Source organism: Delphinus delphis, chromosome 2 (assembly GCF_949987515.2).
Source record: "Delphinus delphis chromosome 2, mDelDel1.2, whole genome shotgun sequence".
NCBI classification, from domain to species: Eukaryota; Metazoa; Chordata; class Mammalia; order Artiodactyla; family Delphinidae; genus Delphinus; species Delphinus delphis.
In genome coordinates, this window is record NC_082684.1 from 153,524,070 (window position 1) to 153,811,843 (window position 287,774).

The 287,774-nt window shown below is 42.7% G+C and overlaps 1 protein-coding gene and 1 non-coding gene across 3 annotated transcripts; both read right to left on the reverse strand.

Moving 5' to 3' along the window:
* Positions 1-83,858: 83,858 nt before the first annotated feature.
* Positions 83,859-243,372, reverse strand: PRKCQ (protein kinase C theta). 2 transcript variants are annotated; one of them, XM_060006009.1, is made up of 18 exons: positions 243,279-243,372; positions 194,214-194,340; positions 191,014-191,213; positions 187,439-187,499; positions 177,319-177,481; positions 175,574-175,605; positions 175,393-175,478; positions 172,286-172,415; positions 168,273-168,382; positions 167,380-167,497; positions 165,656-165,816; positions 161,882-162,055; positions 118,385-118,476; positions 116,431-116,493; positions 108,925-109,063; positions 103,219-103,407; positions 87,328-87,456; positions 83,859-85,124 (listed from the first exon to the last, which is right to left on the reverse strand). In XM_060006009.1, the coding sequence occupies exons 2-18, from the start codon at positions 194,329-194,331 to the stop codon at positions 84,969-84,971; spliced, it is 2,121 nt and encodes a 706-aa protein (XP_059861992.1). In that variant the 5' UTR covers positions 194,332-194,340; positions 243,279-243,372; the 3' UTR covers positions 83,859-84,968. The 2 variants fall into 2 exon arrangements, with proteins under 2 accessions (XP_059861992.1, XP_059861990.1); XM_060006007.2 differs by lacking the exons at positions 187,439-187,499; positions 194,214-194,340; positions 243,279-243,372 and having other exon boundaries at positions 191,014-191,140.
* On the reverse strand, positions 178,600-178,707 carry LOC132421250 (U6 spliceosomal RNA). The gene has a single exon (XR_009518539.1). It is a non-coding gene; the product is annotated as a U6 spliceosomal RNA (small nuclear RNA).
* Positions 243,373-287,774: the final 44,402 nt, after the last annotated feature.

Here is a 287,774-nt window from a genome sequence, read left to right on the forward strand (position 1 = left end):
ACGGCATGTGGGATCTTCCCGGACCGGGGCACGAACCCGCGTCCCCTGCATCGGCAGGCGGACTCTCAACCACTGCGCCACCAGGGAAGCCCCCATGAGGGTGTTTTTGATGCAGTTAACATTTAAATCAATAGACTGAGTAAAGCAGATTGTCCTCCCTCATGTGGGTGGGCTTCATCCGATCAGTTGAAGACCTGAATAGAACAAAAAGACTGATTCTCCCCAGAGTACGGGAGAATTCCTCCTGCCTGATCACTTTCGAACTGGGACATGGGCTTTTTCTTGCTTTCAGACTTGAACGGAAACATTGCCTCTTCCTTGATCTTGAGCTTAACTGGCCTTTGGACAAAAACTGCACCCTCAGCTCTCCTGGGTCACCAGCTTGCTGGGTCACCGGCACCTGGGACTTGTCAGCCGTCATAATGACGTGAGCCAAGTCCTTATAGTAAATCTTCTCTCTAAATATGCATATATAACGTATTTCCTAGTTCTCTTTCCCTGGGGTACCCTGACTAATACAATTTTCTTTTTCAATGCTTAGAGATTCAATAGATGCTTCTTGCTACTAAGGAAGCTTGTTGACTTGGTTGAAAGTAAATCATGATTTAAGGTCACCCAGTATCTCTTTCTTGTGATTTCACGTGTCTGGTTTTCCAGGGAGGAGGAGAAATAGATTGACCAGTTGAAGTGAGTTTAACTACTAACTCCGTGACTTGGCCTTTCCCTAAGAGGAGCATATAGCATGGGGGCTGGGGGCATTGGTGGGATAGTGGTGGTATATATTTTATTTATCTTGCTTCCCTAGGATAGCACCCCCTGGATAAACTTTGCTTCAGGCTATTTTCTAAGGAACCCCAGCATTAAATGTAGGCTGACATCTCCTACAATCATCGTAAATTTATCTAGCTCTGTTAGTTTTTGCTTTGTAGCTAATGAAGCTATTGTATTATGTATATAAAATTTTAGAATTGATATATATTCCTGGTGGATTGAGCCTTTAATACCCTGGTAATGCTTTTTCCTTAGAGTTTATTTTGTTGGATATTAATATATATTGATACACTCATACCAGTTTTCTTGTGGTTAGTATTTGCCTGGTGTGTGTGTATATAATTGCAACTTTTATCTTTATCCTTCTGTATCCTTAAGTTTAAGATATAAGCTCAAATCCACTTGCTATAGAAAATGCCATCAAGGTGAGAGCAGATTTGCCTCCTTGAGTTTCTTATTATTTGACCTCTAAATGTCCTCCGCTTTTTGCCATCTTATCAATGCTTTTAAAGAGATGTTTGGCCAACACTTTTGCTCACCTTCACTGGGAGAATTGGTGAGGATATCTAGTGTGCGCCATACCGGTGAAAATTGGAACTGTATTACCTCTTTATAGTAGTTGCTTGAGGACAACTATAGTGGGAAAAGAATTGAGAGGATCCCAGGAGCCCATGACCTCCTAGCTTCCCTACCTTAGGGTGGGATTGGGAAGGGCATGAATAAGATCATTCAATTTCAGCTTCTTCTCACTGGGCGGCATGCCCCGTGTTGCTTTATAGACTAGAAATTCCCAGGCGGTGGAGACCCTTTTTCTTTTATTATGCAAAATGCTTTCTGTAATGTCAGTTCCATTATGATCCCAGATTTTTATCAGTTACTGTTCAGACAATTCACTTTGTTGGCCTCACACCAAGAACTGAGCTTGTCTCTAATAGAAAGGTAAAGATTTTGGTATGACACAGACTTGGATTCTGATTTCTGATCTGATACTCTCTAGCTGTGTGACTTTCGCAGAGCTGCTTGACTTCTCTGAGTCTTAGATTCTCTGTCTCTAAAAGGGAGTTATTCATACCTACTCTTAAGTGTACTGTGGGGATTAAATAAGAGACTGTCTCATTGTCAGTCTCTTATTGTCAGTAAGAATAGTAAGACTGTTCTTACTGTCTTAAAGAACTTGGCATATATTAGGTATTTAGTATGTAGTTGGTGGTAGCCTTTTCATTGATATGTAATTTTTTTCAATGAGTTTAGGATTACAGAGTTCTAGGATTAGAAGAGATCATAAGAGCCTGGTCTTGGGCAAAAATTGCATCTAAACTAACCTAGAGCCCCATTTTAGAAGAGTTTCAGCATCTTGATCTAGAATTTAATCTAACTGCTCGTACTTCGGTTCATTTTACTGCTGGCAGCCTGAGATGCTATCATGAAAAGTTAACAGGGATATTTCTTTTTTTTTTTTAACATCTTTATTGGAGTATAATTACTTTACAGTGGTGTGTTAGTTTCTGCTTTATAACAAAGTGAATCAGCTATACATATACATATATCCCCATATCTCCTCCCTCTTGCGTCTCCCTCCCACCCTCCCTATCCCACCCCTCTAGGTGGTCACAAAGCACCGAGCTGATCTCCCTGTGCTATGCGGCTCTTTCCCACTAGCTATCTATTTTACATTTGGTAGCGTATATATGTCCACGCTACTCTCTCACTTCGTCCCAGCTTACCCTTCCCTCTCCCCGTGTTCTCAAGTCCATTACCTACATCTGCGTTTTTATTCCTGTCCTGCCCCTAGGTTCATCAGAACCTTTTTTCTTCTGGATTCCATATATATGTGTTGGCATACGGTATTTGTTTTTGTCTGACTTACTTGACTCTGTATGACAGACTCTAGGTCCATCCACCTCACTACACAAATACACAAATACACAAAGATATTTCTAATGGAAGCTTTCCAGAAGGATGTAAGGAATGTGAAATAGATGTTCCAGAGGAGCTCAGGCTTAATTGCCTTCAGGGTAAACAGATCAACAACCTATTTGAGGAGCAGAGTCTGGCTGTGCATACCAGAGGAACGTTGGTATGTTTACCACATCTAGACATTCCTGGATTTTCCCATAATGTGTACTCTTCCCAGCCAACTTCAGGAAGTTAGCACCCAAGAGAGTGTAGACTGGTTCCAATAAAATCCAGTCTGGAGTGCGACTTGAATAAAGCTTGAGCTCCTTGAATGGAATAGACCAGTCCTCATGTACGCATACACCCCAGATCTTCAGACACCACCTGTCTCAGACTGGGTAGTGGGGTAAGAGCGGGTGGAAGAACTTTATACAAGACACAAAGTCTGTTTTAGGAAACAGCATTTGCAGTGGCCAGAGAGTAGAGCCAGACTAGTAAGAAATGGAGCCCACAGAGGATGGATAATACTTTCACAAGGTTAAGATGATAAAATTTGGCTTCTCTGAATTATAGGAACACTCTCTCTCTTCCCTCTCTATGCTATTTTTAACTTTTAATTTGTATTATAATTATTTCTATATCAGCCTATTTCTCTTATTAGATTCGAAGCACCTCCCAGGCAAGATCAACACAATCATAGAGTTAACTCAAATTCACGTGTCCATTCATGTGTCCAATTGTTAAATACACACAAAAGATGTAGCGACAGTGTGGGGCTTCCCTGGTGGTGCAGTGGTTGAGAGTCCGCCTGCTGGTGCAGGGGACACGGGTTTGTGCCCTGGTCCGGGAAGATCCCACATGCCGCGGAGCGGCTGGGCCCGTGAGCCACGGCCGCTGAGCCTGCACGTCCGGAGCCTGTGCTCCGCAACGGGAGAGGCCACAAGAGTGAGAGGCCCGCGTACAGCAAAAAAAATAAATAAATAAAATAAAATAAAATAAAAAAGATGTAGCGACAGTGTGAATTATGGCTGTTGATATTCACAGTCAAATAATGAGTGCTGAGTACTCTGAGTCGTGACGCAGGTCTTAAGGCTCAGACTCTCCTAAAATTGTCTCAAAGACTCCTAGATGGGAAAGAAATGGAAGGGAATGAGGTTTGTCTTGGAGAACATGACCAATGCAGTTCAATTGATTTCAACTTAACAGTCCTATTATGTGCAAGGAAAGATGGTATTTTTGTCCAGCTCTATTGGAAGAGGATTTTTGAAGACATTTTGTTGTGGTACATACTTTTTTTTTTTTTTTTTGTGGTACGCGGGCCTCTCGCTGCTGTGGCCCCTCCTGTCACGGAGCACAGGCTCCGGATGCACAGGCCCAGTGGCCATGGCTCACGGGCCCAGCCGCTCCGCGGCATGTGGGATCCTCCCGAACTGAGTCACGAACGCGTGTCCCCTGCATCGGCAGGCGGACTCACAACCACTGCGCCACCAGGGAAGCCCCTCTGGTACATACTTTTGGTACATATTCTATATACTCAATAAATGATACTATAGGGATCACACCCAGTACCTCAACTCCCATCTGGCTCTGTAGCTGATTCCAGGAGAGCTCAGCATCCCGGCTGTTATCCTGTTTGATGGTTCAGGTCACTGTGAACCAGAGGGGTGTTGAATTCTCCCACTTCAAGCCCCCTTCTCACTTCCTGCTCCAAGTGACAGTAACAGGAATATGCAGCAGTCAGTTAAAATTCATTTATCCATGTTAAAAAGATATTTGCTTGGCAGAAAGCTCCAGGCCAATTTCCTACCTGAAGGAAATTTCCAATCTTAACCTTTATTGAAACAAACTAGAAACTTTGGCACCAGCCTTGAAAACATCTTCTTTTTCTCCATGAAGTGTTAATTTTATTTGAAAAAATGCCTGTTGTGTCTGCTTCCACAGTTCCATTTTTGCTGCTACTCTTATTTCAGACCCTTGTTATCTCTTATAGGGACTCTTGCAGGAAACAACTGATACCAGGCACCCCTTCCTTTAGTTCCTGTGCTGTATCTGCCAATAGCTTGCACCCGAGCACAACCCCAAGGAAAACCTTCAGGGGCTGCACACAGGGTCGAGTCCAAATGTCTGAGTATGATTTTCAAAGGCTTATGTGATCTGGGACCAGCACACTTTTCTGACTTTTCCTCCTCGGATGCCCTCATGATCCAATGTCCCAGTCACACTTGACATCTCCCCAGTTCCCTAACATGTCACGTACCGTCATGCTTCTGTGACTTTGACTGTTTCCTCCACCTGGACTGTTGTTCTTTCCCTCCTCTGCCTGGTGGAAACCCATCCATCCTTGAAGGCACAGCCACGTGGAATGGAATCCGTACAAACTTCCTTATCTAACTTGATCCACACTGGGAATGGCTGGTCAACCAAAAGGATCAAAGAAGGAAAATTTGAAAAATAAATCCCACCTACTTAACCATTCCCACTTAATCACGTCAAGAACATTCATTTGTTGACTCTTGGGTGGAAGGTTTTTGGAATAGCAGTGTCACTGGTCAAAGTTTTCCATTGACTTTCTTCATAAACCACCATCACAAAGTTTTGTTTTCCAGTTTGGGTCCTTATAAAGAAATGAGAGCTTAGAGATGCTTGGAAAGTAACCTGAATGCAGAGTTCTTCTAGACTTTTATGATTTCATCTTCAAATTTTTTACCTTCATCTCATTCCTAATTAAACAACATTAAAAAATCAGTTTCGCATAACAATGCAAATGTACTTAATGCCACTGAACTATACACATAAAATGTGGTGAAGAAGGTGTATTTGTCTGCTTGGGCTGCATAACAAGCCCATGTTTGCAGGGCTTAAACAATAGACACTTATTTCCTCCCAGTTCTGGAGGCTGGTAGCCCACAATCAGGCTGCTGGCAAATTTGGTTTCTGGTGAAGGCCCTCTTCCTGGCTTGTGACAGTCTTCTTGCTGTGTCCTCACATGGTCTTTCCTCTGTGAATGCATGGAGAGAGAGAGCCCTCTTCCATCTCTTCTTCTAAGGACACTAATCCTATCAGACAGGGTCCCACCCTCATGACCTCATTTAACCTTAATTAATTCCTTTGAGGCCTCAACTCCAGATATAGCCACACTGGGGGGTGGGGCTGCAACATATAAATTGGGGGTGGGGAATACAAATATTCAGTCCATAACAGATGGTAAATTTTATGTTGTGTTTTTACCACAGTTGAAAAAAACCCCCAAAACTGCCAAATTGTTTTCTGAAGTAAAAAAAAAAAAAAAAAAAAAAATCTATTTGCATCGCTGAGTCTTTACAAAGTGTTCAACTTAGTTTTCATGGAAACAATGCTCTCTTTTGTGCTCGTACTTCCTCACATGATGTGATGCTTTATTGAAATGGCCTGAATGGGGTTGAGAATGACGGCATTTGGCTCTGGTCAGCACCCCCTCCACTGTGTGCCTCTGGCTGTGAACTGTCATGTGATTGGAGCAGGACAGAGTCTGTCTTGCTGGGCACGTGAAGAGCTATATTCAACAGAGACTTCCTGCTGAAATGCTTTCCTTGCCCTCAGTAGACTGCGTGATCCTGAAACCCACAGACAGCTTTGCAGGGAATGTTTCCCTAACGAAGCCTTACTTTGCGTTGGAGTCTGATGTGGGTGCCCCTGGCATCCTTAACACACTGAACTCTTTGCAGAAATGTTTAATTCCCTTATTGTGCTAGGCTTTTGCTCTGAGTCTGCTATAGAACAAATGGCTCTAAAACTCAGAGGCTTTGTAACTGTGATCATTTATTTCACACTCCTGGGTCAGCTGGTCACCGGTGGCCGACCGTAGAGCCAGGTAGGTGGCCTTGAGGGGCATTCCTCTAGCCATACTGGGTCCAGCAAAGACCAGTGGCTGGAACGGGCTTTTCCTATGGCTCTACACCTGCTCTTTCTCTTCTGGTGACACGTTCATGACATGGAGACGATGCCCTCCCACTGCAGGCCTTCTGCACAGCGTAGCAAATGGCGTACACGTGGCTGATTTAGTCCTTTATTGTTGATTGCATGCTGTCCCTGCCTCCGCATCATACGGCCTCATGTGTTCAGCACTGAGTGAGGGGCATAGACGCTCTAGTCTCTGTAATGATGGCTCTAAGAAAGACCCTTTACATTGAAAAGAAAAATTTAAGTAAAAAAAGAGAAAGAGAAAAAGAATTCTTTACTACCTACTTACCTACCTGCCTAAAATTAACACCTTTCTTTTCATAAATCGGGCGAAATGCAAAGACCTCGGAAGATGTGATTCACTGACTTAAGTTCACGCTAAAGCATAAGTGATATGTTTGATTCTAGTTTTGATCAATAGATATATAAGTGGGAGAAATGGAAAGATCAGAAAAGGGATTTGTTAAAAGTGATGGCTTGGGGCTTCCCTGGTGGCGCAGTGGTTGAGAGTCCGCCTGCCGATGCAGGGGACACGGGTTCGTGCCCCGGTCCGGGAAGATCCCACATGCCGCGGAGCGGCTGGGCCCGTGAGCCATGGCCGCTGAGCCTGCGCATCCGGAGCCTGTGCTCCGCAATGGGAGAGGCCACAGCAGTGAGAGGCCCGCGTACCTCAAAAAAAAAAAAAAAAAAAAAGTGATGCTTTGGCCTTTGAGCTCCTAATATATATGCAGGCTCTGTGCTGGGAGCCCTGTGAGGGAAGGCAGTGGTTCAGGGAGAGGAGAGGGGAGCAGAACTGGGAAGCTGGGCCCTCAGTTTCTATCACCATTTTCATAGCTATGCTCATAACCAACCCTGTGTAACTAAAGTCATCTGGTCCTAGAGGCACGTGGTCCAAGGAGTGTTGGTACCTGGACACATAGTTCTGCTGCTGTGCCCAGTTTTCTGCAGGTGGTCCTGAAAATACCTCTTGCCCTGGATCTTTGCTGGTTTCAAGTCTTGGGCACATAGCTGTCCCTGTATTCACAACAGGTGGGCCTGGGTCCTTTGCATTTTACCATTATGTTCTGCTTTGCATTATGGATGACAGGACGTTGGTATTGGAAGAAAGAGACTTGAGATCATCTGACCAAATCCCTCACTTTACAGTTGAGGAAGAGCAAACTCTAGGATGCCAAGTGGTTAGCCCCAAACATCCCAGCTGATGAATGGTTGTGAAGGGATGAGAATTACTGCACTTTCTCAGGGAACTGCCTCCCTTGCAGCCCTGGGTGGTCGAACTGTGAGACTCGGGACCCCAACACCCCATGACAGTAAATTGGGGGATGGTCACCTGACAACACTCACTGCCCGTCTCTCGGTTTTCCCACAACCTTGGCCAATCAGATGGTCTTCCTTAAGAATTTCAGCCTAGAAGTGGGCGCCGAGGATGCCGGTGTCATAACGTGGATGACATTTAGATGATGATGTTCCTGGGCCAGTTGGAGCTGTGAATAAACAGAGAGGAGGGAGGAGAATGGGGCACATTCAGGGAGAAAAGGGGCCTTTTGAGGGGGAGACCGTGTGGCCCACAGGAGACAGAGGAATTCCCCTTGTGTGGGTCCTACCGATGTGCCAACTCCCGCTGTCGGGCATCTGTATCCAGCGAGGACCACGCTTCCTCCGTTTTCTTAAAGATGCTTTTGGCCTCTCTGCCAGCAGAGGTGGGTTGGGACAGTGGCAAAGTCAGGACCAGCTGCTAGGTCTCCTGACTCTCAGCCTCGGTTCCTTCCCCTCCACTTTACTAGGTCCCATTTGCTTGCAAGAGCTTCAGTGTTTTGAGGGCCAACGCTAGTTTACTTGGTATACATTTAACTACAGTTGGAGCTCCATACAAATCGACTGACTCGAATTTAATTATCGATACATCCGGAATTATGAAGTAGTGTCCTTCCTGAATTTGTTTTTCTAGAATATAAAGGGTTTTTTTTCCTGACTATAAGTACCAACATTTAAAATTAAAGTGAACAGTTTATGTTTTAGAGGAAATTGTTGGGTATATTGAGTTGCTTCCGGCCAAAGGGATAGAACTCTCTTCCGACTATGGTCACCCATCCTGGTCCACGAATGGCCCTTGTCGAATGACGTGGATTTTGTCCCGTGCTGTATGAGAAATTTGGTTCTCCATAGCGCAGCCCTACACTCACAGGCTTATTCATCTTGCAAATAGTTACAACTACCTACTTGTGAGAGTTTCAGGGAAAATACGTGAAAGTCATAATGCTCAGAATTTTATAATTTAGCAAATGACTTTGCACAGACTCCTTCAGAAGACACGTGACTAATTCACTCATTAGCTTACTGTTTCAGTTTTCTACTGCTGTGTAACAAACTATCCCAAAAGGTAGTGGCTTGAAACAACCACCTTTATTACCTACTGCAAGTCTGTGGGGTGATTGGGTTCAGCTGGGGTGTCCTCTGCTCCTTGTGGGCCCACCTGGGCTGGGACACCCTCCATGACTCACTCCCACGGCTACCCATTTGCTGTCATGGGGAGAGCCTAGCAGGGGCGGGGACCAGACAGCTTCAGTTTTCCTCTTCCTCCTGGCATCTCCAGGGGCCTCTCACAGTACATTGGCTGAGTCCCATGAGACAGTGTTGTCAGAGGCTAAGGCAGAAACTTCAAGTCTCTCAAAACCCAGCCTTGGAGGGTAGACAGCATCACCACGGCCATGTCTATTGATCCAAACAGGTCACGGGCCAGCACGGATTCAAGGGGATGGAACATAGACACCCGTCCTTAGTGGAAGAAGTGGCAGAAATGTGTGGCAGGTTTTAATCAGCCACACTCCTCGATGACGATTTCCTAATGGAAGGCATCTTTTTGCCCAAAGTGCTCTAGAAGACAGCTTCTCAAATTTGAGCCTGCTGAGGACTCTTCAGTGGTCTTGTTAAAATGCAGATGCTGATTCAGTCGGTCTAGGGGTGAGGCTTGAGGGTCTGCATTTCTCACAAGCTCCCAGGCAATGCAGGTGCTGCTGGTCCGGACCACACTTCTGAGCAGGAAAGTGTCAAGAACAGGGGTTTAATTTGCATCAGAGTCCCCTGAAAAGCCGTTAAAACACAGATTGCTCTGTTCCCCGCCCCCGCCATGGGTTTCTGATTAAGTAGGTCTGCGGGGGGCCTGATAACTTGCATTTCTAAGTTCCCAGGTTACTCTCATGCTGTGGGTCTAAGGCTTGCTCTTGGAGAACCACTGCTCGAGAAAAATGCAAAAATGCTCTCATCAAACCCTGAAAACATCTGGAGGGAAGCAGAAGGGGCTGGTAGAAACAGAGGGTCAGAAACGCAGTAACCTTGGTTTCTACTGATTATACTTATAGGACACTACGACACAGAAACATAAGCCATTGTTGGCAATTTACACGGAGAAACTACAACTGTCAGGTGGAAAAAAACTTGCGTAGATACTAAGCGTATTTTAAAAAGTGGTTTGTATTCATCTCACATCAAATTTAAATTCTTAACAATTCGCCATAAGATCTTCACTGATCTCGTTCGAGTCCCTTCAGACCCTGGTGCTATTCTACTCCTTCAAGTCAATTCAGCAAATACTTATTGATCTCTTATTAAGGGCAAAGCATTGTACTGGAGACCGTGGGCATATAGGGAAAACCCAGCCGGCACTCTCTCCCTATAGAACTTGATGCTTTGGTCGGGAGATAAATGAAGCACCAAACCCCAAATCCGTTCATTAAGGATTTATTGCTGCAAGATGCGCTAGGTAATGCAGGGATAGAAATGAAACCTACATGATTTGGGAGGAATTCAGTGACAGGATGAGGAAATGCGTTATGGAAGTCCTCTTTAAAGAAGGGTCCTTTTAGATGAGTTAGAGGATGTGTAAGACTTTTCCAGGAGAAGCTGGAGGGGGGGAGAAGGGAGTTACCATGGCACGCCCGGGGCAAGGGGTAAAAGACCAGGCTAAGAGGACAGTGAATGGTCCAGGGAGGCAGGGCACACACTGGGGCCAGAGGAAGACGTGCGGGAGGGGAGGAAGCAGTGACGACCTGCAGGGCCTTGAATGCCAAGGTAAGGAGCCCTTCTTCCACGTGGAAGATGATGGGAGAACCATTCAAGAGGTACCTGAACAAGGGACAGCATGATGTCAGCACTGCTTTAGTGTCCTGGTGACCTTTGGTAGGATGGATTTTGAGAGATGCCAAGTGGGAGACTGGTCTGTGGTTATCGCAGTGATTCAGACAAGGCAGCAATGCGGGTTTTAAAATCCCAGTGGACCCCAAACTCCCCTCTGTTTGGGGTTAGCAGATGCAAACTATTATATATTATATTATATAGGATGGATAAACAAGGTCCTACTGTATAGCACAGGGAACTCTATACAATTTCCTGTGATAAACCATAATGGAAAAGAATATGATAAAGAATATATATACGTATAATTGAGTCACTTTGCTGTACAGCAGAAACTAACACAGCATTGTAAATCCACTATACGTCAGTAAAAAATTAAAAAAGCAAATAAAATCCTACTGAAAGCACAGCTATGGTGAATGTGATGCTCCTGTGGGTGTGGGAACAGCTGTTGGAGTTGGGGGCATGCAGAGTATGTTGATGGTAAAAATAATGATTCCAAAGGTTTTCCAGGTCACAGGATACTTTCATGTAAATGATCTCAGAATGGCTATGACAGGGCGTTTGTAATATCATCCCCATTTTACAGATGCGTCCACAGAGGCTTGGCAAGGCCCAGGCAGTATGTGGCAGAGGCGGGACCCAGACGCCTGGGCTCTGAGACTGCAGCCTGGAGATGGTACGCAGGGTGTGCACTGTTCACCCAGCAAACCATTTTCCTGGAGCTGAACCAGGTGTGTTCACCATTTCCTTACAGTCCAGGGGGGATTCTTAAACTGTCCTCCAAAGCCATGTGTGAAATGGATGGAAATGCATCCCTCCAATTTGCTCTTCTTCTCTGCCCTTTTAAATGAAACTGTCCGCAGGGCAGTCTTAGTGATGACACGCCTTGACGCCTTCTGAACCAACCTTTAGCTGTCACAGGTGATCATCACTTTCCTTCCCACATCAGACTTCTCTTTCCTCCTTCTTCCACATCCTCCTCACTCTCCCAGCTTCGTCTCAGTCCTCCTGAGGAATCTATCCCCAGTGATGACAAGAATCCTTGTCAGGTGTTGTTGCTGGAACCCAGGGTCCTCACCAATTTGGCCTCAAGCCCCCGGAGCGCTGACGGCTGCAACAGCGCCATCTGGTGGCTCCAGGGACTAAGGTGGAGGCCAACCTCCAACCCTCCTTAGGGGCTGGGTTGGGGGTGGAGGGTAATGTCCTGGACGAGCAGGGGCCTCTTAAAGGCTCAGGCTACTTCCCTTAAGTTTTAAAATCTTGTTGAAAAATGCACTTCATTTTTTAGAGCAGTTCTGGTTTCACAGCAAAATTGAGGGGCAAGTATAGAGATTTCCTATGTACCCCCTGTCCCTACACATGCACTGCTTCCCCCCTTATCAACTTCCTCTACTGGGTGGTGCATCTGTTACAACCGATGAACCTACATGGACACGGCATCATCACCCGAAGTCTGTAGCTGACATTAGGGCTCACTCTCGATGTTGTACATTCTGTGGGTTTGGACAAATATATAATGATATGTATCCACCATTATAACATCATACAGGTTAGCTTCACTGCCCTAAAAATCCTCTCTGCTCCATCTCTCTCCCCACCAGCCCCTGGCAACCACCGATCCTTTGACCGTCTCCATAGTTTTGCCCTTTCCAGCATGTTACATAGTTGGAATCCTATAGTGTGTAGCCTTTTCAGATTGGCTTCTTAAGTGTCCTCTATGTCTTTTCTTGTCTGATAGCTCATTTCTTTTTAGTGCTGAATAATATTCCATTGTCTGGATCCACCACAGTTTATTTATCCATCATCTACTGAAGGACATCTTGGCTGCTTCCAAGTTTTGGCAATTATGGGTAAAGCTGCTATAAACATCTGTGTACTGGTTTATGTGTGGACTTAAGTTCTCAGCTCATTTGGGTAAATACCGAGGAGCACAATTACTGGATTGTATGGTAGGGGTGTGTTTAGTTTTGTAAGAAACTGGCAAACTGTCTTCCAAAGTGGCTGCACCATGTTGCACCCCCACCAGCCATGAGTGAGAATTCCGTCGCGCCACATCCTTACCAGCATTTAGTGTTGCCAGTGTTGTGGATTTTGGCCATTTTACTGTGATGGTCTTTGTGCTAATTTTTTTTTTAAGACTTTTTCATGTGGACCATTTTTTTAGAGTCTTTATTGAATTTGTTACAATCTTGCTTCTGTTTTGTATTTTTGTTTTTTTGGCCACGAAGCATGTGGGATCTTAGCTTCCCAACCAAGGATCGAACCTGTACCCCCTGCGTGGGAAGGTGAAGTCTTAACCACTGGACTGCCAGGGAAGTCCCTGTGCTAATTTTTAAACCATAATTTAAACCATAAAAAACAGAATTCTTCCACTCACTATTTGTGTTATTGGGGAGAAGGAAGGGAATAAATAGTGCTTTTTTTTTTTAACATCTTTATTGGAGTATAATTGCTTTACAGTGGTATGTTAGTTTCTCCTTTATAACAAAGTGAATCAGTTATACATATACATATATCCCCATATCTCTTTCTTGTTGCATCTCCCTCCCTCCCACCCTCCCTATCCCATCCCTCTAGGTGGTCACAAACCACCGAGCTGATCTCCCTGTGCTATGCGGCTGCTTCCCACTAGCTATCTCTTTTACATTTGGTAGTGTATATATGTCCATGCCACTCTCTCACTTTGTCACAGCTCACCCTTCCCGCTCCCCATATCCTCAAGTCCATTCTCTAGTAGGTCTGTGTCTTTATTGCCATCTTACCCCTAGGTTCTTCCTGACCTTTTTTTTTTTTTTTTTTGCTTAGATTCCATATATATGTGTTAGCATACGGTATTTGTTTTTCTCTTTCTGACTTACTTCACTCTATATGACAGACTCTAGGTCCATCCACCTCACTACAAATAACTCAATTTCATTTCTTTTTATGGCTGAGTAATATTCCATTGTATATATGTGCCACATCTTCTTTATCCATTCATCTGTCATTGGACATTTAGGTTGGTTCCATGTCCAGGCTATTGTAAATAGAGCGGCAATGAACATTTTGGTACACGACTCTTTCTGAATTATGGTTTTCTCAGGGTATATGCCCAGTAGTGAGATTGCTGGGCAGAACACTGTACGACATAAATCACAGCAAGATCCTTTTTGACCCACCTCCTAGAGAAATGGAAATAAAAACAAAAATAAACAAATGGGACCTAATGAAATTTAAAACCTTTTGCACAGCAAAGGAAACCATAAACAAGACCAAAAGACAACCCTCAGAATGGGAGAAAATATTTGCAAATGAAGCAACTGACAAAGGATTAATCTCCCAAATTTACAAGCAGCTCATGCAGCTCAATAACAAAAAAACAAACAACCCAAGCCAAAAATGGGCAGAAGACCTACCTAAATAGACATTTCTCCAAAGAGGATATACAGATTGCCAACAAACACATGAAAGAATGCTCAACATTGATCATTAGAGAAATGCAAATCAAAACTCAGATGTCATCTCACACCGGTCAGAATGGCCATCATCAAAAAATCTAGAAACAATAAATGCTGGAGAGGGTGTGGAGAAAAGGGAACACTCTTGCACTGTTGGTGGGAATGTAAATTGATACAGCCACTATGGAGAACAGTATGGAGGTTCCTTAAAAAACTAAAAATAGAATAGTGCTTTTTAAGGAAGGAATTTCTCACCTGGGGGTGGTACTGATAAAGTACCACTGTAAACTTGGAGAAATTGACACTCTGCTTAGCATCTGAACTAAAGACAGATACCACCCCCCTCCACCCCTTACAATTTGAGGACACATAGAAGGTGTGGTTTTTCTGTGCAACTTCATTCAGTGTTCTTCTTTACATGTAAAATCTACCATGGGGGCTCCAAGGATGGGAAGGAAAGAAGAGGGAGGTGTCAGTCTTTTCTCCCCAGCTAAGCTAAGCTGCCCAGCTCCACACTGATCATACTGATGGCAGTGTCTGCTCCAGCCTCCTGTCCTTCCTCCCCACCTCCCCCCCACGCATCTGCCAAAGACCCATCTATTCTTTAAAGCCCAATAGACTTTCCTGGGTAGCACAACAGATTGTATTGGTTTCCTTCTCTGAATCCTTAGAACTTTTTAAATGAGAAACTTCTGTGCCTCTACTTACGTTATTCTTTCTGGAATTCTTTGTTCCTCTCTTGCTGCCTGGTGAAATCTTACTCAGCTTGAAATGCACAACCAGTACGCCATCTCCTGTGTAAAAGGCTCACCCCGTCCATTAAAGCAGAAAAATGTACTCTCTGCTCTAGCCCTTCAGTCGTGCCATCGATGCAGTGATGTTCTGGCTAACCGCCTCAAGCACACACAAACAAAACACACAACAGAAACCGAAGGAGCAGTAACGAAACCCTGAAGTGGCTGCCAATTTCCGGAGTGTAAATTCTCCCACATGGTTGATGTCAAGCTGCCAACATGACAACTTCTGAATGCAGAGTTGGGAAGGGATGTAATAGTTGTTACATAGACTGTCAGAGTCTTTAGGACACGGAGGCAGGGAGCACGTCTTTTTCTCTTTGGTGACTTGTGTCTGGTCCCGTGTTCGGCATACAGCCAGAGCTCAGTGTATATCTGCTAATAGATATTTATTGTGTGAATAAATGGGGTGTCACCACATCTCTCCATGGACCCGATGGATGGCTGAATCTTTGGAGGGGGAGATGGTGACTGTCCTGTAGCAGTTGTTATGCAGAGAGAGCACCCGAAAGAAAGCCACTTCCCCAGTGAGATGTAGGACAAGTATTCTACACACGCCTGTCTTTATTCTGGAAGCGGGGACAGGGGTCTGCAGACTTCTACATCAGGACCCTCCCACGTCTCCACTAGTTTGCTTCTCAGGCTCTAAGATGAACATCCAACTGCAACATAGCTACAGCTGACACGGTGGGTGCAGGGAGATGCTGTTGGCACCGTGGAAGTTTGTACAAAGGAGGGGGACAGGAAGGCAGTGGCCACTGCCGCAAAAATGAGTTGCCTAAAAACATATTAGGCCAAAACTAAGCTCTAGCTCTCCGTGGAGTTGATGTGACATTATTACCCTGCAGTGCAGCTGAAGATGATGGTGTTTTAATGGGAAGGCCCTCGGGGAATGGCATGCACACCACATGTCAGCGCTTGTGGGCGCGAGGAGGAAGGGCAGCAGACTGGGCCCCGCAGAGGATGTCCACACAGCTGCAGCCCATTTTGTTCTTCCCTATCCTTCGTTTCTTTCAATTCCTGTTTGGCTTTGGCTCCGGGTTTAGGGCTGGGACTAAGGTTTCATGATGCTTGTCGGCTGAGCAGACATTAAACAAGAAGCCGCTTCTCCCTGTGCATGTGGCTTTGTCTGAAGCTCTACTGAGGGCAACTTGGCCTCGGGCTGTTGATTTTTTCTTCCTGGGCACTCTGACTGGCGAGGACTTGGTCAGAATTGGTCACTAGGAGCAAGGGGCTGCTTTGGACAAATGCCTCAAAGAGGATGAGGCTGGACATTCTAGCAGGTGAGGTAAGAAAAGAGACCTAGAATTAGGTCCTTGTAACTTGTCATGGGGCAAAATGAACCTGACAGAGGAGGCTCTATCTGCCTCTGTTTTCCTTTTTACCCTGAGCCCCTTTCCCTCCAACTCTGTCAACACATTTTTCTCCTGTGGCTTCAATCTCTCCTTATTTCAGGAGCCCAGTCCTCTCCAGATGTTCCCATGAAACTTCCTTTCTCTATCAACCATCTACATGCTAGTATGAATTGCAATCAGTCATCTACATGCTAGTATGAATTGCAGCTAATGTTCTACCTCCATATGTGACACTACACGGAAAATCTCCAAGCTGGGCACTTTTCCAGGTGCTTCCCTGGAAGCAACAAGATAAAACCCAGGCACATGCAGGTTCTCTGACCCTGTCCCTATATAAACGCAAGGGGTAGGAAGGTGTTATTTCCAGGTGACCACGTGAGACCCCTTGTTCCTTTTACATCATAGGAAGATACGTTATTCTCCAACTCCTACTCTTCGTAACTCAAAAAACACCAGCATCTTCTTCCTTGAACATTTGAGAGGCTGAGGAGTGGGAAGCTGGAATTTAGCACAGATATCTCTGCAGCTAGAACTAAGTTTCTAAAAATGTGCCATGTTATATAATCCGGGGGAAGGGACGGAAAAGTACCAGCTGGGGTGGGGCTGGAGACTTTCCTGCTTCTGACTCACTCAGGGAAAAGCTCTTGAATTAAGATGCATCTCAGAAAAGCCAAACAAAACCCATTCATTCTGCAGGGCGACCGTTGGGGGAGCTGGAGTGTCACCAGGGGACGGAGCCCCCAGGCACAGCTCTGAAAGGTTAGGAGGATTTTTCTCATGACCCTCCAGGTCCGCCCCCAGGGCCTTCTGCTCACTTTCAGATGTCAATACCCAACAGCCCGACCTCCTCCAACAGCCCCACCTGGCTGCCCTGGTCAGCCCTTCCCTCCTCTCTGTCCTGTGGCCTCAGGCCCCGCTCCGGGGCATACTCGGATGTGTTGTTATTCATTAAGCAGTTAGATGGATCCTCGCCAGTGTGTCAGCTCTCCAAGTGGAGCACCTTTTAAAAAATAATGTTTTAGGTACTTCTGCAGTGACATCACTGAGAATCTAGCATTGTTTAATGAGACCCATGTCTCATATTAGTTTATAACACAAATTCTTCAGTTTTATGTCATCTATAGAGACTGGTGAGTGTTCTTTTTTTTTTTGCGGTACGCGGGCCTCTCACTGCTGTGGCCTCTTCCGTTGCAGAGCACAGGCTCCGGACCCGCAGGCTCAGCGGCCATGGCTCACGGGCCCAGCCGCTCCGCGGCATGTGGGATCTTCCCGGACCGGGGCACGAACCCGTGTCCCCTTCATCAGCAGGCGGACTCTCAACCACTGCGCCACCAGGGAAACCCCTGGTGAGTGTTCTTTTGATTTGAAGAGCTATAGAGAACAGTGAGAAAGCTTTCCATGCTCACCTGTGAGAAAATCTAAGCTCTACCCAGGTTGTCTCTTTCCTTCAAGTCTGGCTGAGCCATTTATAGCTGGTACTATATTTAATACTTGCAAGACGGGACCTACCTTACATGGAAGTGAATGACATTTTAGTGACCAACCCTCCAAGTCCACATTTCCCAAACGGGATGGGCTTACATCTCCCAGATTTAGCATTCTGATCCTTGCTAACGACTCCTGAATCTCAGGGAGGTGAACTCCATTTCCATGCTCTTTGCATCCCGTGTATCACATCCTGTCCTGTCCCTCCCACACGGCTCACATGCCTACTTTTGTGCCTCTGGTCCACGCAGCCCAGGCTTCTCATTCTTGTTTTATCTGATCTTTGATTCTTCCTTTTTGGTTGTGATGTTTTTCTTATGGTGAGCTGATGGGCTGAACTAGCAGAATTCCAGATATTTTAAGATGAACACTTCATGGATACACATTTGAGGGGTAGCCCTCCCCGCCCCCAAGCCCCAGAGTCCCCGTGGGAGGTTTCAAAAGGCACCATTCCGCCTGTTTTTAGACAGACAACCTGATGCCCAGAAGGCAAGAGGATTCCTGTGTCTCTGTGGGAGAAGCCAGTCCAGGTAACCAGGCTTTGAGACTCTAATCGCACGGCTATAGGAGTCGTTAGACTCAAAGGAGACTCCATATTATGACTGCCAAGCCCCCTGGGCCCTGGTGAGAATGTTTTTTGCTCTGTCGGAAAGAACAGAAGTGGTGGGCTCTATGCCTCTCAGTTTTGAACCCGAGGAGTCCTAGATTGTTGAAAGTCGGAGTCATAGCCCTTGAAAGTAAAGCGCTTTCTTTATCTCAGTCGTGGTAAAATACCCTCACAGGAGGCTGGCGCTGTGGGGTCTGTTCCTACTCCCTCCTCTACGCAGGAGGATGCTCACGGGTACCTGCCACATCACACAGACTGTTAGTGCCCAAGCGGGACTGGAAACCAATCACCCTAACTTCTTGTGGAAATTTCCCCACCACGCCACTCAGCACATCCTCATGCAACTTGATGCAACGAAGTGTACTGCGTGTTTTTTTTTTGCGGTACGCGGGCCTCTCACTGTTGTGGCCTCTCCCGTTGCGGAGCACAGGCTCCGGATGCGCAGGCTCAGCGGCCATGGCTCACGGGCCCAGCCGCTCCGCGGCATGTGGGATCTTCCCGGACCGGGGCACGAACCCGTGTCCCCTGCATCGGCAGGCGGACTCCCAACCACTGCGCCACCAGGGAAGCCCTGTATTGCGTTTTATGTATCATTTCCCAAGCTGCGTACTTTGAAGTATTAAAAAAGTAAGGGCATAATATAGGCCGTGTAAACATCCCTCAACAACGATGTAAAGGTTCTGGGCTTGGGGAAATCCCTGCCTTTGGCAAACCATAGTACTATGGTGCCAGCCACCATATTTTCCAAATAAAATTATCGGGGCACATAGTCTCACCGTGAGTGCTCTGCCTCTGGATGGAATATTCGGTCTTTGGCTGTGGAAATGTTGGATTCAGGGAAGTGTTGGTGCTATAATAAGACGATTTGAACCCGGAAGGTGTGACGCTGTAATAGATTTCTACTTGAGCTGCTTTGGGAAGTGATTGTAGCTGGTGCCGAGGAGAGGAGGCGTGGGGAGGGTGATGCTAACACAGTGTAAATTTTGCCTTAGGCTTTTTTTAACCGTAAGAAAGGAAAACTCATGACTCCAAAGAGGATGCATTGGGCTGAATGCAGGCACTCACCTTCCCAGTTTCACCTGGTCCCACCTGCCTTCCCCGGGGCCCTCAGCTGCTTGATCAGTCAGGGGGCGCTGCAGCCGTTCTGGCCCCTAACCCCCTGTCCCAGCCCTGTGGTCTCGCGGTGGCCCTGGCTGCTCCCAACACATCCAGACCCAGATGGAGGGGCCAGACTGTGGGGTGTGAGATCTGGGTTCCCAGGGGCAACTGGACCGACTCAACTAGACGTGTAGGTGAGTTCACGCTCCACAGGGTGAAAACAGCCTGAAGGTGTCGGGGCGGGGGCGGGGGAGTGGGGTGGGAGGGGGTTGCTTATGCCCCGTGTAATGAGCTCTGACCATTAGACAGGGGATGGGAAGCAGCTGGCACGTAAACTCCTCTCCCTTCCTCCTGCCTCGTGCACAAGATGTCCAGGGGCAGTGATGCCTTTTGACCTTCCCCGAAACGTCCCACGTGACTGAATCACCAGCTGCGTTTTCTTTTTTTCTTTTCTTTTTTTTTTTTTGCGGTACGCGGGCCTCTCACTGTTGTGGCCCCTCCTGTTGCGGAGCACAGGCTCCGGACGCGCAGGCTTAGCGGCCATGGCTCACGGGCCCAGCCGGTCCGTGGCATGTGGGATCTTTCCGGACCGGGGCACGAACCCGTATCCCCTGCATCGGCGCGCGGACTCTCAACCACTGTGCCACCAGGGAAGCCCAGCTGCGTTTTGTTTTGAAGCCCTGACCACTGGGTAGCACACCCCTTGGGTGTATTTGCTTTTCCCACCTTCTCACTTCCCTTTTCCCTCACTCTTGCTGCCCTGGGATTGCACCCACCTCTCCATAAAGCGTCACAGGTAAGATTTGCCTCAGGTTGTGTTTTTGAGGGAGCACAGCCCATGTTGGTGTTTATTGTAAAGTTTCTCAAGGTTTGTAAGTGTAACCAGGAAGCTGACCATGCCACACTGAATTTCTCTTTCCAACTCAGTTTGCTTATGAATATCCAAAGCGACCTAGAGAGGGAATACTCTGATTTTCTTTAATGTGATGTATCTGCTTCTCTATGTGTTGGCTCTGGGCTCCTCTTCTTCCTGATTAGCTAATTATTCCCATATTATTCATACTGATCTCATAAGGAGCCAGGCTAATTGGCTTAGCCAATGACTGTCATACTCACTGGACAAATATTTAGTACTGAGTCAAGTCCCTTCACGGGTTGCTGGGCAGCTGACAGCTAGGCGATCTTTGGGTTTGTGGCTCTCTCGGCCACAAAGAACAGCTGGTCCTGCTTCCTGAAATCAGACTCAGATACAGAAAAAAACTAATGGTTACCAGTGGGGAGAGGGGAGGGGGAAGGGGCATTATAGGGGCAGGGGAGTAAGAAGTACAAACTATTAGGTATAAAATAAACTATAAGGATATACTGTACAACACAGGGCATATGGTCAACATTTTATAATAACCATAAATGGAGTATAACCTTTAAAATTGTGAATCACTATATTGTACACCTGTAGCATATTGTACAGCAACTATACTTCAATTAAAAAATGCGTTTGACAGGGCTTCCCTGGTGGCACAGTGGTTGAGAGTCCGCCTGCCGATGCGGGGGACACGGGTTCGTGCCCCGGTCCGGGAAGATCCCACATGCTGCAGGGCGGCTGGGCCCATGAGCCATGGCCGCTGAGCCTGTGCATCCAGAGCCTGTGCTCCGCAACGGGAGAGGCCACAACAGTGAGAGGCCCGCGTACCGCAAAAAAAAAAAAATGCGTTTGACAATAAATGCTGGAGAGGGTGTGGAGAAAAGGGAACACTCTTGCACTGTTGGTGGGAATGTAAATTGATACAGCCACTATGGAGAACAGTATGGAGGTTCCTTAAAAAACTAAAAATAGAGCTACCATATGACCCAGCAATCCCACTACTGGGCATATACCCTGAGAAAACCATAATTCGAAAAGAGTCATGTACCAAAATGTTCATTGCAGCTGTATCTACAATAGCCATAACATGGAAGCAACCTAAGTGTCCATCAACAGATGAATGGATAAAGAAGATGTGGCACATATATACAATGGAATATTACTCAGCCATAAAAAGAAATGAAATTGAGTTATTTGTAGTGAGGTGGATGGACCTAGAGTCTGTCATACAGAGTGAAGTAAGTCAGAAAGAGAAAAACAAATACCGTATGCTAACACATATATATGGAATCTAAAAAAAAAAAAAAAGGTTCTGAAGAACCTAGGGGCAGGATGGGAATTAAGATGCAGATGTAGAGAATGGACTTGAGGACACAGGGAGGAGGAAGGATAAGCTGGGACGAAGTGAGACATGAACATATATACACTACCTACCAAACGTAAAATAGATAGCTAGTAGGAAGCAGCCGCATAGCACAGGGAGATCAGCTTGGTGCTTTGTGACCACCTAGAGGGGTGGGATAGGGAGGGTGGGAGGGAGACGCAAGGGGGGGGGATATATGTATACGTATAGTTGATTCATTCTGTTATACAGCAGAAACTAACACACCATTGTAAAGCAATTATACTCCAATAAAGATGCTAAAAAAATGTGTTTGAAAACAAGCTAGAGTCTATTGGAAGAACAGAGTCAGAGGAGAGGAGACGTTGGGTACAGCTTGTTCAGTAGGAATTCCGGTGAAACAAAGGCGTGGTTTGTTACCATGGACGCGCTTTCTGGGTGCCTCTCACAGGCTGGTGATGTGTGTCCTTAGCTACCTGGCCTCTCACTTAGCTCCCCTGTGGCTATTGTCCTGTGTGTGGTCCAGCCCCCCATCCCCAGGGACCATTTAGGCTCTTGCCCTGTGATGGGTGATGCACTCCAGTGATGTCTAAGGTGTGCTTTGTGTAGAGGAGAATAAGGACGCGGGTGGGAGAATGTCATCTGTCCTCTTCAAGAATTTGATAGCAAATCAAGGGAGAACTTACACTCTCTAGTCGCTGAGCCACGATGTCTTTAGGCAGGTGGTGACATGGAGGTAGTTTGGGGGGTTACCTGGCTGGTGAAGGAGAAGTCTCAGAGCTAAGGAGCAAAGTGGAAAAGACAAAGGGGAAAAGATCACATGTTGGCAGGTCGAGCAATGAAGGAGGATGAAGAAAAGAGGAAGCGAATGCTGAGGAAACTGTTTAGGCGAGAGGCCCCGTGGCTGCGTTGCCCTGAAGTTCTAATTTGCAGCAGCGGGAAAGGGAGAGGTGATGCGGGGCCTTGGAGGACGCAGAGGAAGAAGCAAGGATGCTCACAGAGTGCCTGCTCTATGTCAGACCTTGCCCTAAGGGCTTCTTTTGGATCCTTTTTTTTTTAAAAAAGTGTAGTTAATTTACAATGTTGTGTTTCAGGTGTACAGCAAAATGATTCAGTTATACATACATATATATGGTTTTTTTCAGATTCTTTTCCATTATAGTTTATTACAGGATATAATTTCCTGTGCTATTCAGTAGAACCTTGTTGTTTATCTGTTTTCTATATAGTCTTGTGTATCTGTGAATCCCAAACCCCTAATGTTTCACCCTTCCCCACCCCCTTTCCCCTTTGGTAACTGAAAGTTTGTTTTCTATGTCTGTGAGTCTGTTTCTGTTTTGTAAGTAAGTTCATCTGTATCATATTTTAGGTTCCACATATAGGTGATATCAGCAACCTAATGAGGTTTTACAGATGAGGAAGCTGAGTTATAAAAAGATGAAGTCATTTACCTAAGGTCTCACAGCTGGAGGGAGACAGGGTTAGGGTTCAGACTTTCTGAGGTGTACCCCTGCCCTCCCCTCCCAAACCTCCAAAGATGGGAGAATTCGACGGGTATTGAAAAGAACCCAGGTCACGCTAGAACATGTTTTTGGCAAACACTTTTATTGTTTCCACCGTGCTCAAGCCTGTTACTTTTGTGTCTAGAAACACAGTGATGACACAGTGATGACAATGACATTGTCCACTTACCAGATCTTGGTGACTGCTGGTCCATGCAGCCCATTTCACAGGTAGGACCTGAGGTTTAATGTTTTGTATCAGCTATGCGTTTGGAATCCCATTCATTCGTTCATCCATCCAATCATCCAGTACATACTTATTAAGCTCCTTCTGTATACCAGGTTCTATAATGACCTTGTGCTGGGCCCTGAGGTTACAATGGTAAACAAGCCAGACGAGATTCCTGCCCTTTAGGGGCCCTTAGAGATGTGCTCTGGGGGCCACTGGCCACTTCTGGCTTTTGAGTGCTTGTTATGTGGTGAGTCCCTATTGAGATGGACTGGAGTATAAAATATACACCGATTTCAAAGACCTAGTACTAAAATAAAAGGTAAGATATCTCATCAATAATTTTTACATTGATTACATGTTGGACCAATAGTAGAGTGGACATAATTGGTTACATAGAATGTATTATGGAAATTAATATTACTTGTTCTTTTTTAAACATGGCTACTAGAAAATTTATGATTCTAAATGTGCCTTGCATGATATTTCTATTGAACAACGCTGGTCTGGAGACAAAGCAAGGTCCCAGGCAAACGATCAGACCCCTGCCCCCTCGGGAGGAGCAAATCGTGTTTCTGGGGCAGGGGACACTGGCATGGAATCATCTACTCTAGGCAGTCAAGGAAGGACGTGTGGAAAGACACTTGACACTTGTGTCTCCGATAAATGGTGGGTTTTGTTATTTTCAGTGTCATGTCTAAGAGCAGCGATCTTAATCGTGCAGCTCATGTAAGGTATAAAGCGTTCATTTGTTTAACTGCTAGACTCGGTCATGGGTAGTGATTAGATTAGCTCAGCCCTTGTGTTAATCAGGGCCTGACTGCGTTTCGAGGGTAAGCTGTGAATGGTGTTAACTCTGTGTGTGTGTGTGTGTGTGTGTGTGTGCACATGTGTGAAAGGGACAGCACCATTTTCAATAATGATAGTTAACATTTATGGAGAAATTACTTTGTGCCTGAGATATTCATCTAAGTGCTATTTCTGTATTAGATCACCTCCTCCCAGGAATGACTCTCTGGTATCATGATTATCTTCTTCCGGCTGGGGAGTAAGAGTTGGGGAGGGTGAGTGGCTGCTTTAGTTATATTACCCGTACGTGGTGGAATCCAGGATTCAAACCCAGAGGATCTGTCGGGAGTGTCACGTCTCTCCCCGTTTTGAATTCCAGTCCTGCCACCTACTGACTGAGATTTGGGTCAAACACTCAACTCCACTGAGCCTCAGTTCCATCCTTTATAAAACGAGGCGGATACCTTTCTTGCAGCGAGATTTAGAGATAACCCGTGTATGATACACACACCTAGCGCAGTACCTGGCATTTAGTATGTACTCAGTAAATTGTGCTTCTTATTCCGTGAAGAGGCTCCTATTAGAGTGAATTGTTGCATTAAAATCTCCTATTTTTGTAAACCCCAGACTGGTTAGTTGGGTAACCACACAGAGCGTGACACACAGGGTCACGTCACAGTGTTGAAAGGAGGGGACGCAACTACCTCCTATTCGGTCCCAAATGTGTACCAGGTGGACTGTCTCACAGGGTGATCAGCCATTTGTTTACCAGCTTTTTTCTCTCCTGAGATCTCTCTCGGGGTCTGGCATCAAAAGAACTGGACCAGTTTTCTTTGGGGTGGGCAGCTCAGGCTGGTGACAAACATAATTGGTTTAATAACAAATGGAGTACAGTTTCAGCCAACAGAGAGAAAACACGGAGGGATCTCCCCTGGGCTGGGGGGCACGACCGGGCCACCACCCAGGACACATCGAGGTTTCAGTGGGAGGTGGTCCAGGGTGGAGGGTGTCACACTTCCAGCCTGAGCCATCTCCCAACATCGGATCCATGGGGGAGGAGTCAAGGAACGCCGGAGCAAGGGAAATGAGTGAGGTCTTACTCTCTTCCTGCCCCAAATTAAGAAGACAGTCTTCTCCAAAACTCAAAACATCCAGCCAGGATTCCTACCAATGAACACAGATCAGCTTTTTTTTTTAGGAAATTATTTTTTATTTGATACTGGTATATAGTTGATTAACAATGTTGTGTTAGTTTCAGGTATACAGCAAAGTGATTCAGTTATACATATACATGTATCTATGCTTTTTCAAATTCTTTTCCCATTTAGGTTGTTACAGAATATTGAGCAGAGTTCCCTGTGCTTTCAACAGGGACTTACTGTATAGCACGGGTCAGTGTTGTGTTTGACTAATTTCTCTGGATTCCGCAGAGAAACAGAACCAGTACATACACACACATACATATATTTATATATACACAGACTGTTGGGGAGAGAGAGAGATTTATTATGAGGAATTGGCTCACACAGTCGGGGAGGCTGAGAATTCCCACGATGGATGGATCTGTAAGTGGAGACCTGGGGAAGCCAGAGGTGTGATTCAGTCCAAGTCTGAAGGTCTGATGCCCAGGGGGCCTGATGGTGTAACACCCAGTCTGAGGACCAGAGAGGATGAGATGAGAGGTAGGAAAATAAGGGTGAATTCCTCCTTCCTTCCCTTTTGTTCTATTCAGGCCCTCAATGGATTGGATGACGCTCCCCACATTGGGTCCACTGATTCAAATGCTAATTTCATCGAGAAAGAGCCTCCCAGACACATGCAGAAATAATGTTTGATCTGGGTGCCCTGTGGCCTGGCCAAGCGGACACGTAAAATTAACCATCACACGGGCTTCCCTGGTGGCGCAGTGGTTGAGAGTCCACCTGCCGATGCAGGGGACACGGGTGCGTGCCCCGGTCCGGGAAGATCCCACATGCCGCGGAGCGGCTGGGCCCGTGAGCCATGGCTGCTGAGCCTGCGCGTCCGGAGCCTGTGCTCCGCAACGGGAGAGGCCACAACAGTGAGAGGCCCGCGTACCGCAAGAAAAAAAAAAAAAAAAAGATTAACCATCACAAGCTCTCAGGGATGCCATTCACTCGTTCACTCATTCATTCATCCAATATCTACTGCTTATTATGTTCCAGACACCGAGTGTGATATTCAGGATTCGATGGGGGGCAAAAGCAGACCGGCCTCTGCACCCCTGGGGCTGGTGGCTCAGAGGGACCAGCAGACATTAATCAGATAATCTGGTTTCTAAAAGTAAATAGTTCTCTTCAGGCCCTGAACGGTGTAACTCATAAAGATGAGTCACCAGTTCCTGGTAGCCCAAGGGCCTGAGTCAACAGGAATCTGCCGAGCTTGCTGGGGGACTTTCCTTGGCCTGGCTTTGGTCAACAGCACCACCCCAAGCAGAAGTCAGGTCCCGTCGTGTGGGAGGCTCCTTCCTCCACACCATGGCTGCCCTCCCTCATCCTGGTTTGCTCTGTGTTTGTTTTGGGGAGTGGGTTCCATCTTTAGTGACGAGCACTGCTCCCCCGTGACACTGTGGAGCTGGTTACTGGCCTGTGTAGAACACGGCATCCCTTTGGGGGCAGCCCGGCTTCTCTTCTGCTCTTTCTGGTCATCAGCTTGCTGTAACCTTGCTGCTGCCTGGTGCCACTGAGCCACACCCTCGCGACCACAGCCCCGCACGGGGTGTGAGTGGGTTTCTGAGCCAAGGGCCTTCCCTCACCCCTTCTCTTTCAGCTCCACCAATCCTTGCATTTTCCAGGCCTTTTTGGTGGATTTAATGCTCAATTTCGAGGCTCATTTATTTACATAACATGTACCAGGTGCCTTCTATGTGCCAGGCACTGGCTAGATGCTGAGACTTTCTATGTCATTATGTAGAAGGGAAAAGTGGAAAGGACCCCTCACCCCTGACGTACTCATATACATACATACATATACACACACACATACACATATACACATACAGACATAATAGACACACACACACATATACACACATGCACATATACACACATAACACATATACACACAATACACGTGCACGTGCACATATATACATACATACACACATAGACATAATATACATATATACACATATGCAACACACGCACATATACACACGTAACACACACACATATATACACATAGTACAATATACACATGCATACACACAGATATACATATACATGCATACACACATAGACACAATACACACATAACACATTTACATGCACACATATAAATACACATACATACACACATATACACACATACACACATCATAAACACACAGACAAAGAAAAGAAAAAACAGTGAAAGGATTAGGGATTTAGGGAAATAGGAGCTTTGATACTGAGTGAAAATATTTGAGGTTGTAAAAACTAGAAAAGACTGAATGAAGGCTCAAGGGTCAAAACATAGTATTAAGGACTACTTATTAGAGGAGAGCTGCCCGAGGCTTTTCACTCTGTGAAGGACAGAAGAAAGGAGTTTAGATGAGACAAAAAGGAAAAAAAAAAAAAAAAAAGAATCGCATCTGAATCGTGTGATGAGGAAATCGTTAAGCTTAAATTTTTATCAAAGTTACGCGTGCACCAAGTTTAGAAAGTCGAATAGTTATATAAGATTCATGATAAAACCAGCATTTCCCCATTCCACCCTTCCCTCCTTCGCAGAGGCAATCACTTTTATTGCTTTTACTACTTATTTCTGCTGCTTTGTGTTTTAGGCGTCAACGCCATTTTTTACTTCCTTCCTTAAAGCTGCGGCTTCAGCTGTCCTTCCCACCGTTTCCCATCAGGCATTCACCACCTCTTTGTCCTGTATCCTCTCAAGTTCTGGATGGATTAACTTTTAGTGTTTACCAGGCTCGATACAGGTGACCCCGAATAACACACGTTTGAATGGTACCAACTTGTACTCGGATCTCTTTCACTAAATGCACACAACAGTACTACACGATCCCTGATTGGTTGGATCCTTGGATAAGGAACCATAGATGCGGAGGGCGGACTGTAAAGTTATACTTGGATTTTCCACTGTGAGGAAGGTTGGCATCACTAACCCCCAAGTTGTTTCCGGGGCAACCGTACGTGCAGAGCCATGTAGTGTATCGATACTGTATCAGTTATCGATTTCCATGTAACCAGTCTCACCTAAATTTAGCAGCTGAAGACAATAAACGTTTATGGTCTCACCATTTCAGTGGTCAGGAGGCCAGGGGTGGTTTAGCTGGGATCTTTGGCTCAGGGTCTCTCAAGGCCGTTGGCTGGAGCTGTGGTCATCTTGAGGATCAACTCAAGGTGAGGGGATCCCTTTCCAAACTCACTCATGTGGCTGTTGGCTGGAGACATCAACTCCCTGCCACCCGGGCCTTTCCATAGGGCAACTCACAGCACGTAGCTGCTTTTCCTCAGAGAGCAAGGAGAGAGCGAGACCATTTTAGAGACCGTCTGTTACATGCACCGTGATTACTTTTTCTTCTAAATTGATTTTAGATATATAAAAGAGTTGCAAAAATAGTACAGAACTCACATATACTCTTCCCCTAATGTTAAAACTTGGGTATTTCTCCTTTTGACACAACTTTTTGTTTTCTTTGAAGTTAAATCAAGCTTGTTATTTGCTTGGCTTTCTACGCACCTGTCACTAATAAAACTCCAAGTTCTTTCCTCGAAATCTCCCCTTAGGACGTTGAAAGACTTCAGGTGTTCTATCTATTTCATCTTCCTAAAGAGCTCTCTCCTGGGGCCTCTGATGACCTGCTCCACCCCCTTGACCAGCTGAACCCTATGCCTGGGGGACAGCAATCATCTTGGGATTTCTCTTTAACACTTGGGGGATTCTCTTACTCCCTTTAATGTAGGATCATCTGTTTCTTATTTTTCCTGATTTCCTCTCTTTCTCAGCGTTTCCTCTCAGTTTGGTGGAGTGTCTTCTAATACTTTCTTGAGAACGGTGCCTGGGAGGTACGTTTCTTTTTTCTTTTTGTAACCTTGCATGTCCAAAAGTGAATGTATTCTATCCTAATAATTTGAATGATGTTTTATGTGGATATACGGGTCTAGTTGGGAATCCTTTCCCGTCAGGAGTTTGAAGACATTGCTCTGTTGCTTTCTAGCTTCCAGCGATGTCATTGAGAGATGTGACGCCATTCTGATTCCTGAGCCTTTGAAAGTAACCTGTTCCCCACCCCACTTCAAAGGCTGTAGGATCTTCTCTTGTTCCTGGTGTTTCGCAATGATGGGATATTGCTTCGACAGAGACTGTGTTCTTTCATCTTTCTGGATATTCAGTGATACTTTTTAATCTTCAAATTCATGTCCTTCAGTTCTGATAAATGTCCTGGAATTAATTACTAGACTGATGATTACCTCTGCTCTGTTTTTTCTGAGGTTGCTTTCTGTATTCCTATTATTCAGGTGTGGGACACCCTGGACTGATCTTCTAATTGTTTTCTCTCTTCTTTCCTATTATCCATCTCTTTATTTTATTTGCTCTACTTTGTAGAATGTTTCCTCAATGTTATGTTCTAATTCTTCTCTTGTTTCTTTGTTTTTTTTTTGTTTTTTTTTTGCGGTACACGGGCCTCTCACTGTTACGGCCTCTCCCGTTGCGGAGCACAGGCTCCGGACGCGCAGGCCCAGCGGCCATGGCGCGCAGACCCAGCGTCCATGGCTCACGGGGCCAGCCGCTCCGCGGCATGTGGGATCTTCCCGGACCGGGGCACGAACCCATGTCCCCTGCATCAGCAGGCGGACTCTCAACCACTGCGCCACCAGGGAAGCCCCTATTGTTTTTTAATTTCTGTACTCATGTTTTTAATTTTCAAGGATTCTTTTTTTTTTTTTTTTTTTTGGTCATTCTTTAAGTGTATTTTTCACAGTATGTTTTCTTGTTTCTTCTTTTAGCTCTCCAAATCTACTAGGGATAGCTTCTCTTCTGGAAGTTTATTTCCCCTTCCTGTATAGGCTCTGTTTTCTCAGATTGCTTTCTTTCCCCTATTTATTTGATCTGGCCTCTTTCTCATCAGAGGTTTTCTTCAGTTGTCTGGTAATCTGTGGTTGTTTCCTCATATTTTAGAGTGGGCATCTGTAATGCTGGAGGAGGTGAGTGCACGTGGATGCAGTGTGCTAAGTGAGCTTTTTAATTTATTTACTTTATTTATTTATTTTTGGCTGCGTTGGGTCTTCGTTGCTGTGCGCGGGCTTTCTCTAGTTGCAGCAAGCGGGGGCTACTCATTGCTGTGGCTTCTCTTGTTGTGGAGCATGGGCTCTAGGCCCGCAGGCTTCAGTAGTTGTGGCTCGTGGGCTTCAGTAGCTGAGGCTCGCAGGCTCTAGAGCGCAGGCTCAGTAGTTGTGGCACACGGGCTTAGTTGCTCCAAGGCATGTGGGATCTTCCCGGACCAGGGATCGAACATGTGTCCCCTGCATTGGCAGGCGGATTCTTAACCACTGAGCCACCAGGGAAGCCTGGTGAGCTGTTGCTGTTGGCTGAGCTGTTGAGTTTGGGAAGCCCCCTTGGCCGTCCTGCTCTCGTGCCTCCCTGGCTGGAGCAGAGCCGGGAAAACTCAACGGATCTCTTGCCTATGCGGGGGATGGGTGGTTAAGGCCTGACTGTGAGTTCTGAGAGCCAAATAGGGAAAGAGGGCTGGGATAGGGGCGGCGACGTGGAGCATGGGTATATATCCACTTCACCCACACCTTTGGGTCCTCTACATACTAAGATGCAAGGAGAAGTGATTCCTTAGAATACATGAGAAAGGAAGCTGCTATTACCATGTATGTGGGACTGTTAAGTCTGATTAGTTCATCTGTGAAGGCTCCTTTCCCTCTGGTCCTTATCTTTGGTTGTAGGTGGGGTTTAGCACAGACCTGAGTGGTTTTGACTTTGACACTAGTCCTTCCCCCATCTGCCTCCTTGTCTTACGTTTGGAGACCTGATCTCCAGATAGGATACACTGTGTCTCCACGCTCCAATTGCTGATTTACAGGGCAAACAGCATACCTTGGATGGCCTGGGGACTTCAACTAGACCAGTCATTTTTCTAACTTGCCATCTGTCTCCTGGAGTAGAGGGGGGAAGAATTATGACACACGTATGTAAAAATGCAGGAGGGACCTACCACGCCATCTGCATTCCGGTTGTCAGCTCCAATGAGCCGTACCGTTCCTCTTTTTGACTATGGACACAGCTTGGCGATGCTGATGGTTTGTACCAGGAAGCTGCTTCCTCACACACATGTTATAAATACATGCACCAGGTTGTTGCATCTGGAAAACACACTGGAGAGCGTTGAATTTGTTGAATTAAATGACTTTAGCTCAACAGCTGATTCAGAAATTACAACTGAAAACGCAACAGGAGGAGAAGCTATGTTGCTTCCAAGAACATGGGCAATTTTATCATCTGTTTTCTCAAAAACAGGTGATGAGTATGTCAGGATAAGGTTGGTTGAATACTTGAGAAATTTTTTTTTCTCCAGAATATCTCCTGAAGGTCTTCCATGGGCCAGGTCAGTGCTGCTGTCAGTATTGTCAACGTCTCTGAGATCCTGGCTATCAGTACACTATGCTGAGTGTATTTTTCAGAAGTTGGCCTTTCGTTTCCCCTGCTCCTACTTTTTTTTAGCTATCGTGACAGGTCTGAATAAACCACTGTGATGTTTCTGTCATTTTCTCTATCAGTAAGATACATGCAGAGTTAATGGAATCCCCAAGGAGTAAGAGCTTCCAGATCAAGGGACAAAAAATTTAGCAGATATTAAAACTGCCCAATATCGCATAGCCGTTGATAGTGATATCATTTTTGCTCTGGGAACATAAATGCTAATGTCACACTTCAATGGACAGTACATTTTAAAAATCACCTCTAAGCACTAGAGCTCCCAAATCAATCCCCCTTGTCATTTACTAGACTTTAACACCTTAGCTAAAAACAAGTCTATTGTCCGTAAAAGTTATTTTTAAACAACCTTTATTGAGCTATAATTCATATACCACACAGTGTACCATTTTAAAGTATAAAATTCAATTTTGGGGGTATATTCACAGAGTGGTGCAACCACAGCGATAATCTAATTTTAGGACATTTTCATCACCCTCAAAAGAATCTCTGAATCCACTTGCTGTCACTCCCCATTCCCCCATCCCTAGCCCTAGGCAACTGTTAATCTACTACCTGTTGCTATAGAGTTGCTTAGGCTGGACATTTCCTAAGAATGGCATCATATAATAAGTGATCTTTTGTGACTGGCTTCTTCCACTTAGCTTAGTGTTTTTGAGTTTCATCCATATTGTAGCATGTATGAGCGCGTCATTCCTTTTTATTGCTGAATGTTACTCTGTTGTACGGATAGACCACGTGGTACATCCGTGGATGAACATTTGGATTGTTTGCACTTTTTGGCTATTATGAACAACCCTTTGTGTACAAATCTATGTGTGGACATATGTTTTCATTTCTTTTGGGTAGATACCTATGAGAGGGATTGAGTCATTTGGAAACTGTATGTTTAACATTTAACTGCCGATCTGTTTTACAAAGTCATTGCACCATCTTAAATTCATATCAACAGGGTATGGTGATTCTAATTTCTCCACATTCTTGTCAACATTTGTGATTGTCTATCTTTTTAATTTCAGCCATTCAAGTGAGTGTGAAGTGGCATCTCATTGTGGATGACTGAGCATCTTTTCATGTGCTTATTGACTATTTGTTTATATTTTTTTAGAGAACTGTCTATTCAAATCCTTCACCCATTTTATTTTTTAATTATTTATTTATTTTAATACACGTGTTTTTGGTTTTTTTTTTTAAACATCTTTATTGGGGTATAATTGCTTTACAATGGTGTGTTAGTTTCTGCTTTATAACCAAGTGAATCAGTTATACATATACATATGTTCCAATATCTCTTCCCTCTTGCGTATCCCTCCCTCCCACCCTCCCTATCCCACCCCTTCAGGCGGTCACAAAGCACCGAGCTGATATCCTTGTGCCATGTGGCTGCTTCCCACTAGCTATCTACCTTAAGTTTGTTAGTGTATATATGTCCATGACTCTCTCTCGCCCTGTCACAGCTCACCCTTCCCCCTTCCCATATCCTCAAGTCCGTTCTCCAGTAGGTCTGTGTCTTTATTCCTGTCTTACCCCTAGGTTCTTCGTGACATTTTTTTCCCTTAAATTCCATATATATGTGTTAGCATACGGTATTTGTCTTTTTCTTTCTGACTTACTTCACTCTGAATGACAGACTCTAGGTCTGTCCACCTCATTACAATTAGCTCAATTTTGGTTCTTTTTATGGCTGAGTAGTATTCCACTGTATATATGTGCCACATCTTCTTTATCCATTCATTCGATGATGGGCAATTAGGTTGTTTACATCTCCGGGCTATTGTAAATAGAGCTGCAATGAACATTTTGGTATATGACTCTTTTTGAGTTTTGTTTTTCTCAGGGTATATGCCCAGTAGTGGGAGGGCTGGGTCATATGGTAGTTCTATTTGTAGTTTTTTAAGGAACCTCCATAGTGTTCTCCATAGTGGCTGTACCAATTCACATTCCCACCAGCAGTGAAAGAGTGTTCCCTTTTCTCCACACCCTCTCCAGCATTTATTGTTTCTAGATTTTTTGATGATGGCCATTCTGACTGGTGTGAGATGATATCTCATTGTAGTTTTGATTTGCATTTCTCTAATGATTAATGATGTTGAGCATTCTTTCATGTGTTTGTTGGCAGTCTGTATATCTTCTTTGGAGAAATGTCTATTTAGGTCTTCTGCCCATTTTTGGATTGGGTTGTTTGTTTTTTTGTTATTGAGCTGCATGAGCTGATTGTAAATTTTGGAGATTAATCCTTTGTCAGTTGCTTCATTTGCAAATATCTTCTCCCATTCTGAGGGCTGTCTTTTGGTCTTCTTTATGGTTTCCTTTGCTGTGCAAAAGGTTTTAAGTTTCATTAGGTCCCATTTGTTTATTTTTGTTTTTATTTCCATTTCTCTAGGAGGTGGGTCAGAAAGGATCTTGCTGTGATTTGTGTCATAGAGTGTTCTGCCTATGTTTTCCTTTAAGAGTTTGATAGTTTCTGGCCTTACATTTAGGTCTTTAATCCATTTTGAGCTTATTTTTGTGTATGGTGTTAGGGAGTGATCTAATCTCATACTTTTACATGTATCTGTCCAGTTTTCCCAGCACCACTTATTGAAGAGGCTGTCCTTTCTCCACTGTACGTTCCTGCCACCTTTATCAAAGATAAGGTGACCATATGTGTGTGGGTTTATCTCTGGGCTTTCTATCCTGTTCCATTGATCTATCTTTCTGGTGTTGGGTGTTCATTGCTGCCCACAGGCTTTCTCTAGTTGCTGAGAGCAGGGGCTGCTCTTCTTTGTGGTGCACGGGCTTCTCATTGTGGTGGCTTCTCGTTGCAGAGCACGGGCTCTAGGCGCACGGGCTTCAGTAGTTGTGGCACATGGGCTCAGTAGTTGTGGCACATGGGCTCAGTAGTTGTGGCGCATGGGCTTAGTTGCTCTGCGGCATGTGGGATCTTCCTGGACCAGGGCTTGAACCCGTGTTCCCTGCATTGACAGGCGGATTCTTAACCACTGTGCCACCAGGGAAGTCCCCATCCATTTTAAAATTAGGTTATTTGTCTTTTTCTTGTTGAGTCATAACAGTTATTTATATATTCTGGATACTAGGCTCTTATTGGATATATGACTTGAAAATATTTTCTCCAAGTCTGCTTCTAGTTTTTTTTTGTTTTCACTTTCTTGATGATGTGGTTTGAAGTGCAAACATTTTTAATTTTGATGAAGTCCAGTTTATCAGTTTTTTTCTTTCATCATCTGTGTTTTTGGTGTCATGTCTAAGAAATCATTCCTTAACTCAAGGTCATGAAGATTTACTCCCATGTTTCTTTCTGAGTTTTATAGTTTAATTTCTTTCATTTAGGTCTGTGATCATTTTGAGTTAATTTTTGTGTACGGTGTGAGGTGGGGGGGGGGTTCAGATTCATTCTTTTGCATGTTGGTATCCAGTTGTTTCCAACACCAGTTATTGAAAAGACTGTTCTTCCTGCATTGAATTACCTTGACATCTTTGTTGAAAATCAGTGACCACTAATGAAAGGCTTATGTCTGAATTCTCTATTCTGTTCCTTTGATCTGTATGTCTGTCTGGATGCTAGTACCACACAGTTTGATGATTGTAGCCATGTAGTTAAGTTTTGAGATCGGGGAGTATAAGTCCTCTAACTAAATAATTCTTCAAAACAACGATGCCTCTCTTAAAATAAAGGATTGTTTGCCCTACAGTTGATTTTGAAGGGTTTGGAGAAATCAGTTGATATTCTTTAGTGGAAGTCAAGAGCTTTATGTGCCCAGCTGTCCAACAGTAAGGACGCTGTTGTATGACGTGTTTTCTCACACATCTGCGATCGCACATAAGTTAGCCTTTGGCTAGTCATGGAGACCTTCTTGAAGAGCCTTATTTCAGAAGTTTGATTTGTTCCACAGACATTTGCCCAGCATCTCCCACACGTCGTGGCCTGTGCTAGAAGCTGGGGAGAGAAAAGTAAACGGGGCTCAGTCCCTGCATTCAGAATGCTCGCAATCTGGCAAAGAACTGGCCAGAATTTTCTTGTTGCCTTTCTGGAGACTGACAACGTAAACCCCTTCACCGTATAGGTATGAAAAGGAAGCCTAGAAAAGAGATTTGCATGACAGCTACGGTGTCCACAAAAGTAAATAACTGTGAACACAGTAGGCTCTCAAAAAATATTTGCCATGATTTGCTTATTTGGTGTGAAGGCTGGTGGCTGGGACAGCTCACCATGGAGGGACAGCCTCGGAAGGCTGAGAAAGTGCTCAAGCTCCTTCTGGGGTGCGGGGAACTTCACAGTTAAAGACTCCTTTGTGCTCACTGCCCGGCCTTGGGCTACTGACAGTACTCTTGGCAGCCAGCTTTGCCCTGGAGCCTGCACTTATCCTTTCTTTCTTTTTTGGCCCAGGGCGTCTGGAGACAGGTTGAATAACCACCCTGGAGTTCTGCCAGAGTCACAAGATGAGGAAGGGCAAGAAGCACAGCAGGAGACAGAGAGCAGGGTGGCGAGGTGGGGGTGGGGAACGCAGAGGAAGTTCAGCATCATGTGGCTTCAATGGCTCAACTCTGCTCAGGGGCCAGAATTAGTTCAAGCAATTGAGACTTTTGGAAAGCCTGACCCTTCCCCTCAGGGTTATTTGTTTCCTCCTGTCTGGTGGGTTTGTCTGGCTGTTTCCCCAAACCTACAAGCACAGAGTTCTCTAGGCACAGCCTTCATTCAGGTAGGCAATTCCAGGGGCCCCATGTGCAGTGTAAACTCAGCTGTGACCCAAACCGAGTCATCAGTCGTGGCCAATGTCTGGTTTGGATGGGGGCTACCTAGCTGAGTTCCAGAGAACGAGGGCCAGGTTTTGTGCGCTCCTCTCCGCCACTTATGGAGGAAATAAATGGAGGAAATAAATGTGAATGCAGAGCAAGGCTAGGGGCACATCAGAACTGAAAGAGAGAACAGCGCTGGGGTTGAAAGCAAGAACTGGAGATAGATTGCTTTAGGTGGAATTGTGGCTACTTGTGTGGTATTTCTGTACCCAAATGTTCTCATTCAAAACTCCCCAAATCTCTTTCTTTTATCCACAGCACTGTTACCTTCTAGTATGCATGTCATGTATTTATTTATTACGTTTATTGTTTGCTGTCTTTCTCATCGCCCACCCATAAAGGACAGAAGTCACTGCTTTTGTTGTGGTTGTCTTTTGATGTATCCTCAGAATCTAGAAGACTTGGGACAGGTAGAAGGTACTCATTAAATATTTGTTGAATATGGTTAGTAATGGTACCAACCTCAATTGGATTGCTATGAAGTTAGATGAGAACATACTATAGTATGTTCAGGGCAGTGTCCACCTCATAGTAAGTGTCACATAACTAGAGTGACTGTGTGTCCCATGTCCAGTTGGCCCAGGACAGACCTGCTTTTGACCTGTTTCCTGGAGAAATTACTAACAGTGCTCCCTTTCATAAGAAGAAGAAGAAAAAAGACTTGTTTTAGATGTTAAATTATATGGTTTTCCTACATGTAAGTGTTTTTACTCATTCATGCTAAGAGCAGTAGCCATAGTTCCTTTCCGTCTGTTATAGAACTAACGGTCTGTGGACTCTCACGGGGGAACTTGAAGAACAGGATTAGGTAGACAACCTCATGGCTTGAACACACGGGTCATAATAATAATTGGATCTACAAGCCATGTAATTCTTTGCTGTTTTATGAAGAAGTTTTTCATTTATCAGTTTTTACAGCAACCCAACAAGGCAGAAATTATGACTCTTACCCTTTCACTGATGAAAATTTGGGGCTCTGAGAAGACAAATAACTTGGTGAAGTTTGCATAACTAGAGAGCGCTGGTCCCAGGCTCTGATTCCTACACATTTTCCTGCTGCCTTGCATCAGCTGCTGAGAGGGTCGACAAGATGACCTGAGAGCCCTTTTATGACATGGACTCAGTAATTCTGCATTGCTCTATGATATGTAGCTCTTTTCTTACTAATTCTTTAAAATTATATAGATTACACTGATTAAAGGTGGGATACACGGTTTCAAGGCAGAAGAACCTATTCTTCTGACTTCTAATCTTGCCTGGTCCATGAAGTACAGCCATTCTCTTACCACGTCTAAGACAGCCCTGTGTGTGGGGGCTCACTGCAGCTTTTCTCATGTTCCTCTGCCTCCCTCTAGAGACTCAAGTCCAGAATTACAATCATATATTTTATATATTATTATATATATATAAATAGTAATATGTAATAAAGTAATATATATTATATACATATATATAAAACAGTAATGTAAATATATATAATATATATATGTATATATTTTTTGCAGTAGGGAGTTACTGTAAGAACACAGAAGCTACAGAAAAAGCCAAGTCTTATCTACTCCTTCCTTCCTTGTCTCCCTCATACCTAATGCATGGGAAACTCTAGTAACTACCAAGGACGTGAAGATAAAAGCCTGGCTCAGGTTTTTACCTTTGTGTTCTTTTTTTCCCATTTAGGACACTTTGGCAACCCCTCTTTGTACAAAAAAAAAAAAAAAAAATCAACCCCCCCCCCCCAAAAAAAACAACAAAAAAAGAGGATTTAAAACTTCAAAGGAAGAGTGGAAGTAAGTTTCAAAGGAACAGGAATTCCCTGGTGGTTCAGTGGATAGGACTCCGTACTTTTCAGTGCAGGGAGCATGGGTTTGATCCCTGGTCGGGGAACTAACATCCTGCAAGCTGTGCGGTGTGGCAAAAAAAAAAAAAAAAAATCAAAGGAAGTGTGGAAGTAACCACTCTTTCCATTTCCAATCTTTCTCATATGAGGTTAAGCACAGTGTGGTTTTGCACTTGAGACTCCATTAAGGGGCTGGGACCACTTTTTGCTGTGTATCTGTACATTATATCCTGACCACTTTCACCCTACTTTTCTTCCCTCCTTCCAGCTCCTTCCCTTCTCTCTCCTCCTCCACTCCTCTCTAATCCTTCACTATTGCTTTTGTATTTTATCTGCTCTGCTAACCAATATTCTAGGCAAGGAAGCCAGGGACACCATCAGTACGGCTCAACCCTGAGGGTTGCTCTCTCCTACGGAGATCACTCACCTCTGTGCTAGAACATTTTGTTTCTAGCAACTTGCAGACAGTAAACACTCAGAGGCAGGGTGGGGCGGGAGTCAGACTTCTCAATGATACTGTCACGAAACAAACACTAAGGAATTTGCTACCAGCCAAAATAAGGCAAGACTCAGTCTAGGTGATGCCTTCCACTTGGAAACCAGGAAAGGTGGGAAGGGGTTCTAGCATGTTCTCTTTACAGCAGGATCCAAGTAGCTTGATTCTACCATCTACTACCCGGAGTCTAACTTAGCATTCAGGTCTCCATCACTGGCGTGTTTTCCCCCGGAGCTGCCCAGTGTCACTGCACTAAGAGTTCCTAGATCTTTCCCAGCTTACAGCTGACATTGGTGGGTCTCAGATGAGATGTTTGATAGCCACAGAAACAATACTTCTCCCCATGCTAGGGGCTTGAGGGAACTTGGGAAAGGTATTATATAGATGCTTCATATAGAATACGGGGTAATTTTTATCTGCATACCTCTTGTGATTGTACCCAAGGACACTGTACTGCAATTCAGTGTTTCTGACTATAGCTACAGGGCTTGAATTATGTGAATTTATTTTTTGTGCCCCCAGTGCCTGGGGCATGGTTAATGCTCAATAATTGCTTATTTCAAGAGTGAATGAATGTACTATAAAACTTTTACAGGAAAACGCGGGCAGCACACTGACATAAATTGCAGCAATATTTCTTTGGATCTGTCTCGTCTCCTAGAGTAATGGAAAATAAAGCAAAAATAAACAAATGGGACCTAATTAAACTTGAGAGCTTTTGCACAGCAAAGGAAATCATAAATAAAATGAAAGGACAACCTGAGGACTGGAAGAAAATGTTTGCAAATGATGCAACCGATAAAGGCTTAATTTCCAAAATATACAAACAGCTCATACAGCTCAGTATCAAAGAAACAAACAAACTGATCAAAACATGGGCAGATCTAAATAGACATTTATCCAAAGAAGACATACAGATGGCCAAAAAGCACATGAAAAGATGTTCAACATCGCTAATTATCAGAGAAATGCAAATCCAAACTACAATGAGGTGTCACCTCACACTGGTCAGAATGGCCATCATCAAAAAATCTACAACAGTGTATGCTGGAGAGGGTGTGGAGAAAAGGGAACCCTCCTACGCTGTTGGTGGGAATGTAAATTGGTGCAGCCACTATGGAAAACACTATGGAGGGTCCTTAAAAACGAAATATGGAACTACCAAATGATCCAGCAATCCCACTCCTGGGCATGTACCTGGAGAAAACTCTAATTTGAAAAGACACATGCACCCCAATATTCACAGCAGCACTATTTACAATAACTAAGACATGGAAGCAACCTAAATGTCCATGGACAGATGAATGGATAAAGAAGATGTGGTACATACATACAATGGAATATTACTCAGCCATTAGAAAAGAATGAAATAATGCCATTTACAGCAACATGGATGGACATATAAGTTAGAAAAAGACAAATATCATATGATATCATTTACATATGGAATCTAAAAATGAACTTATTTACAATATAGAAATAGACTCACAGATATAGAAAATGAACTTATGGTTACCAAAGGGGAGGGGGAAGGGATAAATTAGGAATGAGATTAACAGATACACACTCCTATATATAAAATAGATAAACAACAAGGACTTATTGTATAGAACAGGAAACTATATTCAGTATCTTATAATAACCCATAATGGAAAAGAATCTGAAAAAGAAGAAAAAACTGTATAACTGAATCACTTTGCTGTATACCTGAAACATTGTAAATCAACTATATACTTCAATAAAAATTTTAAAAAAGAATGAATGAATAATGATTAGCCTGAGCATTTCTTTGTTCTTAAAATCAGACACAAATATTTATTTTTTTCCTGAGTAGAATTCCTAGGCCAACAGCTATGTGTAATATGAAGGCTTTTGAGAAAGATCTTCATGATTTTATCATGCTCATGGTGAGAAATAAGACATTAAGGTACATACGAAGAAAAGGCAGAAGATACTAGGCTACAGGCAGGAAAAAAGAAAAAAACCCAAAAGTCAAACTTTCTAATAAAAAATACCCATGGATCTGATAGCCGAGAGACAGTTTTCAGCCGTTATGGTCACAGTTTTAGTAGTAAGAATAAAAAATAGAGAATTCGACCTTTCTTTGGCAAGGTTAGTTAAAGGCAAAATCTTTACTATTATTAGGGAGAGAGAGCATGATATTTTAGGGAAACTGAGGCAGGAAATAGCTAGAGGACTTATACAAATTCCCACATAAAATGTAGATTAAAAGTTCCCTTTAGTGCCAGACTCTTTGACAGTGGATTCCATGTGCCATATTTATACCTGAGTAATGAGCAGATCTGCTTGTTCTGGGCAGTAGTTTTCCTTCTGGCAGCTCTGTGCGGTAGGCAATCCTGTGTTTGGCATTTTCTCAATTGGGCTTTCACGAGCTGTTCTTCTTGTTTGTGTACAGCTCACCCCACATCCCCCGGAGCCTGACCCAGGGCTTTGCCTGTTCTCTTTCTGGCAGGTCTTCCAGTTACACGTGATTGGCATTTCAACCATGGGACTCCTGGGTGCTCAAATTCTTTCCGATCTAGGATGTTAACTAAACTCATTGTGGTGATCATTTTGCAGTATACACACATATCAAGTTGTTATGCTGTGCAACTAACATGGATACGATGTTATATGTCCATTATATCTCAGTAGAAAAAACAAACAAAAGAGATTTTTAATAGTAAAATGTTAACCTGGGGTGGAAAGGCAGAAATTTTGGAGGAGGGAATTTGCCTGGTGTCTTCCAAACGGCTCCTCGTAGGTGACTCAGTTTTTCGTCCTGCTTTTTCCAGAAGGACATTTGCATGATTCTGGATAAGGGGTTGGGGGCGAGGCAGACCACTACTCCTGGGAGTCCCAGGCTCTGAACTGAGTACCAGCTACTTCCCCAAACTGCCCATGTTCCCCATTGAGCCCACGGGCACAGTGACAGTCCCAACACCTAAGGCATCTGTTGCCAAGGAGACCGTCTGGCTGGAATGATGATTCCAGCTTGGTGGAGTTCTAGGTCAGGCATGTTGGCTGGCTGGAGCTCGCACAGCCAGGGTCCATCTCTGAGGGCAGCTTGGCCATTTGTTTTGGGCCTGTGTCGTAACCAACACTGTTCATATTTTATCAAAGTGGAGAAAAAGCGTAAAGGGAACCGTGCCCTTTGAAACTGAGACTGGTTTGTAAAAGAGCAAAGTCTAAAGCATGGTGTGGATTTAAAACGTGCAGCGTTTCAGAAAATCCTCGGTTTAGAATTAATTTATGTTAGAACCGGAAAGACCTTAGAAGATACTGATATCAAGCATCGCCCTAAGATTATTCTTTTAAGACTCAGAATTGTGTTCTAGTTCAGTCTCCGCCACCCACTAAGCAGGTTATTATTATTATTATTTTGGCATCTCTAAAAGGAAAAGTTTGGGAGACAGTGCTTTGGGAAATATCCTTGTTCTCCTTACTTGCTGCAAGTAATAAATGCTTCCTTCTCCCAAGGGGGGAGAAAAAAGGGAAAAGTTTGCACAGTGGGGCCCCATGTTCTTTTCAGCACAAACCTGTGATTCCAGAATTTGGTTGTAGAATTGATGTTAATGTAAGTTGCCCCCTAGTGGCTAAAGTTAGAATTGCAGATTATATCAACGTGGAATTTCTGGAAGCAATAAGAAACCTAAATTCTACAGTAACACAGTGATTACCCTTTTAAATGAAATAATGCAGGTACAACAATTGGCACCCAAGCTCTCAGTAAACGGTGGGGATTATTTCCATGTATAGCTCATGCTCACCGTGCTTCAGAGGAACTTTCACACGAGTGTAAAAAGAAACCTTGACCATTGTTGACTGCCATATCGTAATAGTAAAAATTAGAAACAGCCTAAATGCCTATCAGTAGGATGGTAGCATGCTTGCCCCATGAAATACTATACAAAGTGAAAATTAGTTATCAAGAGTTACATCTGACCACCTAAGTCACAGCATAAGTACACCTTTAATGCAAATTACCCTCCTCAATAATTTTACCCATTTATACTCTTTGGAACAGTGTATGAGGGTTCCCATTTCCTCATATACTCACCAATACTTGTATTTGTCTGATTTAATTCTTTGGACCAGTCTGATGTGAAATGATATTTTATTTTTTAAATTAAGTGTCCTCTTCCTTAGTAGAGAGGTTAAGCATGTTTTCATACTTCTGTCATTTGATTTTCCTCTCTGTGAATAGCTAGTTCAAATCGTTGTTCTAGGTTTCTACTGATTTGAGAGTCTTTTTATTATTTATTTGTATGAGTTCTTTACAATAGATAAGAACTTTTCATTGGCTGTACACTTTCCTCCAGTGTATGGCTTGTCTTTTCACTTTTAATATACCCTTTTTTTCATATACAAGTTTTACATTTTAATGTAGTCAAATATGTATTACATATGTGTGTGTCTATATATATATATTCCCTTTATGGCTTGTTTTATCTTGTGGTGGTGTGTTGAAGCAATCCTTTTTCACTCTTAAGATAAATATTCTACTATATGTTCTTGAAAGTTAAAAAGTTTTTCAACTAAGTCTTTAATTTACCTACAATTGATTTTTGTGTATAGTGTGAGGTAGGGAACTAATTACATTTTTATATGGATAATCAATTTTCCTAGCTCCATTTATTGAATAACAAATTCTTCCCTGTCTAAGGCAATGGACTGTGGGATCAGAGTGCCTGGGTTCAAATGACCGCTTCACTTTTGATTAGTGGTATGATCTTGAGACAGTTACTCAGTCTCTCTGGGTTTCGATTTCTTCATCTGTAAAACGGAAATAATAATACTAGCAGCTGTTATAGGATTATTGGAGGTATTAAGCAAATTAAATCTAACAAAATTATTTTTTTATTTTTTATTTTTGGTTGCATTGGGTCTTTGTTGCTGCGTGTGGGCTTTCTCTAGTTGCAATGAGTGGGGGCTACTTTTCAGTTTGGTACACGGGCTTCTCATTGTGGTGGCTTGTCTTTTTGTGGAGCACGGGCTCTAGGTGCGCAGGCTTCAGTAGTTGTGGCACACAGGCTCAGTAGTTGTGGTGCATGGGCTTAGTTGCTCCACGAAGTGTGGGATCTTCCCGCACTAGGGCTCAAACCTGTGTCCCCTGCTTTGGCAGGTGGATTCTTAACCACTGTGCCAAAAGAGAAGTCCCAAGTGAGTTAAATTTAAAATACTTAGGGCCTGTCACAAAGTTAAGACTCAATAAATGTGAGTTATTATTATTTTTATTGCGGATATATTATGCTGCCTCTGTCATAGACCCTCTACACAGTTGAAAATCCATGTATAACTTACCTCCATATATGTGAGTCCTCCATATTCGAGGTTCCTCCATATCTGTGTTTTGTCATCCATGTATTCCACCAACTGGGGTCATGTAGTACTGTAGTATTTACTATTGAAAAAAATCTGCTTTTACGTGGTCTTGCGAAATTCAAACCTGTGTTGTTTGAGGGTCAACTGTACACGGGAGGCTTTCCTGCTCTTTTGCAGATTGTGTAACTTCTCAGCTTCTATAATCTCATGAGCCAATCTCTCATAATAAATCTCTTTCTGTATATCTGCACATATCCTATTGGTCCTGTTTCTCTGGAGAACCCTGGCTAATACAAGTGCAGTGACACTAATAGATGTCTCTGTGCAAGTCTAATAATAATATGTTCACCCTGAAGACCAACCACCCCAGGCATCATTATTAGAAAGGCTATTCATTCATCACTGCCAAAGCGATGAGAAACTAGAGGTTTTTTTTAACAGCACTTTTTTAGTACAATATGCAAATCGTTGGTTGACTTAGTATAAGATTAATGAGGATGTCTCATGTGAGTGGGGAGATATTCATTTTAGGTTTGATGATTTAATCACAGTTAATTACTTAATTAACATGTAAAACCCTGATGCAACTAAAAGGTGGAATGAACAAGAAACTGGAATAATTGTTTTGCTGAGATGACAGTCATATAGTTGAAAGGGACTAATACACATTGAACATGCAAAATGGTGTAACTTTTACTTTCTTGGAGGTAAAATAAAAGCCCTTTGAAAAGATAAATGAGCAAAGTTTAAAAACCACAGAAACCATTTCTTTGTTTCACAAGTCCAAAAAGAGTTATAATTTCTAGTAGATCGTTCTAAAGGATTTAAAATTCACCCATCCAACTGTTCGTTCCACACATGTTCACCGAGCGCTCCATTGTATCGGGCATTCTGTTGATCCCCAGATGCGTATGCATATTCAGGCCAAGAATGGCAAGACAAAATTAAAATGAGAAAAAAGGACAAGGTGGGGCAAGGGATGATATTTGTGAAGCTAGATATCAGGACACGTTTATAAAAGTGTGTGTGTTTGTGTGTGTGTGAAAGAGAGAGAGAGAGAGAGAGAAACAAGGAACAAAGAAGAGAACTAGGACGGATCTGTGTATGTATGGGAACTTGGTAAATGATAGAATGGCATTATAAAGCAGTAGGGAGAGGACCATCCATTCAATGAATTGTCCTGATTCAATTGGTTATCCAAATAGTAAAAAGAAGTAAAATTATATCACTGTATCACACAAAGTAAATTCCAGTTGGATAAGAATTTTGAAGTCAAAATAAAATGTAGAAGCGTATCATCATATTCTCAGCCATAAAAGAAAAGACTGGTAAATTTGGCTACACTAATATTAAAAATTTTCCTAAACAAAAGAGATCAGACACATTTAAAAGCCAAGCTATAGGATAGTAGATAATGTTTGTAACATACATACTTGACATGGGTATTGCATCAGAAGTACTGATCCAAGAGGAAAATCAATTGCATGAGAATAAGAAAAGGCACCACATACAAACGCTAGAAATTGGGGTGAGATATAAAGCAATGATAGAAAATAGGCAGAAGGATGGAAGAGCTTATTTACGTCAAGCCACAAAAATGAAAGGACACAAGAACACATAAGAATCTGATCAAAGGCATCTGCCCAAGTTGTCCTTGCCCACTCTGTTGCCCACTGTTCACGCAGTGAGTCTTACCACACGCAAATGAGGCAAACAGTAGTTGAAGAAATATTGACCAACAATTTTCCCCAAATGGCAAAAAATATCAAATTACAGATTGAAGAAACCCAACAAACATCAAGCAGAATAAATTCAAAGAAAATCATACCGAGGCACAGGTAAAATTGCTGAAAGCCAAAGGTAAAGTCTTAAATGTGGCCGGGAAACCCCCCCCCCAACAAAACACCCCAAAACAGAATACGTATAGGGGAAAAACAATGATAACAGATGATTTTTCATCTGAAACAATGCAAGCTAGGAGACCATGGAAGGACATCTTTAAAATGTTCAAAGAAAACACAATCCTTGCACTTAGCCTCTTCCCTCCAACACCGTCTCTATAGGTTATATTATCCTTCCTGATGACTTTAGACAGTTTCCATATGCTCAGACTCCCAATTTTAAAATTTTCACCCCAAATCTTTAATCTCCAGGATCATATGCTAACTATCTATTAACATCACCACCTGGACATCTTGCTTTTCACCCCAGACTTCTTTTTTTCCCTGTTTAAGTAATGATCCCTAATAGCTGCTCATGCCAGAAATTTGGGACTTGTTCACGGTACCTCTCTGCCTTCGCCTGTAATGTATCACCAAATTCTATTCTACATTGAAGACTTTAACCTTTATCTTTGGCTTTCAGCAATTTTACCTGTTCCTTGGTAACAAATTTGTTTCTTTCTATTTTTAAAGTTGCCTCCCCTCTTGTCTGGAAATTTGTAGCAGCTTCCTGTCTGATTCCCTAGTTTCACTCCTCTCCACTCCAGGCTATTCTCCCCATATCACATGGAGTGACCTTTTATATATAGATATAAATCTGATCACATTATTCCCATGTTTAAAACTTGCAGTAGCTTCCCATTGCAATGAGAAACAATGTTAGTTTAATACCACCTACAAGCCTCTACGGGGTATGCCCTATCTATATCTCTTAACTCAAGCTCCAGCCACACTGACCCTCCTCCAGATTCGTCAATGTGCCAACCTTCTTCCTACTTCAGTCACTTTACATTTATTCTTTCTTCTGCTGGACAAACTGTTATTCTCTTTTTTTAAAAAATCTGATAAATGCCTACTTATTCATCAAGTCTCCGTTTAAATATCACTGACTTGGAGAAAATTTACTTGACCTCCTATCTAAAAATTTGTTTCTCTTGTTATTGCCTCTCATGAATCCCTCTTTCTTCTCTTTTTCCTCCTTCTTTACAAAGCCCTTAACATGATCACTCACTATACATTTGTCTGTTTACTTTATCAGACTGTAAGCTCCATACAGACAGAAACCAATGTCTGTTTTGTTTAAGGTGTGTCCCTAGCATAATGTCTCATTGTGGGCACTTGTATTAGTTAGTGCTAGCTGTTGTAAGAGAAGAACTCTTAGTGCCAACATAATAGGACTTCATGTTTTGCTCATGTTAAGTTCAAAATGTATGTTCTTTGTTTAAAATGGAAGTATAGTTGATTTACAATGTTGTGTTAATTTCTTCTGTACAGTAAAGTGATTCAGTTATACGTATATATGCATTCTTTTTTATATTCTTTTCCATTATGGTTTATCACAAAATATTGCAAATAGTTCCCTGTGCTATATAGTAGGACCTTTTGGTTTATCTATTCTATGTATAATAGTTTGCATCTGCTAACCCCAAACTCCCACTCCATCCCTCCCCCATCCCCCTCCTCTTTGGCAACCACAAGTCTGTTCTCTATGTCTGTGAATCTGTTTCTGTTTCATGGATAAGTTCATTTGTGTCATATTTTAGATTCCACATATAAGTGATGTCATATGATATTTGTCTTTCTGACTTACTTCACTTAGTATGATAATCTCTCATTGCATCCATGTTGCTGCAAATGGCATTATTTCATTATTATTTATTTTTAAAATTTTATATTTTTAAAATTTTTGGCTTCATTGGGTGTTTGTTCCTGCTCGTGGGCTTTCTCTAGTTGCGTCGAGTGGGGACTACTCTTTGTTGTGGTGCATGGGCTTCTCATTGAGGTGGCTTCTCTTGTTATGGAGCACGGGCTCTATGTGTGTGGGCTTCAGTAGTTGTGGCACGTGGGCTCAGTAGTTGTGGCACACGGGCTTAGTTGCTGAACAGCATGTGGATCTTCCCAGACCAGGGATCGAACCCGTGTCCCCTGCATTGGCAGGTGGATTTTTTTTTTTTTTTTTTTTTTTTGCAGTACACGGGCCTCTCACTGTTGTGGCCTCTCCTGTTGCGGAGTGCAGGCTCCAGACGCACAGGCTCAGCGGCCATGGCTCACGGGCCTAGCTGCTCTGCGGCATGTGGGATCTTCCTGGACCAGGGCATGAACCCGCGTCCCCTGCATTGGCAGGCGGACTCTCAACCACTGCGCCACCAGGGAAGCCCATGGCAGGTGGATTCTTAACCACTACACCACCAGGGAAGTCCTTTCATTCTTTTTTTTATGGCTGAGTAGTATTACATTGTGTGTGTGTGTGTGTGTGTGTACACCACATCTTCTTTATCCATTCGTCTGTCCATGGGCATTTAGGTTGTTTCCATGTCTTGGCTATTGTGAATAGTACTGCTATGAACATTAGGCTGCATGTATCTTTTTGAATTATAGTTCTGTCTATAAAATATGCCCAGGAGTGGGATTGCTGGATAATATGGTAACTATACAAAATGTATGTTCTTGATGGGTAGTTGAGTGGCTGGAGAATTCTGCTGCATGCAGCATCCAAAGAACCAGGCCAATAGAGGCACTGCCACGTTCAATATGTGACTTCCATAGTCTCCCTAGATGTAAATATCCTGTTAGACAGAAAAAGGAGAGTGGAGAGTCTTATGGGTGGTTTTATGAGCCAGGCCTAGAAGAAACTTGCATTATCTTCTCCCACATTTTATCGGCGAGGACTTAGGCACATGGCCTCATCTAACTGCAAGGAGCACTGTGAAATCCAGCCTAGTTGTGTGCTCAGGAGAAAGGATATTGAAGAATGGATAGCCAGCTCTGCCATGACACTCACTACATTTTGTTGAATAAATTAGTAATCAAAACTTCACACACAAACAGGGGATTTCTTTTCTTCTTTCGTTTTCTTAAATGAATTTGAGAACTACCATGGGAGGCAGTAGTCTTTCAGTCAGTAATCCTCAGTGTAGACATGACTTATAATTCCCTTGGAAGTATCTTCATTCTGATGCTTACCCTGAGTCAGTAAGACAAACTGAACCTTAATTTAGGGAACTTCACAGTACAACTTACAGATGTTTCTGTCAAAAACAATTATAATGTTTCTGGTACTTGTATAATTAACTCTCAGGAATCAGTAGGGCTCTGTTTACTGGTGCGAATTATTCCCTGAAGGTTCTGAATAGGCTATGAATTGTAAACCATAAAGAAAAAACAACCCAAACCCAAGGATGCTAATCTTTAGGCAGTCTTATTTAAATTTGGCAAGCTATACACCTAGTTCTCAGTAAACATATGATGTTATAAGGCTACTAGGGTTGGTGGTAGAATATTTTCTTTACAAATTTTTTAAAAATAAGATATATACAACGAGGAGCATATAAACTGCATATGTACAGTTCAGAGAAAAGTAACAAAATAAATATCCACAAAAAAGACCAATAAGTGAGGTATAACTGTAACTAAGGAACCCTCCGTGTCCCTCCCTACTCTCCCAGAGGTGACCACTATCTGAGTTCTGTTTTCATTTCTTTCCTTTCCTTTTATTTTTTAAATGAACTTTTTATTTCTTTTTACTTTTGTTTATGAACTTTACATTTATGGAGTCAAAGTGTATATATTCACCCACCCGTAACTTAGTTCTTTAACTCTTCTTTATGTCTTTGTGATTCAAACATGCTGTCATTTTAGCTGCTATATTTATATTTCATTGAATGAATATGCTATACATAATTGTCTGTTTCAAGCAACCTTTTATTACATGGAGAATTCCAACCATACACACACGCAGAATAGTAAAATGAATCTCCATGTACCCATTATCTAGATTCAATAATTACCATTTCATGGCCAATCCTGTTTCATCTATGTTCCCCCCAATCCATTCTCACCAGTATTATTTTGAAGCAAATCCCATATATCATATCATTGCACTGTATCTCTAAATACATAAAATATGGTATATGTATTTCTAAATTTCTGTAAAGAATTAAAAAAAATGATACCATGATCATGCCAAGATTAACAATAATTCTTAGTACCATCAGATCTTCAGTGTTCAAATTTCCAATGACTCAGGTCACTTTTGATTGTTTTTTATGGTTTAAAAAAAGTCAGGATCCAGATAAGATCCACACACTGTGATTAGTTGATGTCTTTTACATCTTCTTAAATCTACAGTTTTATCTCCACTCCGCCCCTTACCATTTATTTATTGAAGAGAAGCTTTGTCTTATAGAATTGCTCACTTTGGCTCTTGCTGATGGTATCCATGGGGGTATACTTTGACACATTATTCTGTGTTCTGTATTTCCTATGAATTAGTACTTGGAGTTTCAACTAGACTCGGAATTTATTTATTTATTTTCGGCAAGGCTACTTTAGAGACACTGTTATGTTTTTCATGACACAAATAAAATCTGGTGGTCTTTCCTTTGTAGATGTTAGAAGCTATTGCTGCTCGACACTTAGGTGTATTCATTCATTAGTTATTACTATATGTTCATTCAAATGTTGATGTGTATCTAGGTTGTTTCTAAGTTTTTGCTATTATGAATAATTTTGCTATACTTACACTTTTTATAATATATATTACATATAATATATTGTTATATATTATATATATTCTTATAATATGAGATATATTCTTATTCTTTCTGGTTAACAACTTGAGCAAGAATTTCTCAAGAAATGGAATGGCTGAGTTGTAGGACATATTCAAGTTTAACTTTATAGCCAATGCTAAACTCTTTTCCAAGGCAATTGTTCTAATTTACACTCCCATCAAGAGTGGGCGAGAATTCTTGCAGCTTCATTGCCTTGTCCAACTTAAGTTTTGTCCATCTGGTGGATATGTAACAGAATTTCATTGTGGTTTTCATTTTCACGGTAATGGAGGGGGGTGAAAGGAAATTTGGTGTAAGGGTTTTATGTGACCAAGGACATTTCTCACCACCCAGTCTGAGTTGGCTTGAAGAGGACTTACGGAAGAAACATTAAATCCAGATGTTTGTTCCTTCTTAGAACCTCATAAAACAGGACTTAATACTGGTGTTCTCCACCCCTCCCCAGAAGCTAGAATATTTATTTCTTGTTCATTTTACATATGTTTTTGGAATTTCTAATTGGAATTCCACTTTAGCTATTCCTGAAAGAACTTTCCAACACCACAGTTTTGATAGCTGTAATATATTGTCCTCCATTTAGGTTAAAGTGGGTAAACCTACAGAAGACTAGTTCCAAGTTTGTAGCATGGAGGATATTATAACAAGAACGTTGATCTACTGAAAAGCTATAATTTTCAAGGAAGGGGTGAAATAGCTAGGATTAAGGTAGCAGAACAAGATGGAAGTTTCTTTGTTCATGCAGTTCCTCCAATGGAAAAATTACTAGTCTTGTGATGTAGAAAGGTTAGTTCATCATGCCTTTGGTGAAATGTGTTAAAAAGGCTGGGTGATGCCATGACAAACCCAAAATTTGAGAGACCTCATTTAACTTTGGACTACTGTCCATTAGAAGAAGTCTGGCAGTAGCTCATTAACTATGGGAAAAGGTCGTGGGGACAGAGCACAGGCTGTCCCCTTAACACTTTTTGGCTACTCCCTCCTCAATAAACGTCTTCATGTATGAGTTGGTTGATTTTGAGATGATTTGCAGTTTGTTCTTATGAAGGGATATTTATGGGTTTATTCAATATGTTACCACTTTGGCAGGATATGCGCTTTTAAAGTGATGTAAACCCCTAAGTAAATGAACAAAGCTCCTAAATTGGAATTTCAAGTGCCAGAGACCACAGCCGGTTCTCTGTTTGGGACTCTTCAGCGTACTGGCTGAGTGAGGCCGACAAGAAAATACCTTTTTCTTCAATGCCTGTTGCCTTCTTGCGATGAAATCTAGGGCAGATGGTGGAGCTTTATTTCTAGGTCCACAGCTGCCAAGGTTGACCCCAAACAGCTTCACAACCAGGGCTTTAAGTAGCAGTGGTATTTGGAAATGCGTAAGGGCATTTCTGGTCTTTGAAAATGGCCCTAGGAATGGTGGTCTTGGGCATTATTGACACTTAGCGCTTGGGGGCCAGGGGGCAAAATGTCTTACAATAAGTTGAGCTGTTCTACCCAGCAAATAATGGTCCTTCCCCAAAGGCCAATAACTCCTTTTGAGAAACATGACAGGCTTATTAGAGAGAGTAAGTGCTTTGGTCTTCGCGTTTTATGGGAAAATCCAAAGGTTTTTAGGCAATCAGTACTGTTTTTTGTCTCTAGCATAATGAGAGAGGAGTCTGGAGCTCATAGCCCAATTCTCTAATAGTGATGTCACCTTGACCTAGTTACTTAGCCTTTCTGTACTTCAATTTCTCATCAGTTAATTGAGGATAATCTTAGTACCTATCTTTTGTAGTTGTTGTGAAGATTAAATGAATTAATGCATTTAAAGCATGTAGAAGGTTCCCTAGCCCATAAGAAGCATTCAGAGATGTTAGCTGTGGTCATTCTTTCTCTCATTCCTCTTGGGAAAACTTGCCATTGCCCAGAAGTTATTGCAGAAACATCTCTCTGACGTGGGAAATCTCTAAGAGCAATATTTTCCCGAGGGTGAAACAAATTCCTGTGATGCAAAGTCGCTGCAAAAAAAAAAAAAAAAAGACAAAAGGGATCACTGTAAGACAATAGAGGGACATCATAAACAGACATGACTGACTTCCTGATTTTGTCTGGGGATTGGCAAATCTTTAGAGAAATTCTTTAGAGAAATTCTGTTTTGTAAATAAAGTTATAGCGGAACTCCTATTTGTCTTCATATTGGATGTGAGCGCTTTCCTACAGCGGAGTTGAGTAGCTGCCGCAGAGACTCTATGGCCCGCGAAGACTAAAATATTTGCTATCTAGTCCTTTACAGAAAATGCTTCCTGACCTCCCTGGTCTAGCACATCATTTACCTTATGATATGGCTACTTATCAGTGTCACCCAGTGGCCATTTCTTAACATAGCGCAGAAAGATACAAGCAAAGGATTTATATAGTGAGAATAATACCGATGATAATAGCTAACATGTATTTGCTTACTATGGCCACACATGCTTCTAAGTACTTTACAGGTATTAACACTTTTAACTAAGCACCTACAATAATGCCTGACATCTCAGTACCTTCTTCAAGTGTATTCAGTTAGTCACTGGCAAAATTGGCCTATGAACCCAGGCAATAGCTGGATGTTGAGGAGAGGCTTTTAAATGAGGTAAATTTATGGTAAGAAGAATTTAAGAAGCCATGTTAGGTAAAGGAGAGGTTAGTCATCTTGGAATTTGCTTGACGATGTGAAAGAAATTCCTTATCCTCAAATCAGTTTATTTCAGTGCAATCCCCAAAAAAGTGGCAGTTTGAAAAGGGCAGTTTAAGGTAATTTTAAAGTTAATTTGTAATGGAAAACGTGTGAGAATGGACAAGAAGTTTTTGAAAAAGAGTGATTGCCTTGCAAGATATCAGCATATTGTAAAGTGACAATAATCGAAACAATTGGTTTCTGGTAGAAGAATAAATAGCTCACTATACTACAACAGACAATATTCCAAGGTACGTGTGGCAAGATAATAGATGACATAGATAGACTTTTAAGGCAGTGGGGAAAGGGCAAATTATCCATTAAGTAAACAGTATTGAGTCTCTTGGTTACCCATTTGAAAATCTTGTACTGGGATTTGTGGGGTCACAGTATGGGTGGAGCTGCGTTGTTGACAATTGTCTAATGTTTTTCTCTTTTGAAAAAGGATTGGACCAGTTTATAGTCTACTTTATACTTTTATACTTTTTAGACAGTTTATAGTCTCCTGGCAAATATACCTGCTGGAGGAGTCAAATATTCACCATGATAAAGCAAGTTGGACTCTTGATATGGTTGACCAGACATATCATGAATGAAAAATATGAAAGATTCTTATTTTTATTCCACTCTGGAGTTCAGCCATTTTAGGATCAAATCCAGCTAGTAGAGTTAACTTTCCCCTTGATAAAATCACCACCACAAATGCCAACAGTGTAATTTATTTTTGGAAGAATTACAATCTGGGGACACCAGAGGTCTGCACCTTACCATACAACAAATGACATCTCAGAGGAAAACCTTAAAAATCACAATTTCTGTGGCAACATTGAGTGGGTATCTTGTCCCTGGGGGGGCTTGGTGGGATGGGCAGTCTGTGTGACCCATGAGGGCAGTTCATAATGAGCAGTTTCTACTTTCTCTTGGATGGATATCATCTGTTGATGTTTTGAAATACTGACTGAAATCTGAGTAGGCTTTGCTGGACTTTGATTTTCCACTTGTTTTTCAGATTTATATCTTTGATTGGGCACGCAAAGTTTCTTAAAGGCTTCAGCACTGGAAAAAAACGTGTGGTCATTACTACGAACACTGGCAGAGAAATTCTCTCCCCCTTTGGATTTTTTTTTTTTTTTTTTTTTTGCGTTACGCGGGCCTCTCACTGTTGTGGCCTCTCCCGTTGGCGGAGCACAGGCTCCGGACGCACAGCCTCAGCGGCCATAGCTCACGGGCCCAGCCGCTCCGCGGCATGTGGGATCTTCCCGGACCGGAGCACGAACCCGTGTCCCCTGCATCGGCAGGCGGACTCTCAACCACTGCGCCACCAGGGAAGCCCACCCCTTTGGATTTTAAACAGACTTTTTCCAAATAACAACATCCCTGTTTTGAAATTAATTACATGCTGCTGTTTGCCTTGTAAAGGACCACATGTGAATTCAGAGAAACTTTGGGTTTATTAAACAGAAAGGAAAAGATGCAGCCCTAAAATCTGTGAGGCATAATCAGACTTCAAGTATGAAAAATTTTTAGATTGGTAAAATGTCTTGATATTTGTTTCTTGCTAGAGGATGCTGCGACCTAAAAGCTGACAGAGATGCTTAGAATACTGTCTGGTGTAGAACCCCATGTACTCCCTCCTCTCAGAGATCAGCTGGGGTTTTGCTGACTCCCTCAAGGAGACAGGAAGAGAGCTAAGCATGCTTCCTTCTTTGTTGCCACCCTCTCCTCCTCTTCTTTCCCCAGCCCCTGGGCTGCTACAGTCAGGGGGAAGGGAACCTGTCTGCTCCTCCTTACGGAACGCTCCCCACTGCTCACCCACGCTTGGCACTCAATCCAGGGACTGTCGAAGGCCCTCTGCATCCAAACTCTGGTGACTCCTTGTAGAATCTTAGAGGTTAGAGGGAGGCGTGGTGACTGATTCCATTATAACTAGAATCTAATGTTTGAAAACCCCCTGAGTGCCTCTGACAAAGTGGTTATACATTCTGTGCTTGATTAGTTCCAGCTCCAGGGAACTTCCTACCTATCAAGGAGCGTTCTTCCTCCCTTTCTCCCTTCCCTTCCCTTCCCTTCCCATCTTTTCTTCTTCCTTCTTTCTTTCATCTATCTGTGATCTATCTATCTATCCACCCATTATCTATCTATCCATATCCATCATATCTATCTATCTATCTATCTGGCATCTTTATCACTCCCCCTCCATCTGTGTGTGTGTATATGTTAGATGTGTGTTCAGTGTAATAAGTGCACATAATTTAAAAACTCTTCGGCTGTTTCTCCTTAATATATCTCAAGTAGATTTGTATGCTGATTCCTCTTAATTTAAAATTTTGAGATTGTTTTTTGGCTTCCCACTGATAAAGGTGAGGATTTATTTCACCTGCTCCCACATTCACAGACCCTCCGCTGCTGTCCCCCCGTTCTTCCAATTAGGTGATAACCCTCAGTTTGATTCATTTTAAATTTACATAATTATTGGCAAGTGACTATTAGTCACAGTGGATCTATTTAATGTGTTATGATTACCTTTGCATTTTTGAACACATTTTTATTTTATCTAGAATCGGTAATTACCTCGTTTCTTGATAAGTTTCATTTTCTCTGTATCCCTAATTCACCCTCAGATCGCGGACAGAACTGAATCTCTCTTTTTTTTTGGACACACTGCATGGCATGTGGGATCTCAGTTCCCTGACCAGGGATCAGAACCCGCACCCCATGCAGTGGAAACATGGAGTCTTAACCACTGGACCACCAGGGAAGTCCCAGAACTGAATCTCTTTTTAATGCACTTCAACACACCAGGTATTCCACGTGTGTCCTTTGTTTTTTCCCTTCAGGATGAACCCTCCTGTAGCCCTCGTCGTCCTGCTGTGGTCGGAGCTGCTCTCTGGGCCTGCACTACAGCATAGCTATGTCTCACGATTCTTTCCAGAATTACTCTGGGATTTCCCTTTCCTTCACGCTCTCTTCGGCTGGGCCCTCTGTTCCAAGTTCCTCTGTCTTTGTCTTCCTTGCTCAAGTTCCCTCTCCTGGCATAAACCCCTCCCTACCCCCAACCCCCCACATACCTTTTTTGGGTGAGATAGGTCCTCTAGATAAAGGGTGCATGGGAGAGGAATTTTTTGAGAACTAAATTGTTGGGAAATTTTTTATTGTATCCTAACACCTGAATGATAGTTTGGTGAGTTATGGAATTTTATGTTCAAATTTGTTCATCTCCCACTTTTTGTTATAATGACTTATGTCTTAGGGTTTTGAAGACATTGTTCCATTGTCTTGTAGCTTTCAGTGTTATGACGGACAGTTGGCTATTGTAGGTGGCCTCTTTCTTCTCTATGGAAGGTTTTTGGATCAACTTCTCTCTCTCTCTCAGTCACCAGTTTTCTGAAATTTCTTTATTGTGTGCTTTGATGAGGATCTCTTTTTTCATTCATTTTACTGGGTGTCAAAATAGTCTGTTCGAACTGAAAACAGTATTTCAGTTCTGAGTCGTTTTCTTGCACTGTTTCTTTCAGAACTTCCTCCCATTTGATGTTTTTATTTCTCCTTTTGTAACTCCTGTATTTGTACATTGAACCTCAGGACTGAAACTTTTTTCTGACATTTTCTATATTCTCCTTTTGACCTATTTTCTAGGAAATTTAGCCTTATTTTTCAACCTATTGAGCGTTTTTACTTTTTTTTAATCAATGTTTTCAATTTCCCGATTAGTTTTTTCTTCTCTGAATGCTCTCTGCATTTTTATAGCATCGTGTCTTGTTCATGGATATAATATGGATACAATGCTTCCTTGTGTGTTTCTGAAGATAATAATTATTTTTATTATGATTTAGTTTTCTTCTGTTCCTCATATTTTCTCTGTTGTTTTTGTTTTCTCTCAGTTTCCCCCCCCCCCCCCCCACTGTGTTATTTTGGTTTCTATGTTTTAGGTTAGAGCTTTTCTTCAAGTGCTTGGTGATCCTTGTTTATCTGTTTATATGTTGGTGAGACAGTAAGATGATGATTGGGAAGTCTGAGTTCTTGGAATGGGCTTATGCTGATACATTATTGGGACTCACTTAAGGCTAAAGAGATGGGAACCCAGCCATTTCCATGGAGGCCCCTAAGTAACTGGGGCTCTTGGCCTTTTCTCTTGGGCTGACCAGCTTCCTTGGAAAGGAATCCTACAATCTCCAGCCATGGGAGAAATAATTATTCTGGAAGCGAAGGGAAGGAAGGAGACTGGGGTGGGGGAAGGTCTCCCCACTAAATAGGGGGACTTTAACTTTATCTCCCACGTTTTGTTATAATGACTTATCTGCACCCTCCACTGGGGGCTCCTGAGTCCAGATCTTCTCAACCAAGGTTACCCTTTCTAGAGAGCAAATCTTCAGTTCTTTGCTGGCTATCAGGGTGGTATCTTGGCTGCGTGGAGAAGCTCTCCAGAAGGTCTTACCTACCTCTAAAGAGGTTCAACCTGTCCCCCACAGCTTCAGCTCTGCCTCACACCATTGCCTTCTAGGATCTCTCATGCAGTTCACATTTCTGTTCCTTTCTGAGATTCTAGGAAATAAATAGGTCTCAGGCTTAGAATTGCTCTCTCCACTGTGCCAAGTCTTCTTCAACTGCTTTCCAGCTTCCAAATTTGTTAACATCTCTCACCTCTGTTGTCTCTTTCCTAGTTCACTTTGTTCTTTTAAATAATATATTTTTCTTGAAAAAATTAAGCGAGGTTGGGAAGGCAGTGGATGAAAGGCTGTGTTCAATGCACTGTTTCTTTATTCACTGAGACAACATGGTCGTTAGAAGAGTCTTTCTTTTTAATTTTGATTTAGATACAATTCACATGCGTCTTTCTTCTGTTAATTACGGTCAATCTCATTTTTTCTCCTGCCACTGTTCCGTTTTCTCTAACTTCAAGTGAATTGAAACAAGTGTCATCTCTCTCTCCCGTAACTGCAGCCTCCAAATATTTGTCCACAGGACCATAGCTTCTCTTTTCCTTCTTTGTAACGTCTTCTCCAAGACAAACATTGCCAATTCCTTTGACCATTATGGTCTGACTTCATTTGGTTTCCCTTTATTTTTTTTTATTTATTTATGTTTTTCAGTACGCGGGCCTCTCACTGCCGTGGCCTCTGCCGTTGCGGAGCGTAGGCTCCGGACGCGCAGGTTCCGGACGCGCAGGCTCAGCGGCCATGGCTCACGGGCCCAGACGCCCTGCGGCATGTGGGATCTTTCCGGACCGGGGCACGAACCTGTGTCCCCTGCATCGGCAGGTGGACTCCCAACAGAAAGAATGCAGTGTACTGTAATATAGTATCCCGCAAATTGTGAAATTATCAGTAGTCTGAAGATTGTTGCTACACATTCGAAAGTTCTGTGTCTATACACACACATATGCTTGTATGTTATTTTGGTATATATATATAATTTCTACGGATCATATAGATGACTGCCTGTAACTGAGTGCCACCCTGAGATTTCCAAGCTCTGCTATCCAACATGGTAGCCATATGTGACTGTTTAATACTAAAGTAAAGTAATTAATATGAAAAATATTTAAATCCAGTTTCTCAGTCTCAGTCACATTTCAAGCATTAGCCACTTACGGCTATTGGCTATCCTTTCGTACAGCACAGATATCGTACATTTCTAGGATTGCAGAAAGCTCTGTTGGGTCGTGTTGAAGCGCAGATCTTGTGGTACATTTTGTTCATGGCCGTGTCCGCACTAGCGGAATTACTTTGTCACATGCTATCAGAAGAGCTGAGGTACACTTAAGCATTTACGACAAACGAAGGTCAAATGCATCAAGCACATAACTGATTCCTCTTTGATAATTACAACAGAGAAAAGTAGTGGATGGGTTGAGCCATCACACTGTATGTACACTGAGTCATCACACTGTATGTACATGGTCATCTAACCACGATAAACTCAAAAGAATTTATACTGTGGTCGCCGGGACACATTTACACTGGGAGTGCTGGCTTAATTTCAGCCTCTCAGTGTCATCATCACATAAAATTAATACTGTTAATTTTAATGTTATTATTTTTGTAGTTTTATTGCATTAACTTTAAAAAATATTTTATTTATTTATTTTTGGCTGCATTGGGTCTTCATTGCTGTGCGCGGGTTTTCTCTAGTTGCGGCGAGCGGGGGCTGCTCTTCGTTGCGGTGCATGGGCTTCTCATTGCAGTGGCTTCTCTTGTGGAGCACGGGCTCTGGGCGCATGGGCTTAAGTAGTTGTGGCACGCGGGCTTCAGTAGCTGTGGCTCGCGGGCTCTAGAGTGCAGGCTCAGTAGCTGTGGCGCACTGGCTTAGTTGCTCCGCGGCATGTCGTATCTTCCCAGACCAGGGCTCAAACCCGTGTCCCCTGCATTGGCAGGTGGATTCTTAACCACTGCACCACCAGGGAAGCCTGAATGCCTGTATTTTAAAAGACAGGATGTGGAGGGAAGCATCCCTGAGCAGGGTCTCCTGACACGGCCACAAAGGCCTCACGCAGGAGGTTGGAGGTTCAGCTGGGCCTTGGGGGGATTGGTTGGTTGGTTCTGGGGTTGTTTACAAGATATGGGAGGGCCTTTCAGGCTGTTAGGAGAACATGAGTCAAAGTTCTGGGACAGGGGCTTCCCTGGTGGCGCACTGGTTGAGAGTCCGCCTGCCGATGCAGGGGACACGGGTTCGTGCACTGGTCCGGGAAGATCCCACATGCCACGGAGCGGCTGGGCCCGTGAGCCATGGCCGCCGAGCCTGCGCGTCCAGAGCCTGTGCTCCGCAGCGGGAGAGGCCACAACAGTGAGAGGCCTGTGAACCCCCTCCCCCCAAAAAATAGTTCTGGGACAGGAATACACATCAGGTATGCAGGGAACAATGAGTCGACCAGTCTGATGCCAATAGCTGTGTGGTATATTTTGTAATGATTTAGTTAATTTCTCTCTCTCTCTCTCTCTCTCTCTCTCTCTCTCTCTCTCTCACACACACACACACACACACACACACACACACACACACACACTCAAGACTCTCTGGGCTCAGGGCTTTGGGGGATCCACGAGAAACAAGGCAGCCAGGATTCTGCCTCATTGCCAACCTTCTTGGAGATTAGACAGCATCATTGCAGGAAAGGCTGCATCCTGGAGACTTAAGTTCCTGGGCCCTACTTCCGATCGGGGGGCGCCCACCTCTGTCAGGGTGGCTCCCTGACTGAATTGGCGTGAGTTCTGTGAGTTAGACGACCGACACAGGGCTGACTTCAGGGTTGCCTACAAAACTCCCAGTAGCCTGTGGACCCCTCAGAAACTCCAGGATGTTAGAGCAACTCAGGTACCCCCAGGACTGCTTAGCTCTTGGTCACTACTCTAGCGGTTCCTGGTTATAGTGACAGACTACGTACCCCATCACTGATTCTTCAGCTCTCCTCTGCCTCCTGGCTTCCACTATGCATCCCTTTTGCTGCCTCATGGCCTCTGGTTTGATGCTGTCTCTCTTGGTCAACTTGTTTTTGCCTCTTCCTAAAACGCCCCAAGACAGAGAATCTGATACCATATTTTCGTCAATCGCTGTTGGACAAAATACTTCCCACGAGGCCTTCTTATCAATCAGCCCCACGCACTGACGGATGATCATAGTTGGGTTTCTTACCCACAGTCCAATGCGTGCATTCATTCAACAAATATCTATCAAGCACCTGCCAGGGTGGCAGGGTCAGTGATAGAAGGCAGGTGACGGATGCATCCGAAACCTCTCATGACTGCTGTGACACCAAGTGCAACATAATCTTGGCTCCAATACATGTTTGTGTGTGAACAAGCGGAACTCTTAGGGTACAACAAAACCAAACAAAAATGGTTATTATTTTTTTACCTACTGTCCATTCAGACCTGCTCTGTGGGGCTAATTCTCCCAGCCTCTGAAATCTCATAGGTGCCGTGACTTTTCCGTTTATTTTTAGGTGATTGAAAATGTCCTCCTGTCACTTCCAATCTTTCCCTCAAGTCTCATTTCAGCAACTTAAATGTGCGGTGCATTGGAATAATCCAAAATCCACGCAGAGCAAGTCTTCTCCCCCGTCTGTTCAGATGGGCTGCGTGCTGGCTGCTTGGGTGAAAAGCAGAGAAACAGTCAGGCTTCCTCTGCAGGTTTCCTCACTTCCGCAGGCTCTAGTCTTCTTTTCTGGCTTGGTAACCGTGGTTTCTGCCCACTGCCCTCTCTCCCAAGTCAGGAGAGGAGAGGTAAAGAGGAAGGACAGGCAGGAGAAGTCTTCCTTGTCTTGGACTGTTTGAATGGATTCTGGCGTTTTCTGGGCCAGGTAGGTGATGAGAGCTGATGCTTCTCATGAGGGTCTTTGGTGAGTCAGCCGAAGACAGATGCTCTGAATGCTGCGATCTATGTCTGTACTTTTTGGACACGTGCAAAGGCACCTGTCCTCTCGCTGGCTGTGTCTGGCTGCTTCCTCCACACCTCAGCATCAGTGGGCAAAGCCCCAGCAGAGCAGCTGCGTCAGGTGGTCTTGCTAACAAGCGAGTTCAGAAACTGGCGCATCCCCAGCTCTGGACCAAGATTCTTAAAGCACTTAACAAAAAATACCAAAGCTCCACAACTTCTAAAACCAAGGACCGAACCTTAAACAGTAACTTCTTTAAGAACCGTTTCTCTTGGTGTACCACAGGTGTAAAGCTTTTTAAACTGAATGTTAGTAAAACTTTCCACACTTAAAAAAAACAACCCTTAATGGCCCACATCTTGTGCATAGGAAGTACTCATGCCTTCTCATTTGTCTGCACATACAGTGAAGGGTCCATTAGAACAGCCAAACTCTGAGTTCACATCTTCCTAAACGAAACCCCGGTCTCTCTTTTCCCAGTACCTTCGACTGGGGCCTGAGGAAAGGCTCTCATTTCTTTTTTTTCGGTACGCGGGCCTCTCACTGTTGTGGCCTCTCCCGTTGCGGAGCACAGGCTCCGGACGCGCAGGCTCAGCGGCCATGGCTCACGGGCCCAGCCGCTCCGCGGCATGTGGGATCCTCCCGGACCGGGGCACGAACCCGTGTCCCCTGCATCGGCAGGCGGACTCTCAACCACTGCGCCACCAGGGAAGCCCGGCTCTCATTTCTATTGGCAAGATTGAGTCCAGGCAGAAGTACAGTGTGGGAGAGAATTGGGGGTGGTGGTGAGAGGGCCAGGCTTCCATGAGACCGTCTCCCTGTGCTGATTTCCCTAGAGATGGGCCAGGTAAGGCCAGGTGTGAACCTGAACGGGTGAGTCAGTGTAAAAGTCTTTCTAGCTCTGTTGGGTAGATGCGCCAGGAATGCTGTAGATAGTCTGGAACGAAGCAGGATCTGATGCTGAGAGATCTGGGTTCAGGTCTCCACTTGGTGACTTTCTGTGTCCCTGAGTTTCAGCTTCCTCACCTATTAAATAGGTACATTTATAATCAAATTTCAGAAGGCCCCTGTAAGAATAGAGTTTGACGCATAAGTACTTGGTACACTCTAAAATAGGAAGCTAATATTAATATTGTTAATCATCCAACAGATTCACATAGGCACCATTTATTAAAAGCCGATTACGAATTAAACATGATTTGGGGCACTGTGGAGGGGAAGGCGGATTTGGATGTCACTATTTCTAAGAGCCAGCTCTGAGGAGTATCTCCTGCTGGGGGTCCTGGTGGGGTCTCGGGGCAGCATGAGAACACTGGGTGTCTGGGTGGGGGGTGTGTAGGGGCCCAGGATGAGGAAGAGGGGAAAGAGGGGGCCCGCGGGTGCCCTCGGGTCTGCGAAGTATGGAATCGGCGAGTGCCTGTGTGTGTGGACAGTATTGCTCACCAAACTTTACAGCTGCTCAGGACTTTGATTCCGATCAGAACCGGAAAATGTTCAGGCTAAAAGGCCCTGAGATACCATCTTTGCCGACCCCTCCTTATTTTGTGGCCCCCAGAGGCTAAATGACTTGTTCAGAGTTTCACAGTGAACCAGAGGCAGAGCCATTTCAGAACAAATGACCCGAACCCTTCCGATCCTCTGTCTACAGCCCTTGCCTTCCCTCAGCTGTTCCCTGCAGGCCTCGTCCACCCTCTTCCTCCTTCAAGTGGGTGCGTTTGGTAAACGTCTGTGAACTTTTCATCAGGAGTCAGGGAAGGAGCAGTGCTGCCTTTCCGTAATCTAGAGATCTGTAGTCAATATTATTTTCAGAACCAAGGACCCCAACGTCTGAATCAGTGCATCTGAGGATAGGCACCTGTTTTTACCTTGTTAGATGAGGTTCTCAGTGTTCCTTACAGCAGTGTCTATTTTTAAAAAAATACCACAGTAGCCTCAATGTGGTCATGATAATTTCACAGCACACCTGTCAGACTGGCAACCTGCTTTTATTATTGCCTTAAGGTAACACGCATCCCTAGCCCCTTGGACCACTACAATATTTTATTTTCCTCATCAGGCTTTTCATATCTGCCACAGTTCAGTTTCATGTGCATTTGTAGATTACTCTTTATGTAGGTCATTGTGGTACCAAAAATGAAAAAAATAAAAAAGCAAGCAAACCAACAGAGAAGCTCTACTGTAAGTTAATCTGAAGCTTGAGACACTGACTTTACCTGGTTTTTCTTTCCTGGTAAACACTTTTTTAGGTTTTGACCCCCACTGCAAAATTAACATGGCTTTCTCTACTTATTTTTTTCCCCGCCCAAGCTCAGACAGATTTCACACAGTTTCCCACCTCATTCCACCTTCCTGGCCGAGGAGGGGTTAGAAGCATCAAGTCAGGGATAAACAAATGTTTTCAATGTCCTCTTTACTATTCTGAAATGAAACCGTGAGTAAATAATTGATCCCCTGGAGACGTCCTCATTTCTTCCAATTTGATGGTCTGCCACTGTCTTGGCAAGTTATTTCACTTTTAATTAAGTTTATTTCCTTCTTTGTTTCATCATATTCAAGACTGGTCTGATTTAGAAATGTAAGATGCTGGACTTTATTTATTTTATTTTATTTTTTTAATGTTTTTTTGGGGGGGATATAGTTGCTTTACAATGTTGTGTTAGTTTCTGCTGTACAGCGAAGTGAATCAGCTATACGTATACATATATCCCCTCGTTTTTGGATTTCCTTCCCATTTAGGTCACCACAGAGGACTGAGTAGAGTTCCCTGTGCTATACAGCAGGTTCTCATTAGTCATCTATTTTATACATAGTAGTGTACATATGTCAATCCCAATCTCCCAATTCATCCCCCCTCCCCCTCCCCCTTTGGTGTCCATACGTTTGTTCTCTACATCTGTGTCTCTATTTCTGCTTTGCAGATAGGTTCATCTGTACCATTTTTCTAGATTCCACATATCCGCATTAATATATGATATTTGTTTTTCTGACTTACTTCACTCCGTATGACAGTCTCTAGGTCTATCCTGGACCTTGTTTTAAATAGAGTGTCAGCAAAATTTACAGTTGCATGATGAGTTAGGGTAGCAACTAAGAATCATGGGAAACACATCTTGTATCACAAAAGCCTACTGTGTATCCTACTGTGTAGATGTACTTCACATTCTAAGACAACATAATTGGCAGGAAATAGAGACTTGATCGGTGAGAGAAATAGTGGTATAATAATATCTAGACTCCAATAAAGGTGTGAAAAAATGAAATAAAGGTAATTTAAAAGTGAAAAAAATAATATCTAGAGAAATTGGGTGGTGGACTTCTGGTGGGAAAAATCTGAGTGAAAACAATTTATAGACTCTCCACCCCACACTTGTAATGGATAATTTGGTGGCATCGGTTTTTATTGTTGTGCTGCACAAATTTTTATAACAAGACATGGGGCATAATCATATGAAATATTTTTATAACAGCCGAGATAATGACATTGACGTCCTCCTCTACTGGTATATGTGTAAGCAGGTTCTTGCTTCCATGTGTCGCCCTTTGGATGTGGCCTGTGTTTGGCAGGGCAGTGCTGTACCCTCTGAGTGGCATAGCACAGTGGTTTTGGAGGAGAATGGTAGAGTAGATTCAAAACAGGATTAGTAAGTACAGGACTGCTGGTTCTATGCTCGTTTTTAAAAACAGCTATGTAATCTACTTTTACATGATTTGTTAGATGCTGAATTTTAATGGTGGGAGAAAGGGAACGTACAGGTCTTTATTGCCAAGTAGGTATCATATTTACCCACATTTGGGATTGAGGTTCAAAATATCTAAACACCCTGATAGCGTGGGCACTAGCCAACCAGAACGGATGCCAGTTTGCAGACAGCCCTTGTGGACTTATGGGTAATTATCGACTGAGCACCAACCCCACACTAGGTAATGCGCTCCCCTCTGTAATGGATAAGCTTGGGTGCAAAAACCCCAAAAGACATAAAAAAGGGGGACTGTCTTATTAGGCTCAGTTGCTGCCCAGAGCCATCTGTGGGTATGCGATCGGATAAAAGTGAACAACAGCAAAACTAGCTTTCAAAGAACGTTTAACAGTGTTATTGATCAGTCCTGCCCCTGGAGAGTTAGCTCTGACAGTGTATTGATGATTGTATTGTTGAATTTTTTGTTTTAGTGGGAGTAGCTGGTACACCTCTCCTGCCTGGAGCACGTTTGGAGACCAGGACAAGCACCCCCATATTTCATAGGGTAGCAGATGGTTCCCCTGGAGCTGGGAGACACCTGGGCAGCATCTCTTCCCACTGCTCAGAGTTCAATTTGTGCATTTACAAGGAAGGCCAGGAGACTAAACCCATTTGCAAAGCACAGATGGAGGTGTTAACACAGCCCAGCCACATGTGCCACTCAACCCAGGCCATTTGGCTTTTCAAAAGAGAGTATTTTAAGTCATCCGTCTGCACTCTTTCCTACAAGACCCTCCGCCAACACAGTCCCCCGACAATTGTTTTAGATATCTGGGACTTCTTTTTCTTTTTTTTTAAAAAATTATTCTTTTTAAAATTGAAGTATAGTTGATTTACAATGCGTTAATTACCTCTGTACAGCAAAGTGACTCACTTATACATATATATACATTCTTTTTCACAGGATATTGAATATAGTTCCCTGTGCTATACAGGAGGACCTTGATGCTTATCCATCCTGTATATACCGGTTTGCAACTGCTAATCCCAAACTCCCAATCCATCACTCTCCCACCCCGTCTCCCTTGGCAACCACCAGTCTCTTCTCTATGTGGGACTTCTTTTTCTTTTTTTTCTGGTCGCACCGTGTGGCATGATGCATCTTAGTTCCCCAATCAGGGATTGAACCTGTGCCCCCTGCAGTGGAAACGCAGAGTCTTAACCACTGGACTGCCAGGGAAGTCCCAGGACTTCTTTTTCTTAATTCCAGTTGTTGCAGGAGCCAAAGGACCGTGGCGGCTACCTTGTTGAACCTTTGGAGCAAGTGTCAATCACAAGTGTTTTTTTGTGTCCCCTTTGACTCTGAAAACTTTTAAAGGGATTAGCCAATATATAGCTCAAGGAGTTGAATTCTGATAAAGGTATAAAAGCTTTAAAATAAATAAGCTTCTGATCTCATGCTGGACCTGAGCTCAAAAGAAATACAGTGACTCTGAAACAGATGTCTTTTTCTTTTTAAGCCAGAAGGGAACAGCTAAGCCAGGCTCTGACCGCTTGCTGAACAGGGCGCATGTGTCTAGGTGTTTTTTTTGCTGAATAAGTGCCTAGTGTCAAGAGATCTGGGTAAGTCCCCGAGGGCAGTAAGGATGGATCTCCCGTGTGCTGTGAAGGTATGATGGGCTGAGAAGGTGGGACGTAGGTTCAGGAAAGGAATGTTGATGGTGTATCACGGAGGCAGAGGGGAAATGCCTCCATGTGGAAAGAATATGTATACTACTCAGCCAGAAAAAAGAGCAAAATAATGCCATTTGCAGCAACATGGATGCAACTAGAGATTATCCTATCAAGTGAAGTAAGCCAGAAAGAGAAAGACAAATACCATATGATATCACTTATATATGGAATCCAAAATATGACACAAACGAACTTATCTATGAAACAGAAACAGCCTCACAGACATAGAGAACAGAGTGGTGGTTGCCGAGGGGGAGTGGGGGAGGGATGGAGTGGGAGTTTGGGATGAGCAGATGTAAACTATTGTATATAGGATGGATAAACCACACGGTATTGCTGTATAGAACAGGGAACTATATTCAGTATCCTGTGATAAACCATAATGGAAAAGAATATGAAAAAAGAATGTATATATATGTATAACTGAATTACTTTGCTGTACAGCAGTAATTAACACAACATTGTAAATCAACTAAACTTCAATTAAAGATATTAAAACAAAAAAGAAGGAATATGTACAGTTCAGCTTCAAAAGAGAGAGAATTGGGAAAAGCATATTGTCGGTAAAAGTTGGAGCTCTGGAATCAGAAAGACCTGGGTTCACGTTCGACCTTGCTGATTGCTAGCGGTGTGACTTTGAGCTGTAAATTGGGGCAGTGAGATGGGAGCATAACACCCAGCTGATGGGGTTGTTGAGTGTACCTACCTCCTTCTGGCACAAAAGGAGTTTGATAGGTGTTGGTTCTTTATTCAGCTTCCCATTTCTAGGGCAAAGCTCTGATATGGAACATTTGGAATCCTTAACTCACTCTTAGTTGTCAAGGAAGCAATGAATTGAGCCATGAAGACCCATTAGGAGGAGCTCAGGAACTGGTTTCCCCCTCAGTCACTCTCCAACTGTGACTTCAGACGAGCCACTTCTCAGAAGCTTCTATTTCCTCAAATGCAAACTGAGGGGTTTGGAAGTTAAGCATCTTCCAGGATAGAAACTTACAGGAGCATTACCTTTATTATTTCAGGAGACCAGGGCCACTTGCCTTTCATGTCTTTCTTTTGGGGAAGGTGATGGAAGACCCAGAGAAGAAGTGAAGCGCAGGGGTTAAAGCTGGAAATTAGAATCTGTATAAAATTAGTAAAATACTTTCATCTCATTAAAAAATGAGATCATCATACACTGCTATAGACTATATACGTATATATGAATTTTTAAGTTAACTTTTATTGGAGTATAGTTGATTTACGATGTGTTAGTTTCTGCTGTACAGCCAAGTGAATCAGTTATACACATACATATATCCACTTTTTTAGATTCTTTTCCCATATGACAATATCTAGGTCCATCCATGTCACTGGAAATAGCATTATTTTGTTCTTTCTATGGCTGAGTAATATTCCATTGTATGTATGTGTGTGTGTGTGTGTATATATATATATATGTGTATATATATATATATATATATATATATACACACACACACATACACACCACATCTTCTTTATCCATTCCGCCATCGATGGACATTTAGTTTGCTTCCGTGTCTTGGCTATTGTAAATAGTGCTGCTGTGAACATAGGGGTGCACGTATCTTTTCGAATTATGATATTGTCTGGGTATAAGCCCAGGTGTCACTCCATCTTCTTGGTCTTAGCATCTTCCATCAGTAAAAGATGACTCGACCTTTCTAGCACTGCTGCCTCAGGGACCTGCTGGTGCAAAGAGTTTAGGAGATGGATGTGCTCCTTCATTCATTAAATAAAACTCGCTCACACAAAATAAGCAACCGTATGAAACATGTATAAGGCTAGCTTAATATATAGAGGTTATTTACCTTATTGTAATTATATTTTGAGTTCTTTTTTTCAGATAATAAAATTTCCCCCAGCTTTATTGAGGTATAATTGACAAATATTATATATCTCTTGTGTGTACAACTTGATGTTTTGATACACGTATACCTTGTGAAATTATCACCAGTTGAGCTAATTAACTTATCTGTTTCCTCCTTCTTTTTTTGTGGCAAGAACACTTAAGATCTACTGTCTTGGCAAATTTCAAGTGTACAATGTGGTATTGTTAACTATAGTCTCATTGCTGTACATTACATTTCCAGAGTGTATTCGTCTTGCATACCTGCAACTCTGTACCCCTTGACCTGTATCTCCCCATTCCCCGCCCCCCACCCCGGCCCCTGGCAACCATGCTACTCTCCGCTTCTATGAGTTTTGACTATTTTAGATTCCACAGCTAAGTGAGACCATGGAGTATTTGTCTTTGTCCGGCTTATTTCACTTATCATAATGTCCTCCAGCTTCATCCATGTTGTCTCAAATGGCAGGATTTCATTTTTTAAGGTTGACTAATATTCCCTTATATATTTACACCGTACTTTCTTCATCCACTATGGGCATTTAGGTTGCTTCCATATCTAGGCCATCATCAACAGTGCTGCAATGAACACAGGAGGTCAAATACCTCTTCAAGATTCTGATTTCATTTCCTTTGGGTATATACCCAGAAGTGGAATTGCTGGATCACAGGGTAGTTCTATTTTTAATTTTTTGAGGAACCCCCATACTGTTTTCCGCAGTGGCTGCACCAGTTTACATTCCCACCACCAGTGCACAAGGGCTTCCTTTTCTCCACGTCCTTGCCAACATTTATTTGTTGTCTTTTTGATCATAGCCCTTCTCACAGGTGTGAGGTGGTATCTCATTGTGGTTTTGATTGGCATTTCCCTGATGACGAGTGATGTTGAGCATCTTTTCATGTACCTGTTGGCCATCTGCATGTCTTCTTTGGGGGAATGTCTATTTAGATACATTGCCCATTTAAAAATTGCTTTTGTTTGTTTTTTGGCTATTGACTTGTATGAGTTCCTTACATACGTTGGATATTAACCCCTTATCCACCCCTGCAGTGGTGGAGTGGGCTGCTAGGGCCCTCCTGCTCTCCTTTTCCCCCACAGGTAGAATTTGTAGCCAAGGTGATTCCTCTTGGTGCTGAACTGTACCAGTCTGAAGGATGGGAGACACAGTTAAACACTTTCTATAGCTTTCTATGAGGCCTTCTTTGGTTTTTCCCCTCTACTGGGTTGTTACAGCTTCTTAACTGTACCCTGAGACTCTCCCAGAGCTATTTTTCTCCATGACTAGTTGTTAAATTATTGTTTTGTGGGGTACAAAGGCTGAGACCTCTTAGTTCTCCATCTTACTAATGCTCTCCAACTCAGTCATATGATCTTTTTTAAAATATTTTTTATTATATTTATTTTTTAACGTTTTTATTGGAGTATAATTGCTTTACAATGGTGTGTTACTTTCTGCTTTATAACAAAGTGAATCAGTTATACATATACATATATCCCCATATCTCTTTCCTCTTGCGTCTCCCTCCCTCCCACCCTCCCTATCCCACCCTTCTAGCTGGTCACAGAGCACCGAGCTGATCTCCCTGTGCTATGCGACTGCTTCCCACTAGCTATCTATTTTACATTTGGTAGTGTATATATGTCCATATATACACTACCACTCTCACTGTGTCCCAGCTTACCCTCCCCCCTCCCCCATCCTCAAGTCCCTTCTCTAGTAGATCTGCATCTTTATTCCCATCTTGCCCCTAGGTTCTTCACGTCCTTTTTTTTTTTTTTTAGATTCCATATATGTGTTCGCTTATGGTATTAGTTTTTCTCTTTCTGACTTACTTCACTCTGCATGACAGACTCTAGGTCCATCCAACTCACTACAAATATCTCAGTTTTGTTTCTTTTTATGGCTGAGTAATATTCCATTGTATATATGTGCCACATCTTCTTTATCCATTCATCTGTCGATGGACACTTAGGTTGCTTCCATGTCCTGGCTATTGTAGATAGAGCTGAATGAACATTGTGGTACATGACTCTTTTTGAATTATGGTTGTCTCAGGGTGTATGCCCAGTAGTGGTATTGCTGGGTCGTATGGTATTTCTACTTTTAGTTTTTAAAGGAACCTCCATACTGTTCTCCATAGTGCCTGTATCAATTTACATTCCCATCAACAGTGTATCAGGGTTCCCTTTTCTCCACACCCTCTCCAGCATTTATTGTTTGTAGATTTTTGATGATGGCCATTTGACTGGTGTGAGATGATATTGCATTGTAGTTTTGATTTGTATTTCTTTAATGATCAATGATGTTGAGCATCCTTTCATGTGTTTGTTGGCAATCTGTATATCTTCTTTGGAGAAATGTCGATTTAGGTCTTCTGCCCATTTTTGGATTGGGTTTTTTGTTTTTTTGATATTGAGCTGCATGAGCTGCTTGTAAATTTTGGAGATTAATCCTTTGTCAGTTGCTTCATTTGAAAATAATTTCTCCCATTCTGAGGGTTGTCTTTTCGTCCTGTTTATGGTTTCCTTTGCTGTGCAAAAGGTTTTAAGTTTCATTAGGTCCCATTTGTTTATTTTTCTTTTTATTTCTGTTTCTCTAGGAGGTGGTCAAAAAGGATCTTGCTGTGATTTATGTCATAGAGTGTTCTGCCTTTGTTTTCCTCTAAGAGTTTGATAGTGTCTGGCCTTACATTTAGGTTTTTAATCCATTTTGAGTTTATTTTTGTGTAGGGTGTTAGGGAGTGTTCTAATTTCATTCTTTTACATATAGCTGTCCAGTTTTCCCAGTACCACTTATTGAAGAGGCTGTCTTTTCTCCATTGTATATTCATGCCTCCTTTGTCAAAGATAAGGTGACCATATGTGTGTGGGTTTATCTCTGGGCTTTCTATCCTGTTCCATTGATCTATATTTCTGTTTTTGTGCCAGTACCATACTGTCTTGATTACAGTAGCTTTGTAGTATAGTCTGAAGTCAGGAAGCCTGATTCCTCCAGCTGTGTATTTCTTTCTCAAGATTGCTTTGGCTGTTCGGGGTCTTTTGTGTTTCAATACAAGTTGTGAAATTTTTTGTTCTAGTTCTGTGAAAAATGCCAGTGGTAGTTTGATAGGGATTGCATTGAATCTGTAGATTGCTTTGGGTAGTAGAGTCATTTTCACAATGTTGATTCTTCCAATCCAAGAACATGGTATAGCTCTCCATTTGTTTGTATCATCTTTAATTTCTTTCATCAGTGTCATAATTTTCTGCATACAGGTCTTTTGTCTCCTTAGCTAGGTTTATTCCTAGATATTTTATTCTTTTTGTTGCAATGGTAAATGGGAGTGTTTTCTTAATTTCACTTTCAGATTTTTCATCATTAGTGTAGAGGAATGCAAGAGATTTCTGTGCATTAATTTTTATCCTGCTACTTTACCAGATTCGTTGATTAACTCTAGTAGTTTTCTGGTAGCATCTTTAGGATTCTCTATGTATAGTATCATGTCATCTGTAAACAGTGACAGCTTTACTTCTTTTCTGATTTGGATTCCCTTTATTTCTTTTTCTTCTCTGATTGCTGTGGCTAAAACTTCCAAAGCTATGTTGAATAATACTGGTGAGAGTGGCAGCCTTGTCTTGTTCCTGATCTTAGTGGAAATGGTTTCAGTTTTTCACCATTGAGGACGATGTTGGCTGTGAGTTTGTCATATATGGCCTTTAACATGTTGAGGAAAATTCCCTCTATGCCTACTTTCTGGAGGGTTTTTATCATAAATGGGTGTTGAATTTTGTCGAAAGCTTTCTCTGCATCTATTGAGATGATCATATGGTTTTTCTCCTGCAATTTGCTAATATGGTGTATCACATTGATTGTTTTGCATATATTGAAGAATCCTTGCATTCCTGGGATAAATCCCACTTGATCATGGTGTATGATCCTTTTAATGTGCTGTTGGATTCTGTTTGCTAGTATTTTGTTGAGGATTTTTGCATCTATGTTCATCAGTGATATTGGTCTGTAGTTTCCTTTTTTTGTGACATCTTTGTCTGGTTTTGGTATCAGGGTGATGGTGGCCTCATAGAATAAGTTTGGGAGTGTTCCTCCCTCTGCTGTATTTTGGAAGAGTTTGAGAAGGATAGGTGTTAGCTCTTCTCTAAATGTTTGATAGAATTCGCCTGTGAAGCCATCTGGTTCTGGGCTTTTGTTTGTTGGAAGACTTTTAATCACAGTTTCAATATCAGTGCTTGTGATTGGTCTGTTCATATTTTCTATTTCTTCCTGGTTCAGTCTTGGAAGGTTGTGCATGTCTAAGAATTTGTCCATTTCTTCCAGGTTGTCCATTTTATTGGCATATAGTTGCTTGTAGTAATCTCTCAAGATCCTTTGTATTTCTGCAGTGTCCGTTGTTACTTTCCCTTTTTCATTTCTAATTGTATTAATTTGAGTCTTCTCCCTTTTTTTTCTTGTTAAGTCTGGCTAATGGTTTATCAATTTTGTTTATCTTCTCAAAGAACCAGCCTTTAGTTTTATTGATCTTTGCTATCATTTCCTTCATTTCTTTTTCATTTATTTCTGATCTGCTCTTTATGATTTCTTTCCTTCTGCTAACTTTGGGGTTGTTCTTCTTTCTCTGATTGCTTTAGGTGTAAGGTTAGGTTGTTTATTTGGGATGTTTCTTAAGGTAGGATTGTATTGCTATAAACTTCCCTCTTACAACTGCTTTTGCTGCATCCGATAGGTTTTGGCTGGTCGTGTTTTCATTGTCATTTGTTTCTAGGTATTTTTTGATTTCCTCTTTGACTTCTTCAGTGATCTATGTGTTTGTATTTCTTATAGATTTTTTCCTGTAATTGATGTCTAGTCTCATAGTGTTGTGGTTGGAAAAGATACTTGATACGATTTCAATTTTCTTACATTTACCAAGGCTTGATCTGTGACCCAAGATATGATCTATCCTGGAGAATGTTCCATGAGCACTTGAGAAGAATGTGCATTCTGTTGTTTTTGGATGGAATGTCCTATAAATATCAATTAAGTCCATCTTGTTTAATGTATCATTTAAAACTTGTGTTTCCTTATTTATTTTCATTTTGGATGATCTGTCCATTGGTGAAAGTGGGGTGTTAAAGTCCCCTACTATGTTTGTGTTACTGTCGATTTCCCCTTTTACGGCTGTTAGTATTTGCCTTATGTATTGAGGTGCTCCTATGTGGGGTGCATAAATATTTACAATTGTTATATCTTCTTCTTGGATCGATCCCTTGATCATTATGTAGTGTCCTTCTTTGTCTCTTGTAATAGTCTTTGTTTTAAAGTCTATTTTGTGTGATATAAGAATTGCTACTCCAGCTTTCTTTTGGTTTCCATTTGCATGGAACATCTTTTTCCATCCCCTCACTTTCAGTCTGTATGTGTCTGTAGGTCTGAAGTGGGTCTCTTGTAGACAGCATATATACGGGTCTTGTTTTTGTATCCATTCAGCCAGTGAATGTCTTTTGGTTGGAGCACTTAATCCATTTACATTTAAGGTGATTATCGATATGTATGTTCCTATTCCCATTTTCTTAATTGTTTTGGGTTTGTTATTGTAGGTCTTTTCCTTCTCTTGTGTTTCCTGCCTAGAGAAGTTCCTTTAGCATTTGTTGTAAAGCTGGTTTGGTGGTGCTGAATTCTCTTAGCTTTTGCTTGTCTGTAAAGGTTTTAATTTCTCTGTCAAATCTGAATGAGATCCTTGTGGATAGAGTAATCTTGGTTGTAGGTTTTTCCCTTTCATCCCTTTAAATATGTCCTGCCACTCCCTTCTGGCTTGCAGAGTTTCTGCTGAAAGGTCAGCTGTTAACCTTATGGGGATTCCATTGTATGTTGTTGTTTTTCCCCCTTATGGGGATTCCATTCTATGTTGTTGTTTTTCCGTTGTTGCTTTTAATATTTTTTCTTTGTATTTAATTTTTGATAGTTTGATTAATATGTGTCTTGGCGTGTTTCTCCTTGGATTTATCCTGTATGGGACTCTCTGTGCTTCCTGGACTTGATTGACTATTTCCTTACCCATATTAGGGATGTTTTCAACTATAATCTGTTCAAATATGTTCTCAGTCCCTTTCTTTTTCTCTTCTTCTTCTGGGGCCCCTATAATTCAAATGTTGGTGAGTTTAATGTTGTCCCAGAGGTCTCTGAGACTGTCCTCAATTCTTTTCATTCTTTTTTCTTTGTTCTGCTCTGCAGTAGTTATTTCCACTATTTTATCTTCCAGGTCACTTATCCGTTCTTCTGCCTCAGTTATTCTGCTATTGATCCCTTCTAGAGAATTTTAATTTTCATTTATTGTGTTGTTCATGATTGTTTGTTTGCTCTTTAGTTCTTCTAGGTCCTTGTTAAACGTTTCTTGTATTTTCTCCATTCTATTTCCAAGATTTTGGATCATCTTTACTATCGTTATTCTGAATTCTTTTTCAGGTAGACTGCCTATTTCCTTTTCATTTGTTAGGTCTGGTGGGTTTTTATGTTGCTCCTTCATCTGCTGTGTGTTTCCTTGTCTTCTCACTTTGCTTAACTTACTGTGTTTGGGGTCTCCTTTTCGCAGGCTGCAGGTTTGTAGTTACCGTTGTTTTTGGTGTCTGCCCCCAGTGGCTAAGGTTGGTTCAGTGGGTTGTGTAGGCTTCCTGGTGGAGGGGACTAGTTCCTGTGTTCTGGTGGATGAGGCTGGATCTTGTCTTTCTGGTGGGCAGGTCCACGTCTGGTGGTGTGTTTTGGGGTGTCTGTGACCTTATTATGATTTTAGGCAGCCTCTCTGCTAATGGGTGGGGTTGTGTTCCTGTCTTGCTAGTTGTTTAGCATAGAGTGTCCAGCACTGTAGCTTGCTGGTCATTGAGTGGAGCTGGGTCTTGCCGTTGAGATGGAAATCTCTGGGAGATTTTCATCATTTGATATTATGTGGAGCTGGGAGGTCTCTTGTGGACCAGTGTCCTGAACTTGGCTCCCCCACCTCAGTGCACAGCCCTGATGCCTGGCCAGAGCACCAAGAGCCTGTCATTCACACGGTTCAGAATAAAAGGGAGAAGAAAAGAAAGAAAGAAGAAGATAAATAAATAAAATAAAAAATATTATTTAAAAAATTGCAAAAAGTTATAAAAAAAGAAAGAAGCGAACAACCAAACCAAAAAACCATTCCACCAATGATACCAACTGCTGAAAACTATACAAAACAAAAACAAAAACAAAAACGGACAGACAGAACCCTAGGACAAATGGTAAATGCAAAGCTATACAGACAAAGTGACACACAGAAGCATACACATACACACTCACAAAAAGAGAAAAAGGGAAAAATATATCATTGATATATATATATATATCATTTATATCATTGATATATAAATCATTGTTCCCAAAGTCCACATTCTCAATATGGGATGATTCGTTGTCTATTCAGGTATTCCACAGATGCAGGTACATCAAATTCATTGTGGAGATTTAATCTGCTGCTCCTGAGGCTGCTGGGAGAGATTTCCCTTTCTCTTCTTTGTTCGCACAGCTCTCGGGGCTCTGCTTTGGATTTGGCCCCGCCTCTGCATGTAGGTCGCCTGAGGGTGTCCTTCGCTCAGACAGGACGGGGTTAAAGGAGCCGCTGACTCGGGAGCTCTGGCTCACTCAGGCAGGGGGAGGGAGGGGTACGGATGCGGGGCGAGCCTGCAGCTGCAGAGGCAGCGTGACGTTGCACCAGCCTGAGGCGCACCGTGCGTTCTCCGGGGAAGTTGTCCCTGGATCACGGGACCCTGGCAGTGGCGGGCCGCACAGGCTCCTGGGAGGGGAGGTGTGGAGAGTGACCTGTGCTTGCACACAGGCTTCTTGGAGGCGGCAGCAGCAGCCTTAGCGTCTCATGCCCGTCTCTGGGGTCCGCGCTGTTAGCCGCGGCTCGCGCCCGTCTCTGGAGCTCCTTTAAGCGGCGCTCTGAATCCCCTCTCCTCGCACACCACGAAACAAAGAGGCAAGAAAAAGTCTCTTGCCTCTTCGGCAGGTCCAGACTTTTTCCCGGACTCCCTGCCGGCTAGCCGTGGTGCACTAACCCCCTGCAGGCTGTGTTCATGCCGCGAACCCCAGTCCTCTCCCTGCGCTCAGACCGAAGCCCGAGCCTCAGCTCCGCGAGCAGACAAGCCTCTCGGGCTGGTGAGCACTGGTCATCACCGATCCTCTGTGCGGGAATCTCTCTGCTTTGCCCTCCGCACCCCTGTTGCTGCGCTCTCCTCCGTGGCTCCGAAGCTCCCCCCCTCCACCACCTGCAGTCTCCGCCCGCAAAGGGGCTTCCTAGTGTGTGGAAACCTTTCCTCCTTCACGGCTCCCTCCCACTGGTGCAGGTCCCTATTCTTGTCTCTGTTTTTTTCTTTTGCTCTACCCAGGTACGTGGGGAGTTTCTTGCCTTTTGGGAGGTCTGAGGTCTTCTGCCAGAGTTCAGTAGGTGTCCTGTAGGAGTTGTTCTACATGTAGATGTATTTCTGATGTATCTGTGGGGAGGAAGGTGATCTCTGTGTCTTACTCTTCCGCCGTCTTGAAGCTCCTCCGGTCGTATGATCTTATATGTAGAAAACTCTGAGTGGGTCTTTGTTCCAGAAAATGCACTTCCCAGTTGGCATGAAACGCTTTTATTTCTTTTAATTAAAAAATTTGAAATGTATGCCTCTGGTGGTTAGGCTTTGAAGATTTTGTACTACTTCGCTGGCAGAGTTTGTGTCTTCACCTTGCCTATGGAATGACTTTCAAACTCTTTATCCAAATGTTTGCAGCACTGGACATTTGGCTCTAATGTATTTTCCTGTCTGGAAACTTCTGTCCTCTGTGTACTTCAGCTAGTCCATTGATTTGCTTACTTTCCCCAGAAGGCCCAGCCCCAGGTGTGCAGTCGTTGCACGAGTGTGGGATCTTGTCTCCAGGAAAAGGACAGCTGATTCTGAGTACAAACTAAACCACCACCTTGCCTTGAAGTGCCTTAGTTAGAGCTCAGAGCAAAGGGTGCTCTCTGGAAGGAAACAGCAAGACTAGCCCTAAAGACAGATTCAGGGAGATGCTCAAGGAATGCTGTCCCCATTTAAGAGAAAAGGTTGTAGTCTGTAGGAGAGAACTTCATGGATGAAAAGAAATCAGTCACGTCTCATAACTGCAGTTACCAAATTTTGGCTGGTGTTTTGAGTAGCACACATGTTAGGTGAAATAGGGAGCAGAGAGGAAAATTCACAAAGTTCTTTGGGAGAATCCCAAAAGACAAGCCAGGTACTTCTAGGCACGTAGTAGGTGCACAATAAACACTGTTGAATGATTTTCTGATTGAGGAGCAAAAAAAGAAAAAAAATGTCGAATGAATAATACACTGAATGGTTTTCCAAGCTCTCATTACAGTGTTTTAGAAGGAAGCACAAAAGTGTGCCTTAAATGGAGTATTAGAGTTGTTTTATGCCCGGCTATCTTTAGGAGAAATTGGGCTGACCAAGGCAGGGGTCAAAATAATTCTTGTATTTTCCCAAATCCCTTCCTTCTGTTGAGAGCTAGGAGAAGCTGGTGTTGGAGAAACATAATTTAAAAAACCCAAATCTTCCCTCAATCCAGAAAACCTCTCCACAAAGGTAGCAGAGAAAGAAAACCATTGTATTACTGCGGGAGCACGGGGGCATTAAACCAGACTGTGATGTGCGTCACAGTCAACCAGCTGGGACTTTGCAAAGACAGAAAGGAATTTCACCCCCTTAGATGGCCAAGCAGACACAACCTGTGATAGACCCGTTCTCAAGAGAAACAATCACTGGTCCTCAAGCGAGGCAACTTTACAGGGTCTTTTCCGACTCATAGTCTATCCTCACTTTCTCATGGTAATTGGGTCACCACCTGCACTGGCTTTATTTCCAAGGAGAAACAAAACTCTCATATATTTAGGACAGGAGGTAGTTTTGCAAATCGAAGCCAGGTGCCCATGAGGTCAAGCTCTTATGCTCCCAAGGGAACCGGGAGAGAGGCGCTCTATCTCCCTTGATGTGTGCACTTCAAAAAGGTGGCTCCCAGGTCCCTGAGTGGTGAGACCTCCAAAAAAAAAAAGGTATGTAAAGTTTAACATACATTTGAGAAAGACAGAGAAAGAAATTCTGGAAGAAAAGGGAGAGGAGAGGGAGAAGTTTCTTCTCTCGTTTTCAACAGGGAGAATTAGCTCCTGTTTTCAATTGGTATTTGTCCTTACCCTGGCCAGGGCTGGAATTGTTCTGGACCAGACATAGTCTGTTTCCAAAAATCTTCTCTTGTCAGGTAGCAGGATGGGAAACAAAATAAATGGACTCTACCTAGAAGACATTCTGAACTTGAAGACCATATGTGAACTAGGAGATGTGCATTTAAAAAAGAATTCCCTGCCACTAATGGTGTTCAGTCTTCTTTTGTCCACACTGTAAAGGCCCAGGTGGCTGGACACAGCACTCTCAGTTAATGTCAGAGAGGCTGTTTCTGAGCTACTTCTCAGAGACAATCAAGAATTATTCCTCTTGTTGCTGATTTGACTTATAAGACACTCTAGACTACCTGTCTATCCACCCATCCATCTACCTACCTACCCATCCATCATTATCTATCTATCATCTATCGATATATTGATATAGTTATATCAATAGCTAGAGATATAGATGATAGATAGGTAGATAGATATGATGGATGGGTGGATAGATAGATAGATAGATAGATAATCTTCCCTCAGGCTCATGATCAAATTGAAAATATTAAGTGACTCTCATTAGGAAGCATCCGCTAATTCCCCGCACTGTGCAGGGGCATCTTTTGTTCTCATAATGGACCATAAGCTCCATTTTATAGGTGGGAAAATCTCATCCAGGAAGGTAAGTGATGCTGCAAAGCTTATCATGGCTGAGCTGGGACTGGACCTCAGGTCTGTCTGGTTTCCAAACCCACAGTCTCTCCGCAGCTCCCCATGTCCCCAGCACATCTCAGCTTACACCTGGGATCATAGGAAGTGATTTTTTTCAACCAGTGTGTTCACAGTAGGGGGGCCAACAAGCTCTCAGGATTGTGTGGAAGTAGTTCTGGCACCAAGAGGAAAGCTTCACTAGCTGTGACCCCAAAGCCCTCGCGATGCGGCAGCTGGGGTCTTTGTTCTAAATACCGTCAGATTCTCCCCTTGACCAAACTCCACTCAGCCTTCCTGAACTCTTTTTCAACTAAGGGTTTCTGTGTTTGTCTCTGCATTGTCCAAGTTTAGCAAGAATCTCGCTAAGTCAGTTTAACCAGAACCCTCACTCGGGGCACCTGATCGGTTTCCTCATCCCCCAGGTGAGGTCTGATCACCTGGCTTGCCTCAGCAAGGATCCCGATAGGTCGGTTCAGCCAGAATCCACCTTGCCGCTGCTGTTTCCTCTTAGTAATCTTCCCTCCACTGCCCTGCCCTTCACCGCCACCCCGCACCCCCCCCTTCTCTATAAACCCCCGCTTTCCCATGCAGTCTCCCCGCTACTGCAGTACCCATCGCTGCAGCCCGCCTTGAACAGTCATCCTTCCTGCGCTTTCACAAGTGTCACTGGGTGTTTTCTTTAACCACATTGACACGTTTATAAACCGCGGTGTGGATGTCCCACCGGCAAGATGCCAACTCACGAAGTGCCGGAGAGAGGCTTTCTTCATGTGTGTCTGGAAAAGCTGAGCTCTGCAGTCAAAGAGGATATTGAAGGCCGGTGAGGGAAAAAGCAGGCGAGGGAAGTGAGGTGACAGGACAAAAATGGAGAGAAGAGTAAGAACCGCGATGGGGAATTCACGTGGACAAGAAGCTGGGCGATGGTGGGAGGTTGTGCCGTGGGAGGAGGGAGGTGAAGGCCTGGCAGGGATGGCATGGCCCGCCTGCACGCGTGGTGGCCGGATGGGCAGGATGGCACAAAGCTCACTGCCGCCTTCTCCTAACGCACTGCTGGCTTCATAGAATAGTGTGTATCAATTTCCCAAGGCTGCTGTCATAAATTACCATAAGCTGGGTGACTTGAAAACAACAGAAACGTATTTTCTGTCAGTTTTGGAGGCCAGAAGTTCAAAGTCAAGGTGTTGGCAGGACCACGCTCCCTCTGCAGGCTCTCCCGTCCTGGCCTCTCCCAGCTTCTCGTGGCTGCAGGTGTTCCTGGGCTTGGGGCTGCTTCACTCCAACCTCTGTCTCCATCTTCACCTGGCCTTCTCTTCTCCCTGTTGTCTCTTGTAAGGACACTCGATGTTGGATTTAGGGTCCAGCCATAAAATCTAGGATGCTCTCACCTCTAGATCTTTAACTTAATGACACCTGCTGAGACCCATTTACCAAGTAAGGTCATATTCGCAGGTGCCAGGTGGACATACCTTTGGAGGGGCCACCATTCAGACGCCACACAGTGCATTCATTTACTTCCTCACCTGCCCAACGACTCATTTTGAGCCCGAATGTACCAAGGAAGTGTGGCAAGGACAGAGACAAACCAGACAGAGATTCTGCCCTCAGGGGTGTCCAGTCCAGAAAGAGGGGCAAAGCAGATGCTTGTAGAGCTTGATGAAAAAATGGTGAGTGCCTGGGAAATGGACAGAGAAATACAATAGGATGGGACCTTAACAAGGTGAGAGACACATCAGCTCAAGTCGGGAGTATTTCGTGGCAGTCTTGATACTTGAAGTGTATCTTGGGAGACAGGAAGACATGAACTTGTGGGAATGCGGCATTCGAGGCAGAAAAACTAGCTTCCCGAAGGCCTGGAGGCAGGAAACGATGGGGGTTCACGGGCAGCGCTAAGAAATCCGGCTCAGTGGGAGCACAGGGGAGTGAAAGGCAGAGATGAAAGGTGATGGTAGAGAGGTTGTCTGGGGACAAGGTGGGGCGCCCTGGATGGGGTTCAGCCAGGGAAGATTACACAGCGTTTTGAACATGAGGGTGTGGGATAATAACCTTGATTTCTGAAGATAATATTTTTATATTTCATAAATAGTAAAAATTATGTTAAGCTAGAGATATTGGAGATTCAGTAGATGCAGAGAGAGGCCTTCCTGGAGCTTTCTTTATCTAACTAAAAGCAGACACTTAAGAGAAATAAGGACCACCGTGAATTCCTTCTTTGGGGTGGGTCTGATCCCAGGAGGGAGGCTGAGTAAACCTACTTCCATGAATCTCCATCTGGGGGCAGTTTTTGGCCCTGAAGAGAACAAGACAGGAAGACCACTCATACCTATGCGGACAAACGTTATCACAAACGTTCTTGTCTCCTGAAACCCCTATTTGCTCTTTGCGTTGGAGGCTTTTCTTCTTCCTCTCTTTCCTCTGGTAAGCTAGCTATTTAAGCCCCAAATTCTAACCACTCCTTTGAGTGCCTCATCACGTATATGCGTGTTGCATGTGTAGATAAAAGCATGCTTCTCTTGCTCATCGGTATTTTGTTCATTTAATTCACAGGCCCTCAGGTACTGAACCTAAGAGGTAGAGGAAAAGTTATTCCCACTCTACAGTTTATATGTTGTATATGTGAATTAAAATGGAGAAGGAGACTTAAGATGGGGACACTGGTTCATCCGCTATTAAATAATCCAGGCAGGATTAGCAGGAGAGAAAGTAGAGATAAGTATATAGTTTGGAAAAGTTGCAGAGGCAGAATCATAAGAATTTGGTAAGAGAGAGAGGGAGGTTAGAAAGGGGGAGGGGATAGTCAACAAGGACTCTGTGGTTCTGAGCCTGGATGACCAGGTCCATGATGGTGCTGTTAATAGAATAAGGGACTATAAGAGAGGTAAAGATCAGAAGTGAACAGGATGAGTTAGTGGAACCTGTGTGAAGCCTGGCAGAGGCTGGAACTGGGGATGAGGATTGAGATTGTCTGCACTGCGCGTTCGTGAAGGCATGGCGTGGGAGGAGAAAACCAAGGAAAAGTGAAAGCAAGGAGGGAAGAGGGGACTTGGAGGTGATTTGGGGAAGGAGGGAAAGGGGCCAGCCGGGGGTAGCAGGGGGTGGGTAATCAAAGGTGGAGGGGATGAAAGAGCAAAGGGCTGTGTCAGAACATCCGAGGGGCCGAGATCAAAGAGAGGGTCTTTCCTTGTATAAAAAGCTGCAGAGGGGTAGGTGAGGAGCTAGAACATTTCACATGAACTGGCAAGAGGGCGTCCTTGGGGGATGCAGTGTCAGGAGAGAAGTTGGAGGGCAGAGATGAGTTCTGGGGTTGGAGATCACTCCTTCAAGAAGCTTGTGGGGGGAAGAGCATCCCAAGTACTGGGAGCAGGAAGTGCAAAGGCCCTGAGGCAGAACTGTGTCAGGGTGGTGGGGAAACCACTAGGACTGAAGCCAGTTGAGCAAAGTTGAGAGCAGGAGGCTAAAGACCTCATCCTGCAGGTCCTTTGAAGGCTGTGTGGGGAATCTGGAATAAAGTATGTTGGAAAGTGAGTGGAAAAAAAAAAAAAAGAAATCTTGTGGGGAAGGAAAGGAGGAATATAATACTAATAACTTAAAGGTTATCTGAGTTTCTCTCCTGTTGGGGATTTTTAATGATTCTCAAAATTTAAAACATTAATTCTAGCTGCATTTTGATGATAACTAAAACAGAACCAAGTTTGGAGCAGGGGGAGGGGCAAGTAGGGAATTAAACTATGACGAGGCATCTTTCTTTCTTTTTTTTATTCCATTTTTACATATGCACCTCTTTGTCATTAAGTCACAACATTTTATCAAAATATACACACAGCACAGATATTTTAAACATGGATAGCTAGAATTCTTATTAAATAACATCACTGCAAATACCATGCATGGGTCTTTGTCTTGAAGGATGTCTCTCTCAAGAGACTTAGGAGTCATCAAATCATCAGTAATGGTATAATAAAGGGATGGGTTACCTTTTCTCTAGAAGAATTACGCACTTCATTTTTTTTTTCCTGTTCTAATGTGAGGATGGTGATGAGAAACTGCCACTGATACTGAAATCAACTGAAAATGGATGGATGGAAAGGTTTTATTGGCAGGAGTAAAATGACTCTATTGGACCCTAAATTTAATTCTACCTTGACAAGACAACCAGAGTAGGCGTCTGGCACGTGGATGACACGAACTCTCCCCACTTTCCTCTTGCCTGTGAATTTCATGGCTAAATCAGAATGAATGAATGTGTAAATCTCAAGTTACAAGCATGTTTATTACGAAGAATTCCCATAAGAACCTGTTCAGGGCTTCCCCTACCCCCTACCCTTGACACTCGCCCAGGTGTGAACAGAATAAAATGGGTTAGTGGTTACTTGTCTGCGGCCGAGTGGATGCCCGTGCTACGCCAGGCAATGTGCACTTTCAGTCTTGAGAAGTCTGGACTCTGCTCCTTGAGTCAACACGTATGTCACTGATCAGCAGTTGGTGCCCAGGTGAAGAGCCGTAACTTAGAGTGGAATTAAGTTTTCAAATCTTTCACAGTGCGGAGAACCATCTTCAAGTAAATAACTACAGTAAGGAAGGACCTAACTTCAAGAGTGGCTGTGAGAGATGACAGGGGAGAATCCAAAGGGCACCGTCATTAGTGAAGCAGAGCTGGCTTCTGCTACAGATGCAAAGTCGGTGAGGAGGTCAAAGGGCTCAGCCTTTATTGTCGGCTACAGATGCAAAGTCCGTGAGGAGGTCAAAGAGCTCAGCCTTTATTGTTGAGTGTTTCTTTTCTTTTCCAAGTTGAAAAGGAACCCAAGAAGTGTCACTTGAACCAGTTCACAGAGAGAAAGCAAATCCCTTCGTGTGTCTGGAGAGGCGAGTTCAGGATATCAGCTTCTCCATCCCTGGATTCATGAAGGAAAAGTTCTGGAACATGTTCTGGTCCATGCTGTTGATCAGCGCTCTGTCTGCAAATGACAGCCGGGGCTTTTCATTCAAGAATTCTTTGTCGAAATTGCTGCAGTCGTACGGTGATTTCTTGACCAGCGTTCAAGGGGTGGGGAGAAAAAGAGAGGAAAATCAGCCCCTGAATTCATGATTCATTCAAGACATGGCTTTTGTCATCTAGGCTCTAATCTGCATAAGAAAACGTTGGCACCTGCCAATCAACGAAAGTAATACTGATAGATGACTGTACAGGGCCTTTATTGAACATCTCTAAGATCCTGACTCATCAGCCTATCAGTAGTGTAATTAAATTCGTACACAGGAATTCCATGATGTGTACATTCAAATAACTTTACATGAAGCAGGACTGACAACCTTTGAAAAAGTGGTAAGCCCCAATTTGATCTCTGTCTTTTTAGTCTACAGGGGACAGTGGAGGGGGGGAGTGGTAGGTTGGGGTGGGAGCAGAGGGGGCGCAGGATCGCAGGAGTTTTGCAGATTATATATCCCGGTGATCAGTATCCTTCACTACCATTGGTTCCCCTACCTACATTAATTTTATTCTTTTATTTTTATTTTTAAAATTTTTACTCGAGTATAACTGATTTACAACGTTGTGTTAGTTTCAGGTATACAGCAAAGTGAATCAGTCATACACATACAGGTATCCACTCCGTTTTAGAGTCCTAATAAGGACCTACTGTGTGGCACACAGAACTCGACTCATACTCTGTAATGGCCTATATGGGAAAAGAATCCCACATTAATTTTATTATTAAACATCTTGGACTGTCTTCCAGAGACAACACAGATTGGGGTGAGGTCCCTTCTGGTCACCTGGTCCACTGGTGCCCATGACAGAGAAAGAGACCTATTTATAAATACTGTTCAGTATGGTGTATACTTCAGCTTTCTAAGATTAAAAGCAGCCGTAATCAAATGTCACCCTTACGTGAGTGTGACTAAGATCCAGGCCCATCCCACCCTCACGGGGGCCCCTGAGCTGCTGAGGCCAGTGGTCTGTGGTCTCTGCCTACAAACAGCCACTCAGACCACGGGTCAGGGAAATCCCTTCCTACGGGAGGAATTGGGAATTGTCGCATAGGGAAAGCAGAGCTGAAATGTCTGATTTTTATGTGGAAAATCTTGAGTCCATTGCAGTCTACCATGGAAGCTGAGACATGAATGACGTTGTTCTGATGAGCTGGAAAAAGGCAAAAATTCATCATATCATAAACAAATTATTAACCCATGTAGTAGCAATGGTGCTGTTACGCATAATAAGAGTGCTAGAGGCCAGCCGGTAGGACCCTTGGAACATCTCCAGAGCTTAGGACAAATGTTGAGCACAAGTAACTCTTCCTGCCCTGGGGGCACAGGGCTGCTTCTGGCACGACTAATAACAGAAGATACTTTCTGGAGTGAACGCTCTGCTTTGAAATCCACGAGCCTGTGCCACCGCCATGCGAAGATGGTTCATGGCTACCCAGGTCGTTGCTACCTTATTCCCAGAATCACCAGGAATGGGTAAAGATGGCAAATCCACCACTTTGCTGTCCTCCTTAAAAAATTATTATTTACTCTTTAAGTTGTGGTAAAATGTACATAACCTAAAAATGACCATTCTAACCATTTTAATGTACAGTTTAGGGGCGTGAAGCACATTCACGTTGGGCCATCCATCTCCAGAACTTTTTTCATCTCATCTTTGCTTCATTTTATGGTGACCCAGGAAGTTCTGCCTTTTCTCGGGGAGGTTGGTGGCTCTTGCTGGTGGGTATATACATGGGAATTTAGAGACCAGTCTTTTTCTAAGTATCAGTTTACTTCTTAAATGAAGAAACACCTACCAGTTACCATTGGGGTCTGTAGTTATATGAACAGATGACAAATGTCCGAGAAACTTTCATAAATATCACAGAAAACATGGATCCAAAGCTCCTGTCAAAGGATGCAGGGTTTATACTGAGGTTTGGGTCATGCGGACTGTGACCCTGAAGCCTGGACACACCCTGTGCAAAGCTCCACATGGCATCTGAGGGTCATCCCCACATATACATGTTCAGTCTAAGACATGTACACGTGGTGATCCGTTCTTCACACAAATACATTTGATCACACAGGTTAAATTCTGCCAGTGAGTAACACCCCCTCCCCGCCAGCCCAACAGCCTGATTAAAGAAGACTTTCTTCCAAGAACTGCAGAGGGTGGGTGGGAAGTCGAGGCCCCGGCAGCCTGGGTGTGATGTGAGGACTGTGCTGGCAGGACCACAGGGCCCCGGAGGCTCCTTACCACCTTAGGCCTGAACGGAGGGTCAATCTCCTTCCTTTCCAGCTCTTCCCAATTGATCTCCCGAAACAAGGAGTGCTGGCGGATGTCTCCCCTCACCCCCAGGCGCTTTTCAGGTTCTCTTACGAAGAGCTGAAAGGGAGCAGAAGGGGAGCAGTTACTTCTCAAGGGATGAACCAGGCCCCTGGGAGGCAGGACCACACGCACTTGACTCCACTAAGAGAAGGGCCCGGCTTCTGCCACCTGATTTCCGAACCTTGTTTTTCTACCAACGACCATAAACTATCGACTCAAGTCAAACCAGCGGCAACAAGTCTACTGAATATTCCAGAGTCTGGGCTTTGCTCTAGAAGTGCAATGTTTTGAGTTATCTAGACCTGGGTTGAAATCAGCTTTGCCCTGTGTTGTTATTCATGGGACCTGGCAAGTTATAGAGTCAGTTCCCTCATCAGTAAGGTGAGGGAAGTATCCTCCTCACAGGGCTGTTTTGTGGGTTAAAACAACAACAATACACACACACACGCCCGCACACACACACAGAGGTGTGTGCTAATTCCTGGTCTGTAGAAGCCAACAGCAGAAAGGAAGTGACCAATGTGTTTGTTGTTTGGTTTACTGTCCATCGATCAAGTTTGATTTCTTTAAAAGCTGCTTTCTTAGGATTACAGTCTTGCTCTAAAGAAAAGCTCACTTCAGGCGTGACATAAACTAGCCCCTGACAATCAGCTTTGTATTTTGTAAGGCATCTGAGTATCCGGAATCACTCTTCCTTCCTGCAAACCTGCTGGACACTAATACTTTATTCAAATCATCTTTAATCATCTCTGACCCGTCACACATGTATTTCCTCTTTGTGCGCTCCCCTCTCCTATTACTTTCCCCCATGAGGTCAAAATGAACGTTGGCCAGCACAGGAAAGAAACCTGGAAACTCTTCAAACTTAAATAAAACACGTCAAGGGCTTTAAGGAAGTAGAAGAGTCCTAGAATAGTCTCGCGTCCTGGGGGTCTGGAGTAGTTACCTCTTCTCTTACGTCAGCTAGATGTTTATGTATCAAATAACTGCTTATTACAGGGTATCATGGAGACTCTGAGTCTTGAAAACAGAATCCAAGTCAAGTGCAGTGATTTTTCATGAAGTTCTGGCGGGACTGGACCCCCATGTGCATCTATATTGCATGAACCTCTTGCTTATCCCTCTCATAAGAGTCAGTCTTATGTGTAGTCAGAATCTTCAAAAGCTCTAGTCTATAATCACTAACTAATTAACTACCATGCTGTAGCAAAGTGGAGATTTTTTTTCTTTCTTTTTTTAAATTAGGAGACTCCTCTAAAAGCCCAAATGAGACCTCATGCGACCACCTAGCATATCCAAGTGGTAAATTGTTGGAATGGCCCCAGCTTCCTCTCCCCTTTTTCATACGGAGGCCACTGAGGCCCCTCTATGGAAACTTAGGGTTCCAAAGCACCCCATTAGAAAATCACTGCATAGTGGATATAACATGAGACTGTCATTCAGTCTCTTGGCCTGGGGCAAGTTTTCTGAGTCTCAGTTCCCTCACCTGTAAAATGAAGGGTCAGACAAGGTGGTCCTTATGTCCCGTGAGTCCTAACATCCCCTGAACCCCTAGGCCCGTCTTCCAGGCTCTCTGCAGTGCTGACACTCGTCCTCTGATTTCACTGTGACCGTCTCTTCCATCCAGACACGTCTACTCATTGCATACGCATCTGCCTTTCCTACCTCTGCCCTTCACCAATGACATTTCCATCTTGCCAGGGTTGCCCTCTCCCCACATCCACTCCCATTTCTTCCTCTTCTTCTTTAAATCCTGACTCACCTGTCAGGATTCAGCTTATACCCCCTCTTCTCTGTGAAGCTTTCTTTGATTACCTCCACCCATGGTGAGCTCTCTCTCCTCAAGTCATATTCACATGGTTGGTTACATCACTCATCCCACCCAATGTCCCTTGAGAGTCAGGTCTTGTGTTAGAGGCCTCAACGAGACCATCTTGACTTTAAAGGCAGATTCTAAAAGCAGAAAGCTTTTAGAAACCGAGGCTCAGAGTAGCTAAGTAACTTGCTTAAGACCACGGGTCTAGCCAGCAGTAGAGCCTAAATGATGAGCAACCCCTTCCTACTTCTGGTTTTGGATGGTCTCTCCTCTGTGGTCCATAGAACACCTCCCTTCCACTAAAGGAAATTAGCACACTGTGTGTGTGTGTGTGTGTGTGTGTGTGTGTGTGTGTGTGTATTTAAAGACTGTCTTTCCTGCTGTAGTGTAAGCTCTGGCAGGCAGATATCATTTATGTTTCTGTTTCTTACAGAATCCAGCCCAGTGCCATGTACAAAGCAGACACTCAATAAATGTTTGTTGAATGCATGAGTAAGCTGTCTTTCTACTTTTTTTCTAGATTACGTGTCTTAAAGTCTCTGTCTTCTGTTAGTCTCTTGGTTTCAGCATATAGAACAGCCTAGAGAAAAGTTCACAGTACAGCACACTTTCCTATAGACTCAGACACCAGCAAGAGTCAAGAGAGGGAAAAGCAGATTGATGCTTTCAGGAGAAGAGGGAATAAGTGACTTGCCCCCCATCCCTTGCCTTGAAATGATCCTGATAAATGTTCGACTTCCACTTCTTAAGGATATTTTGATGAAGCAAGGTTAGAGAGAAGGTGCGAGTGCCCCATGAACAAGCCGAAACCCAGCCTTGTGTTGTTATAATTAAATGCTTCAGGGAATCAGGTTAGAAGTGTGCACATGCTAGGTTTCCTGTTAGTTTTCCCCAGTAACATGCGGCATTTGTTCCAAGAGGATCGTGACAGAGAGCCTCCTGGGCCTGGCATATGTACCTGTGAAATTAAAAAAAAATTTTTTTTAAGATAAAATGTATAATGAGTAGATCGTATGATCTCCAGCCTCGAGACTCAAAATCCTTTCCCGTTTTGCACAGACGAGTGAATTATCTTCTCTGCCCTGCAGCCAATCACCCCCCACACCCTGGTCCTGAAGATGCCTGTTGACCTTATGGGAGGTCATCGTCTCTGCCACCAGGAGGCTGCACTGAAGGAATAAATGTTCATGAAAGAAACACTTGATTTTTGTCCATAAAAGCTGTCAGAAGTGGGGTTTACACTTAGAGGAAAAAGCACATCTCTGACATAAGTGGTCAGGATGCAGCTGGAGTTTGTTTACATTTATTCGGCTGTCTGGGCAAGAAAGCAGTGCTGGGCTGCTGGGGATGGACCCCCGCTTCGCCCGGCTCAGCGCCTGCCACTGGAATCTCCCTCCCTCTTCAGTCCCTCTTCAGATGGCTCTTTCTACAAAAGGGAGAGGTATTTCTGTTTGCGATCATTCGTTTTCCATCATTTTCCAAACAAATGGACAGGACATCCTGGATGAATAAATGAGGAAGAAAGGGGCGTGTCTTTGACAATAGTCAACTGGACAGCAGTGTCCCAGCTGTAATTCTGTTTTTTTTTCCTTTTTGCAGTACGTGGGCCTCTCACTGCTGTGGCCTCTCCCGTTGCGGAGCACAGGCTCCAGACGCACAGGCTCAGCGGCCATGGCTCACGGGCCCAGCCGCTCCACGGCATGTGGGATCTTCCCGGACCGGGGCACAAACCCGTGTCCCCTGCTTTGGCAGGTGGACTCTCAACCACTGCACCACTAGGGAAGCCCCCAGCTGTAATTCTTTAAAAAAATTTTATACAATTTTTAAAGGTTACTTTCCATTTACAGTTATTACGAAATATTGGCCATATTCCCCGTGCTGTACAATACATCCTTGAGTCTATCTTACACCAATAGGTTGTGTCTCCCACTCCCTCACCCCCTCCCCACTGGTAATCAGTAGTTTGTTCTTTATATCTGTGACTCTGCTTCTTTTTTGTTATATTCAATAGTTTTTTGTAATTTTAAGATTCCAAATATAAATGATATCATACAGTATTTGTCCTTCTCTGTCTGACTTACTTCACTTAGCATAATGCCCTCCAAGTCCATCCATGTTGTTGCAAACGGCAAAATTTCATTCTTTTGCATGGCTGAGTAGTATTCCATTGTGCATGTGTGTGTGTGTGTGTGTGTGTGTGTGTGTGTGTGTGTGTGTGTATATAAAATATATATATAATCTTGTTTATCATTCATCTATTGATGGACACTTAGGTTGCTTCCATGTCTTAGCTATTGTAAATAGTGCTGCTATGAACACTGGGGTGCATGTATCTTCTTGAATTCGTGTTTTTGGTTTTTTTCGGATATATACCCAGGAGTGGAACTGCTGGCTCATGTGGTAGTTCTATTTTTCGTTTCTTGAGAAACCTCCATACTGTTTTCCACAGTGGCTGCACCCATTTACGTTCCCACCAACAGTCTACTAGAGCTCCTTTTTCTCCATGTTCGCCAACATGTGTTATTTGTGTTCTTTTTGATGATGGCCATTCTGACAGGTGTGAGGCGATATCTCATTGTGGTTTTGATCTGCAGTTCCTTGATTAGTTTGATTTGTACTTCCTTGATTAGCACATTCTTTGAATGTGCTTGTTGGCCATCCTCATTTCCTCTTTGGAAAATCTCTTCTGCCCGTTTTTTTAACCGGGTTGGTTCTTTTTATTTGGTTTTGTTTTGTTGTTTTTGATGTTAAGTTGTATGAGCTGTTTATACATGCTGGATATTAATCTCTCATGGGTCAAACAATTTGCAAATATCTTCCCCCATCTGGTAGGCCGTCGTTTCGTTTTGTCGACTGTTTCCTTTCCAGCTGTAATTCTGGACGGAGCACAGCCCCTCACGATGTGCATGTGTTCAGCGCGCTACGTGCGTCCATGCCCTTTGAGGGCTAAAGAGGTTGAAGTCTGGTACTGACGCCACTGCTGTTACAGAGGCCGCTGAATACTCTTTGCTTAGCATTTCCAGAGGGCCCGTTACTTCTGGCTTTCAGAACATTATGTAAAATTCCCTAGAGGAGGTTTCTCTAGAAATGATAGATCACCTTTGATTTTTGCAGAAAAGGGAGCTCAGGGCTGTGGGGGCTGTTGGATTAAAATCAGAGCACAAGAGGCACAGGGGCAACTAGAAGCCAGTCTCACAACCAGCACATTGCCGGGTGGCCACGAATTTTTATCAGCCCAGCTCCTGGAAGACAGACAGCTGTCTTCCTCATGGACAAGAACAGAGAATTTTTATTAACTCACAGGAGAAAGAATAAGCCCAGACTCTTCCACGGGGGTTTAAAACCTCTTTCACCAGCGAGTCCTTTTTCTTCACCGTCTTTATCCTTAACTGTCTCGGTCTCTGCTCCAGTCACCAAATTCACTTTCTACTCTCACAGCAAATCTTCTTCCTGCCACTGAAACTGCAGCTGACTCTCTCTTTTTTTGTTGTTTTTTTCGTATTTGCTGGAATTTAGCCTTAGATGTAGTTTTGGTTTTCAGCTTTTTATTTTGAAATAATTACAGTGTCTCAGTCTGCTTGGGCTGAGACTGGGAGGCTTACAGAGCACACATTTATTTCTCATGGCTCTGGGGATGAGAAGTCCAGGATCTGGGGGTGAGAAGTCCAGGATCTACGTGCTGACGTGGTCGGTTTCTGGTGAGGCGTCTCTCCCCGGCTAGTAGATGGCCGTCTTCTTGCTCAGTGCTCACATGGCCTTTTCTTTTTTATTTATTCTTATGTTTATTTATTTACTGATTTGTTTTCTTATTAGTCATACCTTTTTTTTTTTTTTTTTTTTGCGGTACGCGGGCCTCTCACTGTTGTGGCCTCTCCCGTTGCGGAGCACAGGCTCCGGACGCGCAGGCTCAGCGGCCATGGCTCACGGGCGCAGCCGCTCCGCGGCATGTGGGATCTTCCCGGACAGGGGCACGAACCCGTGTCCCCTGCATCGGCAGGCGGACTCTCAACCACTGCGCCACCAGGGAAGCCCTAGTCATACATTTTATACACTTCAGTGTATACATGTCAATCCCAATCTCCCAATTCATCACACCTCCCCACTGCGGCTTTCCCCCCTTGGTGTCCATGCGTTTGTTCTCTACATCTGTGTCTCTATTTCTGCTCTGCAAACCAGTTCATCTGTACCATTTTCTAGGTTCCACATATATGTGTTAAAATATGATATTTGTTTTTCTCTTTCTGACTTACTGCACTCTGTATGACAGTCTCTAGATCCATCCACGTCTCTACAAATGACCCAATTTCGTTCCTTTTGATGGCTGAGTAATATTCCATTGTATATATGTACCACATCTTCTTTATCCATTCATCTGTCGATGGGCATTTAGGTTGCTTCCATGTACTGGCTATACAATACAATTTACAAATAGTGCTGCAATGAACATTGGGGTGAATGTGTCTTTTTGAATTATGGTTTTCTCAGGGTTTATGCCCAGTAGTGGGATTGCTGGGTCGTATGGTAGTTCTAGTTTTAGTTCTTTAAGGAACCTCCATACTGCTCTCCATAGTGGCTGTACCAATTTACATCCCCACCAACAGTGCGAGAGGATTCCCTTTTCTCCACACCCTCTCCAGCATTTGTTGTATGTAGATTTTCTGATACCCATTCTAACTGGTGTGAGGTGGTACCTCACTGTAGTTTTGATTTGCATTTCTCTAATAATTAGTGATGTTGAGCAGCTTTTCATGTGCTTCGTGGCCATCTGTATGTCTTCTTTGGAGAGATGTCTATTTAGGTCTTCTGCCCATTTTTGGATTGGGTTGTTTGTTTCTTCAATATTGAGCTGCATGAGCTGTTTATATATTTTGGAGATTAATCCTTTGTCCGATGATTCGTTTGCAAATATTTTCTCCCATTCTGAGGGTTGTCTTTTCGTCTTGTTTGTAGTTTCCTTTGCTGTGCCAAAGCTTTTAAGTTTCATTAGGTCCCACTTGTTTATTTTTGTTCTTATTTCCATTACTCTTAAGAGGTGGATCAAAAAAGATCTTGCTGTGATTTATGTCAAAGAGTGTTCTTCCTATGTTTTCCTCTAAGAGCTTTATAGTGCCTGGTCTTACATTTAGGTCTCTAATCCATTTTGAGTTTATTTTTGTGTATGGTGTTAGGGAGTGTTCTAATTTCTTTCTTTTACATGTAGCTGTCCAGTTTTCCCAGCACCACTTATTGAAGAGGCTGTCTTTTCTCCATTGTATATCCTTGCCTCCTTTGTCATAGGTTAGTTGACCATAGGTGTGTGGGTTGATCTCTGGGCTTTCTATCCTTTTCCATTGATCTATGTTTCTGTTTTTGTGCCAGTACTATGTTGTCTTGATTACTGTAGCTTTGTAGTATAGTCTGAAGTGAGGGAGTCTAATTCCTCCAGCTCCGTTTTTTTTTCCCTCAAGACTGCTTTGGCTCTTCGGGGTCTTTTGTGTCTCCATACAAATTTTAAGATTTTGTGTTCTAGTTCTGTAAAAAATGCTATTGGTAATTTGATAGGGATGACATTGAATCTGTAGATTGCTTTGGGTAGTATAGTCATTTTCACAATATTGATTCTTCCAGTCCAAGAACATGGTATATCTCTCCATATGTTGGTATCATCTTTAATTTCTTTCATCAGTGTCTTATAGTTTGTGCATACAGGTCTTTTGTCTCCCTAGGTAAGTTTATTCCTAGGTATTTTATTCTTTTTGTTGCAATGGTAAATGGGAGTGTTTCCTTAATTTCTCTTTCTGATTTTTCATCATCAGTGTATAGGAATGCCAGAGATTTCTGTGCATTAATTTTGTATCCTGCTACTTTACCAAATTCATTGATTAGCTCTAGTAGTTTTCTGGTAGCATCTTTAGGATTCTCTATGTATAGTATCATGTCATCTGCAAACAGTGACAGTTTTACTTCTTCTTTCCCAATCTGTATGCCTTTTATTTCTTTTTCTTCTCTGATTGCCCTGGCTAGGACTTCCAAAACTATGCTGAATAATAGTGGGAAGAGTGGACATCCTTGTCTTGTTCCTGATCTTAGAGGAAATGCTTTCAGTTTTTCACCACTGAGAATGATGTTTGCTGTGCGTTTGTCGTATATGGCCTTTATTATGTTGAGGTAGGTTCCCTCTATGCCCACTTTCTGGAGAGTTTTTATCATACATGGGTGTTGAATTTTGTCAAAAGCTTTTTCTGCATCTATTGAGATGATCATATGGTTTTTATTCTTCAATTTTTTAATAGGGTGTATCACATTGATGGATTTGCATATATTGAAGAATCCTTGCATCTCTGGGATAAATCCCACTTGATCATGGTGTATGATCCTTTTAATGTGTTGTTGGATTCTGTTTGCTAGTATTTTGTTGAGGATTTTTGCATCTATATTCATCAGTGATACTGGTCTGTAATTTTCTTTTGTTGTAGTATCTTTGTCTGGTTTTGGTATCAGGGTGATGGTGGCCTCATAGAATGAGTTTGGGAGTGTTCCTTCCTCTGTAATTTTTTGGAAGAGTTTGAGAAGGATGGGTGTTAGCTCTTCTCTAAATGTTTGATAAAATTCACCTGTGAAGCCATCTGGTCCTGGACTTTTGTTTGGTGGAAGAATTTTTTTTTTTTTTTTTTTTTTTTTGCCGTACACGGGCCTCTCACTGTTGTGGCTTCTCCTGTTGTGGAGCCCAGGCATCGGATGCACAGGCTCAGTGGCCATGGCTCACGGACCCAGCCGCTCCACGGCATGTGGGATCTCCCCAGTCCGGGGCATGAACCCACGTCCCCTGCATTGGCAGGCGGACTCTCAACCACTGCGCCACCAGGGAAGCCCTGTTGGAAGATTTTTAATCACAGTTTCAATTTCATTACTTGTGATTGGTCTGTTCCTACTTTCTATTTCTTCCTGGTTCACTCTTGGAAGTTTATACCTTTTCAAGAATTTGTCCATTTCTTTCAGGTTGTCCATTTTATTGGCATAGAGTTGCCTGAAGCAGTCTCTTTGGATGCTTTGTATTTCTACAGTGTCCGTTGTAAATTCTCCTTTTTCATTTCTAGTTTTGTTGATTTGAGTCCTCTCCCTCTTTTTCTTGATGAGTCTGGCTAATGGTTTATCAATTTTGTTTATTGTCTCAAAGAACCAGCTTTTAGTTTTATTGATGTTTGCTATTGTTTTCTTTGTTTCTGTTTCATGTATTTCTGCTCTGATCTTTATGATTTCTTTCCTTCTGCTAACTTCGGGTTTTGTTTGCTCTTCTTTCTCTAGTTCCTTTGGGTATAACGTTAGATTGTTCGTTTGAGATTTTTCTTGTTTCTTGCGGTAGGCTTGTATAGCTATAAACTTCCCTCTTATAACTGCTTTTGCTGCATCCCATAGGTTTTGGATCATCGTGTTTTCATTGTCATTTGTCTCTAGCTATTTTTTTATTTCCACTTTGATTTCTTCAGTGATCTCTTGGTTATTTAGTAACGTATTGTTTAGCCTCCTTGTGTTTGTGTTTTTTCCAGGTCTTTTCCCTGTAATTGATTTCTCATCTCATAGTGCTGTGGTCAGAAAAGATGGTTGATATGATTTCAATTTTCTTAAATTTACTGAGGCTTGATTTGTGACCCAAGATGTGATCTATCCTGGAAAATGTTCTGTGTGCACTTGAGAAGAAAGTGTAATCTGCTGTTTTTGGATGGAATGTCCTATAAATATCAATTAAATCTATCTGTGATTGTGTCATTTAAAGCTTGTGTTTCCTTATTTATTTTCTGTTTGGATGATCTCTCCATTGGTGTAAGTGGGGTGTTAAAGTCCCCCACTATTATCGTGTTACTGTCGATTTCCTCTTTTAGAGCTGTTAGCAGTTGCCTTATGTATTGAGGTGTTCCTATGTTGGGGGCATATATATTTATAATTGTTATATCTTCCTCTTGGATTGATCCCTTGATAACTATGTAGTGTCCTTCCTTGTGTCTTGTAACATTCTTTATTTTAAAGTCTAGTTTATCTGATATGAGTATTGCTACTCCAGCTTTCTTTTGATTTCCATTTGCATGGAATATCTTTTTCCATCCCCTCACTTTCAGTCTGTATGTGTCCCTAGGTCTGAAGTGGGTCTCTTGTAGACAGCATATATATGGGTCTTGTTTTTGTATCCATTCAGTGAGCCTGTGTCTTTTGGTTGGAGCATTTAATCCATGCACGTTTAAGGTAATTATCGATATGTATGTTCCTATTATCATTTTCTTATTTACTACAGGTTTGTTTTTGTAGGTCCTTTTCTTCTCTTGTGTTTCCCACTTAGAGAAGTTCCTTTAGCACTTGTTGTAGAGCTGGTTTGGTGGTGCTGGATTCTCTTAGCTTTTGCTTGTCTGTAAAGCTTTTGATTTCTCCATCGAATCTGAATGAGATCCTTGCCTGGTAGAGTAATCTTGGTTGTAGGTTCTTCCCTTTCATCACTTTAAGTATATCATGCCACTCCCTTCTGGCTTGTAGAGTTTCTGCTGTGAAATCCACTGTTAGCCTTATGGGAGTTCCCTTGTATGTTATTTGTCATTTTTCCCTTGCTGCTTTCAATAATTTTTCTGTCTTTAATTTTTGCCAATTTGATTACTATGTGTCTCGGTGTGTTTCTCCTTGGGTTTATCCTGTATGGGATTCTCTGCACTTCCTGGACTTGGGTGGCTATTTCCTTTCCCATGTTAGGGAAATTTTCGACTATAATCTCTTCAAATGTTTTCTCAGGTCCTTTCTCTCTCTCTTCTCCTTCTGGGATCGCTATAATGCAAATGCTGTTGCATTTAATGTTGTCCCAGAGGTCTCTTAGGCTGTCTTCATTTCTTTCCATTCTCTTTTCTTTATTCTGTTCTGTAGCAGTGAATTCCACCATTCTATCTTCCAGGTCACATATCCGTTCTTCTGCTTCAGTTATTCTGCTATTGATTCATTCTAGTGTGTCTTTCAGTTATTGTATTGTTCATCTCTGTTTGTTTGTTCTGCAGTTCTTCTAGATCTTTGTTAACCATTTCTTGCATCTTCTTGATCTTTGCCTCCATTCTTTTTCTGAGGTCCTGGATCATCTTCACTATAATTATTCTGAATTCTTTTTCTGGAAGATTGCCTATCTCCATTTCATTTAGTTGTTTTTCTGGGGTTTTATCTTGTTCCTTCATCTGGTACATAGGCCTCTGCCTTTTCATCTTGTCTATCTTTCTGTGAATGTGGTTTTTGTTCCACAGGCTGCAGGATTGTAGTTCTTCTTGCTTCTGCTGTCCGCCCTCTGGTGGATGAGGCTATCTAAGAGGCTTGTGGAAGTTTCCTGATTGGAGGGACTGGTGGTGGGTAGAGCTGGCTTTTGCTCTGGTGGGCAGAGGTTAGTAAAAACCTTTTCTTGGTGCATGTGTTTGGAGGGAGAGATCTCTCTCTCTCCCTCTTTTTATAAGGGCATTAAGCCCATCATGGGGGCCCCACCCTCTTAACCTCATCTACACTTAATTACCACCAAAAGGCCTCACCTCCTATAATCATCACATTGGGGGTTAGAAGACTTCAACATATGATTTTCTGGGGGCAACACAAACATTCAGACCATACATATAGATTCACAGGAAGTTGAAAAGATAGTACAGAGATGCCCTGTGTACCTTTTACCTAGTTTCTCCTAATGCTTCCATCATATATGGTGATAGCACAATATCAAAACCAGTACACTGTGTGTGTCTTGTTCTGTGTCATTTTATCCCATGTGTAGGCCTGGGTAACCACCAGGACAAAAAGGATACAGAAGAGTCTTATCACCACAAAGGTCTCCCTTGGGGTCCCCGTCACAGTCATTCCCCCGCCTCCATGACCCCTGACCCCGACCCCCGGCAACCACTGATCTGCTTTCCATCTCCACAGTGTTGTCCTTTCAAGAGTGTTAATACATACGTGGACTCATACAGTATGTGACCTTTTGAGATTGGCTTTTTTTTTTCCACTCTGCTTAATGCCCTTGTGATCCAAGTTGCTGTATGAGTCCATAGTTCCATCCTTTTAATGGCTGCATAATATTCCACACACACGACTGTGCAACTTTTCTCCTCCAACTGGAAGAAATCCTTTCCTCCTCCCCAGTCTCCCTCTCCTTTGGAAACCACCACTCCCAGCGTCTTTCCCTGAACTTATTTCCATTACCTTCACCTGGACCCAGTTAAGCCTCCACCACATCCTTGCCAGGTGTTCTCCCTTTGCTGAGCTGGGAGGAGCCGGGTTTGGGAGGCACAGCTGTTCAGCATTACGGTAAAGGTCGGTTGCAATGGCGGCTGCAGGGCCTCCAGGCTCCCCAAGCTTTCTCCTCGTTTCCTTTTACCAGTGAGTTTTGATGGCCCAGGCCTTCTGAGTGCAGCCTTCATGCCATGGATTGAGCAGACGCCAGAGCTTTCACACCAGAAAGCAGCCGTATGCAAGCCAGGAGGACTCTCACCAGAAACCCACCCTGCTGGGCCTGGATCTTGGACTTCCAGCCTCCAGAACTGTGAGTAAACAAATTTCTGTTGTCCAAGCCGCCCAGTCTATGATATTTTGTGTTATGGCAGCTAGAGCCAACTAACATACCTCAATTAAATCCTTCCAAGAGCCAGTTAAAAGAAACATAGCAACTGTAACAATGCCTGAAGTTGCCCTTATGGAAAGCAAAATTGTTTTAAGTTCCCATCCTGCTAACTTATTTTTACTCTTGTCCTCTCTTTTTTAAAACTGGTTAATTATTAAATTAGCTTTCATTTTATAGATGTTTTGTCCAGTCACTAAAAGTGAATTTAATTGGCTGTTTGTGGAGTTTTCTAAGTTTATTGCTTGTTCGGATCAATTGGAAAGTGAAAGCTGAGGGGTACTGGCTCAGATTTTTAAATACCATCAGCCTTGGGCTGGGTCTCCTCCTGGGGCTTTGTCAGCACTTCAGATTCAAGATCTTGATTCTTTAGGGAGAAGTCCACAGTTGCTGCAACATTTCAGATAACCCTAGACAAGCTGATAGCTGTATGAGAGAGGTAGAAGTGTATTATGCCCTTTAAATTGAATTTTGAGTTCTTCATGAGAAAAAAGATGGGCTGGGTAATCTTATAAGTTTGGATTTAAAATTCATTGATAGCGTCTGATGTTGAAAGATCTTATCCTAGCCCCCTTTTCACTGTGAGAAGAGCAGGGCTAAAAATTATTTCCCTAAATGACTTTTTTTAGCCAGCTGATATGAGTTGCCACAAATCAAAACCCTGTTTTGTTCAAAACGCCTGCATTCTCGGTCCACTTTAGATTTTCTGGGCCTTGGTAACATTTGTAGGTCTTTTTGATCCACATAGTTGCTGGGACAGCTCAATAAATGTAGGTGCTTACTATGATATGTAATTAGCATGAGTTTTTTGGGGTTTTTTTTTTTTTACAACTTGTAACAATCACACTGTAGATGGCATTTTGCATCTTCAAAAAAGGTAAACTGGGACTTAAAGTGTAAATCGTTAATGATGGCTTTCAGGTGCTTCCTCTGAAATCTTTAATGATGGCTTTCAGGTGCTTCCTCTGTGTTAGTTCGCCCCGGGAGCTCCTGGTTTATGGCTAGTGATTCTTGGAGTCTGGTTTACATCTGTAGCTCTGGGTGCCAGTTCTTAATCGATCCTGGGTTATCATGGGCGGTGTGTGACTCCGGCTTTGCTGGTAAATTCTGGAGATTCCTGCTAAGATGGTAACAGTCAAGGATTCAGGATGAAAAATACATCAGTGTTTCCCATGGACGCAGGTAGGGAACACGGCAGGAGAGCTGGTCTGCGTCCACCTGAAGGACTGCCTGTGAGATTGCCCACTCGGCAGGCAGTGAGTCTCGGGGTGGAGTGCTGGTGGCTTAGAGTTTGGTACAGAAGCTGGGCTGTGGAATGGATTGAGCAGCCTCTACGTCAAAAGCTTCAGCTAAAAATGTTCCCAGTTACAGGTATTTCCAGAACACCTGCTAGAATCCCATACAAAGCCTTGGCTTTATTTTATTATTATTTTTTTGGCCATGCTGAGCAGCTTTCAGGATCTCAGTTCCCTGACCGGGGATTGAACCTGGGCCACGACAGTGAAAAGTGCTGAGTCATAACCACTGGACCACCAGGGAGGTCCCAAAGCCTTGGCTTTAAAACCCACCAGGTTCAAAGAGCAGGGAGCCCCTCAGCCATATAAGAGCAGTCCTTTCTCCTTATAATCCCTCCAGCCTCTCTGTGTGTTTGGTCTGAAACAGAAACCCAAGAGCTGGAGAGGAAGAGAACATACATGCGGTAGACACACTCTGACCGTACTCCCTTCTCCAAGGCGAGTGGCTGCCAGCCATGAACTTGGCCAGAGGAAAGGGAGTGGGAGTCTTTTGAGTTAAGACTGATATGACGACTTATATCTTGGACTGAACAGCTTCAATTTCTCAGCTGAGACAGTGTTTCATGACTTAGGAGTGACAAGAAGTTTGTCTTTTCCCCAAGAGTGAGCAGAAAGTTACGCATCCTATCCAAGTCTTCATCCAGGGGCAGAGGAAGATTTTTAATGATAAGTTTCAGGTGTGCAGTACTATAATCACTACAGCGTAATCACCACTGAAGTCTGGTTACCATCCATCACCACAGCCTTGACCCCCTTCACCCATTCTTTGCCCAATCTTCCCCAACCCCTAGTCGTCTGGGAACCACTAATCTGTTCTCTGGATCTATGAGCTTGTTTTTATTTTACTGGGTTTGTTCCCTGTTTTGTTTTTTTTTTTTTTTTAGATTCCACATGAGTGAAATCACATGGTATTTGTCTCTGTCTGACTTATTTCATGAACTTTAACACCCTCTAGGCCATCCATGGTGTTGTAAATGGCAAGATTTCATTTTTATGGCTGAGTAATATTCCATTGTGTATATATACCACATTTTCGTCTATCCATCCATTGATAAACACTTAGGTGGTTTCCATATCTTGGCTATTGTAAATAATGCTGCAATGAACATAGGGGTCCATAGATCTTTTCCAACTAGTGTTTTCATGTTCTTCGAATAAATACCCAGAAGTGGAATACCATATGAGTGTGTGGCAGTTCTATTCTTAACTTTCTGAGCAGTCTCCATACTGTTTTCCATAGTGGCTCTACTGACTTACATTCCCACCGACAGTGCAGGAGGGTTCCCTCTTCTCCACCTTCTCGTCAGCACTTATTATCTCTTCTTGATAAGAGCCCTTCTCACAGGTGTGAGGTGATAGCTCATTGTGGGTTTGATTTGCATTTCCCTGATGCGTGACGTTGAGCACATTTTCATGTGCCTATTAGCCATCTGTATGTCTCTGAGAATTGTTTATTCAGATCCTCTTTTGTCCCTTTTAAAATTGGGTTGTTTTTATTGTTGAGTTGTATGAGTTCTTTATATATTTTGGATATTAATCCCTTATGAGATATATGATTTGCAAGTATCTTGTCCCGTACAGAGTTTTCATTCTGATGATTTCGCTTGCTGTGCAGAAGCTTTTTAGTTTGATGCAGTCCCATATGTTTATCTTTGCTTTTGTTTCCCTTGCTTGTGGAGTCAGATCCCCGAAGACACTGCTAAGACGGATGCTGATGAAGTTACGGTCTATGTTTTCTTCTAGGAATTTTACAGTTTCAGGTGGACTGAATAGGTTGAATAGGGACTATGGGAAACAAATTTTAAGCCCAAAGTTGTTTGTTCAACAGACCAATTACATCTCAAAGCAAGGCCATTCAAGAGTCATGGAACTGGTTTCTGGGCATTTCTTTTGTAAATTATGCATGTGAGGGTCTATCTTATGCTCGTTTTGATTTCTAAGGTTCATCCTATTGGTGCCTCAGTTAAAACAGATGGTGAGCATCCTCTTTAAATCTTGTTTGACACAATTACTGTTTACAATGTATAAATCAGAATTTAGAAATGAATGGGAACACTGACCAGAAAACCTAATACTAATCATATGAAGGTCTCCTTGACTTCACGTCTTACCTGCACTAAAAGGTCCTTAGCCTCCTTCTCGAGCCATCGTGGGTAAAAGGGGCTGTCCATGCGGATGGAGTGGAAGAGTTCCTCTTCATCTTGCCCATGGAAAGGTGACTGACCTATTAGCATCTCATAGAGAAGGACGCCAAAGGACCACCAGTCCACAGAATGGTTGTACTTCTGACCCAGCAGGATCTGTGGGACCAAAAGGCAGAGACATAATTAATCGAAACGAGGTTGACTTGAAAACCCTGCATGGACTTTTCAAGGCCACTCAGGACATAACTGATGAAGAACAGTGCATGGTTTTAGCAAAGATTACACTGAAAACTGTAGCTTTTGTGAAGTTAATGATTGGATAGAAATAAGTGGGCAGTACCAAAGCTAAGCAACATTTTTGCATTTCAACATCTTTCTTCCCCCCTCTGGCCTTAAGCAAAACAACTAAATTGTACCATCAGCTCTTCATTTTCCTATCTGTGATGGGAGCCCATGGGTGGTAGCTTCAGACCTAAGAGAGCTGATGTGTATCTAAGCCCTTCAGTGCCTCTGAGGTGAATATCTAAATCAAACCCATGTGTTTTATGGACTTCTGTGGTCTTGAGTCTTTGCATAAAGTTCTGTAGCTAATCAGGCAGCCAAAGGGGTCATCTGACCAAGTCCACCCCTTAAACCTAACTAGTCACGGTTACGAAGAGTCGAATTTTGTGACTATGCCAAGAGAGACTAGGATAACAAGCTGATAGATGTTTGTGAAAATAAAGATCAAGTTGCAAACAGAATTTTGCAGTCTGCTGCGGACTTCCAGTATAAAAATGCTATCTACCGGCCTTAACTCAATATTTGAACACTGAGGTTAATTCTAAAGTAAAAAAAAAAGTAAACTTAGCCTTAAGGAATAGTGTAAAAGTAGACCCCGGGAGAATGATAAAATAAAGATGCACACACTGCGCGATCTTAGTTCAGGTACGTTTGCCTTAAGTGGGGCCCGGTTCACACGCAATTCCCAGGATGTGCCACAAGAGGGAGCCCAAGGCAACCAGAAGCTGCCCTGAGCATCGCATCTTGGTAAGCAATTTCGTTCGGTGGATTAATGGAAAGAAATTTGGAAGGATAGGAGACAGCTGAGGTGGAAATTAAGTCTTCCAAGGCTAGGGGATGTTAGTAAAGAATTTCAGTCTTAAGTTAGGAGAAAGAAGCAAAATGCCGATTCACACTCAGTTATACACTGTATGAACAGAATGTCTGCAAATGCCTGCTGAGGTGTACTGGGTGTTTCCCATACTTTGTGTTTATTTGTAAGCACCTCTGGGGTAGGTGCCATTATCCCTATTTAACAAAGGACGGTGACTGAGGTTATGTGTCTTCTTTAAGGTTGCCTGGTTAGTGGGTTGAAAGCTATGTTCTGGACCGTGGTCTCTTGGGATTTTACTACATAATGTTCCTTTTCTATTATAATGTTTCCAGGATTTAAACTTCGATCTAATTCATGCTCAAATTAGTCTGTATTTTAAAAGAAATTGGTGTAGAAACAGTGGCTGGAGTGGCTCTTTTTCTGTCTCAGCCCCTGGTGCCTTCTTATGGCCATGCTGTCTTTTGTCCTGTTCTCTCCCCATCTTTACTCAAATAATTCAGATGATAATGACGTTACCACTTCACGTCAGAGTCCCTCTTTCTCTCTTAGAGTAAGAGAAAGCTACAGTTCCATCCACCTCTTGGAGCCAGTGATCTGAGGTCTGTACATGGCTCACGACATGATGTGCACAGCGGGGAAAGCGTCCTTAGAAACCAAGTGACCACCAATGCCTCTATGGCTCTGGTTTCCGAGTGACTCCTGCTTTCTCCAGGGAGCTGCTTCTAGCTACTGAAATTCCACCTGGACTTACTAAGTGGCTAGTAGATGTTGGAAAGTAGGGTGTCTCCCTGTTTAACTATTTTCTATTCTTTGTCAAAATGAGCGTGGACCTCCAATTATACGTTAGACCCTCGGTCCTATAACCGTGACATAGGGAACCACAGAGCTCTGGGGAAGGTCTCGGGAGACGTGGGCTGGTGAGGCTATTCCCTGGTTTGAGGGAGCACAGTCTGCTTTTTCATGCATCGTTCCTGAGGCTGCCCTGAATGCACTTGTTTTTTGTGTTTCGGGCCCTCCGCCCATATCATTGAGGTCCCCGGGGAGAGGGCAATGGGTCAGTGAGTGAGATAAAGGAAAAGCTTCGCAACGGAGATGATGTGAGTGGAGCTTTGGAAAATGGGTGGGATTTTGATGGGAAAGGGAGAGGCTAGAGACAAAAGGCCCCATCTCCAGCACATGTTCAGAGATGGGCATTTGGGGTGCATGTCTTGGTGTGGTCATTCACGGAACAGGTGATGGGTGCTCTGAGCTGTGGAGGAGGAGACTAGACACTAAGGTGGATAAATCATGGTCCTTAGCTGTGAGAAATTCAGTTTACTGGCAAATGCGATGACACATGGGCTGTGGTAGCACAGAGGAGGAAACAACTGATTATTCCAAGAAGCCAGAGGCACCTTCAGGGAGAAGATGACTTTGGAGGTGGGAGTAAATCAGACCAAGGATTCCGAGGGCACGGCTAAGGGATATGAGAGAGAAGGAAACGGATGTCTCAGGACATATTAAGGACCTTCTCTTGGGGTTTTGGCTTGTACCCAGCTGACAGTGGGGACTTCCTGAATATTTTTAAAGGCGTGGCGTGACAGGTCTTCCCGTTAGAGAGGTAGATCTGGTGACGTGGTGGAACAGCGGCCCTCAGAACAGGGCATGCACCCCAGGGAGCACCCAGACGGCGTAACGCCGAGATACGGGAAGAAAATATTAGAACTTGTATTTATTCGAGTTTAAAAAATTCCAGTAGTGGCACTGATGCCCTCATTTAGAAATTTGACCAGTGACTAGGTTTTCCAAGGGAGGAACGGGAAGCCTCATCTCGGGAGGAGTTGGTGGTGGATTGGCTAGAGCATTCGTCTTGGGCACATCGTAAGGTGCGTCACTATTACGATTACTTCTTATCCTAAGGTGCGTCATTTGCGTTGCATGCCCAGTTAAGGGGATCGGTGGGTTCTGTTTGAACTAAACTCATTTTCGCAAAATGGAACGTCCTTAAAAAGTGATCTGCAAAAGAGACTTGGATTGAAGACCATGCTAACGATGCAGAGTAGAAAACGGCAAGTGCAGAGATCTTCCGTCCTCCTAGTACCAGGTCTTTGTCACGTTATAACGAAGCTAAAAACAGTGACCGTTTCGTTAGTTGTGACAGGAAGCTGGCTAAATCAGAAAACACTGTCGTGCATTCTGGACTTAGATCCACTCTCTCCAGCCACGAACCTTGCCTTACGGACACACTGTAGCATCTGTCTTCCAGTGTGCCTTTGTGAGGGCTCCTTCTCGGCTATGAGCCAATAAAACCAGCAATTGAAAGAAACCAAGCAGACTTTTGAGTGGCAGAATCATAAAGGGTTAAACCAAGATTTTACAAAGTTATTTAGCCTCATTATTTTAATAAAGCATAACATGTACTATTAATAGACTACAACTTAGTTATTTAAAACTTTATTTCATCTTGAGTTCAGCCTGTTTCTTTTTCTGCATGTTTGATAACAGACTACATTAGTTGGTGATAATGTATAAGAAATATACATGTGCCGGGGATGCTTTTTTAACTGATGAGGAGCATGATCAGAAAGTTTGAAAATATGTAAAGATGATGCATTGGCAGTTGGGTGGTCGTAGAGAGGAAAGTCTGGGTCAAAAGGCATCACCAGGATCCAGACCAGAGGTGCTGAGGGCCTGGACCAGGGCAGCAACTGGAAGATGGGGCGGGATTGGAGAAGCTTGATTTAATCCCCAAAGGGAGGATCAAAAAAGAAGGGAGATTCTTAGTACAATCACGAGACTGGGGAGGCATGAAAACAGATGTGTGAACCCCTGAGGTCTGTATTTAGAAGGTCTTGGTGTTTGGATTTGGGAGGGGTAAGAAGGAAGGAGAAGACTTGGAGGATTCCAGTTTTCTGGCTCTAGGGGACTGGACGGATGGATGTGTATGTCACTCGTCCAGAAAGGGATAAAGGAGAAGGGTGTGTGCATGTGTGTGGGGGGGGCAATTTCAACAGAGAGTGGGTTTGGGATCTGTTACGATCGAATGGCCTGTGACAGTGAGTTGGAGATCTCTGCAGAAAAACAGACATACAGGTCTGAAGCAAGAAGTTTGGGCTGGTCATACTGATTTGGGAGTTGAAATCATAGTCATAGATACAGCTGTTCATGGAGAAGGTACAGAGAGAAAAAAGGACCAGGGTGGAATTGTGTGAAGACAAGCAGGCTTGAAGATGAGAGAATGAGATTGGAGTTGCAGAGAGAAGCCAGTCTCTGAAGGTAAATTCTGGAAGATGCCAAAGGAAACAGAATTGGGAAGGAAGGATTGCCTGGGAAAGGGTTTGGCATAAGGCGTGTATAGACAGGATAGGTAAAAGCCATGATTTCTTGCTGACCAGAGGCCAAGCTTGAATTTAAACAAGGGGAAATCTAAGCTAAGTACATACGTACAGGGCAGAGTCTCCTGTTTCTTAGACTGAGGATGCGACAGTTACTTTGGCTATGACAGGGATCTGCTGCTGAATTTGTTCTGCCCAGGAAACCCGAGGCCCATCGCTGTCTATCCATCAGACAGCCGTCACCACTCACACACTTATCAGTAGTTGTTCATTCACTCTTTGAAAAGCTATCTATTAGCACCTTAATGTGCCGAGCCTTGAGCTCTGTCCTTGGATATAAAAGTGGATAAGATCACACTGATCTACACATACGATAAGTGGGGCAAAACTTTACACGCCTTGTAACAACATCCGTGTCCTGGTTCTGATACTGTACCATAGTTACGTAAGCTGGAACCAGTAGGGGAAGGGTAGATATGGGTGACATTTCTGTACTATTTTTGGCAACTTCTTGTGAATTTATAATTCTTTCAAAAGAAAGTTTTTAGAAAGCGAATAAGAAACAGCCTCTGACTTTAGAGCAATCACCCAGTAGTTCAGAGAGACCCAAAGATAGAAAAGCCGCGATAAGTTTGTGCTGCGGGAAGGACCAAGGGGGAAAGGCAGTGTCTCGTCTCCCTGGGGTGGGCAGCTGGCGTTGATGGAGGCCTTCTGAGCAAACTCTGATCTTCCAGGGGCTCAGAATATGAGCGCAATGGCTTATTTTGTTTTCTCTGTTGCTGTTTTTAAACTTTCATAGGCTCTCCCATGGGACCCAGGAACAGGAGAGAGAAGTGGGACCTCTCCAGGCTCACACAGTAGCAGCTTGGAAACCACAATTTAGGTTTTTCTGGCCCCACAATGAAACCCCTGGACTTAGGTAGATGCCTGTTCAGCGTCCGCCTGGCTCTTCACCAGTTGCTTCTTCTGCTTGGTCTGAGCAGAGTGACTATATTTTAAGGCTGGGGTGGGAGAGCCAGGATGGGAAGGGCCTGCTGGGTCCCTCACGCCTTGGCGAGGTGCAGGAGTTAGCGCGGGTACCGCGCCCAGTGCGACACTAGCGGCGCCTAGGTGCAGCTGCATTTGTCAAATACTCCGAAAAGCAAATACACATCTTGAACGAAAATAGTTTAAGGTCTTCTCATTTTCAGGGGAGAAGGAAGCAGTGGTGCTGGCCCCGGGGAGGCGGAGTTGTACGGGTGGGTGCAGAGCGGCGCGTCCTACCTCCGGGGCGATGTAGTCGGGGGTCCCGCAGAAGGTGTTGGTCCTGGCGTCCCCCAGCATGTTCTCCTTGCACATCCCAAAGTCCGCTATTTTGATGTGTCCATCTTTGTCTAACAGGATGTTATCAAGCTTCAGGTCCCTGAAAAACAAATCAGATTCGCACTTTAATAACACACGGTTTTGTTAACATGGACTTGCCCTGTGATGAGGGCTTGCACGTCCCGTCACAGCCTGAAGGGCAATGAGTAGGTACTTTGCTGGTCCTCCTGTCTCCTCCAGGGTCACTGCTTCTCGTCCTTGGTGTTTCCTCCTTGACCAGCGTCTCTTGCCCAGGACTGGACGTACAGTACAGCCCCTCGTGGTCCAGGTCGGCTTTCTCTGGGCCTGGCTCTGACCGAGTTCTGTATCTTCCGTATCAATACGTGGCCCATCTCCAGAGCTCCCTTCATAGTTCACGTATGATTGGCGGAGCAGGTGCCGAGATGGGGCCACATAAAGGTCATGCGCTATCTCTGCAGAGTAGCATCCCTCAGTGTTAAGAGGGGCCCTCAAGAAACAAAGCCTGGATGGAAAGGAATACGCTGGTGATGAAACGTCGTGGGGGCTGGTGTTTGGTGATGTGTCTGGTGTAGGGTGGTATTCAGTACTACACAACACGTACACCCATCCACTTCCGTCCAAGGTAGGGGTGTAGATAAAACTGACTCTTCAAGGGAATGGCTGGCTGCTACCGATTCCCCTTTCTGACTTGCCAAGGAGTACAGCTAATATACCATGGACAAGACACAGACCTGAGGCTCTTAATCCCAGTACCTTTCCTGGGGGTAACGGAAAAGGAAGAAAGGCCTAGAAATATACTCATTTTATGCCATTCTCTAAGTATCTGTGTTTGTGGATAAATTATCCTGCACCTAATTCGAAGACCAATTAAGGAAAGATGTCCCTAACCCAGATTAATTCTAGAATCAGAATCCATCTGCTACCAGAACACCGTGTCAATGACTTCCTCTGTCCTCAGAGAACCAGTATCCTTGTAAGGCAGCCCACTTCATTTTTTAGGGATGTGTAAGCGGTGACACGATTTTAAAAACACGGGCCAAACTATGCCTCCCTGTGACTTTACCTGTTGGCCTGTTTACCACACGTGACCGCCTGGATATTTGCAAAGTGACACCAAGCTTTCTCTTGTCTTTCCTTGACCAAGTTGAGGACCTTTACTCCTCCACACAGCATGGTATTCAGACTCTGCAACATTCCGGCCCCTGCCCTGCACATATCTCGAATTTGTCCATTTTCTTCTTCAAAGATGGTTCTCAGAATGAAAGCGGTGTCTTCCGGGCACGTGATCTCACAGGTGCAGATGGCGGTGGCACCCTGAGCTTCTGGTCTAGTCCTCTTGCCTCTGAGCACCGTGGCTGCACTAGTTATTTTAGAAGCGCCCTCACCACGATGCTTAATATGGAACTCACTGTAAACTATAACCTCCAGGTGTCCTTCCCCGCCCCCCCCCCCCCCCCCCGGCACAAACTACCATTATACCATTTTCCTGTCATCCTGTACCTGCGAAACGGATTTTTTAAAAAGATAATCCAGGAATGACACTTGACATGAGTTTCTTTAAGCTTTTATCGACTTTAGTCAGTGGCATTTTATGAATTCTAGTCGGTTATATAACACCCAGCTTTCTCTTCCTTGATCTGCCGTGAATTTCTGAGCTTTGTGAAAACTCCTTTAAGTCTAGGATATGTGGTGGGCGGTGGCTACCACTGCCTTCCTTAATGAGCTAAGACGACTTGGGAGAGAAGAGCTATTGCTGTTGCCTTGTTCTGCACCTCCTCTAAGAGAAGATGCTCAGAATCTCCTTCTCAGAGATTCTGCTCCCAGAGGGCCTGGCAAGTAGCTCTGTCTCCTCCGCCCCTGTTGATTGAGCCACAGGTGGAGGCCTGACTCAGTGGATTCTTCTTGGGGAAAACTTGCTGAGGTTGCAACATGACGGCACTCGTCCGTCTCGGCTGGGTGTCTGATGCATAGGGCTGCTGTGGCGCGCCCTCCACCATGCCCTTGGAGGGACAGAAAACCAGCCTGTAAAAGAAGAGACTGAAGTGGCTCGGCCAGGAGTAGAGACAGAGGCCGCATGAACCCGAAGAACAGCCCAGCCAATGAGAGAGCAGCCACTTCGGTTCTGATGGGTTTGCATTCTCGGTTCTGCTTTGTCAGTGAGGCTTAGCTTCTGCTTAAGCAAAGGTTTCAGTGGTTGTATGATGCTTGTAATCGATACCCGTATCCTAAAGTCCCGTCACTATTTGTTTTATCTCCTTTGTTACACTCTAAGCTTCATGAGGGCGGAAAGTGTATTGCTTGGTACTTGCTGTGCTGTGATGCTCTAACGCGAGTGTAACACGTGTTGCTGTCATTCCATAACCATCTGAGTGAGTTCATCCCCAACCAGTGACCATCTCACCACCAGCGAGTATCAGCTACAACTAAGTCCCAAGTAATGGTTCCCTTTTGTTGCTTTCTCACCTTCTGTGAGTAAATTAGCCAGAGGACGTGAGCATGGGATGCAGTTCTGTTTTGGTGCAGAAATGCTGCTAGCAGGTGTTCCCCAGAGCTGACCTCTTGCATTGCTGAGCTCTGTCACTAATGCATCAACGATGGTTTCTGTCTGACCAGGTGCATGGATACCTCCAGGATACGTGTATGTGTGTCTCACATTCAGATCAGTTTCGGTTCTGTTTCTCCCATCCTAATTCAAATGCTGTCGCACTTTCATTATTAGGACTGAAAACTTCCAATATGTCGTAAGTCTTCTCCGTAGGCAGGCCTTCTGCCTTGTTCCTTCATTTTAATTAAATCCACTTTCATTGTGACTTATGGATTATATTCCAATAAGTCCAATTATAGGTCATGTTTAACTCCTTATGCTAAAACTGCAGGTTCATTTCCTAATCCACACTCTATGCGATAGTGATATCATTTTGAGTTTCTGCTATATGAAACATATTTGCATCATTCGCAGCCACGTATGTACGTTCCTAGAAATCTGGCTGAAGGATGGTTTTAGGGTCATCACTAGGGAGCCAGATATCCAGCTGCAGTACTGTACATAGCTCAAAAGGATAATGAACATAATATCTAATATTGGAATTTCTTTCACATGCATTTTATCATTTGATTCTCACAATAGCCCTTTGATCTGGAATCACTATTTTTATTCGTATTTATCTAATGGAAAACAAAGGCTCTTAAAATTATACAATCTATCCCAGCAAAGCCAGGCTTTACCCTCTTTTACATCCCCTTAAACCAAGCTCACCCGGTCTTTCGCATTGAACTGGTCTTGCTGAGATACCTAGAGTCTTCTGTGATTGCAAGGGTACATTTTAGTCAATTCTAAAAATGAATGTTCTCTAGGCCTCAAGCTAGGAAAGTTCCATGTTCAATTTTCAATCCACCCTCTAAAGTGGGCAGGGTGTCTACAGGGCTGGGAGAGAGGAGGTCACTGAAGCTTTGAGAGGTCTAAGTCAGAAGGGGAAAGGTCTAGAAGGCCTGCCATGCAGAACCAGACACCCTGAGGGGCAGGAAGGGGTGAAGGCAGAGGGAGACCAGCTGGAGAAGCCACAGGACCCAAAGGCCAGAGTGTTCACAGGTACCTCACAGGACAGCAGGACCCAGAAGGGGCCTTCAGGGTCCAGGTCACCTGGCATGGCTCTTGGAAGAACCCGTCTGCCCAAAGGGCTGCACATCGGGGCATCAGGTACAACCGAGAATTCAGTGGAAGCCTTTCTTTCCATTGTGTTGTCAACATAAGCAAAGCTTCTCCATTTGGAAGAGGCAAAGTGGGAGCCAGAAGAAACAGCTTCCAAATCCAAGTTTTGTTCCTAAGTAGCTCGGCCAAGCCATGTCTCCTCTCTGATCCTTTAATGACTCATCCATAAAATGGGTCCAGTGGTGCCTGCCTTGCTTATCCCACAGAACTTGCGAGCATCCAGTGAGGTCATCCACATGAAAGCATTTGTAAGTGGTTTCAAATACAGGGGTTGGGTCCAGTGTCATCGATCAAAGATCATCTTAAGGTCCCTTTCAGTTCTAAGAGTTCTAAGACTTGAGACTCTAGATTCTGCTGCTTCTACGTCTGCGTGTTTTCCGGCTCCTTGGTTTTACATTTAACCTAAGCCAGGGCTGAGGCATCTTTTAAGATGCCACTGCTTTTACGATGCCACCAGTAATGGTAGATGATTGACGTTGCCACCTGCTTCTCTGCATCTCTTGGCCTCAATTCTTGCGACTGCCAACAACGGCCTTTCCAGAAAAGCTGGACACAATTTGTTTAATATTCCTCCACTCGACCTCCTTACTCCTATCTCTTTTTGTTGGCACACCCTCACCCATTTCTGATGATACCTTCATTATTCTTCCCTTTGGCAGTTACTTCTTTTTTTTTTAATAAACTTATTTATTTTATTTATTTATGTTTGGCTGCGTTGGGTCTTCATTGCTGCCTGTGAGTTTTTTCTAGCTGTGGTGAGCGGGGGCTATTCTTCGTTGTGGTGCACGGGCTTCTCATTGTGGGGCTTCTCTTGTTGCGGAGCATGGGCTCTAGGCGTGTTGGCTTCAGTAGTTGTGGCTTGCGGGCTCTAGAGCGCAGGCTCAGTAGTTGTGGCGCACAGGCTAAGTTGCTCCGTGGCATGTGGGATCTTCCCGGACCACGGCTCGAACCCGTGTCCCCTGCACTGGCAGACAGATTCTTAACCACGGTGCCACCAGGGAAGTCCCGACACTTACTTTTAATTAGAATCTCATTCACTTAGACTTTTTTTAGAGTATGCTGTTTGTGTCTTTTCATGTACTTACATTTTTACCTCCAAAAAAACCCAAAATAAAAATCCAGAAAGTGGCTTAATTATGGATCCAGAGGTTGGGACTTCTGTAGCTTTTGCATCCACCACAATGCTTAACCAAGGCTGTGTGTTTAGTGGCTGGTCCGTCTTCGTTACCAGTTGTAGTGGGTTTAGTGGGCCCCCCCCCCCAATAAAAAGATATTTATGTCCTAGTCCCTGGAATCTTGTGAGTGAGACCTTATTAGGAAAAAGGGTATTTGTAGATGTAATCAAGTTAAGGATCTTGAAATTAGATCATCTGGAATTATCTGGGTGATCCCTAAATCCAATGTCAAGTGGACTTGTAAGAGACCTACAGGGAAGACACAGGGAGAAAAGAAGGCCCTATGAAAACAGAGGCAGAGACTGGAGTGATCCCAAACCCAGGAACACCTGGGGCCACCAAAAACTGGAGGGGGCAAGGAAGGATCCTCCCCTAGAACCTGCAGAGGGAGCGTGGCCCTGCTGACACCTTGATTTTGGACCTCTGGACTCCAGAGCTCTGAGGGAATAAATTGCATTGGCTTAAGCCATCAGGTTTGTGCTAATTTCTTACGGCAACCCTTCAAAACTAATATGATGATCATGAGTGGTCAGAAAAAGGAAACTAATAGAATCCCCTTGTTAATTCAGTGGCCAATGAAAAGTTTAGGCCAGTAAAGTTACAATGGGCAGTTGAATAATTTCTTAAGGCCAATCTCGGTGTCAGTGTACCTGCTGGATGACCTCCCCCAGTTTTAATTATTCCATGTCTTTCAAGGATCTCCTACTGCCTCAGTCAGTACACTGCTAAATAAACCCAGGATTCTTTCTTTGTGGTGCATAAGAAGCCTTAGAAAATATTTCTCATGGATGTAGTAAGAGCTCTAAAATGGGTACAATTTATGATATTAAAGACACTTATGGACCCTCATTGGTCTTTGTCCTGCGTGTCAATAATTTACAAGATGAAATAACAGAAACATCGTGATGTGGAGAAAGAGACTATACTGGGGCATGTGGGGTTTGGTTGCATGAGGTCCCTTTCAGCCCTAAGATCTCTCTTCTCTCCAGTCTTCCTAACTTTTCCTCCCTCTTTCCTATCCATCCATCCCACACAATCTACTGAGTGTCTCAGTATAGGTATATCTTAGGGATATTGCAGGCATTACAGATATAAAGAGGAAAACAACCACGGAATGTGATCAGGGTTTTCAGTGTTCTGGTATTTCTCACTTTCCTGAAGATTAAAGAATGGTATAAAACAGATTTTTAATCTATCATTTTGGAGATAGCCCCTGCTCCCCCAAATACAAAAGTATATCCAAAGGATGCCAAAGAGACGGCTTAAGAAAAATGAGCTCCCAAACCTCCCCTACGTCTTTAGTTCTGGGCTCTAAATGGGGCAGCCCTCACTTGGCTGGACCCTCTGGAAACGGAGAGGTTTCCCTAAGTGAATTTTCAGCCTATTCTGTAAGCACCAAAGCCCAGTACTGGCCATCCCAGACGGAATGCTTCTGGACCGTATTATACACAGTTTGCCATCTTCAACAATCTGTGTGGAACATCACTTAGCCTGTATTGATGACTCTGGTCATTCCTGTGGGCATCTGCTGCAGAAAAGCACGTGATCCCACTGTCTCGGGGCCTTGAGCTTGTCCTGCATCTTCCCTTTATGTCGGTTCTCAGCTTCCCTTGTCACCAGTGGTCACTGTGTAGGCCTCCAGCTCCTCAGTCAGCATCCTGTCCAGCTCCTCCCTTCCTTTTTTATTTGTTTTCTTCATATACCCCCCCACCCCGCCCAGTCTGTGGGAAACGAGACAACTAAGCCTTTGAAGATCTGTATGCTAAGTGTCAACTGTGCTTTGAGAGAAGTAAGGAGACTGAAGTACATCAGCTTTCATCCAAGAAGGATGTGAAATGATGGTGTCCAATAGCTTCTGGACAGACATCCACTCAAGAAAGAGGGCACACATGGCATCCTGGGCATGCAGACAAGGTGTAGGCTTGTAGGTTTTCACAGGTGTGTTTGTTCAAGGAAAGCCTCCCCTTCTCCCTCACCCGAAAGGAGGACATTCAATGTGCAAATACAGGCAAGAAGGAGAGACACAAAAGACAGAAGAAAGAAAGCAACAACAAGAGGCCAAAGAGAAAGTAATGGAAGGAAATGAGACAAAAGGTAGGAGAGAGGGAGAACAAAATGAGATCAGAGCCTTATTGCTTTCTTTTTTTTTTTTTTTTTTTTTTTTTTTGTGGTACGCGGGCCTCTCACTGTTGTGGCCTCTCCCGTTGCGGAGCACAGGCTCCGGACACGCAGGCTCAGTGGCCATGGCTCACGGGCCCAGCCGCTCGGCGGCGTGCGGGATCTTCCCGGACCGGGGCACGAACCCGTGTCCCCTGCATCGGCAGGTGGACTCTCAACCACTGCGCCACCAGGGAAGCCCCCCTTATTGCTTTTGAGAGCGGAATTTCTTACTTGGTTGGTAAATCACCATCCGTGCTGTCACTCTGGGCAGGAAGCCCGGGTGTGGAACTTTCTGCCACAGAAGCACACTGACCACTTCATGTCCCTCAAGCACAGTGATGAAATCACCTGGACCAGGAAATCCAGTTATCCCAGTACTTGTTTCCAAAGAGTAAAATTTACCTGTAGACTATTCCTTTGGAATGAAGGAACTGCAGACCAAGAATGATTTCGGCAGCATAGAACCTGAGGGAAGGAAAATCAAGGCTCAACGTGAATGTTTACTAGGAAAAAAAGTTCCCCTTTCTATAGAGTGAGTGTGCAGCGCTCTGCTAAACGTGCGCACGGAAGTTTGTTTAATCACAACAAAAGGAAGATATCATCCATTCTACACATCCAGCCTCAGACCTGAGAGAATGAAATGGAGCCGGTATATTTAGCCCTACCCGCATCTAGGGCTTATTCTTATATTGTAAACTATAAGGTTCAAACTGTCATTTTTTTTTTTTTTGCTAATAGAACATTCAAAAACACTCAGTGTAACAATAGGGAAATAATTTTCCCTTTTCTTTTAAAATCTACTTGGACCCTTCAGACCTGTCTGCAGGTCATTCCACATAGCCTGAGAGGAGGAGAAACGCACACAGGCAGACCTCAGGGATCTCACGGCTTCGGTTCCAGACCACCGCAGTACAGCGAGTCACACGAGTTTTTTTGGTTTCCCAGTGCATATAAAATTATGTTGATACTACAGTGTCGCCTATGAAGCACGCAATAGTATTATGTCTAAAAAAAGCGTACATATCTTAATTAAATACTTGTGAACTATACTTCAGTTAAAAAAATATGGCTAAAAGATGCTAACCGTCATCTGGCAACGCAGAGCTGCCACAAACCTTCCCTTATAAAAAAAAAACCAAGTATCTGCAAAGCACGATAAAGTGAAGTGCGATCAAACGAGATACGCCTGTATTAGACGCTGGGAGGTGATACCTTGCTCTCCACCTTCAAAGATGACAGACTCAAAGGAGGTGAGTTTACAGGAGGATTAAAGTTAGAGATAAGGGAGAACTTCCCGCAAGTGAGGTCTGCTTGATCTTGGAGAAGAACGCAGAAACCCCTTCCTGGGAGGCAGTGAGGACAGATAGATAGCATGTGTCTGCGATGGCTTTCGTGCCTTACACACCTGGAAGGGACCCCGAGAATCCTTTCTAGCAGAAAAATACCCGACGATTTCTGGGCTGCAGGTATCTCATAAAATTATCTCCGGGCACTTGGCCGACGGTTCCTGGAAGCAACGAGATCGGTGGCGCGCTACCCACTGGATTCGACAAAACAGCCGCTTCAGCCGGGGTTTCTGTAGGAGCTCGTGGAAAAGTCTCTCTCTCAACGCAGCTCGACCTGAACCCCCCCGAGTGTTCACTAGGGGTGAGTGAGATTACTGAGCGTACAGCAAGCAAGACTAGTGTGCACCCCCCCTTTTCAGTGGAGCCAGGGGCACAGTTTTCTTGTGTTTGACCGTCTCAGTGGTTTGATGACTCAGGAAAGAGGGCCTGAGGGAGGAAGGGTGCGGGGCTTCTGTGGGACTCAGCTGCAGTCCCACCTAGTAAAGCCACCCTGCTCGATTTCGCCAGCGCCTGGAGTGGCCTGATGCCAAAGAAGGAGAACGTATTCTCGAGAGAGAGCAAATGTCTCTTCCTGTTTCCTGTTTCTCCTGCCCCCGGAGCTGGCTGACTGATGCCTTCACACTGAGCTTCCCTTGAGACGCCTCCGTGAAGCCCCACCCAGTGACCGCCTCGCCCCTCTGTGCTCCATTTGACTTCCATTCAAGGGGCAAATACTGCTTCTGGGTTCGGATGATTTAGAAGCCTGATGAAGTGGGGCGGCTCCTTAAGAAACTAAGCAGTTGATCTCGCGGCAGAGAAGTGACATAAAAGCGACTTGAATTGAAGTTTCGCAAGCTGGGAAAACAGTTGCCTCGTTGGATGTGTTCCTGGGGTCACCTCACCCTGGGGTTTAGGCCCGCTGAGTGAGAAACAGGAAAAGTGCCACGTGGGGAAAAGCACGGTGCGGGCACAGTGGACCCCAGTCCCTGACAAGACCAGTGGGAACCCCCCAACCCTACAAGGGCGCTTACGTGGCTCTGCAAAGATCGAACTTGTGGCAGCTCTGGATATGGTGCATTAAGTCTCCTCCGTTGAGATACTCCATCACAAAAAAGAGGTTTTCCTGCGGAAAGACACAACCATCCCAACTGTGAGCGTCTTTAAAATAAGAAAACAAGGATTACTTTTTAAATGGATTTCATTATTTCAGAGGAACCGATTCTGTCTTGAAGTCCCTTATAAAAAGGCTGGCAAGACGATTTAGCGGATCTGTATAGCATTTCTGAACCCCAAGAAACCTGGGGAGTCCAGGAGGAGTATGTGGGATGTTTGCCAGGATGCCTGGATGCTAGCACGCAGCAGATGGGGCACAGCACGAGGGAGGGTCCACCCGGACTTGACCACCCGACGGTGGGATGGTCTTGGGCACTTCATGGATGCTGGCTGTATACCTACTGAAATGGACAGTGTGTAGGATGGTAAAAAGTACAAACCGGGGACTCTGACTACAGAGGCAGGGCTTGAAAGCGTTCACTCGTTCAACACTCAGTAAGTAGTTCTGAATGTATTCTTCGGGTATGGCCAGAGCGAGAGTGGATGTGCTCACGCGTGCCTCATCCACCCAAGATGGAGACAGCCCTGCCTTCAGGGAGCTCACAGTCAAGTCTGGGCTTACTTCCCTCCAGTCCTGACCTCACCTGTTGCAAGTCACGGCTTATAAGCTGTGCTGCTCCTAACAGGACGCCATGCATGTTGTTAGAGCCGCTGCCCCTGGACGGCAGCTGTCAAAAGCAAGGCTGAGTGGTCTTCGGACCGTGGTCGAAGTATCAGAGGTGGCTGATTCCAGGGAGCCTGAGCTCCTCCATGGCGTGAGACAAGAGTTCCTCAATATGTATATTTATGACCCTGGGAGCACCCTGACTTTGAGAGTCCCCGTGAACCACAGATTAGTGATCTGCTCAGTTGGCGTGGAGACAGTTGGGACAGACGGGACTCAAGGCAACTCTTAGGATAATGGGCTTTGCCCCTACTCGGACCCGAGTTCAGATTTCCTCTATTTGTGACCTTGAAGTTACTTAACCTCTCCTAAGCCTCATATTTTTCATCTGCAAAATGGAAGAAGTAATATTCCTACTTCATAGGGGCGTCGTGAGTGGTAAATGAGATGATCTATGTAGAAAGCTAGCTCAGCGTTGGCACTCAGCCTGCACTTCAGAACTGGTGGCTGTTGTCATAGTAAACAATTTAAAAGCCAGTCAAAAACACAGATCACAAGAACTAAACAAATGGAGAGAGATTCCACGTTCATAAATAGGAAGACAGTATTGCCAAGATGTCAGTGCTTCCGAACTTGACCTACAGATTCTCCACAATCCCAGTCAAAATCCCAGTGAGTTACCTGGTGGGTATCGACAAAACTGACTCTAAAGGTTACACGGAGGAGAGGCAGAAGATCCAGGATAGCCAACAACATGTTGAAGAAGAACCAAACTGGAGGACTGACCTTACCCGACTTCAAGACTTAATAAAACTACAGTAATCAAGATGGTGGTATCGGTGAAAGACCAGACCAACAGATCAATGGAACAGAAAAACCTAGAAACAGACCCATGTAAATATAGTCAACTGATCGTTGACAAAGGAGAAAATGCAATACAATGGAGCAAAGACGGTCTCGTCAAGAAATTGTTCTGATCATCACTGTATATCATCGTATTTCCACATTTCTTAATTTTCATTTGCACAACGTCAGAAAAACAAAACACCCAGCAGATACTTCTCAGAGAAAGGAACCGCACAGTCCTGTGGATCTTGAAAGAAGGAGGAAAACAGGGAGTTAGATCTCCTCCAACAAGTTAAATCTCCTCCAGCGCTATCTTTCTGTTCCAGTCAGAGCTGGGAGAAAATGCAAAGTAGGCAAAGCGAGGGGAATGTGGGCTTGTGACACGTGTTATTCCAGCAAAGACCCTCTTCTTAATGCCGGTGATACGTTAACTGATGCAAATGATTCTTCTGGGTGGAGTGAGAGTTGAAGTTGTGATGCTGGTGGGGGGTGGGTAGGGTGGGGATGGGATGGTCCCAAACTGCCCTGGACTTAGGATTTGTCAACAGCTCCTGGCACAGCATCTGCAGAGAGGAAATTCTCATCTCTGCGTGTCTCTAACTAGCTGAGTGATCAGGTAAATCATACCATCCCTGGGCCTCAGTCTCAACCTCTGAAAAATGAGAAGTATTGGTGAGACCGAATTCCTCTTTTCTAGCCTAAAGATGCCCTGATTTTCACCTTAATTTCTCTTCCTTTTTCTTGGAGGAAAATATGAAATCCACAAACTTCGGTTATTGAGCACATGACAAGACCTGTGTAGTGCTTCCCAGATGATAAAACACATGTTGGTAAGAAGGTGTTATGCTGTAAACTTCTTAAGAGAAATCTTTGTTCAGAAACAGTGTGTATTGGAAGTAAACTGAAAGGTATAGAGATGAGCCTTCTCTCTGAATCTTCTTCCACGGAGGTCAGTATTATGGCTGGGTTCATTATGACCTATCATGATGCCCCAATGAAGTTCACGAAATAGAGGTCAGAGGGCTTCCTCCCGTCTCATTCGTCTCCTGATTATGCTAATAGAGTTTGGCTAGTTGGGGGCAAATACCTCTGTGTGTCACGGTCCTGAATTCTTTAATGTCTAAATTAATCCCGCCATGCACCGAGGGCTGAAAAGCAGAATGGGTTAGGACCTAATGGGTTAGCGCTGTTGTGTAGACCAGAGTGTCAGGTGAATCACTTTTTGATTGGTCTTTGTATTGTTTCTGAATCGTGTGTTTCTTGCTCTAAGAAAGATCTCGAGCGCCCCTGCTCAGAGAGGAGTATGTATTATTTCTGATTTCGGAAAAGAGTCCAAACAAAGGATTAAAACTCAATAACCTCCAGGATTTACCCTCCCAGTCCAAGCACTTGGTGAGTTTTTCACTCGGCCTACTTGGGCGGCAAAATCATAGCATTTTGTCAAGTAGCTCTACGAAAAGTGAATTTTAAAAGAGGAAGGTTGCCTTACTCAGGGTGTTCCCTCCTGCAGGGAAACGGCTAAGGTTCTTTTGAATGAAACAATAAGACACTGAGCTTATTTCCATCCTGTCCATGAAGTCAGTTTTACTTGGGGTTTGACAGTACAATGATGACAGCCACTGGAAGAAGTGATTCACTGAATAGTGCTGAAGAACCTCTCGCTAACAAGCAGGCATTTGCTACATCATTCAACAACACTGATTTATCTCTCAGCTCTCCGGTTTGCAAATATACCTATGGCGTACATGCCGTTCTGTATGCCAGCTTCATAAAAACAAGAGAGTCAGGGTCAGTTACTGCTTCGCTGTGATTTTCTGGTAACCGAAGGATATACTCAATGCTGATATTCTGGAGATAGATGGGTATTCAAAGCTCTGTGGCTCTTTTTTTTTTTTTGCCTTTAAAAAAGGTATTTATTCTTGCAAAGTCATTTAAATATATACTGAGTCCTTTCAAAAATTGAAAATAGCAAAGGATTCTGTGTGTTTGTGTACAAAGTACTGTATTTCCCAAAGCGTCTACAAATATCTTGCATCACTTGGCTGATAGAACGGTATATTTTATTCTCCTATGTACTTACAAAAATATGACAGACCACTTTAGGGGGCCTCTAACATCTAAATTGCTTTGTATTCATCTTCTTTGTAAAATCTCTATATCAAATTTAGCCATGAAAGCGATTTATACTGGTAAAAAGGAGGAAGCAGGTAAAAGCTATATACAGAAATACAAATACTTAGTTTGCCCATCTAAGAGCTGGAAAAAAAAATCATCTTTCAGATGACAGACATGTACTAATCTCAGTGGTTTTCAAGGCCAAATCCTTTAAATCATTATGGTCTAAATTCAACCAAGATACTGCCTTTGAATCTCTACCTTTGTGGATCCCACCCTTGTTACTGACACTACCGATGTCCTGAGTCTGCACTAGTGTCAGACTGGAGGTGAGTCTCCTTCAGATTGACGACTACCTCCAAGGAGGTTTACATCTTTACTTCTACTTATTGTTCCCCGCCAAGCAAAGGTTTAGTTTGGAATTGCAAGTTGTGAGAGCTGCATTCTTGACGTCCACAGCTCTGTGGTGGGGATGCATTACAGGGGCTTCCTGTGTAGAGGAAGAGCACAGAGCTGGGGTCCGGGCTGCCCAAGCCAGGAGCTTACAGAACCAGCCAGGGCCCCACGTGGGGACGGAGCCTGCACCCGGATGGCACACCTGCAGGGCACCTGGACACGGGCTCACCCAGACCGCCTGCTGCTACGTGCACACAGCCTGCGGCAGTGTGGTCATTGACAGTCAATGTCTTAGGTATGCTTGTCATTTAGAAGGCTGGAGCCATTCCAAATGTGGAGTACTTGATCTATTCCTTCCTTGTTTAGTGAGCTATAAGCTAAAACACCCTAGAAAACAGGTTTATTTCCTTTTTCATAAAGAATAAGCCATCAGACTTGAGGACACGGGGAGGGGGAAGGGTAAGCTGGGACGAAGTGAGAGAGTGGCATGGACATGTATTTACTACCAAACGTAGAATAGATAGCTAGTGGGAAGCAGCCACATAGCGCAGGGAGATCAGCTCGGTGCTTTGTGACCACCTAGAGGGGTGGGATAGGGAGGGTGGGAGGGAGACGCAAGAGGGAGGAGATATGGGGATATATGTATGCATATAGCTGGTTCACTTTGTTATACAGCAGAAACTAAAAGCCATCAAAAAACAAACGAACAGATAATCACACGTATACTTTTGATATCTAAGCGTTGCATGTGTATGTGTGTGAAGGAAGGAGGGAGGAAAGGCTCTCTGCAGACCAGCAAACTCATTCATTACGGCCTGTTTATATTTCTACTGTAAGTCTAATTAGTAAAACTCACTGCCTTGGATAGATTCATTAGTACCTGTCAGAAATAACGTGCCTGAGTTTCTAGAGGTTTGTACCTGCACGGGGAACTTGGGCTCAGTTGGTATTTTCTGGTTTAACCGTCCCATGGGGTCATCTTGCATTAACTAGCAAATTATTTTCTTCCATAACGGAAGTACAAACAATGATCCATTTCACGAATTTTAAAATTGTTTTCCCTGATACGATTGGGTCTCTACTAAGAGGCAATAGAGCTGTTAGGCTGATGGACTTTGCTACCAAACTGCCCAAGGGTGAATCCTGGCTCCCTTGCCTGACACCTGTGGTGCCTTTGGCCCCTGTAGGGGCCACCTCGATTTCCTTGTCTGTAAAATGGGGATAATAATAGTCTCTACTTCAGAAGGTTGCTATGAAGATTAAATGAGCTAAAATACACAACGTGCCTAGAACATGGACTGGCACATAGGAAATGCTTTATAAACATCATCTGTTATTATATTTATGACCACAGTTATTGTATACAATATACACACAATGCATGTTGAGAAATATATATTCCCAAACACAGAGGGGTCCCTGGAACAGACTAGGTTTTAACATAAAAGGCAAGTTTTAAGGAATACGGTTTTGATGTGAAAATGACCCTACTCTGCTGAAGATTTTACAGTTACTAAATTATCACTACGACAAAGAGAAAAAATATACACAAGAAAGATGAAATACTCAAAAATCCTACCTGTGGGTGCCTTGAATGATATAACTAGAAACGACCCTTTTCTTCTTATAATGCTTTGTGTATTTTCCAATTTTTAAAGTATGTTTTGGTGTAATTACTTTTATAATTAGGGAAAATGTTAAAGAATTTTCCTTAAGAATTTATAAGTGAGTGAGTTTTCTATCACTGGATGTTTGTATGGTGTAGATTCTCAACATGTGCCATGGGGGTTTGCTATCTGGCATGGAAATGTCGATTCAGTGTCTGATGTAAAGCAAGATGCTATCTTTTTTAGTTCACCGAAATTGAAACTGGCAGGCTTAAGTATTATGAAGCAAGCATGACCAGGTACAGGGGAGTAGGGTCATGTGATAAAATACTTTCAAAATCACTTTTAATCACCAGAATACAAATAGAATAATTCTTCTTAAAAAGAATAACAAAAATCTAAAAACGGAAGCATCCTTAAAGTAAAATTTTACATTTACAATATGAAAGATGATTAATACAAGATTAAAGTGATAGATTTAACAAAATCAGTGGTGTGATTCTCACAGGGCCGTGTTTGCATATATGAATGTCCTAGAGAAATTAAAAGCCCTAGGGCTGTCAAAATATATCAGTATTTAAAACATGAGATCATTCTTTAGGAGGACATTTTGTCAATGGATATTCTAGTAAAGGGGAAATGTAAAGAGGGCTCAGTTATTCTAATATGATGTAGCTTCTACCCTGATTTCTCCTTAGTATATGATTACATTTGCTTTTAATGAGAGAATGAAAATAAAGAACATGGAAAATTATTTAGTAACGATGACTGTTCAGTATAGCTAGTCAAGTCCTGAACCACTAAGGGAACCGTTGCCAAGTGTGCATACATTACTGGATAAGTGAGAACTTTGTAGCATTAAAGATGCTATCATTTTATCAAACCTGTAACAATTAATTTTGAAAATACATGGAGAACATAGTAAATATCATGCACATGAGGTCAGGAATATCGAGTCCCTCTCCAGAAAAAATAAGAAACGGAGAAAAAGAATAATTATAGTCATTTTTTCAGGTTTTTCCCCCAAGGCTAGTAAATTAATACATTTTATGCGAGACAAGATTTGCATGTCTGAGGAAATAAAATTAGAATACCAGTATTTATTAAAAATATCCAAGTATACCAGTATCCTTTTCGGAGTACCATATGTTAAGCATATGTAATAAATGCTGTAACATCCAAGATGCCAGTTATTGATATAACAGTATGGAAACCGGAGAGTACAAGTCAACTCAGCTTCGGGGTATATCCTATTTTAGCCAGTGGAAAGTGCGGGAAGGTGTGCCCTGAAGAATGAATGGGGGCTGGTCCAGATCTAAAATTAAAGGAAATAATCCACGTCAAGTATTTAGCCCTGCGCCTGACATAGAGTAAGAACTCCATACATAGTAACCTTTATTATGTGTATTATTATTTTGTTAGAACAAGTTAAATACGTTCTATATTCCAATATGTTCTCTCTCTATATATATCTTGAGAAATATACCTTCATAATGACCAAAAAGGCATGTGATGAATTTAGAATTCTTCCAAATCTTGTACTAGTGAAGTCGCTGAATGGGGAAAGCATCCTACTCCCTCCAGCCCCTGGCCTCCACAACAGGGAAATGCACACGTTTTGGGCTATTGGGGCATGGAACTCTGGGGTCCTAGAGATGGAATGAGGGATGAGGGGCCATGGTCCCTTGCTCCATGGGGGAGATGCTTGGTTCTAAGGTTGAGGACATGCAGTAGATAACTGTCCAATTAAATGAGTTGGATTTGGTGTCTAGGTACCTTGAAATCTCAACTTTACTAAGTTTTGGATTGACAGTATGATCTAGAAAAGAGACTAGATTGTGATCAGCTAGGCTGATCATGACTGGATCTCAGTTTCCTTAGCTGCAGAATGAGAGTATCTGATGTGATAACCTCTACAACCCCTTCCTGCTCTTAAAAATTTCATATAGTCTGTCATTACAATAGAAAAAAAACAAAGAGTGTAACAAATCAGATTAGTAGCTATAAGCAACTAAGATGTCTCTCAATAGGTGAGGGATAAATTATAGTACATCCAGACAATGGAATACTATTCAGTAATAAAAAAACGAACTATTAAGCCATGAAAAGACATGGAGGAATCCCAAATGCATGTCGCTTAGTGAAAGAAGCCAATGAGAAGGCTATATATACTGTGTGATTTTTAACTATATGACATGGAAAAGGCCAAGCTATGGAGACAGAAAAAAACCAGCGGTTGCCACGGGCGGGGGATAGGGGGTGGGAGGGATGAACAGGTAGAGCACAGAGGATTTTTAGGACAATGAAACTGTTCTGTATGATGCTGTAATGGTGGATGCATGTCAGACATTTGTCAAAACCCATAGCATGTTCAATACAAAACCCCTAATGTAAACTATGGATTTTAGGTAATAATAATATATAAATATGACGCATCAGTTATAACAAACACACTAGACTAAAGCAAGATGTTAATGGGGATTCCCTGGTGGTCCAGTGGTTAGGACTCCGTGCTCTCACTGCCGAGGGCCAGGGTTCAATCCCTGGTCTGGGAACTAGGCTCCCACAAGCTGCACTGTGCGGCCAAAAATAAAGTGTTTAAAATAGGGGAATGTGCGAGGTGTGGAGAGAGGAAGGCGATGCATGAGAAGTCTCTGTTCTTTCCAGTTTTTCTGTGAACCTAAATCTGCTCTAAAAAATAGTCTATTAAAAAAAAACAAAACCCAAAAAAACGCTAGTAGCTATAGACCAGCTAATGCATTAAAATACAACAAATGTACCAGTAAAAAACCTTCTTTAGAATCTTCCTCATGTGGAGTTCATAAAAAATTAATAAGATAATGGCTGAAGAAGATGGAGACTATTAAGTTCTACTAAATTCTAATGTTTATTCATCCTGTCAAGGTAGAAATGACACAAAGAAGGTAGCACTGCAGTTTCTATCTAAAATCTGAAAAATCTGACTTCTAAAAACATCTTTATTTTGGTCGATAGTGTCCACTTAAAATATTTGTAACTGCTCTTCTAGAAATATTTTTTTTCATAGTTTCTTGCAGAATTTGCTTATTTCTCTTAACCTATTAAACACGTAGGATTTAAGAGCTCATTCACATTCTGGATAAATACAAATCATTATAAAATGGTGGTAGAAGTTACACAGTAAGTTTTATTTCAACTTGTGTTGAAGGTTGTTTTCACTTTGCCAGTTTTCTGTCCCTGGGAAATTTTCATCACGTACTTTGTCTCCAAACTCTGGCTCTTAGATGGTCCCTCGCAATTTGTGCTTCTGTGTGTTACGCAGCCTTTACTGGAGCCCCTACTGCTGACGTGTCAAGCCCTTTCTTCTGTCTCCATGGTCCCGTTCCTGTCCCTCTCATTTCCAGCCTGGAGACACTTCCTACTTTCTTTATTGTGGTGATCACCACCATGGTGAGCCCACCCGGATTTCCTCCTCTTCTTAGTCTCTCTCCCCTGCCTCTCCCTCACACGTCCTCTCTCAGAAGTGACCCCTCTCCTTGTGTTTGCCGCATCCTAACCCCTTCCTCTTCCAGAATCTTCCACCACAAATTCCTCCCTTTCTGGAGCATTCTCTATTACTTATAACCCTTGAACCCTGTGATCATAACAAACCTCCACCTTCGGAAACACACTTTCTGAAAGACTGCCGTGTAACCGCCAAGTTCACCCGCCCGCCAGCTACCCCCCTGTCACCTGACATATGTCCTCAGCCTCCCAGTGGGATGCTTCCTTCTGTTCCCCCTAAATGACAGTCAACAGGTGGGCTCCTCACCAGCCTGACCCCATGGGCCCCTCTTTCCTGACATCCTTCTCTCTCCTGGCTTCCGGTGACCCTACTCCCCTGGTCCCCCCCTCACCTCCCTGAGGGATCTGCGCTGTCACTTTCCCTCTTCTCCCCCCACCCTCCTTACGAGGGGGCTGTGCGTTGGTTTGGTCCTTGAACCACTTTCGTGGGTTTATCCCAACTCTCACGTATTCCCACAGTGTCAACGACTGCCTGTTTGCAGAGTCCTACATTCTTCCTTTCCTTGAGGTGTGTGCCGTGTCCCCGCCAACGCACGTGGTCTTTGGTTGGATAGGGGGAGGCACCTCCAGGTGCCCTGTTGTAAGAACGCTGGGAATGACACGTATTAGGCTGCCGTTCGCTATTGATCATGTATTTTCTCTAAGACTGTCAGCTGAGAAAAGGACACATAAGTGACCTGAGTTTTAATGTGGAGAGACGAGAGGTGGATAAGAATGATTTTGAGGTCAAGGTAGAGAGAGAGTCCACAGGCTGCTGGGGGCACAAGATCAAGGGGCCTTGGGTCGAGGGGGAGATAATGGACCTGAAGGGCACAGAGGGGTGGAAGAGTGGACACCAAGGGTGGACGTCCTCTCCTCTCGGCCAGCCTTTCTGGAACCTGAGGATGCTGGCAGACGTGCCCCAGTCAGCCAATGTAATTTACCAGAAGACCACTACCCCAAGAACATTGTCTAGAATGCTGTGGGATCATTTTTTTAAAAAGAGAGAAAACATGCTTCTTGATATCAAGGGAAAATACTATTTAAATGGAGAAACCAAATAAATGCATCTGAAAGCGGTCACAGGAAGGGGCAAACCACAGGAATGAAACCACCTTTCTAGGTCTTGTCAGCTGAGAAGCCTAAGGAGGTGAAAGATAACGGTCACTAAGTGGGATCTGGTGAATCTGAAAGACATTTAGGGGGGAGATCCTCTTTGACCCTTCAAAGGAGGGCGAGAGTAGCTTCGCAGACAAGAGAGGTTCCTTTCCAGGACACCCTTGAAGGAGATGCAAAATGTCCGTGTTTCGAGGGAAGCTGGTGTTCTGCGGCTTTGGGAGAACAGCTGATGGGGGAACAGACGAACAGGGTGGGCACACGAGCCTTGAAGAAACAGATCACATAAAAGTGAGAAAATATCTGTGAGCTTAAAAGCAGGTGTGCAGAAAGGGCACGGCATCTCAGACGCAGCAGGTAACACGTGTAGTCACAGGATTCCTGCATACGTGTTCACTGATTGCCTATTATCACCAGGGTCTTGTGAGGGGTGTGTGTGTAAGGCAAGCTTTTTGAATTTACCACGCGTCTACTGTAAATTGACTCTTTTTGGTACATTTACTGTGAATCTGACATCTGCTGAATCATACTTTAGTTGCACAGAAAGGACATCTGAAGCACATCAAAGTGATGTGCTATTTGTGAAATAACAATTTTCAAGCAGTCTTCGTATCAGAAAACTGCCAGGGTCCTGTAAAGAGAAGAGACGAGACACTTCTCCGTTACTTACAAATGGGGACACACAAAAAGTTAATTCTTGTCTTAGTTCATGGATAAGTGGTTTTGAGGATGTGGGTTTTCTTTTCCTCGTTAAAATTGGTAGTTGCTAGCGCTAACTCAGCTGGAGGGTTTGTGGATTAAAGTGTTTTTTGAACGCTTCAGACGAGGTAGTTTCTGAATGCTTGACCTGAAAAACCTTCTGGCGATCTCAGATGGATTTTACCTTCAAACTATGGGAATTCCAGAATGACACACTTTAAAAAAAACTGCCAAGCTGAAGTCATTTTTCTTCTATTTCAAAGAATAATGACTTGCAGTTCATATGGTACTTTCTCCATGAAGGATTCAAACTTCTCCGCAAATGCTATTTTCTTTTTTAAACGTTATCCCTTTGGAGGCTAAAAGGGGACGACCAAGGTTCCAAAGAAAGGTTCGGTGACTTGTTGAAAGTCACGTGAAGCGTCAGGCGTCAACTCCTGCTCTGAAATCATGAGCAGAGGAGTGACCATGGTGAGGCCACCCTGGAAGTTAAGCCTCATGTGTTCTATAAAGGGAAAGTGAAACTCAGTTTTCTTTTTCATGAAAGAGACGTTGCACAGTAATGCTGACAAAGAAGGGTCACCTGGTTCAGATAGGGCGTGTGGAAGTCGAGGGCAGTGGTGTAAATGCACGAATTAACACTAGCATCCTCACTCCTAACGTTTGGGAGCCTGCAAAGCCTTTGGGCCTTCGCTCACATTCAGCCTGGGGGGAGAGGCCCGGAGATGTGCTCATATGATCTAAAACGTCTTGTAGGTGTGAAATTGTAAGGCTACTGAAACTACCTGAACACAGATGGGCCTTTCAGGATTCAAAGGAGACACAGATGAATGCAGACCACAGTCCACTTTTCATTTCTAAGGAAAAATTAGTTCCCTAAAAAAAAACCCAAAGAAGTGTTAGATGTATCTTTTCCTTTTTTTTTTTTTTTTAAGAGATAATAGTCCCCAGATGGAGTCACTTGTGTTAAGCCCACATCGCCAAACTGAGACTTAATACCTAACCTATTTGCAGTTCCAACCTTCCCCAGCTATGTAATCTTAAGCCGTCAGTCTGGATCTTTCTGGTCAGTGCGAGGCAGGTAATGCCCCCGCTAGAACCCTTCTTCCCTAAGGGAAGGTGGTCGGAAGGTGGTCTTGCCTGAAACAGTCTGCTCTTTCTTTGTCCCTCCCCCATTTCTGCCAATAAAGTCTTCATTTCATGCAACTCCTCAGAGCTCCCTGTTAATTGCTAGATGGGATGCTGCCCAATTCGTTAGTCACTGAATAAAGCCAATTAGAATTCTAAATTTACTCAGTTCAATTTTGTGTCTTAACAGATTTAGTGATGGTGACGGGATCCGAAGGAAACATCTGAGGACAACACGAGACACAGGAAAGAACACTTCGAGTGCATCATCCTTCCCGCCGCTGCGAGGGCTGTGGGTAAGTTCCCCTCGGTTTTGAACTCTGCTCTTTGCGTCGGGCTCTTGATCTAATTTAATTGGCTATCCAGTCCCCCATTTGATTGGAACCACTAGTTCCATGCTGGGAGCTGCTGGTGGTTTAGTCTGCGGTTCCCCATCTGTTTGGAATCCTCCTCCAGATTCCATGCTGGGAGTTGCTGGTGGCAGCTGTGGTTCCCCATTCTTTGGGGTTTGCTGGTTCAGTCCTTGCTGGTGGCAGCTGTGGTTCCCCATTCTTTGGGGTTTGCTGGTTCAGTCCTTCGCCCAGTCCCTGGTTCCATGTTGGGAACTGTTGGTGTGTAAGATCTTTGCCTTGGCCGGGCTGCAGTGACATCTCTTGGTTACTGCTGGTGTGTTTAAGGTGCATGTTGGTCTTGTGTAGATAAAGGCTATTGTTGATGGGAATTTCAGAAGCAAGAAAAGCCACAAAATTGGTGGGCATGGATCAAGCATTTAAACTGTCAGAATGCTCACCACCTAACACAGAGACTCTTGTGTTAGGACAAGTTGGTCATGGAATGAGTTAGAGTGACACTAGGTCAGCTGCCAACCTCAAAATTTCCGTGCAATGAGGCACGCTATAAAACAAACACCGCACAACCTCCCACCCCATGGCATATCCCTCTTAGTTATTGACCTGGCTCTGAGAGACCCAAAGGCTTAGCCCGAAAAAATGAGACCTTTAAATTCTAAAGAGTTAAGTGTGCCACGTGCTTGTTTTATATCTAAGAACTATAATTCCGGAAGCTGCAGATAGCTACAAAAATGGCAAAAATCTTACTAAAAATAACTCAGGATTGTTGTTTGGGGTTCTGAGAACTTAGCTTGGTAACTGTCACGATGGGGACTCCAAAATACGGCTGGACAGAAACGTGGCTGAACTACCTTTGCGGCTAAGGGTCCTACCAAACACTGCCGGCCCTTGGAGAGATTGCAACGGCCATTATGAGGAAAGTTCCAATTAGTAGAGATCATCTGAGAAGTGCCCTTGAAAGTAAGGGCTCCCAAATCAAACAAACAGAATGGGGATACTTATTTTAACTGGCATGCAGAAGCCTTCAGAAGGCTTCAAGATGCCAGACTAGCTTCACTGAAAAATTTGTTGCAAAAGGCTAATGAAAAATTAAAGGCACAGGAGGCACCTAAAACAGATGGCAAAGTGAACGTTATATAACCTTTACTGCTCCCCTCTGTCCTCCTTTATTTGAATACTCATTCTAGTAATCCGGTCTAAATTGTCCTTCTACCCTAAAGAGGCAACAGGACCATAAAATCCACCAAGTTAGTGGCTTCACAGACAGCCCCATATCTACCCTTAAAGGAGGGCCCCCAAAGGGCGCTTCCCAGGATGGTCGAGACTCTGAGGGATTTTCTGGTAAACTGCTACATTACATTATTCCCTTAAGCAGCTAAGGCAAACTAAAATTAAAATGAATGAAAAACAATTACCAAGTTATGGTAGATACCAGAGCTATACTGTCTACATTAAACCCCACGCAGAGCCTGCAGATGTGATCCCACGAAAACCGGCAGAAGCCAGCTAAGGTGAGGGTCAGCTCCCCTGGATCTCTTGTAGTACATGATAAAGAGAGGAAAATATAACAACGTTTGTATCCCCTTTGGGGACATCAAGTACAAGGGGATGTTCAATACTGCAAGAAATATCTGCTGTTTGTCCCGATTGAAAACTGGCAAGATATTTATAAGGATTTCTTTAAAAAGTAGCTCAGTGGTAAGAAGTTGGTCAGAAATTGGAAGCTCATAGGAATTTTTTTTTTTTAGGCCTCTTCCCCTAAGCCAAAATAAAACTATGTACCCCCCAGGGTTAGCAAAACCTTCTAAAGCCTTTGTGAAAGGATTTACTAAAACATTCCAAAGGCAAACAGCTCTAAATCCAGAACATAGGATTTCCATCTTAGTTAGAAATCTTCTCCCTGATATAAAAGAAAAAAAAAAAAAAGCGAATTAAGGATAATTTAGTTGGATGGGGTGGATCAATTTATGATGTCATTTAGGCTGCAACCCAATTCTTTGAGGAATTGAGAGCTACTGTCATGATCTTAAAAATTTTGCAAAACTAGAAAGTCAGCTCTAGAGGCAGTTCAAAAATCCAACTATTCCTATCACCCATCCCAAGGCGTGTATGTATTGTAAAAATTCTGGCCTTAGGAAACCAAAGTCCTGCTTGGAGGAACTTACATTCTATCCCTGTGCCTTTGAGATGTAAACGTTATATAAACTTTAGGGAGGTAATTCCTATCAGAAGGAAAACGAAAGGGGGAAGGTCATTTGAAACTTAGGCAAACAAAAAATCTTATAAGTGTCTTCCCTACAAACATTAGTGGAAAAGCTTTAGCCGTCTGAGCGGGTAACCTTAACTTACTCCCTCCACCAGGTAAACAACTTAGATATTCAGCTGCTTTTATAAGCAGTGAATTTTGTATTATTGTAGCTGATTCATGGTAGTAATTTTAAAATGAAAGCTATAAGGTCTCTGTACCTCTCTGTAAGCTTATGTGTCTGTGTATATGTGTATGGTATTTTTCACCTCCTAATGGTATTACTAAAATTGTAAAGGAAAAAAAAAGCTCAATTTAATTGGTTTGAAGAAAATTAAGCACTTATATGAATTAAATATTCCTAAAACTCCCAGAGATATACCTGCATCCCTCGGTGATATTGCAGGTTGAGTTCCAGACCCTCACAATAAGGCTAATATCATAATATACCAAGTCACACAAACTTTTTGATTTCTTAGTGCATATAAAGGTTATGTTTACACTATACTGTAGGCTATTAAGTGTGCATAATAGCATTATGCCTTAAAAAATACATATATATATACCTTAACTAAAAATACTTTATTGCTAAAAAATGTTAATCATCACCTGAGCCTTCATCAAATCATAATCTTTTTGCTGGTGGAGGGTCTTACCTCAGTGTTGGTGACTGCTGACTAATCAGAGTGCTGGTTGCTGAAGGTGGGTGTAACCATGGTAATTTCTTAAAATAAGACAACAATGAGGTTTGCTCTGTTGATTGACTCCTCCTTTCATAAATGGTTTCTCCATAGCAGGCAATGCTGTTTGATAGCATTCTACCCATAGAACTTTCAGAACTGGAGTCAATCCTCTCAAACCCTGCCACTGCTCTATCAGCTAAGTTTATATAACGATCTTCACAGCATCTTTACCAGAGGTAGATTCTAAACCGAGAAACCACCTTCTTTGCTCATCCATAGAAGTAACTCATCCATTAAAATTTGATCATGGGATTGCATCAATTCAGTCACATCTTCGGCCTCCACTTCTAATTCTAGTTCTCCTGCTGTTTCCACCACATCTGCAGTTGCTGCCTCCACTGAAGGCTTGGATGCCTGAAAGCCATGCATGAGGGTTGGAATCAGATTCTTTTAAACTCCTGTTAATGTTGATATTTTGATTTCTTCCCGTGAATCACAAATGTTCTTAACGGCATCGAGAATGGTGAATTCTTTCCACAAGGTTTTCGATTTACTTTGCCCGTATCCATCAGAGGAATCACCATTTATGGCAGATTGAGTCTTATAAAACGTATTTCTTAAATAATAAGACTTGGAAGTTGAATTCACACCTTGATCTAGGGGCTGCAGAATGGACGCTGTGCTAGCAAGCATGAAAACAATAGTAATCTCAGTTTATATCTTGATCAGAGCTCTCGGGGTGACCAGGCGCATTGCAAAGAGCAGTAATATTTTGAAAGGAACCTTTTTTTTTTTTCTGAGCAGATCTCAACAGTGAACTTAAAATATTCAGTAAACCATGTTGTAAACAGATGTACTGTCATCCAGGCCTCGTTGTTCCATTTATAGAGCCAGGCAGGGTAGATTTAGCATAATTCCTAAGGGCCCTAGGACTTTTGGAATGGTAAATGAGCATTGGCTTCAACTTAAAGTCACAGCTGCATTTGCCCCTAACAAGAGAGTCAGTCGGCCCTTTGAAGCTTTGAAACCAGGCACCGACTTCTCTCTAGCTATGGCGTTCTCTCTAGCTATGGTGGCATCTTCTTCCATCATAAGGCTCTATCATCTACATTGAAAATTTGTTGTTAGTGGAGCCACTTTGGTTAATTATCTTCACTGAATCTCGTAGGTAATTTGTAGCAGCTTCTACTTCAGCCCCTGCTGCTTCAGCTTGCACTTTTATGTATATGGCTTATGGCTTCTTTCCTTAAACCTCATGAACCGACCTCTGCTGGCTTCAGACTTCTCTTCTGCAGCTTCCTCACCTCTCAGCCTTCGCAGAGTTGGAGAGAGTAGGGCCTTGCTCTGGGTTAGGCTTTGGCTTAAGGGAATATGTGGCTGATTTGAGCTATCCAGACTAGATCATTTTCTTAGCATTCCTGTGTTCACTGGAATAGCACTTTTAATTTCCTTCAGGAACTTTTCCTTTGCATTTACACCTTGGCTAATGGTTGGTGCAAGAGGCCTACCTTTCGATTTAGCTTAGGTTTCAACATGCCTTCCTCACTAAGCCTAATAATTTCTAGCTTTTGACTTAAAGCGAGAGATGTGTGACTCTTCCTTTCACTAAACACTTAGAGGCCATTGTAGGGTTATTCACTGGCCTTACTTTCAACATTGTGTCTCAGGGACTAGGGGGGAACCCAAAGAGAGGGAGAGAGACAGAGAAACGGCTGGTCAGTGGAGCAGTTACACTGCAAGAATTAACAAAATGTGACACAGACATGAAGTAAGAAAACGCCGCTGGAAAAATGGCAGCGGCAGACTTGCTCAATGCAGGGTTGCCATAAAGCTTTGATTTATAAAAAATGCAGTATTTAAAGCAAGGTATGCCGGTAATAGAAACTAACCCAAATGCTTCTCAAATTCACATGGTCTGAGATAATCTTTGGTAAATAAAAGCTAGCTGAAGTTTGTTCGATTTTAATTAAAATGTGTCTTAGCATTGAAAATAATGCAGACGAACGACTTTGTTTTACTGCTCAAATTATCTCTGTTACAAAGTTTTCAGCAAGAAAAATAGCTCGGGGGTGATGGTTGACTTTGTTTAAATAGATGTAAATGGGATAAAAGGTTTTAGGTAACTTTTAAAATAGTTTCCTCAAAACTTTGTGGTAACCTGAAACAAAGTTTTGCTAAGTTAGATTAAATGATGGATAGGCATTAAATATCTAGATAATTTCCAAATAAGATAAAATATTGAAACACTAATTACTGAACACGGGTTTATCTACTTTTGGCTTCCTACAGAGCAACTAAAGATATTTGGGTCTATTAGTAAATATTTTTTTGTGCTATACCGAAATATTTACTATCAGAAAGCATGTTTCAAGAAATTTTAAAAACTATATTAAGCCACGGAACGCCTATTTCACAATGTTCTATGTCCTATGTGACCAAGTATTTTTAAACCTTTTGATGTTTTTGACAAACTTCCCACAAATCAAATTCTAAATGAAATCTTTTTGACCTCAAACCAACTTTGAGATTTTCCAGAGAGCCCCAGGAACATTTCAAAAGATTAGTTTAACATCTCTCTTTTTATAAGGAGAGAAAACAAACTAAGTTTATTTGTTATGCTAAATTGCATGGGAAGCACTGTCAAAAAGTAACACTAAGCCTCCTTTATGTTGTATTTGTACAGATATATAAGTATTCCCAAAATTGATATGTCCTGGTATAATGTAATCAGACATCCTTCCAGTTATTATTTTAAAATGTATATCACAGAAATAACTACATTTCCTTATCAAATGAACTCTCATTAGATCTTTGACCATATTCTTTTATAAGTCTTTGTCATTACAGACAGTTACTGTTTAACTCAGATGCTTTTGCAAAAGTATTTCTTCAAAAGTGCCTCATCTTTGGAGGAGCTTCAAGATGGTGGAAGAATAAGACGGACGTGGAGATCACCTTCCTCCCCACAAATACATCAGAAATACATCTACATGTGGAACAACTCCTACAGAACACCCACTGAACGCTGGCAGAAGACCTCAGACCTCCCAAAAGGCAAGAAACTCCTCACGTAGCTGGGTAGGGCAAAAGAGAAAAGAAAAAACAGAGACAGAAGAATAGGGAAGGGACCTGCACCAGTGGGAGGGAGCCGTGAAGGAGGAAAGGTTTCCACACACTAGAAGCCCCTTCGCGAGCAGAGACTGCGGGTGGCAGAGGGGGAAAGCTTCGGTGCCGCGGAGGAGAGCACAGCAACAGGGGTGCAGTGGGCAAAGCAGAGAGATTCCCACAGAGAGGACCAGTGCTGACCGGCACTCACCAGCCCGAGAGGCTTGTCTGCTCCCCCGCCGCGGTGGGCAGGGCTGGGAGCTGAGGCTCAGGCTTCAGTCGGAGCGCAGGGAGAGGACTGGGGTTGGCAGCATGAACACAGCCTGAAGGGAGCTAGTGCACCACAGCAAGCCAGGAGGGAGTCCGGGAAAAAGTCTGAACGTGCCGAAGAGGCAAGAGACTTTTTCTTCCCTCTTTGTTTCCTGGTGTGTGAGGAGAAGGGATTAAGAATGCCACTTAAAGGAGTTCCAGAGACGGGCACGAGCCGGCAGCTAAAAGCGCAGACCCCAGAGACGGGCATGAGACGCTAAGGCTGCTGCTGCCGCCACCAAGAAGCCTGTGTGCGAGCACAGGTCACTATCCATACCTCCCCTCCCAGGAGCCTGTACAGCCCGCCACTGCCCTGGGATCCAGGGACAACTCCCCCGGAAGAACGCACGGCGCACCTCCGGCTGGTGCAACGTCACACTGGCCTCTGCTGCCGAAGGCTCACCCCACATCCGTATCCCTCCCTCCCCCAGGCCTGAGTGAGCCAGAGCCCCCGAATCAGCTGCTTCGTTAACCCTGTCCTGTCTGAGCGAAGAACAGATGCCCTCAGGTGACCTACTCGCACAGGCGGGGCCAAAGATGAACGCCGGGAGCTGTGCAAACAAAGAAGAGAAAGGGAAATCTCTCCCAGCAGCCTCAGGAGCAGCAGATTAAATCTCCATAATGAATTTGATGTACCCTGCATCTGTGGAATACCTGAAGAGACAACGAATCATCCCAAATTGAGAAGGTGGACTTTGGAAACAATGATATATATATATATATATATATATATATATATATATATATATATATATATATCAATGATATAAATGATATATATATATCAATGATATATATATTTTTTCCCTTTTTCTCTTTTTGTGAGTGTATATGTGTATGCTTCTGTGTGTGATTTTGTCTGTATAGCTTTGCTTTTACCATTTGTCCTAGGGTTCTGTTTTTTATTACTTAAAATTTTTTTCTTAATTTTCTCCCTTCTATTCTGAGCCATGGGGAGGACAGGCTCTTGATGCTCCGGCCAGGCATCAGGGCTGTGCCTCTGAGGTGGGAGAGCCAAGTTCAAGACACTGGTCCACAAGAGACCTCCCAGCTCCACGAAATATCAAATGGCGAAAATCTCCCAGAGATCTCCATCTCAACGCCAGCACCCAGCTTCACTCAACGACCAGCAATCTACAGTGCTGGACACCCTATGCCAAACAACTAACAAGACAGGAACCCCACCCATTAGCAGAGAGGCTACCTAAAATCATAATAAGGCCACAGACACCCCAGAACACACCACCAGACATGGACCTGCCCACCAGAAAGACAAGATCCAGCCTCATCCACCAGAACACAGGCACTAGTCCCCTCAACCAAGAAGCCTACACAACCCACTGAACCAACCTTAGCCACTGGGAACAGACACCAGAAACAACAGGAACTACGAACCGGCAGCCTGGGAAAAGGAGACACCAAACACAGTGAGTTAAGCAAAATGAGAAGACAGAGAAACACAGCAGATGAAGGAGCAAGGTAAAAACCCACCAGATGTAACAAATGAAGAGGAAATAGGCAGTCTACCTGAAAAAGAATTCAGAGTAATGATAGTAAAGATGATCCAAAATCTTGGAAATAGAATGGAGAAAATACAAGAAACGTTAAACAAGGACCTAGAAGAAATAAAGAGCAAACAAACAATGATGAACAGCACAATAAATGAAATTAAAAATTCTCTAGAAGGGATCAATAGCAGAATAACTAATGCAGAAGAACAGATAAGTGACTGGGAAGATAAAATAGTGGAAATAACTACTGCAGAGCAGAACAAAGAATAAAAAGAATTGAGGACAGTGTCAGAGACCTCTGGGAGAACATTAAATGCACCAACATTGGAACTATAGGGGACCCCGAAGAAGAAGAGAAAAAGAAAGGGACTGAGAAAATATTTGAAGAGATTATAGTTGAAAACTTCCCTAATATGGGAAAGGAAATAGTCAAATCCAGGAAGCAGAGAGAGTCCCATACAGGATAAATCCAAGGAAAAACACAGCAAGACACATATTAATCAAACTATCAAAAATTAAATACAAAGAACAAATATTAAAAGCAGCAAGGGAAAAACAACAAATGACACATAAGGAAATCCCCGTAAGGTTAACAGTTGATCTTTCAGCAGAAACTCTGTGAGCCAGAAGGGAGTGGCAGGACATATTTAAAGTGATGAAAGGGAAAAACCTACAATCAAGATTACTCTATTCAGCAGGGATCTCATTCATATTTGACCAAGAAATTAAAACCTTAACAGACAAGCAAAAGCTAAAAGAATTCAGCACCACCAAACCAGCTTTACAACAAATGGTAAACGAACTTCTCTAGGCAGGAAACACAAGAGAAGTAAAAGACCCACAATAATAAACCCAAAACAATTAAGAAAATGGTAATAGGAACATACATATCGATAATTACCTTAAATGTAAATGGATTAAATGCTCCAACCAAAAGACATACACTGGCTGAATGGATACAAAAACAAGACCCATATATATGCTGTCTACAAGAGACCCACTTCAGACCTACAGACACATACAGACAATGTGAGAGGATGGAAAAAGATATTCCATGCAAATGGAAATCAAAAGAAAGCTGAAGTAGCAATTCTCATATCAGACAAAATAGACTTTAAAACAAAGACTATTACAAGAGGCAAGGACACTACATAATGATCAAGGGATCGATCCAAGAAGAAGATATAACAATTGTAAATATTTATGCAGCCAACATAGGAGCACCTCAATACATAAGCCGAATGCTAACAGCCATAAAAGGGGAAATCGACAGTAACACAATCATAGTAGGGGACTTCAACACCCCACTTTCACCAATGGACAGATCACCCAAAATGAAAATAAATAAGGAAACACAAGCTTTAAACAAGATGGACTTAATTGATATTTATAGGACATTCCATCCAAAAACAACAGAATACACATTCTTCTCAAGTGCTCGTGGAACATTCTCCAGGATAGATCATATCTTGGGTCACAAATCAAGCCTTGGTAAATTTAAGAAAACTATAATCATATCAAGTATCTTTTCCGACCACAATGCTATGAGACTAGATATCAATTACAGGAAAAAATCTGTGAAAAATACAAACACATGGAGGCTAAACAATACACTACTTAATAACCAAGAGATCACTGAAGAAATCAAAGAGCAAATCAAAAAATACCTAGAAACAAATGACAATGAAAACACGACAACCCAAAACCTATGGGATGCAGCAAAAGCAGTTCTAAGAAGGAAGTTTATAGCACTACAATCCTACCTTAAGAAACAAGAAACATCTCAAATAAGAACCTAACCTTACACCTAAAGCAATTAGAGAAAGAAGGACAAAAAAACTCCAAAGTTAGCAGAAGGAAAGAAATCATAAGGATCACATCAGAACTAAATGAAAAAGAAATGATAGCGAAGATCAATAAAACTAAAAGCTGGTTCTTTGAGAAGATAAACAAAATTGATAAACCATTAGCCAGACTCTTCAAGAAAAGAAGGGAGAAGACTCAAATCAACAGAATTAGAAATGAAAAAGGAGAAGTAACAACTGACACTGCAGAAATACAAAGGATCATGAGAGATTACTACAAGCAACTATATGCCAATAAGATGGACAACCTGGAAGAAATGGACAAATTCTTAGATATGCACAACCTTCCAAGACTGAACCAGGAAGAAATAGAAAATATGAACAGACCAATCAAAAGCACTGAAATTGAAACTGTGATTAAAAATCTTCCAACAAACAAAAGCCCAGGACCAGATGGCTTCACAGGCGAATTCTATCAAACATTTAGAGAAGAGCTAACACCTATCCTTCTCAAACTCTTCCAAAATACGCAGCAGGAGGAACACTCCCAAACTCATTCTACGAGGCCACCATCACTCTGATACCAAAACTAGACAAAGATGTCACAAAACAAAACTACAGACCAATAGCACTGATGAACATAGATGCAAAAATCCTCAACAAAATACTAGCAAACAGAATCCAATAGCACATTAAAAGGATCATACACCATGATCAAGTGGGGTTTATCCCAGGAATGCAAGGATTCTTCAATATACGCAAATCAATCAATGTGATACACCATATTACCAAATTGCAGAAGAAAAACCATATGATCATCTCAAGAGATGCAGAGAAGCTTTTGACAAAATTCAACACCCATTTATGATAAAAACCCTGCAGAAAGTAGGCATAGAGGGAACTTACCTCAACATGATAAAGGCCATATATGACAAACCCACAGCCAACATCATCCTCAATGGTGAAAAACTGAAACCATTTCCACTAAGATCAGGAACGAGACAAGGCTGCCCACTCTCACCACTATTATTCAATATAGTTTTGGAAAAGGGAATAAAAGGAATCCAAATCGGAAAAGAAGAAATAAAGCTGTCACTGTTTGCAGATGACATGATACTATACATAGAGAATCCTAAAGATGCTACCAGAAAAATACTAGAGCTAATCAATGAATTTGGTAAAGTGGCAGGATAGAAAATTAATGCACAGAAATCTCTTGCATTCCTATACACTAATGATGAAAAATCTGAAAGTGAAATTAAGAAAACACTCGCATTTACCATTGCAACAAAAAGAATAAAATACCTAGGAATAAACCTACCTAAGGAGACAAAAGACCTGTATGCAGAAAATTATAAGACACTGATGAAAGAAATTAAAGATGATACAAACAGATGGAGAGATATACCATGTTCTTGGATTGGAAGAATCAACACTGTGAAAATGACTCTACTACCCAAAGCAATCTACAGATTCAATGCAATCCCTATCAAACTACCACTGACATTTTTCACAGAACTAGAACCAAAAATTTCACAAAAGACCCCGAATAGCCGAAGCAATCTTGAGAAAGAAAAACGGAGGTGGAGGTATCAGGCTCTCAGACTTCAGACTATACTACAAAGCTACAGTAATCAAGACAGTATGGTACTGGCACAAAAATAGAAATATATATCAGTTGAACAGGATAGAAAGCCCAGAGATAAACCCATGCACATATGGTCACCTTATCTTTGATAAAGGAGGCAAAAATATACAGTGGAGAAAGGACAGCCTCTTCAGTAAGTGGTGCTGGGAAAACTGGACAGCTACATATAAAAGAATGAAATTAGAACACTCCCTAACACCATACATAAAAACAAACTCAAAATGGATTAAAGACCTAAATGTAAGGCCAGACACCATCAAACTTAGAGGAAAACATAGGCAGAACACTGTATGACACAAATCACAGCAAGATCCTTTTTGACCTACCTCCTAGAGAAGCCGCAATAAAAAGAAAAATGAACAAATGGGACCTAATGAAACTTCAAAGCTTTTGCACAGCAAAGGAAACCATAAACAAGATGAAAAGACAGTCCTCAGAATGGGAGAAAATATTTGCAAATGAAGCAACTGACAAAGGATTAATCTCCAAAATTTACAAGCAGCTCATGCAGCTCAATATCAAAAAAACAAAAAACCCAATCCAAAAATGGGCAGAAGACCTAAATCGACATTTCTCCAAAGAAGATATACAGATTGCCAACAAACACATGAAAGAATGCTCAACATCATTAATCATTAGAGAACTGCAAATCAAAACTACAATGAGATATCATCTCACACCAGTCAGAATGGCCATCATCAAAAAGTCTACAAACAATAAATGCTGGAGAGGGTGTGGAAAAAAGGGAACACTCTTGCACTGTTGGTGGGAATGTAAAATGATACAGCCACTATGGAAAACAGTATGGAGGTTCCTTACAAAACTAAAAATAGAACTACCATACGACCCAGGAGTCCCACTACTGGGCATATACCCTGAGAAAATCATAATTTAAAAAGAGTCATGTACCAAAATGTTCATTGCAGCTCTATTTACAGTAGCTAAGACATGGAAGCAACCTAAGTGTCCATCAACAGATGAATGGATAAAGAAGATGTGACACATATATACAATGGAATATTACTCAGCCATAAAAAGGAATGAAACTGAGTTATTTGTAGTGAGGTGGATGGACCTAGAGACTGTCATACAGAGTAAAGTAAGTCAGAAAGACAAAAACAAATACCATATGCTAACACATATATATGGAATAATAAAAAAAAAATTGGTCAGAAGAACCTAGGGGCAAGTTGGGAATAATGATGCACACCTACTATGGAATGGACTTGAGGATATGGGGAGGGGGAAGGGTAAGCTGGGACAAAGTGAGAGAGTGGCATGGACACATATACACTACCAAACGTAAAACAGACAGCTAGTGGGAAGCAGCCGCGTAGCACAGGGAGATCAGCTCGGTGTTTTGTGACCACCTAGAGGGGTGGGATAGGGAGGGTGGGAGGGAGGGAGACGCAAGAGGGAAGAGATATGGGGACATATGTATATGTATAAGTGATTCACTTTGTTATAAAGCAGAAACTAACACACCATTGTAAAGCAATTATACTCCAATAAAGATGTTAAAAAAAAAAGTGCCTCATCTTTGAAGAGATTTATGGAGCAAACTATGGCAAACATAGGTTAATGATAACTTTACATCACAAAACTGAACTCGGTAAAAATTCCCAGAACTAATGGAAAAAACTGGATTCAAGCAGAACAAGAATTAATAACACAGGACTGAATGAACTGAGGACGATGATTAGAATTGTTATGACTTATTTGAAATATTGCTGGTACTTTAATGTTTTGTTTTTCCAGATTTGAGACCTCTTGAGTTATCATGACTTATAATTAGGTAAAGTATACTTTTGTAAACAAAGATGAAACACTTACTTTTTCTCTCATTCCTCCAGAATCCAGAAACTCTCAAGTATTCTTTTTATGGAAAAATAGTTATTTACGTTAAGTTCAGTGAGAGTCTGTTTTTGTAACAGGACACAATTGGATACACTGGTTATATTACCCAGACCTTGACTGGAACGTTATATGTGAGAGAGATGTGTATAGACTCAGATATGACCAGACAGATTTAAATAACTAAGGTTGACTTTAGGGAGTCAGTAAAGTCCCTTGGAAAATTTGGACTGGTACTCTGGTACCAAGGTTCCTGGGAGCTAAGCAGGTGAGTAAGAAAGGTAATTTCCTGGTAGGTTCCAGGAAGCTCAAGGAGAGAGAAATTCACCCAAAGCTATAGGTATTGCAGGTAAAATCTTACTGTGAGACTTTGGCTTAGCTTAAAGCCTCAGAGGCTTTAAGAGTTCACTCTGAGATTCCTTTCTAGAAAACAGTTTTTAAAAGAGCTTAAATGGTCAGTCACTATTCTTGCTGCACTTATGTAATTAATCAGGCCAAGTTCAATGCAAATGAATGAGGTTTACTGTAATTCTCTTTGGTTAAAAAAATGGTGATGATACAGAGGAAAACTGTATCTTTGTAGATATTAGATTCTAATCCTGGTAATTGTTTTTGAGGTTTTGTTATATACCTGTAAACTGGATTGGATCTTGAATACTTCTAGTTCCCTCAGTTAACTGGCTGTGACTCTCCAAACTCATGTTTCCAATTTTCTCCCACCCTTCTGATTTGGAGTCACTAAGAACAAAGACTGCCCTTGTGTCTCCTTGGAAGGGACTCTACCAGATCTTCCTCACTAACCTGATGGCAGCCAACCTGCAGGGGCTTGAACCTTGGGTACATATCTCACAACTGAAGAAGTCCCCACCGGATGTTGGGTACTGTACACCCACTGAAGACCTCAAAATCAAATTGAGAAGTAGCCAATGTTGAGGTAGACTGCTGGACAACTAAACTTGACACCCTCTCTTCTTCAGCGTTTACTCTGGCACTGGTCTGGAAAGATAACATCATCATCCGTATCTCCCAGGCCATTGCTTGGGTGTGTGGGGGGGTATCCTTTTAGATTGCTGGATTTATCATCAGAAACTCTGATCTATCCATGATGTTAGAGACCCTCTGGTCTGTTTCCCTCTCTCTGGCTAATAACCCCAAACCTGGGGAACTTTGTATCCAGGCTTTGTATACAAAGAAAGGGACACGAGGCTAAGGGGAAGCAAACCCTTTCTTTGTCAGGGCCCTACTTCACTCGGCCACGGCAACCTGTTGCACCTGGATGAACACTTCTGAGGAAGTTGAGGCTCAGTTACGTAAACATACTGAACAAGCCACTTGCCTTAAACAGGTGACTCTTTCAATGGGGTCTTTCTTTGACTTACTTGATTCTGATTAGTTTGGGTCTTGGGGCTGAAGCACACTCCAGATATTGGGAATTATCCTACTTTTCATAATCATAGTGATCTCCCTGGAATGCTGTATTCTTTCAAAGGCTTTAAATTCATGTTTGCAGCCACTGACCACCAACTAAATGATCTCCCTAAGAGTGGAACTTCAAGAAAGGAATGAAGAGAATGACTGACTTAGAAATTGTGACCCTGAACTCTGTGGCCTGTGAATACCACCGATTAAGTAAAAAAAACATCCTGACCTATGAACACCACACAAAGGACCATCAAAAACCATGAGAACTTCAGAATGGTAGCCGGGAGTGGTGCTAATACCTTAAATTTTGATCACATCTCCCAGTTAAGTTGAGGGTCTGATCAAAAGAGGCAAAAGAGGGGGTGTGATTGTTAGAAAAGAGACAACAGTCCCCAAATGGAATCACTTGTGCTAAGCCCACATCTCCAAACCGGCACTTAATACGTAAGCTAACTGCAATTCCAAACATCCCCAGGAATGTAATCTTAACCAGTCAGCCTGGAACTTCCTGATCAGCACCAGTGAGGACATCCATCTAAGGAAGGTGACCTTGACTGAAACAATCTGCTCTTTCCTTGTCACTCCCTACTTTCTGCCTTTAAGTCTTCCATTTCATACAGGTCCTCAGAGCTCCTTTCTGTTTGCTAGACGGATGCTGCTCAATTCATGAATTGTTGAAAGAAAGATAATTAGATCTCTAAATTTACTCAGTTGAATGTTGTGTTTTCTTTCCAAACCCTGTTATTTTCACCTAGGGTTATCAGAGATAGATCAGAGAAACTTTGTGTACTTGAGTTATTGAACTTTTAATCTAGCATAACTAAAAAGAGAGGAAAACTATTTTTCTGTTTTTTTCCCCTGTAGGTGAACATTTAGATACTACAGAGAAAACATGTCACTAAGACATGGTATGAATATATATAGAGGCCCATATCTGGACAAAGACATATGGTAAGATTGATTGCTGTTTCCCGTTTCCAGCTGAGTGGCCTTAAGGCAAGGTTCATCTTTCTTAGCTTCAGTTTTCTCATAGGTAAAATAGAGTAATAATATCTACTTCATTGGGTTTATAGAATTAAATGAGATAATATATTTAAAGTTCCTAGGAAACTATCTGGCACAAAATAGGCTTCAGTAAACCTAGTTTTAATCATATTTTTATTTTAATATATATGTTAGAGCAGAAATGGCTGGTTGCCTCCCTTTCTTTCTTAGTAAAAAAAAAAAAAAATTATTCTGGATGACAATGTGCTTAAGATTCAACTTTCCAGCTTTCCTTACAGCTATAGAAGAGTCAGAGAGAGGTAAGCAGCAGTTTTTTGTGGGCCTTTTGGAAAAGTGACTTAAGAAAGAAGACTAAGCTGGCATCGGGTTGTTCTTTCTTCCCTAGAATGTGGCTGTGAGGGCTGGGCTCTAGCAGCCATGTTGGACTGAGGAGTACCCTTGAGGATAGGAACTCAGTACAGTAGATGATGGAACAGGGAGCAGATGGTTCCTGGATCTCTGACACCATGGAACTGTCATACTTGCTTTGAACCATGCATGTAACTCCTTTTATATGAAGAGAAAAACACTTCTGTCTCATGTAAGTCATTGTTATTTTCTATCCCTGTTACTAGCAGCCAATGCAATTTCTAATTGACATACATGTTAATTCACATTTAGATAATTCTGAAATTGGGAGATGGCTTCTAGTTTTTAAAATAATTTTGTGTATCAAGTAAACAGGGCGGTGACTTCTGGGAAGATGGCGGAAGAGTAAGACACGGAGATCACCTTCCTCCCCACAGATACACCAGAAATACATCTACGCGTGGAACAACTCCTATGGAGCACCTACTGAACGCTGGCAGAAGACCTCAGACCTCCCAAAAGGCAAGGAACCCCCCACGTACCTGGTTAGGGCAAAAGAAAAAACTAAACAGAGACAAAAGGATAGGGACGGGTCCTGCACCAGCGGGAGAGAGCTGTGAAGGAGGAAAAGTGTCCACACACTAGGAAGCTCCTTCACGGGCGGAGACTTCAGGTGGCGGAGTGGGGGAGCTTGGGAGCCGCGGAGGAGAGCACAGCAACAGGGGTGCAGAGGGCAAAGCGGAGAGATTCCAGCGCAGAGGATCGGGCCGACTGGCAGTCACCAGCCGAGAGGTTTGTCTGCTCGCCCGCGGCGGGCGGGGCTGGGAGCTGAGGCTCGGGCTTCGGTCGGAGCGCCGGGAGAGGACTGAGGTTGGCGGCGTGAACACAGCCTGCAGGGCGTTAGTGCACCGCGGCTAGCCGGGAGGGAGTCTGGGGAAAAGTCTGGACCTGCCGAAGAGGCAAGAGACTTTTTCTTCCCTCTTTGTTTCCTGGTGCACGAGGAGAGGGGATTAAGAACGCTGCTTAAGAGAGCTCCAGAGACGGGCGCAAGCCGCGGCTAAAAGTGCGGAGCCCAGAGACAGACATGAGACGCTAAGGCCGCTGCTGCCACCACCAAGAAGCCTGTGTGAACACAGGTCACTATCCACACCCCCTTCCGGGAGCCTGTGCAGCCCGCCACTGCCAGGGTCCCGGGATCCAGGGACAACTCCCCCAGGAGAACGCATGGCGCACCTCAGGCTAGCAACGTCACGTTGGCCTCTGCCGCTGCAGGCCCGCCCCACACTCCGTGACCCTCCCTACCCCCCAGCCTGAGTGAGCCAGAGCCTCCGAATCAGCGGCTCCTTTAACCCTGTCCTGTCTGAGCGAAGAACAGACGCCCTCCGGCGACCTACACGCACAGGCGGGGCCAAATCCAAAGCTGAGCCCCTGGGAGCTGTAAGAACAAAGAAGAGAAAGGGATCTCTCCCAGCAGCCTCAGAGGCAGCGGATTAAAGCTCCACAATCAACTTGATGTACCCTGCATCTGTGGAATACATGAATAGACAACGAATCATCCCAAATTAAGGAGCCCTGTGGATGAAAGGCTCTTGGTGCTGCAGCCAGGAGTCAGTGCTGTGCCTCTGAGGTGGGAGAGCCAACTTCAGGACACTGGTCCACGAGAGGCCTCCCAGCTGCACATAATATCAAACAGCCAAAATCTCCCAGAGATCTCCATCTCAACGCCAGCACCCAGCTTCACGCAACGACCAGCAAGCTACAGTGCTGGACATACTATGCCAAACAACTAGCAAGACAGGAACACAACCCCACCCATTAGCACAGAGGCTGCCTAAAATCATAATAAGTCCACAGACACCCGAAAACACACCACCAGACGTGGACCTGCCCACCAGAAAGACAAGATCCGGCCTCATCCACTAGAACACAGGCACTAGTCCCCTCCACCAGGAAGCCTACACAACCCACTGAACCAACCTTAGCCACTGGGGACAGATACAAAAAACAACAGGAACTACGAACCTTCAGCCTGCAAAAAGGAGACCCCAAACACAGTAAGATAAGCAAAATGAAAAGACAGAAAAACACACAGCAGATGAAGGAAAAGACAAAAACCCACCAGACCTAACAAATGAAGAGGAAATAGGCAGTCTACCTGAAAAAGAATTCAGAATAATGATAGTAAAGATGATCCAAAATCTTGGAAATAGAATAGACAAAATGCAAGAATCAGTTAACAAGGATCTAGAAGAACTAAAGATGAAACAAACAATGATGAACAGCACAATAAATGAAATGAAAAATACTCTAGATGGGATCAATAGCAGAATAACTGAGGCAGAAGAACGGATAAGTGACCTGGAAGATAAAATAGTGGAAATAACTACTGCAGAGCAGAATAAAGAAAAAAGAATGAAAAGAACTGAGGACAGTCTCAGAGACCTCTGGGACAACATTAAACGCACCAACATTCGAATTATAGGGGTTCCAGAAGAAGAAGAGAAAAAGAAAGGGACTGAGAAAATATTTGAAGAGATTATAGTTGAAAACTTCCTTAATACGGGAAAGGAAATAGTTAATCAAGTCCAGGAGCACAGAGAGTCCCATACAGGATAAATCCAAAGAGAAATACACCAAGACACATATTAATCAAACTGTCAAAAATTAAATACAAAGAAAACATATTAAAAGCAGCAAGGGAAAAACAACAAATAACACACAAGGGAATCCCCATAAGGTTAACAGCTGATCTTTCAGCAGAAACTCTGCAAGCCAGAAGGGAGTGGCAGGACATATTGAAAGTGTTGAAGGAGAAAAACCTGCAACCAAGATTACTCTACCCAGCAAGGATCTCATTCAGATTTGATGGAGAAATTAAAACCTTTACAGACAAGCAAAAGATGAGAGAGTTCAGCACCACCAAACCAGCTCTACAACAACTGCTAAAGGAACTTCTCTAGGCAAGAAACACAAAAGAAGGAAAAGACCTACAATAACGAACCCAAAACAATTAAGAAAATGGGAATGGGAACACACATATCGATAATTACCTTAAATGTAAATGGACTAAATGCTCCCACCAAAAGACACAGATAGGCTGAATGGATATAAAAACAAGACGCATATATTTGCTGTCTACAAGAGACCCACTTCAGACCTAGAGACACATACAGACTGAAAGTAAGGGGATGGAAAAAGGTATTTCACGCAAATGGAAACCAAAAGAATGCTGGAGTAGCAATTCTCATATCAGACAAAATAGACTTTAAAACAAAGACTATTAAAAGAGACAAAGAAGGACACTACATAATGATCAAGGGATCGATCCAAGAAGAAGATATAACAATTGTAAATATTTATGCACCCAACATAGGAGCACCTCAATACATAAGGCAAATACTACAGCCATAAAAGGGGAAATCGACAGTAACACATTCATAGTAGGGGACTTTAACACCCCACTTTCACCAATGGACAGATCATCCAAAATGAAAATAAATAAGGAAACACAAGCTTTAAATGATACATGAAACGAGATGGAGTTAATTGATATTTATAGGACATTCCATCCAAAAACAACAGAATACACATTCTTCTCAAGTGCTCATGGAACATTCTCCAGGATAGATCATATCTTGGGTCACAAATCAAGCCTTGGTAAATTTAAGAAAATTGAAATTGTATCAAGTATCTTTTCCGACCACAACGCTATGAGACTCGATATCAATTACAGGAAAAGATCTGTAAAAAATACAAACACATGGAGGCTAAACAATACACTACTTAATAACGAAGTGATCACTGAAGAAATCAAAGAGCAAATCAAAAAATACCTAGAAACAAATGACAATGAAAACACAACCACCCAAAACCTATGGGATGCAGCAAAAGCAGTTCTAAGAGGGAAGTTTATAGCAATACAATCCTACCTTAAGAAACAGGAAACATCTCAAATAAACAACCTAACCTTGCACCTAAAGCAATTAGAGAAAGAAGAACAAAAAAACCCCAAAGTTAGCAGAAGGAAAGAAATCATAAACATCAGATCAGAAATAAATGAAAAAGAAATGAAGGAAATGATAGCAAAGATCAATAAAACTAAAAGCTGGTTCTTTGAAAGGATAAACAAAATTGATAAACCATTAGCCAGACTCATCAAGAAAAGGAGAAGACTCAAATCAATAGAATTAGAAATGAAAAAGGAGAAGTAACAACTGACACTGCAGAAATACAGAAGATCATGAGAGATTACTACAAGCAACTCTATGCCAATAAAATGGACAACCTGGAAGAAATGGACAAATTCTTAGAAAGGCACAACCTGCCAAGACTGAATCAGGAAGAAATAGAAAATATGAACAGACCAATCACAAGCACTGAAATTGAAACTGTGATTAAAAATCTTCCAACAAGCAAAAGCCCAGCCAACAAGCAAAAGCCCAGGACCAGATGGCTTCACAGGCGGATTCTATCAAACATTTAGAGAAGAGCTATCACCTATCCTTCTCAAACTCTTCCAAAATATAGCAGAGGGAGGAACACTCCCCAACTCATTCTACGAGACCACCATCACCCTGATACCAAAACCAGACAAGGATGTCACAAAGAAAGAAAACTACAGGCCAATATCACTGATGAACATAGATGCAAAAATCCTCAACAAAATACTAACAAACAGAATCCAACAGCACATTAAAAGGATCATACACCATGATCAAGTGGGGTTTATTCCAGGAATGTAAGGATTCTTCAATATAGGCAAATCAATCAACGCGATACACCATATTAACAGATTGCAGGAGAAAAACCATATGATCATCTCAACAATGCAGAGAAAGCTTTTGACAAAATTCAACACCCATTTATGATAAAAACCCTGCAGAAAGTAGGCATAGAGGGAACTTTCCTCAACATAATAAAGGCCATATATGACAAACCCACAGCCAACATCGTCCTCAATGGTGAAAAACTGAAAGCATTTCCACTAAGATCAGGAACAAGACAAGGTTGCCCACTCTCACCACTCTTATTCAACATAGTTTTGGAAATTTTAGCCACAGCAATCAGAGAAGAAAAGGAAATAAAAGGAATCCAAATCGGAAAAGAAGAAGTAAAGCTGTCACTGTTTGCAGATGACATGATACTATACATAGAGAATCCTAAAGATGCCACCAGAAAACTACTAGAGCTAATCAATGAATTTGGTAAAGTGGCAGGATACAAAATTAATGCACAGAAATCTCTGGCATTCCTATACACTAAGGATGAAAAATCTGAAAGTGAAATCAAGAAAACACTCCCATTTACCATTGCCACAAAAAGAATAAAATATCTAGGAATAAACCTACCTAAGGAGACAAAAGACCTGTATGCAGAAAATTATAAGACACTGATGAAAGAAATTAAAGATGATACAAATAGATGGAGAGATATACCATGTTCTTGGATTGGAAGAATCAACATTGTGAAAATGACTCTACTACCCAAAGCAATCTACAGATTCAATGCAATCCCTATCAAACTACCACTGGCATTTTCCACAGAACTAGAACAAAAAATTTCACAATTTGTATGGAAACACAAAAGACCCCGAATAGCCAAAGCAATCTTGAGAACAAAAAACGGAGCTGGAGCAATCAGGCTCCCTGACTTCACACTATACTACAAAGCTACAGTAATCAAGACAGTATGGTACTGGCACAAAAACAGAAAGATAGATCAATGCAACAGGATAGAAAGCCCAGAGATAAACCCACGCACATATGGTCACCTTATCTTTGACAAAGGAGGCAGGAATGTACAGTGGAGAAAGGACAGCCTATTCAATAAGTGGTGCTGGGAAAACTGGACAGCTACATGTAAAAGTATGAGATTAGATCACTCCCTAACACCATACACAAAAATAAGCTCAAAATGGATTAAAGACCTAAATGTAAGGCCAGAAACTATCAAACTCTTAGAGGAAAACATAGGCAGGACACTCTATGACATAAATCACAGCAAGGTCCTTTTTGACCCACCTCCTAGAGAAATGGAAATAAAAACGAAAGTAAACAAATGGGACCTAATGAAACTTAAAAGCTTTTGTGCAGCAAAGGAAACCATAAAGAAGACCAAAAGACAACCCTCAGAATGGGAGAAAATATTTGCAAATGAAGCAACTGACAAAGGATTAATCTCCAAAATTTATAAGCAGCTCATGCAGCTTAATAACAAAAAAACAAACAACCCAATCCAAAAATGGGCAGAAGACCTAAACAGACATTTCTCCAAAGAAGATATACAGAGTGCCAACAAACACATGAAAGAATGCTCAACATCACTAATCATTAGAGAAATGCAAATCAAAACTACAATGAGATATCATCTCACAGCAGTCAGAATGGCCATATCAAAAAATCTAGAAACAATAAATGCTGGAGAGGGTGTGGAGAAAAGGGAACCCTCTTACACTGTTGGTGGGAATGTAAATTGATACAGCCACTGTGGAGAACAGTATGGAGTTCCTTAAAAAACTACAAATAGAACTACCATATGACCCAGCAATCCCACTACTGGGCATATACCCTGAGAAAACCATAATTCAAAAAGAGTCATGTACCACAATGTTCACTGCAGCTCTGTTTACAATAGCCAGGACATGGAAGCAACCTAAGTGTCCACTGACAGATGAATGGATAAAGAAGTGGCACATATATACAATGGAATATTACTCAGCCATAAAAAGAAACGAAATTGACCTATTTGTAATGAGGTGGATAGACCTAGAGTCTGTCATACAGAGTGAAGTAAGTCAGAAAGAGAGAGACAAATATCGTATGCTAACACATATATATGGAATTTAAGAAAAAAAAATGTCATGAAAAACCTAGGGGTGAAACAGGAATAAAGACACAGAGTTACTAGAGAATGGACTTGAGGCTATGGGGAGGGGGAAGGGTAAACGGTGACAAAGCAAGAGAGAGTCATGGACATACATACACTACCAAACGTTAAGGTAGATAGCTAGTGGGAAGCAGCCGCATAGCACAGGGAGATCAGCTCGGTGCTTTGTGACCGCCTGGAGGGGTGGGATAGGGAGGGTGGGAGGGAGGGAGATGCAAGAGGGAAGAGATATGGGAACATATGTATATGTATAACTGATTCATTTTGTTGTGAAGCTGAAACTAACATACCACTGTAAAGCAATTATACTCCAATAAAGATGTTAAAATGAAAAAAAAAAAAAAGAAAACAGGGCATCTAATTATTGATGGTATCTTAAAATCAAGAAAGCAGAATACTACTCTTCCAAGCTAGAACTTGTATTTTTCTATTTACTACTTAGAATTAGGTAGCAAAAGGAAATAGTTTTCTAATTTAATCCCCATATAGTTTGAGTCTTGCCTCTGTTGGGGAAACATAGAACTTAGCAGGTCAACAAGAAACATTTGTTAACAGTGAGTTTCTAAAGTAATTTATGACATGTATTTTCAAGGTTTTATGATTGTTGCTAATAGATTTTAGTTTGTTAGTGAGTACAGTTAAAAGATTCCTCCCATGGACACACTGATGTACACCTACACAGAAAGTAATTTCTCTTGAAGAACAAAGAGCTGATTGAACAGCTTCTGCACAAGAAATGACGGAGGGACCAAGACCCAGCATCAACAGGAAACACCCCTGACACAGCGATCTGCAGTAGAGAGGGATACCACTGAGAGGCCTGTGCACAGACTTGCCCACCTTGGTGCACAGTGAGAAAAAAACCCCCAGCAATTTAAAGGACACTTTAGACCATATTTGAAGGAAATCCATTTACTAACCTTAGAGCATCTGCCAAACACATGGGGAACTGCTGGAACTCTCTCCAGGGTTGGAGGTGCTGTGCATGGATGGAAAAACAGTCCAGACACTGTAGCCAGCCTGCCAAGGCCACCGTAGCATGCCCAGGCCTGCACTAGCTACAGCCATGCTACCGGGGTGGCTTTGGTGTGGTATATATCCTAGGCCACTCTGGCTCATGTTGCTCCAGCCATCCTGACAGGGTGGCCACAGGACACCCTGCCCAGAGACAGCCCCCGCCCCCTGGCCCATACCTGCTCCAGTTCCAGCCCCCCTCACCCCTAGGCTGAGCCTGACCCAACCAGACTGCCAAAGCTGCCCAGCCCACACAGGGGATGCTCCTTACACAAGGCCACCTTTAAAACCAGGAGACGTAGCTGTCTTACCTAATTCATAGAAACAAACCAGAAAGTCAAACTAAATGAGGAGACAGAGGAATATGTTCCAAGTGAAAGAACAAGATAAAACCCTGGGGAAAACACCCTAATGAAATAGAGATAAGTAAATTACCTGGATTTAAGAGTTCAAAGTAAATGGTCATAAAGATATTCACTGAACTCGAAAGAAGAATAAAGGAACACAATGAGAACTTCAACAATGAGTCAGAAAATATAAGAAAGAACCAATCAGAACCGAAGACTACAATAACAAATGAAAAACACACTACAGGGAATCAACAGCAGATTAGACGATACAGAAGAATGGATCAGCAATCTGGAAGACAGAAGAGTGGAAATCACCCAAACAGAACAGCAAAAAGAAAAAAAATTTAAAAATGATAGTTTGAGGTACCTCTGGCACAACATCAAGCCTACTCACGTTCACATTATAGGGGTCCCAGGAGGAGAAAAGAAAATGGCTGAAAGCCTCCCTAACTTGGTGAAGGAAACAGATATCCAGGCCCAGGAAGCAGAGAGTCCCAAACAACATGAACCCAAACAGATATACCCCAATACACATTGCAATGAAAATGGCAAAAATTAAAGATAAGAAAAAGCAGCAAGAGGAAAGCAACTAGTCACCTACAAGTGAACCCTTGTAAGACTGACAGCTGACTTTTCATCAAAAACTTTGCAGGCCAGAGGCAGTGGCATGATAAAGTGCTGAAAGGAAAAAATTTAAAAGGAAGAAAACTTATAACCAAGAGTACTCTACCTGGGAAAGTTATCATTCAGAATTGAAGACAAGATCAAGAGTTTCCCAGACAAGTGAAAACTAACGTAGTTCATCACTGCTAAACTGGCCTTAAAGAAGACCCTTTAACATTTTTTTGTAAGTGAAACGAAAAGGCCATAAACAGAAATATGAAAATATATGAAAGAAAAAATCTCACTGGTAAAGGAAAATATATAGGAAAGGCTGTGGAACAGCCACTTAAACTAGCATGAAGGCTAAAAGTAGTAAAATCAAAAGTAGTAAAATCAACTATAACTACAAAAGAAGTGAAGGGATACACAAAAAGACATAAAATATGACATAAAAACCAAAATGTTGGCAAGGAGAGTACAAATGTAGTGCTTTTAGAATGCATTCTAACTTAAGTGACTTTGAGCTTAAAATAAACTCATATACATATACGAGAGAGAGAGAGATGAACTTCATGGTAGCTGCAAATCAAAAACCTATGATGGGGCTTCCCTGCTTCCCTGGTGGCGCAGTGGTTGAGAGTCCGCCTGCCAATGCAGGGGACGTGGGTTCGCGCCCCGGTCCGGGAAGATCCCACATGCCGCGGAGCGGCTGGGCCCGTGAGCCCTGGCCGCTGAGCCTGCGCGTCTGGAGCCTGTGCTCCACAACGGGAGAGACCACAACAGTGAGAGGCCCGTATACCGCAAAAAAAACAAACAAAAAAACAAACAAAAAACCAAAAAAACAAACCTATCATGTACAAAAAATAAAGAGAAAGGAACACAAACATTACATTAGAGAAAATGATTAAACCACAAGGAAAGAGGCAAAGAGAATAAGAAAGGAACAGAGAAGGGCTATAAAAACAACCAGAAAACAATTAACAAAATGGCACTAAGTACATATCTATCAATAACCACTTTAAATGTAAATGGACTAAATGCGCCAATCAAAACACAGTGGCTGAATGGATTAAAAACAAAAAACAAGACCCAACTATATGCTGCCTCCAAGAGACTCACTTCAGACCTAAAGACACACACAGAGTGAAAGTAAGGGGACAGAAAAAGATACTCCATGCAAATGGAAATGAAAAGAAAGCTGGGGTAGCAATATTCATAGCCAACAAAATAGGCTTTAAAACAATACTGTAACAAATGACCAAGAAGGACATTACATAATAATAAAGGGGTCAATCTAAGAACAGGATTTAACATTTGTAAATATTTATGCACCCAACATAGAAGCACCTAACTATTAACAGACATAATGGGAGAAATTGAAAGTAATACAATAATAATAGGGGACTTTAATGCCACTTTCAACAATGGATAGATCATCCAACCAGAAAAATCAATAAAGAAACACTGGCCTTAAATGACCTACAGAACATTCCATCCAAAAACAGAATATAGATTCTTTTTCAAGTGCACATGGAACATTCTCCAGGTAGGTTATGTTAGGCCACCAAACAAGTCTCAATAAATTTAACAAGACTGACATCATACCAAGCATCTTTTCTGACCACAATGGTATGAAACTAGAAATCAAAAGAAGAAAATTGCAAAACACACAAACAAATGGAGGCCAAACAACATACTACTAAATAACCAATAGGTCACTGAAGAAATCAAAGAGGAAATAAAAAATACCTTGAGACAAATGGAAATGCAACTTTCCAAAGTCTACAGGACACAGCAAAAGCGTTCTAAAAGGAAAATTCATAGAAATACAGGCCTACCTCAAGAAATAAAAATCTCAAACAACCGAACTTGACACCTAAATGAACTATAAAAAGAAATAAAGCCTGAAGTTAATAGGAGGGAAATAATTAAGATCAGAGTGGAAATAAATGAAATGGAGACAAAAAATAACAGTAGAAATGATCACTTAAACTTAAGAGCTGGTTCTTTGAAAAGATAATGAAAACCGGTAAACCTTTAGCCACGTTCATCAAGAAAGATGGCCCAGATAAAATCAGAAATGAAAGAGAAACTATAACTGACACCACAGAAATACAAAGAATCATAAGAGGCAACTATAAACAATTATATGCCAGCAAATTGCACAACCTAAAAGAAATGGATAAATTCCTAGTAACATTCAATCTTTCAAGACTGAATCAGGAAGAAACAGAAAATCTAACAGACTGATAATCAGTAATGAAATTGAATAAGTGGGGAAAAAAAAAAAAAACTCCCAACAAACAGAAGTCCAGAACAAGATTGCTTCACAGGGGAATTCTACCAAATATATAAAAAGAGTTAATACCTATCCTTCTCAAAATATTCCAAAAAAATTAAAGAGGAAGGAATACTTTTGAACTCATTCTATGAGATCAGCATTACCATGATGCTAAAACTAGACAAAGACACCACACAAAAATTACAGGCCAATATCCCAGATGAATACAGATGTAAAAATCCTCAACAAAATATAAACAAACCAAATTGAACAATATATTAGAAGAGTCATACACCATGATCAAGTGGGATTTATCCCAGAGATGCAAGGATGGTTCAATATCTACAGATCAGTCAACATGATACACCATATTAACAAAATGAAGGACAAAAACCATATCATCTCAATAGATAACAGAAAAAGCATTTAAAAAAATTTAACATCCATTCATGATAAAAACTCTTATCAAAGTGGGTATAGAAGGAATACACTTCAACATATTTAGTGAAGGCCATATATGACAAACCCACAGCTAACAACTTATTCCATAGTGAAGAGCTGAAAGCTTTTCTTCTAATATCAGGAAAAAGACAAGGATTCCAACTCTCACCACTTATATTCAAGATAGTATTGGAAGTCCTCGCCATAGCAATCAGACAAGAAAACGAAAGATAGCCAAATTGGAAAAAGGAAAGTAAAACTGTCACTATTTGCAGATGACATGATACTATACATAGAAAACCATAAAGAAACTGTGAAAAAACTAATATTAGACCTTATAAATAAAGTTGCAGGATACAAAATTTATATGCAGAATGTGTTGCATTTCTGTATACTGCGTAAAGAGAAGGTACGAAAACAATCCCATTTACAGTTGCATCAGAAAAGAATAAAATACCTAGGAATTAATTTAACTAAAGACGTGAAAGACCTGTAGTCTGAAAACTAAAAGATACTGATGTAGAAGATTCAAGATGATACAAAGAAATGGGGAAAGATATCCTGTGTTCATGGATTAGAATACTTAATATTGTTAAAATGTCCATACTACGGAAAACAATCTACAGATTTAATGCAATACCTATCACAATACCCATGGCATTTTTCACAGAACTAGAACAAATAATCCTAAAATTTGTATGGAACCACAAAAGACCCCAAAGAGCCAAAGCAATCTTTGCTTTGTTAAGCAAGTCACATATGCTTGGAATCCTCGTTATTATATAAGTTAAACCAAATTCTAAAAAATAAGCAAGCAGACAAAATAATCCAGAAGTAAGGCCCTTTCCCAACTGACTACATTAAAAAATTACCCAGAGGAAATCATGATTCATATCGACTGCTGCTGTTTACACTCACTTGTGTGTAACTCACTTGTGGTTATTTTGTTTGACATACAAGGTTTGAAGAACAAATCAGTACTATTAAGTATAAAATAAGTTACAAGGATATATTGTACAACACAGGGAATCTAGCCAATGTTTTATAATAAGTATAAATGGAGTATAACCTTTAAAAATTATGAATCACTATATTGTACACCTATAACATAATATTGTACAGCAACTATACTTCAATAAAAAATGAATAAAATTAAAAAATCAGGACATCTCAAATCAGGGTCCTTCAGAAAGTATAATGTAAGCTTTGCCTCTCCCTGCCCCCCCCACATCTCTTATTTCTAAAAGGACTCAATTCCTTGAAATCTAAGTAGTGAGACAGTCATTTTTACATTTGATATGTACATTCTCTGACACTTTTTCTCATGCATTTACTTTTCTGGTTTTGGTAAAGCATTACATAGGCTTGAAATCTTAAGAGCATTTCCTGTAACGGGGAAAGAAGCAAACTCTGCCTGAGGCTCTAACTGACAATCAGAGAAGGAAACATACCTATTTTCTGCAAAGTGGGATTCACAACAGCCTTCCCTACACAGTACGAAAACAATGATACAAACAAATATATAAAAACAGCAGGGAAAGGTGCCGAGTGAAACTTGATTACATAATGCCCCTAGAAGCCTGGTCTGAGGTGTATTTAGTATTTTGATAAAAGTCCCACAATATTTCAAGAGGAAAAAATGAGATTGTAAGTAACCACAGCAAATCTAGAACACAGCCCAGGAGAGTGGGACAGTTGCTTACTTTGTCTTCCAGTACAATATCTGCACCATCCCAGACCAGCAGATATTTATGATCTCCAGGAGGAAATTTCTAGCAGGAAATCTTTCTAACCCTCCTTATCAGAAATTCCAAACTCCTTCCTGCTGGAAAACATAAGCCTACTTTTAAAGAGCTTATCATAATCCCTTTATTCCTTCATGCCTTCTTATAGCCCCTACACCTCTGCTGTCCAAGACCCTTTCTGCCTATTCTAATTTCTATTCAAATTCTACTTTCTAGTTTTCTCAGCTCTGGTGCTTAGAGTCTGCATTCTGCAATTAATATTACTCACCACTGTTAGAAGTGTCATTCTTGCCTCTTTAATTTTTTATAGTATGAAATTCTCCAGGTCAGGAACTGTATTCGTTCTATATCCTTCACAATGCTTTGAATACAGTATATGATCATTGAGTGCTTTTTCATGGTCTGGTTTCTCTTTATTTTAGCCAAGTATATTTATTCATTTATTCCCTAATTAAACACTTGCTGAGAAGCTACTGGGAGCTGGAGAAGTGGTGATGAAACCCCTAGTGACTGCCCACATTTTCTGGCTGACTCCCAGTTTCCCCACTAATGCCTCCTGTGGCTGGAGGCATCTTGAGGTCCTCAGTTACTTGTCCTAAGGTAGGACATTCTCATCAAGGCTTGAAAGAGAACAAGAGAAAAACTCCTCATGTTCTTTGGACCTTAACCATATGGCTCCACATGGGTCTGCTTATTATTCTGGGCTCTCATACATAGGGATATAGGGTCAAGTAGGGTAGAAAAATAAAAAGAGAAAATCATTATGTCTGTGCAGGAAGACTGAACTACAAGGATGTTCATTTCAGTGTTATTCGAATCAGAACAAAATTTAGAAGTAGCCTAATTAGATAAATTGTAGAAGAATACCCACAGATGTGAGGAAATGTAGAGAGTGTTGAAAATGCAAGTTACAGAACAGGAGGTATTTCCAGTAGGTCATTATTTTTACCTTTAAAAATCTAATGGGGGAAAAATCTAGAAGGATAAACTTAGAAGTATTAACGGTGAGTATACCCAAGTGATGGGATTACATATGATTTGCTTCTCTGAGCATATAAACACTTTCCAAATTTTCTAAAATGATCTCTGAGCATATAAACACTTTCCAAATTTTCTAAAATCAATTTTCTAAAAATGATTTCTTCTCTGAGCATATAAGCACTTTCCAAATTTTCTAAAATCAATTTTCTAAAAATGATTTCTTCTCTGAGCATATACGCACTTTCCAAATTTTCTAAAATGAGTCAAACGAAAATTTTTTTTTAATTTTAAGGAAAAAGGAGATCAGGAGGAGAATTCTCCCAGAAGAGACACTTCTGACAAAATTCACCCTTTTACCACAATGCTCAGGGCCTCACTGATGAAGCCCGCTCTAAAGGGTGATCTTCTACTGGCCTTATAAAGGAAAATAACAGTGCACACAGGTTTTGATCTATTTTTCCAACTTTCATCTCTTCAAATACACATATGGTAGATGAATAAACAGATGTCACTTTTTCCCTCTCACAAAGCACTGCCTTGTTAAGCAAGTCACATACTGCTTATATAAGTTAAACCAAGTTCTAAAAAACAAACAAATCCAGAAGTAAGGCCCTTTCCCGATCAACTACATTAAAAAATTCTAAGTAATATTTCAATGGTGTTTAGCGCAGAAGAAACTTATTTGGATGGATGGAAGAAATAAACGGAGAGAGTATCCCATGTCTCCAGATGAGGGCTGCCAGGAGCACCCAGATTTACTGGGGTGAGAGGCAGAGATGAAGGATAGATAGCCTTACCTTGGTCTGGAACGTACAGAACATGTGCGTTAAGAACGGATGCTCCCAGGCCAAGGAGAGAACTCTCTTCTCTACCATTGTACACTCCACGTCGTCGTCCATCAAAACCACATCTTTCTTTAAGGCTTTTATTGCGAAAAATTGATTGGTTTTCTTGAACTCCGCTAGGAAGACCTAGAGGGAAGGGGAAGACACTTTATTTTAGAATTTGGATTCACGCTCATTAAAGAAGAGTCACGAAGTCCTGAGAGAGATGTATTGGGTGAGAAAAGACGACTTCTCCAATCCTCCTCCACCCTCTTTATGGAGACAAATAGAGCTTCACAGGTGTGGGATGATACAGAACGGTTTCATCCTCTCTCTACCTTTCAAAGGGTTTCACAAAACTATGGGGCAATTGGATGGGTTATTCTCAGCCACTGAGAAATTCTATTTTAAAAAGTGTGCCCTGTCTACCCAGGGACCTGAGTAAGTTTATAAAACCATTCAGAGGCAAATATGTATTGAAGGAAGCAGCAGCAAGTAGTGGAAGGAGGACTTGATTGTTCTTGAAGTATCACTGAAAATGAGCATAAAACCTTACTCTAAGTTTTAGCCACTTTTTCAAGGCAAAAAAAGAATATGTGAGGAATTGAGCTTTCCTGATGTGCTTATAGAATGCACAGCATTTCCTCTGATGGCACAGACACTAATATTATCTTCAAGACCTACTATGTGTCAGGCATTCTGCTATGTGCTTCACATGTGCTATCTAATTTTAGTATCTATTTAATTCTTAGCTCAGAACACTCTGCAACACAGATAGATAGTAATAATTTTAAAAAAACTAGGCTCAAAGGGTAACTTTCTCAAATTCATGGAGCTACTCAGTGGGAAATCTAACTCCAAAGTTTACTTTTTCCACTTGATTTCATGAATCTTATAAGAAAGGACACCAGATGGCATGTAATGGAGAGTTTCACCAACTTTCACTTTTGCAAATGATGCAGCCACAGACGATTGACAGGAGTGAGGACATGGCATTTGGAGACAGAAAACCCCAGCTCAGGCCTCATTTCACAGATACTTACTAGCTGTGGGAATGTGGGCAAATTAACCTCCCTGGGCTGCTTCAGTTCCCGAATGTGTAAAAGCGGTAACTATCAACACACTGCTGACTTACGGGACTGTTGTGAAAATCAAATACCAGGTGGTAAAGTGATTTGTGAACTGTAAAATGCTTTCTAAATGACAGTTACTGGAATCTAAGAAACAAAACAAATGGATGTATATAACAAAACAGAAAGTGACTCACAGATATAGAGAACAAACTAGTGGTTACCAGTGGGAAGAGGGGAAGGGGGAGGGGCAATATAGGGGTATAGGATTAAGAGATACAAACTACTATGCATAAAATAAGCAACAGGGATATACTGTATAGCACAGGGAAATACAGCCACTATTTTGTAATAACTTTAAATGGAGTATAATCTATAAAACTACTGAATCATTATGTTATACATCTGACACTAATATTGTAAATCAACTATACTTAAAAAAAAAACCACTTGCCATTTGCTTCTTTTAGTGACTTTTAGGGATTGTTGACGTTAATGATGTTACACCAATAGTGAAAATGCACGTGTCTGTGTTTAAAATAATACAGTGCAGACACATAACTGTGGGGTAGCTGGCTTGATAGAGGGGGTAGAGCTTAGATGAGAATTCAGGCAAATGAATGATGTACGTACATATCCCCAGAAAACATGCAGTTTGTTCTCCTGGGCCTAAAATCGATGGAGAACCAGAATACAGAGGCTACCATTTTGATGAGGAACCATACTTCCCATATAGAGTGAAAAGAAAGAAGAGAAACAAGTTTGAGTATTCTTAGTGTTGGAAGAAAAGGAGATATGGCTGCCCCTTTTTGCTCTGGTGCTCCATCCCCCTCTCCTTGGGCCCCAAGGTACAGCCCCCCTCAGAGTGCAGGGATCCGGGGTCCTGATGGTGAGGGGCTTACTGCTTTGGACACAGAGCAGAGGATACCTGAAGCTCTCAGCTGTCCCTTGGGTTATTTACTAAGGCATCTAGGTTTAACTTAATGTCTTCTTAACTTTGTTGAAAAGTAAAATCCACACGGGAACAAAGAAAAGCTTTCCTTTAACAATTAAAAGTCCCCTTTTGGTAATTGCTTCTTTCCATAAAACATCCCCAAATCAGCCATAAACTAAGAAGCTGGGAAAAAAAGCCATTTCCATCTCTATAATGTGCTTTCAGTTTTTGGAAACAGGTTATAAACTGCACATTAATTGATGCTAAATTTTAATGAAGACTGGCTGTAAAATTGCCTCTTACACTCAGATTAACACCAGACGAGCCTGCTATGGTTCATGTTATTGTGGAAACAAGATAAACGAATTAATGGATATCAGCTACAGTTTGTAGGGCAGAGTGGATTTTGCCAAAGGCAATGCCTTGGTATTATATAGAAACCCCAACTGCAGCACAATGTCCTTCAGCTACGGCAATACCCAGTTACATTATTATTAAATAAACTGGGTGAGTTTTGCAGCCAAAGTCTAGTGAGCAGGTGCTGAGCACAATGCTGGTCTTGGCTGCACAAATTCACGGAACAGTAGTCTTTGGCTAAAACTTTCCTAGACGTTGCATCCAATATAAATATAAAACAACTGAGAGTTCCATTAATACACGTGATATCCTTAATATCCAAAATAACCTAAAAGCCTATATTCCATGACATCCCTCTTTACAATCACTGGCTTGAAAATCTCCTCTTGTCACTGAGAGTTGATTATAATTTCTTCCATTATGTCTCCTTCCTCCTCTCCTTGCCCTCTGTGACTGACTAATGGCCCATAACCTGAGTGAGTGGCAGGAAGAATTTAGAGGAGGGACTTCCTCTGTGGAACTTTTCCTAAGACGCTCAAGCTAGGGCCGTGTTCTGGGCTGAATTGTGTCCCTTCCAAAGAACTGATATATTGGAGTCCTAAACCCCAGCAGCTCAGAGTGAGACCATATTTGGAGACACGGTGCTTACAGAGATAATTATGTTAAAATGAGGTCATTAGGATGGGTCCTAATCCAATATGACTGGTGTCCTTATAAGCAGAGGGTGTTAGGACACAGACATGCACACAGGAATGGCCATGTGAGGACAAAGGGAGAAGACCGCGTGGACACCCAGGAGAGAGGCCTCAGGAGAAACAGCCCTGTCCACACCTTGATCTTGGACTTCCAGCCTCTAGAACTAGAAGAAATAAATTTCCGTTGTTGAAGTCTCCCCATCTGTGGTATTTTGTTACAGTAGCCCTAGCAAACTAAAACAAGGCTGAGGACGTTTGGTAGAGAAGAAATCACACAGAAGGTAAAAACCACACTCCAGGTTTGAGAAAGGAACAAAACAACAACAAAAAAACCACCAATGAAACAAACATATCTGTGAAACAGGAACCGGCTGAGGCACCTTCTCATTTCTTTGGTGTCCAAGGATACCAAACACACAAGCTCGTGGGATGGACACCTTCCAAGTGAAATGGCTTGAATCGTTGTTCCCAGGAAGCAGAGGCTGCTATTCCCCAGAGCTCCCCGGGTCCCTATTAATTCAGATGTCTCTCTGCCCTCTAACATACATCACATCACATGACAGTTCCTGACCAGGAATGCGCTCTCTGCACACCCATGTATGGTTCAGTTCCACCAGTTCAGTTCCACTGGCCAGATCTGCTCTTCAATTTCTGGAAGTTGGGCCACAGAATTCTACATACAATATCATACCTTGCCAAAACTTCCTTTCCCCAACATTTTGTGCAAGGTAAAATCCTCGATTTTTAATTTCATACGTAGAGATGGTCTTTCTACGTTAAGTTCAGGTTCTGGACGATGGCCTACTTTCTCCATCTCATCCAAGGGAGACTCCCAGGAGATCCCCTGAGGCTCTGAAAATGGCAAATCAGTGGTTAAAAGGAAATAAGGAACAGCGGAAGGTCGTCCTAGCTACTTTGAGAACACGCTTTCTTTTCCACATCCCATTCTGAAGCTCCATTCAGAGCGATGCAGAAAGGGGTGCCTGCAGGGCAAAAGCAGCACCTCCTGCCTGGGAGCCTGGGATCTGGGGGATGGACTGTGTCTCTTTATGCAACAGACTGGGGAAAATATCAAGTTAAGAAACATTCCAATCAGCAAAAGACCATCTATGCAACAGGAATGAGCACTTTTGATAACGCCGAATCGCAGACAAATAGGGATTTTAACCAAATTGGAGGGAAAATGGTTCTCCGTTGCTTGCGTGGCTCACAGGCACAGTGGCGTCAGTTTCTGTGACCGACCACATGGGGACGAAGAAATGGAGAGCAGATCGTTAAAGATCTGAAATGCATCGTTCGCCACAGTCTTCGAGTCAAGATACTACCTACCTTGATCATGTCTGAGACACAAGGTCTACTCCTCTGCCCGGAGACCCTTCCCAAATGTAATCCAAACCCTTCTTTAAAAAATTTTCAGGACAATTTATTCCTCACCTCCTGCCAGAGAAGGTGTAGAAAAACATTTTTGGAGCCTTCCTCCGACCCCCTTATCACATTCCTTTCTTTTAAATTGAAATACATTGACATATCACATTGTGCTAATTTAAGGTGCATAACATGTTGATTGACACATTTATCTACTGTGATATCACGAGATAGTTAGCACCTGTATCACATCACATAATTATGTCTTTTTTTGTGGTTGGAATAATGACATTTATTTTCCGATCTCTAGGTTTATCTTTCGTATTCTAAGTCCAAGGAAAATATTTTATAATGTATGCTGAAAACTATTCAGAATCACATGGTCATATCCTCTCATGAAGGACCTTCAAAGAGGAGGCTGGATAAACTTCCATAACATCAGAAATGTTAAGGACGTTAGGCTATTCTTCCCCTTTCTAATCTTTTTTTTTTGAGTTTATTTATTTATTTTATATAGCAAGTTCTTATTAGTTATCTACTTCATACATATTAGTGTATAGATGTCAATCCCAATCTCCCAATGCATCCCACCATGCCCCCGCTTTCCCCCCTTGGTGTCCATAATCCCCTTTCTAATCTTAAAACTTTCCAGAAAAGTCTCAAAGGTACAGAATAAGATGGTCTGTGGCATTCCTAGTCTAGAGCTCTATGGAGGATTTATTTCTGTAAAACTGTTTAACCACGGCAGGGAGTAATGTTCTAAAATTCTAAGAAAAAGTTTGCAATTGTTTCCTCCAGAGATGCCGCATTTTCTTCTCCCACCTCAACCTCTCACCACCACCACCTGCTTATGAAGGTTTTCTAGTGGGGTATATTTTGGTTTTATAATACTTCTAAGAAGTAGGAGACTCTCTGTTGGTGGCTAGGTCTGTAATCTCGAACTAGAAAAGAATCGTTTATCAGGCCAGGTACGTGGAGAATTTAAATCCAGAGGACTCAGGTTAATCAAGGTGAATTACTGACGATTCTACGGTGGATCAGGGTAGCTACCTTTTTTCCCCGGTGCTGGTCCATACGGCAGCTTTGCTTCACCTTTTATGGAGCATGGGAGACCAATTTCAACTGGACCTTCTCTGAAGATGTGTTCAGAGTCTCTTAAGCAGCGAGCCTGGGTTACAAACAAAGAGTCAGACTACCCACCTACCCACCCACCATTAACGGGACAGTGCAGCCTGCTGTCCATGGGCGTGAAAGCCATTTCAGATCCCTAAATGTGTAAGATAACCAAATCTCTCCCTCCCCCTGGCACTCTCTCAGGGATCCCATATCCTGCGGACGTCTATCATATTTTACGTAGCAGCAGAACGTATTCGCTTCCTGCATACTTTTCTGGGGGCCAACTGGTTTATCCCATGCTATCCACATTATTCGGTCACAAATAAGAATCAAAGGCCAATGGATGGAAAAATAGCTTACGTGGGCAATGCCAATTCTTAAAGAGGGTTCGTCCCTGGATGTGAGGATTCGGCATGCCAATAAGTAGCAAGGCAAAAGTTGCCTTGGACTCAGTGTTTTGAAGGCATTCTAGGGATGATTCTAGCAAATATGTTTTTTCCCCCAGGCTATTATATAGTTGTCATATATAGGTATAAAACTGGCAATGAATCCTCAATAATTTTAATGAATTTATTTGTTTCTTCCCCTGCTCATTCCATGAAGAATTTAAGATCTTATAAAGATCCACACGATGCAAATGCATTAAATAAATAAGTATCTCAAGCGGGGGATGTGGACACGAAGATGAAAGTCAGTGTCAAGGCAAGTACTCAGAAATAGAGTCCACGTCGCCCTGTAGAGCTGCTACAGAGCACAGGGCAAAGGGACTGGAATAGTCCTAGTTGAGCTGAAATTGTGGGAACTTGTCCCCTAAAAGCCGTTCCTACCTGTTGAGCGCTCTCGATCATTGCCAGTGCTTCAGCCATTAGCTTCTGGTTTATGCCACAAAGGTTGGCGACCTTTGTCTGGCATCTGTGATGTACGTTCATGCCACATGCTGAAAGGAAGAAAGCGACACCTTGAACAAGGGCAACAGAACCAACTTCCACGGACTCTGCCCGTGATCTGTTTTAGGTGCATGTATGCCCAAGGAATCACTGGCAAATCCCCGGCGCCATCTTCCCAGCAGAGGGAGACACTGAAGGCAAACAGACCAGGGCAGGGCTTTTATGCCACCGCACATTCACCTCTGATTCCCTGAGACCTTCACCCACACACCAGATGCTCCTCAGCGTGCTGCTGGGAAGTGACTTCCGCTCAAGGCAGAACCAGAGCCTGTGGATGGGGAGGAAGGCTGCTCCCAGAATGCATGTCCACTGTGCCATCGCTGAGAGTGAAAAACTGAGGTTGGCTCTTATTCCAGGGATGATCCCAGCAAATAAGTTGGTGGTAATGTGGAATGCTGGGTGGAAGGTCATTCACTGCCACTTAGACTGGGGTCCAAGCATCCCCTTTCCCACGTGGGCTGCGAGAGGCTTCTCCACCCTCTAGGCTGAAGCCTAGGGTACAGCCTCCATCGAAATGGAAATTGAGACAGTGGGGTGGTCTGTGCATATGTGAGAGGCGGGGGTGAAAGGAAGGAAAGTGTCCGGAGACCGTGTTCTCACCACATGGGAGAGTTGGGCTACTTGAACTAAGTGATCTGTATAGGCTTCTAGCTCTGAGACCTACGATGCTGGAGGAGTATCCTGATCCATTAGTCCTAAAAACAGCACGACCGTGCTGTGACTGTGGGAGCCTTCTTGTACTGGGGGTCGGGCACCTGTGTGTCTGTGTAAAGACAATATCGCTTCGTGTCATTAGTCTTAGAAAAATACAAATTCTGCTTATGAAACATCACCGTTATGCCACAAATAAAGGTACCAAAGATTTCCCAACACCAGCAGATAGAACTCTGATCTCACGTCCTGCTAGGCTCTATAAAGGTATGTCAACAGGGATTGTTACAGTGGAATTAGGCAGGAGAAGATCTAAAATCATGCCATTTTAATCTTCTTACCTTATTACTTGCCCATTTGTGTGCAAAAACTTAGCACAGTGATTGGCCTCCAACAGGTGTTCACGAAAGACAACTTTTCTTTCATCTTTATTATTTACTACAATAAAATATTCTTGAAATATTTAGGTGAAATTTTAGCCATCTTCACCTTTAGTTTTCACTAAACAGTTCATAACAAGACAAAATAAAACAGCATTTTCTAGTAGGTAAGCATAAACTATTACTCATCCCAGTATAAAGTCATAAAAATCCACCTGAAGTGGAACCTTTAATATAGTAGAGGTGCTGCTCATAATGGCTTCTGCCCTCTGAACTCTGCCTCGTTAGCTTGACTCCTCCTGGCTCCCGGATGCAGGTTTTACGCTGGGCGGCCCCATTTACTACTTATTTACTGCAAGGTAGAGGGAGGTATGTAGCGAGCATCGAGCACCTTGCTCTTTTTTTTTTTTTAAACATCTTTATTGGGCTATAATTGCTTTACAATGGTGTGTTAGTTTCTGCTTTACAACAAAGTGAATCAGTTATACATATACATATGTTCCCATATCTCTTCCCTCTTGCGTCTCCCTCCCTCCCACCCTCCCTATTTGTAATGAGGTGGATAGACCTAGAGTCTGTCACACAGAGTGAAGTAAGTCAGAAGGACAAATGCCGTATGCTAACACATATATATGGAATTCAAGAAAAAAAAAGTCATGAAGAACCTAGGGGTAAGACGGGAATAAAGACACAGACCTACTGGAGAACGGACTTGAGGATATGGGGAGGGGCACCTTGCTCTTTAAAACTGTAGCGGATCTAAGCTCCTCTCTGATGTGCCGTGAAGAGAGGCTCCGTGCCCACTAGGATCACAACGTCCTAAGTCTGTTACTAACCTAGCAGGTGATAACTGGACCTCGGTGAGTGCAAACAGTCCCTCCAGATGACTGCTTTCATGGCAATTTCAGTGGCGAGAGAAAGGAGACAGGGTCAGGAGGAGTGGGGGCCCTACCTAGGAAGGAGGCTTACAGGAGAGTAAGAAGAAAAGAGAGTGAGGAAGAGGCGGGGAGAGACCCAGGGGAGAGAGTGAGAGGCGGAGATGCACATGAGGGCATGGAGGGGGGCAGACAGCGCCCAGCCTCTGGGGGTTCCAGGGAGTGACTTGGGGAAGGAGAGGGGGGAGGAGAGGGGAGAGGAAGGGGAGAAGAGAAGAGAGGGAGTAGGGTTAAGGAAGCACAGGAGGACAGGGAATGAGGAAAGAGAATGGAGTGAAGAAGGAATGTTCGAAAAGGACAGAACCCAGCAGGGCGTGGTGGAACAATGCCAAGGAATCCTGGAAGTTCTGAGCTCAGAGGCACAACCGTGCTGTTGGGACCAGCTCGGCCTCTGCAGGTGGGGCGCCTGGGCTCCAGGGAAAGAAAACCCGACAAGTGAGAGTATCACAGGAACCGGGGTGCCAGCAGACGGGGATCTGATTATTCCTGTCCGTTTGTCCCCGCAGAACACTCCAATATTACCTGTTGCCTACGACTCTTAAAGACACTCTATACAACGCCCAGCCCACCCACCCACGGACTCTTAAACAGGTGTAGAGAGGAAAGTGCGTGGTGGTACTTTGGGTGATGGAGGGACTGTTCAGGTGAATTTTGACTACCTGTGGGTTTGCCTTCAGTAATGATTTGGAGACCTAACCCCTCCCGCCTCCATTAAGATGTCACTCCAGGCTCCACCAGACACGTGGATGCAACTGGGATGAGGACAGGCAGGCAGCTAAGGGTGATCTTCCTCCTTAGGTCGGCGCCCTTTATCACTTAAAAGATACGACACGCATTAGCCAGTGGCATAAGTTAAAATGGGGCTGCCCAGAAAAAATAAAGTGGCTTCTGTGTTTAATCAGTATCCTATGATAAACCACAATGGAAAAGAATATATAGTAAAAAAGAATGTATATATATGTATATAATATATATCTACACACACATATAATGTGTATATATATATGTGTATAACTGAATCACTTTGTTGTACAGCAGTAATTAACACAGCATTGTAAATCAACTATACTTCATTAAAAAAACTTTTTTAAATAAAACAAAATACAAAGGTCCCTGCTGAGCGAGGCACCTCTGTTTTGAATGTTATCTGGGCTCTGTCCTCCCCTCAGCTGCACTCCAAGGGCAGAAGTACTTTGTTAGTTCTTGTTGGACTTTTTCCTCCCTACCCCCTAATCCTGGCATAACAGCATCTCAGTTTCTAAAGGTTTTTGCCTTCGCAGCCTGGACTTGCAGAGAAAGAGAGCTCTTGTGCTTTTTCTCAAGGTCCGGCTGAATAACTCCACGGTGGAGGGCAGCAGGCTCGGGCTCTGCTCTCAGGCCGTCAGCATCAGAGCTGGGCCTCTTCCCGTGCACGTGGAGTTCACAGCACGCTTTGGGGACAGGCTCGCCAGCTTAAGTCAGGCAGTTTTCTGCGCAGGACTAACCAGCAGCGAAACAGACGTGCCAGGCTCGCTCCCTCATGGAGCCACAGACAGAATCGCACTCGCTGGTGCTAAGGAGAGCAGCAGGGGCAGGGCTGGGGCTGCGGAGGTCAGGAAGGGGCAGCTCCAGGGGAGGGAGCCAGTCAGAGGAGAATCAGGCAGGTACCACAGAAGGCACGGGGCCAGGGGCTGTGACATTTGACCTGGAAGACTGGGCACTTCTCTGGGAAACAAGGCATGGGGTGGGGACAGGTGGAAGGAAAAGAACAGCAGTGGCTTGTTATCGGGGAACTGCTCATTCAGGATCACGGGGCTCTTCCGGGCTGGACGGAGAAGCCAGTCATCTCCATTCTCCCCCCCGCCCCGCCCCGCTCCCTGGTTCTCTCCATCAAAGCTGCAAATCCATCCGCAGGGGGTTCCAGGGGGGCCACGCTCATTAAACTCACCATCACACTTGAGGCCTTGCCTCGCCAGGCCCCAGAGCAGGGTCCCACAGTGCTCACAGAAGGTGGGGCTCTTGTAATTGTAGACCTTAAATCTGTGTGGCATGTCGATTTTGAACCTCTCCTTGTGGAACTGAAAGGGAAAAAGAATGCGTGATGGTCGGTGTGTCCCCACTTCCCCGCTTTTCACGTCTTAGCAGACACTTCAGCACAGTGAACAGAATAATAAAACCACTGCAGTGATGTTTATTAGAACCCATAATTTTTACTTGTCAAGCCTTATAGTCATGTCCAAAGGAGACAAGAAGCCGTTAGCTCTTCTAGGTCAAGGGCAAGGGGGCAAGTCTGCGGCCTTCCCACAGACGGGCTAAGATTTCAGGAAGAGGAGACCAGGGTTATTTATTTAAATGGGAGCTAAGTAAACGTACTTCCCTTCTTTTTTTTGCGGTATGCGGGCCTCTCACTATTGTGGCCTCTCCCATCGTGGAGCACAGGCTCCGGACGCGCAGGCTCAGCGGCCATGGCTCACGGGCCCAGCTGCTCCACGGCATGTGGGATCTTCCCGGACCGGGGCACGAACCCGTGTCCCCTGCATCGGCAGGCAGACTCTCAACCACTGTGCCACCAGGGAAGCCCCCCCCTTCCTATTTTAATATAAATATTTCCTTTTCTCTTTTAACCTAGCGCTAGTGCTTTAACCTTTGGAAGATGTTACATAATGCCTCCTCTAGAGAGATCGGTTTATTAGTGTGGGAGCCCAAGGTGGGAAGGCTTTTCACACTGCTTATACATGAACCGAAGAGACAAGAGGTAGATAACAGTTCTGCCAGGTGCTGTGATAGACACGTTAGACACGTCACGTGTTATCTTTTACATGTGTGATATATCTCATACAACCCTCAAAATACCTCTTTTGAAGCAGCCTCTGTTAGTATCCTGCTTTGATAGGTGGGGAGGTTCAGCACAGATAGGGCCAGACACTTGTCTAGGACACACAGCCATCAACTGAGCTGGGATATCTATGAGCCTGACAGTCCGAATCTGAGCCCATCCCCTCTTTCACCATTACTCTTCGCTCTCTCAAAATAAATGTGATGGTTTGAGGGATGGAGAGAAGGGAGATGACAGAGGGATGCTGATAGTAGATACAGTGAAGATTTTCTTTTTTAAAGTGTTCTAGAGTTTAAATTCTCCCCTTTAATCAAACTTATTACATTAACAACAACAAAAAATCAGGCACTTTGATTCCCGGCAAGAATACCAATATTCTTGTGCAGTATAAAAAGTTTTATTTACTTGAGACTTAAAGTCTCTACAAAAGTTTTTAATTAAACAATGTCTTTGAGAACATGTACAGTAAAGTGGCCTTATTTGTTAAAGGAATACATATTCTCATGGTGGCTTCCGGTCAGCATTTAGTCTTTAGAATGGCTACTTAGAATGGCTTAAAAGCTGCCCAGCACTTACTCGAGATATTTTCAACCAAGAAAAAGTGCCTTTCAGAACTCCTATTTCGTAGAAACTTTTCCACATAAATATGAACAAGTGATGTCAAGGTCCAGGCTAGGAGACTTCTACTTCAAATCCTGAACCCAAGTCCAAATGCTTCAAGATGTGTCTGCGAAAGACTACACATCTGTACTTTCCAACACGACAGTCACTCACCCACGTGGGCCAACACTTACAAGGTGTTGAAAAGATGTGCTGTAAGTGTAAAATACATACTGGATTATGACAACTTTGTATGAAAAAAAAACAATGTAAAATATCTCAATTTTGTATATTGAGTCTATCCTGAAATGATAATATTGGAGCAGATTGGGTTACATAAAGTATATCGTTAAGATGAATTCCACCTGTTGCTTTTTCCGGTCTTTCATGTGGCTACTTGAAAGTTTAAAATTTGACCTGTGGCTCTCATTCTAGTCCTACTGGACGTTAGCCATTGAAGTTCACAGTCATGCTTACAATTTGTGATTTTGCCAGGAAAGCTGAAGGCATCAGATAAAGGGAGCAGGCGGGCGGGATGAAAAGAGGCACTGTGATTTCAACAACAAAAGCCTTAGTCTGGGAGACTGAGATCCGAATTCTAGTCTGCCAGGTGAAAGTGGCTGACCTTGGACAAACTACTTCAACCTCTTTGAGCCTTGGCAGAGTCACTCATAACAGGAGATTATCCCCTTCTGGCTCTAAATTTTAAAAGACATTCTACTCTGGAAAAACCCAACCGATCTGCTGTCTCTTTGCCTACCCCTTTGCTGGAGAAAATCACACACCCGGGAGATGGCTGCCCTAAACTCAAATGGACTTGCAACTGTGCTTGGCAATCCTGCTGCTTTTCTTGAATCCCCTTGCCCTGCCATCTATGAGATAATTATTTTAGAGCTCCTTCTTCCTCCTCAAAGACACTTGCTGCCTTCTTTCTTCCCCTAGTCCTCAGACTTCATCGAGGACCTAAGTCATCTAAGGGAAGCTCCCTCATCCGTCCTTCCCCAAATCTGCAAACCTACCTTCACCTACAACCATCTCTCCAACTCCTTCCTGTCCGTCAGAGTTTCATGTCCATGTGGCTTTGGACCTCTTCCCTTCTTGCCAAGACTGACTGCTTTGGTTGCCTCTCTCTCTCTGCAGCTCCATCTGCCTCCCTCTCCCACAGAGTAAAGTCTAACTTGCCCCCAGATGATACATCTCAAAGTTCATTCTGAAAGAAGTACTTGCCTCTCAATATAAGAATTACATATCTGTTACCCTCCCTTGTCAACGCTCACATCTGCATTTTATAACCATTGCCTCTACTCTTTAACTGTCACTTCTAGCTGTAGATGCCACAGGAGTCGTTCTCACATAATTGATCAGAACTATGCTTTCTGGCCACCTTTCTGTGATGGTTTTCTGGAAAAGGTAGAATCATTAAAATTCTTCTTGTGCTCTCTTATTCATCCCCTAGTTTTGGATCTCAGTAACCATCACCACTGGAGAGGAAAGGGTTTTAGGGTGTGCAAGGAAAAATATAAGCATTCAAATTCAGGCATTAGGAACAAGAAAGAGCGGGCTGTAAAAATCAGGACAAAATCATCGTATTTCAGACAGAGAGGAATCTAGATCCGTACCATGGTTTCTCGGCTGTTGACAGCTGATCCCGTGCACTTCGCTATAACCTTATCGATACACTTCTTGTGAATTGCTGCATTGCATTCTGAAACGAAATGGCTACAGCTTGAGATTTCAGAAGTTAAGGGACAACTAAACGAAAAGAATGACGATAATACAAAAGAAATCCTTCTGACTTACGTCGACACTGGTAGCCCTGTTTGTTCAGACCCCTGCAATAAAGCACATGTTTGAACATTTATATGGACCTTTGAGTCAACAGTAGTAGCAAAAACATTTAAAAGATGAAGAGAAAGATCCCATAGCTTTCTGCCATCACAGAGCATGTTCTGATCTGAAGCACTAGTCTATTATTAGCCAAGAGTGTTAACATGTGCTTTTATTTATTTATTTATTTATTTTTTGCGGTGCGCGGGCCTCTCTCACTGTTGTGGCCTCTCCCGTTGCGGAGCACAGGCTCCGGATGCGCAGGCTCAGCGGCCATGGCTCACGGGCCCAGCCGCTCCGCGGCATGTGGGATCTTCCCAGACCGGGGCACGAACCCACGTCCCCTGCATCGGCAGGCGGACTCTCAACCACTGCGCCACCAGGGAAGCCCTGTGCTTTTATTTTAACCTGCTTTGTGAAAAGTCTGATAATTAGATAAATAAGGAGTTGTTGATTTCCCTCCCGTTTGCATATTTTCCAAACAAACATGTAGAGATAAAAATGCCTGACCAAAAATGGATAAAGCGGGGGCGGGGGGTGGGGGACTTCCCTGGTGGTCCAGTGATAAAGAATCCACCTTCCCATACAGGGGACGCGAGTTCGATCCCTCGTTGGGGAACTAAGATTCCACATGCCGCAGGGCAACTAAGCCCGCGCGCCACAACTACAGAAGAGAAAACCCGCATGCCACAGCTACTGAGAAACCCGCACACTGCCGCAACTAGAGAAGCCCGTGTGCCGCAATGGAAGACCCTGCGTGCCTCAACAAAAGACCCCGCATGCCACAACTAAGACCCGATGCAGCCAAAAAAAGAGAAAAATTTTTAAATTAATATTTAAAAAAATGGATCACGGGATCATGGTAGCAAATTTCCACGTCTACGCTTAAAAATTCAATGTCTCGCTAAGCTCAGTACAGATAAGCAAAGATATCTACATTTATAACATTTTATTTTATAACATTTTATTTCCTCTGAGTATCTGAGAATATGTGCAACTAATGAATTCTCAAGCTTAAGACCGAAGCCTGAGTAACATTCACTCTTAGAAAGGAAGGAGGTTCAAGTCATTAGATGAAGACAGTTGATGGAAATCCACCAAAAGTCTACTTGACCTCTGGATACCCTGGTTACACAGGGGTTAAGGAGAGAACACCCCAGAAGAGGCGAGGAGGCTGAGGCCAGAGATAGGAGTCATTTCAAGTCTCCACTCCCCCATAGCCTTCGCTGTGTGTTTACTGAGGGTTGAACCAATCTCTCTGTTTGAGGGCTCTTAAGACACCCAAGAGCCCTGTAAACATTGAAACCCATTAGCTCCAACGGGCAAGTGTTGCCTTTTGCAGACATTAGTAGCAGCACGGTTGGGCTGTTGAGCTGGTGGCGGTTTTGGCTGTAAAACTGTGGTTACGATAAAGCTCTCTCCTTCTTCTTTCCCTTCCCGCTCACCCCCATAAGCCTCCCATTTAATTGGAAACTGAAGTCCTTGGAACCTTTCCTAAGGAGGCTGGTTTCCTGGCTCTACAAGAGTTATATTATGAAAATGTTCTAGAGAGTCACACCCTTTGAACCTTCTCCATCCAGGTGAGGCCACTGGAAACTCTCAGGTGGTACCTATTCCGGCACACTTCCCCAAGGTGGGGCATGCCAGACCTGGTGGATCGAGAAGATGCGACAGAATGCATAACTTGAAGCTTGGAGTGCAATGCTGAGTTACCATACCAGACAAACTCATGGCAGACGGAGCAAAACGTGGGTTGTGGGAAAAAGGTGGCCGTGAACTCATGGCACTTGACGTGGTGGACCTTGGCCTGTTTGATGGCTCCTCGGCGCTGGTGCAGAGCAAAGAAGCCTTCGTTCTCGAATTCACTCATGTCCTTTGTGTCTGCAGGAAGAGGACAGGGAACAGAGTGACATTCTGCCATGTGACTGTCAGAGCTTGGGGGAGCGGGGCTGGGGGAGATGGGGAAGGGAAGAGACTGACGAGGAATGAGACAAGCATCGAGACCAGCAAACCCCAAGTGCTGCTTTTTTTTTTTTTGAATTTTATTTATTTTTTACACAGCACATTTTTATTAGTTATCTATTTTATACATATTAGTGTATATATGTCAATACTAATCTCCCAATTCATCCCATCCCACCCCTCACTTTCCCCACTTGGTGTCCATACATTTGTTCTCTACATCTGTGTCTCTATTTCTACTTTGCAGATAGGTTCATCTGGACCATTTTTCTAGATTCCACATATATACGTTAATATACGATATTTGTTTTCCTCTGACTTACTTCACTCTGTATGACAGTCTCTAGGTCCATACATGTCTCTAAAAATGACCCAATTTCGTTCCTTTTTATCGCAGAGTAATATTCCATTGTATATGTGTGCCACATCTTCTTTATCCATTCATCTGTTGATGGGCATTTAGGTTGCTTCCATGACCTGGCTATTGTAAATAGTGCTGCAATGAACACTGGGGTGCATGTGTTTTTTTGAATTATGGTTTCCTCAGGGTATATGCCCAGTAGTGGGATTGCTGGGTTGTATGGTAATTCCATTTTTAGTTTTTTAAGGAACCTCCATAGTGTTCTCCATAGTGGCTGTATCAATTTACACTCCCACCATAGCGCAAGAGGGTTCTCTTTTCTCCACACCCTCTCCAGCGTTTGTTGTTTGTAGATTTTTTTTTAATTTTTTTGCTGATTTTTTAACATCTTTATTGGAGTATAATTGCTTTACAATTGAGTGTCAGTTTCTGCTTTATAACAAAGTGACTCAGCTATACATATACATATATCCCCATATCTCTTCCCTCTTGCGTCTCCCTCCCTCCACCCTCCCTATCCCACCCCTCTAGGTGGTCACAAAGCACCGGGCTGATCTCCCTGTGCTATGCGGCTGCTTCCCACTAGCTATCTATTTTACATTTGGTAGTGTATATATGTCCATGCCACTCTCTCACTTAGTCCCAGCTTACCGTTCCCCCTCCCTGTGTCGTCAAGTCCATTCTCTAGTAGGTCTGCGTCTTTATTCGTCATCCTTGCGCAGGGGCCATACTAATCTTCTCTGTATTGTTCCAATTTTAGTATATGTGCTGCCGAAGTGAGCACTGTTGTTTGTAGAGTGATGGCCACTCTAAGTGGTGTGAGGTGATACCTCATTATAGTTTTGATTTCCATTTCCTAATAATTAGTGATGTTGAGCAGCTTTTCATGTGCTTCGTGGCCATCTGTATGTCTTCTTTGGAGAGATGCCTATTTAGGTCTTCTGCCCATTTTTGGATTGGGTAGTTTGTTGTTTTAATATTGAGCTGCATGAGCTGTTTATATATTTTGGAGATTAATCCTGTGTCCTCTGATTTGTTTGCAAATATTTTCTCCCATTCTGAGGGTTGTCTATTCGTTTTGTTTATAGTTTCCTTTGCTATGCAAAAGCTTTTAAGTTCCATTAGGTCCCACTTCTTTATTTTTGTTTTTTATTTCCATTACTCTAGGAGGTGGATCAATAAAGATCTTACTGTGATTTATGTCACAGTGCATTCTTCGTACGCTTTCCTTTAAGAGTTTTATAGTGTCTGGTCTTACATTTAGGTCTTTAATCTATTTTGAGTTTATTTTTGTGTATGGTGTCAGGGAGTGTTCTAATTTCATTCTTTTACATGTAGCTATCCAGTTTTCCCAGCACCACTTATTGAGGAGATTGTCTTTTCTCCATTGTATATCCTTGCCTCCTTTGTCACAGATTAGTTGACCACAGGTGCGTGGCTTTATCTCTGGGCTTTCCATCCTGTTCCATCGATCTATTTCTGTTTTTGTGCCAGCACCATACTGTCTTGATTACTGTAGCTTTGTAGTATAGTCTGAAGTCAGGGAGTCTGATTCCTCCAGCTCCGTTTTTTCCCCCTCAGGACTGCTTTGGCTATTCGGGGTCTTTTGTGTCTCCATACAAATTTTAAGATTTTTTTTCTAGTTCTGTAAAAAATGCCACTGGTAATTTGACAGGGATTGCATTGAATCTGTAGATTGCTCTGGGTAGTATAGTCATTTTCACAATATTGATTCTTCCAATCCAAGAACATGGTATATCTCTTCAACTGTTTGTGTCATCTTTGATTTCTTTCATCAGTGTCTTATAGTTTTCTGAGTATAGGTCATTTACCTCCTTGGGTAGGTTTATTCCTAGGTATTTTATTCTTTTTGTTGCAATGGTGAATGGGATTGTTTCCTTAATTTCTTTCTGATCTTCTGTTGTTAGTGTTTAGGAATGCAAGAGATTTCTGTGCATTAATTTTGTATCCTGCTACTTTACCAAATTCATTGATTAGCTCTAGCAGTTTTCTGGTGGCATCTTTAGGATTCTCTATGTATAGTATCATGTCATCTGCAAACAGTGACAGTTTTACTTCTTCTTTTCCAATTTGTAATCCTTTTATTTCTTTTTCTTCTCTGATTGCCGAGGCTAGGACTTCCAAAACTATGTTGAATAACAGTGGCGAGAGTGGACATCCTTGTCTTGTTCCTGATCTTAGAGGAAATACTTTCAGTTTTTCGCCATCAAGATGATGTTGGGTGTGGGTTTGTCATATATGGCCTTCATTATGCTGAGGGAGGTTCCCTGTATGCCCACTTTCTGGAGAGTTTTATCATAAATCGGAGAGTTTTATCATAAATCGGTTCACTCTATGCCCACTTTCTGGAGAGTTTTATCATAAATCGGTGTTGAATTTTGTCAAAAGCTTTTTCTGCATCTATTGAGATGATCATATGGTTTTTATTCTTCAGTTTGTTAATATGGTGTATCTGATGAATTTGTGTATATTAAAGAATCCTTACATCCCTGGGATAAATCCCACTTGATCATGGGGTATGATCCTTCTAATGTGTTGCTGGATTCTGTTTGCTAATATTTTGTTGAGGATTTTTGCATCTAAATTCATCAGTGATATGGGTCTGTAATTTTCTGTTTTTGTAGTATCTCTGTCTGGTTTTGGTAACAGGGTGATGGTGGCCTTGTAGAATGAGTTTGGGAGTGTTCCTTCCTCTGCAATTTTTTTGGAAGAGTTTGAGAAGGATGGGTGTTAGCTCTTCTCTAAATCGTTGACAGAATTCACCTGTGAAGCCATCTGGTCCTGGACTTTTGTTTGTTGGAAAATTTTTAATCACAGTTTCAATTTCATTACTTGTGATTGGTCTGTTCATATTTTCTATTTCTTCCTGGTTCAGTCTTGGAAGGTTATACCTTTCGAAGAATTTGTCCATTTTTTCTAGGTCGTCCATTATATTGGCATAGTGTTGCTTGTAGTAGTCTTTTATGATGTTTTGTATTTCTGCAGTGTCTGTTGTAACTTCTTTTTCATTTCTAATTTTATTGATTTGAGTCCTTTCCCTCTTTTTTCTTGATGAGTCTGGCTAAAGGTTTATCCATTTTGTTTATCTTCTCAGAGAATCAGCTTTCAGTTTTATTGATCTTTTCTATTGTTTTCTTTGTTTCTATTTCATTTATTTCTGCTCTGATCTTTATTTCTTTCCTTCTACTACCTTTGGGTTTTGTTCTTCTTTCACTAGTTCCTTTAGGTGTAAGGTTAGATTGAGATTTTTCTTGTTTCTTTAGTTAGGCTTGTATAGATATAAACTTCCGTCTTAGAACTGCTTTTGCTGCATACCATAGGTTTTGGATTGTCGTGTTTTCATTGTCATTTGTCTCTAGGTATTTTTTGATTTCCTTTTTGATGTCTTCAGTGATCTCTTGGGTATTTACTAACGTATTGTTTAGCCTCCATGAGTTTGTGTTTTTTACCTTTTTTCCCTGTAATTAATTTATAATCTCATAGCATTGTGGTCAGAAAAGATGGCTGATATGATTTCAATTTTCTTAAATTTACTGAGGCTTGATTTGTGACCCAAGATGTGATCTATCCTGGAAAATGTTCCATGCACACTTGAGAAGAAAGTGTAATCTGTTGTTTTTGGATGGAATGTCCTATTAATATCAATTAAATCTATCTGGTCAGTTGTGTCATTTAAAGCTTGTGTTTCCTTATTAATTTTCTGTTTGGATGATCTGTCCATTGGTGTGAGTGAGGTGTTAAAGTCCCCCACTATTATTGTGTTTCTGTCGATTTCCTCTTTTACAGCAGTTAGCAGTTGCCTTATGTATTGAGGAGCTCTTATGTTGGGTGCATATATATTTATAATTGTTATATCTTCTTCTTGGATTGATCCCTTGATCATTATGTAGTGTCCTTCCTTGTCTCTTGTAACATTCTTTAAAGTCTATTTTATCTGATATGAGTATTGCTACTCCAGCTTTCTTTTGATTTCCATTTGCATGGAATATCTTTTTCCATCCCCTCACTTTCAGTCTGTATGTGTCCCTAAGTCTGAAGTGGGTCTCTTGTAGACAGTATATGGGTCTTGTTTTTGTATCAATTCAGTGAGCCTGTCTTTTGGTTGGAGCATTTAATCCATGTACGTTTAAGGTAATTATCGATATGTATGTTCCTATTACCATTTTCTTAATTGTTATGGGTTTGTTTTTGTAGGTCCTTTTCTTCTCTTGTGTTTCCCACTTAGAGAAGTTCCTTTAGCACTTGTTGTAGAGATGGTTTGGTGGTGCTGAATTCTCTTAGCTTTTGCTTATCTGTAAAGCTTTTGAGTTCTGCATTGAAATCTGAATGAGATCCTTGCTGGGTAGAGTAATCTTGGTTGTAGGTTCTTCCCTTTCATCACTTCAAATATATCGTGCCACTCCCTTCTGACTTGTAGAGTTTCCACTGAGATATCGTGCCACTCCCTTCTGACTTGTAGAGTTTCCACTGAGAAATCAGCTGTTAACCTTATGGGAGTTCCCTTGTATGTTGTCATTTTTCCCTTGTTGCTTTCAATAATTTTTGTCAATCTGATTACCATGTGTCTTGGTGTGTTTCTCCTTGAGTTTATCCAGCCTGGGACTCTGTGCTTCCTGCACTTGGGTGGCTATTTCCCATGTTAGGGAAATTTTTGACTATAATCTCTTCAAATATTTTCTCGGGTCCTTTCTGTCTTCTCCTTCTGGGACCCCTATAATGCAAATGCTGTTGCGTTTAATGTTGTCCCAGAGGTCTGTTAGGCTGTATTCATTTCTTTTCCTTTTTTCTTTATTCTGTTCCGTGGCAGTGAATTCTCCCATTCTGTCTTCCAGGTCACTTATCTGTTCTTATGCCTCAGTTATTCCACTATTGATTCCTGCTAGTTCATTTTTCATTTCAGTTATTGTATTGTTCATCTGTTTGTTTGCTCTTTAATTCTTCTAGGTGTTTGTTCCTTAATTTTTCTAGGTCTTTGTTAAACATCTCTTGCATCCTCTCGATCTTTGCCTCCATTCTTTTTCCAAGGTCCTGGATTATCTTCACTATGATTATTCTGAATTCCTTTTCTGGAAGGTTGGCTACCTCCACTTCATTTAGTTGTTTTTCTGGGGTTTTATCTTGTTCCTTCATCTGGTACATAGTCCTCTGCCTTTTCATTTTGTCTATCTTTCTGTGAATGTGGTTTTCATTCCACAGGCTGCAGAATTGTAGTTCTTCTTGCTTCTGCTGTCTGCCCTCTCCTAAGTACTTCTTAAGGTTGGTTCAATATGAAGCATCTTACCTTAATTCCATAACAGGATTATCAGAGGGTGTATTGTTATAGGATTGGAACCATGAGGCTGGATTACTGGCTTGACCCTTCACTCCTCTTTCATGACACTGAGCTATATCCTCTTTCAATTTTTAAAAACAAAAGTCAGAACATTCCAGGTATTTACCAGCCTCTCCTATTCACTGTCAATGATGATTCAGCCAGAAAAGGCAGGAAGCGGTAAATACTTTACCTGTAATTCTAGAGAATAACGTGGTTACTGACAGTAAGTTGGAAACGACATTTTTTTTTAAGGTCCCAGGATGCTTTGTATCTGGTTGTTTATGGACAAGAAAAAGTAGGAGGGAGCTGGCCAGACTTCTGAAGACAAAAGAACTTTGGGAAGTTGTTTATGCTCTGGTTCCTGAGGCCCACAGTAATCAGAGGCACCAGCCATAGATTACACAGGTCAATGTGGAAAGGGCCAGAGATGAACAGATCACTGCAATTAAAAAAAAAAAAAATGTAATCCTGGATGTTACCTAGTCACCTACATCAAATCATCACATTCACATTTCTTCAGTTCACCCTGGGCTCTGGATATTGGTGAAGGTACCTTGGGTAGTAACTGTCCACAGTGCCCAACACCCAAATGACATCTTCCCAAAAGGCTGGTAGAATTCCGAGAATACCAGTGAGACTATCAGCCCTGGCTGAAGCCCAGGCCCAAAGAAAACACACAACAGCAAGGCAGTCGTGGTTTAATAGCACGATGGAAACTCTAGCATGTGAGAGAGTGTGACATGGCGAACAAGAAAGAAATAACAAAAATAATCAGCGTCACTAAAACAAGGGTAATGAACTTAATGATTATAGTTCCTACAACCACGATTTTAAGTAGCTTGAAGATTCTTGGATGACTTATTCTATTTATTTTTTCCAAATACAAAAAATGGAGGTTTAGCGAGAATAAGGGGCTCATGTTTCACAAATGAAAAGAGTTCACAATATTTAAACTAAATTATTTCCATCCTGGCTAAGCCATGGCAGAGACTGGACAACACACTTGAGGCAAATGTTCCTGCCAAAGTACTTTAATTTCCCCACCCCTTAGAGTGGCCAGGCTAGAAACATACTGGGTGGACAAAGGTGGGGCATGGAGGTGGAGACCTCTCCCCCAGGATGCAGCCTAGTCTCAGGACTCATTTTAGGACAAAAGTCTTCTCCACAGGGCTCCACAAGTCTGTTTTACGGAAACTCCAAACTTCCAGATAAAAAGCCTTCCTAATAAAGAGCTCCTTCGATAGGGCTGAATATTTTGCCTAATACTTCATTAGGCAATTTAAGTCTTTTTATTAGGAACTGGGTCAGAAATAAAGTAGGCTTGGTGAATAAGGGATTAAACTTAGGGTCACTAAGGCAACTGCCTTCTTCTTCAAGTTCTGGTTTAAGTGTAGAGATCAATTTACAACTTGGGACTGGCATGGTAGGCCATTTGTCAGTAAGATTTGACTCATTTTTATTTTGATCCAGATGTAATAAAATAAAATAAAGCATAAAATTACTTTTAAATTCAGGGATGGAAGTGGATTATTCTGGGAACCCTATCTGTATTACTGTAAAAAAATTATATATATATATATATATATATAATTATGTAAAAACTATATATAGTCTAATACATAAACTATTATATAATAGTACAGACTACATATAACTATATATTTATAAATATAAAATAGTCTGTATTAGAATATAACATTGTATATTTAAAAAATGCCAGAGAGTATTAAAAAGGAATTCATTCCCTTGCTCCTTCCTGTGATTTCCTTTATCCTCTGACCATTTCAATCATTACAAAAAAGTAAATGTATAAAAGCTCAGAATTTTAAACATTCTCCTTGTATTTACTGTTTATTTCTGAAGTAATTTGGTCTTCTGTTTGTTTATTAGCTTGAATAAGTGCGTTGGTTTTTGTATGTTTGGTTATTTCTTTTATAGTAATGGCGCCCAATCTATTTATTTAATCTGTCACTTGTTTGTAGTCAGTTAAATCACAAATATTTCCTGGCCAGCTATGAGCAAATTGTTGTGCTGAATGGTCTAAAGAACTATGAGACATCACCCCTAATTCTGAATGGCTAATAGCCCAGTCAGGAAGACACGGCACTCACACAAAGAATAGACTTGTTGATAAGTACACACCCATATTTTTTAGGAGGCAGGAAAAGGAATTACAAAAGAGGCCATGAACAGGCAGCTGAAAAATTAAGAGGAAAACTTGAATAATATTACATCAAGCAATCCAAGAAAGAATGGGTTTCTCAGCGTTGACTGAAACAGAGATGTCAAGGGAATTGAAGGTTAAGACACATGCATTTGTTTTGAGGATTTGTTCTCTTGGAGAAAGCCATTTAGCAGATTGGTTGAAATATAAGCCAGACTCTTAGGGTTTAAGAATTGACAGAGTAGTGAAGAAACAGGGACTGATACATTAAACTACTGTCTCAAGAAATGTGTCAGGGAAGGAAAGGAAAGAAAAACTCATGGAGGTTAAAACATTTAAAAAATTTTTCTTTTCAGGTTGGAGAAGATGACTTAATTATGTATGTCTTGGCAATGAGGCAGAAACCAAAGAAAGACAGAGAAGTTGAAGGTGCCAGAGTGGAAGTGTGACTGATGTTACAGAGCTGCTAGGGGTGAGAGCCAGGAGACCAAGAAAGGGAGGGACTTTCTCCGAGGCAGAAGAGCAGGAAGAGAGGCAGGACGAAGCAGCTGAATCCTAAAGTGCAGAGACACACAGAAGACGTAGTCTCTCCCAACTACCCTGGAGGTAAAGCCAACCTCCAAGAGTAAGAGAAGATCAAGACACCTTCACCAAGGAGTATGGGCATGTTTGGAATAGCCACTGTGTGGGAACCAAAAGGAATTTCTAAATGCCAGAGTGAGTCCAACTGAACAGTTCAACAAACATTCATCGAGTACCTCCTACGTACTCAATGAAATAGGAATATGAATGAAATCATGCCATTTGCAGCAACATGGCCAGTCCTAGAGATGATCGTACTAAGAGAAGTAAGCCAGACAGAGAAAAGACAAATATCACATGACATCGCTTATATGTGGAATCTAAAGAAAAAGAAAGACACAAATGAACTTATTTACAAAACAGAAATAGACCCACAGACATAGGAAACAAACTTACGGGTTACCAAAAGGGAAGGGGGTGGAGGGATGAAAATAGGAATTTGGGCTTAACATATTCACACTATTATATATAAAACAGATAACCCACAAGGACCTACTGTATAATACAGGGAACTATACCCAATATTTTGTAATAACCTGTAAGGGAAAAAGATCTGAAAAAGAAAGTATATATTGGGTTGGCCAAAAAGTGCGTTTGGGTTTTTGTGCAACTCCTTACGGAAAAACGTGAATAAACTTTTTGCCCAACCATATATACACGTGTGTGTGTGTGTGTGTGTGTGTGTGTGTGTGATGCATATAAAATAGATATATATATCTGAATAACTTTAATGTACACCTGAAACTAACACAACATCGCAAATCAACTATACTTTAATAAAAAAAAGATTTTAGGAGGAGGAACATTTGATCCATTGACGCAGCACTTTGACAACAGGATATAAACGCAACAGGAAGAACTGACGGGCTATCGCAGGCACCAAGCACACTGCCCGTGAATGTAACTTCTGTGAACGGCATCTGTGAGATGGAAGTGAAACTCTTTAGTGATGCATGTTTTCCCTCCTTGTTCCTAAAAGGATTTGAGGTGACTAACTTGAAGCATTAGTCTTTTGCTACTATAGTGTTGTAGAAAATATTTATTGGTTTCTTATTTATTTTGTATTCTCCTGATGGTGTGACAACTTGTTATATCACATCATTTATACACAGTGTGGACACACAGAGCAACACATTAGCAGAGCCTTTGGTGTTTACATTAAATTCCCAAATGAAAATACAGACAGACTAGAAAAGCACTGGGCATATGAACTCACACCATTGAAAAACGAATGCTATAAATGTTTTCTATTTCTATGTGGATCTGGCCCCATCGAGTGCATATTCAACTCATGCTTGAGCACCACTGGGAATTTTAAGAAAATTCCTTGTGCTTCTATCTTCTTTGCTCTCAGAAAAGCAAAGTGAAATAAGTTGCAAAGGAGAGGAGACACGCCCGCCACACCCCCAAACAGGAATAAGAAATGCCACTTGCCACTCATTTCCAGAAAGTATCTTGCGTTCATTAGCATTCGGCCTTGAGGTTTCAGCTCTAACTGGTGTAAGGAAGGAAAGAAACAAGGGTCAGAATGTGACACAAGTGCTGAGTTGAATGACATCACAACTGGCGGGTTTGGTGATGGCAGGAGATCCCCAGCGCAGGGCCCACCCCTGTTCCCTTTCACTTAACTTACCCATATTATCATCAGACTAGCACAGCATCCGTGAACATAGGCTTTCTTTGATTAAAACACCTCAGCAACTACCTAATTTGACTTGGAGACCAAAACTTCCTTAAGGAAGAAACCAAATTCTAAAACAGATTCTATGTGACTTCCTTGCCCTGCGCTACAGCTTATCTTAAGAGTTGTAATAGGGTAGATTCATATCTTGATGGTGACAGAAGAATCATGGAGGCTGGGGACTAGCTCACTTGGAGAACAAGTAGGTTCCCTTTGGAAGGAAAGGGAAATCCTGCTTTGAGGATGCCTGAATACACTTGCCCCTAGGTTAATCGGGTATTAAATGGGAGTGGCCTTTTTCTTTCACACAGAGAGCCTGTTTCCTTTGGAAAGTGCTGGAAATTTTCACACTACTAAGGGAAATTTTAATTAGATTGGTCGAGGAAGGGATTTAAAAAAACATACTTCAGGACTTCCCTGGTGGCGCTGAGGTTAAGAATCCACCTGCCAATGAAGCAGACACGAGTTTGAGCCCTGATCCGGGAAGATCTCACATGCCGCGGAGCAACAAAGCCCGTGCGCCACAACTACTGAGCCTGCGCTCTAGAGCCCACGAGCCACAACTACTGAAGCCCACGCGCCTAGAGCCCGTGCTCCGCAACAAGAGAAGCCACCTCAACGAGAAGCCCACGCGCCGCAACGAAGAGTAGCCCCTGCTCACTGCAACTAGAGAAAGCCCCCGCACGGCAACGAAGACCCAACACAGCCAAAAAGAAAATATAAACAAATAAATAAATTTAAAAATATATATACACAAATATATATTTCAGTATCATTATGTAGAAGGGATGATGCAGGAAATCATGTGATGTGACATAAGGGGGAAAATGGCAAATCTGACACAACCTGACCACTACTGATTATACAGTAAACTGTAACACTGTACTATAAATATGCTAAAAAGAATACGAAGGTGAACTGCAGGGCACTGCCGATCATTACATCCAGGGGTAACTAGAATAACTGAAAAATAGTAAGAAGGGTCTGGTCAAAGTCAGGACTGAATATGAATCATGGCTAAATAATTCAAGGTCATGGTGACCTTGTGCCTGTCACCAGACCTTTAAAGATCTCGGAGAACTGACATAATAGTGATGTTGATGTTACAGCACCACTACTATTAGAATTTTATGATGTGACAAGCCTGTACTGCTTGGTTACCCACACATTCTCATGCAAGCTTAAATAGATTAATGAAAAGAGAAGTGCTTTTGGCAACAAGTATATACACCATTATTTTCTGGTTTATGGAATAATAAATAAGGAGGCAAAAATAAAGCTAGAAGAGCAAGGGAACAGGGGGTCAGTCCCAAAGGAAGTGGCAAAAATTGGTACCAGGTGACTGCAATCAATATTACCAATATTCAATACCGATATTCAGGAATTAGTGGTGATGGAGGAAATTAAACCAGTTAGCTGCTGGAAGAACAACATTCACAGAAAGTGACAGTCCATTATGTTTTTGAGAGTGAACAGGAGATAACCGCACCAACAGGGAAAATCTTGGGACAGCAGAAGGAAAAATCTTAATGTTTGGAAACTGGATGGTGTTTATGGAAGTGAGAGGCAATTCTGAGAAAATCGTTTTTGTTTTTTTTTTAAATAGAGAAGCTAATTTTAAGAAAGCAGACTGCAATAGAAGCAAGGGAAACTATAAGTCCAAAGCAACCTGTTGACCTTTAAACATTATAAATAAAAGTGAACTAACAAATAACCCTGAAAACAGCAAAGGTGGAAAATGTAAGAAGGTTGCTAGTAGTTAAATGAGGATCCAAGGGCTTAGGTCTCAAAAATCCCAATATGCAAAAAGTGTAAGAAGTCTGATAAGGATAAAAATCAGAGAAAGTCGAGGCAAGAAATCAAATGCAACTTTAAGAAATACAAATAGAAAAGCAACTTGTCAGTGATGCTTAACAAAAGAATTTTAAAAATAGTTATCCTCTCATTAATTGAAAAGGAAATCAAATAGCCTGCTACTTAAAAAATTAGAGATTTGGTGACTCTTCCCTTTTTTTAAAAAAATGGGGCAGAAAGTGGAAAATAAATGGGAATGGGGGAAAAAACTGAGGAAAACTTTCTCCAGTTTCTCACTTCTTTCTCTGAGCCTAGCCAAATGCTCCCATGATTCAGTTGTACCTACAGCCTCAACCCCTCACCTACCGGGTTTGTATAAACCTTTAACACTAAGCCACATACCTGTGACATTATCCACTTATTTAAACTCTTCCTACTTGTATAACTAGCTACCCAAGAGGAATTCTGCTGAATGCGGAAGTTCTCAACAGACACACTGAACTAAGTTATCTAAACACATCTGAGCATAGGGAACTTTAAGAAAAAATCTTGATATATCTTTATCTTTAAAGATTACTTTAGTGATACAAGCAAAGATACATGTACTTTCCTAAAAAGTACCCTTTTTTTTTCAGATCAAAAATACATAATTGACACAAAAATCTAGGTTTTAGGCTTGTATCATTCCCATTTTGAAACCTGTGACCTGAAGATCTTTTGGCTGGAGTTCTTAAGAACCTGCACAAAGCAGAAAGGTAAGAATCTCCTTTGCATAAATGATACAGACATGTGAAAACACTCTGTGGGTTTCAGACCATGTAAAAGCAGTTTTTACTAGTATATTTTCTTCAATTTTTGTACCCCAGAAATTTTCATTAGAATTTGTTATGCTTTCATATTTTACTTCTCCCTTTAACTTTCTAAACATTTGCTACCAAAATAGTTATAATCTAAGTTTTCAAAAACTTGGTGTGGTGACACGGATTGTGTATAATGTACTTTTTAGAGTAAAGTAAGCTAAGTGAACAAATTACGGCTAAAAAAAAAATTACAGGGATTGAGATATCAAACATTAAACGGATCTTTGCTCTCTCTTCTCACTTATCCACCCATCATCTTATCTAAAATATTTTATCAAGGTATCACATAGGTTCCTAGATATCTTGATATCTACGTGACGCCTTGATAAATAGGCCACAGGTAGGTTCCCAAGTTATGGAAAATTTGTGATATTTCCAAGCTTACTTTAACAGTTATAAATAAGGCAATAACAGTTCTTCATAGCCTAAGAGACCTTCTTCCCCTTACATAAGAATCAAAGAGATCTGAGTAAACCAGTACGTTCTAAGACTGCAATGAATCATCATTATCATGATCAAGCCACCCGTGAGTCCGTGGTAGGGAGTCAGTTTACTTAAGGCCAGTGTATCATACCTTCAGGATGACACTGAAATCTTGAGCTAGTCTTCAACTATGGTTCTTAGCACTTAATGGAATATACACTTAAAATAAAGCTCACAGCTTGGCTATTTACCCATATTTCTGTCTTCCCATTGTTTTTCCTACATCTCTCGGCCAGGGAGTAGAGCTCCACAGTTGTTTCGGATATTAGGTCCACATTTTTGCCCTTTACGATGATCTGCATTACTCTTCCCTTGTTGATATGGGCGTCAAAAGTGCTGTCCCAGGGAGGGTACATGGTTGGCTTTTTCTGGATGTACATCTGCCCATTCTCTAGGAACAGAAAGATATGTTCTCATTACTCCCTTAACCAGCCCTGGGAAATAATTCAACTCAACAGTGACACCTATTCCCTCTGCTCTCCGGGATATATCAGCCTGTTGGGAGAACAAAAATAACATGTAAAGGAATTAGAGATTGATCTGAAAGATACAGGGGCATAATTTCAGGCTTACAATGAGTGCTCCTTTAAAAAGATATTTAAAACTTTTCCATTTGACATAAATACACTAAGAGGCAAAACCTTTAAGACATCATGAGCCGTTATTTCCTTCCCTCATTTGCAAATGAGGATATATTTTACATAAGCCATGCACCCTAAGCAAAAATTAACAAGTATTCCGGAGGGGTGGTGGTCCCCATCCCCAGAGCCACTGAAGCCGGCTGTAGACCTGCAGGCTGGTGGGGGTCCTGGAAATGGTTAGTAACAGGAGCCAAGGTCAGGATGATATAGTTTAAGGGAACTTCCCCAGAACCACCAGGCGACTGGACTTACTCGTGGGATTAAGCAGTGTTGTCCTATCTCTCATCCATATTGGATTTTCCATAGTATTTGTTCTTTAATCATTTCAGGAGCGGAAAACTGCAGCTGTATTTCAGGGTGTGTTTCTTGTGATCATAAGCACACAAAGTGGCAGATTTAGCAACGCAGAGATGTTGATAAAGCAAAAGGAAAAATTCACTTAAAACAGGGCAACAAAGCAGTTCTGAATCCTGATTCTCTCCGGCGCATGATGCTAAAAGCAGAACGGGCATTTAGCATTTGCTAAATTATTCTTCGGGAGGTATACAAGGATTTGAAGAAGCTGAGACTTCAAATTTTAGGTAAACCTGGCTATTAGCGGTATAAACTCTGACAGTGTTGAGCGTGGAATAGGAAGGGGAAGATTTTTATGTCTTGTTTAAAAGAAATTTAACTCAGGATCGGACTATAAGAAAAAGCAACGGCAATATTAGTGATCGGAGTAACGTTTTACTTCCACAGGCTTGAAGCCACCCCTCATAATTCCTTTAATTCCTCCCAACCACAACCATTCTCCACACCCCGAAAAAGGACAGAAATTCCCACGGCAAGGCATTTTTTACACCTTCATTCAGTAATGTTTGCAATCACTTAAAAAGGGAACCAGAACTCAGGCTCCTATCTATTTAAAGTGGGTTTTGCCATTTTCAAAGGCTCCCAGACGGACAGCACTGTGTCCTGTTTGTCCCTGTTCTACTGCTTTACGTAAAATGCAGCCTCACACCCCCAAGACTGAAATGTGCTTAAACTCTAGAGAAGTAATATTTGAATGATCATGTTCAGAGTGATTTCTTTTCCGAACAAAACTAAAACAAAATCGACACCCCAAACCTCTAAACTCCACAGCCTAACCTTTTGGAAAAACAGTCTTTTTCGACACGTTCTCTGGATCCATACGGCTGATTAGACTAAGTTCAAAGGCAAGGCCAAAAGAAGAAGAAATTTTAGAAAGGCTCTCAAGAGGCAAATGTCAGTGAGAGCTGTGGTTGTAAAGGGAACTGGATCCCGGGGACATTAAGTCGAAAGCAGCTTTGAAAAACTCAGACATTGCACACTTCAAAGATTTTGGTGACCTTTGAAAGGTCTTAGATTGGGAGCAAATGCCATTCTCACTTTTAACTAAACAGGAGAGAAACCTGGGCAGAAGGGAAATCGAGATCATCAGACAGTCTTCCCCGCTTTCATGTGCTCACAGGGTCTGGAAGGCTGAAGTCAGTCAACCACAGAGCAGAAGTCTTAGAAGGGAGAGAAAAGCCAACACACCAGGATTTGAAACCCCAGGGTTCTGAGCTGGAAACATCTAGCTGGAGGTTCTCAACTGCAAAATCAGGTTCCTCTTGCACCTGTGAATGTCACCCCCTTAAAGGACTATTTTTTTGAGGACTTCTGTCTCTCTCCACCTGTCTCTCCAGCCCCAATCCTTCTCTCTCCCCACTACCCTGCTTTAATGTCTTCATTTCACATGACTTACTACATGATATTTTTCTTTCTTGCCTATCTTCCTCTGCTAGGAAAGAAGCTCTAGAGGAAAGGCACGTATTCTGACCCAGTATACAGTAGGTGCTCCATAAATGCTTTCTCTGTAAACGAACTATAATGGCTCCTATTGTTACTGGGACTCTGCATTGGTGGCAATCAGACTTCCCTACGAAGTCTCTGTGAAAACCAGAATGTGTGTAGGAAGGCAGTGAAGCTGGAAAAATCATGGGATGTAAACTTCCTCCCGCCTTTTTTTTTTATTAAGAAAGTCCATGAGAATCTTAAAATACAGAGACAGGGATCAGGGAGGGTGGGAACAGTTGAAGTGATCATGGAGAGACTCCAGACAGAATAATTATTTTAATGGAATGATTTAAACCCACAAAGGAATCCGGGAAGACTGTCACTCTCTCCCCCTCACCATGAACTTCTCATAAATATTTAAATTTGACAAAATATGAGTATTCTTTCACTCAACCAGGGTTTTAGTAAACACAGAAGTTAAGTTTTCTGTAATTTGGACTCTAAGCGCTAATCATATATTCTTTGTACTATTCACCTGAGCTTGGCCAAAGAAGCAGTAAACCATCTTTGGGGTTAATTCTAAGATTATGCAGACTTTATCTATAATCACTGACAACAACCAGACTTAACACCACCATGTTTTACTTCAGCTCATTAGATTTTTTTTTCCCCCGTAACTCTTCACAATAATGTCCTCAACTCATTTCTCCTTTCCTTTGTTTATGTGGAAAATGGGACCATGAAATATTGTAGAACATGAGGCAGGAGACCAGGTCTAGTTCAGAGGCTGTTACTAAGCCCATATGCCTTTGAGAAAGCACTTGGCTTCCCCGGGTATCAGTTTCCTGAGCTGGAAAATTAGGCTGTGCCAGATGACCTTGAAGATCCCGGAAGACCTTGCTTCCCGGTTCATAGCAGGGTCTTCCTCCTCCTCTCCCACCCCACCTACACCACCCACTCAAGCTTACCTGATTCAACATATTCTTTGACAAGCACAGCACAGTAAGGGTTAACGGCCTCTCCCTGGCACGGCTGGCAGGACCCACAGTCAAAGTTGGACAAACCAATTCGAAGAAACGGTGACATGGCCGCTCCCTGAAAAGCGACAAAAGACAGAAGCTGTTTGGGGGCTGTGAAATATATTATTGTGGGTGTCCCACCCCCACTTAACCAGTGCTTTATCTCTGACAGCCAGAGCCTGAAATGGCTCAACTATCCATTCAAACAAATGTTTTACTTCCCCTTCTGCACAGTACACTATTGGGCTCACCCCAAACCACAGGCTGACTAGCCAGAGAAAGTGGCGTTCAGGACTTCAGCGTTATTGAACCTTGTCTGTTAGACCTAAGTTCCACTCTTAATCAAATGGAGTTTTATTTAATAGTTGCAGAGAGAAGCAGAGGCTTTCCAACATTTTACTTCTTCTATCAATATTATTCAAGAAGGTACCCAGGAAACAACACGCAGTAATAAGAAAATGAGTTTACAAACAGTGCGTCTATTTTAGTCACACCAGTTGAACATGACACCACGAAATTCTTACATGGGCTATTTATGTGTGTGACGGAATTGGCTCTAGATATCTATTCAGCAGCTGATCTCTGTTTAGTTTAGACACACATACACACATATACATATAGATATAGATAAATTAAGCTCTTGAATATTACAAACCACTTAAAAACCCTAAATCACTGACCACCGTAAAATACCACTTCATTGTGGAAGGAGAAACAAAGTCCTTCGTAAAAGCCAAAGAACTAATAATTACACTTTCCCGGAGATATCGGTGAAAATCATTGTAGTGTTGGCTACAAATTCCAGAATTTTCCAGTCTGATTCTTCATCTGTTGTTCCTTCCTTGTCTTTGTTTTGTCCATTTACTTCAACCCTTTTTTGAACCTACTTTTCCAGGAGGTTCCATGAATCTGAAACTATTGCCTGGTATTCAGTGATAGAGTTACGTCTTTGCTTCCTCTTTCTCTTGAAACAATTTTGCCTCACGAATTTTCCCCTTCTTATGCAAGCCAAAGGTATCAAGAAGAAAGCATTAGTCATCTTTTCTACCTTTTTGTGAAGGAAGAAAACTACTCAGAGTAACAGGATCCCAGGTGTGAGAATCAACGACACAACTAGAAATCTTGGGCCCATAACCCTGAATCCAACAGAGCCATAAAAGATTGCCAGTCCTCTGGAATGCCGGCAGCCTGGGTATTTTTTGAACAAACAGAGAGACAAATTAGGGGGTCTTGATCACTGCTGTTAATTTCATGGAGGTTAAGAGAGTCCCAATTTCCTGCAATTCAGCAGGTTTAACTAAAGGAGATGGTTATGGAATCACCATGATTTGTCAGGAGTTCTTAGCCTTGGAAACACATTCTGTATATGTCACTCTGCTGAATTAGCAGCTAGATGACTTCCAGATTTGTCTTTAGGGGGCCCCCTTCCCCCTCTGAACTTAGAACTCTTGGGCAGAAGCCTGGCTAAGAACAGAGAATTCTCCAGAGAAAACTTTGAGACCCCCATTCCTGGACCACGTAGATCTTTCAGACAAATCTATATTCCTCCACTAATCAGGAACAATCACCAAGAACCAGCATCATTTATGCGAGTATTTACCACGTGTGGACGTTTTGAAGATTTCCTTAACACAAGTGAAGGTAAGTAATTAATTCTGACTTGAGCCTCGAGGGATCACTGACTCATAAAGTCCGAGTTACAACCACTCTGACCTTTACTGATGGATGTGTCACTCTGCTATTTCCAGGCTGGGTTCAGAATTAGGCAACAGCAGCTCAACATGCACCTGGGAAAATCTGTCTGGGGAACAGACTGAAAGGTCTAGTGTCCCCAGGGGTTCTATCACAGTAAGGAACAGAGTTACTGCAAAACCCCCTCCCCCAACAGGGCTGGCTTAGACATCAACTGACTTCCTATCCACAGCCATCCTGATTCCCTTGCCAGTTCACCAGACTCGCCTTCCCTATCCCCTCACCCAATAGCATTTTGATGATCTGCCCAATGCATGCATCTGTCTGGTAGCCAAGCCACTGTCTTTCTAAAGGTCTAGTCACAGTGACATTCTGACATTTAGAAAGCAGAACTGGCATCTGTGTGCTTAACCTCACACGTTGTTCAATAAAGCCTCAAGCTCAGGGGGTGCCTTTTAAAGGCAAAAGGTAGCATTTTATTGCTGAGCTGCCCAGAATCTTTTCCCCTTCTGTAACAGTAATAGGCAATCATCATGAAATGAAGGAAATACACAAAATTGGTAAAAGACTTCTCATAGTTCCACCGACAGAAGCAAATCACGGTTACTATTTTAATGGATTTTCTCTAGTCTACGGTTTTGTTTTATATGCTGTGCTCATACTGTGTGTATGAGATTGTATCTGACTTTTAACTTTTACCAAAAAAATTGTCCAAGCTACTATGTCATCTCTGTAAGCATCCTTTGAATTCTTACATGACAGCCCACTGAGGGACAGCTCCATCATCTGCTTTACTGAAGTCTTATAGTTCCACACTTAGATTGTGTCCAGTTTTTCCATAATAGAAATAATGCTGTGATGAGCTCCTTTTACATTTTTTTTTAATTTAGGAAGAACGCATCAAACTAGATCACCAGAGAATTCCAATATTACTACATCAGACAATATCACTATGTGTAAGGTCATGCACACTTAAAGAAAATAACAAAATGCAAAGGCAAAGACTTAAGGAAAATATCTAAGGTAAATGCAACAGAAAATAAGTTAGCATCATTCTTATATAATAAGCATACACAAATGTGTAGAAAAAAAAAACCCCAAAACCACTACCCATGACCCAACTAAATAAGTGGCAATGACACAAACTACACAAAATACAAAAAACATACTTGTAACTAGTTTGTAGGAAAATGTTCAGCCTTGTGAGCAATTTAAGATGTACAAAACAAAGCAGGATACTATATAATTGCATTTATATGACATTCTTGAAAAGACAAAACTATATGGAGAAAAGCAGCAGTGGTTACCAGTGGTTTGGGTAGGGGACAGGGTATGATTATAAAAGGATGACACGAGCAGGTTCTGGGGGAAGATCCAACTGTTCTAGAGCCGGATTGTGGTGGTAGTCACAGAAATCTAGACTTAAATTCACAGAAGGATGCACCCAAAACAAAGGTCAATTTTGCCATATGATAATTTAAAAACCAAAATTAAGAAATATGCCACTGGCATTTCAAGGCATAGATTATAAATTCAGAGGTTATATAAAGAATATACATTAGGAAACTGAGAATTCATATAATAAAATATTAAACTAAAATCTGAAGTAAGCCAGCATAGTTTCAGTTTACTAAAGGGAAATGGTTAGAGCCTTAAGAAAACACCTTTTACTCTGTAGTATTTAAGGTCTCCTGAAATTTTGCATTTTGGTGCAAACAGCTGAGAAAAAAATAACATTGGAACTTGATAATGCATTTTCTTTGAGGATCCATTAATATTCAATTCAATTTAATAATATTATATTATAATAATAAAATATTATTTATTATAAAATATAATTTTATTATTTTATATTTTATTAATAATATTAATATAATTATTAATATAATAAATATTATTTTAAAACAATAATATTATTTTACCTGTGCAATTAACAAATATTTTAGAAATGCTCTTACCTAACAATGGCAAGGACAACATGCATCATACACTTCCATACAATGCTGTGTGAGCGTAAATTTGTTGAACACTCGTGTGTATGTACCAATATATGTATATGTATGTATATACATGCAAATCTCAAGAGCCTAGAAGATGCGTAACACGCACATGAGGATGAAATTAACACAACAGATTTTTGTGGGCTGGTTTTTTGTGCGCAGAGCTGATGGTAAAGGAGAAGGGGTGCTAAAATAGAAAGGAAAATTACTTGTGTACAGAAATACATGCACTGGAATCGCATCTCTCAGGACTGTCTTCCCCCAGTCTCTCTGTGGAGTGTGGATTTCATAATCTCTTTCTTGCCAATCACAGTAGCCTCGCTCTCTACAACAAACAATGTGTGCAGTAAGACTGACTGGCCAGCTCAGGCTGTTCCGGCAACACACGGGTCCCTCTACGGACCGCTCGTCCGAGGAATAAAAGCACACATCCAGTTTCTCCTGGACAGCTCCCGGGGACCGCCCAACCTGCCAGGTGCAAAAGGAACTCACTGTCTTGCCTTTGGAATCTTCCTCTTCTTCTGTTTTATCAGCTCAGTGACTGGGACCATGACTCCCAGCCTAGCACCCTGCTTAGACATCACCCTTTCTCTCATCCACCGCAACCAACCTGTCCTCCTCCTTCCCCATCTCCTCTCCTCCTTCCCTGGGGTCTTGGCTGGATTCTGCATCATCCCTCGTTGGACCCATCATAGCAGCTTCCCTGTCTCTCTCCCCAGTCCTGTCACCTCTCACTCCCAGCCCCAAAGGATCTTCCCTAGGATCACGCAGAGCCCCCGCCATTTCTCCAACTTGTCATGCTGTTTCGGAGCTCTAGGCTCTTAGCCATACTGCCTCCTCTCCCTGGACCGCCTTCCTATCTCACTCCAGCCTCCATCTGCCCCACCCCCGCTTCCTCATCTTTCAAGCTCCCGCTCAGTCTGTACCTCCTCTGTGAAGCTCTTCCTCCCTCACCTCCATCAGCCTCCCTCGACACATCTTGATGGAATTTACTCAGCGCTCGCCCAGCCCCCCATAGCTCCCCGGGTACCCTGCGAGACAGCACCTGTCATATTTGTTCCCCTCACCTTTGCCATTTCAAAAGTCTGAGTGGGGTAGATCCTGTACCTCCCATTCTCTGTCTTTGTCTTCAGCTCTTAGCCCCCAAATTTGGGGGACATAGTAGGGCCCCACCAGGATTTCTCCTACATAATCCTTGAAGAGGGTGGGATCTACTCATATCCCCAGAAGACGGGTGGGACTCAACCTATAGAAGTCCCTCTGGTTTCATCTGCAGTATATCTAGCAAAAACCCTCCAGAGTGAGTGCATGCAGGTGCCTTACTTACTGGACTCTAGCTGTGACGAGGGGTCTCCTCTATTACCACGTTCCTCTGGGGAATGTGGGGCTGGGGAGGAGACCAAATGCTCACACAGCCGTATTTCCCTATAATGCTTTATTCAATGCATTAGTTCCCGTTGGTCTTCCCAAACAAGACTTTGGGCTCTGAGAGCAGAGACCATATCTTAATCATCTATGTACCTCCTGGGTCAATCCCTCTGTCTGATATCGAGCTGATGCTCAATGCCTTTTTGCTAAGAAACTTAATTTTCAAAAGCAACGTTTTACATCATCTTTTAATCTTCACGCATGTCTTTTACCTGAAAGGGTATTCCATGGTCCGATTAGGTAGCAGACAGTTACAGAGGAAATCAATACAAAGGAAACATCCCAGGCATTGTTACTGGCAGAGAATCGATGCCATTATGAGCTCAGCTGCAGGAATTATTTAACCTCTCTGCTTTCTCATTTGGAAAATGGTGATAATACTATTACTTGTCTCAAAGGGCTATAAGGATGAAATGGGAAAACACATGGAGGTGCTTAGAACAGGGCTGTCACACAGTAAACTCTCAAAGTAATGTTAGTTATTATTATTATTGCAACTGATATACTTTCTAGTGTACTTTATGGTCATTATTAGTATATACCAAAAAAGGGTAGGAAGAGAATGGAAAGAGTCTTTTAGGAGCATATCTGGGCTGAATTAAGTGACCTTCCTCTGTGCTCTGCCACCGAGCTCCCATAAAACCCCTCACGTATCTCTCCTATAGCACTTATTTTCCCCTAATGGAGTCATCACGATGCTGGCACTCATCACGATGAACTATCAGTGTGTCCATCCAATCTTCTGCGCTTCTGCCATCCCAACTGCGAAATACCATCCTAATGTGTACTTTAAATTTGTGGAGGACCTTTACTCTCACAGCTCAATGTTTTCACCTTTAAGTGTGATCTCATTTCTCTTCGGCAGGTAGTGACAATGCAGGGAGATGGACAAGTATCGCTGCTCAGGGGCGTGCTTGAGGTCATATGCCAGTAAGTACTGAACGGAGAATTCTGGTCTCTTGCCTCCCTGATGCTGACTGACCTACTTATCCAGATGGACTCACCTGCCACAATTCAAAGCCACCAAATACTTTCACGGTGACCTGAAGGATTGCCACCACCTAACAAAAGCGGATGGGGGAAAATTCCATAGAAACAGAAAGCAAGAGAAGAAGTCCTCTATACTCTCATCAGCTAAAACGTATCACGACTCCTCTTCCTCTGCAGCAAGTGAACTAAGAATGAGCATACTTCTTTATTTTAAAAAAATCTGGATGTCACTTTTATTGCTATAATTTAGCTGGCGGTGTCTTAGGGACACAGGGAGAGTCTCAAAGAAATATCAAATCTTTACCATATAGAAAACACAAATGAATCAACAGTAAGCTTGGGGATGAGGGGAAAAAACATTCAATGGGTTCCAAACACATCAGCTTAGCCAAAATTTGGTCAATTAAACATCAGGCAAATTTTGGCAAATTAAGTTTATAGCTTTCAATTTAAGAGATAGAAAGGTTTCTCAGGTAAAAGTGGCAACTGAATAAAATGACTTACTGCTGTAGAAAAAAGCTATAATAAAAAAATTAATTTGCCTTGCAATGTGCATGGAAGAAAGACTAACTAGTTGGGAAGTGTTTTATCCCCTTGCTAAGATGTCTACAAAGTAGTACAATAAAAAGAGTCAGACTAAATATTAGCCTCTCGCCCCTAAATATGGTCTCAAAAGTGAATTAAAATAATACGTGTGAAGTGAAGACAATATTTTAAAATAACCCTGACCATACATGCTACATGACAAAAGGAAAGAGGCCTAACCTTCAACGAGTAAGGAAGGGGGATTTGTGACAGAGCTAGTCATGCCCTCCTACCTGCGAACGTTAACAAGACTCCCCCCAACCCCAGTTATGGACTGAATTGTGTCCCCAGCAATTCATATGTTCAGGCCGTAAGCCCCCATGGGACTGTATTTGGAGGTGGAGCCTTTAGGGAGATAATTACGGTTAAATGAGGTCATAAGGGTGGGGCCCTGATCCATTAGGACAGTGTCCTTATAAGAAGAGAAAGAGACACCAGAGCTCTCTTTCTTTCTTTGCCACATGAAGACACAGTGGGAAGATGCCATCGACACACCTGGAAGAGGGCTTTCATCAGAAGCCAGCCTTGAAGGCACCTTGATCTCAGCCTTCCAGCCTCCAGAACATGGAGAAAACAAACTCCTGTCATTTAAACCCCTCAGTCTGTGGTACTCTGTTCTGGCAGCCTGAGCAGACTAATAGAACATAGCCCTTCTCCCACCAAAAAAAAGAAAAAAAGTGTAGAAATAAAACAAATATTGAAATAAAGGAAAGAAGGAACCTGGGATGGCATTATTAATATTCTGACACTAATTTTAATGGGTGACATGAATAGACAGTCCCACGAAAACACAGCTCTGATCACATTACACAAATACTCAACTGTCCACATCCTTGCTGAATTAAATCATGATTCAATCTGTTAGTTAAAAGCCCCCATGTGTTGGCATCAACGTACTGACCGCACACCACACAACTCGGCCTGTTTTCTGAATACACCCCGGTAGTCCACCTCGACGGCTCTGTTTACACCTTCCTTCTGCTTGGATGCTCTCAGCTCCACGCGTACACGGTTGCCACCCCTCAATCTTTCTCATCTTTCAAGGACTTCATTTCTGTACTACTTCATCCAGAAATCCTTTCCTGCTCCCCGTGAGAAGAGGAGCAATTTATCTGACAGATGAGTTTTAGAAGAATAAACTATGCTTGCCCAGTCCAGCCCCCTCCTCTCTTTTGGGGGGATCTACCGACTTTCAGAGACCATGTTTCTCCACTCCCCTCTGCCACGCCATAAGCAGGGCGGGGCTCATCTGCCAGTCCTGGCAGGCCAGCCTTTGTGCAGTACTGCCTATGACACTGTGAACAACGACCAATGGATTTGCTTGGACACTTTGGCCATACCCACCAATCCAGCCTTTATCACTAGTCAAGTTGAGTTTTTTCTTCTCCATCTCCCTGACTCCTGATCTATCTGTCCATTTGTTCCAATCACACGCATAGCCTAGACAGTTATTTATTAGGTCTCCGACAGTTCACAAAACTTTGCAAAAAGCTTTCCATAGCTTGTGTTATTCAACCTTCTCACCAAGCCCGTGAGATAGGTATAATGAGCTCCATTCTACAGATAAGAAAGCTGAGGCCTAAGTGGGTAAGCAGCTCGCTGAAGGTCACACAGCTAGTAAGCAACTGAACCTGTATTCCAGCCTTGGTTGCTAAGTACCTCCACTCAAACTAGTCAATGATTCCTTGTTAGAAAATGGCTTTTAAGGTTAGGCCAGGGAGGAAGCGAAAGCATGGAGAGTTCCCCATAGATTGTTTCCATCTGTTCAACCAGTTCCTAATTAGCAAGGACCCATGACAGCTGTCAGACAGGCTTTCCCAGCAGCCTCTGTACTGCCTACTTGCCCAGTTACCTTGGGTACCAATTTGACGTTTCTTTTTGTCAGAACCTGTGGTTTAATGATCTTTCTACTCCATGGCTATAATTTGAAGAGTTAAAGAATGGGTAATATAAACGGAGTTGAAGTTTCTTAGAAGAGCTTAAGCTCTCTTTCAGAAGTGAAGTCAAAGCTGCTGACCTGGGTAGTTCTCCCAGGTGGTCCTAAGTGTGCACTGTCTACCTCTGCGCCTTCTCCATTCATGCCTTTACTGGTGTGGCTGGCTGGTATCAGTTAGGACTCCCGGGGCCAAAGTCTAGAGCAGACAGAGCTCACTGCTTTGTACAAAGTCGGTCTCCTCGGCACTACTTTCTACCCAGGGTAGGGTAACCACTTACCGAGGCCAAAGATGCTGCCTGGTACAGGAAGCAAATTTAATGATGGGTCTGTTCACTGCGTCAAATTTTACTCTTAAAAGACACTCTTCACCACACAAAAAAAGGAGACTATGTGAAATGATGGATATGTTAATGTTTGATTGTGGTGATTATTTCAGTGTATACGTTTATCAAGTCATCCGACCGTACACCTTAAATATATATCCAACTTTTAACTGTCAATTATATCTCAGTAAAGTTGGGGGGAAAGAGACAATTTTCTCAGTGACTCTACCATCATATTAACTCAGTAGCTCTAATGAGACACAGGATACTCTGGAATCTTCCTAATGCATCAGAGGAAGAGGTCTGCCTGTCAGGTGCTCAGGTAGGAAAAACACCCCACCTGAATGGATGTGGGGCGTCCAATCAGAGGCAGGGCCCAGTGTGCCCCGGTCAAAGGACATCTTTTTTTTTTTTGCGGTACGCGGGCCTCTCACTGCTGTGGCCTCTCCCGTTGCGGAGCACAGGCTCCGGACGCGCAGGCTCAGCGGCCATGGCTCACGGCCCAGCCGCTCCACGGCATGTGGGATCTTCCCGGACCGGGGCACGAACCCGCGTCCCCTGCATCGGCAGGCGGACTCTCAACCACTGCGCCACCAGGGAAGCCCCCAAAGGACATCTTGACTGAGACGGTCAAGTTGAAGTCCCTGGCCACATGGTCCCTTTTCCCTGGCCTGGCATGGCAGTATACCACCAGGAAGGAGAGGACACAGGCAGGAGCTCACAGGTGTGTCAACGAGAGGGCCACGGTACAAACGCCAGCTTTCCCCAACTGCATAGTCATAGACCAGTGACCTAATCTCTGTGCGACTATGTTTCTATTTCTGAAACATGGGAAAAATAACAGACCGACTTCACAGAGTTGTCGGGAGGATTAAATGAATTAACCATTAAATGAAACGCTTACAACAGTGTTTGGTGGAAAAGGTAGCTATAACATTATAGGACTTTTCCAAAGTAACCGCGGAAATTCTCCCTGATGAAATTAACTACCGATGATGATGATGATGATGGTGATGATGATGATGGTGATGATGGTGATGATGATGACGAAGACGACGACAACTGACTCAGCGGATTATCTGACATGGCCTAGAACTCACCTAAACTATTAGCTAAGGAAATGAAGTGACATGTACATTTGTTTTTTGCCATCGCTCACTAAGTATCTGCTAAACCTGCCTCCTAGGTATAAAGCCTGGTGCTGGATGCAAAAATGTGACAGGGTCCCTGTTCTAAATCAGCCTTGGGACCTCAGAATGAAGTAGACCCCTGCCTAGAGGGGAACAGAGAGGAGGTTCTGACAGCCTGGACTCCACTTTCTCGCTGTTCATCCTGCGAGTAAAATGACGTGGCCAGTCAGTGCGGACTCAACATTAAGAGACAGAGAAAACAAGAACTGCAAAGCGGGCTGTCACTTGTGGGTACGGCGGGAGCGAAACACCCCTGTCCCCCCAGTGGTGTTCAAACACCACACCCCACTTCCTCCCGAGGGTGTGTGACACTTTTCAAAGAAAATACAGTATTTGGTGGTATCGTCATAGCAAGAGGAAATAGCAATGTTCAGTCCAAAGATGAACTAAGAGTTTTGTGAAGAATAATAACACACACACAGCCCTGCGTGTGCCGGCGCGACACGCACTGCTGTCGAAGTTACTGCTGGAGATAAAGGGAGAGGGAGACCGGGGCGGAGACCAGGAGGAGGAGAAGGCCGAGCGGGGCTCAGACGCTCCAGGATGGACGTGTGCATGCAGGTCTAGGCGAACCAGCCATGTCTCTCGTTGCCCACGGATGTCCCCACCTCAGAAATGAGTGGTTTGTAAAAGCCTGTTTGTGATCAGAGCTTAGAATCCGCGGAAACTGAAATTAGATACTATTTAGGTACCTGGACAAGCCCATGAACAACCCATTCATCTGTTAATACAGAATGAAATCAAAAGGATGAAACTAAGCACCTTTTCGTCACTGTTCCAGCTTAGGAGGTCCTCCCCTGGTTTTATTTCCTGTGACCTTTCAGGTTTATTGTGGGTTTAGGAGCCCATCTGGGGTCTAATTTCTCAATTTAAAGACCACAGATTACTCTGAATCTCAGCAAACACTGGTTGAACGGGTGAGGCGAGAACACGTATATTCTCGGCCACAGCTGCAGTGGACACCCGTCACCTGCGAGATGGGAACCCCCGAGCCCAGCGGTTCTCAAAGTGTCATCCTGAGGGACCAGCAGCATCGCACCAGCACCGCTTTAGACATGCAAACCCGCCAGCCCCACCCGGACCCGCTGAATTAGAAATGATGGAAGCGGGCGTCTGCAGTCTGGGTTCCAACAGGCCCTCCGCTGACTCGCTGCACATCTAAGTTCTAGAAGCACTGGCCTGGAATAAAGGCCTCAAGACAAGGCTGTGTATTTCTCTCCTTTATTTTCCTGGCATCCAGCACAGTACCTGGCACTGAGGTGATTCTAAATCACTGGTTCTCAACCAGGGCAACCTTGCCTCTAGGGGACATTTGGCAACGCCTGGAGACACGGATGGTCGTCACAAACGGGTGGAGAGGGTGGGACCGGCATTGGGTAGATTGAGGCCAGAGATACTGCAGACAACCTACAATGCACAGGACAGCTGCCCACAATGAACACATCAATGGTGCTGAGGCTGAGAAGCTCTGTTCTACACAAATACATGAAATGTGGTGATGCCAAGACAATTCCCCCCATTCATTCCTCCCTGTCTCTCATCATTTCCCCATGCTTAGTGAATTCTAGCGCCACAACAAGAAGGGAATTCGGAGACTTGGGGGAACGCACCTCTCTTTTCCATACTGCCTTCTCATTCGGCCGCCACGATTAGCACAGGAACTGACATGTAATATGTTCACTGCAAGTGTCTTTTGAATACGTACACGGATACATCGGTTATGAATGAATCAATCTGTGAACAAATCAGTTAGTTGATCTGTTCATTTTTCTTTTTGAGAGCTGAAAGTGCCTTTAGTGATCAAACTGTCTGCTGTCTCTTGTAACAGCTGAGGAAATTGAGGGTCAGAGAAATTAAAGCAAGTGATCAAATCTACCTAATTGGTGGAAGAAATGTTACTAGGACTCAGGTCTCCTAGGTCCTTATTTATTCATCTTTCCACTGCGCTTATTTTATTGTAGATATCACTTAGTGAGGAATATGATTTGAACAGATGACTAGATTTTCTCCTACACAAAATATGAGTACCGCCTACACCCCCCGATGCCAGACCCTCAGCCCGATCGCACTTAATATTTGTGACGGGTCCTAATTTTGCTAATTTCGGACACTGCAGCATCCTCACATGCAGTAGCAAGCATTCAGTGAGTGAGTGCAACTAGCTAACTGCTGATTATTCATATTCCAAGGGGGGCTTTTCTGTGTTCATCACACACACATAAAATATGAAGACATTAAAAACTCTGTGTCTTTGAAGAAAAAGAATGGTAAAAAGAAAAAGAAGTACTTGATTATGTGGCAGACCTCTTGAAAATGCCGAGCTTTGAGCTTCCCTGGTGTCGCAGTGGTTAAGAATCCGCCTGCCAAGGCAGGGGACAAGGGTTCAAGCCCTCTTAAGAGGAGAGCACAGTATTTAACAAATACGCTTTCACTGCTCTGCAGAGTAGAAGGTAGGTGGACTGAATAAATATCTTCATTTCGACAAAGAATCCACTACAGATTAGTGGCAAATAACTAATAGGCATAGAGCATTGACAGTTTACACACAGCTTTTCAAAGATGAGGTTAAGAAAGAGGTTGCTAGCCTTAAAAGATATTGGAAATTGTTTTTTTTTAATTGGTCCTTCATCACAGTTTTTTTTATGTAAATTTATTTATTTATTTATTTTTGGCTGCGTAGGGTCATCGTTGCTGTGCAGGGGCTTTCTCTAGTTGCGGCGAGCAGGGGCTACTCTTCGTTGCGGTATGCGGGCTTCTCTTTGCAGTGGCTTCTCTTGCTGCAGAGCACGGGCTCTAGGCGTGCAGGCTTCATTAGTTGTGGGTCGCAGGCTCCAGAGCACAGGCTCAGTAGTTGTGGCGCACGGGCTTAGTTGCTCCACAGCATGTGGGATCTTCCCGGACCAGGACTCGAAACCATGTCCCCCTGCACTGGCAGGTGGATTCTTAGCCACTGCGCCACCAGGGAAGCCCCCTTCATCACAGTTTGAGAAGCATTGTTCTCTGGTGCCTATTTGTAACACAATATTTGAGAAATGCAATTTCTTCTAGTTTTCTATTTAGCTTTTTATACTCTCCCCTTGGAGGTAAGCTCTGCGATTTCAGGAGTAATGTCTAGTTTTTGTTTTTTTAATAGACTTCATTTTTTTAAACAGCAGTCTTAGAGTCACAACAAAATTCAGCAGACGGGACAGAGATCTCCCATATATTTGCTGTCCCACCCGTGCACAACATCCCCCATCATCAACAGCCCCAACGAGATGGTACATTTGTTTCCTACACTGACACGTCACCATCACCCAGAGTCTACAGTTTACACAAGGGTTCACTCTTGGTACTGTCATTCTATGAGTTTGGACAAATACATAATGACATGTATCCACCACTCTTGTATCAGACGAAATATAGTTTCACTGCTCTAAAAATCCTGTGCTCCACCTTTCATCCTTCCCCTGCCCCAGCCCTAATAGATATGAAAATAAAGATGTAATAATGGAAATAGTGTGGTGCTGGCAGCAACAGAGTTGGAGAGATCACCAGAACAAAACCAAATGTTTTGAAACAGGTCCAAATACTTATGAAAGCTTACGAACAACGATGACAGTAAAGTCCTGGGAAAAGGAAAGATTGTTTAATAAATGGACTGTGCCCATCGGCTAAAACTTACATTAAAGCTGACATCAAAATACAATTCAGAGAGATTGATGATATTAACATAGAAATAAAAACCTCTAAACTACTAAAGATACTAGATATGTAGATTAATGATTATATCCTTTTGGAATTAGGAAAGATTTCTCAAATATACCATAGACAAGCTCCATAAAGGAACAAATTTCTATCCTATTTTACTAAAAACTTATATGTGTTACAGCCAACATCATCCTCAATGGTGAAAAACGGAAAGCATTTCCACTAAGATCAGGAACAAGACAAGGTTGCCCACTCTCACCACTCTTATTCAACATAGTTTTGGAAGTTTTAGCCACAGCAGTCAGAGAAGGAAAAGAAATAAAAGGAATCCAAATCGGAAAAGAAGAAGTAAAGCTGTCACTGTTTGCAGATGACATGATACTATACATAGAGAATCCTAAAGATGCTACCAGAAAACTACTAGAGTTAATCAACGAATCTGGTAAAGTAGCAGGATACAAAATTAATGCACAGAAGTCCCTGGCATTCCCATACACTAATGATGAAAAATCTGAAAGTGAAATCAAGAAAACACTCCCATTTACCACTGCAACAAAAAGAATAAAATACCTAGGAATAAACCTACCTAAGGAGACAAAAGACCTGTATGCAAAAAATTATGACACTGATGAAAGAAATTAAAGATGATACAAACAAATGGAGAGCTATACCATGTTCTTGGATTGGAAGAATCAACATTGTGAAAATGACTCTACTACCCAAAGCAATCTACAGATTCAATGCAAACCCTATCAAACTACCAATGGCATTTTTCATAGAACTAGAACAAAAAATTTCACAATTTGTATGGAAACACAAAAGACCCCAAATAGCCAAAGCAATCTTGAGAACAAAAAACGGAGCTGGAGCAATCAGGCTCCCTGACTTCACACTATACTACAAAGCTACAGTAAGGTACTGGCACAAAAACAGAAAGATAGATCAATAGAACAGGATAGAAAGCCCAGAGATAAACCCATGCACATATGGTTACCTTATCTTTGATAAATGAGGCAGGAATGTACAGTGGAGAAAGGACAGTCTCTTCAATAAGTGGTGCTGAGAAAACTGGACAGCTACATGTAAAAGTATGAGATTAGATCACTCCCTAACACCATACACAAAAATAAGCTCAAAATGGGTTAAAGACATAAACGTAAGGCCAGAAACTATCAAACTCTTAGAGGAAAACATAGGCAGAACCCTCTATGACATAAATCACAGTAAGATCCTTTTTGACCCAACTCCTAGAGAAATGGAAATAAAAACAAAAATAAACAAATGGGACCTAATGAAACTTAAAACCTTTTGCACAGCAAAGGAAACCGTAAACAAGACCAAAAGACAACCCTCAGAATGGGAGAAAATATTTGCAAATGAAGCAACTGACAAAGGATTAATCTCCAAAATTTACACGCAGCTCATGCAGCTCAATAACAAAAAAACAAACAACCCAATCCAAAAATTGGCAGAACACCTAAATAGACATTTCTCAAAAGAAGATATACAGACTGCCAGCAAACATGTGAAAGAATGCTCAACATCATTAATCATTAGAGAAATGCAAATCAAAACTACAATATCATCTCACACCAGTCAGAATGGCCATCATCAAAAAATCTAGAAACAATAAATGCTGGAGAGGGTGTGGAGAAAAGGGAACACTCCTGCACTGCTGGTGGGAATGTGAATTGGTACAGCCACTATGGAGAACAGTATGGAGGTTCCTTAAAAAACTACAAACAGAACTACCATATGACCCAGCAATCCCACTACTGGGCATATACCCTGAGAAAACCATAATTCAAAAAGAGTCATGTACCAAAATGTTCATTGCAGCCCTATTTACAATAGCCCGGAGATGGAAACAACCTAAGTGCCCATCATCGGATGAATGGATAAAGAAGACATGGCACATATATACAATGGAATATTACTCAGCCATAAAAAGAAACGAAATTGAGCTATTTGTAATGATGTGGATAGACCTAGAGTCTGTCATACAGAGTGAAGTAAGTCAGAAAGAGAAAAACAAATACCGTATGCTAACACATATATATGGAATTTAAGAAAAAAAAATGTCATGAAGAACCTAGGGGTAAGACAGGAATAAAGACACAGACTTACTGGAGAACGGACTTGAGGATATGGGAGGGGGAAGGGTGAGCTGTGACAAAGCGAGAGAGAGGCATGGACATATATACACTACCAAACGTAATGTAGATAGCTAGTGGGAAGCAGGCGCATAGCACAGGGATATCAGCTCGGTGCTTTGTGACCGCCTGGAGGGGTGGGATAGGGAGGGTGGGAGGGAGGGAGACTCAAGAGGGAAGAGATATGGGAACATATGTATATGTATAACTGATTCACTTTGTTATAAAGCAGAAACTAACACACCATTGTAAAGCAATTATACCCCAATAAAGATGTTAAAAAAAAAATACGTGTTAAACATTATCAAAGTATAAGACAAATGACAAACTAGGAGACATGATTTAAAGTATGTGGCAAAATGTTTGACAAATATGTGAAAAGCTCTTAAATATCAATAAGAAGGTCAAGCCTAATAGTTAAATATTATTTGCCCAATTAAAAAACAGGCAAAGGCTAAGAGCACACCTTTTACAAAATGAATATTATAAAGGCAAAATAAAACCATGAAAAAAGTTCAATTTCACTAGAACCTAAAGAAATGTAAATTAGCCAGTTCCATAATCCCTTTTCTGCAATTCCAAAATCCAAAAGCTCTGAAAATAGGAAAAAAATGGTTCTGTAGTGCAAACTAATTTTGTAGCAAAATCTGATGTGGGCTATTTATGATCTATTTAATCCCACTGAACATAACTGTTAATACCTTACCCCCCAATGCATAGCTTACTAGGAATATTTTGTACTATACAGTGTATAACTTTATTACCTTTATAAAATATGAATTATAAAATAGATTTGGCTGTAATAGTTTGGATAAGGGACCTATACAGTCTCTATGGAAGAAAATATGTGTTAAATGACTTTAAAATAATAAGGCAAGTATATGAAGGTATATAAACAAGAATGCCCACTGCAGCACTGGTAATAATAGCAAAATTGGAAACAGCCTCAATGTCCCCAAATAAGGTATTATTTAAATATATTATGACATATAACTACAGTGGAGTATTTTACAACCAGCAGATTATTATTCACTCAATTTACAGGATACAGTTAAAAAGAGATACTAACCATAGTGTATATAATAGGCGCTCATTTAAAAAGATAAATTTACATGCATAAATTTTAATGGGAAAAACTTTGGATCAAAAGTGCTATCTCTGGATGGACTGGATTTAGGCAATTCTATTTTATTAAAAATTTTTTTATTATTTATTTCTATTTTTTATTTATTTTTGGCTGCGTGGGGTCTTCGTTGCTGCACATGGGCTTCCTCTAGTTGCGGTGAGCGGGGGCTACTCTTCTTGCGGTGCGCGGGCTTCTCATTGCGTTGGCTTCTCTTGTTGCGGAGCATGGGCTCTAGGCACGCGGGCTTCAGTAGTTGTGGCACATGGGCTTCAGTAGTTGTGGCTCACGGGCTCTAGAGCACAGGCTCCATAGTTGTTGTGCACAGGCTTATTTACTCCACAGCATGTGGGATCTTCCCGGACCAGGGCTCGAACACATGTCCCCTGCATTGGCAGGCGGACTCTTAACCACTGCACTACCAGGGAAGCCCTTAGGTGATTTTAAATGGTTATTTTTTCAGACGTTTACAATACTAATTTTTTTAAAAAATGATCCTAGGTAACAAAAAGGAGAAAATGCTTTTCCTATATCAATTCATTTTTCACACCTAACAGTTTTGTGCAGTAGGATGGACAGTTCCCATTACAGTGAAAGGAGAAATGGATGCCTGCAGCAGTGGGGACTTTTCTCAAGGCTATAGAACTTGTAAGTGACACAGTCTAAGGCTCCTGATTCCAAATCTAGTCCCTTTCTACTGCAAGGTCACTGGGCACCAGGCCCCAGGGCACCACCTAGCACGCATTCAGATGCCTTGCTCTGATAACATTTGGTAATTTAACAAGTCACTCTTAATATCAATTCCTGGGAGATTAGTATGTGGAAAGTACTGGGGGGGCGCGGTTCTTAGACATCGAAGCCACAGTTCTTGATTTCAAGAATCCTCCAATCCTTATCATAGGAGATTCCGATTTAGAAAACAGCAGCGGTCCACAACTTCACTAATAGGTAGTTTAGATCAGAGCATATTTTTTTTCCCATAGAAATGTTACCCATGATGTTGAATCGACATACGCACATTTGGGGAAGAACTAAATGGTACTATGAAACCACCTACAATGGATTTATCATAGATATACTAGGAACTGCTTCCCAAAGTCCCATTTGGGACACACCCTGGGAGAGTAGAGTCAGAGATTCCTCTTCCTATGGAGTCATGGGATCAGATCAGGTCCTCCCCCAGCTCCAGGTCACGCGAGGTGCTTCCACGGCCAAGGGTAGTGGGAAGTAAGGGCCTGGGGGAAAGGGCTCTGGGGAGGGAGGCAGGAGTGGGGGAGATACGCCCACCGGTGATGCTGAGCATGGAGTGCAGACGTGAAGCAGGAAAAGGTGACAGAGGGCAACAGAGACTGGGGTGGGTGGGGCAGTGGAGACACAGGTGTGGCTGGAGAGTGATGCCAGGGAAGGTGAACCAGGAGAGCAAGGAGGATGAGGGGGAGAAGAGGAAGCGTGCAGCTGGTGGTCTCCAACAGAGGGCATCTGAAGGTCGGGGCAGCCTACGGCAGACACCTCACCACTGGCACAATTTCCTGCAGGAGGGTGTGGCCAATGGCCGGTGAGCCCAGCTGATGAGTAACCTCCAGGTTGGGCCCACCTGCCTCCTGCTACCGGCTAGAACTTGGAGGTGGTGGTGGCACTGAATCACCTTGACGATGCCCTGGACCACCTGAGCCTGGATGTGCAGGCAGAAGAGGACTGGAGGCCAGTGACCGCAGCCGAACACATAGACTAACGGGTACCACACTTCACAAGACTAGTAAGAAACAAATAAGAATATAACTGATGAAATTTTCTGAATGATAGAATGACTGTCCTAATAACAAAACAGAATTTTTTATTCTACTCTAAAAAGTCTTCCTCCTCCCGTCCCCCTTCTTCCAGCCCCTGCCCCTGCCCCCCAGACTGAGCAGCCAATTCTCCCTGTCCTGTTCACAGGAAGAAAGAAAAAAGAGGATGTGACAATGGGGCATCCGGTGTCAATGTCCTGCTCTCATCCCGCATCTGACAGCACAAAACAAACCCGAACCATCTTCTGAACACAGGTATTTTCCTGAGGTTTAAAAATCTGAAATTCAAATTTGTCCAGGTAGAAGCTCTGGGAGGGAAAGAGGCAGGAAATGTGCAGTGTCCCTAAGTCCCTCTGTCATGCTCTTGGGCTGCAAGAAGGAAAAGGCTGAACTCAGGCACCAGCTTGCCCTCCTTGAAACAAAACCTACAATATCTTGGAAAAATATGCCCGCCCCTAATTCTCAACATCTCCCAACCACTCCGAGGGGAGTGAGCCCTGGTCAGGCTGCTGCTGGAACAAGCTCGTGATGCTTAAGAGACAGAAGAGGCAGGGGCTGAAGTTCCTGGGCGTGGACCAGGGGATCTGGGAGAAGAGGACCACGTGCTCTCCCTGGATCTTCACTGTGGACATTCGTGATTGGCTGGACGGAAGTGGGAGATGCCCTTTCTTACTTTTGTTCGAGTTTAAAAGTAACATTTCATCTTGTTCTAAAAAGAATGGAGAGCAATAAGCTATTTTGTTAGTCTTTGCCTCAGTTTACCTCTTAGGGAAATCAATGAGAAGAAGGAACAGCAAACTCTGACATTAATTAGAAGTCCTTTTTACATATGTTTCCTCCATTTTCATGCCATGGTCTTGTGACATATCCAAGGTGATACTCTCATCCATATTTTACAGGTAGGGAAACAGGCTCAGAGAGGTGAGGACATGAATCCAAGGTTGCACAGCTAATGGTGGTGGAGCGGGGACCGGACTCCACTGCCACAGATACCAACCTGTGGGTTATCTGCTGTAACATTCTCTTCCTTTCTGGGGTCTGGAGTCTATTCTGAAAGCACGCAGAGCACTTTGATCTCCTGTACGGCAAGTTCTGTCCTGTAAGTAATTATTTTTAATTATGTCTGACTGGGTGAATTATACTGACATCTTTGTCAAGAACACTTTGGGTTCCCACTGAGTTCCTTGCAGCTATTCTTTACTGCAGAGACGAGATGATGAAAAGGTACTATTCATCCCATGCTTCTCTAGGGCTCTCAAAAGACACTTGTACCCCAGTTGCTCCCAACAATGAAGCTACACTTCTTGTCTTTGCAAACTTGGGTCAGGGAAGGGCTGGAGGAACACTGCCTTTTTCTGGTTCCTCATCCACAGTGCCACCCTTCCCCACATTTCCTCCTCTGGGACTGCTGCAGTTCAGGGCTTCCTCCCTGGTGATGGAACAGGAATAAAAGCCAAGTGATGGTCTCCAGGCAAAGAGGAAAGATGAAGAGGAAGGAGTGGGGGTGGTTTCTTCCCTGTACCATCTCTCACACATCATCTCCAGGAGCAAAGAGAATGGAACCATGGCTCCCACCAGGATCTACCTTCAGTTCCTGCCTGAAACGCCCTTCATCTTGCTCACTTGCTTAGACTCTGAAGCAAGAGTTGCTTCTCTAGGGTGCAGGTCCACTGCACTGTGCTCTGGGGCTGCCATGACTGGGGCCTGGGGATGGTTGACTCTGGGGCAGCAGAAGATGGATATGCACATCTAGCTCGACCTGTCTCCACTGATTCCAGGTATTTCCTTGCTGGGCTTTCGGTAAATTAAGGAAGCCAGGCTGGTTCTGATCGGAGGTAGAAAGCATTCTAACAGGAATGACCTCTTAGCAGAGAGAGAAGAAACATCTTATAGAAGCTGCTCCACTGGGAAACGTTAAACAAAGTTCTGGGTTTCCAGTCTACAGTTGGCAGGACTGGGTTTGAAGGAAACTTGGAATGGCTCTACAGAACCAAGGCTCCCCTCACTGGTTCCTTTTGCTTTCAGGAAATCTAGGCAGCACTAAAGCAGCTAGGAATTTCCTTGCTTAGCAGGAATGCCACGGTGATGTCACCAAGGTGACACAGGTCCGGCATTACAGTTCTCTCCCCACAACTCTGGAGAGGCTGAGTTGGAGTCAGACTAAACCTCCTAGTTGAGGTTCTAGGCTGCCAACTTTTAACTCTATTTCCAAATGACTTGAAAAGGAAGTACTTTCAGATTATTTTTAGTAATTGAAAGTGACGTGGCTAAGTATCAAGTTATGGTTCTCTAGGACTGGGGAAGAAATATTAGTGAATTTAATCATGAGAGCCCCAGTCTCCTTTCTGTTGATCCAAATTATTTTGTCTTGCTATAACTTCAGGGCTCATCAGTGAATGAAAGTAACATATGTTAGAACTCAGAGGAAGTTGCGTTTTCTAAAATTACATATATTGATCCTTTGTCCATTTGGCCTGACTTCTAAGCCGTCACTAAGGTCATTTATTTCTATAAATACTGATGACTAGGATAGACGACTTCTATGACCCACCACTAAAGACGCCTCTTTCTTGAATACGAAATGAATTGTTGTTCCCTAGGTGTTTTTCATATTTTTAACAGGAGTGTTATGAGACATCCTATTAAATGTCTTACTGACATAAAAATGTTCTCTCAACTTTTCTAGTATTTCACCCATCTGGTAACGCTATAAAAATGGAATTAGGTGAGTTTGGCACAAAGCCTAGTAAGTTTATGCTGTCCCTCTGATTACCAATTTTTTTTTTTAACAACCAAGCAGAAAATGTCCTGCTCTATTACAAGCCTATTTCTCTCTTTTAAATGAAGATGAGAAATTGCTAGTTAGGACTCTTTTTTCAATGATCCCTCTTATATTGATCGACATATTAAAATCACCTTCAAGCCTTGTCTCTTCCATGTGAAGTAACAGCTTCTCTTCATTCTTTCCCCCAAAAGTATTTATATTCAAATTTCAAATGCTTCTCCCCTTGCTCTTTAAAGAGTATCTGATTTCTATATGAAATGCTGAACTCAAGGGCATTTCTGTACAATGAAGTTTAAGTTCCAGGGAAGAAACTACATCTTTTCAACGTGTTCCTGACTCCCCATCAGAGACAGGAGCTGGGGCCATGCAAGGGGACCACAGCTCTAACTGTGGCCAGCTCTTGGTTTCTCACTAAGAATGAAAAGCCCAGGGCAAAGCTCGATGGGGTAAACTTGGGGAAATCTCTTCCACTCTGTGGGTCTCAGCTTGTCTATAAAATGAGGGAGTAGAGATTCAGCTCTCTGGTCTGAGTCCCCAGCACGCCACAGTGCACGATGGCTTCCCGGCTTGCCTGCTGTGCTCACCGCTTTGCTGAGGCGAATGCGTTTACGGGCAGAAACCTGCCGTCTGGAGAAACATCCTTGCATTCTGATAGTATGGGAATAACATAAATTATCTATTCAATAATAACATTCATACAACAAATACTCATGGAGCATGGATGATAGGTACTTCATCCGCGAAATACTGGCATTTTAGTGGAAGCAATAAAACATGAATACAACAGCCCTGATAGACACCATGGGTATCGATAACCTGGCACCTCTAACTTCAGGGTTAACAGCTCTCACTCTAAGACAAAAGCAGCATTTGAGTGTAATTCAACAACAGGATTGTCTGGTGTGCTGTCCTCCCCACTTTTAGACGTTCGATTGTAGCACATAAGGGCATATATGAGAAAGTTGCCAAATGAGCCAGCAAACCCACTCCTGGGCATATACCCAGACGCAACTAGACTTTGAAAAGATACATGCGCCACTATGTTCACAGCAGCACTGTTTACAATACCCAAGATGTGGAAGCAACCTAAATGTCCATCAACAGATGAATGGATAAAGAAGATGTGGTACATAGATGCATACGTGGAATATTACTCAGCCATCAAAAAGAATGAAATAATGCCATTTGCAGCAACACAGACCTAGAGATTATCATACTAAGTGAAGTAACTCAAAAAGAGAAAGACAAATACCATATGATATCACTTATATGTGGAATCTAAACTACAATACAAATCAACGTATCTACAAAACAAAAATGGACTCCCAGCTATGGAGAACAGACTGTGGTTCCCAAGGGGGAGGACAGGTAGGGGAGGGAAGGAATAGGAGTTTGGGAGGCAAACTATTGTATACAGGATGGATAAACAGCAAGGTCCTACTATATAGCACAGGGAACTATATTCAATATCCAGTGACAAACCATAATGGAAAAGAATATGAAAAAGAATGTATATATATGTGTGTATATATATGCATAACCGAGTCGCTTTGCTGTACAGAGGAAATTAACACACTGTAAATCAACTATACTTCGATAAAAATTTTTTTAAAAAGAGAAAGAAGATCAGCTTAACATTGAAGCATTTGATGTTACAAGGTCACCTGCCTGCTTTGTGCTTAAAGTGCTTATCTAAAAAGAATGGAGGTAATAAAGGCTACGCTACCTACATCATAGCTTCCTTAGGTATTCCTAGGAATACACTGGAAAAAAGTATAACCCACAGGTGTGAGGTATTCAAAGTCAAGTTCACATTCTTTTCATTGTTTTTGCCAAGTATAATAAAATAAAACTTTAAGGTTTCTTTTTTTTTTGCTTGGGTGCAGAAGGTCCCAAAGTTAGTGGGAAAACCCATTGCCAACATGTCCTTTCCCTACATAGAGCTCCTTCTGCGGGGCTCTGAGAAAAGTCCCAGGTTAGGAAGTCAGCTCTTCTCCCCGGGAGAGCACAGCCCTTTAAATGCCGGGCAGAGGGGCAGCCAGCTCCTGCCACAGTCCTTTGAAAGCTCTTCCTTCAATAGAGCAGTGGCCGGGTTTCTGTGTGCTCAGTAATTGGTGTGCACACATCCTGCTGTGTTTAGTTTTAAAAAGAAAAGAGGAAAAAGTCACACGGGTGGAGCCCAGGCATCTAAAACTGCTGCCAGCCTGGCGTGCGCTTCCCTGCTCTGCTTTCTTTCTATCCCCAAACGGAGGAGTAAAACGACATGGGGAAGGGTGGTGCTGGGAAAAGGTGAGAGAGGAAGAAGTAAGAACTAGGTCTGTCGTGACTAAACTCACCAAGTTTACTCTCAGAATAAGACAGCATGCATCATCTTAAAGGCAACAGCAACTCCTGTCACTCTTATCTGTTAGAGAGAAACTAACCGCTGTTTTGTGGTCACATAAGAAAAGCAAACACACACCTCCAGACACTTAAAACACTGTCATTGATGATGAAATAAACTCACTCCTAACGGAGAAGGTTTCTGACCAGGCCACCCTCTGGCCGGTGGGGCTGTTCTCCAGAGAAAACCACGCCTGTGTTGGAACGAAGACCAGCCTGGCCAAATCTGGGAAGCACCATACTCTCTCCTCTCATGGTCCTCCTGCCCTTTATTCTTTCTTTTTTTTTCTCTGTTTTGTTTTTGGAGTAGAGTTGACTTACAATGTTGTGTTAGTTTCAGGTGTAAAGCAAAGTGAATCAGTTATACATATATACAATCTTTCTTAGATTCTTGTCCAATATAGGTCATTACAGAGTATTGAGTAGAGTTCCCTGTGCTATGCAGTAGGTCCTTATTAGTTATCTTCAAGGGCATCCTTCCTGGTTGAGACGACAGACCTTGTTTGTCTTATGCGTTGTGTAGGCAGCTGTCAGGACTGGAAGGCAGAGTGCCAATCCTCCCCATTATGGGAAGGGGAAAAGTCATCTCTAGCCCCATAATGCTAAGAGGGTTACCATGTTTTCAGGTGGTTTGCATGTAGCTTCAAAGCAAGTTTCCCTTAACTGAGTAAAATTGATTATACCATTTATTACTTTATCTTCCTACAGTGAACCAGACACCTCATTGATACAGTCTGTCCCTCATCCCTGACTAATTTGGGATGTGTGTAAAATTCCACAAGGAAGTGAGAGATTGAAATTTACCTTTGGGAAACATATTTTGGTGAATGTTTGCTATATGTCGAGACTATTTTAAGTCTTAAATGGGTGTGTTTAAGTGTGTGACAGATTTTTACAATGAAAATATTAGGATTAGTTACTATTGATTGAGCACCTACTGTGTGCTAGACTGAGTGCTTTACACTCATCTAAAAGAATGCCCACGGCAGCTCTGCAAGGTAGAAATCGTCATCCCTACTTTACAGATGAAGAAACTGGGCCTAAAGGTTAAACAACTCACACAAGGATTTGCGGCTAAAAAGGAAAAGAGCCAGGATTCAGCATCTGAGTGCCCTTCCAGCTATACCAGGCGGCCAGAGTTTCTAGTTTTAAAGGTGAATGCCCTCAGACAACCTATTTTTAACTTTTTTTTTTTTTTTTTTGTGGTACGCGGGCCTCTCACTGTTGTGGCCTCTCCCGTGGCGGAGCACAGGCTCCGGACGTGCAGGCTCAGCGGCCGTGGCTCACGGGCCCAACCGCTCCGCGGCACGTGGGATCTTCCCGGACCGGGGCAGGACCCCGTGTCCCCTGCAACGGCAGGCGGACTCTCAACCACTGCGCCACCAGGGAAGCCCTATTTTTAACTATTTAAATTATTTTACATACCCCCCAATTAACCAAATGTAATTAAAACTATTTATTCTGACATTTCACTACTTCACATTTTCCTTTCGATTCGAAGTACAAAGGAGTCACAATGTATATCTTGGAAGAAACGCAAGGCAGCAAATGTCAGTATCAGATTAATTTCTATTTTTATCATCATGTGCAGGACAGATCTAAAGATCTGAGGCACTTCTGTGGCCCCTACCCGCCTCACCCATGGCCAGAGCACCCAGCACCGCGTATCTGTCTCCAAAGCAACTGTGCCAAATTGCTAACCTACTCTGTCCTTCAGGAAGGCCCTTTGTAACCGTTAAGGATGAGATCCTGCGAAAAAAACGAAGAATATATTTGTTTGCATAATACTGTGTTTCACCTTTTATTTTTAGACAGACTCCCAAGTCTGCAAGTCCTACAAATTATTTTGCTCTCTGGGTTCAGTGTCGCATAAAGAATGCATTCGTGGGCTTCCCTGGTGGCGCAGTGGTTGAGAGTCCGCCTGCCGATGCAGGGGACACAGGGTCCTGCCCCGGTCCGGGAAGATCCCACGTGCCGCGGAGCGGTTGGGCCCGTGAGCCACGGCCGCTGAGCCTGCGCGTCCGGAGACTGTGCTCCGCAACGGGAGAGGCCACAACAGTGAGAGGCCCGCGTACCACAAAAAAAAAAAAAAAAAGAATGCATTCGTTTATTTTCCAATCAATCATGGGGTTGGCCTCCCTGAACTATGTTGTGTTTGTTTCTAAAACATGCAGAAGCCTATTCTGTAACACAGATGACACGTTTACTTTCAGAAAACTGGGAGCGTTATATTATTTCAGGTGCCTAATAAAATATTCACAAACTTTTACCATTTATCTAATTTCTCTTGAGACAATAAAATAAATAGACATTTTCTATGTAATAAACTTATACTCATGGCTTTCTCAGTCTAGATAGGCAAGATTCTTTTAAGAAAATGAAGGATTTCAAAAAACTCTGAGTTTTCTCCCTGAGTACACTTCTATTATGAATTGGGGGTAGAGTCATTAATTCATATTAAAGAAAAAAGAAATTCTCAGAACAGACAATTTATGTATTAAGTTACCCTTTGGGGAGAGCTTCAGAGAGAGAGAGGTTTGGAGAAAAGAGTGAGGGGAAAATAATCTGAAAGGAGTTAAACTGTTTGTCATAGTTGCAGTTTTGAGTTTAATTCCTGCATCTATTTGACATCTATTCCAGAAAATTGGTGGATGGCTGGATGTTTCCACGGAAATCAACCCCACTCAAGGTTCTTCTTCAGATTTGCCTTTTTAATGACCCAATCATACTGTCAACTTAAGTACCAATTTGCCCATCTAATCATGCAATGACCACAGAATACACTGGTAACAGCAAGGAGTGACAGTATAATTAACTCCACACTGATTTAACTTTTATTGATTCAGGCAAAGGAGGATACAAATTAAGATAACTGGAAACTGGGTCGTGACTTGTGATTTGATGCTTTCAGCTTGTCCTCAATACCTGCATTTATCAGACAACTGTTCAACATTCTCTCCTACGTAAGACAGATCCAATCCCACAAACGTATTACATCAGCTTTGTTTTCCTGAGTGACAGGTCTGCTATTATTTTCCTCACGTTATTGATTTATAGGTGGCGGGGGCTGTGGGGAGAGCAGCAGGAAAGGGTGAGACAATCACTATTACAATGCTGGGGGCAGATCTCTAACTTACTATGTAAGGAGATTCTCTAATTCAAGCAAACATGATAATCATTACTGCACTCTCACTCATGTGTCACACAAGGAACTAGGGAAATGAAAAAGGCATATTTCTTGTACCTGGTTCTCAATGAAATTTATAATTTAGCAAGGGGAGACTTCCCTGGTGGCACAGTGGTTAAGAGTCCACCAGCCAACGCAGGGGACATGGGTTCAATCCCTGGTCCAGGAGGATCCCGTGTGCCACGGAGCAACTAAGCCCACAACTACTGAGCCTGCGAGCCACAGTTACTGAGCCTGCGTGCTGCAACTACTGAAGCCCGCATGCCTAGAGCCCGTGCTTTGCCACAAGAGAAGCCACCGCAATTAGAAGCCTGTGCACCGCAATGAAGAGTAGTCCCCACTCGCCGCAACTAGAGAAAGCCCGCGTGCAGCAACGAAGACCCAAAGCAGCCAAAGATAAAAAAGATTAAATTAAAAAAAAATTAGCAAAGGAAGAGAAGGAAACAAACATATATCATGGGCCAAAGCACTGTGCGAGGCACTGGCCATCATTTTTCATGTTCTCGTTAAATCCTCACATCAACCTTTGAAGAATGGGCTACTGATCCCATTTTACAGAGGAGACAACTCAAGTCTAAAAAGATTAGAGCATTATTCAGCCCCACGTTATAGCATACGTCAGAATATCCTTCCTTTTTTATTGGAGCATTGCCTTCCTTTTTAAGGCTGAATAATTCTCCATTTTTTGTACGTGCCACGTTACATTTATCCATTCATCCGTCAGTAGATACTTGGGTTGTTTCCACCTATTGGCTATTGTGAATAACGCTGCTATGAACATGGGTGTGCAAACACCTTTTTGAGATGCTGCTTTCAATTCTTTTGGATGAATACCCACAAGGGGGACTACTGGATCGTACAGTAACTCTATTAATTTTTGTGAGGACCTGCCATATCGTTTTCCATAGTGGCTGTACCATTTTGCATTCCCAACAGTGTAGAAGGGTTCCAGTTTCGCCACATCCTCACCAAAACGTGCTAGTTTGTTTTTTTGATAGCAGCCATCCTAATGGGTGTGAGGTGATATCTCGTTGTGGTATTAATTTGCAATGATGCTGAGCATCTTTTCATGTACTCCTTGGCCATTTGCGTATCATCCTTGGACAAATGTCTACTCAAGTCCTTTGTCCATTTTTTAAGTTGGACTCTTTTTTGTTGTTGAGCTGTATATAGCTATTAGTTTTTAAATTGTATTATAAAACATTTCAGGCGTACAAAATATAAAAAATAACTTGATGAATACCCTATACCTAGAATCCAACCTAAAATAGAAAATCTAACTGATATATTTGAAGTTTCCAATGCCCTTCTCTGGATTGAATTCCCTTTCATACTTTCACTACCCACCAAGAGAACTACTATCCAGACTCCGGAATTTATTATTTCCACCATTTTTTATACATGTAACAAATATCTGTATATCTATATCTATTCTAATATAGCCTATTTTACTGGCTTTAAAACTCAATATAAATTGTTGTTTATAATATTCTTCTGCAGCTCCATTTATCAGGTTTGTGAGATACATTCTTCTTGATACATGTAATCTCAATTTATTCATTTTCATTGCTCTATAGCTGTAGCTCTCCAATTTTTGGTCTTAGGACTCCTTTACCTTCTTAAGAATCACTGAGGATGCCGAAGAGGTTTAAGTGGATTAATCAATGTTTGCCACATCAGAAAATAACAATGAGAAGATTTTTAAACACATATATTAATTTTAGATAATAAAAACCCATTACACATCACATGTTAGCATAAGCAACATATTTTACAATTAAATAATATTTTTCAATGCAAAAAAGCAATGAGAAAAGTGGCACTGTTTTACATTTTTGCAAGTCTTTTTGATGTCTGGCTTAATAGAAGACATTTGGCCTCTTACACCTGTTTCTGCATTTAGTCTATTGACACCTGTTTCTGCATTTAGTCTGTTGCTATCGTAACACACAGCCTCTGGAAAACTCAGAGTATGAGACTGAAAATGTGAAAAAGGTCTTAGTCATGCTGTGAAATGAGTTTTGACCTGGGAACACCCTCAAAGTCTACAGGATCTCCAGGGGTCTCTGGACCACACTTGGAGAATCATTGCTCCTTAGAATTTCATTGAAATGAATATATTACAATTTCTTTATCCGTTCTTCTGTCAATGCTTTTTTTTTTTTTGCTTTTATTAATCATACAATTATGAACATTCTTGCAGATATCTCCTCGGGTGCATGATGTTTCTATAGAATATGCGCAAAGTAGTGAACTACAGGGTTCTGGTGTATACACATCTTCAACTACAGTAGTTATTGTCAAATTGTTCTCTAAAATTCAAAATCTGTAAATGTGTCACTAGTCTCCAGCACCTAAAACTTTAATCAAGGTTATCTCTGGGAGGCAGGAAATGTGAGGATAATGTTTTACAACTTGAAATATAACTAATAGTATGGAATTGTATCTTATATCTGGAGGAAGGTCTCCAGAACAAAAAGGTGCTTGTTAGCAACAGAAATAGCAAAAACAAAAAAAAAAACAGCCTCAAAAACGAACTCTGGCAGAGCTCATTCAAGTAATTCTAGGGAAGAAACACACCCATCTTTCTCTCCATCCTTTTCAACGCCCAATTCAACCATCGGTTGTTGAATTCAGCTGTGTGACCTTAGGCCAAGTTATATCACCTCCCTGGGTCCAGTGTCCTCATGTGTGAAATGGTGATATTTCATGATTCTATGGATTAAAACACATTAACTTCAAGAAGATGATAGTGTCCCTGGGATACATGACTCACACACAAAGCAACAAAGGCCAGGAGGTGAAGTCCACACAGATTTCTGAAGACAGAAAACTCCACAGTGGCAGCTTTAGGAGAGAAATGGGGCTCAGAGCTGGGAATTAAAGGGCTGGAACTGGAATGAGGGGAGGTAAGATTGGAGTAGGCACGCATATGAAAACAGTTCCCCTTTATGACAGCTTGGTCAGTGATATTTAGAGGCGGTGGCTAGATTCAGGGCCCGGGGAAATGCTGTGGCTGACGACACTTCTCTAGAGAGCCCTAAATTTAGAAGGAACCTGGTAAGGCCACGCCCACGCTGTGACTTGGCTTCTCCTGCAGATATGGCTCCGCCTCCCCTCCTCCACCAGCAAGCTTCCCTTCTCCACCTTCCACCAGCTGCTCTACCCTCTGCCCTTTGGCTTCTGCCGCCTACCGCTCTGCTGACCTTGCTCTCCCAAAGGGCACCAGTGATGTCAATTTCCAGATCCACCAGCTCATCCTGGGTCTTCTTCCGCGATATTGAACAACACTGCTGACTCCCCTCCTTCCCTCCTTCTGTCTTTCCACCTCTTCAGGCTACTCTATTGGTTCAACTTCCTTTACCTAAACTTCTGAAATATGTCCAGGTTTTGACTTGACTCCTTTCTGGCTTATCTCACCCACGTTGCTGGCTTCACTGATTCTCTACTTAGTGGTAACTTCGAAAAGGACATTTCTTCTTAAACTACACTTGCACGCCCTTCAGTCCTATACTTTTAACTACAAACTGGACACCTCCACCAGCTCAAGCACAGACAAAATAAATACTAATTCTACCTTTTCTTCAATGCCCAAGACTCTCCTCTCTCTCCTCTCTTGTATTACCATCCACTGAATCGTCCAACCTGGAAATACTGGAATTAACTGTGAGTACTCTTCTTTTCATCTCTTACATCCAACTGTGCAACAAGACCTACCAATTTTATCTGGTTATTTCTTTTGTATTTGATCCTTACTCTTTAATCTTTTAGCTTGAGAACTTCAGCCGTTTTCCTTAGATTATTACAATAGATTCCTAATTAGTACCAACCCCTTGTCTTTGCATGCTGTCTGTTCCTCCTCCATCTTAGCCATAAGATCTGCCTTTCCAAATCTCTTCCACGTTGAGAATCATGAAACACCCTCTCTTTGCCTAAAGTATAAAGTCCAGACCCAAAAGCCACATGATTTCTTCATTATGGACAAACTTCCAAACTTTAAGGAAATTCAACTTGGGCTAAAGATATCGATTAAACAAGACATTTAAAAGTATTTTGGTTTCTTAAAAATGTGTTCTTCTAAATAGTTCTGAATGTTTCAAAGAACCTTCAGCAAAGCAAATCTTCCCTCACACAACGAGTAAGATGGAAACAGACATATAATGTGAGTTAAAAAAAAAAAAAAAAGCTTAGTAGACACAGGGAGGGGATATATGCAGAAACCCACAGCTGATTTAATTTGCAAAACCACAGCTTTAGCTCAACTAAAGTAAAGATGACTTAGATAAAATACAACCAGAAAACTGAGATAAAAGATATGGGGTAAATAAGTTAAGCTGATGATTTAGCAAGCAAATGTCATGGATGTATAGCATGAAAGTCTGAGAAAGCGCTTTGGACAAGAAAGCTGATGGACTGACTCCAGGGAGCCCCTGGGAGCATGAAGTTCTTAGGGGACTCCCTGCCTGCTGGAAGAGCATCATTTCCTGGACCACGTCCCTTCCCTTGTGAGGATATGGTCACTTAGTTTCAGGAGGAGAAAGAAGATTGTTTAGGTTAGAGTTGAATTTTGAGATTGGCGTGGGAGACCACTGGTATTTATTAAGGCGGTTTTGGAGCCAGAGTTATATAGTGGAAGTCCCGAGGGCTTCAGTGTGGTCTCGACTCCACCACCAACCAGCTGCGACACCCTGAATATCTCATCTGAGCCCCATTTCCTCGCCTTTAAAATGAGAGGTCTAGAAAGAAAAACTCATATTTGTACTTGCTAAAATTCTACACTTATTTTTACCTCAATATTATGAAGATCAGAAAATGCTAAGAGACAGTGTTTATCCTTAGGATGAAACAACAGGGGAAAGACTGTTTAAAATTGACTAGTGGTATTCCTTTTTCAGTAAACTATTTAGACAGTACCAAGTGCATTCTCAAGCACCGCGAGGCATGTTTCCTCCGATGTGGCATGTGTGGAGGTTAAAAGGAGGAAAGGGAGTGAAGGCTTGGGGGCCTGGGCTGCAGGGGTGGGAAGTAATTAGATAGCCCTTTAGTTTCCTTCTACTCATTTGCCCACCTGCTGAAACTGCAGCAAGAAGCAATGAAAAGTTGTGGATTTTTTTTTTTTAAAGGTACAGCCCCTCAGTACTCATCAGAATCGGAATAGTCAGATTCCATATATCTATTTAGACAACAAATACAACGACCACCTACGAAGTCCCAGGCATTTACCAGTAAAGAAACCCAGTGGTGACAAAGGAGCCAGTGATGACAAAGGGCCTCACGGAGGAACAAAGAAGACAAGGGTTATGTATCACTTGGGACCAGGGAGGGACAGAACATGCTTTTTCCGTATCTCCCGACGACTTGTCAGCACCCTTTTTTACTTTTTTTTTCTAACCATGATTTTATGGCACTGAGTGCGTATCAGATGTTTTTCCTGTCCCTCCCTCTCCATAGAAAGAAAGCACTTGGTAATCTAAGCACAGGCCAGGTTCCGGAAATTCGTCTCTTTAGTTCTTCACTCTCTTTAGTTCTTCACTCTCTTTACTGATTTCACAGCACTGCCAGGATCTAATTATCTTATTTACATCCTGTTTATTTACCTCCGTGAGGGCTGAGACCTTGGCCCTCTTTTCTCCGCTGTATTCCCAACACCTGCATCAATCGCTGATAACGATCAGTGAAGGGCTTGACCAATGAATACTTGTGGACTGAATAAATCCCCGCCTGCTCCATCTTGTAAGAGTTCCCGTTTTCTCTAAGTTACTGATTAAGCCACTCTAACGTGTGAAGGAAATCTCAGCAGTACTTGCATTTTTAAGAGGATCTGTGTTTCTTAAACTTCTAGTTGGCAGAATTTCAGGTACTGGAATAAAGGGAAGTGAGGACTTTCAGGCGGTGTACTGGAGGGTATTTTGAGATCAGGTGGGAAGTAGCATTCCAAAGGCGGTCACCCTTTGATGTGCTGGGACGTCTGTTCCAAGAAAAAACAAATTCCTCTGTATTGGTCACAGCTTTCTCCCTCCCTCTATGGCCAAACCCATAAATCCTCTAAAAGTGCTGGCTGGGGAGGGCTGCGCAGCAGGGGCCCACGGAGGTCAGAAGGATAAGGTTAAAACAGAAGCCACAGAAAGCACAGATACGCTATATTTCTACCCCCAAGACGGTGCATCGTGGGTGTTATGTGCCTCGGTGGCTACTATAATTTTCCTACTTACTCATTTTCAGGACTAATATTTATATTCAACCTCTGAAAATTGTCCATTTGCTCAAATATGAAATATCTATTATATTTCTAGTTGTTATTTTGCAAACCAACCAGAAAAATAATAAAGTACAGAGTTCTTAAAATTTTTTTAAATTATTCTTTGGAAAATATTGGCAAAAGAAATGTTTTCTTTTTTCTTCAGTACGCGGGCCTCTCACTGCTGTGGCCTCTCCCGTTGCGGAGCACAGGCTCCGGACGCGCAGGCTCAGCGGCCATGGCTCACGGGCCCAGCCGCTCCGCGGCATGTGGGATCTTCCCGGACCGGGGCACGAACCCGTGTCCCCTGCATCGGCAGGCGGACTCTCAACCACTGCGCCACCTGGGAAGCCCATGTTTTCTTGAATAAGGATATCACTTTCAACGTTTCGGGATCCTGTGCTTCAGGAACTTGTCAAATAACAACAATTAATAAGTAATAGACATAAAAGGGATCAGAAAATTAATTTGAATCTTACCAGTGATTTCGTAGATATACTGACTAAAGAGCAAATTACAAAGTTACCTCAGGTATATACTGAGAAACAATTTAAGTATATCTCACAGCATAAGAATATGTCATTCTTCTCATTTCCAGAACTGCCTTATAAAGTCGAAGTTCAAACTTCCAAGTTATCACCAAAGAAGTTTAACCTGGCTGCATTTCGCACTCAGTTTTAATTAAACACACTTTCTTCTCAACAGCTCTTTGCAAATTACAGCTGTGTGTGTGTGTGTGTGTGTGTGTGTGTGTGTGTGTGTGTGTGTGTGTGTGTGTGTGTGTGTGTGTGTGTGCGCGCGCGCGTCCAGAGCTGATAGAATTTGCCATTTTAAAATGTGCCCCAAACCGTAATTGAGATATAAAGAGGGAAAGAAGTCTCAAAACTCATTTCTTAGAATTAATACCACTGTCAGGTAGTATTTTTAAAAAGTGAGTCCGTAGACACAGTATATTGCCACATTCAGCCTAAACCAAGTAGAGCATTAGGAACATGGACTACGGCGTCCAACTGCCTGCGTTCAAATCCCGGCTCTGCGGTTTAGCAGCTCGGCGACTCTGAACAAGCTGTTTAACTGGTTTCCTCGTCTGTAAAATGGGGACAATAACAGGACCCACCTCCAGTGAGTTAATAGATGTAAACGGATCGCAGCAGCTCCTGGATGCAGAAAAAGCTCAATCCAAGTTAGTTATAAGTATTAGTACTGAGTCTGATACACTCAACAGAGTCAAAGGAAAGATGGTCATATCTTCTTCCTCCACCATCTAGCAGAAAACATTTTCTCACGATGATTACTTCCTTTAGAGTTGTTTTGTCAAAAGGCGGCTCCTGCTCTTTCAAAGTGGGTCTTCCTCGCTGGGGATTAGCTACATCCTCCCTCCCCTGAGTCACACCACTTCCCCTGAACCTTGTCACCAGCGTCAAGTACAACAGTTTCACTTTGATGTTACTGAGTCAATTTGGCCCAGGAGGAAAGCTATTCAGACCAGCGAAATAAGCACCACCGTGGACTGAGGAGTGATGGTCCCACAGGTTTTCCCGGAAGCAGCAACTCTTCTTCCCTTTGCCCAACTTCTCTCCCGCCCTCTTGGTCGGGCAGTCACCTGTTGAGAAGGTGTGCAGCGGAGTGAGGCTGTGTTATTGTTTGGCATCGGGGTGCCCCGCCTTTTAACTGCACGTCCGGGATGCCCCGACAGGGTGCGGTTCCCGCATCTCTGTGGATGCACATGGCTGGGTCCGATGTCAGCCTTCTGTTTCTTCCTTCTTACCCATGACACTACGCTCTCACTGAATACTGTTTCAGCTCGTCTCTCGTCCTCTGTGCGTCTAGCGTGTTCCCTTTCTCTCTCTGCACGTTGGCGGTTCTGCATCCACCTTTGGTTCCGTCGCTCGGCTCACTCTTCACGGCTCTGACCTCCTCACACCGCCTTCTTCCTGTTTGGGGTTTTCTGGTCTTCCCTCCAGGCACCCCGCCACTCTACCCTGTGCGTAGACTATGCTGACTGTAATGCCTGAGCGCTTGCTCTGTGGGGGACAAGGCCAGGGCTGGAGAGAGAGACTCGGACCCCTGCCCTCAAGGAGCTCACGGTGTGGTCGGGGAGGAGGGGGTGTTATTACCGCCGCGGTGGCTTCCTCACAGGGCACTTCACCGGGGGAAGGATGCTTTCATACAGCAGGGGGTGGGGGAGCCTTTGCAGAGGCAGTGATGTCTGAGGGGCCAGCCAAGTGAGGATGCAATGGGAAGAAGTGCATCCCAAGCACATGGTCCCACGTGGAGCTGTGCTAACCAAGTGGCGGTTGAAGAACGACCGGTGCTCGGGGCCTGGTGAGAGCGAGGCTGAGAGGCAGGCAGGGGACAGATAGGGAAGGACCTGGCAAGCCATGTGAAGGGTCTGGATCTTATTTTGTAGGTGACACAGAGCAAGGCGGAGAACGGCAATCAGATTTTTGTTTTCGTCAGGTCCTTCTGTCAGAGTGAAGAGGCTCTATCTCAGAAAATAAACGTGAGGTCACTTTTATGAAACGTTATCCTATAACAGCCTAAATATTTGTGCTAGGCTGTGTTTCCACAGACGGCTGCAAGAGCATCTCCCATTCCAAAGCTCTTCTGCAATGCCACTTGGCCGGGCCCCTCCCTGTGATCTTGGCTGGCCTGGGATTTGCTTGGACGAGTAGAACTCCGTGACGCTCTGCGTCTTCTTAGTTTGGCCCTAAGAGATGTGAGCCTTTGTGTGTTGGGAACACTCACTCTGAGAATCTAATTACCATGAAAGGAAGCCCAAGGTAGCCGCACAGAGAGAAAGAGAGGGAGCGGGATGTCCCAGTCTTCGAGCCATACCTACCCAGTGCCATATAATATGAGCGGTCCCATCTCAGATCTGTGCACAACCTCACGAGAGACGCCAGGTGAATCCGTCAGGCGCAGAACCAGCCCACATTCCTGAGCCACAGAATCATAAGAAAACGGTGTTGTTTTAAGCCACTAAGTGTCAGGGAAGTTTGTTACACAGTGACTGATACCTAAAGCAGTAGTCTAGGTCAAATAAATAGTACACCACAGCCTTGACAAGTTCAGGACAATCGCATTGGTCCACTGTCAACATGTGCTAAGCTGTACTTCACTTAATTACTTATCACCAACTCTCATTTCAAGCCTATGTCACACTTAACGGATGAGCGCTCAAGCTTTTACAAAAAATGGTTCTTAGAAAATGTAACCCTCTGATTCCATCCTGCAAAAAGGCTAAGAAAATGCAGTGTGTGGATTAAAATTCCCTGGAATTCAGTCTGAACTTTCCTAACGGTAGTTTTCAGACAAAGAGCCAAACAAACACGTGTCTCACTTTTCGGACCTGCAGAACGTCTGTTGGTTCTTTATAATTTGCTTTCTTAGCTATATTGCTAAATGTCTTGAGATAGGCCAATACTTGAATAAACGGTGTGATCTCTCTCTGGGTCTAGATGTTTAGACCTAGAGATCTTGACTATTTTTCCATGAGAAGATATCTACAATATTTTTTCAGGAGAAAACTGATTTTGTATATTTAAAGGAAGATATATTCTCTCTGTTCTCAATACCTCTAGTCTGTTCTCGAAAGAGAAAGGCTTGCCCTTCTTCCTTTCATTTCAACTGAAATAATAAAATTCAAATATGATGTTATGTGATGACATTTCTCACTACCAGCTCCGCCTGTGGGAAACTGTTAACGGATAACTTTGCCTTCATTAATTTCTAAAATTATGTGCTAGTTTATGCTTGGCAATATTGGCAATTTGGGGTCAAGTAAGTTGCATTTTATTTTAATAAGTAATGCAAAGCCTTTCCTACTGCTCACGTGGCTTTCTTTCCTAAAGCACTTTTCATCAAAGTTCCCAAGTGCACTATAAATAATAACAAGTCTCAATGCCCAGGAACTAGGAAAGAATCCCTGTTGTCAAATCCTTCGTTTTATTGGAATGGAGGAAGGTTAAGGTATTTTGTGCTGAACCTTTGGCAAATGTTCAGGCTGCCTCTGCTCCAGAACTTGGAATTATGCAATTTATTTCTCCCTGAATTATTTCAACATTAAAAGGAGTTTTACAAAGCTATCTAGGACTGGCTCAGCTGCATGTAAGAATTACTCTGATGAAAGAGTTTATTTATGGCTACTGTGAATATCACTCCATCTGTACAGCCTAAATATGTCCTTAAAAATGCATGCTAATTTATTTTTCTTTTCCAATGACTGATGCAGAAGAATGAAGAGAGTTCCCATCCTGAGAGGGGAGAAGATGCTATTCACCACGATCCTATCTTCCAGAAACAAAGTCCACTGAGGAAATCAAGTTGTTCTTTTTGGAGAAGCGGCATTTTGAGAAAACCTGGTTGTTATTAGATTTCTTGTGCCACTGTCATCACTGACACAGAAGAAGAAGAAATGTGTTGTTATCATGTGAAGTTTTAATTTGCAAACTCTAAATGACAGCGGAATGATTTCAGTGTTTGGGTGACTGCACTCCCATTTACTGGCGAAGGGAAACTGTTGGCTACTGGTTATATTCTCTGTGCTGCACCTGTGCTTACGAGCGGGCTAACTACAGACTGGGAGCCGTGAAATGTATCCACTACTGCGCCACACCAGGTGCCTGGGTGAAATCCCGGTGTGACCAGAATGTGTAGATATCAAAAGAACCCCCGCCCCTCAAACAGCTGCAAAATATTAGGACCAGGAGGGATCCTACAGATTCCTCATCCGACTCACTCGTCTTATGGTCAATATGACAAAGCAGGAATGAGAACGTGGGTCTCCTCGCCCCCATTTCTGTGACCTTTCCATCTGCCTTCACTGTTAGATGGCTTGGGAAGACTGGCAAGGCCATGGAAAAGCTGGACAAAGGCAGGGGGAAGGATGCCCCAAGATCCTATAGCCTCTCTCCAGTCTCTGCTACTGAAAAAGACAACCTAATCTGGATTAATACCCTTGGGTGCCAACTCCCGTATGTCTTCATTTATTGCAAGAGAAATAAATGCAGGAAAGCAAGGTGGAGGGACTGGCACAATGGAACTGGGCAGGGGAGGGGAGGAAGGCAACAGGTGACAGGGTATAGAGTCTGGCCAAACAGACGTCAATGCGCCAAACTGTAACGACGTACTTGGCCCTATGCACCACTTCTGAGCCAGACCCTTAACATTCACCTTAAGCAGACAGGCCAACATTGCAGTGCTTAGGGCTCTTAGCACTAACGATTAGGCCCTGAAAAATGTGACATTCAAAGTCAGAATCCTTCTTGTTAGCGATGAGAGAAAAATAAAATCTATTCCCAGACTAGGAGAGGCTTCATGACTTCCGCAAATCAAGATGCGGTCTGAGCTCTGTGCCGAGAGTTTAAGAAAGAGAAGGAAATAGAAGACCTGGAATAGGTGAGCTTCCTCAGGAAACACTAATTGAATTCGAATATCGTTATTGAGCTCTGCTTATGAGCTAGACAGAATCTCAAGTCCCCAGAGACACGAGGAAGCATAAGAGGGAGGGTAACACGTTACAAGCTACACAGAAAAGGTACAACACACAAAGACACTTGCTTGGGTGACTGCTAAAGGGACTCTGGTTGAGAAGAGGCTCCATGAACACAGTGAGGAATGCACTTGGGGGGCCACCTGATTTTCTTATTTCCCAAAGGAAAGCAGGATACATGGGATGGAGAAGCCATTAGGCTCTGGAAGGAAGGGGTGCTGAGTCTCACACAGGGAGAAATGTCTCCCTTGTTCTGCAGTCAAAGATGAGCATAACTCTTTGGTTGCCCTTGTGTGATTCCCCCACCCACCCCCGGGGGGGGGAATGTCACAGTGGAACTCACAGAGCGTTTCCCCTGAAACATGATGGCATTCACACAGCAAGTATACTACAAACTGCCTCTGAAATCCCACTGGGGTGACACAGGCTTTTGAGGTTAAAACCCTAAGCTCCAGTTTTAACATTGTTTCAGCTGTGCGTTACTTGCCATTAGAAGCCCAGGCTGGTGCTCACTTTATTACTGCTGGGATTTATCTTTAATCTTCTTTAAATATTATGTTATTTTCCTCCGCTGGTTCCATATTTCTGGTTACACTTTCAGTGAGTCCCCTAAATTATTACTCTTTAAGCTATTTTTCTTTGAATACTCTCAATTATTGAATCTTTGGCATGCCTTTATTGTCCTAGTTCTCAAATTTAGTCTTTTACTTTTTACCTTAATGAAGTGTAAGATCATGATGATTTTGTTCTGAAGAATCCTTAAAATCTTTTATCGTTTCATTAAATTTTTTAACCTTTTACCCTTTGATAATTTCTTTTTATTAAAATAATTTTGCGTCTGCTGTATATCTGCATTTAATGTTTACCTACTGCCTCAACCTTGTAGGATATTTCAGAATATTTCAATATTACTTTTTATTTCCTGATCATTCCTAATCTTTTTGCCTTTTATTATTGGCATCTCCCAGCAAAGTGAGAAACTATGAGGATGACAGAGGGAGAAAATCATACCACAGAGATGGGGAGATGGAGTTTTTCCCTTGTAGCAAGATGCGTTTTCCCATTTTTTTTTTTTTTTTTTTTTGCATCTTCCCATTTTTAAATGTTTCCCATCACCTTCAACTCTCTGTGGTAGAATGTATCTAGATAATTCCAGAGACCCACAGGCAAAAACTGCTGAAGATGATAATGATTCTATTTGTGTAGACATTTAAACTACTAGATGGGGATTAGCACACAGCCCCTTAGACAATAAAGGTTCTAAAATGTTTGGCTCATTTATTTATTCCACTAATATTTATTGAGCACCTACGATGCATCAGAAACAGTGCTAGATACCAGGGATTCAATCAAGAATAAGAGAATGTGCCTTCTGCCCTCAGAGAGTTTACAATGTATTTGGAACATCTAAAGGTAAAGAAACCAGTATATGCTAAGTGCCGTGCCAGCTAACGTGTACTGACTGGTTGCCACACATGGGGCTAAGTGCTTTATATAGATGATCTCGTACATGCTTTAAGGACATGTGGGAGGAAACAACATCCTAATTTGGAGGAAGAGTTTTCCAGAGGAAAACTATCTAAGTGAGGCACTGAAAATGTAGAGAATAGCCAAAGGAAGGAGGGATTAGAGGTAGGGCAGAAATTTCCATGAGGCAGTAGGATGCACAGAACCACTACGGAACCCAGAGAGGCTTGGACTTGGAGGAAAGTGATGTGTGTGGTGCTGGAGAGATGAGGCTGGAGAGGACGGGGGAGTGCAGACCAACTAGAACCTTCTAATTCATGTTACAGGGTCCAGCTTTCATTCCAAGTACACTGGGTAGCCACTGGAGAGTTTAAAGCAAGGAATGACAAGCTCAGATCTGGGTTCTAGAAGGATCCTCCCAGCTGCAGCACGGAGGACAGTCCACAGTAAGAGAGACCAGTGAGGAGGTTCTGGCAGTGATCCAGAAGAGAAATGGTGCGACCTGCAAATAGCGTGGGGGCTGGAGAAGGCGGATGGAGTAAAAAGATAAGCAGGGGGTGCAGCTAACAGAACTTGGTTTGGGCTGAGCTGCGGAGGCGACGAGTCAAGGAAGACATCCAGGTTTCTGCTTGTGCAAGGACAGCTGATGCCAGCGCCAGACAGAGAAAAGAACGGGAGGCGGGTCTGTGGAAAGAGAAAGGGGAAGACGACACCTGCAGTTTGGGGCATGGGGTGCTGCATGTGCCCATCAAGCAGCAGCAAAAGAGGACTCTGGATAGGTCATGGATGGGCAGTGGTCTTCCAGGAGGTGGCTGTTAAGGTCAGTGGGCGGTGAGGTTACCCATGGGGTGAGAACACTGAGGAACATCAACCTTCCAGGGGACAGAAAGGAGAGCAGTAGCTTGAAAAGCACAAGAGAGGAAGGAAGGAGAACGGGAAGGGGGGATGGGAGGAAGACGTTGCTCAGAGAATCCAGAGGTGCTCAGTAGCTGTCTGCTGCAGAGAAGTCAAGGAAGACGGGAGAGGAATTATAGCAAGAATCAGCAAAAGGGAACAGGAGTGGGATCCATTCCCAGAGGCAATGCCAGATGTCTGTGGCCAGGACACGGAGGGTGAACACAGAGCAGCAGGTGCAGAGGACAATTTAAGGAGTCTGGCTGTGAAGAGGAGGAAAGAGAGAAGTAGCTGGAGGGAGGCACAGAAGGATGGCCTTTTTCTTCAAAGAAGGGAGGGATTTCAGCATGTCTGTACAGTGAGAATGGGGCCAAGCATGAGGGAGGGAAGGAAAATACAGGTGCAAGAGGACATAATCAAGAGAATGAGATTCTCAAGGAGGAAGAAGAAATGGATTCCAGAGCTTCAATGGAGGATGAACGTTAGGTGAGGCTTTTTTTCTTTTTTCTTCATTGTAAAAGACGGGAAGGATGGGAGGGTGGATCCAGACAGAGTTGGGCTTGTAGCCCTGTGATCTCAGGGTAAGGTGGTTTTCATCAGGAAAACTTCCATTTTCTCAGCGAAGCCGGCTGAGGGGGTGACGGTGGCAGGAGACGGTCTGAAATAGCTGCTGTAGAAAGAGAGTTGACCAGGCAAAGTCTGAAAGCCTGGCAGGTGCTGGAGATCATGGAATCACGCACCAGGAATTTGCATAATTGCATCACTTTGTCCAGTAGAAACTCATTAGCCTCTGGATACACACTGCGAAAAGGAGACAGTGGGACTCAGCTATGGCCCCAGGGATCCCACTTTAGAAAGGAAAGCGCAGCGCCTCACATGGCTCCACGGAGGCTGCTTCGCCCAGCAGCAGGGAGAAAGCTTCAGGGGGGAGGAAAGAGTGGCCCTTTTCATCTTTGTCAACAGCCCTGGTCTGTTTAATCAATACTACTTCTTCCTATGTGACTTAGTTCCTTAAGAAGCTGATGGGGTATATCCCAAAGTCCCTATTGCTCTTAACTAACGTGGAATATGGTTATAACACATTCCCTGAGAAGATGTCTTCAAATTGCGGGAATACAATCTATGGAGGCCTGAAAGCAAGATTAAATTGTGAGCCAAGAGATCAGGGTTCACAGTCATTTGTCGGGTAACCCTCGGTCAAGTTTCTTAAGCTCTGCAAGCCTCAGCGTCTCCTCTGTAAACTGCAGATGCCACCCAATGAGCAGTACCGTAGGAGGAGATAATTCCATGCATCCAGGCACCTGCATGGTGATCGCCCAACTAACGTCACTTTCTCCTGCCCTCCCTCCAGGCCTGCGCCTGTGTGATTCTATAACTTAAAAGGAACATTATAGAAAACTAAATGTCATGGGTCTATCATTTTCAAGCTTTTGGGTAAGACACATGTCCCAAACTCCAGGACCCAAACTTTCATGAATTACTCTTGCTACATGAAATGCCTGCTGGTCTTTTCTGTTCCATTCGACTTCGTATTTAAAGATATGCTTGTTCCAACACAGTAAGTTAACTCCATAATCCAATAACGGATTGTGTCTTGCAGTTTAAAAAACACTGGGTGAGAGGCCCGTTTTTCTATCACTGAAAACATTCACGGACCACAGAACGGAAAATGCTGAAGACTACTGCTCTAAAAGCGGTACACACGCAGCTGACGTGAATTTCTCCCCAAACTGAAAGAAAGGTCAGCTGACTTTCATGAAAGACTTGGCTTCTTGCTCACCTGGGCTGAGAAGAGTTGTCTTATCTGACCATGAACTCACAGCATTTGGCTTGCTTTGGAAACTCCCCCGTATCTTGGCAACACTCTACTTGCTACATGCTCATTTTAGCATCTACTCAGTGTGAACTGAGTAGAGGGCTGAGACGGGAAAGAGGGTAAGATAGCCAAGGGCAACTAAGGGGCTGCTCTTTGTACTTTCAACTAAAGAGTGTAGTTGATGCCAGTAGCACACTTTGAGGGGGAACTCTGGGCTCAGCCCCTCTACTCACTCACCAGCTGTGCTCAAACCAGACTGTCTTCCTTTCCCTCACTAGGATGTCATGCTCCCAGCTATCCTAAAATGCCATTCCCACCTTCCAGAACATCCTCATCTACCCCTCAGGTCTCAGCTGAGCCGTTGCTTTCTCTGGGACGTCTTCTCAGACACCCCAGATCTAGTGCTCCCATGACACCACGTATGTCCCTAGTACAGCGCTTACACACTCATTCTGCACTCATTTACTCACTACGTGCCAGCACTACTGTAGGAGCTGGGAATACGGCTACAGACAAACGCCAGCCCTCAGGGAGTTTATACTCTAGAGAAAGAAACAGACAAACTACACATATAACGTTGTCATATAAACTGACATATAACAATACAAATATTGGGCTGGCCAAAAAAGTTCATTGGGTTTTTCCATAAGACGTTATAAAAAAAACCCAAATGAACTCTTTGGCCAACCCAATACATGATGAAAGCATCACACTTATAATTTCCCCTTCATCTGTCTGCATCTCCGCCCCGGGTGGGTTACACAGCACAGCGTGTGGCTCTGCGCCTCCCAACAACAGCTTGACGGATGAAACCACAGCCATCAACTTTTTGGTTCTCTCCACTGTCCTAAGAATTTGTCCTGGGCTTCCCTGGTGGCGCAGTGGTTGAGAGTCTGCCTGCCGGTGCAGGGGACACGGGTTCGTGCCCTGGTCTGGGAAGATCCCACATGCCGCGGAGCGGCTGGGTCCATGAGCCATGGCCGCTGAGCCTGCGCGTCCGGAGCCTGTGCTCCGCAACGGGAGAGGCCACAACAATGAGAGGCCCGCGCACCGCAAAAAAAAAAAAAAAAAAAAGAATTTGTGTTGTTTTGGTCACATATGAGAGATAACTCAACCTTTACCTAATCTTCTGCACATTTAGTGTCATTAATACTAACGCCACGCTTACTTGATTCTCAACAACTATTCATTGCTCAACCACGAGGTCCTTCACATAAGCAGGGGCAGCCCTCCCTACAGAGACGCGGTGTTTATCTGTCAGGAGCCCTCCTGCCCATGGGTTCCCTAGTCCTCCAGGAGGTGCTGGAGTAATAAGTCCTCCAGTTATTCTTCGCTAGAAAAAGGGACATAAACACAAGGTGAGATAGGAAAAAACTAATTCAGGAGCAGCATCGGCCCAGAGAACCCACACGTCGGGCACCAAATGATTTGGTAAAAAGCTAACTGGTTAATTGGTTAACCTCACACCCATTAGGATGCCAACTGTCAAAAAACAGAAAATAATGGGTGTCGAGTATTGCAGAGGACGGGAGACACTGACACCCTCGTGTGCTGTTGGTGGGAGCGTAACATGGTGCAGCCGCCACAGAAAACAGTGTGATGGCTCCTCAAAAAACTAAACCCGAAATTATCATCTAATCCAGCAATTCCACTTCTGGGTCTACAGCCAAAAGAATCTAAAGCAGAAATTTGAAGAGATACATCCATATTCACAGCAGCACTACTCGCAAGGCAAAATGTGGAAGCAGCCCAAGCGTCCATGAACAGATGAATGGATAAACAAAATGTGGTGGATACATACAATGGAATATTATTCAGCCTTAAAAAAGGAAGGAAATTCTGCCACGGGCTACAACACAGAGGAACCTGAAGGACATTAAGCTAAGTGAAATAAGCAATTCACAAAAAGACAAATACTGTCTGATTCCATTTATATGAGGTCCCTAGAGTAATCAAATTCAGAGACAAAGTAGAAGGGAGGTTTTAAGGGGCTGTTGGAAGGGATGGATGGGGAGTTATTGTTTAATGGGTACATAGTTTCAGTTTTGCAAGATGAAAAGAGCTCTGTAGATGGACAGTGGTGGTAGTTGCATGACAACGTGAATGTACTTAATGCCGCTGAACTGCACGTTTAAAAATGAGGAAGATGGGAAATTTTGCTACGTGTATTTTATCACAATTTAAAATATTTAATTGGTAGGTCGTCTAGCTCTGTGGTTTATGGCAATGCTTGGTGATCACACACACCTGATGCTAACAGTTACCAGCTGGAAGAGCTGGGCAAGCGACTCAACCTCCCTGAGCCTCCGTTTCCCCATCTGCAGAATTCGGATGGTGATGGTGGTGGTGATGGTGATATCAAATTTATATAAGCTTCGCGAAGATTAAACATTGCAGACAGTAATGTCCGTCAAATACAAATAAAACTGAGTATAATGTCTGGCACATAAATTATAAATAATAATACATCCATAAAACCATGCCTTATTGCTTTTATTGGCTCTGATTACCATCAATATTATTAGCTTAATTCAAAAGTTAACATCATAATTTTTTTAAAAAATGATATAAATGAACTCACTTATGAAACAGACTCACAGATTTTGAAAACAAACCTATGGTTACCAAAGGGGAAATGTGTGTGGAAGGGGGATAAATTAGGAGCTTGGGATTAACATAAACACACTACTAAATATAAAATAGAAAACCAACAAGGACCTACTGTATAGCACAGGGAACTCTACTCAATATTCTGTAATAATCTATATGGGGAAAGAATCTGAAAAAGGATATATGTGTATGTATAACTGAACCACTTTTGCTGTACACCTGAAACTAACATTGTAAATCAACTACGCTCCAATAAAAATGAAAAAACAAAAGTTAACATCAATCTGTAGAAGTATGTGCTGCCAGAGTGAGTGGCTTTGAATATCCGCTAATTTAATCCCAGAGCAGAAATCTACGATTGCAGGCTTAGGATGTGCTATTCCTAATTTCAGAAACCTCTGGTTCTCATTTTGCACCAAGGATATCTTTAGATGACAGAGCAATGTGTCTAAGTGCTTGACAGGTTAAAATAATGAAAGATGTTTCCATTATTGCAAGGAAACACCTTATATCTTTTTTGCCTCGACATCATGTTTTCCTATGAGTTTCTCCTAATTTCTGCCTTAACAGTTAAAATACATATTAGAAAGCAAACCTGAATGATTTGCTGCTTGAAAACGAGACACTTAACGTTTTAAAATAGACAGAAACAGAAAGAATGAGTTTAATGCTATGTCATGTCACCACAAGACTAATTTCCCTACTTTTTAATTACAATCTGATTTTGGGCAACAAAATTACGTAAATATGAAACCACATTATACATCGGTATTCACTGGGACTTACAACCATTTTTTATTTTTATGAAATGATTTGTGAAAATTACTTGAAAAACAGATAAAAGATTGAACCCTCTAAAATGGAAGCCACCTGAAATCAAAAATACCCTTAACAGTCACATTTGATTACTATATCAGCAATACTTTCAAAGGCCAACAACATAATCAGTAACTCTAAAACATGAAATGCACTAAGAACAGGAAGTACTAATTCCAATTCCTATTTTAAAGGAAGGCAAATGTCCTATCGTCAAATTCTGCATTATAAGGAGATCTGTGGAGCTTTACTCCTGAATCTCCTGGTAGATTTCTACCAGAAGCCCACACCCTCAAAAGAAAATCCTGAACCCAGTCCACATGGAATTTTAGATAAAACACCAAATTCATGACACAAAAGAATTTCATCTTTTCCACAGAAGAGAGACAATATATTACAATGGCATGAGGGACCTTTATAGAAATGGCCAAAGACAAATGGGCTATTCGAGGGAGCCTCCAGGACCTGCTGTGAACAAGAGAAATCTCATCTCGGTGTTGAGATTTGAAGAAGGACCACAGTGTGACTTACTGAACAATATCCCTGCATACCCGAAAGACAAGTGACACAAAAGAAAGTTCCAGTGTTGACCTATGTATCTTCCAAACAGACTCAATAGGGAGTGTCTGTTGCAGGGAGGAGGGTCTGGGAGAAGGAAAGCAGCTCAAGCTCGTCTGAGAGCCACCTGCCATCCTGAGCAACCATCACACAAGACAGTGGCGGAAGCGAACAAGTGATAAGGCGGAGGAGGTGACAAGAGTCCTCCCTGGAAGTTTACATTTTAAAAGTTTACAAGAAAAATCACAGGGGCTGAAACAAAGGCTGGTGATGCCGACAGGTTACTCTTGAAATCAGAGAGGAAAGTTATGGGGGGGAACTCCCCAAAAAAACAACTTAATTTTGACTTAATTGCTAACTTGGAGGAGTTCCACAGCTGGGGCTTTGAAGGTTTTAGAAGCTCTTCCCATGTTGCCTCTTTAAATATATATACAGTTCAATCAGCACAAGACTAACCAGATCAGTCTGTGGCAGACACCTGCCTCAAACAATGGCACTGATCTCCGAGGGATTTCAAACAGCTGTGCATAAACTTCAAAAGTAATTTGCAACCAAATTAGTAAATGTCACCCTCCTTCCCACCAGACACAGCATTTTTTAAAAGACATTAAGTATCCGCGGTGAGACAGCCATTTTACAAGAGTTAACAAAGATAAGTTATGGGGGAAATGAAGATGGTGATTCACAAGTTTGGGTGTGGGGTAGGAGTTGGGGGGGGACCTTACGAACAGGGCTTGTCTATCAAGTATCCCCAACAGGAAAGGACGGTGGTGATCACAGCTTCTAGAGAACAATGTAAGGAGAGCAACAACCAGACTCGTGTTCAGAAAGGGCAGGGCACCTGCAGGACCCTGCAGGACCCGCACGTTACCGCTACCTAGGGATGGATCATCCTTGGTCTGGGTCATTCTCTCCACGGACACAGAGCGGTGTCCTCTCCTTCTTCTCCCCGTGTCACCACCTCCTTCCTTGTCAGCTTGGTCCATCACGGAATCATCTTTTCTTAGCACCACTCTGATCAGGACAACCCCGAAGGACGAGGCAGCTCAGCAGTGCTGATCCTGCAGAAATCCCAGCGTCTCCCAGGTGAGGCCGCCTCGGGCCTCTCTTCATTGACCCCGTGGGGAATGCCGAGCCGTTAGCATGAAAGGTCCATTTCACACTGATAACCGGGGCCCTTAAAAACCCAATAAAATAAAGACACTGACTCTACTTTCTTAACGTGTGGCCCTCAAAGCTGAAAAACATTCTTACCAAGGTTACAGGATTGAGTACCAGGAAAAAAACCGCTCTCACCCACAATTACGGCATGAAGCACCCCCTTTTTTTCTTTGTATCTATCAAAACCGGCCTCGCCCCGACAACGGCCCCTGGAAACAAACCAAGTTTGTTTAGAAGCGAGTGTTAGCAGCCCTATCCGATCCTCTAACAAATGCCAAGAAAACTGGTTATTTTCCTCTGCGGACAGGTTGCCACTGCATCAAACACCTCTCCTTCCCAATACGTGCCGAGAACACAAAACTTTCCGCCGCCCTCCTCCCTCCTCCCTCCCTCCCACCCAAGCCGTTCGTTCAGGTGAGAGAAAACCCCAGAAGCAAGAGGAGGCGGCCCGGCCCCTTCCCCAGTGGCCTCCGCCCGGCCAAGGTCCGCGCATCCCGGGCACCCCGCGCGCGAGAAACCACGGAAACTAGACCCAAAGTTTGCGGCTCGAGTGGCCGTTTCCGAGTTCGCCATCAGCCTACTCGCCCCTTCCTGGACCGGCTGGGAGCCAGAGCCCGAGCTGGGTGGCCACCCCCCGCCCCTCGCAGGGCGCACGGCCCCGGCCCCGCGGCTCCTGCCCTCCCGGTCGGCGCCCGGCGCAGGGACCTACCTGCGGGCGACAGCGGCCCGAGCTCGCGGCTGGGCGGCGGCGGCGGCGGTGGCTGCGCGGGAGCGGGGTGCCGGCGCGGTGGGTGCGCCCGCGGGCGGCGCCGGCCAGAGGGCGCTAGTCACCCCGCGGCCCCACCGCCGAGCCTGCTCCCCCGACACCCTCCCCGGAGTCGCGGCCCGCGCACCACCCGCCGCGCGCAGCTCTCCTCTAGGGCCCGCCCAGCGCTCCTCCCCGCGCTTCCGCTCGCGGCGGCTTCGGCCCTGAGACCAGGACCCATCCCCGCGCTGGGGATACTGAGCCAGGCGCCGCGCGCGGGCAGAGGGGCCCCGAGTCCACGTGACTCTCCATCCAACCAAACCGAAAAGCGAAACGAGCCTTCCCACGGGAAGGCTCGAGGTCATTAGGTAAAATGAACTTCAGCTGTTTTGCCAGCTTTTCCACTAGAAAGGACTAGAACCCTGTTCTTTTAAAACGACCCACCTGAGAAGGATTTGGTGCCGTTCTGTCCGCTAGATAATCTTTCCTCGGTTGTGGCCTACCTCTGACTGTTCCTGCTCAGTCGTTTTATATATCATTTCCAAGTTGCCTTGCTTTGAACTTGACAGCCCTTGAAGCTGCAGTGCAATGTCTTATCAGTGCATTTGTCATTGGAAGATTTTACGCCTGGTTTGTGGTACTGATGATCGTGATGAGGATAGTTGGGGTGCTTTTTCCTGTGCTCTGTAGAATTAACTTTTCATTCAGGTTAGAAAATCTATATACTGGTTACCAGTACTGCAGGGCCGTTCCCTCTCAATTAGGCCACGAAATGATTAAAATGTACTTGCTGTAGGCTTTTGTTGCTATAATATACTAAGCCCAGGTTAGTTTAAGAAATAAAACAATAGTCCTTTGTTTTGTCTTTTTTTTCTTTTTTCTTTTTTTTTTAAGAGAGGGAGATTAAAAATGTATGGAAGAGCCTAACCTTGGATCAGCGCGCTTCCGATCATGCAAGTATAGACCGTCAGCTGACTACAGCTCAGACTACAGCTAGTCCCAAACTTCTAAAGATGAAAAACTGAGGCCCAGAAGGGTTTACTGACTTAATTCACATAGCTGCCTTGTGGCAGGCCTGTGCTGGGAAGCCAGATATGCTGACTTTACCCCCTAATCTGTATAAATTCAGCAAAGCAAACGCACACACCTTTTACAGATAAAAATATATTCCCTGAAAAGTTTGCTGTCTCTCACACTTATCAATATGTAACAGCACTGCATGGACCCTGGGGCCAGGATCATCCAACAGAGAGGCTGCCACCTCTTGGAAGATAGTAGCCAGGAGGTGTGAGTGTGGACAGACATTGGCTGTGTGGGCTCACTGTGATGTCACCAGAGCCTGGCACACAGTAGGCGCCCATTGTATATATGCTATTGAGATTTGGTGGGAAGATGCATCTATGGCTGAGAACAAGGTGGCAGAGCTGGAGAAACGACCCCCACTGAGAGGCCCAGCTTCTCTCTGGGAAACCTCCTGGTTCGAGATGCCTTCCTCCTGGCTCTCCACAACCATCCTTAAGCAGAGCCTGTCACACGGAAGAGAGATGGCAGACTGCCAGAGGCTGCAGGGCCTGGGAGACAGCAAACCCACTCATTCCTCCTTGCTGGGGTTTTCAATGACTATTTGAGAAATGACTATTTGAGAAGGTTAAATATTAATCACATGTAGGGGCTCAAGGGAAAGTCATATGTCCTTTTAATTTAGTCAGTAGTCTGTGGCTTTTAAAAAGTTTCAAATGATGATGATGATGATCATATACTGAGTATCTACCAGTGGCTGTAATGAGCACTTTTCATTTTTTTAATTAGTTATTTTTGTGATGAGCACTTTTTTTTTTTTTGCGGTACGCGGGCCTCTCACTGTTGTGGCCTCTCCCGTCACGGAGCACAGGCTCTGGACGCTCAGGCTCAGCGGCCATGGCTCACGGGCCCAGCCGCTCCGCGGCATGTGGGTTCCTCCTGGACCGGGGCACGAACCCGTGTCCCCTGCATCGGCAGGCGGACTCTCAATCACCGCGCCACCAGGGAAGCCCTGTGATGAGCACCTTTGCTGCACTATTCATTTAATCCTCACAACAATCTTAAGAGGTGGATATTATATCCTCATTATCATCACTATCATCATCTCTATTTTAGAGACGAGAATAATGCAGCTTAGAAGGATTATGCAGCTTGCCCACAATCGTATAGTTAATAAAGTACCACAACCAGGGGCTCCCCTGGTGGCGCAGTGGTTGAGAGTCCACCTGCCGATGCAGGGGACACCGGTTCGTGCCCCGGTCCAGGAAGATCCCACATGCCGCGGAGCGGCTGGGCCCGTGAGCCATGGCCGCTGAGCCTGCGCGTCCGGGGCCTGTGCTCCGCAACGGGAGAGGCCACAACAGTGAGAGGCCCGCATACAGCAAAAAAAAAAAAAAAAAGTACCACAACCAGTATTCAAACTCAAGCCAGTCTGAAACGGCTCCCTTAGGCACTGTTGAATACTGCCTCCATTCTATAGCCATACCCTCCTTCTTCTGCTTCTCTCTCTTTTGGACAATGGTCCCTGGAGACCCGTGCTACTCTACTATATAACCATATAGTCCTACGATTGGAAACCCATTAATCTGAAGACTGGATCTTTTAAAACAATATTCAACAAATGTCTAGAAAGGCGTTGTTGTTGTTGTTGTGTTGAATCTCATCTAAAAGAAAAAAAAAATCCCGATTTGTTCTTGTTACATGTAGGCGTTAGGGATACCTGTAGACCTTTCTGACCCCAGCATCCTGTATAGCCAGCCTTCCCTTCCCCAGACTACAAGGCATTTCTGTTTTGTGTCAGACTTTGTCTCATTGTTTTATAAACATGGCTGCTGCTCAGAAGTTCTCCACACCTTTATTTCCTGGAAGAGGAAATTGCATTTCCGGGAGGGGCTTACATGTGGGTGGTGAGGTTCCACTCATTACGTTAAACACACCCGAACTTTCAGTTCTGTACTTCTTTCCCCGCTTCACCTTCTGCCCTGAACTTTCCTGGAATCGTGCTGAGAATAAGACTGTGGGGCAGCTTTTTCAGTTTCCTTTAGCTGGGAAAGACATGATTTCTCCTCTGGATCCAGAGCTAAGGAATAAATGACTCTCTGGAATCTTATCTCTGGGGACATCTCAATCCATCTTCCTTCTACTTGGGATTTGCAAAAGGGAGCTGAAGACATCTCTTTGCTTTTAATTTGGACCTGGTGGATGGTTAAGCTCTACCTCCCAAACAGGCCAGCTCTGACACCCTTCTGTGAAACTGACCTTGGGATTGAAATTAAAAAGAAAACATTCTTATTATGGACCTCAATTTGGAGAAAGACGGTATTAGGGAGAAGTAGGATATGATCCCACAGACAGTTTGAACAGAGGATAATTTCGCAAGGACCCTTCTGTCTGTGCAGAAAGTCACCACTCGGAGGAAACCAGTTCGGACAATTTCATGAGGAGTTTATAAAGTGGTCCACCTCAACACCCAGAAGAATCAGCATGGAATTGGAAGACAATGACCTACCCTGACTGAAGATTTGATAAACATGTTGTGTCTGGTGTAAGTTTATTCAGAAAATGTCAAAATTATTCTAGGAGCTACGGGTGAAAGAGGCACAGACAAAAAACAGATATTTTCTTGTAAAACACAGGGAATATAGCCATTATTCTATAATAATTATACATAGAGTATAACCTATAAAAATTTAGAATCACTGTATTGTACACCTGAAAATAACATATTATCAATCAACTATACCTCAATAAAAATACCACTGCCTCTAATAAAAACAGGTATTTTAAATCCACAGCTTGGACAAGGGAAAGGGAGATTTTTTTCCCCTTTCCCTCCAACTTTATAGACATTCAAGTGGGAAAAAAGGATAACAATTAGAAATTTTTATTGCCAGAGGAGAGCTCTAAACCGGGAAGCAAAAATTGGTCCTCCCCTTAGGGAGTAAGTAAACCTTGATTACTGTTGATAGTAAGATTGATATCAACTCTTCCAAACTATGAGGGGGAATGGTGAAAGGTGAATGCAAATTTTATCCTGAAATAAAAAAGGAACAATGTTCATAATCTGGTATGTTTGAGAGTTCTGCTGTTATTATACATGCTTAGTAATGTTAAGCTAATTTTAAAATCTTAGACAACGTAGGGGAGGTAGGTGTTTTGTCTCCATTTAAGAAAGAGATGATGAGTGCACCTAACATAAGCTAAAACTTATTGTGCATTTATGGCGGGTGTCCAGGCATGGTGCCCAGCACTTTGTTTAAGTTACTTAATTTGATTCTTACAACAAGTCCCGTGAGATGAGTAATATCCTCTTCATTTTCCAGATAGGACAGCTGAGCTTCAGAGGTCAAATAAATGATTTGCCAGGTTCATTGAGCCAATAAGTGTGGGGTATGGCTTGACTCCCAGTCTGTTGACCCCCAAAGCCATGATTTTTGCCATCATGCACAGAGACAAGAGCTGAAATTATAGCCTTATTCTCGAAACGCTAAATGAATCGTGTATGTTTACAGATGTCCTGATGAATACAGTATTCTAAGAAGAATTAACACATGTGTAGATGACCAGTTGTAAATTAGAATGTATCAAAATGCCCACTTAATACAGCCATAGGAAATAAAACAAATAAAAATTTTAATCTTTAATGATGCAGGACGCTTAGAGTAAATCATTTTTCCTGAGCATCAAATATTGTTACATCATAAAGAAATTGAGCATGAAAGTGTTTCTTTTTTTTAAGGTAGAGAGTTATAAAAACACAATATTGCTGTCTTTTTTTTAATTTAACATCTTTATTGGAGTATAATTGCTTTATAATGGTGTGTTAGTTTCTTCTTTATAACAAAGTGAATCAGCTATACATATACATACATCCCCATATCTCCTCCCTCTTGCATCTCCCTCCCACCCTCCCAATCCCACCCCTCTAGGTGGTCACAAAGCACCAAGCTGATCTCCCTGTGCTATGCAGCTGCTTCCCACTAGCTATCTATTTTACATTTGGTAGTGTATATATGTCCATGCCACTCTCTCACTTTGTCCCAGCTTACCCTTCCCCCTCCCCGTGTCCTCACGTCCATTCTCTACGTCTGTGTCTTTATTCCTGTCCTACCCCTAGGTTCGTCATAACTTTTTTTTTTTTAGATTCCATATATATGTGTTAGCATACGGTATTTGTTTTTCTCTTTCTGACTTACTTCACTCTGTATGTGCTATCTTGTTTTAGTTGTGGCTTCTGAAGTCCTTAGGCACCATTTTTTAAAAGTCATCCCTGCCCCTAAAGAGACTCCAATTGTAACATAAGTATCTGAATCAGATAGTGAATGGTAACGTTTTCAATGTTTTAATATGGATACCAGTTAACACAATAAACTTCTGGTGTGTTTGTAAGGTCTAAGGATAGAATCAGGGAGAAAGGAAAGGTCCAGAATCTCTGAGGATCCACAGATACGTTTTGGATTTGGTGAGTCCAGGTATATCAGCAAAATGAGTATGGCCCCAATGGATATAAAACTTTGTCTGAAATTAAAGGGAGACTGACTAGATAGAATCATCTATACAGAGCACGTTTTTTAGTGATTCTCTTCCACCAGTGGAAAAACAACAGCAAACTGAAAGTGCAAAAGACCGTACATTTTGATGAGAAATCCTCCCCAGGGAGGATTAATAAATCTGAGAATTAATCTGTGAATTCTGGAGGGAGAAATTAAGATGAAACTTTGGTCATCTTTATAAATTTGATTATTGCAATTCTACGATTTGACACCGCACAATTACCCTTAGATCTGGAAATCAGTGAAGGCACGTTAGAGTAAAGTGCTTTGTTTCTCAGTCTCCTTTTTGAAAAAGCAAATAACACACCTGCCCCTCATTACTCCCTTTTTCTTCAATCCACACCTCTCAAACACATGTTGTTTATGGTTTTATTCTGCCATTAAAACACACACACACACACACACACACACACACACACACACACACACAGATGGAGGGAGGGGATTTATGTTGGACTACATGGGGTTATTCTGTCAGGTTTCTTTGAGCTATAAAAGGCCAAGAATAAATGCCAATTAATAGGAAGTTCTAATTGTTAGTGATGGGGAATGTAATAGAATTTGCTTCTAGTACTCGTTGCTGATTTAATAGAGTCATTGCTATAAAAAATTCAAATATTCTCGAGGAAGTCATACACTGATGGCACAGGAAAACGCTGACAGTCAAGAATTTCTTCTTTGCGTTCAGCTTTCCTGACTACACAATAGTTTCAACCATTCAGTTTAAAGTAAATATTTTGCGAAATGAAAATATAAGTAATTTCTTTTTTTCCTCAATGGTTAGGATAGTGGCCTAATGAGGCTAAATTGACCATATTTGGCTGTGCTGTGAGTCGGAGGTGCTCTGTTGCATGCTCCCACTTCATCCCCCAACCCCAGCATCTCATCCCTGAAACGTTTGTTTTTAGCCCCAAATGGTGACGCTCAAGACTGGTTATTTCTTTTCTTTTTTTTTTACATCTTTATTGGAGTATAATTGCTTTACAATGGTGTGTTAGTTTCTGCTTTATAACAAAGTGAATCAGTTATACATATACATATGTTCCCATATCTCTTCCCTCTTGCGTCTCCCTCCCTCCTACCCTCCCTATCCCACCCCTCTAAGTGAAGACCGGTTATTTCTTTAAACTTACATTGGCTCATATGTTGTAAGTAGATCCAAGCTGATATTTCTTTCCTTCCTTCCTTCCTTCCTTCCTTTCCTTCTTTCCTTTCTTTCCTTTCCTTCCTTCCTCCCTTCTTTCCTTCTTTCTATCCTTCTCTCTTTCTTTCGCTCTTTCTCTTTCTTTCCCCACTCTCCCTCCCTCCCTTCCTTTCTTTCTTTTTCTTTTGTTTTTTCCTGTCTTTTCTTTTTCTGCTTGTATACTAGGCAGAGTCAGAAAACAAAAGAAGTAAAGCCCTACCTTTGGGATTCAACATATCACTCAGAGAGCAGATGCTTTATCTCCATTTTACACATAAAATACACATACACACACATACCACACACACAAACCATAAACCCGAACTGCCCAAGACTTGAATAAAATGTGCTCTGATGATAAAAGAAAAATCTGTAATATTTAAGTAATCATATCAATAGGTTATATTTGTACATTTATGCAACATTAAAAATAATGAAAAATAAATTAATCTTTCTACACCTCATACTAGAACTTGATGGAGATATGCCCCAAAATCAAATATATGCAGTATCTTAAGTTGGAAGATAAGCTTTTTTTCTAAATAGATTACAAATATCATGCATTATTTCACAAATACTTCTGTTTGTTTTAAAATTAAATAAAGGAGAGGTATGCAGATTACATCTTGCCAATTTCATAAGGAAGATTGAGTAGGTCAAACCTCTAAAGCACTTTGGTCCCTAGAAAACCTTAAGAAGAGAATGTTGTACTTTGAATGATCAGCTACCGTTTATAAAGCATTTGTACCATGGTATTTTACATGTATTATCTTGATTAGCCCGCATAACAAACCTATAATATGGGTGGTGTTATTTACAATTTACCGATGAGACCACTAAGGCTCAGAGTGGGTAAGGAACTTATCCAAGATCACACAGCAAGTGAGTGGCAGAGCCAGACTCAGAACACAGGAAGGGATCATTTGGACCTATGCCAAACTGTGTCTAGAGAATTCTAGCCACCAACTAAAGAGGCTAAAAATAGGGGTCATAGTCTGCATGCAGATTTTGAAAAATAATGTTTATTATTTTTCCCATGATAAAAGTTATGCATTTATTTGCATACACACACATCTAGAAATTAGAGAAAAGAAAAAAGAGAAAAAAGATTACCCATAGTTGCACAACCAAAGACAATAAACATTTTGATATATTTCCTTACACGCTTTTATCTATAATTTTGGGGATTATTTTATTTTAAAAATAACTTTTACGTGTTGCCTAATTGTAAAGTAATGAATAGTTATAGAAAATTTGAAAAATATTAAAATATATATAAAAGAAGTTGTAAAACCCTCGTATACTCAAAGTATAAAGATGACTGTTAATCCTTTGGTATCTTATCCTAGTCACAGCTGAGAGCACAAATCTTGAGACTGAAGCTGAAACTGTCTGCATCACACAATTTGTAGTTTATGGTTCACAATACCTTTTAAAAAATTTGTTTGTTTGATTTTTACTTGATTTGTTAATGTTTTATTTGTCAAGAAATTGCAAATGTGATTTTTAGCCAGATGATTGGAATGCTTTGGTTGCTCTAAACAGGACCGGCTACTTGGCTTTTTCCTAAACAACAAAAATTACTCTCCCCCCACACAAATATCTTAAAGAATGAATAATGATACTGTTTAAACCTGTCCTTATAACTCCACAGAATGGCTTAAATTGTTTTCCTCAAATGTCACTTGTTTTAAGTAGTTTCTACTGTGCGGGAAAGAAAACCAGCAACTCCCTGTTTACTAATTAGATCATGCACTTTTAACCAGAGGGAAAAGCTTCTGGTCAGGCGAAAGCAATTAATACTGAATTTCCAGATTAAGTAAATCACTTTGAGTGTTACATAAATTGGGAAGGGCTGCAGAAATTCAGATTAAATTGTAATCACACTAAGAAAGTTTCTCTCCAAGCAAAAAACAAGACAGCTGTTGCTTGAGAACCTGTCATGTGACCTGATGTGCCAAGCAAACTTAAAAAGACTTAAAAACTTAAGAACTTAAAAAGGGTTCTGAGTGAAACAGCAAAAGGTGCCCCACATTCCAGCTGCTACAATATTATTACCAAGTTTTCACTTCTCCTGGGAAGGTAGTGAGGACCAGCGCAAAGGAAACCAAATAATTAATCAACGGAAAGTCTTTAAACATAGGTTCTTGAGGTTATTATGGTCTTTTTTCACGTTCCATAGAGTATCAAAGCATTGAAAAGAGTTTTTGTTTTTTTTTTTTTTTTTTCCTTTACGGTACGCGGGCCTCTCACTGTCGTGGTCTCCCCCGCTGCGGAGCACAGGCTCCGGACGCTCAGGCTCAGCGGCCATGGCCCGCGGGCCCAGCCGCTCCGCGGCATGCGGGATCCTCCCGGACCGGGCACGAACCCACGTCCCCTGCATCGGAGTTTTGAAATAACTATTGTACATGTATTTGTTTTTCCAAACCTCTATTTACTTACCTTTTGCAGATTCATAGTTTCTCTTTTCCTTGTGATTTCATTCAGATAGAATGGAGACCTCTTCCATGGTTCCAAACTTACATTCTTCCTTTTATTTCTCAGCTAAGAAAGAAAATTCCAAAAATTCCATGATCTACTTTGTAACTCTGGACATAGTGACTCCATTATGTACATTATGGGGAAGATGTGGAGAAAGTGGAATTCTCGTGCAAATTAGTACAACTAGGGGAAACTGTTTGGCAGTATTACCCAAAGCTGAGCATATGCAGACTCCATGACCCAGGCATTTCTTGAGTATAGACACGTATACATACACGCGCTAAAAGATGTGAACAACATATTTGCATCATGTGTGCAATCATGATGTACCACATTTCATGAGGCAGCGATGAAGTTTAACAAACTACTGCTACAGCATGAACAACTCTCAGAAATTGTCATGCTGAGTGAAAGAAGCCAGGCCTAAAAGAATATACACTGTGTGATTTCATTTACATAAAGCTCAAAAATGGGTATAATGAATTTATTCCATGAAAAGTCAAGATATTAGTTATTACATTTAGGGATGTGGATGATGTAGTTTCTGGAAACGGGCATTACAATGGCTTATGCTCTTAGAATGGCTTATGGCTTGGTTTATCACTTGATGTGGGAGGTGTTTACATAGATATGTCCACTTTGCATAAATTCATCTCATGGCACATATATGGCTTATGTACTTTTCTCTACGTGTCAACCCCAATAAAAAGGTTACTATCTGAAAGAGACTAGAAATAAGTGTTCGCAAGGATGTGGAGAAAAGGGAACACTTGCACGCTCTGGTGGGAACGTAAGTTGGTGCTATGGAAAACAGAAGTCCTCAAAAAAATTAAAAATAGAATTACCATACGATCCAGCAGTTCCACTACTGGATACTTATCCAAAGAAAATGAAAACACTGATTCAAAAAGATACATGTACCTGCATGTTCACTGCAGCATTATTTACAATAGCCAAGATATGGGAACAACCTAAGTGCCCATCAATGGATAAATGAATAAAGAAATTGTGATAGATAGATATAATGTTATATATATGTATATATATATATATATAAAATGGAATAATATGAACTATTATTCAGCCATAAAAAAGAATGAAGTCTTGCCATTTGTGACAACATGGATGGACTTCAAAGGCATTAAGCTAAGTGAAATAAGTCAAAGACAAATACTATATGATCTCTCATGTATGGAACCTAAAAAACAAAAAATACTAAGCCCCAAAATAGAGAGCAGATTGACATTTGCAGGGGGTGGAAGGAGAAATGGGTAAACTGTTTTTTTGTTTGTTTCAGTTTAGAAAAACTGACTTAAAAAGGGTTATTTGCGAGTGGAATATAATATTATCATATTCATAAAGCCCTTTCTCTGTAGCCTGAAACAGGATTGGTGTCCCAGGTAAAGGTGAGTTCACAAACTCAGCGAGTGCGACTGCAGGGCAGATGTGTGAGTTCTCTCCTTGATCTATCTCTGCCTCTGTCTCTGTTTTTCTTTGTCTCTCTCTATTTCTCTGGGTCTGTCACTCTGTCTCTCTCCCTATCCCTCTCTGTCCCCACCTATCTTTCTGTCTCTCTCTCTCTCTGTTACTCAATATGCCACAAGTTAAGCTCAATGAGAGCGTGACCTCAAACAAGTCACTGCTACCTTCTGAGTCCTTTTTCCTTGTTTGATGACGAGGGAGTTAGACAAGATGGTGCTTCCAGTCCTTTTGGACCCTCACTGCTGTGATTCTAGGCTCCTTTTCCTCTGTGAGGCTTCCCTGACCTCTTATTTCACAGTAGTCTCTCTCTCTCCCTCTCTCTCTCTCTCTGAAATCCACCTGCCGCCCCTCTCCAGGGTAGCACACTGACATCTCAGCCTCAGATTTGTGCTTGTGTCTTTGTCTCTGTTCCCACCACCGCCCCTGACCAGTTTCCTACCACTGCACCTTGTACAGAGTAAATAATACACAATGTTTGTCCTATAAAGGCAAAAATTCAGTAAAAAATAGTTTGAAGTCCACACTATAGTCAGTGGGTAAATGCCTAAAAATGTTTTAAAAATTAGAATATTTCCCAACTTGGGTGAAAGGCAGCTTGTGCCAATTTCTAAATGGACTTTAATCACGAATGTGAAGTACAAATGAGAGTCGTTATGACCCATCAATGTTGCTTTTTGGGCGGTAACGTGTCTGTGAGATTAAAGCATCATGAAATAACTGGCATAAAATATAAATACAGACAAAAATATAAAGACAATAAAGAATAATCTGGAAGATTTTTACTTGAGGTAATTAAAGATAAGGTTTATAATGATAGAGATCCTGAGAGTTGATAAAGAATATGAAAAAGGAGGGCCGGTTGATAAAAATTTGTGTGTCTTCTGAATTGTTCAATTGTACTTAATCATACACTTAAGGAGCTGAAAACGTTTATTTCAAAAGATAATGTTGCTAAACTCCGGAAGGATAAGTTTTATATCCTTTTGAAAACAGCTACTTTCCTATATTATCGTTTTTTTGAATATTTCTTTGCTCGTGAAGAACTGATTTGATCTGTGGTTTAATCTCCTGATTAACTGAGTACCAGTTATCTCGTGGGGGGGATGCTCCATGATGGATAGCGCACGCTCTCTCATCAGGTATGGATTACAAAGTTGTTTCTGCAACTGTTAAATCCAGGAACAGGTGTGGGAATGGAATCTTTTAAGGCGCAGCCGCACTGAGGCACCATCTGGGCTGAGAGGCAGAGAGGGGTGTGGTATGAAAAAGGTCCATGTGGTCCAGGTTCAAATGGACTGCATGCTCCCGGCCAACCAGCCTACCCTCAGCCTTTATCCCTCATGAAAACCTGTGAGCGTTAGGATGCATCTTGTGACAGAGGGTCAGCGTGGTCCTGTGGGTGTTTCTGGTGTTGCTGAGGAAGCCAGAGAAATAGGTGGAATTGTCAAGCCACGCATTTAGAAAAGAATAAATGTCAATATATTTGGTTTCTGACTCTCAGCCTTAAAGAAGCATCATCGCCTTTTTCTTTACCTTCAATAGCAGCTAAATCCTGATGATCAAAGTCTTTCTAGGACACGGAAAGTTCCTGCTCATATAGTAGGGATTCAATACATTTTAAACACTTCTCTGCTTCCACTTACCTACCTTGTAGGGATGAGTTCATTTCAATAAAACATGTGGAAATTCCACTGTAAGCACTCAATATAGTCCCAAACCTTTCTAATAGCATCTGCTATATTATGAAGAGAGACAGGGTGGTGTGTGTAAAGCTTATGGATTTCAGAGAAATAAACCTCCAGATTCACGCCTGGGCTTCACTGTTGGCAAGCCAGTGGATAAGGGGGAGTCTCACCATCTCTCTGGGCCTCAGTTTCCCCAGTTGTAAAACGCAGTGATGGACTAGATAACGCTCCTTTCAATTTAAAAAATCTATAAGGTACAAAATAACCTAATTCTGACAAGTAATAGTACTTGTTTTTTACTCTGGATAATCAAATGTAATTTGTATTCAGCTGAGATTGATGGACTCAAAGCTCCATTTTCAACTTACTAGGATTTCTTGCAGCAGAGGAAGCCGTCAGTGAAAAGACATTTTCATTTTCAGCGACAGGTACCTAGTATTTTAAAGTCTTCCATTTCATTATTCACCTTCATATTTTCACTCAAACACATGTGGTTTTCAAACACAGGAAAGAAAACATGGTAACCTGTGGTTATAATTTCCACTAGAAAATAGAAAAAGTGTAGCTCAGTAAGAGTGTTTAACCGTGAAAAGCCGTGTTACAAGTTTTTTTCTTGTGATGAACACTGTTAGTTATTGCACATTTCAAAAGTTGTTGGAAAATGGAGCCTGACTGCATCTGTTGTCACCATGAGAATACAGTTGTGGACACACAACTGCGGAGGTGTCAGTGTCTTGGACATTTTCCATCCTCCAGTATGTTTTCAAACAGCCACTCTTTTAATTCAAATTCTGGGAAATTTGGAGAACATGTCTTTCTAGGTGACCCTTCCCATTTCCCAAGTAGCTCTAAGTGTCCGTTATCAGAGCCCATCTTGAAGCAAGTTGGCCTCACAGTAGCTCTTCCTCTATCCAGCATTTTATCTTCATGGTTATTTTCAACAAGGGTTCTGTCTTCCACTGTGATGGGTTGAGTTTACTCTATACCTGAAAGTAATGAATTCTTTAGTAAACATGTAAAAAGCACCAGCTAAGTTCATGATGTGAGCCCATGTCTGAATTTCACAGTGAATCAGAAGGAAATGCAAGCAACAAACCAAATCAAACAGAAACAAACAAAAAAACCCAAAAAAACCCAAAAACCAAACTCTGAAGTTTCTGAAATGGAACCATCAGAAACTCTTAGAGATGCCCAGTAAGTTTTATGTAGATTCTATTTTCATAAGACACTGTTATTTTGACCTTGGAAATCCTCTTTTCAGATGTTTGGGTTACCTAGCAGTGAGGGGAAAACCACCCTTGACTAAACCTTATGCACTGGTTCAAGAAGCCATCTGCTAAATCTGCCAGGGAACGCTGTATAAGTGGAGAAAGAAGTACACGGTAGTTTAAATGGTTTCTTCTGGTTGCCTTACCCATCACAGTCAAATAAGAATATGGTACGTAAAACTCTGTAGTGTATCGAGAGGAACAGGTACAATTGATTTTCACATGTGGGTTTAAGCCTTGGAGGGAACAGCAACGTAGTATAGAACAAGAAAGGCAGAGTGGGCTGTTCTACATCTGTCAGCCTCTTATCTGCCACCGAGCAAGATGGTATCAGCGTGTTCATGTTTATACACAAGCACAGATGTCTGTGGCATCTGTGTCAATGCAGGACAGCATTGGGGAGACCCTCCCCTGCAGCCTGTCCTCTGCATGCAGCCCGAGGACCCTGTTGATGCCCACGTCACATGCAATGCTCCTGTGTCCCGGCCCTCCAGGGGTTCCCTTCTCTGACATCTGCCCCGGCCCCGCTCCCCAGCATCACTCTGAGTCATCTTCCTCACTCGGCACCAGCCACACCGCGGCTTCCTCACGCTCCCTTGCACGCCACACAAGCCTCTGCGCCGGACATTTGCACAAGACCTCCTTCGGCTCTGGGTCTCGACATCAGTCTCTCAGTGAGTATTTCCCTGATCACTCTATTTAAAATCGCAGCCCCTAAGAGCACCCCCCCCCCCGCCATCCATCCATACCCACTCTTCCCTATGTGTCCCCCTGCCCCGCACCCCTCCCTATCCTCCTTCCCAGTTAGTTTCATTTTTCTGGAACATAAAGTCCATGGCAGCAGGGATCCTTTTTTTCCTGTTTTGTGTTCTATCACATCCCCAACAAAATGGTACATAGAAATCACTCAAACAAGATTTGTATCTAGATGAATTAGTTAAAAGTAGCTAGGGCTCCCCTGGTGGGGCAGTGGTTGAGAGTCCGCCTGCCGATGCAGGGGACACCGGTTCGTGCCCCGGTCCAAGAAGATGCCACATGCTGCGGAGCGGCTGGGCCCGTGAGCCATGGCCAGTGAGCCTGCGCGTCCGGAGCCTGTGCTCTGCAACGGGAGGCCACAACAGTGAGAGGCCCGCGTACCGCAAAAAAAAAAAAAAAAAGTAGCTAATCACAATACGTTTACACATGTGAAATACATTCGCTTAAATATTTATATGAAAGAATTGAATGGCTGATTTAATGAATCCTTTCATATCATAAGAAGTGGTTAATCCACTTACAAAAAAAACAAAGAGCAAATGTTTTATTTATTTATGTATTTTCTTTTCCCCCCGACTTTATTGAGGTAGCGCTGACAATTAAAAACTGTGTGTAAACTACCGAGCCTGTGCTCTAGAGCTCGCGAGCCACAGCTACTGAAGCCCACGCGCCTAGAGCCCGTGCTCCGCAACAAGAGAAGCCATGGCAATGAGAAGCCCACACACAACAATAGAGTAGAGAAAGCCTGCACAGCAACGGAGACCCAACGCACCAAAAATAAATTAATTAATTTAAAAAAAAAACAGAAAACAAAACTGTGTGTATGTAAGGTATACAATATGATGGTTTGATATATGTATACAATACCATATTGTTAACTATAGTCACATTGTTGATTACACCAGATATTGAAATACTGGATTTAATTAGTCCTCTCACATCATAAGAAGTGTTTAATATGTTTACAAATAAAAACAAAGAGCAACTTCTTTACTTTAAAGGGATCATCTGCCCTCAGAAAATTGGAATCCAATCACCTCCATAAAAACGAGTAATAAGTCAATGTGGGGATATGAGGGGAAGAAGGACAGTAAAGATGGTGGTATGACAGGTGGACTGACGGCCCAGTGTTGGCAGGGTTTGAAAGGTTGGTTGGAGCAAGAATACTAGAAGGAGTGATCTAGAAAGACAGAAGATGGTGGTCAAGACATACAAGGTTTGCAGTTATTTGTAATGACAAGGTCAAGGGAAGGACCATGGGAGTGGGTTCATTTAAAGGACGAGAAAATAGGAGGAGAAGATCAAGGAACTGAGGGCACATTAGAAGGATCACTTATGTGTATCTGGAATTATGATGGAACTAATGTCACAGAAATGACCGCAAGAGAGGAGATAAAAAATCCAAGGGGTTTGGGAGAGTGTCCCTCGGAAAATGGATAAAGGCAACAAGGAGGAGAAATTGGGTCAGGGTATTAATCTGCTGCCATAAAATTCAAATGGAGGGAGTTTCAGGAAGGCAGACGTTTCAGGAAGCAAACGTGAGGAGTAAGAGAGCACGCCACAGCCTCCAGACCCCGTGGCGTGAAGGATATCAACGATAACGCAGCAACGGCTCGAGAAGGCTTCCAGTAAGGCAGGTCCTCGGAAGAGAGCCAGGGAGGTGAAAAACGCATGCCCAGAAGTGGTCAAAGAGTGAGGGGAGTTTTCGCATGACTGACTGGAGTTCCAGTGGACACAACTAGGCAAGCCTTGGCATGGGGGAGGTTTAAAAATAATCTTGGAAAAAGAAAAACATTCCAAAGTAAGACTCAAACCCACACATGGGGCTGATGCATTTCATGTAGGGAATGAGTGAACGAGAGGACCAAGGTGAGTCTTGTAGGCTTTGTTCTGCAACTGGATGAATGATGGTGCTCCCTGACTGTGATGGGAATGAAATTCAGAGCTCTGTTGTGGTCACGGTACATTGGAGAAGCCTTAGATGTACATCTGTAGTTGTCAAGTGGGCAGTTGCATAGATTTATTCCTTAATATCAAGGCAAAGTTTAAGAATATAAACTTACTCTGGGAAATATTATTGCCAAAACCATTAGGATTAGGGTCATTAGCTGGTTATCTCATCCTCTTACCAGTAGGAAAGTTTCTTGGGAAATGCAACCAAGGTCAGCTATTTACTCAGTGAATGGAGGTGAGAATAAATTCAGCACAGCCATACAATTCCTTAACCACAGCTTAAAAAGCCCCTGATGCCGAAAGCTCAGCTTGTCTGTACACCAGCGCCGAATCAAATCCTGGAGACAGAGTTTTGGGTGAAGTAGAAAAGGATAGCTTTATTACTTGCCATTCAAAGGGGGGACACAGCGGGCTCCTGCCTTGAAAAACTATGTGCCCCCAGTTGGAGAAGGTAGTGAGACGTTCTATAGTAATGGTTCAAAGAGGCCGTGATCAGCTGGTGGACATTCTTTTGATTGGTTGGTGGGGAGGTAAGTGGGAGTCAGTATCATCGACCTTCTGGTTCCAACCGGTCTGGGGTCTACGTGCTTGTGGGCAGTACACAGTTAACGTCTCCCACCTGGTTGGGGATTCAGTATCTGCAAAACAGCTCAAAGACACTTGTTGTGTGTATCTGTTGATGGGGAACCAGGACCGTGCCCTAAGGATGCGCTATTGTTTCTCTTGACCGTTTGTTTCTCCCTGGCCTCACATTCCCTCCCTTCCCTCATTAGCAACTGCTTGAATCTGTCCATTAGAACTCAGGGAAGGTCACGGAGGCTGAATGAAGCCTATTTCCTGTAATCACAGAAAGGCTTTGTGTCAGGAGCCCCACAGGGCCCTGCTCGGTATCATCCCCAAACCTCAGAAAACTGCAAGTATTTTTCATCAGTTTGATGCCGACACTCATTTAGTAAACAGACATGAGTCTATTTGTAATCTTGATTCCATTTCGTGTGAATATTCAGTTATAGAGTTTTGCCCCAGACCTCACGGTAGGCACAGTGTATGTGGCACATGCACCACACCAGCTTTCTAAAATAAACGAAGAAAATGTGGGTTCTGAAGTATCCGTCTGAACGGTGTCGACTACAAATTGGCATTTTCCATGGTACTCGCCGTTTCCCTCTACAAGGATTAAGTCACGAGCCTCTGCAGCTGCTGACTTCCAACACCCTCTGAAAGGAGTTCAGGTGGAGATCAGGAATGAGGCGCTCTGTGCTCTGGGAAAAACTGGCAGAACAGGTCTACGGATAATTAGATTTTTTCAGGAGCCAATTTTATGAGCCCAATTCTTGTATCTGCTCATATCTAGAAAAGCACTAAAATCCTTCATGGTGACGACTGCTTCTCGTGACTAGCAGTAACCTTCTGCAAAAAAAATATGTGCTCAATTTTATGTAATCCCCCTTCACCAAAATCACATATATACTGACCTTCCCTCTTACCTCTTTGGAGCAGTTTCTCAGAGCTATCTGGGATGCTGTCTCCCAGGCTTCAGGCCTCATTTTGCCCCGAATAAAATTTAACTCAGAACTCTCACGTTGTGCATTTTTTTAAGCCGACAAGAGCTTTGGAAAAGAATTCATAAAACTGTACCACAATGATGGTAACTGCTATACCCCTTCTTTACAAACACATGTGCCTCTCAAGATTACTGGAAGACTTCTATCGTTATTGCAGGCACTCTCTCCCTAAGACAAGATACTTGACTACTCTTGAGCTCTGTCTTTTCCCCCTGAAATCCTCCATGATTTTTTCTAGAATCAGTGTAACTCACCATTCATCTGTTCTAGCTAGAGTGACCATACTTTTGCAACTCCAAATCATCATATCATCTTACTCACAGGGTATTGGTGAGGGCTCTCGATTACAAAACTAACTAGAGCTAATTTAAGCAGAAAAGACATTTGTTGAAGGATATTTTTTAGCTCACGTGTTTTCCAGGAAGGCCATGGAATCAAGCATGGAGACCATGCAGCCAGGAACATATGCACATTATCCTTCACGACTGGAGACCCTGGTATTTTTACTCCTGGTATACAAACCCACAGCTTACCCTGTGCCCAGGATTCTGCTGAGGGAGTCTTAAGGTAGCCTGATAAATATTATTGCCTTTCCCCGTCTGAGTTCTGAACAAATAAGACAAATTAGTGGTGAGAAATGGAATGTTTCCTGCCATATCAGTAAACAAAGGATGTCACAGTCATCAGCGATTGCGGCCACAGCCTATGGTGAGCTGGTGAGCCCTGAGGGAACTCAGGGAGGAAACAGAATACCTGCCATCTAGCAGCCATCAGACTGCAGCCACTCCATAAGGTGAGCCCTGAGGAAACTCAGGATGTGAAAACACAGGACACTGGCTCCTGGTAGCTAAGGTGCATAGCAAAGGAGTGATTTCAGTGAGCCCAGACTCTTGCATCTTCCCATACATAGAAAAGCACTAAATTCCTTAACTTGAGATATCTGGTTTTCTTTAATAACAAAAATCTTTTGACATTCAGAGTACCTGCCCTTTGTTGTAAAACTCATATATCCTAGCTCGCCGGGCCCTACGCCTGTCTCCTCCGAGCAGTTTTCTCAGTTACTTGAGATGCTGTCTCCCGGGCTTGAAGTCCTAAAAATTTCCACCGAATAAAACACAACTCACAACTTTTAGGTTGTGAATAATTTTTTTAGTCGGCAGTGGCAACTGGAGAACAAATATCTTTATTCCTAATGACTGCTAAGTTAAAATACTAAGGTTAGTATTAGAGTCAAATGAGCTTGCTAATTAAACCTCAGAACTGGGAAGATTTACCCACCTCATAGCCAGTCCTTGAACCAGGGCAGACCTCCCCTACAGGGGTAGTCTCCCCAAGGTGATGCCCACAGAACTCACGGGACCTGTGGACAGGCTCAGTTCCAAGAGGGAAGGAGGAACTCAGTCAACTTGCCTACTTTATCCTTCACCAATTTAATAGTCAGAATAGACATTCCACCTCCCTAGGATAGAGGCAGTGAAGGAGCAGAGAGAAGCCAGAAGTGTGATATTAATCACACTTGGAGAGATACATGAGGAGCGGGAAATACATGTCCCCACCCCCGCATCAATTATATGCACCGTACAACTGGTACGACCACACTTTTTTTTTTGGTCAGTTTTTTTTGTTTTGGCTGCACTGTGAGGCATGAGGGATCTTAGCTCCCTGACCAGGGATCAAACCCATGTTCCCTGCAGTGGATGCAGTGGAAGTGCGGAGTCTTAACCACTGGACCACCAGGGAAGTCCCGGAGCTACCACTCCTGCCAGAACAGATTCTGCGAGGTGCTTTCTTTTCTTCTCTTTCTTGAAAATCTAAGTGTCCTGCAGGAGCGTCTGATGCACAGCTTTTTAAAAATTTTTTTAACATCTTTATTGGAGTATAATTGCTTTACAATGGTGTGTTAGTTTCTGCTGTATAACAAAGTGAAACAGCTATACGTATACATATATCCCCATATCCCCTCCCTCTTGAGTCTCCCTCCCACCCTCCCTATCCCACCCTCTAGGTGGACACAAAGCACCGAGCTGATCTCCCTGATGCATAGCTTCTTGTCCTCTAGATGCTATAGAGTTTGCAAAAGCACATTATTGGTTTCTAAATGTCTAGCTCTTACCTGGACTAGCCCATCTGAACACCTGTAGGCACCTGAAATCTAACGCACTTATGTAGATCTCAGTGTCCTCGTACCTCCTGCCTGCAAGTCTGACTCTCCTCCTGTATGTCTATCTTGATTAGTTGACTCACCACCCACCCAGGCTTCCAAGCTGGAAACCTCAGAGTACTTTTTGGTTCCCCTGTTTCTTTTTCTCTCCTTCACTCCTTCTATTCAAGGGGTGGAGTTCTGTGGGTTCTGCCTCTGGTTGTCTTTCACACGCACATGCGTTCCTTCTTTTCCTTTCCCCTTGTGCTGCCCCCGCTCAGCCTCTTCATCCTTTGACCAGACAATAGCAAAAGCCTCCCAGCTCTTTGGCTCCACCCTTAATTTTGCCCTTAAGTGACTTATTGGTCTAAACCAAAATCTGATCATATCTCAGATAAAGCCTCCTGTGATTCCCTCAGCAGTTAGTAGCCTTCACAATCCATGCCTAACTTCCCATCCAACCATACCACCTGTCATTTTTCGCTATAATGAACTTTAACTAAAATTCCCAATACTTATAGAGTATATATTGTGGGGATGAGGCATAGTCCCTGATCTTGGGAACTTAAATTCTAGCTGGGCATATTAAAGTATCACACATGGGGCACCTTAAACTACAGAAATGTATTTGTCACAGTTCTGGAGACTGACAGTCCAAGATCATGGTGTCAGTAGGGCTGGTTTCTCTCCTTGGCTTGCAGACAGCCACTTTCTCCGTGTTTCTTCACATGGTCTGTGCGTGTCCATCCTAATCCCCTCTTTTTATAAGGACACCAGTCATATGGGAGTAGACCCTACTTCACTGACCTCATTTAACCTGAATCACCTTTTTTTTTTTTTTTTTTTGCGGTACGCGGGCCTCTCACTGTTGTGGCCTCTCCCGTTGCGGAGCACAGGCTCCGGACGCGCAGGCTCAGCGGCCATGGCTCACGGGCCCAGCCGCTCTGCGGCATGTGGGATCTTCCCGGACCGGGGCACGAACCCATGTCCCCTGCATCGGCAGGCGGACTCTCAACCACTGGGCCACAAGGGAAGCCCCTGAATCACCTTTTTAAAGACTGTCTCCAAATGCAATTACATTCTGAGGCACTGGGGGTTAGGATTTCAGCATATGAATTCTGGAGAGGGGAGACACAATTAAGCCTATAACACAAGGTAAATTACTGTTCTATAACGTGCCTCTGGGAGAAAGGCTGAGTAGAAAGCCTTCCGAGGGGAGGTGATAATGCTATGAACGAGATCTTGGAGAATAAGTAGGCTTTCTCCAAGGGGAGAAATAAACACAAGTCATTCCAGGAAGAGGTAATGGCACGAGCAAAGATACAAAGCTGGGAAAGTTTATAATGTGCTTGGGAAACATGGAGATGTTCTCTTTGAATGCAGTAGCAGATGGGTGGTTGGAAGTAGGGGACATTCAGACCCAGGAGGTAATAGCGGCAGCCACAATACTTGGCACTACATTTGGGGAAGAAACTGCAAACTCAGTGGGACAGCCTGAGCAATTTGATCGCATCAGCATCCACAGCCCATCCTATATAACGGAGTTCTCTGTAGAGTCATTCACTTTGTTTATTTGGTTGTTAAATTACCGCCTGTCTCCTGCTGATGGGTTTGCAGAGAAATTCACAGATGTTGCTGTTATTTTCAACCTAGCCATGTTGGTTTTGAATAGTGACTGCTTTCATCTTTGTGAAGAAAATACCTGCTTGCACAGCATCCTTGGAAGGAGACTCTATAAGGCCAAAATCTTTTTGCTGGATGACTCAAGCTACTGACTGAAATCACATTTTGCTATGTACCTTGCCCTCGTTTCTAACTGATGGAGACATGTCAACTATGGGTAAATATGGTAGAATTTCTTCCATCTCCAGACAGAAACAACTCTTGAAACTAAGGCTATCATGTTTCTGATGCGCTTTCTTGTTTTTCTGGGGGGTTTTTTTTGGTTAAAAAAATGACACCTGATAATTTTAAGTATTTTTCCAACTTGCACAAAGCTTTTTACTCAATAGATATATCACCACAATACTATCAAAGAAAACAGGCTTATTAATAAGTATTGGGGATTTTACTAATTTCTGGAATTTTTATCAATTGCATTATCTCTGCCTAAGGAAATCTAAGTATTAAAATGCTTTTTTCAATGATTAGTTGTAGAAAATTTTAGGATGAGCTGTTGATGTAATAGAATCATAACGATCATTTACTAAAAGCTTAAATAACTGAATCTCAAAGAATGGGAAGGGCAAGATAAAAGTTACTGTATATTTCAGGGACTTCCCTTGCGGTCCAGTGGTAAAGAATCTGCCTTCCAATGCAGGGGATGTGGGTTCGATCCCCGGTCGGGGAACTAAGAGCCTACACGCTACGGGGCAACTAACCCCGCGTGCCACAAACTACAGAGCCCACGCACCCTGGAGCCTGTGTGCCACAACTAGAGAAGAGATAACCCACACGCCACAACTAGAGAGTAGCCTGCGCACCTGCGTGCCGCAACTAAGACCCGACGCAGCCAAAAAATTAAAAATAAATAAAATTTTAAAAATCATGTAAAAAGTTATCGTATATTCCAAAATGCTTGAAAGAATTTTTAAATCATTGAGACACTGGAAAGCAGACATTCCAAGTGATTTGAGTAGAATCACATGAAACAAATAACTTTCAGCTTATTTTCTTTTAGAGTCGGAAGGGAGAAGTGAAACTAAATCCATGGAGATTGATTCGGCCATCCCTAAATGAGTTACAAGTTAGAATTTATGTTTCCTACAGAAGTTTCAAGATTTAAGGGAGACATTTAAATGATAACCAGTTACTTCTATAGGCAGAGCCCATCACAATTGCTGAAATTATAGCTAGGAGATTAGCTAATGTCCTATCATATGGTACTAATCCTTTAATATTTTTTGGATAATATGGAAAATGAAACTTCAAAAATTTTAAGCTGCCTTTAATTGTTCAATTACTATAGGCATTTTATAAATGTAATTCTTATAATAGACTATTAGGTGGGTATTATTTCTCCCATTTTACATAAAGAAAAATTGAGGGCCAGAAATTAGACACAATTTGCCAAAATCCCATGGTCAGAAAATGAGTTTAGATGCAGCTTTGACACCAAGCCTGTGTTCTGATAACCTTCCAGGGTACATAATAAGCAAAGAATATTTGTTGAGTGAATGAATTTTTAGTAGAATTAAAAATATAAAATAAATAATAAGATAAAATAAATAAAATTAAATTTACAAGGAGGCAGCTGAGTCCATCCTCTCGCTGCGGATTTGAAAGCCTTTTTCCTGTTCTATCCTGCCTGTCTAACTATTTTATCATTTAAAGTCTTTGAGTATATTTGGTGGTTAAAATTTTAATGCCTTGTAAACATTCTTTCTTGGAAGCATCTTCTAAGTCTTAGAATCTGGAGGTGACGATTTCTGTAAAAATCAGTGACTTTGTTCAGAAAAACCACTGGTTTTGAGGTTGGAAACTTCAGGTTCAAACTCTAAGGTCTTGCCTCTTGCCTCCCCTGTGTTCAAGCATTATTCAAAATTGTCACATTCACTTCTTACTCTTCCCAAGATTTGGGGGGAGCAGCTGTGTGGTTCACGAGCAGACTGTGGTCTCCTTTGTGTTCTACGATGTGGCCCGAGATATTTTCTTATTGCTCCTGGTCTGAAAGGTTCAAGCATAATTGGCAGCCGTCTGAATCAACAAATTGTCAAAAAGACTCTAGTGCTTGTGGAATAAGCAACCAGATTTCTTATTCTGTTCTTTATGCTTCTCCATAGTCTAGTACCAACTTAACTCTCCAGATTTCATCATTTCCATAAATGTCCTCTCCCCTATACTAGTTGACTAATTGTTTCTTGACCATGCCATGGACATCCCATGCTGCACACTTGCTCCAACCAGTCCTCAGCCTGGAATTCTCCATCTACTCCTCTGCCTGTTCAGACCTTTGGACATCCAACTCAATCAAGTTCCACCTCTTACCCGAGGAGTCACTCTAAAGCTAACAATCTTTTCTTTGTGCCATTTATTTAGTTTTTAGAACATGCTATTTCATAGTATTAACTCTTGCCCTTGGGTCTTTTCTTTCTTGTTTACATTTTAGTCTTGCAAGCTTGATTCCCCACCAACACTTAGATCATATTTTTAAAATGTACACACGTAGAAGAAACACTCAGATAAGGTTGATGTTGTGGATGATGACGAGAATGAGCAATTTGTCTTGATTTTTAGAGATAATGAACCAAAGATGGACCTTCAAGGTAAAATACAAGGTTGGTTTCAAACTTTACATGATGACAACAGTTTTCAACTGACCAATCATCTCAGTGGAGTTGCTCTGTTATTAATTAGAGTTTAAATCATTATAAAGAGCGGAAGAGACGAGGTATGGCAACTACGTGGCTTAGAGCTTAGTTCCCTAAGAACCCTTTACTCAGGGCTAACCCCAATAATTTAGCATGGCATTTTTCCTCAGCTTGGATTTCCCCCCAAGAGCAGAACTAGAAATAAGAATTCTTATGGAAATAATTTACTTTGAGAAGTGGTTTCAGAGGATAGCAGTGGGGAGTTGAGGAGAAAGCAAGAGGGAAGGCGGGGAAGCCAACCTATGGATGTCCCACGGTGCTGGTTACTGCTGTGGGCAACTAAGGCTCAGCCCTAAGGACCACCTGAGCAATGGTGTAGAATTCTCCTCGGAGTTGCCTGTCCAAGACAGAAATGGAGTACTTAGTCACTGGCTACCAGCCCAAGGTCAAGGGTTGTCCCAGCAATTTGCCCACTGGCAGAAGGGCCAACCCAGTCCCTGAGGACATCCCTCACGAAACGGGCAAAGGTGTCCCTGGACAAAAGACAAAAGGTGCACAAGGCGGCTGAAGTGAGGTCCTATCAGCCGTCACCTGTGCACAGGTGCTGCTGAGGCATCGGCCAGAGCAAAAGACGTGAGCAAGATGAGGCCGAGATGATGTCTGACACACAGGTTCTTTCTTAGTGAGCTCATACACGACCTCAGAATCCTCTCAACCCAGTGCTCCAGGGAGCTACTGTGAGTTCATTGGAGATGGCATATGAAATAAACCATCGTGCCCTCTCCAGAATAGGTGATCAAAAACAGCGGAGGAGCAAGTTTTCCCATGTGCCTCTATGAAAGCTACCAAACATGGTTGATTAATCTGGTCCTTAAGAACGTGTAGATTTCCTACGTGTGTTCTCACTGGAGTCAGTTCTTATTCTGGGAAGATAGAGAAACACTGCCCTCCTTACCTGGCACTGCCTTCCTGCCAGGTAAGGAAGCCAGGCCAAGGAAGGTGTTCTTGTTATGGAGATAGATGCTATTTGCAACTGAAGGTGTTGATGCCCCCAGGAGCCCCTTGATACATTTTCAGGGAGGCACTGAATGATAACCGTCTGAGAACATGAACCATCTGAATGAGTTTGAATAGTTTTTAAGAATCAATAAAATATTTAGTTTAGTCAGTTACAATATATATCAACTCCCCTTAGGAAATTTTTTCCCCCAATTACATACTACAAGTATATGTGACTAATTCCTTGATCATATAAGAGAAATTATCCAGTTGATAAATATTGTCTGTGAAAGATATGAGAAGAGAGAAGCAGATGAATAATAAAACTGATTATTCAGCATCACATCTGTTCTCCAAAAAACAGTTAAGATGTACCACTGTACTTTAAATGATCATCGACGAGGTGTTTCACGGAGCATTCCTCCCCGGGACTGTGTCTTAGGTAGTAAACATAAGAAAATATGCTGGCAGATTACAAATTAATCAATAACACAGCACTGAAGAAGAAAGCCTTTAATTGGAGACAGTTACATATTCAGCCACAGATGCTAATCTTGTAATTCTCAGAAAGCCTCAGGTCAATCACCCATTGTTTAAGACCCAGAGGAACAATGTGGTTTGTGGCTGGACCTGAGTAATTGAGAGAAAAGTTGGATACATTTTTGTTTAACAGAATTATCCATGTTGGATTTCTACCAATGCCCAAGTTTACTTCCAGAGCATTTTTGGCTTCCAGACCGACTAATTGGGTAAAAAAGGGAGATGGTTTCTTACCATGGATTTGGGTTCGGAGGCAGAGAGCCAGTTTCTCTTTTAAGATGTGCAAATCTCCAATATACATTCAAATAAATGACAGCAAACCAGTCTTGGTGTGAGCTGAGAAAAACTTGCAAGTGGAGCCAATGGTTTCTGGTGGCAGAGTGTAGGAGATGTTAAAACAGCTTAGGCAGCTGTGATTAAATAATGGCCTTTCTCTGACTTTATTGCAAAATTCTGAGGTAATTTGATGACTTCAGTGTAGAAAAACAGTACAGTTTAAAAATGCTTATGAGAAACTGGAAAAAGGTGCAGAGAAAACAAGGACAGTCTTATTCACGGAGGAGACTGTTGCCAATGTGAGCTGCTCGGGGTTCTCAGGGATTATTGCTCTTATATAAATCAAAAGGCTCCATAAACCCCATTTATTAGAAGCACACACATTCTCAAGCTCGTTCACATACGTGCATCCCAGTTTAAATGTTTTATTATTTGATTCCCCATTAAATGATTATTCTTCATAAGACCTCTTAAGGATTAACTGGGCAATTCTAGGAGTTAAAGGTAGACATAAATGAAAGTCAGATCTCTCCATTTGCAGATGCTAATCAATTCTGCATAACTAAGCATTATCATGTGAAGATTGACGGAAACTTCATAAAGCAGACATTTTTCATGCAGCTGTGATCAGTGAGTTTCTCGGAGTGCAGAAAAACACCATTTGCATATGCAAACCAGTACAGCTTGAACAATGTCTTAACTGTTGTTATTTAAATGAGGAGTAATTAATTAGCATTCATACAACATGCTAGCTTTCACTTAGTTAATTGTATAGATCCAAATTTCAAAATAAAAACCACACATCTTTGGGTCCCGTTTGCCAAATTCAACATAAGCTGAGAAGTGTTAAAGAGAGAAGCTTGTCAGAGGGAATTCCCCTCTGGCAGGAACCATTCCTCTCTCACTATTGCTCTGGCTGTATATCTTGAATAATCTTTTTTCTCTTTCTTTCTGAAATAAAACTAGAGACCTTAAAAAGATAAGATAAAAGTAACTATGAAGAGAAATCCAAAACACAAAAAGATAGCAATGGAACACAATTCAGAGTTCAAATTTCTGAACCAAGATTACTTGCACTGAGGCTGAATTGCCTTCCTCACTTGCAAGGCAACTGGTTCTCCTTCCTTTGCTCTGACTCCCTGCTCCTTTGCCAAGAAGATATTCTCGGCATGTCCCCAACTCAGTGCAGCCACTTGCCTCAGGTTACTGGCATCGCACAATTTTCCTTGCTGGTTCTTTTTTTTTAAGATTTTTTTTTTATGTGGACCATTTTTAAAGTCTTTATTGAATTTGTTACAATATTGTTTCTGTTATACGCTTTGGTTGTTTTGGCCGTGGGGCATGTGGGATCTTAGCTCCCCGACTAGACCAGGGACCAGGGATCAAACCCGCACCCCCTGCACTGGAAGGCAAAGTCTTAATCACTGGACCGTCAGGGAAGTCCCTCTTTGATGGTCCTTGATGGGACTTCACCTAGGGATCCTCAAGGGACGTGAGCAGACGCTATGGATTGGTTTCTTCACCTGCCTTCCTAGAGCGGAGGCTGGGATGCTAAAGATTACATCTCCTAGGACTCCCGTGCACTTAGGTTTTCTGGATGTGATGTAGGTCTGCTGAGCATAAACATTTGCTTGGGACTTGAATGCGATATGGACAATGAGCCCCCTTTCTGTCTGTTTGGGTCCTAGCAGAGCTAGTGTGGTTCTGGGACCAGTGAGCGTGCAGGCAGCCTTCAACCCTGGGCTGGCAGCCTCCTGACATCGGGTTGTGGCAGAGGCAAGAGCTGCCAGATACTGCACTGTAATTTAAAAGTCGTTCTTAGAAGTACAGCCCGGAGTTTGTTTCCGCAGCTTTCCTAATGATTCTGGAATGTGTTTAATAGCCCGTGAGAAAGGTCTTTTCTTACTTAAAAACCAGCTAGCGTGGAGTCTATTGTCTGCAACTGAACTTTTACCCTAGTAATAATTAGTATCAGTACTCCCAGAAAAGTGGAGAATTTGGAGATGGTGGTCTTATCTGGTTGGATTTGAAAGCAACAGGGATATCCTACCTAGAGAATATGAGCTATGCTTTTTACTCTGCCAGAAAGCTTAATGAAAAAAATATACGATCAGTTCAGGGTTTAACATCTTTTTTTTTTTTTGTAGTACGCGGGCCTCTCAGTGCCGTGGCCTCTCCAGTTGCGGAGCACAGGCTCCGGACGTGCAGGCTCAGCGGCCATGGCTCACGGGCCCAGCCGCTCCGCGGCACGTGGGATCTTCCTGGACCGGGGCACGAACCCGCGTCCCCTGCATCAGCAGGCAGACTCTCAACCACTGCACCACCAGGGAAGCCCTAACATTTATTTTAAGAACCAGAGAACTAAGGAACGTCTACGGACACTCTAAAAACCTCTCGTGTCTTATAGCCACAGGCGGATGCAACTAGAAATCAGATGAGGTCTGCCTTCGTGGGTTGCTGAGTTACATCAAAGGTTGTCCTCTCCGGCCTCACACTATCTTCTTTTGTGAAAGTAGGACAACATCGGGAGAGAGAGGATTGGAAGGAGGATATCTGGGCAGATTCCAACCTTAAATGAAGCTTCCTCACCTGCAGAAGCAGATCCTGCTTCCCCGTTGCTTTATGTCATGCGAGCACCTGGGGTGACCTAACGGGGGATTCCTGGTTTCTCTATTCTGACAGTGCTAGAATCAGGGAGGGAGTTTCAAGCCTGACCTGGGAGGAGAAGTCTCACCCACTTCAGGAATTGCAAGACTGGCTCATTAGTATCAGCAGAAAGCAGGGAAGAAGGGGCGGGAGTGGATTCCAAACGGCATATCCCAGGAAGAAAGGAACGCCATTTAGATTAGGCTGAATTTATCAAACAGGGCACTTACTGGAGGTTCTGGGTTCAGTGCGTGAGCTCGCATAGCCGAAAATGGTTCTCGATATTGGCTTGGAGGAAGGGCTGAAACGCAGACTCAGACGAAAGGACTTTGAGACACCAGAACGCCTTGGCTTAAGGCAGACGAAGGAATCAAAAGATTTACGGACATAGAAATGCTGCCGTGGCTTTATTATGTTGAATGCGCTCACTCACCCCCTGTATTAGTCACCCTTTGCTACTGTAACATATCGCCATGAACTTAGCGGTCGAAAACAACAAAGGTATCTCATCGCGGTTCTGGAAGTCAGGGGTCCTAAAATCAAAGTGTTGGCAGGCTGTGTTTCCTCTGGAAGCCCCGGGGGTTGGGGGGGGGCACCGTGTTCTTACCTTTTCCACAGTATTCCTTGATTTACGGCTCCTTCCTCCACCTTAAGAGTCAGCAGGGTTGCATCTTCCCATCTGCCTCACACACAACCACATCTCTGCTCTCATCCTCACGGCTCCTTTCCTAACACTGACTAGTCTGTTTTCCGCTTACAAGGACTCTTGTGATTACATTGGGCCCACCTGACAATTCAGAATCATCTCCCCATCTCAAAATCCTTAACTTGATTACCCCTGCAAAGTCCCTTTTGCCAGGTGAGGTAACAGGTTCACAGTCTGGGGATTCGGATGTGGACATCTTTGTTGGCAAAGATTCTGTCTGCCATACTCCCTAACTATGTCCCCTAAGAGGGGCCAGAGTGTTTGTCCTTCCCCAAGGCATTGAGAAGTACGTACATGAGGGAAAGGTAAGTGTCTTTAAAAAGCGCTGAAGGCCGGGCCTCTGTAGGCTGGAGGTGCAAATGCTCTTCTGAAAAGGGCTCCCTGGCATCTGGAGCAGCAGATAGAGGCTAGAGGCAGCTCCTAACTGCCCAGAGCCAAGGTGGGCGTGGCTACCAGGTTTTCTGAGGGACCCAACAGCTTCCTGGGAAATAACTCATCTTAAGAGTTGAGAGCAAGGAACATAACATCTAGAAACAAAACTAACCTTTGCTGGGAGATGGAGGGGCAGAGTTCTGTCACTCCAGCTCGTTGCCTAGCCCGACTTCCGTGAGAGCTCAGAAAAAAAGGCGTTGAAAATAAACATCAACAATTGATTGAAAAGCCAAAAGGAAACGATAAGGTCTGGGAGAGGTTTTTGTTTGTTTGTTTGTTTTTAATTCAGGGAAATGTGATAAGAAAGGTGGTGCATACACTGCTGGTGGTCCAGGCACTGAGGGCTGCCTGTCCATGGTGTCAGAACCAGCAGAGCTCCAGCTGTGGCAGATGGAGGGCTCAGTGCCATCATGGTCACATTGATGGACTCAGGTGCTTAATCTGTAGCAGGAGATGGAAGACATCCTCTGAAGGTTCACAGAAGTAGGTACGGGGCAGACTTTCAGAAGGACTGAGATTACATTAAAGAATGAGAAAAGGTCATCCCCAGAGAAATATTACTAACACTATGTGACATTGATCACTCTTCACGTGCCAGCCTAGACTAAGCCCTTTACATGCATCGTATAATTGAATCGTTATTTTCTCAATTTGTGGGGAGGAGGTAAATGAGGCTTAGAAAAGTTAAGTGCTTTGCCTGATTACCCCCAATTGGGAAGTGACTATCACTTTGTCCTTCTGTACAAAGTTCAACCATTTCACCGCATTTTACCTTATAAACGTTTCCCCCAGACCTGTACAGCTTACGGAAATCGAGTTATGCTCTACGTGGGAACTGAGGTTTGGGAAGGTGAGTAACTTGCCAGGGGTCCTATGGGCTTTTATGACAGAACAGGGACCAGAATCGAGGTTTCTGACTGCTAGCCTACTGTTCTTCTGGCAATAATAGACTATTGGATTATAGACTCACATGTGAACAAAGCTTAGGAAATGAGATCAGCTCGTCTACATGTGATAAAACAGACCACAGATACCCCCAGCCCTGTGACATCCGGTTACAAGTTTACCGTGAAATGAGAAGCAGCAAAGACCTGTGTGTGATGTGTCCTCTGCTTTCCCATCCACCAGGCTCACACGTGTGCACCAGCAGCTGTGCCATGTGTTACTCACCTGAGGGAGCTGACGCTCGCTCAGAGCTGCAAATATCCATGTGCGTAAGTCTGACAATATCATATTGAAAAGACACAGGGAGGTTAAAGATGAATCCATACAACATGATATAACATATAAAGTTGAAAAATGTAAAGCAACACTACATAGCTCTAAGAATCTGTGCATCTATAATTTAAGTATAAAGAAATGCCTAGAGATGAAAACCCTCAACTCGAAGAGAGGGTGGTTCTCTTGGGTGGAAGCTGATTTGGAGGAATGGGAGCATAAAGGGACAAGATGGATATAACAGTGCCTTGAAATCATAGCTGCAAATCTGATGAAGAGTTTGACTTTTTCTGGACAATCTTATCCAGGGTTCCAAGAGCCATTTTCAATGTTGGAGCCAGTAGGGGTGGGGAGAGGGGAGGAAAATCTTGGCCGTGACCCAGCTATGTCTAGAAAAATGGGAAATTTGCCCTGACAGTTTTTTCCTCTATTGTGCAAAGCAGGGCCAAGTGATGTCATTGGGACACGCAGATGTCTCTGACCTCTTCTTTGACTAGTGCCAAGAAAAATGGTCTTTGCAATCGAGTGATGCTCCTTCCTCCAACCCCGATTCAGCCCTCTACCATTTCTATACCTGTGGCCACAGGCCAGATTCCTGGAAACTCAAGAAACCTTTTTATTTAGAGAAATTGTGTCCTGTTGATTTCAGCGTTAAAATGGAATGCTGGAATATCTCCAGGATATTATAAAGGCTGGTTTGCATCTCACTTCTGTTACCAGGGGGCACATACACACACATAGCAAATTAATTAATTCCTCCTTACCTTTTTAAACTCATTTGTTTATTCGTTCATTTAAGGAGCAAATATTTGTGGAGTAACTACTCAGAGACCACAGAAACAGAGACTAAAGACACAGCTCCTGCCCTATAGGTCAGTATAGACAACAGAGATGACAAAGTAGGGACCAGACAGCTATAGCTCAACATTGTGCAACCATGGAGATAAGAAGAGAGGAAGATGGGAGCCCAAGAAGGATCACCTAACATAGAAGGGCTGTTCTGGGAAAGTTTCAGAAAAAGGGCCACATGAGATGAGTCTGTAGGAGAAGTGGGAGTTAGCCAGATGGAACAGAGCAGCAGCAATTTTTGATAGAGCAGCAGGTGGGAAGCCAAAGGGCTGGGAGAGACCAAGGTGCATTCTGGGAACTGGCAGAGCCAGGTCTCAGCCAGGATGGTGTGAGATGGGTCCTAGTGAGGACCATGCTTGTCCTTAATTCCCCCAGGGAAGCATGCATACAACAAAAGCTCCCATCCTGTATATGTACCATAATATGTATGTTACGTGCCGGGCACTGTACTTGCAGTTTACACATATTCATGTTAAATTTCTACAAAACTCCATTTTATAGACAAGGAAGTGGTTTAGACGAGATTTGACCCTGATTTGCCTGCCTTCCCGTATCTGCTCTTTACACTGTTGCCGCACGGATTATAAGGTCCACCCCGCCTACCGCACAGATATTGTGACGATCAGATGATACACGGTGGGTGAAAACGCTTGGGGAACTAGAACTCTACAAACCTTTAAGAAGAAAACTAGGATTGGTAATAATGCACTGGTAATTCACACTGCTTGCAGCTAGTTTGAGGCCAGGGGTCTGAGGTAATAGAGAAAGGCAAGAGGCAGCTTCCATTAAAGTACATCTTCTTAAGTGCCCCCAAAGCAGAGGCTGCCTCTGCCCTCATTTACTTACATGCAAAATCACCTCTAGAGGATTTATTAGTTTGTGAGCTTTATCCTGGGGCATTCAAGCTAGTGTGATCTCCCATCTCTGCTTATTGTGTAGCAGTACTGACATCACCCGCAGTGAGGGGCAGGGGTGGAAATCTCAGGAACTGGAAGGGTGATTGGACACAGCACCTTCTGAATTCATATTAATAAAAGGAGGTTTTCAGATGAAACCCAGGGTTGGGAAGAAATGGATATTGTTTCAGCATAACATGGCCCGGAACTTATACTGGGAGCAAGACTGGCTTCATAATTTGCAGGGTCTAATGCAAAATAAAAATGCAGGATCCCTGGGGCTTCCCTGGTGGCGCAGTGGTTGAGAGTCCGCCTGCCGATGCAGGGGACACGGGTTCGTGCCCCCGTCCGGGATGATCCCACATACCGTGGGGCGCCGGGAGGATCCCACATGCTGCGGAGCCGCTGAGCCTGCGCGTCCGGAGCCTGTGCTCCGCAACGGGAGAGGCCACAACAGTGAGAGGCCCGCGTACTGCAAAAAAAGATAATAATAATAATAAAAAATGCAGGATCCCTTGTTCAAAAATTATTTGAATTTCAAGATAGAGACAGAAGAACATTCCATCACGTGTGTTGTCCTTCTGAGCCTGGGGTCCATGAAGCCATTCCCACTATAAATTATCAATTTCCCGCATAATCTGGTGAAGGGTGTTGGTAGACACTAATCCTTGTAGTGAAAATGACTTGTTTGGAGGCAGTTAGGATGGGCTAGTGAAAAACAAGAAGAAAAGGGGCAACCTGTATGGGAATTTGAGAAACCTCACTCCCTCATTCCTCTTCTTTACTTTCAGGTTGCAAATTTTCCCTTCCCTCTACCAAGTAGCTATGTTACCAGCCCCTTTGTTAATCCATTCCAATGACACACAGCTTTTATTGGAAGAACCTCCTAATGGCTAAACTAGACTAGTGCCATTGCAACAGAAGGTGAATCCGTTTTGCCTGGTTCTTAGGGGAAATCAAATAGCTACGTATACCGTGCTTGGCTTTCAAAGTGTTCGTAATCTGAACTTACCTTTCCCAATTTCCAGTTCTTCCAGGTGTGCATGTTGTCCCCCCGCCCAGGGGATTATGACTCTGTTTCTTGAATTTGTTTTTTTAATGCAACTTTGGTTTTGGTGCCCTATGCTTACCGTGGGGGTGAGAAAACCATCCTCCCCACTAGGCTTCTCACACCCACCCACCCTCTTTGCTGACCCAACACTTAACCAACCCCAAATTTATTATTTTCTGGGTGAATATGATTGCTCTTGTAACACAGCGAATTGGTTCAGTATGGTATCCATCCAACCCGTAGTTATTCGGCATCATTAAATGTCAGGAGCTGTGCTAGGTGTTATCTAAGAAGGGATGAACAAAGGGAATTTGAAACTTACATTCTATTGATGGCGACAGACGTAAAACAAATAGTCACAGGAATAAACATATAATGAAAGTATACAGTAACTGCAATGAGAGAAAAGAACAAAGCCGCTGTGAACAAAGGTCAGTTGCTACTTTGACTGCATGGTCTAGGAAGCCCATTATTTAGAGGAGATAATTTAGCCAAGACTTAAAAATAAGAAGGAACTAGCTAGGCAAAAATCTGGCGTGGGAATAAAGAGTAGTCCGGGCAAAGTGTGATGGTCCCAAGGCACAAGTTTATTTTGTGAATCTGAGCATCTGAGAGAAAGTTAGAATGCCGAAAGCACTGAGAATTGGGGGTCAAATTTAGAGAGGCAAGTAGGGTCCAGAGAACATAGGTGGAAACAATAGGATGTTTGGGTGCCGAGTAATCAAAATAGTGGACTGTGCCGGTTATTAAGCTATTGTTTCTTAGCTCCAAAGCCACCCTTACACACTTGATTTTTTTTTTTTTTTGATGCTAAGATGGAGACTCTTCAAAACCATATTTCTGCTTTGTCAGCTCCCAACCTGCTAGGCTCCGGCAAAAGGAGACATTAAAGGAATATTGGAGAGCTGGAGGGTAAGAAGAGACCTGCGCCTTCTTGTTCCTGCCAGCGTGAATTTAGCAAAGGCTCTACATCTAGTTTGCGACGGTGAATTTCAGTTTGCAGTTTTCCTAACAATCTCAGATTCAGCTTCATTTCCACCTCACCCCCAGCCTGAGATACCAGCAACAGCTAGCTGGGGACTCCTCCTTAGAGGACCCTGCTCCATGGAATATCCCATCCAAGCTTCTCATAACCTGAAACTTCTAGTAATTCCAACCATATCCCCGTACTTAGTCCTACAGCAGTAGCTGTTTCCCTCACTTACAATCTTTGTGATATCTCTATGTTTCCTTTCCAGATTATCTAACATTTGGTTAATATTTTTTATATTAAATTCTTTCTGTTCAAATAACTAATGTGGTTTCTGTCTTTTGACTAGATCCTAACTGACACAGATGAAGTTAGGAAAAGGAGACAGGAATGATTTTCATCTTTCTAACTTAAGCTGGGTGAATGAAAATGCCATTTATTATGATGGGAAGACTTGCATAAGAAAACTTTGATACCTGGGAAAAGCAAAGGTGCAGTTTTGGACATATGAAGTGTGAAATGCCTCGGAGACATCTAAGGGAACATGTCACATTAGCAGGTGAATAGACAAATTTGAATCCTGGATGTATGGCTGGTAGAAGCAGATGAACCTACGTGGGAGACAGAAAGTTTGGAGAAAAACCAGGAAATTGTTATGGTCTGGAAGCCAAGAGAACAAGGTGTTATGAGAAGAAGATTAACAGAATAGATTTGGGAACCCAGAAATAAACTCTCACATTTATGGTCCGTTGGTTTTTAACAAGATTGCCAAAACTATTAACTCAATGGGGAAATAATAGGCTTTTCGACAAATAATGATGGGACTACTGGATATTTACCTGCAGAAAAATGGAGTTGGACCTCTCTCTCACTCCATATATACTAATTAACTCAAAATGGACCTAAATGCAAGAGTTAAGACTAAAAACTCTTAGAAGAAAACATAGGAGTAAATCTTTGTGACTTTGGAGTAGGCAATGGTTTCTTAAATATGACACCAAAAGTAGAGGCAACAAAAGAAAAAAATAAATCGAACTTCGTCAGAATTAACAACTTTTGTATTTGAAAGGACACCATGAAGAACGTGAGAAAATAACCCACATACTGGAAGAAAATATTTGCAAGTCATATATCTATTAAGGGCTTGTATCTAGAATATATAAATAACACAACTCAATCATAAAAAGACAAGTAACTCACTTTAAAAAATGGGCAAGGGATTTCAATAGACATTTCTCCAAAGTAGATCTAAACTTGACCTATAAAGGCATGAAAAATGCTTATTCGTCATCATGGAAATGTCAATCAAAACCACAATGACATATAACTCCATAGCCACGAGGATTGCTATAACCAAAATGATGGAAAATGACAAGTGCTGGTGGGGATGTGGGGAAACTGGAACCTTTATTCATTGCCAGTGGGGACGTAAAATGGTACAACCACTTTGGAAAACAGTCTGGCAGTTCCTCAAAAGGTAAAACATAGAGTTAGCATTTGACCCAGTAATTTCACACTTAGGTATATACCCAATAGAAATGAAAAGATAAATAAAAATGGTATGTCCACTCAATGGAATATTATCTGGCAATTAAAAAGGAATGAAATACTGATATAAGCTACAGCATGGATAAACTTTGAAATCATGCTATGCAAAAGAAGCTAGTCACAAAAGATCACATATTGTATAATTTTATTTAAATGACCTGTCTGGAATAGATAAATCTATGGAGACAGGAAGTAGATTATTGGCTGCCTCAGGTTGGGAGGAGGGCTGGGGAGATTAGGGAGTGATGGCTAGAGTATAGGATTTCTTTTTGGGGTGACAAAAATGTTTTAAAACTTGTGGTGATGGTTGCACAGCTCTGTAAATATTCTAAAGAACATTGAATTATATGCTTTAAATGAACTATTTGTATGGTTTGTAAATTGTATCTCAATAAAGCTGTTACAAAAATCAATATTCTCGCGGCAAAAAATAAATAAAAGATGGGATGGTGAATTGCAGAAAATGCTGCTCAAAGGGTAGAAAAGAGTCAACATCTTTGGCAACCTGGAAGACAGTGGCCACTTGGACAACAGCAGGCTCAGTGAAGTGACAGACATGAAAATCAGTTTGGGGTAAACTGAAGAGTGAGGAAGTGCAAACAGTTTGTGGAAAGAGACTATTTCAAGTGGTTTTTCTGTGAAAAGGGTCAAAGAGGTGCTTAACATCTGGAAGGAGCTCTAAGGTCAAGAGTTTATTTTTCATTTTGTCTTTAAGATGAGAGATACTAGAACATGTTTTCATACTGATGGAAGTCACCTGGTTGAGAGAGAAGTTGATGATGCAAGAGAAAGGGGATAAAGGACATAAAGGATTGAAGTCTGTAAGGGATAAGGCTAGAGGGATCCAGGCCACAAGCAAAGAGGTTGCCAGGGATAAAAGGAGGGTGCTTCTTTCATGTTAACAGAAGGCAAGAAAGGAAAGTTCAGTTCAATTGCAAATAGGTTTATAGATTTGGCGATGGGGATGTGAGGGAGTTCCTGAAGTATGAGGGGAGTCATCCAAAAGTGAGAACATTAGGGAAAAGGCATGGAGGGATGGTCACTGTATGGTTTGAGGAGAGAGGAAAGGTAGAGCAAGCTCACAAGAGACGCCTCTTAGGGTTCCCATGCCATGATGAGCGTTTATTTGAGATTATGATCATGAGTTCGAAATGAGACCAGTTGAACTTGGCCAGACCCCAAATGTTGGTCTGGGTTGAAAAGTTGGTGAAAATAATGATTTGGACTTCCCTAAGGTCATTTTCACTTCGTTTTATTATTTCCTCACCAAAAAAGAAAAGTAAAGGAGACTTTTTAAAAGATAAACATTTTATAATGGGGAAAGTGATCATAGCTCCCTGGGGTTTCACTTGCTCTTCACAGAGAGGAACTCAAGATTCAGGGGTACCCAGGAATCAAGATCCTCCAGGTAAGAGAATCCTTTCTCCCTTCTTTGGACTTGGAGAGGCAGGTGGGGAGTGGTGGTGATGTCAGCCCATGTCACTGGGACTCAGATTCTGGTTCTGAGCTCATAATTCCTTGCTGGGTCCAGTTACAAAACCAACTTCTCCCGTGTTTTATTTCTTGCCTCACCTTTGGGTCTACTTAATGTTTCATGGCATTAGACATGTCCCTACTGAAGTCCGGTCATGTGAATTTCTTCAGAAACGCTCAGATGCCTAAGGACGGCAGTGAGGGGAGAGAATGTTCACCAGGCTGATCTCTGTTGTTTTACATTAAAAACACTTTAGCATAAACAGTAAGATACATGTGTGTGTTCGTTGAAGCTACACCCTAGGACCGAGTTTCTCAAATGGAATCCTGTGGGCGTGTTTTGCTAGTGATTTTGTGAGAGATGGTGAATGCAGAAGTAACCACCATTCTCTGCACTTGGCATGCCATTGAATGCTGGTGTTCCTAGTGACCTAGCAGCCCTGGAAGAATTTCCTTCAGCCCTACTGTACGGCAGTAACAGTGGGGTTGTGTTTATTCGCTGTGTCCATTCTTATTTTCTATGCAAATTGGAGAGGCTGTTGCTAATTGGTTAGTGCCATATTGCATGTAGTGGAGGACCCTATACTGGAGATATCAGCCTCTTGCTCAGGAATCACCTCTCCTACTCCCGATTGATGTACTGGAGCAAACAAATTGTACCCAGTGTAGAAACAGGAAATTGGATGGACTTTTCACTGCAAAGAAGGAATTGTTATGTGTTGCCACCCAGCTTCCCCTCCTGCCATCTTGCTGTTGTAAACACTGTGAGATGTGGATTATGCGGGTTAGAAGAGAATTTTACTGTGACATTTTTGTATTGTTTGCAACTTTTGTTCAGCTTTTCATCATGCAGCCTGTGTTATAATTTATTGCATGTATATTTTCAAACACATCTGAGGTATCATGTGGTGATTTTTGAAAATGACAGGTGAAATGGAAGAGAGTTCCAGATCTAGACCAAGACAATTCCGATAAAGTGATGAAGTGATGAATTACAATCTTCTGAGTCATTTCATCGCATCAAAGGGCACAGAGGAAGTCTGTCTGTTCGTGTGTACAATGAAAACTGCTTATCAATGGATTTTACGGGTCATCCAAGGTGTCCCGGCCCATTTTGTGTTCTCTGTGGCAAAGAACTAATGAAGGCAGAAATGACTCCAGCAAAATTGAAAAATACTTTACCTGAAATCTGAAAAGTAAAGGTACTATTTAAACAGCCTTCAGAATCTCAAAACAAGCAGTGTAAAACATTCAAGAAGAGTCTCTTTCAGTAAGATGGCTCAGGAAGCAGTTTTTTAGAAGCAGAACTTAATGCCCCCAAAAGGATGAATTAGGCCTTTGGTGAGAACCAGCACATAAAATTATACTGAGTTAAACGCTAGGACAATTTACAGTGTCAGAAATGGAAAAGCTTCCAATCTCAGACAGTATGAGTGGTCGACATATTGGTGACAAGCTACTGGATGCTGAAAAGGTTTTGTATAATAAACTGATGAAAACAGCATCTTCATCTAGCTTGACACCAATTGTGTCATTCATAAGGTTTGTAACTAATGACGAAATTCAGGAAACCTTGTCAGCTACAAAAACCTGCTCAAAACAAGCCAAGGCCAGGATATATTTTCTGTTTTGTCTTCATATCTTGAAGCAAAGCATCTTATTTGGAAGAACTGTGTTAGAGTCTGTACTGAAAGTGCCTTATTCATGGTTCACCCTGTGAGAGGCTTCCCTCTTTAGGAAAACAAGAGTACCCTGACATCGTCATAACACATTGATTTGTTGGTAAACAGGTGCTTGGGTCAAAAACTACTGGAGGGGAAATGGAAAAAGTTTTGGATGATGATACAAATATGATTAGTTTGATTAAGCAAAGATCAATTCAGTTGGAGATCTCTTTTTAAAAATGAGTGAAAACTCCAATAAAAAATGTATCTCCTACAAACAGAACTTTCACTAGTGTGTTTTAGGGGTAATCTGAAGAATACAGAAGACCAGATTTTGCAGAATGCTTCGAAGATGAAGGATGGTTACTGACACTAGCCGAATTGGAAGATGTTTTTCGTCATGTGAATCAGCTGAACAAGTCTTTGAAAAACCCTGGAGGTAATGTTTTCACCCCAAATTTTGGGATTTAGAAGAAAACTGAATTTTTGGAGAAATAATGTTGTAAAAGAGAATCTTGAGATGTTTTCCTTGCTCCTTGGGCCTAAGGCTATCAACAAATGTCAATCTTGCTGAAAAGGACCTGGAAGAATGAAGAATAAAATTGAACCCTATTTTCCCTGTCTTAAATACAAGTGCATGACCAGGTGAGGGAGCATTTCTCTCTTGCTGAGGTGAGGACACAGTTCTGAGGGAAGAAAGAATTCCGTGCACTGCAGCCCGATTGCATATTCTAGGCGAGGTTTCCTGATCTCTCCTTTTCTGTGTAAGAAGCGTGTCACGGGGGAACAACGGATATTTCGCTGCAGTTTTCAACTCCTCACATAGAAGAGCAAGCTTTGCTTTGTATCACAAGCACCAAGGGCAAAAAATCATTGCATTTCAGTTGAAAATGAAATCTGATTCGGCTCAGAATTGAATTTTCATGCAGCACCAAACAGACACAGGTTTCACTTTAAAGAAGTAAATTTCATTCTTTATTTTCAGTTTCAAAAATAACACTTTGTAAATGCGTGTATAGGCCTAACAGAGAGACGAAAGAATCAACACGTAACTTTGTAACTGCTGGGTCTGTATTTGAGCCTGACTGTATCACTCAGTAAGAAAGTCTTTTTTGCAAAGTGTTACCTCAAATCATTTCTTGAGCTATACTTTTTATTCCTATTGCTTTGGTTTGTGGTTTCAGAAGCTTTGCTATTTATTGTTTGTCAATAAATGTTCATGCTATAGATAACCTTTACTAAAGTAAATTGATAATCTTGGAATAAAATCTATCGAACCATCAAATTTAGAAACATTCAATTCTATTTTGGATTAATTCATTAGATTTGCTTTATGAGGGTTTAATTTTTTTTGGAAAGGAAAGGAAGAGCTTCATTTTGAGAAAGGTTAAAAACTAAGCATAACTTGCCTGTCTTGCCTTTTTTTCCAGCAAAGATCGGTTAAAAAGTCATTTTTAGTTTTAAACAAGGGAAACAAATTTCCATGTGCATGTACCATCTGACACATATATCACACCTCTTTCCCATCTTGTATCCTGGAAATCATTTAAAGGGTTCCTCCAGATTCTAAAGATAGACAAAGTCTGCTCTGGGGGGTTAATCAGTTGTCATCTTAGACATTCACCTTTCAGGGGTGTCAGAAAGGCCACATTTCATAACATTAATACCACAAGGAATTTCACTCTTTTTAATCCCTGATCAACACTAGGCTTTTTCTCTAATTAGCACAATAAATGTTAAGGACACATTTTTGTTTGTAAATTTAGAGGCTTATGAATTAACATCATTGTTGGAAATGGGCTCTCAGTGGTGAGATCAGTGGTATGCAAGATATATGGTTGGCCTAAAATATTTTGGAGACATCACTAACACTTACAAGGGCGGAATATATCTCTAAGTGGACCTGGGCCTAGACATTGGTCAAAGGTTTTCGGATTATCTGACAAACATAAGGGCGGCAGAATCCTGTTTCTGCAGTGTTTTGTCTGCATCAAGTTAGTTTCATGCAAGATGTGGACAGACCTTTAAAAGGTCAGAGAGCTGAACTTACAGAACTCTTCCCACCTGCTTGCTAATAAGTGATAGTATACAAAATGTCCACACGTGCCGAGGTCTTTGATCTGTGACGTGATTTTGTTATAACCAAGTGGTAGGTTTGAGAGGAAGCAGCCAACACTCACCCACTTCAAACTTTCCCTACTACTGTTATCTATCAAAACTAACCAACAATTTTGCACAGTTAAGTTTAGGTGGACATGGCTCTCTATTTGCAAGAGTTGAGTTCATCAACGGATGGTGTTTTGCAAGGTCAGTGTGGTGTAGGTGGTTGATAAGGAGAAAAAATTTGTGCCATGTTCTCTTTAATGCTTTTCCCATTCGGAAAAAAAAAAATGAATTTCAATAGTGTGACCCCAGATTAAACCTCAAGAATGTCCTAAATAAAGGGACCCGACCTTTGATGTAATCCTTTCTTGTTCATTATGGTAACTTGCTTATCCATCCTGCAAATAGGGATTCTCTGAAAAGAAATTGTAGTCTAAGACCAATTTTTTTTTTTTTTTTTTTTTTTCGGTACGCAGGCCTCTCACTGCTGTGGCCTCTCCCGTTGCGGAGCACAGGCTCCGGACGCGCAGGCTCAGCGGCCATGGCTCACGGGCTCAGCCGCTATGCGGCATATGGGATCTTCCCGGACCGGGGCACGAACCCGTGTCCCCTGCATCGGCAGGCGGACTCTCAACCACTGCACCACCAGGGAAGCCCTAAGGCCAATTTTTTCCCTTCATGGTTCCTTTTCTTCCATGCATAGATGGGAAGTAGTAAGTGAATACAAAGATGTTTAGCAGAACCTTTTAGACAATAAAATTTGAAATTTGCTATAAAAATTAATCATAGGAAAGTTTCCATGGAAATGAATTTTGGGTTAACTATTTTATTTTACATTGAAAATGGAAATCCACACAGTTATCATCCACATTAATGTGACTTTATTATTCCAATCTTTTCATTTACATAATTTTGCTATTCTGGGAAACTCTCAGAGAAATAAACGTTGAAATAAACTTATTGCTCATTTCAAGAATTTCCATAGATTACTCTTAGAAAACATCGGACTACAGTTTATACCCCAAGACTATTTGAACCTCTTGCCTGGAAATTCTTGCATTGCTATAATCTCCGATCCTGGACTATCATATCTTGGTTTTTGCCTGCTCCTAATTAAGGCCCACATTGAAAGATCTACCTTCATTCAGACTTCAAAATCTCAGAAATGTCCCAAGTACCTCTTCTGAGATGCTAAGACTGTAGTAAGAATAAATATAAGTATAAACATTTATATTAATGTTCACTTTTTTACATCAGATTATCATTTTCCTCTTTGTAAAACCATAAGCTTTTATTGGCCATTAGTAACCATTGCGGCTGAGCACTTTATAAGCACTGAGTTCTCAAAACATTATATGATAGGTACTATTACTATACCCATTTTACAGAATGGGAAGATGAGGCTTAAAAGGATCAAATATGTAAAATAGATAACCAACAAGGACCTACTGTATAGCACAGGGAATGCTGCTCAATATTCTGTATTAACCTAAATGGAAGAAGAATTTGAAAAAGAATAGATACATGTATAAATATATAACTGAATCACTTTGCTGTATACCTGAAACTAACACGACAATGAAAATCAACTATACTCCAATATAAAATAAAAGTTAAAAAAAAGAGGATCAAATATCCATTCATCTGGTGATGGGCACTTAGGTTGCTTCCATATTTTGGCTATTGTGAATAATGCTGCTGTGAACGTTGGGGTACAAGCATCTTTTTGAATTAGTGTTTTCATTTTCTTTGGCTATATACCCAGGAGTGGAATTGCTGCGTCATACGGTAGTTTTATTTTAGTTTTCTGAGGCACCTCCATACTGTTTTCCATAGTGGCTGCACCAATTTACATCCCCACCAACAGTGTAGGAGGGTTTCCTTTTCTCCACATCCTCTCCAGCATTCGTTATTTGTAGCCGTTTGGATGGTGGCCATTCTGGCAGGTGTGAGGCAATGTCTCACAGTAGTTTTGATTTGTATTTCTCTGATGATTAGTGATGCTGAACATTTTTTCATATGCCTGTTGGCCATCTATATATCTTCTTTGGAAAAATGTCTATTCAGCTCTATTTTTAAATTGGGTTCTTTATGCACGGCGCGCCTCAGGCTGGTGCAACGTCACGCCGGCCTCTGCCGCCACAGGCTCGCCCCGCACTCCGTACCCCTCCCTCCCCCCACCTGAGTGAGCCAGAGCCCCCGAATCAGCGGCTCCTTTAACCTTGTCCTGTCTGAGCGAAGAACAGATGCCCTCAGGTGACCTACACGCAGAGGCGGGGCCAAATCCAAAGCTGAACCCCGGGAGCTGTGCGAACAAAGAAGAGAAAGGGAAATCTCTCCCAGCAGCCTCAGGAGCAGCGGATTAAATCTCCATAATGAACTTGATGTACCTGCATCTGTGGAATACATGAATAGACAACGAATCATCCCAAATTGAGGAGGTGGACTTTGGGAGCAAGATAGATTATTTTTTCCCCTTTTCCTCTTTTTGTGAGTGTGTATGTGTATGCTTCTGTGTGAGATATTTTCTGTATAGCTTTGCTTTCACCATTTGTCCTAGGGTTCTGTCCGTCCATATTTGTTTTTTTACTTAAAAAACTTTTTTTCTTAATAATTATTTTTTATTTTAATAACTTTTTTTTATCTTATTTTATTTTATCCTCTTTTTTTCTTTCTTTCTACTTTTTCTTTTA

Coding starts and splice junctions, on each gene's coding strand:
- PRKCQ (XM_060006009.1), bottom strand. CDS start 194,331: ATGTCACCGTTTCTTCGAATTGGTTTGTCCAACTTTGACTGTGGGTCC. Junction 175,606..177,318: donor GTCTGCCATGAGTTTGTCTG/GTATGGTAACTC, acceptor GCTTTATTGCAG/GGGTCTGAACAAACAGGGCT. Junction 167,498..168,272: donor TGATCGAGAGCGCTCAACAG/GTAGGAACGGCT, acceptor TTTGTAACCCAG/GCTCGCTGCTTAAGAGACTC.